At 43.1% G+C, this 241,649-nt stretch overlaps 4 protein-coding genes and 1 pseudogene across 13 annotated transcripts; 2 read left to right on the forward strand and 3 right to left on the reverse strand.

The window, feature by feature from the left end:
* The first annotated feature begins 50,780 nt into the window (after positions 1-50,780).
* On the forward strand, positions 50,781-86,636 carry XPA (XPA, DNA damage recognition and repair factor). 3 transcript variants are annotated; one of them, XR_014296858.1, is made up of 7 exons: positions 50,781-50,953; positions 55,222-55,332; positions 71,532-71,637; positions 74,147-74,312; positions 76,139-76,256; positions 79,387-79,629; positions 85,082-85,206. XR_014296858.1 is itself a non-coding variant. In XM_082656244.1 (7 exons), the coding sequence occupies exons 1-6, from the start codon at positions 50,782-50,784 to the stop codon at positions 85,228-85,230; spliced, it is 822 nt and encodes a 273-aa protein (XP_082512370.1). In that variant the 5' UTR covers position 50,781; the 3' UTR covers positions 85,231-85,236; positions 86,399-86,636. The 3 variants fall into 3 exon arrangements, 2 of the variants coding, with proteins under 2 accessions (XP_082512370.1, XP_082512369.1); XM_082656244.1 differs by lacking the exon at positions 79,387-79,629 and adding an exon at positions 86,399-86,636 and having other exon boundaries at positions 85,082-85,236; XM_082656243.1 differs by lacking the exon at positions 79,387-79,629 and having other exon boundaries at positions 85,082-86,350.
* A 4-nt stretch (positions 86,637-86,640) lies between these two features.
* On the reverse strand, positions 86,641-132,998 carry NCBP1 (nuclear cap binding protein subunit 1). 4 transcript variants are annotated; one of them, XM_082656239.1, is made up of 23 exons: positions 132,727-132,998; positions 125,587-125,675; positions 124,565-124,665; positions 122,559-122,715; positions 114,745-114,852; positions 114,265-114,386; positions 113,243-113,312; positions 112,580-112,795; positions 107,418-107,515; positions 106,409-106,472; positions 104,862-104,972; positions 104,074-104,138; positions 102,639-102,701; positions 102,320-102,394; positions 100,072-100,175; positions 97,745-97,867; positions 96,674-96,776; positions 95,439-95,532; positions 94,615-94,718; positions 92,565-92,679; positions 91,051-91,179; positions 90,351-90,464; positions 86,641-88,946 (listed from the first exon to the last, which is right to left on the reverse strand). In XM_082656239.1, the coding sequence occupies exons 1-23, from the start codon at positions 132,758-132,760 to the stop codon at positions 88,833-88,835; spliced, it is 2,373 nt and encodes a 790-aa protein (XP_082512365.1). In that variant the 5' UTR covers positions 132,761-132,998; the 3' UTR covers positions 86,641-88,832. The 4 variants fall into 4 exon arrangements, with proteins under 4 accessions (XP_082512365.1, XP_082512366.1, XP_082512367.1 ...); XM_082656240.1 differs by lacking the exon at positions 132,727-132,998 and adding an exon at positions 132,200-132,235; XM_082656241.1 differs by lacking the exons at positions 125,587-125,675; positions 132,727-132,998 and having other exon boundaries at positions 124,536-124,572.
* Positions 108,734-110,115, reverse strand: LOC309824488 (ras GTPase-activating protein-binding protein 1-like; annotated as a pseudogene). Its single transcript has one exon. The product of its transcript is annotated as a ras GTPase-activating protein-binding protein 1-like (transcript).
* Positions 132,999-133,194: 196 nt separating the features above from the next.
* Positions 133,195-157,456, forward strand: TSTD2 (thiosulfate sulfurtransferase like domain containing 2). 3 transcript variants are annotated; one of them, XM_082656236.1, is made up of 10 exons: positions 133,195-133,256; positions 136,488-136,700; positions 140,912-141,225; positions 143,576-143,696; positions 148,734-148,859; positions 149,699-149,804; positions 152,831-152,949; positions 153,441-153,599; positions 154,178-154,316; positions 156,032-157,456. In XM_082656236.1, exons 2-10 carry the CDS (start codon positions 136,536-136,538, stop codon positions 156,367-156,369), a joined length of 1,587 nt encoding a protein of 528 aa, XP_082512362.1. In that variant the 5' UTR covers positions 133,195-133,256; positions 136,488-136,535; the 3' UTR covers positions 156,370-157,456. The 3 variants fall into 3 exon arrangements, with proteins under 3 accessions (XP_082512362.1, XP_082512360.1, XP_082512361.1); XM_082656234.1 differs by having other exon boundaries at positions 133,231-133,387; XM_082656235.1 differs by lacking the exon at positions 133,195-133,256 and adding an exon at positions 133,960-134,056.
* On the reverse strand, positions 151,065-238,036 carry TMOD1 (tropomodulin 1). Of its 2 annotated transcripts, none has more exons than XM_082656237.1 (10): positions 237,936-238,036; positions 216,914-217,060; positions 197,828-197,984; positions 190,564-190,683; positions 182,625-182,714; positions 181,577-181,707; positions 179,758-179,865; positions 175,094-175,237; positions 165,758-165,902; positions 151,065-151,695 (listed from the first exon to the last, which is right to left on the reverse strand). In XM_082656237.1, the coding sequence occupies exons 2-10, from the start codon at positions 217,055-217,057 to the stop codon at positions 151,610-151,612; spliced, it is 1,125 nt and encodes a 374-aa protein (XP_082512363.1). In that variant the 5' UTR covers positions 217,058-217,060; positions 237,936-238,036; the 3' UTR covers positions 151,065-151,609. The 2 variants fall into 2 exon arrangements, with proteins under 2 accessions (XP_082512363.1, XP_082512364.1); XM_082656238.1 differs by lacking the exon at positions 151,065-151,695 and adding an exon at positions 157,612-159,233.
* Positions 238,037-241,649: the final 3,613 nt, after the last annotated feature.

A 241,649-nucleotide genomic window follows, 5' to 3' on the forward strand; every position in this document is an offset into this window, starting at 1 on the left:
TCACACCGTATACAAAAATAAACTCAAAATGGTTTAAAGATCTAAATGAAAGACCTGAAACCACAAAACTCCTAGAAGGGAACATAGGCAGAATACTCTTTGATGTAAATGGTAGCAATATTTATATATTTTTTATCTGTCTCCTAAGGCAAAAGAAATAAAAACAAAAATAAACAGATGGGACCTAATTAAATTTTTTTTTCAATTTTATTAAAATTTTTTTTCTTTTCCATTATGGCTTATTACAGGATATTGAATATAGTTCCCTTTGCTATACAATAAGGCCTTGTTGGGCTTCCCTGGTGGTGCAGTGGTTGAGAGTCCACCTGCCGATGCAGGGGACATGGGTTCATGCCCCAGTCCAGGAAGATCCCACATGCCGCGGAGCAGCTGGGCCCGTGAGCCATGGCCACTGAGCCTGCGCGTCCGGAGCCTGTGCTCTGCAACGGGAGTAGGCCACAACAGTGAGAGGCCCGCATACCACAAGAAACAAACAAAAAAAAATAGGGCCTTGTTGTTTATCCATTCTATATATAATAGTTTGCATATGCTAGTCCCAAACTCCCAATTCATTCCTCCCCTGCCCCCTACCCTGGTGGGGCCACACATCTGTTCTTTATGTCTGTAAGTCTATTTCTGTTTTGTAGATAAGTTCATTTGTGTCATATTTTAGATTCCACATATGAGTGATATTGTATGGTATTTGTCTTTCTCTTTCTGACTTACTTAGCTTAGTATGATAATCTCTAAGTGCATCCATATAGCTGCAAATGGCATTATTTCATTCTTTTTATGGCTGAGTAATATTCCATTGTATATATATACTACATCTTTATCCATTCATTTGTCAATGGACATTTAGGTTGTTTCCATGTCTTGCCTATTGTAAATAGTGCTGCTATGAACATAGGAGTGCATGTATCTTTTCAAATTACAGTTTTGTCCAGATATATGGCCAGGAGTGGAATTGCTGGATCATATGGCAACAAAATTTTTAGTTTTTTAAGGAACCTCCATACTGTTTTCCATAGTGGCTGCACCAATTTGCATTCCCACAACAGTGTATGAGGGTTCCCTTTTCTCCACACCCTCTCCAACATTTATTATTTGTAGACTTTTTAATGATGGCCATTCTGACTGGTGTGAGGTAGTACCTCATTGTAGAGGACCTAATTAAACTTAAAAGCTTTAGCGCAGCAAAGGAAACCACCGACAAAATGAAAAGACAACCTACTGAATGGGAGAAAATATTTGCAAATGTTATGACTGGTAAGGGGTTAATATCCAAAATCTATAAACAGCTCAGACAACTCAATATATAATGACCCAATTAAAAATGAGCAGAGGTCCTGAATAGCCATTTTCCCCAAGAGGATATAGAGATGGCCAACAGGCACATGAAAAACTGCTCAACACTGCTAATCATCAGAGAAGTGCAAATCAAAATCACAATGAGATATCACCTTACACCTCTCAAAGTGGATGTCATCAAAAAGTCTACAAATAGGACTTCCCTGGTGGCACAGTGGTTAAGAATCCACCTGCCAATGCAGGGACACGGGTTTGAGTCCTGGTCTGGGAAGATCCCACATGCTGTGGAGCAACTAAGCCCGTGCACCACAACTGCTGAGCCTGCGTGCGCCTAGGGCCTGTGCTCCGCAACAAGAGAAGCCATCTCAATGAGAAACCCTAGCACTGCAATGAAGAGTAACCCCCGCTCACCGCAACTAGAGAAAGCTCGCACACAGCAACGAAGACCCAATGCAGCCAAAAATAAATAAATAGGTAAATTTCTTTTTTTAAAAGTCTACAAATAACAAATATTGGCAAGGATGCAGAGAAAAGGGAACCGTAGTACACTGTTGGTGGGATTGTAAATTGGGGCAGCCACTGTGTAAAACAGTATGAGGTTCTTAAAAAAAATAAAAAATAGAACTACCATATCAGCCAGCAGTTCTGCTACTGGCTATATATCCAAAGAAAATGAAAACACTAATTCGAAAAGATATATGCACCCCAATGTTCATAGCAGGACTATTTACAATAGCAAGATACGGAAACAACCTAAGTACCCATCAACAGATGAATGGTTAAAGAATATGTGGTATATATACATAATGGAATATTACTCAGCCATTAAAAAGAATGAAATTCTGCAACTTGCAACAATGTGGCTGGACCAAGAGAGTATTATACTTAGTGAAATAAGTAGAACAGAGAAATATGAATACTCTATGTTATCACTTATATGTGGAATCTAAAAAAATAAAACAAGTGAATGTGTAAAATAAAACAGAGACAGACTCACAGATATAGAGAACATACAAGTGGTTACCAGTGAGGAGAGGGAAGTGGGGAGGGGTGAGATAGGGGTATGGGTTTAAGAGACAAACTACTATGTATAAAATAAATAAGCAACAAGGATATATTATACAGCACAGGGAAATATAGCCATTATTTTGTAATAACTTTAAAAGGAGTATAGTCTATAAAAAATTTGAATCACTATGTTGTACACCCAAAACTAATATAATATTGTAAATCAACGATACTTCAATAAAAAAAAATAAAGAAGGAGGAGGGAAGGAACAGAGAGAGAGGATAGGGATGAGGGAAGTGGAAAGAAAGTGACTCCAGAGGAAAGACAAGGAGGCTGGAATGGGGTGAAAGCAGAGGAAGAGGATGAATCAGGGAAAAAGAGGCACCAAAGGGCATGGGTGGGGAGAAAGTGAGCGAGAAGAGCAGAAGTGGTCAGCCCTTCCTTCTCTTTCTCTTCCTGGTCCATGAGGGGACAAAATGTCTCCAACCCCCTCAGCCGCTGGTCGTGGAGGGTTGGGAGATGGGAAGGCCAAACCCATCTCCCTGGGGGGTCCCATCTTTTCCCAGCAACCAGGGGCAGGTCAGCACTGCGGGGTGGACAGCGCCCTGGCCGGGCTGGGCATTGTGCTCACTCCTAGATCCCTCTGTGAGGTACTGGGTTTGAACCCCACAATCCCATCCTCAATTCCTCTCCTTTAGGCAGCTGTTCTCAGCTGGCTTGGGAACTGACTAAAAGAGCAGGCCAATGTGGGGTGGGGCATGGTTTCTCCTGGGGCAGGGCCTGACACATGGTGCGATATCTTTCAGGACTAGCCCTGGGCAGGTAGCAGGGGCTTCCCAAGAAGTATGAGAGGAGGACCCTTCCTCCAAAGGCTCAGTGTGCTTGGAGAGATACAACAGACGGGCATGCAATCCTTGGAGAACAGTAGGAGGCTTGTGGACTAAGTAGAGCCAGCATGCCTGGAGATGTGTTCTTGGAGTCTCACTGAAACCCAGCCCCGCCAGTCACCAGCTTTGTGACCTTGGGACAGTCTCTTCACTTCTCTGGGCCTTGGTTTATACATTTGAAAATGCAGATTATACTGTCTGCCCTGCCTGGCTCTCAGGAACTGTTTGAGCACATATAGGATGATGGGTATAAAAGTACTTTGTGAACTCTGGCACCCTGTATCCATGTGAGCTCTCATTCCTGGATTCCAGCCTGTGTGGCCAGGATGTTGAACTGTGTTTCTCTTTTGGGCTGTAGTTTTTATCCAAGGATTACACGAGAAACCTCCACATGAGGATGGTCCCTCGGTCTTCTTAAGTTACTGTTGACATTTTATCTCTTGTTTTGTCCAGTGTATGAAGATATACTTGCTCAGTTATTCTTAGAATATAATATGAGGGAAAGACGTGTGTTTCTTGAAGAACAGATGTGATTCCTTTTTATCAGAAAATGAAAATTATATAATCCATTCTGATTTTCTTTTAGCCTCAGCTACCAGGAAGATCAGGGTAAAATTTAAGTTCAATAATAATATAGGTAGTTTTTATACAATTTTCTTCCTCTTTTTTACCCGGGTTTAATTTTTCTTCTGCTGTTTCAGGATGAGTTGATGCCAAGTTGATCCAAAGATGAGAACCACGCTAACAAGCCTGTGACACCCCGTTCCAGTCCTCAGGAGGAACACTGGTGAACAGGGAGGTAGAACACATTTTGCCATCTATGTTAGCTTCCTGTGGCCGCTGTAACACAGTACCACAAACTTGGTGGCTTAAAACTGTAGAAATGTATTCTCTCACAGTTCTGGAGGCCAGAAGTTTCAAATCAAAGTGTCAGCGTGGCTGTGCTTCCTCTGGAGGCCCTAGCGGAGAATTCATTCCTTGCCTCTTCCAGCTTCTGGTTGCTGCTGGCATTCCTTTGCTTGGGGCTGCATCACTCCAATCCCTGCCTCTGTCTTCACCTCACCTTTCCTGTGTGTTTTCTCCTCTTCTGTCTGTGTCAAAACTCCTTCCGGCTCTCATGAAGATACATATGATTGCACGTAGGGTCTACGTAGATAATCCGGGATTAAGCTCCTCCTGTCAAGATCCTTAACTTAATCACATCTTTTGCCATGAAAGGTAATATTCATGGGTTCCGGAAATTAGGAAATGGACGTATCTTTGGTGCCACCGTTTGGCCCACCACTCCATCTGAGAACCTAGACTCATAAAATCATCCACCATCTCTCGTTCATTATATAACTTAGTGGTTATAGAAGCAAAAGCTCTGGAGTCTAACTCCTGGATTCCCATCCTAGCTCTGTCATTGGCTGTGGGACCTTGGGCAAATTCCTTAGTCTCTCAGCACCTCAGTTTTCTTGCCTGAAAAACTGAGGATAGTATCTCCTTTGTAGGATTGTAATAAGGATTAGACAAAATGCTCTGTAAAAACACACAGTGTAGCACCTGGCACATAGTAACCACTCAGTAAATGTTAGCTACTATTAGAGATGATGGTTTTACATCATCTGTAGACAGTTGATGTCTACAACTTCTTTAATATTCTTTCCTTCAAGAGGTGAGGCTTAATTCTCCTCCTCTTGAATATTGACTGGATCTAGTGCCTCACTTCTAATGAATAGAATAAAGCAGAAGTAACCACGTGTGACTTCAAGGACTAGGTCATAAAAGACAAGGCAGCTTGGCCCTTGCTCTCTCTCTTTAGTCACTTGCTTTGGGGAAGCCAGCTTTCATGTCATAAGGACTCTGTGGCAAGGAACTGAGGTGTCCAGACATCAGCCAGCAGCAGTAAGTGAATTTGGAAGAGGCTCCTCCAGTCCCCGTCAAGCCTTCAGATGACTGCAGCTCTGGTCAGTGCCTTGATTGCAATCTCATGAGAGACTCTGAGTCAGACCACTCAGCTCAGTTACTCTTGGCTCTCTGACCTATAGAAACTCTGAGAGAACAAATGTGGTTTTAAGCCACTAAGCTTTAGGGTAATTTGGCATACAGCAACAGCTAGCTAATAAACTAGCTATTATTATTTAATCTTTAGACATTAATTATCTATTGCATGCCAAGCAAGGGAGATTATAGGGATGGCAGAGTATCTGCCTTCAGAGAGCATTCAGTCTTGTGGGGATTGGAGGGGGTTGTGGAATATAAAACAATGTTTACAGTGGACTGTGAGACAGTGCCTGTGTGGTCTGTAGCACAGACAAGGTACAAAAATGCTTTATTAAGACAACATTCTGCAAAGGGAGCTGCTGATCTGGTTGGGCCAGTCTAGAACACCAGAATATAGGCTGAAGTTCAGGTAGAGTCCATCTCAGTCTGGGAGCCTGCATATAACAGTACCTGGAGGGACTTTATGAAGGGAAAAAAACCTCAGTAATTTATTAAAATCCCATACTAGATCTAAATATACACCTATCCTATGATCCAGAATTTCCACTCTTGAATATAAACCAAAGAGAAATGTAGTTCACCAAAAGACAAGATGATTCATAGCAGTGTTATTCATAATATCCCTAAACTGGAGGTGTCCTAGTGTCTATAAACAAATTACAATATATTCACACAACGGAATATTTCTCAGCAACGACAAAGAACAAACCACTGATACATGCAACAACGTGAATGAATCTCAGAAACATTATGCTGAACAAAAGAAGCCAGGAATCTATGAGCATATATAGGAATATACAAACGTATACCAAGATCAGGATATAGGACATTTCCAGTACTTTACTGTATGCAGTTAATACCTTTTTTTTTTATAAATTTTATTTATTTATTTTTGGCTGTGATGGGTCTTCGTTGCTGCACGTGGGCTTTCTGTAGTTGCAGCGAGCGGGGGCTACTCTTCTTTGCGGTGCGTGGGCTTCTCATTGCAGTGGCTTCTCTTATTGCAGAGCATGGGCTCTAGGTGTGCAGGCTTCAGTAGATGTGGCTCACTGGCTTCAGTAGTTGTGGCTCGCGGGCTCTAGATCACAGGCTCAGTAGTTGTGGTGCATGGGCTTAGTTGCTCCACCGCATGCGGGATCTTCCCAGACCAGGGCTCGAACCCGTGTCCCCTGCATGGCAGGCGGATTCTTAACCACTGCACCACCAGGGAAGCCCGCAGTTAATACCTTAATTTAAAATTTTCTTTAAGATAAGTGGACTACTAAAAAAGATTGAAGCATATTATTAAGCACGAATTACATATATTTTAATATACTTATTTATGCATGAGAGTGTGTACAGTATACTGCAAATCCATGAGCTCTGACATAAACATCCAGCTCCTTGTCAGAAGATCTCATTGGCTTAGCTGTACAGCTAAGGCAGCAATTCCTAACCAGTGTACACTGGAGTACCACAAAGGTATAAGCTCAATTTCAGCTACAGTAATTCCGGATGTGGTTGGAAGATTGAGCTGGAGGGATTATGGGATTGAGGGTAGCTGGAGTACAACTCACTGGGTGCGAGAAGTAGGATTACACACAAGAGCTCTCCTTTGTGGGTAAGTAAGGGCATACGGTTCTATCAAACAATGTCATGATGCCGAGAACCAGCAAGTAAATGCTGTACACCTGGAGGTACAGTATAATCCCTCAGGCATGCCTCTAGAAACCCTAGTATTTGAGAGTGTGTCCTGGTCTCCAAAGATCAACTTAACTAAGGAAGGTCCTCCTTTCAGGTCCGTTATGGGTCTGTCTTGTTCCAAGTTCACACATCTTCCTCTGGATTCCTGTGCCACCTGCAAGAGGGTGATATTTTCTTGTCTCATGGCCTTTATTAATATTTAAAGAACATCTTTAGGCTTGTCTTATGACATTACTCAGAGCTTGTGACAAGTGCAAGCCTTTGTTAGTTTATTCCTAGAGAAGACTTCTATTTCCTCTGTTCACTCTTCAAGATTCCAGCACCCTGCCTCTGCCTCCATCTGGGGATGGCTTCCCTTCTCCTAATATGAGCCGCCTGCTCGAAATCTCCCTGTTTTCTGCAGGGATGTGACAATTCTGAGAGTTATAATCTGCTTCCTTTGGTTGGAAGAATAATTTCCTGGTTGGAATCCAAGCTGAAAAAGAATTCTCCTTTGAACAGAAACATTGGGAAGGTGATATCTTTTGTGCAGTGCTGGTGACCTTCCTGGCTGCCGAAGGTCAGCTGCTTTACCGTTTCTTGACTGATGTCATGTAGCCAACACTTGATAATTGAGGTGAACCCCAGGTATAATAGGTATAATAGTGGAACAAAGGAGGAGGTATGGTCACTCCTGCCTGGGACAGGAAAGGTGAGGTGGTCAGGACTCTGGGTGCATGTGATAGATATTCTAATCAACTTAGGCAAATAGGGGGCATTAATTGGTTCCTGTGAGCAAACCCTGGGATGGTTAGGATATGGTTTCATGTAGGTTTGGCAGCTTCATGATTGCTGGTTGTTCTGGGCGTGTCTTCCCAGCTTCCTCAACGGAGAGGAGAGGGTTCTTTACTTCCAGCTCCAATTTAAAAATCCTAGGGAAGAATACTGAATGGCTTTTGTTGGGTCATGTGCCTGACCTTTGGGCCAATCACCATAGCCCAGGAGATGAGGTACTGTGGCTGGGGGAGGGATTTTGATTGAAGTGAGGAGAGACTAGTTCTTCAAGAGAAAGGAGGGTGATGTTACCAGAATAAGGGGAAAACATGTACCAGGAAGACAAGAGTTTTTCACTGTAGAAAATTTCAGAAAATGTGGAATTTTATAAAAGAGCATAATTGCCTCCAATGCTAATATGCACTCCTTTTACAATATGACTTTGCTGCTCTTCCACTCTCTACCCCTTGAATCTGGTGACTTGCTTTGGCCAGTGAACATCTGCAAATGTGATGTAAACAGAGGTTTCATAAGCACTTGCACACTGGGGCTTGCCCTTTCTCTTGTTGCTGGGAACCTGAGTCCACAATGTAAATAAGTCCAAGCTAGCCTCCTGGAGGGTGAGATCATGTCCAGAGAGGCTCTAGCCATCCTTGCTATCCCAGATATACCAGCTGAGGCCGCTGACATGTGAGTGAGGCCACTCCAGACCATCTGTCCCTAGCTGAGTCAGCCTAGACTAGAAGAACCATCCACCCAATCCACAGACTTATGAGAAATAATCAGTGTTTTTTGTTTTAAACCACTATGTTTTGGTTTGTTATGCAGCAGAAGCTAACTGATACAGAGAGGATGATGCAATTTAGTAAGATCCTAAATTGGCTAGACCTCTGAGGAAGAGGTGGCAGTCAGGGAAGGGGGAACATTCCTGGCAGAAGAGACAGAATCAGCAAAAGCACAGAGGCATGAAACAGCATGGCACACGTGGACACCTCAGTGTTCTGGTTTCACTGAAACACAGGGATAGAGTTGGGAAGTGACGGAAAACACAGCCAAAGGACTAGGTAGGGGCTAGATCAGAAAGAGCCTTCCATACTGGGTTACAGAGTTTCCATTTATCCTGAGGTCTATGGGGAAACCATGGAAAGCTTTTAAGCAGTAAAGAGACATGATTAGATTTGTATTCTTAAAAAATATCATAGCTATCATTAGTGGAGCGTTTCCCGTGTTCCAGGTACTTTAATATGCATGGCCAAAAGAGTGCTCTGGCTGCAGGGTGGAGAGGGATTAGAGGCAGTCAGGAGGTACAGGCGGACCAGCCAGGAGCTACCAGGCATTCGAGTGAGAGTGGGTGAAAGCCTGAACCAAGGCAGTGGCCCTGGGGATGGGCAAGGTATTCAGGAGGCAGGACTGCCTAGTGACTGCATCGGGGGAGTCTGGAAGGACTCTTGAGGGTCTGGCTTAGGTGACTGTGGAGAATTTTGGAATCAGTGGCATTGAGGATTCTCAGTATCCTATAATCCCAGCTCCCCAAAGTTGAAGGGGGCTTAGAGACTATCCAGTCTCATTCTCTCTATGTCACTTACCACTGATAATTCCCAAGCTGATTTTAGGTAGTCTAAGGACATACCATTTTTTTTTTATGTTTGGGAAATTATTTTTATTGTATTAGGAACTACTAGCATGTAAGACCCATGATTTCATAGATATTATAGCTTAGCAAAAGGCTAAAGAAGTTACTTCAATTTAAAAAGCAAGTTGATAAAAAGAAAAACATTATCAGTAATAGCGCGGGTGTACACGGATATGGCTGAAATTAGGCATGAGTGAAGTTCAGGGCACCCAGCATCACCTGGAGCGCAAATCACAGGATCCCAGATGGTGAATGCCCATGTTTTCAAGTGGCCAGGTGGGACCCACCTGCACAGAGCCTGGCTGTCCAGTCACATCTGGCCCATTGGCCCTTGGGAGCTGACAGGGACATGTCTGTGTTCGAGTCACCTTCAAAGCCAGATCCAGGTTAAGGATTAGATGGTGGCTGTAAGAAGGTAGAGAAAATGAACATGCCTGTTCCCCAGAGGCCTTCAGGAGCCTCTGGCTCAGAGAGGTGAACTTGTCCTCACCCGCCTGCCTGTCTGCCTGCCCTCTGTGCAGGTCTCTGCATTGTGCTCAGAAAAGACTCCTGCGCGCAGGCTGAAACTTTGCGTGTGGATGCAGGGACTTTGTCTTGGGAGGCACTGTAATGGATGGCACCCATCGTACCCCTGGGAGCCCAGAACCACTCACTGTGCAGGTAAAGGGCAGCTCTGGGCACCGTGAGGGTGCAGCCTGTGGCTTGATGGAGGAGAGGATTAGCGCTGCAGCCCAGCAGCCCGCCCCAGCCATCGGGCGGTGCATACCCGCCTGGACACGGCCTTTCCTGATGGGCAGGGCCTCCCTTTGTGTGATTCCTCAGCACAATGTGTGTAATCCTGCCGACCTGCCCAGCAGAGACGGGCGGGCAAGAGCGCGCTTGGCTTCCTGTCTTGTTGAATGGCTTGAATGGGCGCTGGGCCCACTCTTAATCCCCCAGCGGCTGACTGTCCCGGCAGCAGGGCAGAGGAGGAAGGAGGGGAAGACAGCAGCTCTCCTGTCTTCTCTCCAGGCAGGAGGCTGGTTGCACCCTATCCAGCACTGTTCCACTTACGTTTGAAGGGCAGATTTGAGACCAGCCATGGGGTTGCTTGCCGGTGCCCTCTTGGAACCCTCTGCCCTTCTCCCAGCACCGTCCTTGGCCAGAGTTGGGTGAACTAGTATTACAAGCAGGGAGCTAATGGTAGAGGAGAAGAGCTTCAAGATCCCAGCACATCAGAACTGGAAGCAGCCTTAGGGATTCCACTTCCTCCTCTCTTTTTGCAGTTGGGGAAACTGAGGCCCATACAGGTCAGGAACATGTTTAAGGTCACATGAATAAGTGACAGTAACTGACTTCAGTCAGGTGGCCTTTCCATTGGACAGCAGCTGTTTCCCAAACTGCTTCCTGGAGCATTCCCAACTACTGGGAGACATTTAATGCTCCTGACAAAGAGTTATACGGTCAGATGCGCTGGGAGATGCTGCATGTGAACAAAGCACATCTAGGAGCAGAGGCCATGACAGGTCCTGCAGCCTGTGAACTTGGTCGACGTTAATGCCACCCTTTCCAAATGTACTTGGCAGTGCAGTTCTTTTTTCATGTGGCACCTTTTCTCACACAGCAGTAGCACTTAACTCTAAAGGACACCATCTGGAAATTCTGCACTAGACTGTGCTATAGACTTTCTAGAAGTGATGATGAAGATGGTGAGGACACTTCTATATAAACTCTCTGTGGAGTTTAACCCACATGAGAGCCTGTACCATGGGAGGAATCTCCTTTTAGACTCAGAGTCACCCGGTGTTTATTGAGCATCTCTTATTACCAGGTGCCTTCCACCTCGGTTATCTCTGCTGAGCCTCCCAATAGCACTGTTGGAAAGGTAATGGAACCTTGACTTTACAATCGTGGAAACTGAGGCACATGAAACTGAGTAACTCGCTTAAGGTCACACAGCCAACAGTCGGCTAAAGCAGGTTTTAAGCCGAGGTCCACCTGCCTTCAATCCAATGCTCCTGTTCTTCTGTCCTGCTCCCCTCTCCTCTTTCCCTACAGTCTGATGATGAGAAGCAAATGCATCAAACTGGAAATAAAAGGAAGAAAGCCTGGGTTCATATGCTGTTCCACTCCTGATGCATTGTGTGACCTTGGACAGACCTTGTGCCCCCAGGTCTCAGCTCCTCCCCCTGCCATGGGTGGGTTAGACGCGGAGCCCAGTCCCTGTGACTGTCTCCTGCTCCGGCATTCCATGACCCACTCCACGACTCTAGTTCTCAGGCCCAGGCATAGGTCATCCTAGGGAGAGGGTCAGTCCTGGAACAGGGTGACATGAGGCTGGGTTCATGTGTGGCATCAGGACAGACCAGCCACCTGCCTGAGAAGGCAGAGCGTGTGCCGACTCACTCCTGACACCTTGTCAGAGCCATGGGAAACTGTCACCCAGGGCTCAGGGATGGAGTCAGCCCTGCATGGTACTGGTAGCATGACCTGTGATGCCCTCACACATAATGACCTCCTTAATGGGTGGTGGAGAAACTTGCAGGACTGGTGAGGGTGGAGCCGGGAAAGGGGCAGGCAGGCATTGTGGCATTCTAGACCTGACTTGAATTTACTTTTTATAGTCTGTATCTGTCATTATTTAGACAATCGGTCCACCCTCTTTTTTTCAAAGAAGATGATTTTCTTAGTTTGGGTGACTTAAAAGGAGGCTCTAAGACAAAGATTCAAGTGCAAGTGGTTTATTTGGGAGGGGTTCCCAGGAAATGCTGCCAGGGAGCCTGGAAGTAAAGCAGGGAAGGGGAAGAGCACGGTGAATGGCACATTATCAAGCAAGTGGCCCCTGTTAGTAACTGGAGCTTGATTATGCTGGGGGCTCTGGGAACCAGTGTGTACAGCCTTGGCATTGACCCACCTGAGGGGCCAGGCAGCTGGGGTATGTATCCCCCAACTCGTGTCAGTCACCAGTGGAAAACTGCGGCCAGGGAGGGGACTCTCAATTCCCTAGCATGTCTGGCCTGTGCTGGGAATGACCAGCAGGTAGAGCCCCCAGGCAGAGCGGCAGGGGCTGAGCGCATGTGGGTGAGCTACCAAAGTGTATGCTACAGAGGGCTGGTGAGCCAGAAGCTGAAACTCCAAAACCTGAGAAGGGGTCTAAGTGCCTCCACAATTTGCTGGAAGGGAAGGAAGGCTGAGTAAGTCACCTGCCCTCTTGGAGCTTCAGTCTTCTGATCCAGCAGATGGGAATGGAACCCCTGCCCTGCCTATCACACACAGGACCAAATCATAAATTGTAAAAAGATGATGAGTATATTCACCTTGCTCCCATCTGTTCCTCACCATCTGCCTGTCCCTAATACCACACACCACTTCTCAGTCACTTCAGCTAGGATTGTGAACATTTTGGTCATTCCTACCCTTCCTGGCCAAGGACCCATCCCCCTTAGAATGGGAAAGGACTTTAGATCTAGAAATTAAGATTTTTTAAGCTCAAGAGGAAGCGGAATGATATGGGCTTGGGAATCAGGAGGCCAGGAATATTCCTTTATTGAGGACCTACCATATCCACAGGCTGAGGGTGCTTGATGATGACACAGTTCCCCAAGGAGCTCTGTGTCCTTGGATAGGCAGGCTGCTTGTCCTCTTGTGCCTTCAGTCTCCGCACCTGTGAAATGGGCCAGTCTCCCCACCTGTGAAATGGGGTCCCTTCTAGTGCTATCATTTTTTACTTTAAGTACAGAACTCCCAGTCTCCTTGAAATCTGCAGCCCGGGATCAGTGGCAGAACCAGAGGCAAGGGTCCCACTGTCTGGAGATGAGTGAGTAGAGGCAGGGAAAGATTCACTCTGCCCTCCAGGGAGACTGCCATCATGCCTGGGCTCCATCTGCTGTGAGCACTGCATAAGCTCTGCAAACAGCAGCTGAAGATGGTGGATTTGGGTAGCATTAAGCTGTATTAAGTTGAGCTGTTTCTACAAAGAGTACATTTTAGGATAAACGTGGCACCAGAGACACGCTAAGAGGATGTAGCACTTGTAAGAAGTGGCTTCATGCCATCCCGAGCAGCTGGTGCAGAGAACGGTTCACCAACTCCACCCACACGTTGGTGTCTCTAAGGAGAAAATTGCACAGCACCCCCTTCCTCTGTTTATTCCAGGAAGAAACACCCCTTGAGGCCTTAGGCACATGACCCAAGCTGAGCCAATCAGAGGGCTCCAACCTCCTGGCTACTGTGATTGGTCCAAGGATGATCATGTGACCCAAACCAGGCCAATTGGAGTCCTTTCTTGGGGTTTCTTTTAGCTGGTGGGAAAGAATCCTCTCCTGATGTGATGGAGAGCTTGTGGAAGACAAATCCACACCCATGGAGAAGCCTGTCTGTGGCAGAATGAAATGAAGCCAACAGTTAGAGATGAGAAGCTGAGAAGAAAGTGTCTTGGTGTCCGAGTCCCTGGTACCAGACCTCCCTGAGGCCAGCTCCACCCTTGCCCTTCTTGGTTACTTAAAACAATAAAATGCCTTCTTTGCTTAAGCTTTCTTTGTTAAGAAATAAAACGACTTGAGTTTTATTTCTCTCACACCAAGGCAAGAGAATCTGAAATGAGACCAACATCTTCCATTTATTGAGCTTACTATGTGCTGGGAGCTTTCCACTGCCTCACCTTATGGAATCCTGCACACAGCCATGTGGGCCATGATTATCATGCCCATTTTACAGATGAGGAAGCTGAGATGCAGAGGGATGAGGGACTTATGTAAAGTCAATCAGCTGTTAGTAAGTGACCAAGCAGGGATTCAAACCCAGGTTTGGCTAACACCAAAAGCCACGTGCTTAGCCCTTTTACCACAGTGCTCACTCACAGCCTGAAGCCTCACCAGTTTTCACCCTCTGGGCAGCCGCCTTCAGAACAGACAGCTTCCATGACTTGATCTTTTGTGTCTTGGCTTCTTGTGTTGTGATTGAATTGCAAATAAAATTACCGTCATAAGTCATTTTTCAATAATGAGGTCTTAGGATGGCTCTTGGCAGCATAGCAGGTTAGAGTCAGTCTCCATGTTTGATTTCTCCTCACACTTTCACCAAGCTGAGCAAATGCTTTTTATCAACATCCCTGGGAGTGTGACATTTCTGATCCTATCAAATCCTAGCCTTAAGAACTGCAACCAATGTTCTCTCCAAAGGCTTAGAGAGATGAAGTGACTTGCCTAGGTCATCCAGCTTGTCAGGGCAGAGCAGAAATTGGAGCCCAACTCTTCATTTAGTTTATTCCTTTTCCAATAAATTTTTGAGTCCTTACAGCCCTCAGGGTTTCAAACCCTCTGCCACAAGACATTGGTGTCCAGGCACAGATGACGGTGATATTGATGCTATCACTGGTAGAGGGTGGAGTAGAAAGCCCCACCTTTTTGCCTTTAACCAGTGAGAGTTTGAGTTTCCCTCATTAAAACCTCCCATGGGACCTTAGACAAAGCTGTGGGCAGGGAGTTGGGGCAGAGTACCTGTCTTCCCTCCATAAACAGAGGGTTCTCTCAAAGCCAGTGTAGAATGGAGGGAACACAGGAGAGCTCTGGGTTAGCCTTGGCACTGGCAATGAATCTCTGAGTGACCTTGAATATGTCCATCAAAAATAGCCACTCTTATGGAACAGTTTTGAATGATAGCTAGATACTCATAGCTATCCAGTGAAATCCCACCTGACAGATGGGGAATCTGAGGCACAAGGCAGTTAATAACACGTCTGAGGCAACGTGACACAATTAGCAAGTGGCAGAACTGGGATTAGAAGCCAGGCAGTCTGATTCCAGAGTCCATTCTGTTAACCACTTCACTGTATCAGCTTCCTTTTGAATTGTGAGTCAGGGTATTCTCTGCAATCAAACCATTCCAGATTTGGCAGGAGAAGGGCACACTGGATAGTGTGATTCTGAGGTTGAAATCACCAGTTTTGTATTAAGATAAAACTAGAGTAAATTTATCTAGTCTTCTTTAAAGGCAGCTCACATGGCTTCTTTTATTATTTGAGAAAAAGGAAAAAAGTCCCATTCTCTGCCATTCACGTGGACGAGCGTTATCTCAGCAGGGTCTTTCCCAGTTCTTTACAGTTTGCGAAGTTAACTGCAATGTCTCTGAGCTCAAAGAATCCTCTGGCAAGGCAAAGGGAATTGTCTCCCATTTTACTGCTGAGAAAACTGGGACCAGAGTGGGGAAAAAAATTTGCCACCTGTGTGTGCATGCGTGCATGTTTGTGTGTGCACGTGTATGTGCGTGTATGCGTTTGTTTCTGCGCGCAGATCCGTGGATGCTCCCGCAGACCTGGATCCCAGCTGTGGGAGGAACTCACAGTTGTGATGCTTGGAGGGGAGCGTTCCAGCTCACTGCCCGTGTATGGAGTCACTCAGACTTAGCTAAGTACACAGCAGTCAGGAGCCTGAGCTGCAGCAGCTGAAATCAGTGGGCAGCACAAAAATGTAGGTGTAGCTCCCTCTCCACTCCTTCCTTCTCCCCCACCTCCCACGGGGTGGAACTGCCTGGAACAGGCCTGGCCCAGCCTATGGGTCTGCACACGCAGCATCCAGGAACAACTGCAGGGCAGCTCTGGGGCACATGTGGAAACACGCACCCTGATATCCATGGATGTGTACACACATGGATTTCTAGAAGGAATACTCAGGAAAGGTCTGGGGCTCTGGGTTTTGGTCTGGCTCAGCCTCTGACTCTCTGGTGACCTCAGAGCCTTGACTCTCCATCTGTATAATGGGCATGATGATGTCTGCCTCCCAGGGTTGTTACAAGTATCCAGAAAAAGATGGCAGGGTCCCAGAACTCTGGATCTGCAGGAGCCCTGGGAGGCAATTAGCCTAATGCTCACATTTCACAGACAGAGCTGCTGAGGCCCAGAGAGGGACACAGAGCAAGTCAAGCACAGATTGGCTAGAACACAGGCCTCTGGACTCCCAGGACTCACACACCAAGAGTGGCCCTGAAAAGAGCAAAGTGCTGTTCAAGGCGAGTTCTTGCTCTTGCATCTGAACATCTACGTGGAGGTGATTTTGAGACCAAAGTGCTTTGTAAACAGTATTTATTAACACAAATTCACGTGTACTGTGCCAAGGTAGGGGGGGAAGGGGTGCCCTCTTTCCTTCTGAAATATTAGCTCAGATAGGCATACAAAAGACTTTGTGAATCTGTTTGCTTAACATATTTGATTAGCTTTCTGCCTACAAGTTCATACTAAGCTCTTACATATCTGCTGGGCTCTTTATTGACAGTGTATCAATTCAGCTTTCCCTAAAAGATAAGCTCCAAGATAGAAGGAGAGGCAAGGCAGCCTGGTTTTAGGGCCACCAGGAGTGTTTGCCCAAGTCCCTGACCCTGCGCTTACCCATCTGTAGACTGCCAGGCTTGCATTCATCTTGGCCCCTGCCTGCCCTGGGCCCTGGGACCCGCCCCAAACTCCGCTTCCTCCCCTGGACTCTCACTTTGCCCTCTTACTGCAGCTCTCCATATACACGCCTGCCTGTCTGTCAGCTTGGGTGCTCCTCCGGGCAGGAACTGAAACTCCAGTGCCCCTCACAGGACCCAGCCCACAGTCGCTGCTCAGGAAATGGGACAGCTCCCAGGTGAACTTGGAGTTCAGGCATGCAGGTCACAAGAGGAAGGAAGAACCTAAAGACAGTAGGTGAAGCATTGGGAAAGCCAGCATTCCTTTCTCCCTCGACTCCTGCTACCCAAACTGTGTAACATTCCAGCCAGTGTGACAGGACTTCCTGGTTGATACAGAGTCTCCTGCTAATCATCACATCTGTTTATTCTGCACATACCATGTGCCAGGCACTTCATATATGTTACTTCTAATCCTAGTCAGCTCTAATCCCATTTTCAAGATTGGGACCCAAAGCTCAGAAACCTCCATTTATTTGCTTCAAGGAGAGGAGTTAGAATCTGACCTCAGGTCTGTCTGATTCCCAAGGCCATGCTTATTTTATGACAACATAGGCCCCTTCCTGAACTCTGATACTCCCAGGAGACTTGGGACTAAGGGATTTCCTTCTGCAGGGCTTTCTTCTTATTGTAGAGGTAGGGAGGACAGGCTCTTCCTGGACCCTGCCTCCTTCATCCTCTGACCTTAGTTTTCCTACGGGTACAGTGAGGAAAGGGACCAGATCACCCAAACTTATTGGTAGTTCTGACAGATCATCCACATTCTTTGTTTGGGCTTTTAGGAGCAAAGATGAGGGGACAGTGGGGCAAGGGGAGGACCCAGTTGTAACTGCTGTTCTCAGAAGGGGACAGGGAAAGACCCAGGCTGCCTGGGATGGTGATAATTCATCTCACTGGTCCATAGCCCATGGAAACATGGAATCCAGGAAGGTTTTCACATCTGATGAGGAGTAGAATCACCTGGGGATATTTGCTAATATGCAGATTCCTGGGTCCAGCTCCTGGAGGACCAGGGTGATAGGTTTGGGGCAGGGATAGGATTGTGCATTTTTTTTCCTGATCATTTCTGTTTCTTTTTTTAAAAATTTTATTGAAGTATAGTTATTTACAATGTGGCATTAATTTTTGCTGTACAACAAAGTGACTCAGTTATACATATATATATTCTTTTACATATTCCTTTCCATTTTGGTTTATCACAGAATATTGAATATAGCTCCCTGTGCTACACAGTAAGACCTTGTTTATCCATCCTATATATACTAGTTTGCATCTGCTGAACTCAAACTCCCAATCCTTCCCTCCCCCACCCCCTGCCCCCTTGGCAATCACAAGTCTGTTCTCTATGTCTGTGAGTCTGTTTCTGTTTCATAGATATGTTCCTTTGTGTCGTATTTTAGATTCCACATATGAGTGATATTATATGGCATTTGTCTTTCTCTTTCTGACTCACTTTGCTTAGTATGATCATCTCTAAGTGCATCCATATAGCTGCAAATGGCATTATTTCATTCTTTTTATGGCTGAGTAATATTCCATTGTATATATATATATATATATATATATATATATATATATATCACATCTTTATCCATTCCTCTGTCGATGGATATTTAGGTTGTTTCCGTGTCTTGGCTATTGTAAATAGTGCTGCTATGAACATAGGGATGCATGTATCTTTTCCAATTACAGTTTTGTCCAGATATATGGCCAGGATTGAAATTGCTGGATCATATGGCAACTCTATTTTTAGTTTTTTGAGAAACTTCCATGCTGTTTTCGATAATGGCTGCACCAATTTACATTCCCACCAACAGTGGAGGAAGGTTCCCTTTTCGCCACACCCTCTCCAATATTTATTATTTGTAGACTTTTTAATGATGGCCATTCTGACTGGTGTGAGGTGGTACCTCATTATAGTTTTGATTTGCATTCATCTAATAATTAGCAATGTTGAGCATCTTTTCATGTACCTATTGGCCATCTGTATGTCTTCTTTGGAAAAATGTCTATTTAGGTCTTCTGCCCATCTTTCAATTGGGTTGTTTGTTTTTTTGTTATTGAGTTGTAAGAGCTGTTTGTATATTTTGGAAGTTAAGCCCTTGTCTGTTGCGTCATTTGCAAATACTTTCTCCCAGTTCGTAGGTTGTCTTTTTGTTTTGTTTATGGTTTCTTTTGCTCTTCAGAAGCTTGTAAGTTTGATTAGGTCCCATTTGTTTATTTTTGCTTTTCTTTCTATTGCCTTGGAGACTGACCTAAGAAAACATTCATATATAAAAAAAAAGAAAACATTGGTATGATTTATGTCAGAATGTTTTGCCTATGTTCTCTTCTAGGAGTTTTATGGTGTCACGTCTTATATTTAAGTCTTTAAGCCATTTTGAGTTTATTTTTGTGTATGGTGTGAGGGTATGTTCTAATAACTTCATTGATTTACATGTGGCTGTCCAACTTATCCAACACTACTTGCTGAAGAGACTGTCTTTTCCCCATTATATATTGCCTCCTTTGTCGAAGATTAATTGTCCATTATTTTGGGGTTCTTTATTCTGTTCCATTGGTCCATATGTTTGTTTTGTGCCAATACCTTCTTGTTTTGATTACTATAGCTTTGTGGTATTGTCTGAAGTCTGGGAGGGTTATGCCTCCTGCTTTGTTCATTTTCCACAGGATTGCTTTGACAATTCTGGGTCTTTTATGGTTCCATATAACTTTTAGGATTATTTGTTCTAGTTTTGTGAAAATGTCATGGGTAATTTGATAGGAATTGCATTAAATCTGTAGATTGCCTTGGGTAGTATGGCCATTTTAACAATATTAATTCTTCCAATCCAAGAGCATGGGATACAGGATTGTGCATTTCTGACAAGCACTCCAGATGATATTCATAGCAGCACTATTTTTAATAGCCAGACATTGGCCAACCTAAGTGTCTTTCAATAGGAGAGTGGATAAATTGTAATGTATTTGTACAATGGACTACTATGCTTCAGTGAAAATGAAATAAACCATTGCTACACTCAAAAACATGATGACTCTTACAGATGTAATATAGAGTGAAAGAAACTAGACACAAAAGAATACATATTGTATGATTCAACTTATAAGGATTTTTTTTTTTTTTTTTTTTTTTTTTTGCGTTACACGGGCCTCTCACTGTTGTGGCCTCTCCCGTTTCGGAGCACAGGCTCCGGACGCGCAGGCTCAGTGGCCATGGCTCACGGGCCCAGCCGCTCCGCGGCATGTGGGATCTTCCCGGACCGGGGCACGAACCCGCGTCCCCTGCATCGGCAGGCGGACTGTCAACCACTGCGCCACCAGGGAAGCCCTATAAGGATTTTTAAAACTTAGAAACGAAAAAACTAATCAGGATAATATCTCTCAGGGGTATTGTGTGTGTGTGTGTGTGTGTGTGTGTGCGTGTGTGTATCTGGCTTTTTTAAAACTGAGGTATAGTTGATTTACAATATTAGTTTCAGGTGTACAACATAGTGATTCAAACTTTTTATAGACTATACTCCTTTTAAAATAATTATAAAATATTGGCTATATTCCCTGTGCTATACAATGTATCCTTGTAGCTTATTTATTTTATACATAGTAGTTTGTATCTCTTAATCCCCTCCCCCTATTTTACCCCTCCCCCTGCCCTCTCCCCATTGGTAAACGCTAGTTCTCTATGTCTGTGAGTCTGTTTCTGTTTTGTTACATTCATTCATTTGTTTTATTTTTTAGATCCTACATATAATTGATAACATACATTATTTTTCTTTCTTTGTCTGACTTATTTCACTAAACATAATACTCTCCAGGCCCATCAATGTTGTTGCAAATGGCAAAATTTCATTTTTTTTATGGCTGAGTAGTAATCCATTATATATATATATATATATATATATAGGTATTTCAATAGGAGATTGATATATATGTGTGTGTGTGTATATACATACATATATATATATTTACACCAAGTATGATTAATTTTGTTTGTATCTAACCTAAAAACAAGATTCTGTGAGCTGATCCTTAAGCAGCCAGGTAAATCAGGAATTTTAGAATAGCTCTTTAAGAGAGGATAAAGCCAAATGAAAGAAAACACCTCAATCCTAGATATCTAAATACAAAAGAGAAAATATCAAGAAGCAAAAAGAATCGTATATATTTATATATATATTACATCTTCCTTATCCATTCATCTGTTGATGGGCACTTAGGTTGCTTCCATGTCGTGGCTATTGTAAATCATGCTGCTGCTGCTGCTGCTGCTGTGAACAATGGGGTGCATGTATCTTTTCAAATTAGTGTTTTCACTTTCTTTGGATATATACCCAGGAGTAGAATTGCTGGATCATATGGTAGTTCTGTTTTTAGTTTTTTGAGGAACTCTGAGGGGTATTGACTCGGAGGGGGCAAGAAGAAGTCTTCTGTGGTCTAGGTAATTTTCTTTATGTTAATCCACATGACATAGACATTATATATGTTTGTGAAAATTCATCTATGCACTTTACTGAGTGTCTATTTTACGTCAAAATTTTTTCGTTAAACTTATTTATTTATTTACTTCTGGCTGCGTTGGATCTTCGTTGCTGCACGCGGGCTTTCTCTAGTTGCAGTGAGTGGGGGCTACTCTTCGTTGCAGTGCTCGGGCTTCTCATTGCAGTGGCTTCTCTTCTTGCGGATCACAGGCTCTAGGCACGCAGGCTTCAGTAGTTATGGCACGTGGGCTCAGTAGTTGTGGCTCGCAGGCTCTAGATCGCAGGCTCAGTAGTTGTGGTGCACGGGCTTAGTTGCTCCGTGGCATGTGGGATCTTCCTGGAACAGGGATCAAACCCGTGTCCCCTGCATTGGCAGGTGGATTCTTAACCACTGTGCCACCAGGGAAGTCCCTACAGCAATTTTTTTAATGTTAAGAAAAAATAGTAGGTAGTGGAAATCTCAATGAACTCCAAACTGCTGCCATCAAGGAACTATATTCCCTGACCAGAATGCAAAGCTAGAATTAAGTTATTGAAAGATAGCTCCCCCTTGCAATTCCATACACCTGGAAATAAAAAAACCCTTGTAAATAACTCTTGGGTTAAAGAGAAATCCAAACGGAAATTACACTATTTAGAATTGTATGATGGGAGCACCATTTCTTAGTTCTTAGTAGATAGTAGGTACTTAACAAATAGTTGTTGAATGATTGGATATCAGATCTGTGAGATGTTGCCAAAGCAATACTCAGAGGGAAAGGTATAACTTTAACTGTCCTCACTATCAAAAGAGAAAACTTTAATAATAAGGAGTGGGATCACTAAACTTTCAATCCAAAAGGCTAGAAAACAATAAAATAAACCCAGAGAAGTGTACGGAAGAAACAGGTATAGTTAAAATGAGAAATTATTGAAATAGAAACAACCGAATCAAGCAAAAAACCCAATACAAATGATCAACAAAACGAAAAGCCAGTTCTTTGAAAAGCTGATAAAATAGCCTGGTCTTAGGAATAATTAAGGGAAAAAAGAGACACAAGCAACATCAAGAACAAAAATAAGGGCAGGGGTTAAAAGAGGAATCTGACTACAGACACAGAGATTTAAAACTATCGAAGAGAAGTAAATAGTGAGGAAAGTAAGGACAGGCATACACAATGAAGGGCAGAGAGCTTCCTGGAGTTGCCTGTCTTACTAAGATTCAGAGTAATGGCAGAAGTGGGGTGGGAGGTTGGGTGAAATAGGTGAAGGGGATTAAGAGGAAAATTTCCATTTATAAAATAAATGAGTCATGGGAATGTAATGTACAACATAGGGAATTTAGTCAATAACATTGTAATTACTTTGTATGGTGCCAGATGATTACTAGACTTATTGTGGCAATCAATTTGTTTTGTATATAAATTTCCAGCCACTATGTTGTATGTCTGAAACTAATATAATTTTGTATGTCAACTATACTTCAGTTATAAAAAACAAAACACAAGCTTTGGTTTGCATTAGATGAAGTTTCGTTTATCTACCCCCAATACAAAAACAAAAACAGAACAAAGCAATGGCAGAATCAGGCCAAAACCAATGCCGTCAAGGGTTGCAGTGTGTGTCCTTGAAGGGCAGAAGCACAGGTCCCAGATTGGGTATGCAGAGTCCCCTGGAGACAGCTCAGCCAGTCTAGACCTCCCATCTCTGCCCCAACTTCCCCTACTTGCACTTGTTTCCTGTTTGACCTCAAGAGGACTGGCACTATGTGAGGAGATCTCTGGGCCCTCCCACTTCTGGCTGCTTCACCTCTAGGATGCTTTGTGCAGGGCCCCTCTCTCCAACCACCCCAAGGCATTTCCTCCTGGGGTGGTCGGGCTCAGCATACCTCCAGCCAGGCTTACTCACTGGGAAGTCGGGAGCCACCCCACGCAGAACTCCTCCTCCCTCCTGAAAGCTGTCTGGGTCAGGGACCCGGGCCAGGGGAATCTAGAGCAGTGAGAACGCTGGTCCCCTGTTGAGAGATAGCAGGCACATCATCTCCTACAGTGTCACTCTGCTATAGAACCCATTTTACAATCCCTACTGTATACCCTTCTCTACCCACACCCGCCCTGTCTTTTCCTGAGTCCTACCAGTGGTGTGTTGGTAAATGTTTAACAAAGGCTCTCTTAAAAAAATATGTATGCATATATATCTGTACGTAAGTTTGCTATACATTTTCCTGATACAAAGAATGTGTGGCACACAATTTACAAATAATAATATGAAATACTCTTTATTGTAAATTCCATACACCTTTAACTTCAGTTCTGCTATTCCTTGTGAAATCCACTATTGGTTTTTATAATTCTATCAACAACAATAGCATTACAAAATCAAACTATGAACAAATGCTTGGTTATCATAGGGTTCAGCCAAGAAGTCACTCATGTCACTGAGTGAAGTTCTTTCATAAATGTTGGATGATATATTCATTTACACTAATGCGTTAAGACAAAAGTGAAATAATGAAGACATATAATGGAACTTCACTCAGTCATTAATGACAAAGATAACTTTTTTGCTGAATCAGATAATAGTTTTCAAGTATTAGAAGTATTTCCTCATATTTTGGTGCTCTTCATAATATTAAAAAAAACTGTAGACATGACAGACTTTTAAATTTAATCTGCATTATTAACATTTTCTCCATCACTTTTTAAAGTCCAGAATCCAACCTCTAGACAAGCAACAAAGCATTAAACCAAGTCCTGATTTGTAGCATTTGCCCATTTCCATGGTGTAAATACTCGCACCACTGCCAGTTTCAAGCTATTGACATGATGTCACTATCAGCATGGAGTTGGGGAGAGATGCATGGGAGCAGACCATTACATATTATTCCCACCATACAGGTACAGTAGATGTGAAAAACCTCAACCTCATAGATCATAGTAAAATAATTAGGAAGTGATGAGTTTGGAGTGTTACCTTTGTTTCAAATATTATTTATGAAATTGTAAGTTCATATAATTTATTTATTTATTAAAACTGTGGACTTCTCCTATCCTCCCCTTTCCTTTTTTTTTCTTTAAATATTTATTTATTTATTTGGCCGCACCTGATTTTAGTTGAGACATGCAGGATCTTATTAGTTACAGGATGCGGGCTCTTTAGTTGTGACATGCGCGATCTAGTTCCCTGACCAGGGATTGACCCCAGGCCCCCTGCATTGGGAGTGTGGAGTCTTAACCACTGGACCACCAGGGAAGTCCCATATAATTTATTTTTATTAATGGCTATGTCTAAGCACTGACATGCGAGATTCCTGAAAATTTAGCAGTCAGCTCTCATGAGCTGGCACACACTGGCTCCAGCATGCCATGTGTTCTCCCTGATTAATCCAGGCAGAGGCCTCTCTCTCTCCCAGGTGCTTTATGAGGGCGGACACCAGGTCTGATCTGCCTCTGTCCCTGACGGCCGTGTCACTGAGGAAGCGTGTGCCAAAGCCACGCGTTGAAACAGCCTCTCCACCCCAGCCCCAGATGCCTTCCATGACCTGACCCTCCTGGTGCACGGTCACCTCTCCTCCACTCTGCCCTTTCAGGTATCCCTGCGGGCCCCATGGAAGCTGTAGGAACAGGTTCTCAACAACAGGGCAGCCACTCGACCTCAGTCTCCCTATCTGTAAAGTGATAAGGAAGGAGGGGATGGAAAGAAGGAAAGCACAGTGATATTCCTTCCAGTCTTTTTTTTCTTAGGCCTGTAGTTGTGGGCTGTTCTATTCAGCTTGGACATGCTATTTAGTGTCTTGTGGTTTCTCATGTAATATCATAAGCAATTTTCTATATTCCTGTATAGTTTTCAAATTTTTCACTATTAGTGAATGCATAATGTCATATTTTGTTTAATTAAAATTCATTCGAACTTTCCTTTCAGACATTTATATAGTTTTTGGTTTTCTGGAACCAGTTTTACCTCATCATCACCAGCATTGAGTGTTTTCATTTCAGAAAATATATGCTAATGTAAACATCATAGACTTTATTATGTTTAATGTGCTTTTGTTTTAATTCCCAGTGCTATTGGACATTTTTCTGTCAACTTTTCTACTAGTTGTCCCTGCACTCTTTTTTTAATGTCTTTTTCATTTTTATTTTTTATACAATTTTTAAAGATTACAGTCCATTTATGGTTATTACAAAATCCTGCACTCTTAAATAGAGAGCACAGATCACAAAGCAACTTGATTCTTAGTGTTTTGAGTCATTACCAGCACCAGGAGCTCTGGAATGTGTAGACTTTCAATCCAGACTATGATTCTGAGTGAATACAGCTGTCATTTATACTCTTTTGGACATTTCTCCTGTCAGGCTGTTAATTATTGCTTTTTGCTAGGGTCAGTAGGCCAACTTCTTGAGTCTTTGTTTGCTTCTACTCTAAAAAACCAGACACAATAACGAAGCTTGTTAGAACTGCCTGGAAGAGAACACACTGGGCATTGGAGCCCAGTTGCTTCATTGTGAAGAAGGTGGCTGTCACATGGTACAGCCACCCAGAGGCCTTACAGGCTTATATCCTAACTCTTGGCTGACTTCTTGATGTCTGAGGATGTTGGATCAGCGATCCCCAGAAAGGGGAGTGACTGCATTTGGTTTTGTAAAAATCATGCTGGTAGGACAAATGTGAGTAGCAATATCTATACATGTGCATTGAGCTTGACACTTTATGAAGTCCTCTAGATCTGTCATAGAGCCTCATGATACCCTTATGGGGTAGATGTGGCTTTAACCACTTTATGAACAAGGATGCTCAGACCTGACAAGATTCTACGTCTTACCCAAGATCCCTCAGTTAGTGTGTGGTGGGGCTGGTCGTGGACCTGGGGATCCGGACCATTGCTCCCCAGCTACATGCAAGGTCTCCGTGACTTGAGCTCCTGTATGTCTGCTCCTTCACATGTTCACTCATGTTCAGAACGCAGGATGTGGGGAAATTGCCCTTAAGTACAACAAGGGAGAACCAAGTGGATGTGCTCACAAGGTCTTTTGTTTGGGATGGTACCTGTTTATCTGACTCTTCCCCGAATCACTAATAATGTCTTTGCAGCCAGGAGACGGGCCACCTGTATTTGAGACATGGGCGTCTCTTTTTGGAATTCATAAAGTCATGATTAAATCCATCCTGGTGCCTTGTGTTAGACAAATTCAAGAAGAGAGGGGTGACTATGGGGAAAGAGCCACTAATGCCATCATGGTGACACCCATGGGGACTCTGGGATTTCTGAAGGCAGGGTAGTCTGTGAGATTCTGTGGAACATGAAGGATTCCCTATGGGTAGCCCTCCATAGAAAAGATATTAGTCCCAGTGTAGTGAGAACACAGCATGGAAGAAGGTGCCCGGGCTGTGGACAAACCACAGGGACTTCTCCCAGACAGCTCAAGGCTGGAATCTTGCCTGCCACCTGTGTGACCCTGGATAAGTCACTCAACTTCTCTGCTTTGCCTGCACCCAGGAGACCTGGAAGTGGTGGGAGATTGCCCACTCCTCCCCCTTTTTCTGTAACCATGGGTACAGAGATGTAAATACTCCAGCTCCCTTGCCCCTAAACAGGATGGCTCTGAGGTGTGACTTTCACCAGAATTTCCTTGAGGGGTGAGCCAAAGGTATCTTCCGAATGACTTGTTTGATAATGTACCTTTGCTGGGCCCCCTTTCCTTTCTGATCCTACTTCCCTACTTCCTTACTAGTTTTCTTGGGAGCACTTGCTAGTAAATCACTTGCACATGACTCCTCCTACCAAGGTTGCTTCTGGGGAGCCTGATTTAAGAGGCAGCCGTAGAGATGCTGCTGCCTTGGCTGTAAGATGGAACTCAAGCAAGCTCACAGAAACTCCTAGAGGGCTTTTCTGCCACTCACTTAGAAAAGGAATCTGCTAGGGGATTGTGAGGGAGGAGGAACTGGATAAAGGCAGTCTGAAGGTACAAACTTTCAGTTATAGGATAAATAAGTACTAGGGTTATAATGTATAACATGATGAATATAATTAGCACTGCTGTATATTATATATTTAAATTGTTAAGAGAGTAAATCCTAAGAGTTCTCATTACAAGGAAAAAAATTTTTTTCTTTTTCTTTTATTTTGTATCTACATGAATGCTGCATATTCACTAAACTTATTGTGGTAATCATTTCATTACATATGTAAGTCAAATCATTATGCTGTATACCTTAAACTTATGTAGTGCTGTAGGTCAATTATATCTCAATAAAACTGGAAGAAAAAAATACCAAAAAAAAGGGAAACCACTAAAAATTTAACCTTTCAATAAAGCATTAAGCAGACTTTTTTTTAAGCTCTTAAAAAAAATAAACCATTTACCTTTGTAGCACTTTAAAGGAGTTTTCATACTCATGGTTTCATTTGAGCCTCATTACATTGCTGATATAGAAAGAAATTGGTATCTCCTTTTTTCAGATGAGGAAATTGAGGCCCAAATGGATGAAATGATTTTGCCTAAAGTTACCCAGCCGTATTATACATGGCAGAACCAGGTGTAGCAGCCCAAGTTTTCTATGTCCTAGTTCAGTACCAGTGTGTGCCACAGGGCTTTGTTTTGATAGTGTAGTTGATGAAGTGTTTTCAGTGATTTTTAATAGTGTTTGTTAACATACTTATAAATCCTTATGTAATGTCCTCAGAGCTGGCCCACTCCATTCTTCTTTTTTTGTGTGTGGGGGGGTGCTGGGCCGCAGGGCATGTGAGAACTTAGTTCCCCAGCCAGGGATCAGACCTGCCCCCGCTACATTGGAAGTGCAGAGTCTTAATCACTGGACTGCCAGGGAAGTCCCCTACTCCATTATTCTTAAGAAAAAAAACTTTTACATAAAATTTCCCGTTATAAGTATAATTTATTCTCACCACATAAAATCTGGGATATACAGAAAAAAAGAGCAATATGAAAAAATTCTCATAATTCCAACAGAGTTTCTTCTAGTTTTCTAGCATTTTCTTCTAGTCCTTTCTTTTTTCTATGCATAATTATTTCTTCGTGTGTTAAATGCTTAGAATAATTATTCTTGGTTAATACCCATACTTTGATAATGCACAGTCATCTTTATTGATATGTAAGTGCCGCTTTCTTTTTTTCTAATCTCCATGCTTTTCTTTCACAAGATGAGCTTGGTCTGTCTTGTGCTGGAAAGTAAGGTAGTGCTCAAAAAAAAAAAAAAATGGTGGGGGCAAGTCAAAATGACACAAGAATCATCTTGAAGAGGAGCCCACCAGCCAAATCTGGGATAATTTGAACATCAAAATAATTAATAAAATAAGGAGTAATAAACCATTGAAAAAGTAGGAATCTATGAATCTGTACTGATAATAAATGGGTGACTACATAGGGAAGAGGCAAGGGCTCTTGCTTACAGTAAAATGCCAACCAATAAATGTGAAGGGAGTGCTAGGGTTGGAAGATTATCATTTTGCAACCATCATGGTAAAGCTTGGTTGTAATAAGAATCATCATGCTGACAGAGCTCTTCAAGCTGAAATGAAAGGATGCTACTTAGTAACATGAAAAACAAATGAAAGTTTAAGATACACTGGTAGTTCCCAGGAGACCACTCTGTGTTCATTCTAGACCATCTAATTTGTTATAAGTGAAAACTGATTGATTCTTTTAAATTCTACTGAGTTTGTTTGTTTATTTCTGGTGTCTCTAGATATGAGAGAAGGGAAACATAGTGTTGGATGTCTCTAATTGTTGTAGGGTAAGGTGACCAATCACCTTTCTGCCCATACCTGCTAATGCAAATAGCAGTTTCCCACACACACAATGTAAACAGCCTTGTCTCTCCAGATAGTATAGTCTGTTGTTTTATTTTTAATGATAAGTAAAAAGAAAGAAGACATTTCATGTTGGATGGTGGTAAACGTTTATTAGAAACCTCCCAACTTGTTTTCCAGTTTCATACAATTTGGAAAGAACGAAGTACAAGTCAGGGAGACAAATATTTGAGAGTTATGTGTGCGTTTAAAGAATGTTTACCCAGTCCAGGTAAGAATCATTTGCCACTAAAAGGTTCCCCGTGCCCTGTCCCCATCACCATGTCCCCCTGCAGAAGGTCAAGTGGCCTTATGCACAGGCTCATTCCCTGCATTCCTGATCAAGGGGCACACAGGGGTGGGGTCAGGAGCAGAGGCCCATAGTTGTAGGGGCAATTCAGATACCCCATACCCTTCCTTCAAAGGCTGAAAAGCAGAGGCTTGGGACTTGCGTCCATTTTGGATAGAACTTTAGAAAAAGAAACAGGTAGACCAAGGTGTAGCCATCATTAAGACCAGCGACCTCAAATGACATTTATGTAGTATATGATGGTTCATCACGTATGTCTCATCAGCCTGCTAAAGAGAAAAGGGGTGTTTCTTGAAGGCTGAGTTCCAGCCCCAGCTCAGCTACTGACTCCTTGGGTAATCTTGGGCAGGCAACTTGTCTTTTCTGGATCCCGATTTCCTCATTTGTAAAATAAGCGACGGAGTAGCTAACGTCTAAGCGGATCCCTGTCTCCTCCTTTGTAACCCACATGACAACTCTGAGATAGGTAGATTAAAATGACTGAGGCTCACCGAGTGGAAGCGTGTTGGCCAAAGTTGGAGTGTAAGTGGGTTTGAATTCCCTAACTCCTGTGTTCTTTCTATTACATTGAAGACCCCAATGCAGGGTTTCCATTAGAATTTTTGTACTCCAAAAGGCATTGCAGGTGAAGGAACAGTGTGGGTGAAGGCCCAGAATCCTGTCTTTGTAACCCAGGCACATCTGCTTTCCTCTCATGCTCCTTACTTTCCCTGGATGGGTTTTAAGAATTGGCTTATTGATGTTATGTAACCTTTGTTTTCCATCAACACTGAAAGAAGAGCCCACAGACAGACAGAAATAACCCTGGAATGACAAGAATGCGGCCTTCTCTTTTAGGCTTGTCAGCAAAAGATGTGCTGGCTGATTGCAAGTGGAGAAGTGTTGAGCTGAGAAGTGCCCCCAACAGGCCACGTAAGCAGCAGCAACAGTAGTTCACAAGATGGGAACTTTCTATGTAGCCACATACCAGTCTCTGCTGAGAGCTTCACCCACGTCATCTCATTTAATCCTCACCATAGTCCTAGAGGTGGGAAACATCATCATCCCCCCTTTACAGAGGGGAACACCAAGGCCCTCTGAGGTTAGGGAGCTTGTCCAGAGTCTCCATATATGCGTTGGGTCTTCGTTGTTACGCTCGGGCTTTCTCTAGTCACAGAGAGCGGGGACTCCTCTTCGTTGTGGTGCCCGGGCTTCTCTTGTGGTGGCTTCTCTTGTTGCAGAGCACAGGCTCTAGGAGCGCAGGCTTCAGTAGTTGCAGCACGCAGGCTCAGTAGTTGTGGGGCATGGGCTTAGTTGCTCCACGGCATATGGGATCTTCCCGGACCAGGGCTCGAACCCATGTCCCCTGCATTGGCAGGCGGATTCTTAACCACTGCGCCACCAGGGAAGCCCAGATAGGTCTGTTTTTGCTACCGCATGACCACTTGCTACCTTCCAGATTATTTTGGGAAAATGTGCAAATCTGTAGTTGCGCACATGCACACAGACACAGACACACACACACACACAAGATTTAATGGGAGGAAATGGTGGCTGGTGGGTGTGGAAAGGAGGAAGATTTCCTTTTCAGTATATATTCTCTACCCTTTCAAAATGTTGACCCATATGCATGCATTACCAGTTGAAATGAATTAATTAAATTTAACAAGAAGTGGCTTCGTATGTTAGTTTCCTGTGGCTGCTGTAACACAGTACCACAAACTTGGTGACTTAAAACAGCAGACATCTCTTCTCTCACAGTTCTGGAGACCAGAAGTCTGTAATCAAGGTGTCGCAAGGCCACTCTCTTCTCCGAGGTTCTCAGGAGAATCCATGCCTTGCCTCTTCCAGCTTCTGGTGGCCTCAGGCTTTCCTTAACTTGTGGCCACATCACTCCAGTCTCTGTGGTCACATTGCTTCTTCCTCTTCTCTGTGTGTCTCTCTTATAAGGATGCATGTGATGGCATGTAAGGCTGTCTGAATAATCCAGAATAAGTTCCTCCTCTCAAGATCCTTAATTTATTCACATCTCTTGCTCTACAAGGTAATATTCAGTCTTTTGCTATATGCAAGGTAATATTCACAGGTCCAGGGATTAGGATGTGGACATGTCTTTTAGGGGTCAGCTTTCAATACGTAGGAATTAGCAAGTAAATCTTCACCCCTTCCTGTCAGATGTTATTTTCCCCCAGTGTATCCCTCCGGATAGGACGCTGGTGTCTAAACAGTCTAAGCGGTTGTCAATTTGAAGCTCATCTAGAGTGTTTCTGTGGCCTTCTTGGAGAGTTATATGCCCAAGCTTGGGAGTTAGCCTGGGTGGGTTCTAATTTCACCTCCTCCATTTGCCACCTTTAAGAAAACCAGTAGGCCCATTTTGCCAGATTAATATTTCTAAAGTACAATTCTGATGACATTACATCTCTTCCTTCAGGCCTTCAGTGGCTCCCCAGTACCCACCAAATGAACTGCCCACGCCTTGCCTTAGCATTCAAGGCCAGATTCTCTACTTCTATCACTCTTTTGGCCCACTGCATCTCGTGTACCATACACACACACACACACACACACACACACACACACACACACACGCACACACGCATATGTACACACACCAGGCTTGGCTTTGTATCACAAGCCCCTCCACTAGTCTCATCCCCCCCTAGCGAATAGTGGCTCTTTGTGGGCAGGAAACGAGCATCTTATGCACTGTCAGAGCCAGGAACAAGAAATGCCATAGGATAAGTGTTCAATGGTGTTTGTTAAGTTGAATTTATATAAAAATAATAGAAACTATACTAGAGGGACCCTAAATGGTTGTGTGTTCAAAATCCTTCATTTTACAGACAGGGGAAGTAAGACCCAGACTGGGAAATTACATTTTCCGGCCCAGTCTTTCAGGAAAACTTGAAGGATTAGAATAAAAAATTGAAAGGTTCCACTTGGGGCCCTATATTTGGGAAACTGTATTTATTTGTAATGGTGTCAAATGGCAAGGAGCATACATTTCATGGTGAAGTTTATCTGTTTTAAAGAAACAAATACAGTTTTGTTCCTTTCTTACTATTCTCTGGCTGTCACCAGCAAATTCCAACCCTAGTCTCGCACATGGCCTGGTTAGAATGCTCTTTAAACGTCACTCTAATTTTTTGCTAACCCTTTCTTACTCAGTTTTGAGCCTGAACTGCCCTCCAGATTCAAAGTTTTGGAGATGTTTTTGAGTGTCCTTCTTTCCCAGGGAAAACACAGGCAGGCAAACGAAAGCTGCCCCACACAACAAATCCTCCTAGCTGTGTAAAACCTCAGAGAGGCAGGTCAGTCTTTGCCATCATCTTTGTCATCTGACCACACCTGTGGCCATTATGAGAACCAAAGCCACCTCCTAGCCCTGCGTGCTTTTTATTCGGAATGTGCAGTGTCTGTCAGCCATAGATGAATACCCAGCAACGGAGGGCCCAGAACTGTGGCTCAGACAAGCTGACTGAGGAATTAGAAGGATTTTGTAATAAGCCCATTCATTCTGTCGGATTGAAATACCTTCCAATTCCCCACAGCCAAGGACAGCTGTACTTTGGTTTGACATTTTATATGGCATTTTATGCCTGCCTGAAAGCAGGGGTGCAGGTCTGCATAGTCTCTGCCAGAGACTGGGACTCCAGAGACCGGGGCTGGGATTCTGGAGCTATTACTTACCTGCTGAAAGGGGTCTTGGCCAAATCACTTAAGCCCCCGAGTCTCAACTACCTCATCTGTAAAAGGCTCTCACCAGGACTACATTAGAATATGTAATATTAGAATATTTACAATTATCAGGATTTTAAACTATAAGGTATTGTGCAATTGTTCATATTACAGCCAATGTGGGAGAAAGGGAAAAGCAAAACTTGGTGGTTGAGGGAAGGTTGTTTATCTCGATTTTCTCTATAACGTAAAGTGTGAATTCACCTGTCTCTCCTGACCGTGGTTCTTTGACTTAAGTCTGAGTGAGGGAGGGGATGGTCCTAGGACCTGGGGTTGGAGGAACTTGCAGGGGGACCCAAGAGGACTTAGCTATAGGGAGGGGGCACTGCTGGGGGCCAAGATGCTACCTCACTGACACTCAGGGTCATCTAAGCAGCCCTGCACTTCTCTGCATCCTGTGAGGAACCTCTTCATTACTCCTGGGCTCCACATAATTGAAACCACCAATGTCTCTTGGAAGGCAGAATCTCATCTTAAATTGTTTTCTTTGTTTATACATTCGTCAAATATAGAAATAAATGCTAATGCTCTTGGTATAATGTTAAGTCAATAAGTAAGAGACAACATTGCAAAGTGGGATCTCCACTATGTAAAAACTATATATGCATAGGTGAAAATGCTAATAGTGGTTGTATTTGAGAGAATAGATAACGGTCTTTTTTCTGCTTTTCTGTCTTTTGTAAAAACTTAAAAGGGCTCATCAATTATTCCTGTAATAACAAAGATTCTATTCAGATATACTTTAATACCCCAAAGGGAAAATCCACTTAAATATTCTCATGAAAATTACATATACAGCTTCAATAAAAATTGATGATGATATAATATGGACAATTTTGAAAATAAGATATTTTATGAATACTAGATAGAGATATCAAGTTCGACCACTCAATAAGTACAATACAGATGAAAGTGTATTATAATAAATTTCTTATACAATAAAAATATCTGCATGATCAAAAATACATTCAGTTTCTGAAAATCGTATACTTATAAGAAGGAATATTTGATACATTTAGAAGCACAGCACAAATGTAAAAGAATTGGGGCAGCCTCTTGGGGTTTGTTGTAATAGAATTTAACCTACATTTAGCCTCAAAAAACACTGTCAGCTTGTTCAGAGTCATAGATTGGAATTAATGGAGGAATGTATTAATATTTACACAGATGTAGTAGAAACGTATGTTCTGTAGCAGCACTATGCAAACTTAGGTTCTGTGGAACCATTATTGGGCAAGAAGTCTTGGATGTCACCTGAGGAAAGAGCTCAGTGGTTAGAGATGCTCGGTAAACCCCAGGGTACGGAATTCAATACGCCTCATCATTGCTTGACTTCTTGGAGCCTCAAATATATTGATTTTCACTGTGAATCTCCAAGAGGGGTGTGCAATATGTGGCATTTGCTCAAAGCATTTGACCAGAAAATCTCCCCCCTCCCCCAAAGGACGCTTCACATAGGTATATGCAGTGTCACAGGCATGCAAAGACTTTATCTTTTCAACTTTTATTTTTGAACCCACGAAGCAGAGTTTGTCTCTCTGTATTGTCACAAAAGGGGTGTTTTATGAATTTGAAGCACAGGTACAGATCACAGTAAACCATGTAATGAGTCATGTCACATGGAACCGAAGCCTAGTTTCCACTCATTCCGTCATTCTCTTGCAGAAGCTGGGCTCTGATGAGACACCAGAAGGCCAGAAGGGACTTGTGAACTTCATGACACGTCCCATGCTTTGATGTCCTTTATAAAATGGCTTAGGAATGACATGCAATTCTGAGACTTACCCCTCCCATCCCCCAACACACATATGCACACCCTTTGCTGGCATGCGAAGCGTGCTTAGAAAGGGGAAGAAAAACTCACACCACAAAACCCCACATTCCTTTTGAGGGCTGTATGTGTACACACCCTGGACCTTTGACCCTCTTTCCCTGCTGAACAGGGGTTTTTGAGGCTTTAAGTCAGGAGTCCTAGACTGTTAAGATGCCACTTTACCGGACCCCAGCCTTATGGTTTCAGCGTTTCCCTTCTTGGGGGCTCTGTTTCTTCATCTGTAAACTGGGGCTAATGAGCCCTGGTCCCGTCTAACCTCCTAGGATTGCAGTAAGGATAAAACACCTGGTGGCGAAGTGGTTGAGAGTCTGCCTGCCGATGCAGGGGATGTGGGTTTGTGCCCCAGTCCGGGAAGATCCCATATACTGCTGAGCGGCTAGGCCCGTGAGCCATGGGCACTGAGCCTGCGTGTCCGGAGCCTGTGCTCTGCAGCGGGAGAGGCCACAACAGTGAGAGGCCCATGTACCGCAAAAACAACAACAACCACCAAAAAAAACAGAATAAAAATGATATGAAAAGTTGGAAATGTGAGGCTTTGTTACACTATTACAAGTGGAAACAGTCAACTTTCTGTTTGTGAGGTGGTGGGTAGTAAGAAAAAACAGGACAGGCTGGAAAACCTAGTGAATGTTCCCCAAAGACTCCCAAACTTCTCTCAGCCCCGCTAGTCCCTTCACTACTTATTCAGCCAATCTTTGTCTTCTTACCAAACACAGGGCTTCCATTCACTCTAAAGACAATGAAAGCAGGGAAAGACAGGACACATGAAATAAAGTGTGTCTAGAACACCATCCATAGCCTTTTTTTTTTTTTTAATTTGTTTTTGGCTGCATTGGGTCTTCGTTGCTGCACACGGGCTTTCTCTAATTGCGGTGAGCGGGGGCTACTCTTTGTTGTGGTATGCAGGCTTCTCATTGCGGTGGCTTCTCTTGTTGCGGAGCATGGGCTGTAGGCGCGTGGGCTTCAGTAGTTGTGACTCTCGGGCTCTAGAGCACAGGCTCAGTAGTTGTGGCGCCTGGGCTCAGTAGTTGTGGCTCATGGGCTCTAGAGCGCAGGCTCAGAAGTTGTGGCGCATGGGCTTAGTTGTTCTGCGGCAAGTGGGATCTTCCCGGACCAGAGCTCGAACCCATGTCCCCTGCATTGACAGGCGGATTCTTAACCACTGCGCCACCAGGGAAGTCCCATAGCCTTTTTTTTTTCCCCCAATTCTGATAAAATGTTTATACCACTGAAAAATACATTCAGCTGAGCATTTTATTTAAAAATCATATGCCAAAAAGAAAAAAGGCATATGGTTAGAAGTATCTGAAACAGCCATAAAAACTGAAGAAACAAGAAAAGAGTTCAATAGCAATTCACCACACCTCTGAATCTGGGGAAAATTGCCATTAATTATAAGGCAGACAAAAATGGATTCAGAAGTCCATCAAAATGGCAGAGAGAGTAGGAAGACCTGGCATTGCATAATGTAGATTCCAAGTGGTTGTTTAAAGTTTCTAATTACAAAAATGAAAAACATAGAAGTACATAGTGTGTGTGTGTGTGTGTGTGTATAAATATATATATATGGCTATTTCTATAATTTTGGAATGGTGAAAGCCTTTCTAAGAATGACTCAAAGACAGAAACCATAAAGAAAAACATTGATTTGATTTATTTTTCTATGTAAAGTTAAAAATTTTTATGTATTAAAAAACCATAAACATCTCATACATGGCTAGTGGGATTTTTAAATGATGCAGTGACTTTGGAAAATAGTCTGGCAGTTCCTCAAAATGTTAAACATAGAGTTATATGACCCAGAAATTCCACTCCTAGGTATATACCCAAGATAAATGAAAATATATGTCTGCACAAAAACTTGTTACATACAAACTTGTACTTTATAATAGCTATAAAGTAGAAACAACCCACCTGGCTATCAACTGATAAATAAAAACTTGGTCTACCATACCATACAATGGAGTATTATTCCGCCATAAAAAGGAATGAAGTACTGACACCTACTACAACATGGATAAGCCCTGAAAACATGCTGATGTATACTAAAAGCCACCAAATTGTATACTTGAAAAGAGTGAGTTTTATGGTATGTGAGTTTTTTTTATCAGTAAAGCTGTTATTTAAAAAACAAACGTTGGGCTTCCCTGGTGGCGCAGTGGTTGAGAGTCCGCCTGCCGATGCAGGGGACACGGGTTCGTGCCCCGGTCCGGGAAGATCCCACATGCCGCAGAGCGGCTAGGCCCGTGAGCCATGGCCGCTGAGCCTGCGTGTCCGGAGCCTGTGCTCTGCAACGGGAGAGGCCACAACAGTGAGAGGCTCGCGTACCACACACACAAAAAGAGAAATTAAAAAAAACAAAAAAAACCCAAACGTAATGGCAAAGCTAATGACAAATGAAAAAAATTGCAACATTTCACATAGGTGGGTAATATCTATAATACACAAGGGGTGCTTATATAAAAATTAGAAGATAAATAGGCCATTAAAAATTGGCAAAAGCTAAGATACGCATTTCACAGGAAAAGCAGCACAAAAGGGGAGTAAGCATTTCAATATTTATGCTCATTTTGAAATTTCGATGTTACTGTGATTTTAGACCTGCTGCTAGATGTTATCCTTTAGTATGTTCATAATAAACTCACATTTTACTATGTCATATTCTGAGAAGGGGTCCTCAAGCTTTATCAGAACGCCGGTGTGTCTATGGCTCAAAAAGAGTTAGGAATCCCTGAATTACAGGAAACAGGTAAAATAAAGTATGGCATGTCTGTATAATGAAATGCTACATAGCCATTAAAGTTGATTTTGTAGGTGGGATGTAGAGCAACTCTCATACACTGCAGGAGAGAGTGTAAATTGGTGCAACCATTTTGGAGACTTTTTTTTTTCTGCTAATGCTGAATATATGCATATCTATGACCTAGCAGTTGCACTCCTAAGCATATATGCAACAGAAATGTATACATATGTTCACCAAAAGACATCTACTGAATGCTCATAGCATCTATAACAGCTAAAACCTGAAAACAACCCCCATGTCCCTCAACAGCAGAATGGATAAATAAATTGTGATATATTTATACAAAGGGATACTATATGGCAGTTAAATGTGAATGAAATGTTGCTATATGCAATGACATGAATTAATCTCATTCATATACTGTTGAGTGAAAGCATACAGACATAAGAATAAATACTGTATAATTCTATTATCAGTACATAAATACTGTATAAAGTTCAAAAAGCAGGCAAAACTCATTAGAAATTGGAAGTCAGGATAGTGGCTTCTTTTGCAGGAGAGGAGACAGTGACTAGGAGAAGGTCCAAAAGGTTTTCTGGAATGCTGGTAATGATCTATTGTTTTATATTTGTACTGGATATAAAAGTAGATTCAATTTATGAAAACACTTTGAACTTTACACTTATAATTTTTGCATATTTTGGTTTTTATGTTCTACTTGAATCAAAGGCTGCTTAAAAATGACACTGTAGAAAAATTTCAATAACATGGAAAGATATTCCTGTCATGTTATATTAAAATATATAGGTTAATACAGGTACAAATTGTGTATAGAGTATGCTACCATTTTTTCCCTTAAGGATCATCACGCATATATGCTTGTAAACGCATAACATATCTCCAGGAGAATATACAAGTAAATGATACGAGTAATTGCTTCTAGGGAGGGGGGACTGGGAGAGAGATTTATTTTTCACTTTATGACCTTTCGTACCTTTTGAAGTTTTACTTATGTACCTATATTGCCAATTTAATGCATAAATAGATTAATGATAATGCAGATTATGATTTCATTTTTGTGAAAATAAATGTCTGGCACTACCCATGTCAAAATGAGATAACCATGTTTACCTCTGGGTGATGGGATAATGGAAGATTTTTCTTTATTTTTCACCATATCTGTATCTTCTCAGTCTTCTAATGTGAACTTTTTTTTTTTTTTTTTTTGGCTGTGCCACGTGGCTTGCAGGATCTCAGTTCCCTTACAGTGAAAGCCCGGAATCCTAACCACTAGGCTACCAGAGAACTCCCAACAAGTATTTCTTTTGAGAATGAGAAAGTCATTAAACTTGTTTTTTGGTTTGTTTGTTTTTTCGGCCGTGCCATGCGGTTTGTGGGATCTTAGTTCCCCGACCAGGGGTTGAACCCAGGCCCACGGCAGTGAAAGCACTGAGTCTTAACCACTGGGCCACCAGGGAATTCCCTAAACTTGTTTTTACAGTTTAGTTTTTATCAGTGTTATTGAAACATAATTGCATACAATAAAATGCAGTGATTTTATGTGTACAGTTCAGAGTTTCACAAAGGTGCACCCATCTCATCATCACTCAGTCAAGACAGAGTTTCTACCCCCTAGGAAGTTCCTCCCTGTCCCTTTGCAGTCAACCTTTCCCTCTCCTAAGGAAGCAGCCATTGATCTAATTTCTAGCACCATAGCTTAGTTTTGTCTTCTACAGAAGGTCATAGAAATGGGATTATACAGTATGTAATCTCTTGTGTCTGACTTCTTTCACCCAACATAATGATTTGAGATTGATTTATGTTTTGTGTGTATCAATAATTCATTATAATTTTTTAAAATGAAGAGCGATGTCCTAAGCACTTACTGCTTTCTGATCTGTAGAGTGAGACCCCATCCACGCAGAAAATAATCCTCCACAGCCTCTCCAGGCATGTCTGCCGCTGAGTGCCTGCTGCTGGCTGAGAGATCTTACCGCCTCCACGTCCTGGGAGGAGAGGCAGCAGTCACTCCCCCTCCCCCGCAGCAGCGCCAGTCTCAGGTGAGAGCCACCCTGCTCGTCGCCATTGTTCTGCGAGTGACAGCCTCCGGGGCAAATGGAAAGCCTTCAACCTGAAGGCTGTCAACTGCAGACAAGAATTCCTTTCTTTGTCAGGCTGGGTGGTCTCTGGGGCTTCGGCATCAACCTGCACAAAAGATGATAAGCATCGTGTGTGCTTGCAGAAAAACCTCGCCACCACCCAACGACTCTAACCGCACTCCTTTGTAAGGCCAGGATTAGCCCGTACGAAGCTCCCCGTGACTGTGTACAAACCGTCAAATCCCAGCCGCAGGAGGGCATCCAGGGGTCGTTTAGTCCATTTCCCCCATCGCGACCCTGACCACCTGCATGCTTCATGAAATATATTTGTCCCAGAATCTTAGTCATAGACATCTAGAAGGTCCCTTAGAGATTACGGTTTGACCCTCTCGGGCTTCAAAAAGGGGTCCAGACTTTCCCAAGGTCACACAGCACAAGGACAAGAACCCACGTCCTGTAAGCCTTCCTCTCTGGGGTGCTCTTTCCATTACTCCAAGCTGCTTCTGTTATTAAATGAACCCCCTGCCCAATAGTACAATGTAAAATGTAATTTCTAACTTTCCAATGTACAAGGTGTGTGTGTGTGTGTGTGTGTGTGTGTGTGTGTGTGTGTGTGTGTGTATGTGTATCTATCTCCCGTAGCCTTCACATAGGTAAAGGCTTTCTGGCACCTGTGGTGAGTACACCAGGCCGGGTTCATTTATGGAGTAGTTTGGTGCCCTCTACTGGTTACCAGTTATGGCAACAACAACAGCTATCCCTTACTGTGCCTACTGTGCAGGACGTTCAACCTGTGCCATTACTGCTAATTTTGAATCCAAAGAACAGGCCTGTAGACTAGGCAGTTTTATCCGTATTTTATAGATGAGGAAGTAGGAGCTCTTAGACCTTAGATGTTCTGCCCAAAATGGCTGAGCCTGGATTCAAACCCAGCCTTGTGGGACCCCAAGTTCCTTCCACGCTTCCATGTCAATACCACTTGTCACAATCCTGATGCTGTGTGTAGGACTTTCCCCTTAAAATGACTTCTACCTACTTCAAAATCTGCCAGGAATTGGGTGTTAATGCCCCTGTTTACACAAGGGGGAGGCCTGGGCTGGGACATCAGTGACTTGCCCAGGGTCCAGATCCAGTAAACCCTGAGCTCCTGCTCAATGCCAGGCTACTACCCAGGAGAGCCACACACAAGGTCCACAGGGAACTTCTTCCTGGGGCGGCAGCCTTCATTCAGGAGAGGGATTGGGAGACCATGTTCCCACCCAGGGGACCTCCCCCTATTCTAGGCCCCAAGGGACTCAGAGATAAAGAAAACACGTATTCAACTTGTGGGGGACTCCCATCCACTGGATTCAACAGATGCTGTGAAGCTGGGCCCCTGGTGTATGTGTGTAAATGAGTGAATGAATGGATGGAGTGGCTGAGAGGTGAAGGTTAGGACTAATGGCAGAGGCTGTGCAGGTTGTGGGGTGGTTGGCGCAGTGTACTGTAAAGGGGTTGATTTCAGTTTAAGTTGAAGAGTCCATTCCTATCCATCACAGCAGTCCACAGACAGAGGTGGCTGAATTCGTAGGCTTGGGCTCCAATCCCTGGATATGCAAGCAGAGTTAAGAAGACCACAGAAGAGATGTTGTAGAGGGATTTCAAGCCTGTATGATATATTCTAAACAACAGCATCAAGATTTAGAAATTGGAAGATTTCACATAAAAATCCCAATTTTTAGCTCTTCTTTAACAAAGTAGAAGGCCTGGCTTCACTGGGCCTGCTGCAGTCCTGTCACAGCTGTCCTCTCGGTTCCCTATTGTTGCCCCAGCAACAAGGATGACTGGGATGCCGTTTCTTATTGCACATGTGCTGTTGTTTTTCTTATTGCAAAACCAAAAATGAAAACATCTTTTAGTTCTTTCTGAAAAGAGGAAAAATTAAAAACCAAGTCATTTGTTTTAAGAAAAATAGTGTACGACATATTTATCTGTGGAAGTGAAGAAATTTCTATACATTTAAAAGGCAAGTGCTCAACTGGCTCCATTGGTTTTCATTGCTAGCTTGGACCTCATGACAACTTGAATTTGCTGCCCTATAGGGTCTTTCATGTCTTCTCATCCCTGCTGTGTGGACCTCAGGTCAGACTTTCACCGTCTTGCCACTTGGGTCTTCAGCTCCCGAGATGAGGGGCCGCTGGAACTGGCCATGAGTGTACTACTGGGTCTTGTGGTCTGAGATAGGAAGAAATCCTGCCCAGTGAGGCTGCTATGAATTTCCAGTTAAGTGAGATGATAAAGGCCTGGCAGACCACATCGATGCCTCTGCCCAGGGAAGCCCTTTGGAGATGTAGTGCCTTGATCACAACTTTTCTGAATTGGCCTCCCTCCCAACACTTCCTTCCCAGCCCTTCCCTCTCCATCCTGGCCACATGGACAGTGCTCTGATTCCTGGAGTATTGTCCAGAAGTGGGCACCAGCTTCAGATGTGGTCTGAACAGCTCAAATCAGCAGGACAAACGTCTCCCCCAGTTCAGACATCCTGCTCTTATTCTTGTCACCTCAGATCACATCATCTCTTTTCATCAGTCACATCACACGTTGGTCGCCACTGAGTTTGTGAGACACCGAGACCTTCAGATTATTTTTTCAGGAACCCTTCTCAAGAGAAGAGAGTTCTACCCCTGCCTTAACTGAAAATCATAGACAGTGAATGTTGAACATGGTCCTGGAGATCATCTAATGTCACCTCCCACATAGGCAGAAAGAGACCACTTCATCAGACACTCTGACAAAATTGTTGAACTGAAATGACGAAGTTCACACTAACACACTTAGTACTGTTTTACCCACAGCTCCACTCCTCCAGGAATGGATCTTGATTTTGTAAAACAAACAAACAAACAACCCCAAACACATTAATCACACTTTCTAGCTTAATCTCCTTCATAAGTTTGATTAGTACAATTTCTATATTTTCGGGTAGGTTAGTATCACATATTAGATATTCTGCTTACCAGAGTAACTCATTACCATTGTAGAAGACTTAGAAAATACAAAAAGCATAAGGAAAACAATTAAAGACTCTGGGATATCTACAGTATATAAAGAACACTTACAATTCAACAATAAAAAGGCAAATAATCCAATTTTAAAACAGGCGAAGGGCTTGAATAGACATTTCTCCAAAGAAGATAATACAAATGGCCCATATGCACATGAAAAGATACTCAACATAATTAATCTTTAAGGAAATGCAAATCAAAACCATGATGAGAAACCACTTCATATCCACTAGGATGTTATAGTAAAAAAGAAGATAATAAATATTGGCAAAGATGTGGAGAAATTGAAACCCTTATACATTGCTGGTAGGAATATGAAATAATGCAGTCACGTTGGAAAAGCAGTCTGGCAATTCCTCAGACTAGTAAACGTAGAATTACCGTAGGACTGAGCAGTTCCACTCCTAGGTGTCCGCTCAAGAAAAGTGGTAACACATAACCACACAAAAACTTGTAAACAGACATTCAGAGTATCATTATTCATAATAGCCGAAAAGTGGAAACAACTCAATGTCTATCAGCTGATGAATGGATTAAATAAAATGTGGTATATCCATAAAATGGAATGTTATTTGGCAATTAAAAAGTGAAATGTTGGTACATGCTGCAACATAGATGAACCTTGAAGACGTTATGCTAGGTGAAAGAAGCCAGACACAAAAGGTCACATGTTGTATGATTCCGTTCATGTGAAATGTCCAGAACAGTCAAATTTATGGAGACAGAAAACAAATTAGTGGTTGCTTAGGACTGAGAGGGTTTGAGAGGACATGGGGAGTGACTGCTAATGGGTATGGTGCTTGTTTCTGGGGTGATGAGAATGTTCTAAAATAGATGGTGGTGATAGTTGCATAACTGTGAATTTACTGAAAATGATTTGATTGCACACTTTAAATGGGTAAATTGTATGGTATGTGACTTAAACCTAATAAAGCTGTACGACACTGCCTTTTGTGAGTGCTTTGTGGAACCTCTCTGAGATGTGTTCTGCCTGACTCATGGTGGATACAGTGTCTCTCAGCAGCCCTGGCTGGATAGGTGTCCACCTTGGACTAGCTCCTCTGATGGTCCCTGGATGCAGAGGGATTCTGCCTTAAGAAGCTGAAGTGCATCTTGTATCATCCAGGGGAGATAAGGCAGCTGCATGATTATAATACAGGATGCAAGGTTGGAAGATGGGGGTGCTTGGGAGATGGAGGTGGAGGGTAATGGAGTAGCCTCAGAGAAGGGAAGAGGTTACTTGTAGCTGAAACATTGGGAAAAGGCTTCAAGGAGAGGGGAATAGTATCCTTTCAGATAAGATTGTGACAGATGGTGATGGATGTGATCAGGAAGAATCCAGATTAGACTTGAAGCTCCTTGAGAGGAGGACCATTAATTCATTGCTGTATTCCTGGTCCTCAGCACAGGACCTGGCTTGGAACACGGTGTCATGGTGTCATAAAGTTGCTGACTGAGTGAATATACAAATGAAAGAATGAGTGAGTGAGTGTATGAACAAAAGAATTGCAGGGAGAGAAATAGTTCAGAAGCAAGAGGAATGCAGGACTGGCTTAGAAGATAGACCAGTTTGGCTAAAGCATAAAGTTCAGTGAGGATTCACAGAAGGTAAGTCCCCGCAAAAGGCAGCTGAAACCAGATGATGGGGATTAGCTATAGACTTGGGTCAAATGACTTTTGAGCAAATGGTTAAACCTGTACTTTTTTTTTTGCCATGCTACACAGCTTGTGGGATCTTAGTTCCCTGATCAGGGATTGAACCCGGGCCTTCGGCAATGAAAGCGCACAGTGAAAGCGCACAGTCCAGTCCTAACCACTGGACTGCCAGGGAATTCCTTAAAGTTGTACTTTAGAAAGATGCTGTAAGGCCAAGTGGAAGATGGGTCAGAAGGGGTCAGCCTGGAGGCTGGGAGACCAGCTTAGAGGCTGGTCAGGCAAAAGATGATGGGGGCTAAACTAGGCCAGTAGTAGTGGGACCAGAGAAGGGATGGAAGCCAGAGACATTCAGCCAATTTCCAAACATTATAAAAACTGTAAAAGCAAGTACATCTGGTGACAAACAGTTCACCTATTCAACAGAACTCCAACTATTAGAGGAAGTACTTGCCAAAAAAAAAGTTGGAATAAAAGTTTCAACCACACTTTTTATAAAGGTAATTGAAAGGAAAACAAAAACCCCAATTGGGGATAGTAAGAAAACAGGGAACCACAAAATTATGACCCCATTATGTAGATTGGAGTTCCATGTAATGAATGAGCCCTGGACCACATTCATCCTCCCTTGGCCCTATCTAAGACTGGCAATAATAACTCTCAAATCAGGTTTAAGACAAAGACAGTCCAGTCTGTTTCAAGCCACTTGGTTAGCATGTAGGGTATTAAAAGGACCTGGTTTCTGATCCCAGCTCTGCATTAACTCAGGCAGAACAAATACTAGTGGAGAGGTAAGAGGAAGACATTCTAATTTCGAGACTTAAGAGTTTAGTGGTTGAGAATATTGATACTGGGGCTGGGCTGTGCCTGGTTGAACTCAGCTCTGTCACCTTGACCTTGAACAAGTTATTTAACATCTCTGTGCCTTAGTTATCTCATCTATAAACTGGCACTAGTGAATATACTCATTGAGTAGTTATGAAAATTAGATTAATTAATAAATTTTAAATGCTTAAAAACACCTACTATATCATATACTAAGCACCATGTAAGTGTTTACTATTATTATTATTATTGCAAAAAACACTGACCAAAGCTAGACAACAATGGAGCAGGCTGTTCTGAAGTAGAGTGTTCCCTGTCACCACAGGTATATAAGCAGAGCTGAGGTGGTTGTCAGGTTCAGCTTTGGACACTGAGTTTTCGGTGCTGGTGAGACATCCGACTAGGTTTATTCAGTATTATTCATTCTGTTTATTTAATTCCACAAATATTTAATGAGCAGCTACTCTGTGCCACACATTGTGCTGGCGATACTGGGATGAACCAGACGGTCCCAGCTCTCGAGGACCTGATAATCTAGTTAAGGACGGCAGGTAGGTATCACCTCTGGTGTGGAAGAGCCACAACACCAGCACACACGAGGTTCATAGGAGCCTGAGGAAGGAGACAGGCAAGTTTCCCGGAAGAAGTAGTAAGAAGCAAGGTCCCTTGGGCCACATTCAGGGCCTGGGGAATGCAGAGTCGGGAAGATCTGCCCTTGCTGGTCAGTGGGTGACTGGATTTTGTCTTCCAGTGCTGATAATCATTTTTCCTAGGTCCTGTCCTTAGTTGAATGTTTGGACCCTCCTACTTCTTATTGCTTCTGGAAAGAAAATTTTTGTGAGTCTTTAAGATGTTTTCTAAATCCCTTTGCACACACATTTTATTGATCAAGGTTCCAATATGATGTTTTTGCCTCAATCCCTTTATCTTTTAGTTCAGGGAGGTTGAAATCTAAGTTTTTCCAGAAGGAGCGTCAATCACAGCCAAAAGAGACTGCATTTCCTGGTTACTAAATCAATACAGCTTAGGTCTACAGGATCGGGCTAATTTCTGTGTTGCTGCATCCTCGTCCCAGACAGTTTCCCCCCTTGGCATGCTCCTTACCACAGATGTTCGTTCTCCTATTGTGAATTTATGCCAACGATGTTCAAAGTAACCACATTAAGGGGGTAAAGCCCCAGGAATCAGGGGAAAAATGAAAGTAAAAAAGAAAGACACACACATGTACTATTTACTAGATAATAAAGACAAATATGTTCACATCCTGTCATCTCAGGCATGAATAACCCCAGAAATGCTGTCAGAGAGGAGGCCCTGTCAGGAAACACTGCCAAGTTTCTCATTCCCCTTCCTGGCTTCCATTCTTACCTGCCTGCTCTTTTTCAGCCTCCATTAAGGGCTTTCAGTTCTTCCTGTGCTTTGTTACTTACCCCTCTTTCAGCCAGGATCACAGTTGATCTGGGATGTGAGAGGTACAAAGCAGGAAGATAGATGTAGTTGCAGGTTTCTCCCGACATTGTGAATGGGAAGAAGCAAGGACACATCCACTGGTCTATTCTCCTTGCCTGTTTTCCTTTTGTGCCCCCACCAAGATGACTCATGCCCCTGTGCTCCAGGCAAGCCCTGCAGCCTCTGTCACTGTGTGGGACGCACAGATCAGGGCATGTACTCCTCTTTTCTCTAAAGGAGGAGTCTCGGTTTACCTTGGTTGAGGCCTCAGCTAACAATTCAGACCCAATTACACGAAACTTGCTAACAAAGGTCAGGAAGCCCAAGGAGAGGGAGTTACCGGTAAAAGGAAATTCAACAGTTTGTCAAGAGTTAACAAAATACCAGGGCTGGTGCAGCATCTGAGCTATGGTCTATGTCCTTCAATATTCAAGCTTGGAATGCTTTTCTGGGGAGGAGTTTCTAGTGGCTAATTGTCCAAATTTACGTTGGGGGAGAACTGTTACCTTGTCCTACGGAAATATTGCACAGCCTTAGATGCTCCTAGAGCTGTGTAGAGTCTAGAGGGGTCATTTAAGGGTGCTGCCTCTCAAAGTTTGCTGCCCATTAGAATCATGGGGGTGGGGGAGAGGTTGCTTTATAAAATCCTAATGCCCAGATCCCACCTCTGACCAATGATATCAAACTCTGTGGTTTTTAAGCTCCCCAGGTGCTTTCAACGTGCAGCCAAGTTTGAGAACCTGTGGGCCAGACCCTTACTATTGGATCTGTGGTTCGTGGAGCTGCAGCCCCATCAGGGAGCTCATTAGAGATGCATATTCTCAAGTCCCACCATGGACCTACTGAATGAGAATGCTCATTTTAACAAGATCACCATGTGACTTGTATGTGCATTACAATTTGAGAAGTAGTTACTTTTCTTCAAACATTGGGCAGTTGGCAACAATGGGCCCAAATTCTGTCTACCCACTGGAGCTGTGCAGTAGCTTTTCCCTTAGTGGGGCCCTCACACTCCAGTTTGCCAGAGCCCCACACATGGATGGATTCATTAACTTCCATTACCTGCCTGGGCCCAGTTAGAATTGGAATTTTTAAAAACCTTATTATAAAATAAAATTAAAAAAGTAACACATAGTACATTCACAATGTTGTGAAGCCGTTACAACAGAACATTTTCTTTACCCCAAAAGGAAGTCCCATACTTATTAAGCAGTCGCTTCTCATTTCCCTCTCCCCTCAGTCTCTGGCAACCACTAATTTGCTTTTTTGTTACTATGGGTTTGCTTATTTCAAATGTTTCATATAAAAGAAATTTATAAAAAACAAATATATATATTTATTTATTTTGGGCTGTGTTGGGTCCTTGTTGCTGTGTGTGGGCTTTCCCTAATTGTGGCGAGCAGGGGCTACTCTTCGTTGCGGTGCGCGGGCTTCTCATTGTAGTGGCTTCTTTTGTTGAGGAGCACAGGCTGTAGGTGCGGGGGCTTCTGTAGTTGTGACACACGGGCTCTAATGCGCAGGCTCAGTAGTTGTGGCGCACGGGCTTAGTTGCTCTGCGGCATGTGGGATCTTCCAGGACCAGGGATCAAACCCGTATCCCCTGCATTTGCAGGTGGATTCTTAAGCACTGTGCCACCAGGGAAGTCCCTATAATGTTTTCAAGGTTCATCCATGTTGGAGCATGTGTCAGTACTTCCTTTTTATGGCTGAATTATATTCCTTGTTTGGATACGCCACATTTTGTTTATCCATTCATCATTTGATGGACATTTGGGTAGTTCCAGTCTTTTGGTTACTGTGAATAGTGCTGCTATGAACATTTGTATGCAAGTTTTTGTTTGAACACCTGTTTTCAACCTTTGAGGACTTGAGTTCTACCTAGGAGTGAAATTGCTGACTTATATGGTAATTCTATATGTTTAACTTTTTAGAGAATAGCCAAACTGTTTGCCATGGGCAGCATTGTTTTACATTCCCACTAGCAATGTATGAGGATTCCAATTTCTCCACGTCCTTGCCAACACTTGTTATTTTCTGTTTTTTTTCCCTTTTAATTCTAGTCATAGTAATGGGTGTGAAATGGTATCGCACTTCACTTTTGATCTGATGCTTTTCATTTGCATTTCACTAATGATGAATTCTTTTCATGTACTTGTTTGGCCACTTGTATATCTCCTTTAGAAAAATATCTATTTAAGTCTTTAGCTCATTTAAAAACTGTTATTTGCCTTTTTGTTATTTAGTTGTAAGAGTTCCCTTTTCAGATACAGGTATCCCTCGCTTTTCAAGTTTGCTTTATCTCAATGTGCTTTTATGAAAGACCTTCATTGGTACCTGTTTTCGCTAACAGAAAGAAATGTGAAGAAGATTTCCGCTTTCAGGAAAAAAGGGGAAAAGCAAAAATAGTGTTCGAGTTTGTTTTGCATGAGGCAGTATAGAGGCAGCGCGCTTTGAGAGAATGACACCACCAAGCTCCTTCCCGGGGAACTATCTTCAGCATCTTAGCATCCAGCTGCCATAGCTTTGAACTGTGTCTGTGAGCATCTGTGCTTTATCTCGATTTATTTTGTGCATGTGCATTCGTTAGCAAGATGTGTCCTAAGGTAATTGCTTCTTTGCTTTATGTCATTTTGGCTTAGAAAAGGTTTCTTAGGAATGCTGTACTTTTGGATAGGGAACATGGAAACCTGTTTATGATTTCCAAATATTTTCTCCCATTCTGTGAGTTGTCTTTTCATTTTCTTGATAGTGTCCTTTGATGAACAAAAGTTTTCAATTTTGATGAAGTTAAATTTCTCTAATTTTTTCTTTTCTTGCTCGTGCTTTAGGTGTCATATAGAATTTGAGATTTTATCACCTGGACGAGATCAATGGATGGGGAGCAAGAAGAATCTGAGGAGAAAGGGAGTAGGGATGGCTTGAGGTCTCTGTCTCCAGTTCAACCAGAAGAGCTCAGCATTTCTCTGCTTTATATAAGGTCCTCCAGTTTAAATATACATATATTTGATAGATTAGAACCACTAGTTTGTGCTTCTCAAACTTTTATCATTGAATATTAGTGGGAAACCTCAGTGTGCCAGCTTGCTCTAAAAACTAGTCCCAAATGGTATATGTAGTAATTAGAACTTAATGTTTTCTGGCTTCAGTTAGGTTTTATTTGTAATAAAGAAAAAAACAGAAGAGTTGAAAAAAAAAAGAAAAAACATACATTTTTAGAAAATTATGCAGTGTTTCTTTTGCTTCATTTGCCACATGTTTAGGAAGTCAGGATTTGGCCCAAATCCTAACCCACTGTCTACCTGGTGGCAGCTCATCCACACTGAAGAAATATTCCAAGGAAAAGAAGACAGCCGAGCTCAAGCATACCAGCCTTTGGAACCTGGTGCTGCATTTGCCTGATGTCACAGCAAGTGAGAGTTTAAACCCAGGCGCTCTCATTTCGAATCTAGGCCAGGTGTTGTAAGTAGTCAGACCAATCATCTATGGATCTCTCTTGATTGGCACTACTATTACTACTAGCTGCCATTTTATTTTATTATTTCATTTTACATTTTTTGGCTGTGCTGCTGGCATGCGGGATCTTAGTTCCCCAACCAGGTTTGGAACTCGCGCCCCCTGCATTGGAAGCACCGAGTCTTAACCTCTGGACTGCAAGGGAAGTCCTGCCATAATTTTTGAAAGCTTTTTATGTGCCAGGCATTGTGCTGAAAGGCTACATCCAATCTTCCCAACAACCATGGAAGTGGTTCCGTAATTATCCTCATTTACTACTGAAGAAACTGAACTCAGGTTAAATAACTTGCTGAAGTCACGCAGATGGCAAGTGTTAGAGATAGGATTTAACCCAAGTCTGACTCCAAAGTCCATATTCTGAACCACCAAGCGAAACTATTATTTTAAAGAGGACCATCACCGATCTCTGCCAAGGCCCTCCCCCTGGGTTACAAGCTGGCCAATATTCCCCGCGGCGACGCGTGCGCAGACTCCGCCCGCCGCCCCTCCCTTTCCCACGTGCTTCTCAAATTGCGCAGGCGCTCTCCTTGTCGGAGGCTGAGCCGTGGAGCAGGCGCGGAGGCGGTGCCGGCGCCGGCGGGGCTTGGGCACGCTTCGGGTAGCCAATGCGCATGCGCGGGGCTAGAGCTACAGTCCTTGGGGGAGCACGGAGATGGCGGCCGCCGGGGGAGCTTCGTCTGAGCCGGCGGTTTCAGAACAGCCGGCGGAGCTGTCTGCCGCGGTGCGGGCGAGCATCGAGCGGAAGCGGCAGCGGGCGCTGATGCTGCGCCAGGCCCGGCTGGCGGCCCGGCCTTACCCGGCGACAGCGGCTGCGGCTACCGGAGGTTTGGGCCCGGGCGGCGTTTGCCCCTTCTCTTTCTTTGCGGACCGGGGGCAGCGTCTTGGGTGTGGCGTGCACTCCCTTAGCGTTTCCGCGCAGACCCTCCCGCAGTCCCAGGTGCGGGGGGTGGGGGTGGGATCCGCTCAGCGGGCCTTGTCACAGTGGGCTGTCCGAGACCACAGGGCGACTCCTGACTCCCAGCCCTGGCCTTTCCTCCCTGCTCCTGGGCGGTCCTTAGCTTGGGAATGCAGCCGCCCTCGCCGTCAGGAAATGCCAGCCAGTGCCTCAGCTCTCCCTTTCTGCTCTCTTCCTGCAGCTTCCACCGGTCCCAGGGGTGGTTTTTGTGTAAAGCTTTTAGACCTTGTAACACATTTAACTAGTGGTCCTGCACCAGCTTCCCTCAGTCATCCGTTTAACACAGGGTGATTGAGTGCATATTCCGTAACCGGCACAGTGCTTGCTCCGTGCTGGGAGCAAACAGACGTTAGCTGCTGCCTTCGTGGGGCTAACAGAATGGCACCTGTTGTGCTTCACGTTTTTCAAATTGGCTGATTTGATTCTCACAGCTAACCTGTGAGAAAATAATTAGGACAGGGTTTGGTATCCTTGTTTTACTGAGGTGGTAACAGGATCAGAAAAGGAAAGGGGGTTTGCTCAGGTGCATCCCAGTAAGTGCAAAGGCTAATCAGGACTAGAACTCGGGTCATCTGACCCTGGGTTCGGGGCCTTTCCTTGCTCTCCAGCTGCCTCTGCTATACTAGGCATCTCTCTCACCCATAGGAAGAAAGGCTGTTATTCTTGTTTGGATTTCATCTTTCCCTTTTCTTAGGGCAGCCCTTGGCGGCTTATTTGTCTCTTTGCCTATCATGTATGTGTGTATCATGTAATTCTCCAGTGGGGTCAACTAATAATTTTCCTCAGGGAAATACAGTTTGGTTGACACGTGGTTCTTCAGGACCACCTCTATAATGTGAAGCACAGGTGTTCCTAAGCCTATATCCATACTGTGTGAGCAGTTGAGCACGGTCAGAGCTGTGTCATCCACTACCCTTTTTCATCAGCCAGAAGTAAGGATGAGTGAAAAGAGCGAGCTGCGTGTCTTGATATTCATACTGACACTGAATCTGCAAATTGCAACCAGTTTTAATGGTTCCGGTCTCATCCTTTCTGCTTTATAGTGGTTTTCTTTTATTCCTTTCCCAACTTGAAGCATTCTAGGGTCAGGACAAAAAGTTGTCCATCTGCATTGATTAATTCATATTCATTATTCCATAAAGGTTTCTAGATCTGTACTAAAAGACCGTGGAACACGGGTGCGAAATAGAGCATAAAGTGGTATTAAACTAAATGTCTGATAATGGAAAGCAAGGTAGCATGAATATTTTGTTAGATTTCTTAGGTATTTGCCAAAGAACTGAACTGTGTTACAGCATTGTATACAACCTGCAGTGCTTCAAGAGTTGGGTAGGTGCTGAGATTTTTAATCTTTGTAGTACTTTTATTTCAGTGTACTGTACAGTTTTCATTTTCTGTGTGTGCTATGACATGCCATGAAAAAACTGAGAAGAACTTGCGTGGAATGTGTTGCTAAGAGTAGTGCTAAGGGCCTGGGGAACAAACAAGGCATAGCAGTAGAGAGAAATTGGGCTTTGTTTTTGGCATGATTTACCATTGTTCAGGATCCTGCTCAGATTATGGTCTTGATTACTCCAGCTTCCCTTCTTAATTCTTACTGCACTCATGAATGATCATTCTAATCATTTGCTACACTATTCATGAAATCAAAATCATATTCTGATACATTCATTGATTTCTATCCAGTCAGTAAATATTCGTGGAATGCTTAACTATTTTTCAGAATTACGGAGATAAAAGCACTCAGTCTAATGAAGGGATGTAGAGAGATGGACAGACAATGTAGTAGAATATGAGAATTGCTGTTAACTGTATAAACAGGCTTATACTCTAATTCCTTTATTTAATAAATTGAGGCCAGAGAAGGGGAGTTTAGACTTAAGCAAGATAATACCTACTAAATTTGTCTTTAAAAATTAGTTATAACATTCATACATTAATGTAAAATGCACTTATCTGAATTTGACCTATGTGAATACTCATGTCAATACCGCAGCAATCAATATACTGTACAGACACTTCCAGAACCTTAGAAGTTTCCCTAATGGCAGTTCTTAGTCAACCATTCACCCTCAGAAGTAACTATCATTCCGACCATTTGATTAGTACTGTCTGTTTTTGAACATCATATAAATGGAATCATACGGTAACTGGCTTCTTTTGCTCAACATAATACCTGAGAGATTCATCCATGTTGTTGCATGTGTTGGTAGTTTGTTCATTTATATGTTCTGTAGTACTCTTTTAGGTTGTTATACCGTAGTTTTTCCATTTTCCTTTCGATGGAAATTTGGGTTGTTTCCAGTTTGGGGCTGTTACGAGGAAAACATTTGTGAGCATTTTTGATACGTCTTACGGTAGACATACGCACTCATTTCTATTGTGTACATGCCTAGAGATGGAATTCTGGGTTATAGGGGAGATGTGTATTTTAACTGTAGCAGGCATTGCCGAACAATGATTATATGAATTTAAAATCTTACCAGCCGTGAGTGATAGTCCCAGGTGCTCCACACCCTCATCACCTGGTATTATCAGTCTTCTTCATTTTGAGTATTCTGGTGGGAATGGTGATATTTCAGTATGGTTTTAATTTGTATTTTCCTAATTACTTATGATGATGAGACCTTTTTCATGTGGTTACTAGCTGTTTGCATATCTTCACTTGTGAAGTTTCTCTTCAGGTCTTTTCCCTTTTTTTAAGTTGGGCTATTTGTCTTTCACTGGTTTATAGGATTTCATTACGTATTCTGGATAAGTCTTTTGTCAGATATACATATTGCAAATAGCTTCTCCCGATTTGTATCTTGTCTTTTTACTCTCATAATGGTGTCTTTTGATGAATAGAGGTTCTTAGTTTTTTTTTTTTTTTTTGCGGTAGGCGGGCCTCTCACTGTTGTGGCCTCTCCCGTTGCCAACGGAGCACAGGCTCCGGACGCGCAGGCTCAGCGGCCATGGCTCACGGGCCCAGCCGCCCCGCGGCATGTGGGATCTTCCCGGACCGGGGCACGAACCCTTGTCCCCTGCATCGGCAGGCGGACTCTCAACCACTGCGCCACCAGGGAAGCCCAGGTTCTTAGTTTTAATCAAGTTCAATTTGCAGTTTTTCTCTTACGGTTAATACGTTTGTGTCATGTTGAAGAAGTTTCTGGATACCTCAAGTTCATTGAGTTATTCTCCAATGTTCTCTTCTAGAAGCTTTATTGTTTTACCTTTTACCCTTTACATTCAAGACTATGATCCATTTAAAAATTGTTTTGTGTATATTGTATGAGGTAGAGTCAAAGTTCATTTATTGAAATAACCATCTTTTCCTCACTGTTTTGTAGTACCTTTGTCATAAATCCTAGCATCATTTATTGAAAATATTATCTTTTTCTCACTGAATTGTCTTGGAGCCTTTGCTGTAAGTTAAGTGACCAAATATGTGTAGGTCTATTTCAGGACTCTCTCTTTTACTATCAATAAATTGGCCCCTTTGATTTAGTACTATACTGTCATAATTACTGAAGCTTTGTAGTAAATCTTTAAACCTGGTAGTGTAAATCCTCCAGTTTTGTTCAGGATTATCTTGGCTATTGTGTGTTCTTTGTATTTACATATAAATGTTAGATCAGCTTGTCAGCGCCCATTGCTCCTCCCCCTCGTGAGTGTGCCTGTGTGCGCGCGCGCACACACACACACACACACACACACACGCACGTACGTGCGTCCCTCCCCCCGCCCCCCCCCCCCCCCCCCCGCCACTGCTGGGGTTTTGAATGGAATCACATTGAATCTTTAGGTAAATCTGGGGAGAATTGACTTAGATTTCTCTTAGTGGTGTTTTCAGTGTAGAGGTTTTACACACCTGTTCCTAGGTATTATTTCTTAATTCTAATTGTAGATTCTTTTGGATATTCTGTATACATAATCACATCATCTGTGAATACTGTTTTCTTTCCAGCCTTTATGCCTGTCTTGTTTTCTTGCCGTAGTACAGTGGCTGGGACCTTCATTATAATGTTGAATAGAAGTGGTATAGTGGACATCCTTGTCTTGTTTGATATATATTAAATTTTTAAAAGTTCCTGTTTATGCACAAGGGAACATAAGGGCTTACCTAGTTCATTTGTTGACCACTCTTACTTTTTGTAGGCATGGCTAATGTAAAAGCAGCCCCGAAGATAATTGACACAAGAGGAGGCTTCATTCTGGAAGAGGAGGAGGAAGAAGAACATACAACTGGAAAAGTTGTTCATCAACCAGGTAAAGTGTGTTTTCAGAAAATAGATACCTAGGTTGGTCATTTTGAGTAACATGCATAATTCTTTGCAAAGTGATGCTAGAAAATGCCACATTTAGTCTAGTCACTGAGCAGGTTGGCTTTATAAGAGTGATAAAATTTGGCAGTTTTGCTAGTAGATTAAAAATGAAACAGATTTGGCAGTGATTCATTTAACATGTCGTTTGTGTACTTAGGGTTGATGCTCTCTGTTTTATAATAGGCAGGCTGATAGAATAAATACTTAGAAGTATCTTGATAGGCTGAAATGAGGGACTTGAATGCAAGAGATAAACTTTAGGTCTTTTCTTTATGTTTAGAGAAAAAAAAGTGGTCTGTAAAGTACAAGATAGGTCTGGCATAAAAAGAATAATAAAATATTATGTAAGGTTAAAGTTTTGGTAAATCACATATATCTATATCCATCCATCCTCTGGATGAGGGTACTTTCACACTCTTTGAAAAAGATAGTTTTACTTGATCATAAGTTTGAAGCCAGTAGTGGAATATAACAGCTTAAAAAAGCTATTCCAGTTTTGGTTGTAGCATTAGAAGTGTTGTGTATTCATCAAGGTAGGTAATAATCCTGTTCTCTTCTGTGTGTGTCTAAACTGTTGTTTTCAGAAGCTGACACCTGAAGGATTAAAATACTTATTTTCAGTTTGGGTGCCTTTTTTTTTTTTTAATATCTTTATTGGAGTATAATTGTTTTACAATGGTGTGTTAGTTTCTGCTTTATAACAAAGTGAATCAGCTATATATATGCATATATCCCCATATCTCCTCCCTCTTGCATCTCCCTCCCACCCTCCCTATCCCACCCCTCTAGGTGGTCACAAAGCACTGAGCTGATCTCCCTGTGCTATGGGCTGCTTCCCACTAGCTATCTATTTTACATTTGGTAGTGTATACATGTCCATGCCACTCTCTCACTTCGTCCCAGCTTACCCATCTCCCTCCCCGTGTTCTCAAGTCCATTCTCTACGTCTGCGTCTCTATTCCTGTCCAGTCCTTAGGTTCTTCAGAACCTTTTTTTTTTTTTTAGATTCCATATATACGTGTTAGCATATGGTATTTGTTTTTCTCCTTCTGACTTACTTCACTCTGTATCACAGACTCTAGATCCATATACCTCACTACAAATAACTCAGTTTCGTTTCTTTTTATGACTGAGTAATATTCCACTGTGTATATTGGGTGCCATATTTTATGAGGGCTATTGACAAGTGTATATGTCCAAAACAGGGTGGTCAAAATGGAAATATTGAAATTGGCATGTGAGGAACAGTTGTCAAAACTGGATACGTTTAACTTAGAAACACTGCAGCTGCCTGCAAATGCAAGAAGTATTCCTCTGTGGACGACAGATTATACTTACTGCGATTTGCTCTGGAGGGGAGAATTGGAACAGTGGATAACAGTTAACAGCGAGGGAGATTCCAACCCAGTATAATGAACTTGTACTTTGCACTAAATAGGGTGTTGGCACATACATCATGTGAGCCAAACCACGTGGAGTGCTGCCTCTAAATAGCAAAGCATTGGAGGGGTTCAGAGATTGAGAGACCGCTTGAGCAGGATATTGTAGAAAAACCCTGTATCAGGAGGGAATGCCTTGAATTCAGTGACCTGTAAAGTCCTTATGATTCTATGGATATGAAGATTCACTGTAACTGTTTTTCTGTAGATTCCTGAATCCACCACGGGCTTATAAAGCCCTGTTCATTCAACAGGTCATGCAACAAACATTAATTGAGAACCTACTGTAGTGCCTTTGTGCTTGACTGAGGTATGTATGTGGCATGTGTCATATACTGTTATTGACGGTAGGGCTGCTGCTTGCAGTTAGCACTCTGGTAACGAATTTGTGCAGGTTAGTAAAGGTGTCTCTTATTCGCAAGCTGGCCCCATACAGGGAAGGCAGGGAGAGGCTCAAGAAAGAGTCAGAGCACTCCAGATTGGTAGGTGGCAGTTTTAATAAGCAAGGGAACTTTCTTACAAGGCTTGTCTTGGGCGGCTGTGAGTTGAGTAGATCTCCGCACCCGCTCGCCAAATCTTAAAGTATATGTAGAAGCTTTCACTGGGTTCAGTTCCATATTCAGTCCACATGGTCTCAACAACACCATACGCTCTCAACAACACCATATGCTCTCAAGGCTGTGTCCTTGAAACAGCTCCCACTGTGGGAACATGGGGCAGAATGTACATCCCAAGGAGAGAAGAAGAGAGAGTGAGGAGCCTCTGATTGCCCAGGTCCAGCTCACAGGTTAACCGGTGGTCACATCCTTGATTACCTCTTCCACAGTGTCATCTTTGGGAGAGAAAGTAGAAAAAGACCCTCTTTCTCTGGGCTGACTTAGCCTGGGCCAGGGCTCATGGCTTAAAAAGTGGTCATGGGCTGCATTTTGATACCTGTTTGCCCCCTTGGGCAGGTGCCTTTGCACAAGGAGCCTACTTTTAAGACTTTATGTGGTTGACCTCTATGGGTAGAAGAAAACAGGGAGAGTAATTAATATTTTCTATCACTTTTTTTTTTTATAGTCAGACACTAATTTCTGTACTTGGCAGAATTTCAGACAGTCACAATGATGAAAGGGCTTGAAAAGGAAAGGAAATGGGCTTCACTAGGTTTATAAAAGTTTGGATGTCTCCATACATACTGGAGAGGGGCCCCGTGGATTAGGACACTGCAAAGGGAGATCTCAGAAAGGGGGGTTGGGGTGGAGCTTCTGCAACTCTTGACTGAGGGAGCAATGGAACCTCTCCTTTGGTAAAAAGCTAGATGCCTATGGAGAAGAGGCTGGTTGCTTCTCTGTGCTTTTCTGCTTCCTAGGACTTTTTTTTTTTTTTAATGTCTTAAGTTACTTACAATTGGTGCAGCTTAAGAGCTCTTTCTTTTCTTTCTTTTTTTTTTAGTTATTTCTGAGATATACATTTTAAAGTAATAACTAGAATTATGACTTATAACATTATACCAGAACATATAAGAGTTTTAGAAATTTCATGTAATGTCTGAAACATTTATATTAACATACTTCCATACAAATAACCCAAAGAAAGTTTAGTATTAGTTGTTTTTTTTGTTTGTTTGTTTTTTTATACTGCAGGTTCTTATTAGTCATCAATTTTATACACATCCGTGTATACATGTCAGTCCCAATCGCCCAGTTCATCACACCATTATCCCCACCCCACCGCGGTTTTCCCCCCTTGGTGCCCATACGTTTGTTCTCTACATCTGTATCTCAACTTCTGCCCTGCAGACCGGTTCATCTGTACCATTTTTCTAGGTTCCACATACATGCGTTAATATACGATATTTGTTTTTCTCTTTCTGACTTACTTCACTCTGTATGACAGTCTCTAGATCCATCCACGTCTCAACAAATGACTCAATTTTGTTCCTTTTTATGGCTGAGTAATATTCCATTGTATATATGTACCACAACTTCTTTATCCATTCGTCTGTCGATGAGCATTTAGGTTGCTTCCATGACCTGGCTATTGTAAATAGTGCTGCAGTGAACATTGGGGTGCATGTGTCTCTTTGAATTATGGTTTTCTCAGAGTATATGCCCAGTAGTGGGATTGCTGGGTTGTATGGTAGTTCTATTTTTAGTTTTTTAAGGAACCTCCATGCTGTTCTCCATAGTGGCTCTATCAATTTACATTCCCACCAACAGTGCAAGAGGGTTCCCTTTTCTCCATGCCCTCTCCAGCATTTGTTGTTTGTAGATTTTCTGATGATGCCCATTCTAACTGGTGTGAGATGATACCTCATTGTAGTTTTGATTTGCATTTCTCTAATAATTAGTGATGTTGAGCAGCTTTTCATGTGCGTCTTGGCCATCTGTATGTCTTCTTTGGAGAAATGTCTATTTAGGTCTTCTGCCCATTTATGGATTGGGTTTGTTTATTTAATATTGAGCTGCATGAGCTGTTTATATATTTTGGAGATTAATCCTTTGTCCGTTGATTCGTTTGCAAATATTTTCTGAGGGTTGTCTTTTGGTCTTGTTTATGGTTTCCTTTGCTGTGCAAAAGCTTTGAAGTTTCATTAGGCCCCATTTGTTTATTTTTGTTTTTATTTCCATTACTCTAGGAGGTGGATCAAAAAAGATCTTGCTGTGATTTATCTCAAAGAGTGTTCTTCCTATGTTTTCCTCTAAGAGTTTTATAGTGTCCGGTCTTACATATAGGTCTGGAATCCATTTTGAGTTTATTTTTGTGTATGGTGTTAGGGAATGTTCTAATTTCATTCTTTTACATGTAGCTGTCCAGTTTTCCCAGCACCACTTATTGAAGAGACTCTCTTTTCTCCATTATATATCTTTGCCTCCTTTGTTATAGATTAGTTGACCATAGGTGTGTGGGTTTATCTCTGGGCTTTCTATCTTGTTCCATTGATCTGTGTTTCTGTTTTTGTGCCAGTACCATATTGTCTTGATTACTGTAGCTTTGTAGTATAGTCTGAAGTTAGGGAGTCTGATTCCTTCAGCTCCGTTTTTTTCCCTCAAGTCTGCTTTGGCTATTCAGGGTTTTTTGTGTCTCCATACAAGTTTAAGATGATTTGTTCCAATTCCGTAAAAAATGCCATTGGTAATTTTTTTTTTTTTTTTTTTTTTTTTTTTGTGGTACGCGGGCCTCTCACTGTTGTGGCCTCTCCCATTGCAGAGCACAGGCTCCGGATGCGCAGGCTCAGTGGCCATGGCTTATGGGCCCAGCCGCTCCGCGGCACGTGGGATCCTCCGAGACTGGGGCATGAACCCCTGTCCCCTGCATCAGCAGGCGGACTCTCAACCACTACGCCACCAGGGAAGCCCGCCATTGGTAATTTGATAGGGATTGCATTGTATCTGTAGATTGCTTTGGGTAGTATAGTCATTTTCACAACATTGATTCTTCCAATCCAAGAACATGGTATATCTCTCCATCTGTTGTTATCATCTTTAACTTCTTTCATCAGTGTCTTATAATTTTCTGCATACATGTCTTTTGTCTCCCTAGGTAGGTTTATTCCTAGGTATTTTATTCTTTTTGTTGCAATGGTAAATGGGAGTGTTTCCTTAATTTCTCTTTCAGATTTTTCATCATTAGTGTATAGGAATGCAAAGATTTCTGTGCATTAATTTTGTATCCTGCATCTTTACCTAATTTTGTATCCTGCAACTTTACCAAATTCATTGATTAGCTCTAGTAGTTTTCTGGTGGCATTTTTAGGATTCTCTATGTATAGTATCATGTCATCTGCAAACAGTGACAGTTTTACTTCTTTTCCAATTTGTATTTCTTTTTCTTCTCTGATTTCCGTGGCTAGGACTTCCAAAACTGTGTTGAGTAATAGTGGTGAGAGTGGACATCCTTGTCTCGTTCCTGATCTTAGAGGAAATGCTTTCAGTTTTTCACCATTCAGAATGATGTTTGCTGTGGGTTTGTCGTATATGGCCTTTATTATGTTGAGTTAGTTTCCCTCTGTGCCCAGTTTCTGGAGAGTTTTTATCATAAATGGGTGTTGAATTTTGTCAAAAGCTTTTTCTGCATCTATTGAGATGATCATATGGTTTTTTTCTTCAATTTGTTAATATGGTGTATCACATTGATTGATTGCGTATTTTGAAGAATCCTTGCATCCCTGGGGTAAATCCCACTTGATCGTGGTGTATGATCCTTTTAATGTGTTGTTGGATTCTGTTTGCTAGTATTTTGTTGAGGATTTTTGCATGTATATTTAGCAGTGGTATTGGTCTGTAATTTTTTTTTTTTGTAGTATCTTTGTCTGGTTTTGGTATCAGGGTGATGGTGGCCTCATAGAATGAATTTGGGAGTGTTCCTTCCTCTGCAATTTTTTGGAAGAGTTTGAGAAGGATGGGTGTTAGGTTAGCTCTTCTCTAAATGTTTGATAGAATTCATCTATGAAGCCATCTAGTCCTGGATTTTTGTTTGTTGGAAGTTTTTTAATCACAGTTTCAATTTCATTACTTGTGATTGTTCTGTTCATATTTTATGTTTCTTCCTGGTTCAGTCTTGGAAGGTTATACCTTTCTAAGAATTTGTCCGTTTCTTCCAGGTTGTCCATTTTATTGGCATAGAGTTGTTTGTAGTAGTCTCTTAGGATGCTTTGTATTTATGCAGTGTCTGTTGTAACCTCTCCTTTTTTGTTTCTAATTTTATTGATTTGAGTCCTCTCCCTCTTGATGAGTCTGGCTAATGGTTTATCAATTTTGTTTATCTTCTCAAAGAACCAACTTTTAGTTTTGTTGATCTTTGCTATTGTTTTCTTTGTTTCTATTTCATTTATTTCTGCTCTGATCTTTATGATTTCTTTCCTTCTGCTAACTTTGGGTTTTGTTTGTTCTTCTTTCTCTAGTTCCTTTAGGTGTAAGTTTAGATTGTTTATTTGAGGTGTTTCTTGTTTCTTGAGGTAGGCTTGTATAGCTATAAACTTCCCTCTTAGAACTGCCTGTGCTGCATCCCATAGGTTTTGGATCATCGTGTTTTCATTGTCATTTGTCTCTAGGTATTTTTTGATTTCCTCTTTGATTTCTTCAGTGATCTCTTGGTTATTTAGTAACGTATTGTTTAACCTCCATGTGTTTGTGTTTTTTATGTTTTTTTCCCTGTAATTCATTTCTAATCTCAGCGTTGTGGTCAGAAAAGATGCTTGATGTGATTTCAGTTTTCTTAAATTTACTGAGGCTTGATTTGTGACCCAAGATGTGACCTATCCTGGAGAATGTTCCGTGCGCACTCGAGAAGAAAGTGTAATGTTTTTGGATGGAATGTCTTATAAATATCAATTAAATCTATCTGGTCTGTTGTGTCATTTAAAGCTTCTGTTTCCTTATTTATTTTCTGTTTGGATTATCTGTCCATTGGTGTAAGTGAGGTGTTCAAGTCCCCCACTATTATTGTGTTAATGTTGATTTCCTCTTTTATAGCTGTTAGCAGTTGTCTTATGTATTGAGGTGCTCCTATGTTGGGTGCATATATATTTATAATTGTTATATCTTCTTCTTGGATTGATCCCTTGATCATTATGTAGTGTCCTTTCTTGTCTCTTGTAACATTGTTTATTTTAAAGTATTTTATCTGAGATGAGTATTGCTACTCCAGCTTTCTTTTTTTTTTTTTTTTTGGCGGTACGCGGGCCTCTCACTGCTGTGGCCTCTCCCCCTGCGGAGCACAGGTTCCGGACGTGCAGGCCCAGCGGCCATGGCCCACGCTCCCAGCCGCTCCGCGGCATATGGGATCCTCCCAGACCGGGGCATGAACCTGTGTCCCCTGCATTGGCAGGCGGACTCCCAACCACTGCGCCACCAGGGAAGCCCTCCAGCTTTCTTTTGATTTCCCTTTGCATGGAATATCTTTTTCCATCCCCCCCCCTTTAGTCTGTATGTGTGCCTAGGTCTGAAGTGGGTCTCTTGTAGATAGCGTATATATGGGTCTTGTTTTTGTATCCATTCAGCAAGCCTGTGTCTTTTGGCTGGAGCATTTAATCCATTCATGTTTAAGGTAATTATCGATATGTATGTTCCTATGACCATTTTCTTAATTGTTTTGGGTTTGTTTTTGTAGGTCCTTTTCTTCTCCTGTGTTTCCCACTTAGAGAAGTTCCTTTAGCATTTGTTGCAGAGCTGGTTTGGTGGTGCTGAATTCTTTTAGCTTTTGCTTGTCTGTAAAGCTTTTGATTTCTCCATCGAGTCTGAATGAGATCCTTGCCAGGTAGAGTAATCTTGGTTGTATGTTCTTCCCTTTCATCATTTTAAGTATATCATGCCACTCCCTTCTGGCTTGTAGAGTTTCTGCTGAGAAATCAGCTGTTAACCTTATGGGAGTTCCCTTGTATGTTATTTGTCGTTTTTCCCTTGCTGCCTTCAGTAATTTTTCTTTGTCTTTAATTTTTGCCAATTTGATTACTATTTGTCTCGGCGTGTTTCTCCTTGGGTTTATCCTGTATGGGACTTGCTGCGCTTCCTGGACTTGGCTGGCTATTTCCTTTCCCATGTTAGGGAATTTTTCGACTATAATCTCTTCAAATATTTTCTCTGGTCCTTTCTCTTCTCTTTCTGAGACCCCTATAATATGAATGTTGTTGTGTTTAATGTTGTCCCAGAGGTCTCTTAGGCTGTCTTCATTTCTTTTCATTCTTTTTTCTTTATTCTGTTCTGCAGCAGTGAATTGCACCATTCTGTCTTCCAGGTCACTTATCCGTTCTTCTGCCTCAGTTATTCTGCTATTGATTCCTTCTAGTGTATTTTTCATTTCAGTTATTGTATTGTTCATCTCTGTTTGTTTGTTCTTTAATTCTTCTAGGTCTTTGTTAAACTTCTTGCATCTTCTCTATCTTTGCCTCCATTCTTTTTCCGAGATCCTGGATCATCTTCACTATCATTAATTCTGAATTCTTTTTCTGGAAGGTTGCCTATCTCCACTCATTTAGTTGTTTTTCTGGGGTTTTATCTTGTTCCTTCATCTGGTACATAGCCCTCTGCCTTTTCATCTTGTCTATCTTTCTGTGAATGTGGTTTTTGATCCACAGGCTGCAGGATTGTAGTTCTTGCTTCTGCTGTCTGCCCTCTGGTGGATGAGGCTATCTAAGAGGCTTGTGCAAGCTTCCTGATGGGAGGGACTGGTGGTGGGTAGAGCTGACTGTTGCTCTGGTGGGCAGAGCTCAGTAAAACTTTAATCCACTTGACTGTTGATGGGTGGGGCTGGGTTCCCTCCCTGTTGGTTGTTTGTCCTGAGGCAACCCAACAGTGGAGCCTACCCAGGCTCTTTGGTGGGGCTAATGACAGACTCTGGGAGGGGTCACACCAAGGAGTACTTCCCAGAACTTCTGCTGCCCGTGTCTTTGTCCCCACGGTGAGCCACAGCCACCCCCGCCTCTGCACGAGACCCTCCAACACTAGCAGGTAGGTCTGGTTCAATCTCCTATGGGGTCACTGCTCCTTCCCCTGGGTCCTGATGTGCACACTACTTTGTGTGTGCCCTCCAAGAGTGGAGTCTCTGTTTCTCCCAGTCCTGTTGAAGTCATGCAGTCAATTCCCACTAGGCTTCAAAGTCTGATTCTCTAGGAGTTCCTCCTCCTGTTGCTGGACCCCCAGGTTGGGAAGCCTGACTTGGGGCTCAGAACCTTCACTCCAGTGGGTAGACTTCGGTGGTATAAGTGTTCTCCAGTCTGTGAGTCACCCACCCAGCAGTTATGGAATTTGATTTTACTGTGATTGCGCCCCTTCTACTGTCTCATTGTGGCTTCTTCTTTGTCTTTGGATGTGGGGTATCTTTTTTGGTGAGTTCCAGTGTCTTCCTGTCGATGATTGTCCAGCAGTTAGTTGTGATTCTGGTGTTTTCGCCAGAGGGAGTGAGATCACGTCCTTCTACTTCGCCATCTTGGTTCCTCCTCTGTTTTCTTCCTTCCTTCCTTCCTTCCTTCCTTCCTCCCCTCCCCTCCCCTCCCCTCCCCTCCCCTCCCCTCCCCTCCCCTTCTTTCTCTGTGTTGGGATTTAGTTGCGGCATGCGGGATCTTTTGTTGCGGTTCACAGGCTCTTCGTTGCAGCACTCAGGCTTCTCTCTGGTTGGGGCTTGGGGGTTTTCTCTCTCTAGTTGTGGTGTGCAGGCTCCAGGGTGCATGGGCTCTGTAGTTTGCAGCACGCCGGCTCTCTTGTTGAGGCTCGCAAGGTCAAGCTCAATAGTTGTGGCACGCAGGCTTAGTTGCCCCCACGGCATGTGGGATCTTGGTTCCTTGACCAGGGATCAAACCCGTGTCCCCTGCATTGGAAGGCGGATTCTTTACCAGACCACCAGGGAAGTCCCTCTGCTTCCCAGGATTCTTATGACTGGGTACTTTATCTTTGCTGAGGGCAGTGTCCCTTGAACCCTTTGCAGCACACGCCCACCAAGGATTTCTTTGTTAATTTTAAAGACAGTCTATTTTTGTAGCATAGCTGAGAAAAATCAAAATAATTTATTTGGGTCATTAAGCTTTGCTGCCTATAAAACAGAGCCTATCAGATGCTTTTAGAATCTAGAACAGGGTTCTTCAGTATCACCAGCAAGGCTTTATTAAAACACAGGTTATGGGGCCCCATCCCTAGGGCTTCTTCTGATTTAGTAGGTCTTAGGTAGGGACTGTGAATTTGTTTCTAACAAGTTCCTGGGTGATGCTGATCCTGCTGGCCCAGGGGCCACACTTTGACAACCTCTAGTCTAGAATTAAACCCACTGTGTACTCTAAGACTGCAGGGGAATGCAACCATGTGGAGAGAATAGTGTGTAACAATGAGGTCAGTCACTGTTCATACTGTCTTTTTAAAAAATTATTTTTAAAAATTGTGATAAAATATACATAACATAAAATTTACAATTGTAACCTTTTCTTTTTTGGGGGTACGCGAGCCTCTCACTGTTGTGGCCTCTCTCGTTGTGGAGCACAGGCTCCAGACACGCAGCCTCAGCGGCCATGGCTCACTGGCCTAGCTGCTCCGCGGCATGTGAGATCTTCCCGGACTGGGGCACGAACCTGTGTCTCCTGCATCGGCAGGCGGACTCTCAACCACTGCGCCACCAGGGAAGCCCTACAGTTGTAACCTTTTAAAGCATATGTTTAGTATGTTTAGTGGCATTAAGTACTATACCTTTATGTTGTTTTGTAACAGTCACCACCATCCATCTCCAGAGTTTTTTCATCATCCCAAAATTGAAACGGTCCCATTAAACAGCAACTTCCTGTACAAACATTTTGATGTATTATCTTTGAGACTGTTTTTGATATGTGAATGAGAATGTAATATTTTTCTTTTATAAAAATGTCGTTAGGAGCATTTCCCCATTTCTTTTTTTAAAATTAATTAATTACTTAATTTTTGGCTGTGTTGGGTCTTCGTTTCTGTGCGAGGGCTTTCTCCAGTTGTGGCGAGCGGGGGCCACTCTTCATCGCGGTGCGCGGGCCTCTCACTCTCACGGCTTCTCGTTGCGGAGCACAGGCTCCAGACGCTCAGGCTCAGTAGTTGTGGCTCATGTGCCCAGTTGCTCCACGGCATGTGGGATCCTCCCAGACCAGGGCTCGAACCTGTGTCCCCTGCATTGGCAGGCAGACTTTCAACCACTGCGCCACCAGGGAAGCCCTCCCCATTTCTTAAATATTCTTTCAGAACTTTCTTTTTAATGGCTACATAATACTCCTTTTGATGGCTGCACCATGGTTCATTTAAATGCAGCTCTTTTGTTTATTTCTTTTCTCTATTCTAATAATTATTACTGCAGTGAATATATTTGGAGGTAAACTTTTGTCCAGCGCTCTGATTCATAGCAGTAGGGTAACTGACCCAAAAGTATGTATATTTCTGGTAAAGTTTACATACTTAAAAAAAGTTAAATTAACATTGCTAGAAGGAGTAAACAACCTAAAAGCAAATAAACAAATGGACATATTTTTCCAAATGAAATAACATGATCATGTTGAAGAGGGGGAGGACAGAAAGAACTAGTCCAAATGATTTATGAGGACAGTATTTGACAGTATATCCTTAATTTGAGGTGGGTGGTGTAAGGGGAAAACCACAAAATTCCTGAACTCATTTTATAGAGTGGTATGAGTGAAGAAATTTTGCAACTAGTTTAGATGTATTATTGGCTCATGCAGATGAATGTATTTCTTGATGTTGTTGGGAGCCAAGGTTCTCATTGTAGAAGAAAGGACATACAAATATGGAATGGGAGAAGGCAAGAAAGAACCTTGTGGGGATGGATTAGAATTGCCAGTATCAGTGTGAACTCATGATTTCTAAAACATGTATATGTGTATGCATGTAGAAGTGTATATGTAAACTAAAAAATGAATTCAGCAAAGTTGCAGGAAACAAAATCAATATATAGAAATCTGTTGCATTTTTGTACACCACTAGTGAACTATCAGAAAGAGAAATTAAGAAAACAGTCCTGTTTACAGTTGCCCATTTATCAGAAAGAATAAAATACCTAGGAATAAATTTAACCAAGGAGGTAAAATACTTGTACACTGAAAACTATAAGACATGAATGAAAGAAATAGAAGACACAAATAAATAGAAAAACATTCTGTGCTCCTGGGTTGGAAGAACTAATATTCTTAAAATGTCCATAGTACCTAAAGCAATCTATAGAATCAGTGCAGTCCCTATCAAAATTCCAATGGCAATTTCCCACAGAAATAGAACAAACAATCCTAAAATTCACATGGAACCATGAAAAACCCTGAATGGCCAGAGCAATCTTGAGAAAAAAGAACAGAGCTGGAGACCTCATGCTCCCTGATTTCAAATTATATTTCAAAGCCATTGTAATGAAAACAGTATGGTATTGGCATAAAAACAGACACATAGATCAATGGAACAGAAGAGAGAGCCCAGAAATATACCTACACATATGGTCAATTAATTTATGACAGAGGAGCCAAGAATATACAAGGGGAAAGGACAGTTTTTTCAATAAAAGGTGTTGGGAGAACTGGACAGTCACCTGCAAAAGATTGAAACTGGGCCACTGTCTTACCTCATACACACAGAATAATTCAAAATGGATTAAAGATTTAAGTGTAAGACAAACTGTAATACTCTTAGAAGAAAACAGATGGGGACTTCCCTGGTGGCGCAGTGGTTAAGACTCTGTGCTCCCAATGCATGGGGCCCAGGTTTGAACCTTGGTCTGGGAACTAGATCCCACATGCATGCCACAACTAAGAGTTTGCATGCTGCAACTAAGGAGCTTGGAGCCGTAACTAAGGAGCCTGTGAGCTGCAACTAAGACCCAATGTGACCAAATAAATAAAAAACAAACAAAAAAGAAAATAGATGAAAAGCTCCTTGACATTGGTCTTGGCAATGATATTTTTGGATATGATACCAAAAGCAGAGGCAACAAAAGCAAAACTGTTAAACATGTGGGACTACATCAAACTAAAAAGCTTCTGCACAGCAAAGCAAACCTTTGAAAAGCCCACCAACTGAAAGGGGGAAAATATTTGCAAATCATACATCTGATGAGGGGTTAGTATCCAAAATACATAAAGGACTCCTACAACTCAATAGCAAAATACCAAACAATCCGATTAAAAAATGGGCAGATCTGAATAGACATTTTTCCAAAGAAGACGTACAGACGGCCAGTACGTACATGGAAGGATGCTCAACATCACTAATCATCAGGGAAATGCAAATCAAACAACGGTGAGCTATCACCTCACACCTGTTAGAATGGTGGTTATCAAAGAGACAAAAAATAAGTGTTGGTGAGCATGTGGATAAAAGGAACCCTTGTAAATGTAAATCAGTGCAACTACTATGGAAAACAGTATGCAAGTGCCTCAAAAAATTAAAACTACCATATAATCCAGCAATCCCACTTCTGGGTATTTATCCAAAGAAAATGTAAACAGTAACTCGAAAATATACATGCACCCCCATGTTCATTGCAGCATTATTTACAATAACTAGATGTGGAAACAATCTAAGTGTCCATCAATGGATGAATGGATAAAGAAAGTGTGATATGTGTGTGTGTGTGTGTGTGTGTATATACATACAGTGGAATATTATTCAGCCATAAGAAAGAATGAAATCTTGCCATTTATGACAACATGGATGGGCCTTGAGGGCATTATGCTAAGTGAAGTAAGTCAGAGAAAGTTAAATACCATATGATCTCACTTATATGTGGAATCTAAAAACAACCCCCACCCCGAACTCATAGATACAGAGAACAGATTGATGATTGCCAGAGCGGGGAGGAGGAGGGAGGTAGGTGAAATGTTTGAAGTGGGTCAAAAGGTACAAACTTCCAGTTAGTCATGGGAAAGTAATGTACAGCATGGTAACAGTAATACTGTATTACATATTTGAAAGTTGCTAAGAGACTAGATCTTAAAAATTCTTACGATAAGAAATGTAACCGTATGGTGACGAATGTTAACTAGACTTACTGTGGTGATCATTATGTAATGTATACAATTGTTGACTCATTATGTCGTACACCTGAAACTAATATAATGTTATGTCAGTTATATCTCAACAAAAAAAGTGTACAGTACATGTATGAGTATTTGTGTCTATATATATGTATATTTCTCAGCCCTGTTCACAGAAATGGCCGTGAAGCAGAGGTAGCCCAGTAGCAATGAGCACAGCTGGTGTCCAGATCCTGGATGCTGATACTGTTCTCCACTAAAAGGAACCAGGGCCCTTCAGAGAAATAGCTGATTCCAGGGTTGGGGCAGGATGGCTACAAGATGAGCTTGGGACATTTTGTAATGCCAGAAAATATGTAAGTGTTCAGAAAGTGATAGAAGCATGTTACAGAGGCATAAGTGTCAGCTTGAAGGGGCTTCCACTGGCCAAATTTCAGACAATTTGAATGCTAAAATAATGAAGGACACCATTGAAATAATAGGAATCCATGAGTCTATATGGATAATAAATGTGTTAGTGAATGAAGGACTGAATGGGGGAGGGGAAGGCTCTTGATTACAGTAGACTGGCAATTTCCAAATGGTAAATGTAAAGGGAGTGATGGAGTTGAAAAATCATCCTTATGTATATTTAAAAATTTCCATTATAAGGCATTTTTAAAATTAGGAAAATGTATGCACATTTTATGGCTTTTGATTAATAATACTGTGCAGTAGCCTCCTAATGGGTATTTCTGACTGTAATTTCTCTCTATCCAAACACATTCCAGTAACCAGTTTTTTGAAGATACCACTCTGACTATATTTTCAGTTTTTCCTTTTGTCCATAGCTATGCCCCTGTAATATTTTAGAAAGAAGAGTGATTTTTTTGTTAGAGTTTGGAGATTAGTAATATTGAGGAGTGCTAGAATACTGACTGACCTTCTTGTGTTGGAAGTAGGTAAGGGAAGGCAGTGATAGGAATACGTTGAACAAATCATGAACAAATGGCAACTCCATTTTTCTTCCTGCTGGGACTTGTGGCAGTTCTCAGAGTTGGGGCTTGGCAGTAGCAATCATCCTAAAGACTTAGGAGTAAAACCTTCAGACTTGCTGGAAAAAAAATTCTGTAGGATAAAGATTCTTAGCTAGGTATTTGAAATCTTTAAAAAAAAAAAAAAAAGAATCCGGCCTTACTCTGCCTAGAGTAGTTTCTGTGCTGGGTATTGAGGATATATAGCTAAACTAAATACAATCTCTGCCTTCAAGAGATTTCCAGTCTAGTGGTTGAGACAGATGAAGAGGAAGCTGTTTACTCTGTTGTTGGGGGTGAGGGAGAGAAAAAGTTTCCCATTTGAAAGTGAATTCTGTGTTGCCTCTGTTTTCTGTGTTACATGTTGGTGCCCATCTCCCTTATCTGTAAGCAGCTCCCCCACCTCCCTCCGGCCTTGAGACTAATCTTTGTACTCTCAACAGAACTGTGGTAGGCCAAGTAATGGCCCCCAAAGATGTCCACATCCTAACCATCCCGGAACCTATGCATTTATTACCTTGCAGAGCCAAAGGGACTTTGCAGATATGATTAAGGTTAAAGACTTTGAGATGGGGAGATTATTCTGGGTTATCCAGCTGGGCCCAGTGTAATCACAAGGATCCTTCAGAGTAGAAGAGAGGCAGGAGAGAGTCAGGGGTAGGTGGGATTATGGAAGAAGCCATAGTGATGTAAGAAGCTGCAGTTGCTGGCTCCAGCTTACATCCCTGGAGAAAGGGAGTCATGAGTCCAGGAATGCAGGTGGCCTCTAGAAGCTGGAAATGGCTGGTAATAGGTTGTCCCTCAAAACCTCCAGGAAGGAGTGCAACCCTGCCATCACCTTGACTTTAGCCCACTGCGACCTGTGTCAGACATATAAACTACAGATCTGTGAGAAAATAAATTTGTGTTCTTTTAGCCACTAAATTTGTGGTAATTTGTTATACCAGCAATACAAAAGTAATACAGGTACCTTCCATGTTGTTTGAGTTCAAAAATACTGGGTGAGTCCATAATTTTTTCCTTTATGTTATTTCCTTTTTTTTTTCTTTTTTCCTTAAAAAAATTTTTTTTAGATAAATGTAAGATTACTTAATCAAGGTTTTATGTTGTCTTTTACGTAAATATGTTTGTATCAGGCATAAAATACATGCTGGTAAGCTAATAAAATAGAGGAGGCTCTATTCTAATCACAAAAAAAGGCAACTTAGAGAATTAATCTTCCTTTCTTTAGGACCTGTAATGGAATTTGATTATGTTATATGTGAAGAATGTGGTAAAGAATTTATGGATTCTTATCTAATGAACCACTTTGATTTGGCAACTTGTGATAACTGCAGGTACTTATTTTTATTTCAGAGCATGTTCTAAATTACTAAAATTTAATGTTTGCTTGTAGGTTTAGGGCAAAACAATAATTAGATCCATTTGGATTTAATATTTTCTTCATAAATATGTTTTTTGTTTTGGGAGTTTCCTAAAATTTCTGTATTTTCCATTTTGCTAAAGAATTACAGGAAGACTATGCTTATCAATGTTATGCCACATAAATAGGAAGGATGTCCCTGGTTCTGCCATAGATATGTCCTTTTCCTTTCTGCTGGGGGGTTGGGGGGGGCGTTAACTATCTCTCAGTAGCAGGTTCCTAACCCTTCTCTCCCCCCCAGACCCTAAGGATCCCTTTGTTTCTTTCTTTCTTTGACTAGTGTGTGTTGATACCTTGGTCAGAGGACTGGCACCTTCGATGAGAGGAGGGAAGTATAACGCCTCCAGCTACCCTTCTGGTACTCAGAACACCTCTTTCCATTCATTTTCTACTCTCCTGAATTGGCAGGGAAGAGATTAAATGAGGAAAAATCACATTCTTCTGTCATTCTTTTTCTTCTCCTAGCCTTTATCTCTTTTTGTATCACCACGGAATATTACTCACTCCACTTGGTTCTCCTGTCCCTACTGGTTATCTCAGCCAAGTCCTGTGTTGGTGTCTTTCACACCTAAAGATCCCACCTTGGATTCTTACTTAGCCCTCTTATCTGTTCCCTGTCCCCACTTCTTGTACGTACAGTCCCAGATCAAGTGCTCACACGCCTGGTGGACCTGCCTTTTCAGAGTCCCTGCTGCAGACATCTAGAGCCATCACCACTGACTTGTTGCTAAGTAGATCCCTAGAAGATAGAACGGGAGATGTTTCTGGTCTCATGATCAGATCTGTGATGGGAAATGTTCTGGTACCCACTGGAATTATTAACTCTATTCCCAGTGATGTAACAGTATCATTAATGCACACAGCGGTTAAGGCCCACAGTGTTATCACTCTCCTTAAAGTACAGATAGTGTTCAGGAACTAAATTACCACATATAACCTTACTTCCATGAGAAAATGGAAGTAACCTAATTATCAATTTAAAGAAAGTTATGTAAACATAATTAGGAATACAGCCCTCCATTCTATTTGTTTTTTCCAACATCTTTGATGATTATAGATTAGTACAATGTACTTTACCTGTCCCCTCCTTTGGTATATACTTCCAAATTATTTAGTCTTCTTAAAGTTATTCCCAATTATAACTCCTCTCCCCCTCCCCCCACCACCTGTTCTATACCTCCTCCTAAGTGTTCACCACTTCAGTAAAGGCCAACTTCATTCACTGGCTGTTTCTCTATCCCATGTTTAATTCCAAATCCATTTGGGTCTATATTTAAACCATGTCCTGAATCCATCCATTTCTCATCCTCTGTACTATTACTGCCTTAGACTGGGCCCCTATCAGCTCTTGCCTGGACCACTGCAGTAGTACTCTTGTAACTGGCCTCTTCCCCCACTTTTGCACGGTTAGTCTCTTCTCCATATAGCATTTTACTCAAAACTCTTTAATGGTTTCTAATCCATTTAGAATAAAATTGTCTTCACCATTTCTTACAAGACCCTTGCCTGTCTCTGACTTTATTTTCCATCACTCCTCACCGTCACTTACTTTAAGCATTCTGGTCACACTGGCTCGCTTGTTGTGAACTCCATTTGCAAAGCACACTCCTGTCCTAGAGTCTTTGCACTTTCTCTTCTTTCTGCTATGAATGTTCTTTCTCTAGCTATTCAGAATGTTTTCTGACTTCTAAAGGGCCCTGCTCAAATGTTTCCTCATCAGTGGCATTCTCTCGATTTCCCAATCTCTCTGAAAATTTCTGTTCCTTTACCATGCTTTGTATTCCTTTATAGCACTTTTATCAGTCATCATGTTTGCTTATTGACTGTCTTCTCCTAACTAGAATGTAAGCTTCCTGAAAACAAGGCTTTGTTTTATTCTTTGCTGTATTCCTAGTACCTTGAACAATACCTAGCATGTAGATGGAGAACAAATGAATGAGAAGAGCTATGTAATTGACTATGTCTCCATTTTTACCTGGGCTTTGAAAAAGCTCAGAGCCAACTGGAAACTCAGCTGTGCTTGGTGCCTTTGGACCTTGCATGTTTATATTCCTTATATCCTGCCTCTCCTGACTTTAAGCCTTATATTTTCTTACTGATTGAGTCTTAGTTCTCATTTATATTTGCTGTGTTCATGTAAGTTATTTCAAATACTTTGTGGAAAAGAGGGACTTAGTAAAAAGAAATTCTTAACATGCTAAATAACATGGATCTGCTGCTAATATAAATAGCTTCTCAGAATTAGTAAAAGAAAGTATTTTTCTGTTGGAATTCTTATGCTGCTAATTTGACCATGAGAGTTTCAGGAAAAAGTATTTTATATGTTTCTTTTGGCATGTATGCCCCTAGGTTTGGGAACTGTTTGAAAAATCTTAATTTATTTAAAACAACTACTTTATATAATGGACTTAATCTGTTTTCAGAGATGCTGATGATAAACACAAGCTTATAACTAAAACAGAAGCAAAACAAGAATACCTTCTGAAAGATTGTGACTTAGAAAAAAGAGAACCAGCTCTTAAATTTATTGTGAAGAAGAATCCTCATCATGCACAATGGGGTGATATGAAACTCTACTTAAAATTACAGGTCTCTAATAAGTTATATTCAGTCATTTTAAACCCTGGGTTGGGTGAAGTTTTAACAGTGAACTAGTTATAATTAGTTTTTACTTACAGAAAGTTAAAAAGATCCTTTTCATTTTATTGTTTTACATGAGCCATAGTCGTACATAATGACATTTAATAACATGTTTACTTATTTTGCTTTTTGATGTGGCACTTTGAAGCAAATATATTACTACTGGGTGATGTTAGGAGTACAATTTGGAAACGAAAATGCTTGAAATGGGAGTCAGCCCTTGCCCACCTACCCCCCAAATAAAATCATAAAAAAAAATTTCAGAATTTCACAGATGCCCAGAATCTAACTCCAGCTTCCTGTATCTACCCAAGAATGGTACAAATACCATAATATTCTTTTTTTGTGCCATTACATAAAAAATATTGGGAGGCATTGCTTTAGAGCACAGTTTGATTGGAATATACTAGAAGATCCTAGTATCTTCTAATAAAGAAACCACATTGTAAAAGCAGACATATATTGAATTTTCACTAAACATAATACACTGTTGATTAAAAGATTCACCATAATTTTATGTACTATTAAAAATGAAAAAATGCTAATTAAACTGACCCAGTGCTGCCTTATCACTTGGTGCTTTTATTTTATTGAAATAGTGCCATTAGACTTACTATAGTTTTTTTTGCTATAAATCATGCTTGTGTGTACATAACAAGGAAAATGCAAGTACCACAGATTTATTAAGGTATTCCTAAACTTCCTAACATTCAGAGTCCAATTCTTCTGAACCACTTCTTGACTCAGAGTTGTTAAAGTACCATTAAGTTACATTAGTGATGCAGCATTTTCAGGGATGTTAAATTGTGGAAAGTGTGATGTTTTAGAATTTATGAAATAACAGTATATTACTTTATGTTAAGAAATTTCAGTTTGGCTTTATTGATTGATATTTTGGTCCCTGTAACATATTGTGAGAGATATCCTGAGCATAACTCTCAGTGTGTATATTATTTCCCTACATGTAAATAAATATTATAAAGAGTACATATATATATATATATATATATATATATATTCCAAGGTTTTTAAACTGGAATAAAGACTTGTTAGGTCATTCAGCTACCAAAGGTTTTAAAGAAAATTCATATTTTTAAGATCAGAAATTAGTCAAGTGGATGGAAATTGTTATTGATTCAGGAGAAGAGTAGTAGTGATTGATTTCCTGTGATGGGAGATTTCTGGAGATGACCTCATATTTAGATCTGCTATGGCTAATTGGTCAGCAGATTTTTTTTGGTGATCCTGCCAAAACTCGATCAAACCCACTGAGTATATGTAGTTCTCTTGATTCACGTGAAAACAAAGCAGAGAAGTGATTGCAGTCAGAGGACAGCTTTTCTATTTACACAGGTACACCTAGTTTTATTGTGCTTTGCAAATACGTAATCTTATTCATCATACATTCACTGAGGGTTTCATAGGTTTATAGATAGAGATATTATTAGAGTTGTTTCTTTTTTTTCTTTTTTTTGCGGTACGCGGGCCTCTCACTGTTGTGGCCTCTCACCGTTGCAGAGCACAGGCTCCGGACGCGCAGGCTCAGCGCGGGGCACGAACCCGTGTCCCCTGCATTGGCAGGCGGACTCTCAACCACTGTGCCACCAGGAAAGCCGTAGAGTTGTTTCTTATCAATATTTAAAAACTTTTAAATTTCAAATAAATACTTATAAAATTGCACTTAAGTTAGATCACTCTTTGGCACCTTTGGATTTAATAATTATAACTATTTTACAACAATGAATCACAACTAATTTATGGATTCTGTATTTCAGATTGTGAAGAGGTCTCTTGAAGTTTGGGGTAGTCAGGAAGCATTAGAAGAAGCGAAGGAAGTTCAACAGAAAAACCGAGAAAAAATGAAACAGAAGAAGTTTGATAAAAAAGTAAAAGGTAAGTGGCTACATTTATATCATGAAGGACTGTGCTCTACTGCTTTGCAAAGAGCCTTTAGCTAAGTTCTTCCACTTTAAAGATACAATGTCACTGTTGGATTGGAAATTTTTTTTTTTCCATAAATTGAAGAACAAAAGACTTAAAGTTTGCCCTCAGTAAGTTGGTGTTTGAGACTCTCAGTCCAAACCTCACTGCAATTCTAAAAAAGCATGTAAGCCCTCGTCTTCAAGTGAGTCATGTTTTTGTATAGGAACGGCGGTAGGGTCAGGAATGTACCCCTGGTTAAGGGTTTGGCCTCAATGCAATCTTAAATGTGACCCACACGGTTATCAAAAGTGAAGTTTTCCACCAGCAAACCTCTCTAATTGCTTAAAATGAAAAAATAATGCCTAAGTCTCAGTGATCTAATTTAGCAGCTAGAAGGAACCTTCTAATGTCAGATAGTCTAATCACTTTTATATATGAATAAAACACCTGGAAAGGTAGAGTGACTTGTTACATAGGTGCTAGAGAGTTGGGACTGGAGCCAGGATTTCATGACCAAAAGTCTGCATTGGTACATTCATTCCTCTGTCCATACATCTGTCTATCCATGTGACTATCCATTCTTTTGTCCATCTATCTCTGTATTCATTTGTCCATGCATCCATCCATGTATGCATATGTGCAGAAGTCTGTCTGTCCGTCCATCTGTAATCAGTGTATCCAACAATTGCTAAGTGTCAGCTGTGTTCCAGGCTCTGTGCTAACACAAATGCTGGCGTCAACTTTTGTCAGAAGAGAAAGACTGATAAACTTAGTCATAATCGAGTGTGATAAGTACTGTGACAGTGATGAACATAGGGTGTTATAGGAGCACAAAGGGCACTTGTTGGCTGTATCACAGATTCCCTACAGAGAATCTTAAAAAGTAGGCATAAATGTTCTTCATACAGTAGAGTGCCAGTGTGGTGTCAAGTGTATATAGATAACATGTATTCTCTGTTTATACAGGGTTATACATATAATAAATTGATCCATTTAAAATGGGTATCGTAGCCATAATAAGTAATTTTGCTTATGTGTTTAGGATTTAGAAGAGGTTTTGGAGGGTGAATGAAGATAGTTCAGATGTCTTAAAAACAAAAGAGCAAAAATAAAAAATTGAATGTAAGCCTACCTTTTTCCTTCTTATTGTGAGGGAATTCTTTCCCCCTTTTCAGTACAAGAGTAATTCATGTGCAGTGCAGAGAAGTTAGAAAACTATAAAGAACTTCTATCCCATAATTATACTACCCAGAGACAATCATCAGTAACAGTTTAATGTCTATTTTTCCAGTTCTTTTCTATGCATAGGCCCTTAAAACATTTTTATAAAAATGGAAGCACAGTTGGACATTTATGAAGTTTATCAAAACTTCTCTGTAAAAAAAAAAAAAAAAGAAAAAAAACTTCTCTGTATTTCAGTTTCTTCAACTATAAAAATGATGATAATACCACCCACCTTATAAAAGTTTAGTAAGGAATCAGTGAGACATTACACGTAAGTTGCTTAGATGAGAACTAGGGCAGAGTGACATCCCATAGATCGTAGTATTACTATGGCATATTATGTACCTATTATAAGAATATGGCAGTTCTGCATGTGTTGCTGTACAAGGATACTCTTTAGAGAAAAGTTTTCTTTTTTTCCCCTGTAGATATTATATAATGAAGGCAGGTAAAAGATCCACTTATATATCCTTGGACTTGGGTGTAAATGTTCAAATATTTGTCAATGATTGCTTTATTCTTTAATTACAGGAAGGGAATAATAGTTGAGCATATTTCAGATTTTCAGCTTTCTTAATTTTGATTACAAATGAAAATTTTGATATATAAAATTGATCAACTTAACAGTAAGGAATAAAAATCAAAGTTTAATTAAAAAATTTATCAAAGACAGACAACCCCATGATAAACATCCTTATATACATCTTTATATAAATTATAGTTACTTAACATATCATTTCCTGAATCAGAGGGTAATAAGCACACATATATATATATATATATGCCTTTGTAGAGAGGTTTCCTATAGCAAACTATGCCATGTAAGAGCCTTTCATTGAAGATTCATCCCCAGATTAGCCACTTCTGTACCACAGTCTTCCAGAATACCTGCAAGGGCCAGTTGAGAGGATTTGGAAAGACTTCTTTTGAATTTGGTCCTTTCTTTAATCTCTTCCATGTTTTACCCCGACCCTTCTTCTCTTCCAACTTCAAGGAAAGCCTTGAGGGATCAGGTAACAGAAGGCACCTTAAGGGGTGTGAAAGAGGAGGGCACATTGATAGACTAATCACATACCAGCCTAGAGTTTTTGTCAGCCCCAGCTCCCTGAATCACCTCAGCTCTTCCCTTTCTGCTGCCTCCTCAAACCACTTTCCTGATGGTATTTTGCTGTAGATAATAATATATGGATAAAGGAATTAGAAACTTATACCTTCAAAGTGATGAAATATTTTAAAAAGAGGGTCTATCTGTAGTTTTATTAGATACTATAATATTTCTGTAGTTTGGTCAAGATGTCATCTAAAGGGGACTAAATTCTATAATTTGACTAACAATAACAGATGATGGCATCTGTTTAATTTTTTCATGCTTTTTTCTGTAACAATTCTATTAAGATAGTCATATCTATTTAAATATTAGCATGAATAGAACATTTCTTTTAAGATTTACACAGTTCACATGGGTTTTTTTTTAAAGAAGTATAAACTCAAACATAATTGGCTGTTTTTCTCGCTATGTTAAATTGCTGCTGTTATCCACCAGATAAACTACTGTGGATTTTCCTCATCCTTGAAGAGTTTGAATTTGCCCTAAATTTTTTCTTGGACCTCTTAAGACTGGTTTCTTTAATTCAGTTTATTTCTTGTTTGGGTGAAGCATGTTTTTTGAGGAAATTTTCCAAGTGGTTACAAGAATGGTTTATTTTCTAAGACCCTGTTACGAATCTAAGAATGTTTTTCTGTTTCTCTTGCATACGAAAACCTGAGTTCTCTCTCAGTTGTATAAACGTTACTCCATTGTCTTCTGGTCTTTAATGTGCAGAGGTCAGTGCCATGCCTTCTTTAATTATGGCTTCTTCTTGTTGATTTACTTTAGAGGTTGGTGGATATGTTCCTGTCCTCCTGACTAGGCCACAAAGGGCTGAGAGTGGAGTAGACACTGTAGCAATTAGAAACAAGGAGCTTACTATGCACTTTGCTCAGAAGGCTCAGAACAGAGAGGAATAAAAGCAAGTCTAAAAGTTTTTTTAGTTCAAAAGAAATTGGAACCTCGTTTCTCTTGGTCTTCTGATTTTGATCCACAAAGAAGCTGACACAAAGTTTACTTCTTTATGGAAAGGTAAGAGATTACATTTACCTGTTTTTAGAATATGATCTTCTACTTCATCAGTTTGAGAAAGAATTGATCTTACTAGAGAAGGAAATTATAGATAGTGTAAGGTGTATATATAAATTTAGACAAGGTGAAAGACAAAGAATTTCCTTGTCGGCAAGTTCAAATTGTTACAAATCTCTTAGATCCAAGAAGGCAGAAGTAGAAAGGATGGCATCACTGTGCTTAGTTTAACTAGATTTTAAAAAAGGCAGTGTGTGTTGGCCTGGATATTGGATGGGAACTTTGAATTGATGCAAATACACAGAACATTTTGGGTTTGTGTGGCTCCTTTCCACAGATAAGGTGGCTGTAAGGCTTTTCTTTAAAGTTATACTCAGCTTTCTCTTAATACTGGTAGAGGTTAGCCTTCTAAAAACAAAGAACAATTAATCTTAATTGTTTGTTAGTATGCACTTTTTTCCCCAAAAGAGGTGGGTGAGAAAATCCCATTTGGAGGCTCCTTCTAAGTTTGTGAACATTTTACATTCTGGGCCTGTGGTTATATTTATGACTATTTTTGGGCTTCTCTCAGGGAAGTTTGAAGGACACAGTTTCCTATCCTTAGTTTTGGAGGACAAAGTAAGATCAAAGCTTCATATGTTATTTCCTTGTGATTTTTTTTTCCCTCTCGTTACCAGTGGGCACCCTATGTCAAAACTTCCTGCCCTCCCATCAGGTATTTACAAGTATCTGGTCTCTCTCCACTAGTTCTTTTATAAGTTTACCTGGTAAACAGCATTGGGCTTCTTTGAATACAGGCTGCCTCTTTTGTAAAATTAAGATATTAAGCTGGATAAAATACAAGTTTTAGAGTGGTATATAAAATACATTTTTCATTGAAACAAAGATTTAGGGGAAAACTTCTTTGGGTAAAAAATAGAAACAGTCCCTGAAGATAATCAGTAGCAAGACTGATGGTTATCACGAACAGTTCTATAACCTTCCCAGAGAAGTAGTCTACAGCTTTTTGTGTTGTGAAATCCTAGGCCAGTGGGGCCAGGAGGTTGGAACGCGGTAACTGCTGTCCTGTTCTCCAGCCTCGGTTAGGCTTTCAGGGCTGCTTGGTATGTCCCCGCTCCACTCCCAAGGTTTCCTTAGTTTTCCCAAGGCCTAGCAGACCTTTTCTCACTCTTCTAAAGTCTCTGATCTTTCCACCTTTTCTTCTCATTCTCAGCAGTAGGTAGTTGACCTCTACTTTCCAAAGTTTTAAGTTGCTTAAATGAAGTAATGTGAAAAACTTTCTAATCCTTATTTAAACAAATTTTTTATTTCACCAGATGTTGACATTTTGCCACATTTGCTTTTTTCTCCCTCATTCACACACACATATTTTGCTGAACCATTTAAGAGTTACTTGCAGACATTGTGATTCTTATTAATACTTAAGCATTTATCTACTATAAATAAGGACATGTTTCTGCTAACCAAAAAATAGTCACACTCAATAAACAACATTAATATAATGCTTTTACCTAGTATATAATCTATATTATTTGTCTTTCCCCAGTTGTTCCAATGTCCCTTTATAGCTTTTTAGTTGTTGGATCCGGGGGCCAGTCAAGGATGATGCATATCCATAGTCGCTTTGGTTTATTAGCAGTTTTCTCACAATTAGATTCTGATCGGTTACCTCAGGAGACACATGGTATCGCTTAGGTAAGGTAGTGTCTGCCAGATTTCTCCATTGTAAAGGTACCCTTTCCCCTTTGTAGTTACTAAGAAATCTATGGGGTGACTGACACTATGTGAACATCTCATTCCTTAAGTTTCACTCAGTGGTTTTAGCACCCAGGTTGAATCTTGCCTGAGTCAGTTATTATTAGGGTGGATATAAATGGTGACTTTCTTTTTCTGTTATTTCTACAATTACTATTTGGCTTCTTTTGGAAAGAAGAGCTTTTTTTTAGTACTAGTTGGATTCATGGATTCTTATTCTCAAGTAACTGTTACAGTCTGTCCATTCCTGATTATTCATTTTGATGCCCAAATTTGGCCATTGGAAGGCCCTTCAATGTAGCTACTGTCTTTTAAAAATGTTTTTATTTGGAAATAATTTCAAACTTACATAAAATTGCAAGGATAAGAATGGTACAAGGGACACCCAGATTCTTCACCCAGATTTACCTATTAACAACTTTATGTCATTTGCATTCTCTCTACACATACGTTTATTTCTGAGCCATTTAAGAGTAGGTTGTGTACATTGCCACCCTTTTTTTACCCCTAAATACTACAGTGTATATTTCCTAAGAATAGGAATATTCTCTTACAGAAGTATACTACTGATATTTTTATCTAATCTGTCATCCATATTCCGTTAGTTGACCCAGTCATGTCCTGTGTAGTTTTTTTATTCTAGTACAGAATCCAGTCTAGGATCAGGTATTGGCTTTAGGTACCAAGTCTTCCTAAACTACTTTATTCTGGAATATTTCCACAGCCTTTATCGTTTACGACACTGACATTTTTGAAGAAGTCTTTTCTCTTCCCCTGCCTACCTTTTTTGCAGTAATATGTTTTTCATTTGAGGTTTTTCTGATGTTTCCTGGTGGTTAGATTCGGGTTATTCATTTCAGGTTGGATAGAACATAAATGAAGTGACTTTTCTAGGGCATCACATCTGGAGGCATGTGATATCCATCGGCCCTCAATGGTGATGTTAATATTTATTTTTGATAAGCAAAAAAACCCCTGTAAGACCACGTAAATGTCCTGCTTCTCCTCAACACTTCACCCTAAATTTAACATTCATCCGTGGATGGTTCTTGCCTGAATCAGTATTTAGGATGATGGTTGCAAAAATTGTTTTCTACCTTCAGCGCTCACTCCACATTTAACCAGTTGGAAATCGACATTCTATAGCATCATTCCCCCATTTGTTTATTACTGGTATGGATTCATTAATTCCTATTCTTCTCAGTGGCTTTTGGTTCATTTCTGTCCTCAATTATTTTGGTGCTCAAATTGTTTCAGATTTGGGCCCATAGGAGTATCTTCAGGCTAGGTCTTGTGTCCTTTTGACATGTCTTCATCAATCTTTGACCACTTCTTTCTAGCTTAAAACACGTGTATATCTAATACATAATTAAATCCTTGAGTTTACACTATACCAAGTTCTAATCCAAAATTTTAGGGTTTATTCTGGTTTTCTTCCTTTCCTTATTTGTAATTTCCTTCTTTGACAGTGAGAAACCTGATTTCCATTATCCGTTATAATATATAGTTATTTGATTAGTGCCCCTGAATGTACCTAATTTCCCTTCACTGTTGCTGCCTCCTCTCTAGGAGACCCTCCTTATCTATCTTGGGCTCCCCCCCACCCCCATGCCCACTTGCTCCACCTCATGGCTTTTAAGACTAGATCGGTCGTGTGGGGAAAGAAGGGCAAGAAAATGACAGATATACCACTTTTGTTTTGTTTTGTTTTAGTGCCTCCTAGCACAAGTTCTTCCAGGAATGTCTAGTAAATACTAAAGATGTGGCTTTATTGTCATTATAGATCTTGATAGATTAGCTGAAGGATGGGAAGAAAAGCCATAAAGTCAGTATAAAACCTTATGTTCAGTTGTGACAGTTATGGCTAGTAAGCTGGATTTTTGTTAAGTATTCTTTTAGTGTTAAGAAAATTTTCTTATCTCTCTTCCTAAGTTCACATAATGCACAAACTGGGCAGTTAGCTTAGCGACTGGGATGCAGTCAGATTTTGAGAGATTTTCCTCGTGGGGTAGTGAAGGGAAAGTGGCCAGGATACCTTACATCAGAGCAAAGTTGAAAAGTAGGTATTGGAACTTGGACAGGAGACATCTTCCTGTCATTATCTGAAACCATGAGGCATCTGTGCAGTTCTGGTCAGCATATCATTTATTTTTTATTTTAAAAATATCCCAAGGTAGAAAAATAAAAGGATAAAGGGCATTCCAGATATGTTTAGAAAAACTAGGGTTCTTCAGAATATGAGAGGATATAGGAATAAAGGTTAGAGTTTGGATGAACATGATTTTCTCCCTACTTTGGAAACTGTCTAGAGGTATATACATTGAAGCTTGAAAATGTCTCAGATAAAGTGCTTTTCATGTTGGAGGTGTATGAAAAGGCATCACAGCTTAGTGGTTAAGAACATGGCCTGAGCTAGACTGTGCCTCTGCCTGATCTTAGGCACAACTTATGTAACTTCTCTGAGCCTTAGTTTTCTCATCTGTAAAACTGGGTTGATAGTTGTACTTATTGCAAAGTGTTGTGAGGATTAAATGTTTATAAATAAAGTGTTTAGAACAGTGCCTGATACATAGCCCTATTTGCTTGCTTATCCTCATGGTACAAATAAAGGCTGAAAATACAAAGATTCAAGTATTATTTTGATAGTACTTATCATAGTAAAATGGATTAAACAAAATGTTGTGTGATTACTTGGTGTACTTTGATTTTTAAGGTTGAGATTATAGAAGATAATGATCATACCCTCCCTTAGGTAGTGCTGCTATCAAAAGTGCAGGGCTTGATGGACCATTGGTCAGAATAGAAAAATGAAAACAACTCATGTTGCTTTTTATTCATTAAACTAGAAACTGAGATGTTATTAGCTTGTTAATTTCTGATTAACACAAAGCATTTGGTTTCTTCAGGTAACATGCAGTGTGAACTTTATAATGTCCTAGTCGCTTTTCAGAGCATCCAACGTAACTTTTCTTTGTGAAAATGACATCTTAACGTGTTTAGCGAGAAAAGTTCTAAACACTGGAATAAATGACCTGGGTTCCCATGCTAACTTTGCTCAATTTCCTTACCTGCAAAGTAAAATGAAGTAAAATAACTCCATGGTTCTTTCCGGGTCTTAATAGTCAGTGATTCTTTTATTTATGTTGTACTTTGCATGATTACTAGCAATTTATGTCCTAAACTATTGCTCTCATTTTATAGGATAAATAATAATAGACATAAGGTCAGTTGCATGAGCAGCTTTTCTAACATCAGCCATGAACTAGTGGCGGAGTTCTTGGCTTTCTAGTTTTCTTGCAAGCAAAGTTTGACTTGCCTCTTAGAGAAGTAGCTCCTGACTTACAAGGAATTTAAAATGCTCTTTATCCTCAGTCATCCCAGCTGATTGCCCTTTCCTGCTGTGGCATCTTGTTTTCTGTAGCCAGCTGCTCGAACAAACCCTGTTCTTTCGCTTGTCTTCTGAATCTAGTTTTTTGCGGTCCCTCTAGTCCATATACCTCAATTCTGAATCTCCTGTTTCACACTAACTCCAACAATCACATGAATGATTTCACAGGCCAAACCAGTGAGTGAGATAAGTAAGCTTGCCAAATCTGTATCAGCAGTTTTGATTTGTTATAAAATTAAGGTGTAAACCACATTTGGTTTAAACACACACAGCTGAAATAGCACCACTGAAAAACTGGCTTTTTTCTCTTAGAATTACGGCGAGCAGTAAGAAGCAGTCTATGGAAAAAGGAGACAGTTGCTCATCAACATGAGTATGGACCAGAAGAAAACCTAGAGGATGACATGTACCGGAAGACTTGTACTGTGTGTGGCCATGAACTGACATACGAGAAAATGTGATTTTTAGTTAAGTGATATGTTTTATAGTGTGGAAATTTAGATTGGTCTTGTTCAAAATTCATCAAAACGTAAAGTCTTCATAGATGAATGAAACACTTGTATAAATAATGCTTAAATAATTATGTATGTTATGGCTTAAGAACAAGTTTCAGTTAAGGTCCAGCAGGTCTGGTTGTGGGCAAAATATTGGGTCTGTGACCATTTTTTCTACAATAGGGATGGGAGCTGAGTGATAGGTTCAAAAATGTTAGGTTAGAGCTAAAATTGAGAAGCAACCAGGACAAACCCTAGATTGGGGTAGGAGGAAGAGCTTTTAGTAGTAAAGGCAAAAACTGGCTGAACTGGATTCTTATCCCAAGAAACAGCAGGGATGGTGGTAGACCACTGCACCCCAGAGGCTGGGCCAGGTCTTCTAGACTACTACTGTCTGCAAGTCAGGGAGCAGGGAGCTATTGCTGGGACAAGTTTTCTGTACCCTTAGGGTTTACTACTATAGATCTTAATATTAGTTTCCAGATAGCCCTTTTCAAATTTGGATTAAAATGGAAAAACAGCTATATTGTTTGTTGATCAAAGGTAGTGATAAGTTTATCATAACTTGTTAACATTTACTGAGCATTTACCACCTGCCATGCAGACACTATGCTAAGTGCCTTACAGGTATTCTCATTTAATCCTGGGAGGGAAGACAGCTTGCTGTGCTTGTTTTAACACTTCTAAAGGAGGGGTAACCTACAACCTGACATCACCCCAGACATCTTGATCAAGTTTAGGTAGTCAAATATTCCTCTATCTTGTCAAAAGGATTACAAGGTAGTTATATCTAGTAAGAGCATTTGATCCCGAGTGCTTGATTACAGGGTCTATGCATTCTTTTCCTGATAAAAACAAATACAAGTTATGATAAACTAGATATTTTCAAGTTCTTTGACAGGACTTTTTATCCTACTGCTACAAATAAATAGGAAGTTTTTGTACATTTTCATTTCTCTCTCTAGATCAGCTCTTGGAGATTATGCTTGAAGAAGGGCAAAAGTCAAAACAAGTCAAATCCAAAGACTTGAGACTATAATTACTAATTGTTCTCTATATAAGTATTCAATACAGAAATGTTTAACATATTTATCGAGTGTTGATTTTTTTTAATGTGTTATGCTGAATATTACAGCTCACTAAAAAGTGATTCCAAATGGGCGGCAAGAACTTCTTGGGGAAAAAAAAAAAACCTTCCCAGCAAGTAACTAGGGGTTCAGGCTGCTGACAACAGCATTACTACTGGGAGACAAGAAGCCCTAAAACCACCACATGGACATAGTTTCAGATTCCACTTACTACCTGTGGACCTTGGGTAAGTTACTCCGTGGGCCTGTTTTTATCTATCAGATGGGTATAATAATGTAAGGACTCTCATGACGATTAAATACGGTGAATCTATAGCATCTGGCACGTAACAGCCAGTTGTTAATGAGCACATCATATCATCAGGACCAGTGTAGTTAATAGACTTGTCCAGTTGAGGTGGGCTTCTAGTCACTCTTCACCTTCATCAATTTAGGACAATCCTGGTATCCAGTTAACATTGACAGCCAGATCTGCTTTTGGTTGCCAAGTTCTGTCCTCATCTTTCATTTTCAGGTATAATTGTAGATTAGTAAGTTAATACAAATCACTGCTAAATACTTTCCAGAAAAAGCAAACAAACTTCATATGAACTGCTTTCTGAATAATTCCTGGGAGATTGAGAGTTAAGGAAAAGTATATGTTCACTTTGACAAAAGCATGTTAAATGGCATCAGCACAGTTTAATAGAATATTGATTTATTGCAAGGTACGACGTACAGTTACAGTGACATGCCATTCTTTTGTCTGTGTGAGCTTCATTAGTGGGGAGAGCAACTGTGGAATGTTTGCTCTTGTACCTTTATTTCTTCAAAACTCAGTCTCTGTTTCAGTTTTTTCATATACCTAGCTGCCAGACTGGGTCAGAGCAGGGTTACATCAGTGAGCAACTGTTAAAAGCAACCATTACACATGAAGAGACGGTCCAAGAGAAAGGAGGTGAAAACCTAGAAATTCCTCTAGGATTTGGATCAAGTAAGTATAACTAGCCAAACTTTGCAATACATTATGAAACGATTACAAAGCAGTTTAGGATCAAAGTTAACCAAAGCCTTAAATGGTTATCCTTTAGCTTCTTGAGGATAGGAGCTTTTTCTAATTATGTAGTTTGTGGGAAGGAGGAACAGTGTAAACAAAAGAACATTTAGCAAAGAACCTGGGTTTTAGTTCCCTTTCTGCCAGTAACTTGCCATGCAACCTTAATCCTGTGACTATTTGTTAAATGGTATGGTATTTAAAAATCCTAGTAATTTCCATCTATTGAGTAGACTATATTCTGTAGCCACTAAATGTTATGATAAACCAAAGAGACCCCATATATTAATATGGAAAATACCTAATGCATCATAAACTTATGATGTACTAAGCTAAAAAAAAGATTGTACAAATGCACAAAGATACTTACAGTTGTGAGATTACTGGTAAATTTTTCTGAAGATTTAATGAAAAAAGTCTAAAAATGCTAGGATTTGGAATGTCAGATAATCCCTTGTGTGTTATTTAATTAACAGTGTACTTTTACCATCGTAATTAAGCCTCAACACCATATAGGAAACAGGCTCTGGAATTAGTAATTACTTGGCCCACCCAGACTCCATAGAAAATCCAAACCTACATCTAATGCCAAGTATAGTTTTAGCCAATCTAGCTACTTCTAAATCCCACTTTAGCATGTAATTCACTGTATGACCTGACAGATGTCTCAGATTTGAGGAAATGACCAGATGTTCTAAGATGATGATAGTTCAAAACTTATCTGCACATTGGAATTACCCGGGAGCTTTAAGAACTACCAATGTCTGTGTTCCACCCCCAGAGAGTGTGGTTTAATTAAAAAAAAAAAAAAACTTTAGAAGAGCCCCAGGTGATTTATGTTCAGATGAATTTGGGAACTTCTACTCTAGTAACATCTTTTAATAACAGTAGTGTCTTAAAATGCTACAGTAATGAAAAATACTTTGAAGAGAAAATTTCAGATGGAGGTAAGAAACCTCACTTTTAGTAAGAAACCACTAATTTTAAAGTAGACTGAGATGATAAATCATGAAATACCAAGGTTTAAAAACCATATTTTCAGTTTTATTTCAGCCATGTTAGGTTACATGAGCTGTGAAAAGCTATGCTACTCGATGATAAACCCATCAGTTCTGTATACTACTTTGTAAGCTTGACCTCTAGTGTTGCACATACCTCACATCAGTTATCTTTTGTGCCTTAAGGAGAAAAAATATCAGAGAAAAGTTGTATCTGTCACATATATAATACATCCATCCTATGGCCATTGTCACATTATTGTCATTAGGGAATATCTGCTTTTTAGGGGGCAGTTAAAGGTAATCAATACCATATTCTTCACTGTCCTGTCTTCCCCCTCTGCTTCAAGAAAGGATGCTACAAGAAAGCAAGCATTCAAACCATCAAAAATAAGACATTATTTTGAGATCTTAAAAAAATCTTGACAGGAGGGGAAAAAAAAATGACCCTTAGGCCTGCAGGGCACAGAACTGCTGGAACACAGCCAGGATATGAGGGTCTAATTCAGCAGTGAAGAGCAGGTTCTCCAGGGTCACCATGTACTGCTGGATTATTTGGTGATGCTGTGGACACAGAAAAGGGGATAAGTGTTTAGGTCAGGAGAAAACGCACATAAGCAATCTTGCAGAACATTTTCCTCAGAGGCCCATCCACACTGGAATGATGGGAAAGAACAGGAAAAAAAAAAAGTGGTTTTGCTGGTAGGAATAATAGGCCCCTGAAAAGCCTCAACATTAAGAAAATGTAGGAGTAAACGAGTTCCAAAACAAAACAAAACGATGTTCAATAATTTAAAAAATCCAGTTCTGGCCTGCTTCTGTGTAAATGCAATTTACTTCAAGGCAGTGGCAGCAGCACTTGCTACTATTCTAGATGAGGTTCAGATGCGTCTCTTCCCTAATCAGGACAAAATACAGTATGACTTTTTAAAAGCTGTCAGGACAGGGACTGATCTAGGAAGATTTAAAAAAAAAAAAGGGGGTGTTGAGGGGGAGGTGGTATACATTACAAATAAGAATAGCACTGTTACTAAGTAACCATGGTTTTAACCATGGTCCCTGAAACATAAAAATTTGGAATCATTTCCTTTTTTTGGTTAGGGCTTTAACGTATCTCTTTGCAAAAGAAAAAAATATTAAGAGAATTAGCCAGTGATATTAGCCAGTGATCTGTGAAGTATTCCACAAAATAGGAAAACCTCATTTTTTTTAATAAATCTTTTAAAAATAAAGAGGTCATCTGTCTTACTGAAAATCAGTGACTTGTTGAGCCTAACTGGGAAAAAAAAATGTCAGAAAATAGTTTCTTCTATGTGTACAAATATAAACTTTAATATACTCAGATTCCTATAGGACTAACTAGGGGCTGTTAAAGCTTTTTAATTTGACAGTAACTAAAAAATCTAGAATAAATTTTTGTTTGGAGCCTTAAAGCACTCCCCCCCCCCCCTTTTATGCCTTCTGCTTTAATCACTTTTCTAGAACAAACAAATGAGGATTTGGGGTGTTAGTATCTGAAGATACAAAGGATTAGTTTCACTCTCTTATAGATCTTTTTTCTTTTCTTTTTTTTTCCTTACAGATCTTTAAATCTAGCAGAGAGTAGGTGTTGCATTTTGCTTTCTATAAGGACCTCAAAGAACTTAAATAGCGCCTCCAGAAACAAGGTTATCATCTGCACATTGAATTTACAGAGATTCTTAAAATCTGATTACTCTTCCCTTAGCATTTTTTTCTCTATATGTTGTATTACAGCTAGGCTCTCCAAAGAGAATGGCAATTAGGAGTCTGAATGATACAGAGCCAATTTAAGCCTAAATATTGTGATGAGCAGCAGTAGGAACAAATGGACACTAAGGGGCTTACAGGTACTACATAACCTCCTGACAGATTTGATGACTTTTTGAAATGGAAAATCCCTGTGGCTGGGAATAATGATGTTTATTATATAATCAGTTTTCCACAAACCTGTAGGAAGATCTGCTGGAGCCTCTCTATACAGTTCTTATACCACGGTGTTAATACACTGGTCCCGTCAGTTTCACATCGTACCAAGTGCTCAGTCAAGATCATGATAAAACGCTGGAAATGGGGTACAAAGTTCCAGAGGTGTCAGAAAAAATTCTTATACTTCGGAAACAATCAAATTTTTGACCAAGAGACCTCAAAGGTATTGCTTGTTTCACCCTTTGTGGTGTGTATTCATAACTTTCATAATTCAATAAATACTGTCAGTGTAGAAAAGCAGTGATAATGAGTTAGTACATCGTTTTCGGCAATACCCGAAGACCTTCAATGTCTAGATTAACTTACGCTAGTAATTTTTCTTAGAACCTGTTCTAAGGACATAATCAGAAATGTTAACAGGAGTGTATACACAAAAATCTTCAGGAAGGAAAACAATCAATAAATAGATCAACAATTGGGAATAATTAAATATGAAAGAGGTATTTAACAGTAGTATCCATTTTTTTTAAAGCAAGGAGAAATGCTCATGCAAGAATGCTCATTAAGTAAATAACAGAATTACTTTTATTTTTCCCTTAGAAACTTTTATATATTTAAGATCTTATAAATGAATATGTATTACTTCTGTGATAAAAACATTTTTTAAAACTAAAGAAATGTACTGTTTCTTTGAACATATCAGTGTCCCAAGCCAAGATACCTGAAATATGACAAGGAAGAGATTCTTTTGTTCACTCTGAGCAGATTCCACTTTCTCCTGCAGTCTTTCTATTTGTTCCTCAAGAGCCCCATCTTTCCTGTCACTGCTTCTGTCATCATCATCACTTCGCTACCGAATGCAAAGGAACAAAGGGAAAACACCATTTAGGATTGCAGTGTATTAAATCACATCAAGCAAATCTAAAGATTTTTATTATGTCTGGTCAAATGCTATTTGAAGACTTGTATTCTATAGTAAAAGTACTCCAGTGTCCCAAACATACAGGCAAAATGTCCCAAGTCCTATGAGTACCTCTTATCTAGGCCAGGGAAATTCAGTGGCACTTGGGCGATCGTGGTAGATTTGCTATAAAGCAGAAGTAAGTTATGCCTTTTATAAGACAGCCCACTCAAGGAGGAAATACGTGTCACATTTTTCCTCCATTCAAAATGAAAACAGCTTTGAGCTCCAAGGAAAATATACAGCTGATTTTTGTTATTCCCCATAGTCTGTTTTATGAAATTGCTGGGAATCCTGAGTTTGTGAACACTGAACTGCTGCTCCTAGGGGAAATACAGGGTTAGGGTCTTGGGAGCCTCTCATCACAACACTTTCATCACCGTAGATCTGCGCTGCCCTCACAATAGCCACCAGCCACGCATGACACCTGAGCACTTGAAACGTGGTGTGACTGAAGAACTGACTTTTAAATTGTATTCAGATTTAATTAGCTTATAACTAGTTACATGTGGCTGGTGGTCACCATATTGGACACCACATATCTAGAGACCAGAGTGGTGTGAAGTCAAGTCTCTGGTGTTTGTACGTGTATAAAATGGGGATGATACCATTTACCTTACAGTATTTTAGATCTGTGTGTTTACATACACTCAGGTATATATGAATGTCTAGATGGAGACTAGCACTCGAACCTGCTCTAGTTCATATAAATCATTAAACTTGCTTCTACCCTCTACTCTGATAAAATGTGCATAACTGGAAAATTCTGTCATGAACAATACCAGCACTGTTTGCTAAATCACAGGATACAGCCAACTCACTGTTTCTGCCAAATAGCTAAAATACTTAACTTCTTATTAATATGAGAAGTATGAGAAGTATCTTATAGGCCTGGGAGTGACCCCCCCCCCACTACCCCCAACCTTACCGGGGGAGTGGTGAACACAGACAATCTTCTCCCTCTTCCCCTCTTGCATCAGAAACTCTTATAGAAACACAAGTGTCCTCCTTCCTTCGCCTCCCTTTTTGGGAAGGCAAACATGAAACTGATCCAGAGATGGTGAACTATGGAGAAGTGAGGTTTGTGGCTTCCTAAACAGGTTCACCGTGCAGAACGAGAGAACAGCAGACCCCAGGTCCGTCCCTTCCTCCACTTCTACAAACAGCTCTGCATGATTTGGTCTCGAAAAAATAAGTTCCCATCAAGGTAATGAATATTCGCAAAAGTTTCTGGTATATTTTCTTTGACCATTTACAATCAACACAAGACTTACCCGTTTATGTTGCCTTGCGAGTTTTTCTTTAGCCTCTTCTAGCTCCTTTTGGATCTTAAGAACGTGTTTGTTCATCTTACGAATTGTGGAGTGCAAGATTTCCCAAACAAACAATCTTAAAGTAATAAGGCATTTGATTACTATATGTTAAACTCTACTCATAGAAAATAAGACCTCTCAACTTTTATAACCTACTCATTCTTGAGGTTTTATATAGCCTTCTGTTTTTTTTTTTTTTTTTTTTTTTTGCGGTACGCGGGCCTCTTACTGTTGTGGCCTCTCCCTGTTGCGGAGCACAGGCTCAGCGGCCATGGCTCATGGGCCCAGCCGCTCCACGGCATGTGGGATCTTCCCGGACCGGGGCACGAACCCGTGTCCCCTGCATCGGCAGGCGGACTCTCAACCACTGCGCCACCAGGGAAGCCCTAGCCTTCTGTTCTTTAGGCAGACAGAATAAGGCATATCTCTCCAGCAACATTATGATTTTTCTTGTATTGTCAACTGTGCAAACATCTAGCTCCACCCATTACTCAGGTGAGCTTCCGGAAGGCAATATTGGGTCCTTGTCATTTTTCTTATTTCCATCCCCTACTAGACACACATAGAAGGTATGTGTATATATTCAATGAAATGGCAAACCAGAAAAAACAGGTTAGGAACAAAAATACATTTTCTCTCTTCTAAATGTAAACACTAAGTATTGCAGCTTGAAATGGAAACAATCTGAGGCTCATTTGCATGGTTTATACTGTTGATATTTAACTAGCACAAACTCAGCCAATTCTCTTGACACATTTAAGAATCTCATTAGTTGATAACAGCTATCGACTGCTAGGCTTTTAAGAATGAGATATTTATGTCAACTACTTGCTCAAATACCAGGATCACCTATAAGTGCTTTAAATGTTTGTTGCATAAATATGCATGTGCTTTTTAAGTAGCTTCTTAACTGCTTGTATGTCTATACATTTGGTCTCCTAACCCCAGGATATACAGCACAGAAGAGTACTTCTTTCTACAGATTTTGATCTGGACAATGACAGTTGAAGTGGAAGATAATAAACCAATCATTTCATAAAACTCAAGGTCTAGAATGTTAGCAGATAGGATAAAAGAGCACAGTACTTTAACTCTGGAAGGGGTGGTCAGGGAAGGCTTTGCAGAGTTAGAGTTGCAGATGTAAATCATTCAGGATAATGGCTAACACCTACTTGAGTTGTCAGTTTTCTGAGATTTTGCAAATCTGAGAATGGTCTGACGTTGCCTTCATTTGTGAGTACCTACTTGGCTGGTATGATAACCTCAGACCACATTCTTTCACCCTAAGGATTCAGTTTATCTCAGACTAGTGTCCTCTGCCAATAACATACAATGAACAGGATAAAGGTTGTGATGGATATTTATGTCTTTGCAAGTAATTTTCCTTTGTTTCCTGTTTTGTGTCAGCTCTTGCTGTCCCAGTCCTGATCAGTTACAAAGCCTATGGACTCAACATCATGTATAAGAACCAAACTTAATGAAAAGCCTCTTTCCTTTAGGAGGAATGAGTCTAGAATGAATCTTCTGTGTATTAAATCAAGGACTTTTATGACAGGTGAGACCTCCCTTCCCCAGAGGCATTCAGGTGCCCACCAGGCTTTCCTCAGTCCCTCCATGATGTGTAATCTATGACGGACTGTGATTTCTACCAGTTCCGGGGGTGCATTTCAGGTCCCCAGTGGAGCTGGAACTCCTGCCCATGTCCCATTGTCTAGTTGAGACCCTGCCATACAGCCTGATCTTCCCTCCCAATAGTCTGGATCATTTATAAGCATTTCTCCTGATTGGCTGAGTCCTAATTCAACTTACGTATATCCCTAAGAGACACTGCAGCCGGACTGGCTGTGTGGATTTCCATTGTGCAAGAATCTTTGCCAAGTCCAATCCTACCAGATTGGGCCATTATATTAATATCAACCTGGTTTGGACCAGAATTTGGAGCTCATGTATAAGGGACCACACATAAACTAATTCTTAGAGAACAGGAACTTTGTAAAATAATCCGTATTACCTAGTAAAGTCACGAGATAGTTCTGAAGAGAAGATCCAATTTGCTACTGCAGCACAGTCAACAATCTGTGTACGAATCATCTTATCTACTAGTACAGCAATCATCTACAATCAGAGAAAATAAATTATTAGGGTAAATCACACTTATATGTAGGCCACGATAATCCCCCTGCTGCAAAACTGAAGTTCATTTTCAGTGGCTATGGAACTGAACAATTTAACCATTAGGTCTTAAGATTTATTTTGCCTTCTGCTTGGCTCTGGTACTTATTGTAAGAATACAAGAACACAAAGATTGAGCAAAAAGAAAAACTCTGAATATTAACACTTAACAATGTTTCTTTAAATTTTAGATGATATATACAAAATATATAATTTCCATCGAATCTTAAAATTTAGAAATACAAGGTAGTTTTATCACAAAAGTCTTAATATAACTCTGAAATTTATTTTAATGCCTCTTTATAATACATGGTATGATAATAGTGTATCGAGATTTGACAAATCTGGAGCTTGTTTTTTAGAAACTGGCTAGACTAGATTATTCTTTCCTACCCAACTGGAGAACCTTCCAAGAAATAAGCATTCTTATTAAGTACTTAAAATGAGCTGAGATATTACAATACCAAACCAAATCATAACAATTGCTCTTTAAAGAATAACTCAAACATCATTACTTTTTCATAGCACTAAAATTACAGATTTAAAAACTGTTCTATAGGCAAGAGTCAAATTTCATGTTCTGCAAACTAAAACGATGGTATTAACTGCCTTATTTTTATACCTGTACAATCAGCACCTCAATATGTCTTAAATAGTTTTTACCTGTGGATGGTTCCGCCAGACCTCAAACATGACTCTTAGAACATGTAATTTTCCTTCATCACTTTCAGCTAGGGTTTTGAAGACTTCATGAAACCTTTTGACAGTGGGGGGAAAAACACCACATACAAACTTATTAAACATTTTAATATTTTCAAAGCCTTTACAGTGCTACTCAGTTTACAGCGCAATATATAAATGCAAAATAACCAAACGTTAACCATTAAGGATATAAAAGGTATGATTAGGATTTCAGTTTGTATGGAATTTGTCATAAAATCTTAGGAAAATTATACTATCATTAGCCTAGGACTATAGTTTACTGTGTATCTAAGAATAGATGAGGGCTAAGGAACTAACACAGGTGCAGTATTCTGACTGTGCCTTCTGTGAGAATCCTGCAAGTCATATACAGACTTGGAAGTTGAGATGGGGTGAGGAGTCTAGTTTCTCTGCTCAACTGAAGGAATATCTGTATGTTCTTTCTTCATTTGGAACTGTAGGACGAGTTAGAAAGTTCTGTCTTTAGATGCCAACCTTTGGGTGGCTCCTAAAAATGTAGCTGGCTCTCAATTCTGCTAACCTTTTTTTAGGAAGATGCTTAGACAAGGTGGCAACTTTTTTTTTAAAATAAATAAATTTATTTATTGATTGATGTATGGATGGATGGATGGCTGTGTTGCTGTGTGTGTGCTTTCTCTAGTTGTAGCGAGTGGGCTTCTCATTGTGGTGGCTTCTCTTGTTGTGGAACATGGGCTCTAGGCATGTGGGCTCAGTAGCTGTGGCTTGCAGGCTCAGTAGTTGTGGCACATGGGCTTAGTTGCTCTGTGGCATGTGGGATCTTCCCAGACCAGGGATCGAACCTGCATCTCCTGCATTGGTAGGTGGATTCTTAACCACTGTGCCATCAGGGAAGTCCCAAGGTGGCAACTTCTTGACTGTATATATGACTGTCCTATGGACTCAGGTTTTTCACTTGTTTCTCTAAAGGTTTATATGAAAAAATGTACATTCTATTGAATATATATACATGCAAACTGTGCTAACAGACTGACAGGAGCCATAGGATGGGGATTTTAGCTACCACAAACCAAAACCCATTGTATCAAATTATATGATAATACTGTTATTAAGATCTTCACAGTCAATAATTTTAGGTAAAAATCAGGATGCCATTGGTGTTCACCAAACAAAGTCCTGAACCCTCAAGACAGCATGTGTGTTCTTGTTGTACTTACTTTGCAAGAGCACTGAAGGAGTGGCTGAATGACTTGGCTGCTAAGTGTAGCAGAGTCTGTACAAAGACCTCTATTTTCAATGGGTTAAAGCTGAATCCTTCATCTGAAAAACAGCCCACAGTAAGAGAGTTAGGAAAATGTTTTAAGTATAGCAATTTTTTGGTCCCTTGCCTGAATCGCTAAACAGATGGCACACTCACATCCAAATACCAAGTGAGACATTCAAGCAAATGTCTTTGAGTACTAATAGATGATAAAAGACTATCACTGATTTCAAATACTCAAAATATAAAACTAAGCATAATCTTAATTCTTAATTTTTTGGGATTGTTTCCCTAATTCTTCTATATGATCCATTTCTTTTTACAAATACCACATAGATTTCCTTGTTCTTATCTCTCTACATGGTGGCAAGATAATAAATATAGTAAAAGAAAAAAATACAGTAAGCCCTTAACAGTTAGGTCTATGTCCTGTTTGAGAATGTCTAAATTTAACATTTTGAATTATACTTTCTAAATACATTTTCTCTAACATCATAATACAAGTTTCTTAAAAAAATCTAAACAAACAAAATCCCAATAATAAATAACCCAAACACCATTAATGTTTTGACTGTGTCATTTTTCTGTGCACGTCATTATGTAACACATCTAACAACAAAATCTGCCCCCCAACAAATGGTTAACCTAGTTGTCCCAGTAGACTTTTCATCTCTTTTACTGATTTTTTTGTTTTAGTTATTGTAATTTTCAAGATGTTTTAATACGACATAAAGCAAGTCCCTCTCATTCTTTTTGTCTTATCTGTTGATGATAAACTTATAGTTTAATTTGGAGAGAAAATCCAACTTTATAATATACCAAGTCTTTCTGGGCAGGAAACTCTCTAAAGTGAAAAGAGGGAATGTTTAAGGGAGAAGATAGCTGGGTTCTGGGAACAATGGTCAGGCTGGACAGGCCAAACAAATATATTGCTTTATGAGTATCCCATGAGATTTAAGAAAATTATGTTTATACTTTTAACATGGCCCATACAGAGTTCCATTCAAGAAATATTTAATTCCCTTACCATCATCGTCATCCTGGTTAGGATTTGGTACATCTTTCAGAATGCTGAAGATTTCATCATTGGTTGCTTTACTTTTAAAGGCAACAGCTAAACAGAGGGCAACCGAATGTCCAGGAAGAGAGTCTAAGCACAGAATGGGGAGGAGAGTAGACCAGGTTTTAAGACTATTGTTGCAATTAGTTAAATAACTGAGAAACCTTAAAAAAAAATTATTTTCTTTTAAAATAGAGTACTCTTTCTCCTAAGATCAATATTCTGTATAAAGATAACCACATGTGAAAGTTTCATTTAATAGGGCAATGGTTTTTTCACCTAAAATAAAGCATAAGAGGTAATTCTTGCCCCGATACTTCCTTAACACGGAGCTAACTGAAATTCAGAGTATGAGGGGTACTGATCTTCCTCAGGGATGAGGGTGAGGGGACACAGCTGCAGCTGTCCTTTGACAGTCCTCAAATCCCTAGGCCTCTGTAAGCTGAGAATCAATGTATTCTCTTTGATTTTGGTCAATGTACCCTTCCTCCTCCCTTTCCCTAAGACAGTGGAAACTAAATTTGGGTTTGAACAACGTGAAGGCTGCCAACTTAAGACAGATTTTTTGCTTTTCTCTTCTGCTGAGTCCACACACTTGAATATGTGTAAGCCAGATGCTCATGTGCTTTGACTCCACATGTTTACTGGTGGTTAATACCTGTTGAGTCCTTAGTGTATTATATTGTACTAGTACATACTGATATACTGTATGGCGTCACCAGAACAACTACTTTTAATGTAAGGTAGACAAAGAGGTAACAAAAAATTCTGACGTAGAATATGAGTTACTAAGCACTTGGAATGAATAAAGTCAATTACAACAGGTCACATGTGCTGTGTGCTTTTCTTGAAAGTGGGAGAGAAAATACGTGAAGAAAAACAGAATCCTCTGCCACTGTGATGTCTACATTCTAGGTGGAAAACCAAGATGTTCACATAAGAAGTAGCCAGAGAGCAACACAAAACTGGCTTGCGTTAAAAAATATTTAAAAGACTGGAGCTTGGGCTAGACCCTGGAAAGAGAACAGGAATCAGAAGAGAAAGGGCTTTCTAGAATGGGATAATGGCACAAAGGCAAACGCAAGAAAGCATAGAAGAAATAAAAAAGGAAGTGGGCCTGGCTGGAGTGGAGGTTAGTTTGAGAAGAACTGACAAATCATAAAGTAGGAATGACAAGAGGGCCTTAAGTGTTAGGCTATTTCTATGGAAAAAAAGAAAGCTCAGTGTTCAACAAAAGTCTGAACTCTTTGATATCAAAGACTGTACCTTATGGTTCTCTGAGCCAGTACAAAGCAGAAATCAAAACTTGGCACTTACAAGTACCACATCAAGCTTTGCTTTTTCAGGAAAAGACAGTGGTCAAGAGCAGGGCTGCTCAGTATCTGACTCTGGGCTTTACCACTCAAAGCAATCTCACTCTGGCTCTTTGAAGCCATTTCCTCATTGTAAAATTTGTAAAATAAACATACCTATTTCTCAGAGTTGTTTTAAGGAATACGTGACATTGTAACATAGGAAATGTACTTAGCATTGGAACCAACTGAGTTTATTTCAAGGAAAACAGGTGTAGTCTGAGGTGCAGGTGGAGAACCAGGGGTACAATATGAGAAGGCAAGGGAGAGGAGTGAGTTTCAAGATGCAAAGAACTGCTACACAACACGAACTGGAAGGCTCATGGAGGAGCTGTGTTCAGTGCCATGTGAAAAGACTAACTTGGAAACTCCACACCTAACTCTACCAGTGCTCACCAATGTACAACCTTACCTTCATTAAGTGTAAAGCACAAAATGGCATATCAAATTATATAGCCCCCCCCTCGATTTATAGTGCAACCTCAGAAATGATGTGACCAAAAAGTAAGAAAAGCATGTTCAAGAATTTACTTCTAGCGGCATACTGCTGGTCAAAATACAGTCTATGTGCACCTGAACTGTTACCAGATATTAATCAGTTCGAGTAATCTCCATTGCCATGACAAACGTATTTTCATTCTATTAAGTTCTGGCTATAAATTCATCTTGCTATACTTAGCAACATTTAAAATAATGTCATGGATATAACATTATAAACAATATTAAAAGAAAAAAGTAACAAGCCAGTAATAACTAAGTAAATCATAATAAACCTTCAAAATGATAGCAAATAAAACAATAGAGGTTAGTGAGAAATCACCTTTCAAACAGAAAATATAAACCCAAGAAGAGAAAAAGTTCACTTTCTCCACCTTAGATAACCGACTTAAGAGAATACTTGCATTAGTACCTTTTAAAAACAGGATTTGTTTTATTACTTACTGCTACTTTCATCTCCATACTTGTAAATGCAGGTTGGGTTTGCAGGACATAGAGCTGAGAAGGTAGGAGGGACAATATCTAATATACGCTGATGGTAAGACAACCTACAATACAAATAAGAGCCTCAGAAAATATCATTCATCAGTTCCATTCTTCAGTAACATCCAACTTACCCAGAAGGTCACAATCTCCAACACCCCGGACTCAGCTGACAACCAAGAAATAAAAGAGGACGACAAGTCTTTTAAACTGTTGTCTAGGCCAGCACGAGAACTCAGGCCTTCTTCAAAACTTACTGGTTTGCACTAGGTGTGGGCCACTGGGTCCACAAGCCTGGAGGCCAGGTATGTGGGGTGGTGATGGTGGGGTGGGATGAGGTAGAGGAAACCGTTTGTATGGTTGGGAGACTTGGTTGGGTTATATTGCAGCAAATAAATACTTATTGAGGCTAATGGGAACCAGGTTTCTTAATGCCTGCAAAGGTATTTACAAATCATGGCAAAGGGGAAGGCTAGGAAAAAAATGAGATGTTTGGTTGGAATTGGAGGGATACACACATCTAAGTGGATATAAAAATAGTTACAGATGTGTGTGTGTGTGTAGAAATATATTCACTACCCTTGTCCATCCAGAGGGCCTAGAACCAATGACACCCCAATAGTAACAAGCACATCAAGTGTCCAGACCTTGCTTCCTAAGTGCCATGCTCCACTAAAAGAAACTCGGACTCCTTGAATAAATAGATGATTCCAGGAAAGGGGCAAGGAAACACAAGATAAGCCTGGAATATCTTGTGCCAGAAATAAGGAAATGCTCAATGAATGGAGGGGGACATTAAAGAAGAAAAAAAAATGGACACAGGAGCCACAAGGGACTCCCAATGGACAAATCAGGGACAATCTGAGCATCATAATTAATAAAGACAGTAATGAATTAGAACCCACTGAATGAAATAGTCCCTACTGATATATAAACACAGGAATTAATAAATGGGTGAAAAAGGAAAGCTCTTTCTTACAGTAGAATGCCAACTAATAAATGTAGAAAAAATAATAGACAAAGAGAATCATCACTTGGCAATTACCACAGTGGTGACAGATAAAAGTACAAGTTGTCAGTGGAGGTCTGATAAAGAACAGGATGTAACCTCAGAGTATTTCCCACAAAATATTAATCAACTACAAAGGGAAAAAATGGTGAATTTAAGTTAGAGAAGCCTGACATGGCCATGTAATCAAGGTTAACATCTCTAGTGGTGGGACAATGCAAGACTTGAGTCATGAGGGCGCCATCAAGGCAACACAACAAAGTAAGGCCTACATTCTTTAAAACTGACAAGGACATGAAAGATAAAGAATAACAGCTGTTCAAGATTGACTGAAGAGGGCTTCCCTGGTGGCGCAGTGGTTGAGAGTCCGCCTGCCGATGCAGGGGACGTGGGTTCGTGCCCTGGTCTGGGAAGATCCCATATGCCGCGGAGCGGCTGGGCCCGTGAGCCATGGCCACTGAGCCTGCGTGTCTGGAGCCTGTGCTCCGCAATGGGAGAGGCCACAACAGTGAGAGGCCCACGTACTGCCAAAAAAAAAAAAAAAAAAAAAGATTGAAGAAAATGACAACTAAATGCTACACACGTTCTATCCAAGAATTCTGGACCAGAAAGGGAAAAGACATTGTTGGGATGGTTAGCAAAATTTCAGCAGCATCTGTGGATCGTATAGTGGTATTACTGTATCAGAGCTCATTTCCTGATTTGGAGAGCTGTATGCTCGTCATGTAGGGGAGTGTTTTTGTTTTGAGGAAATATACAACCGACCATTAAAGGATGCTTGGACATCATATCTGCAACTTGTTTTCAAAGGGTTCAGAAAAAGACCAATATAAAGGGTAGATTACATACACAGAGAGGGAAAAAGGACTAGGACATTAGAACAAATGTAGTAAAATGTTAACTAGGGAATCTAGATGAACACTATACAGAGCTCTATTTTGGCAATTTTCCTGAAATCTGAAATTATTTCAAAGTCTATTTGACAAAAAAACCTTATTGGCTTAATTCACATAGAATCCAGATGGCATGGTTGCCCAAGTTTTTCAGCCTAAATCTTGATTACAAACTGAAAGGGAAGAGAGGTAGGTACTTGGATTTTAAAAATAATATTCTAGACATACATCACAAATGCAGAGAAGGGAAAAATACCCCCACAGAAATTAGAAGACCTAAGCCAAGGAGAAAACACAAAGAACTTACCTCATACATTTTTCTAGAACCTCTCTTACAAACTTTGGTTTGGGACTTTCTGGATCTTGAGTAAGACAATCTGACCTAATGAGGAAATATAGTTTTGTAAGTTCTTACACATGATCTGCAGCTATACCTAACTTGTACTTAGCTACAAATAGTTCCCTTCTACCTAAATTATTACATTTATATACATACAAAAAAAAACCCTAAATCTTTCAGACTGTGAAGAAGATTGCTTTTATATTATAGTTTTAAATATTAACTTTTTTAAAAAAATGGCAGACTGTAGAGAGAAGAAAGATATAATATACATAACACTGCTTACCAATCTTCCCAGCTCCAACGGAACTGGAAGTTACTTAGATGATGGGAAAACCAATTAATAAACCTATACAGAGAAGTGGGGTGGGGGGACAGAAAAGGATGAATGGTTGCAATTTATAACAGGAACTTACATAATCCTTCAGACAAAACCCGATTTCCCCCTACCTACAGCTGTATTTTCTCCTACCAGTTACCCTTTTCTGTGCAAATCCTGTAACTCACCTTCTACTTCAAAAAGTAACAGTCCCCCATCTCACTCCTAACAGTGCTATCCTTTTTAAGTGAATAATTGATATGATTCAAGTGCCTGTTTTATATCAAGTACCTTATATATGTTTATATAATTTAATTCTCACAATAACTTCTGAGGAATGTATTATTTTCCCCATTTAACTGACAACGAAACAGAGGTGTGAGGTGCAAAAATAAAAAAGATTAAAAACGTTTTATAAACGGACGAGCCAAAGTAGTCTCTCATCATCATACCACACCCTTTCACCACAAACAAAATATACCATCAAAGCCCCCTTTTCTCTTAAAAACACATCTGATCTCTCTGACTAGATAGGGATCACCTTAGTAGACTGTATAACACTGTGAAATTTTTAAGAGCCCAATGAACACTTGCTGAATGAATGGCATAATAGGGATGCCCAGCACAACTGATGGTTTATTAATTAGACTGGGAAAAAAACCTCAGCAGACACCTTCTTAAAGCACATCCCTCATGTATCTATAATTTCAGTCATTACAATTACTCAAGATAATAGGTCAACAACACAGGATAGCCTTTACTGATAATTTTCAAATATCGCATTTGAACAGCAGACATGACAGATCATGGAAATGTTCAATATCTGTCCTGATCTACTTTGGAAAACTGACAGAAGAGAGAACACCAGCTAATAAAGGTAGTACATAATAGACCTCACCCAGAAGATGACAACAGGCATGAAATTACCACAGCTATAAAAATCCAATATGGCCTTTTGTATAAACTGAGTCTTGGAGCTGTAGTTACATAGTAGCTAATTATTTTAGAAGCAGATACTATTCATAAACAAAATTACATATTATATAAACATAAATATACAGTATTAGACTCTGCTTCTACATATGGGTTAGCATAAAACCTATTTTAAAAGCTTACCTACCCAATTACAGAGGGAAAAGTGTAACCATACCAAAGAACTAAACAATGCAATTAAAGAAAACCTCAGTATGGGCATCATTTCATGTTGAAAATTAAACTAGAAAGTGTAATGTTATAACAATTACAAGTTTTATTATATAAAGGATTATTTGTGGGAGGCAAGAAAGAAAAACCAACTTGGAAATTCTTAAAAAGGTGATTGTTTTCCTTATCAAATTCTTTTATAAAGTACAGGGAGAAGAAGCTGCTAACACTCAGTACAGAAATAAGGCAATTACTATACCTGTCTACGCATGTAGTATTCATCGTGTCCAAACGCATGTATAACATTTCAGTTGCCTGTGCAAGCTGTGAATTTCAGGATAAGGAAAACTATACTCTCCTTGAAAATAAGCTGTGGTAGAAAAAATAAATAACATTTCTTAGAAGTCTATATAATGACTAATAATGCTGAGCTTTGTTTCAAGTAATTGATCTTTGAGGTATCAGTGATCTACATTTGATCTGTATACACCCATGAAATCGAGATAATGAGCATTTACATCATCTCCAAAAGTTCCCCATGCTCTTTTGTAATCCATTCTCCCTTTTGCCCCTCATTTATGCCCCCAAGCAAATATTGGTCTGCTGTCACTATATTACTTTGCATTTTCTAGGATTTTGTGTAAATGGTATCATATAGTGTGAATTCATATTTGTTTGGCACCTTTTATTCAATATAATTATTTTGCAATTCATTCATGTTGCTGCCTGCATTGAAAATTTGTCCTTTTTTTTATTACTGAGTAGTATTCCACTGTATAGCTGTAACAAAATTTGCTTATCCATTCTGTTGATGGATATTTGGATTGTTTCCAGTTTTGGGTTATTACAAATAAAGTTATGAACATTTATTCTCTTGGGTAAATACTCCAGAGCAAAATGGCTGGATTGTATAGTACACGTAATGTTTAACTTTTAAAGAAATGCCAAACTGTTTTCATGAAGTGATTTAAACCCACAAGCAGAAATATTTAATAATCTCTTAAAGCCAGGCCAAAGAGAGTACATTAAAAACAAAGGAAAGGATACAACTTGGGGTAGAGAGCCAGGCTGAAGTTTACACAGTTCAATGAGAAGTGTTGTGTACATCACATCAATGTGAGGGGGTGCTGGAAGTTGAAACAGCTCTGCAAAGATCACCTACAAAGGAATTACAAGTCAGAACTCAATTCAACAGCTATCTACACACTTCTACTATTAGAAACACCTCAATGTTCTAAAGTCTAACTCTATGGTATTCATAATAAAAAAAAATTACTTTTTAACCTTTAAAATTATGCTCTTTAAAACACAAAGATCTACAATTGAATACTGTAATGAAGATTTCTTATCTCTATGACTCAATCAAATAAGAATATGCAAAAATTAATGCTTAGTTGATACTTCCAGAGAACTGTCCAATTTCAACTCTGGAAGTATCAGAGTTAATTCAGGGAGGTACAGTTTACTGGGGACTCACAGATCCACCAGAGTTTCATTCCTATAAGAAGTAAAAGTCCTTTGTAGACTCGGAGGATGGGAACAGAAGATAGTTATTAACTCATTCTACACTGTTACTATATTCTTGGTATTCCAAGACTTTTTTGCCATGCTCTCGTTCACAAACTTGTTTCCTTCCTCCTTATATAATGTGTGGACCATCTATCTCGACTTCTAGAGCCTGGTCTGCATTCCTTCTTCTCACTCCCATCTCCCATACTTTTGTATGAATTTCTACACATTTTGCACATTTAAAAATATGACTTATGTTTTGCATTTCAACTGACATGTCACTGAGTCAAGTTCATAGCCTAACCACACTCTCAAGTTCTATAAAGAGAACAGATGCAGCATTTCTAAGGAAGTACATAGGTATAGTATGAATAAAAAGTGAATCAAATGATACATAATTATGCTCACTTTGAGTATTTTAACATAAATGAATAATGCAATTGACAGTTTGGGTCAAGTGAAAACACTGTTTTTTGGGAAATAAATCTCTACAAGGTGTTCAACTACGCTACTAGTATCATCCTTCTGTATGACTTCATATGGAATCAAAAGCATTATCTATTTTTTTCCACTTCCAAAACAACTGGCTCTTTTGATTTCTAAGAATAAATAAGGATTCCTACTTATCCCTACCCTGTGATACAGGAAATAATACACTAGTCAGGGGTATGCTAGTAATAAGAGGCCAGATAAACACAGTTAAAGATGGGTTATCTGCCTAAAGAATACAGTATTTTAAAATATTTAAGCCTCTTATACATCTGTTAAGTGGACAATGTATTGATAGAGTTAGAGGTAACTTACATTATCCATGATAACTATTCATGAATGAAGATATACTATCAATATATAAATAAATTATAGGCAACTCAAAATTCCATTTGTACACTGGGCTTAACCTCCTCTTTTCTCTTTACTAACATGGCTAACAGAGCTCCAAAATTGAAAGCAATTTCCTCTCTTCTCTATTAATTTTCAGCACCTGCCAAGTAGCAAGAACAACAAAAAGGCCAAGGGTAGATTACACTTTACAGTCAACAGAAAGATTCTGAAACTTAAAAACAAGCTCCACTTGGAATGCATACCTCAACTATGTGGTAGTTCAAGGGGATCTTGTTCTTCCCAGGATAACTCACTAGCTGTGCAGCACTATATAAAAAGTGTAATTTAAGTTTAATGAGTATACACAGATATATGAAAAACTAAATAAGCAGTTTCAAAAACAGTGTATGTAGATATAAAGGAAATCTTTTTCTGAAATGTTCTAGATTTCAGTTACTTAACTACAGCACAGATTATTTTGTCTACCATAAGGAAACTCTTTAATGCATGCAAAACTCCTTAGAAGATCAAAAGGAGTGTAAGTGGGCTTCCCTGGTGGCGCAGTGGTTGAGAGTCCGCCTGCCGATGCAGGGGACACGGGTTCGTGCCCCCATCTGGGAAGATCCCACATGCTGAGGAGCGGCTGGGCCCGAGAGCCATGGCCGCTGAGCCTGCGCGTCTGGAGCCTGTGCTCCGCAACTGGAGAGGCCACAACAGTGAGAGGCCCTCGTACCGCAAAAAAAAAAAAAAAAGGCATATAAGTAATAATAGTAAGGAAGTATATTCAGATCTACTAACGTAAAATGTTTTATAAGGTAGACCATTCCCAAAATACTATATTCCTTTCCATTTTAAGATCTAAACCAAAACTTTCCAAGGTTTCAGAAAATATTAAAAATAAACTTTTCCAAAGCTTGATGTCTAACTGCTAGGAAACAGCAAAACCATTAGTATTCATTTATTCCCACAACATTCATACCAAAAACAGCTTGCCATTCAAGTTAAGTTGTCCAGAGCACATGGCAAATATCCATACAAAAGAGCAGGCATCATATGCATATTACTATAAAGCACTACAGTACTATACAGCATCCAGGAAAGTACTATTTGAGGGTGAAGTGCCTCCAGAAAGCTAGAGATCGGTCTTAGCAAGACAGGGCATCAGGAAGAGAGGAAGATTTTCTTACTCTTAACGTACATTTGCTCTTACTAAATCATCAAGATTGCTACTTTTTCTCCACTCTACTAAAAGTACCATGAAAAGCATCTTACCAAGTCTTCCTTTCCTTCCAGTGGGACTTAACGATGCAGTGAAGATTCTCTTCTATCACAAATCTTTCCACTGAATGACTCCCTGGCATTACAGGACCCTGGAAAGAAAACCAAATACATATACTCCAGACCTAGACAAAATATTATTTTTCATTTATTCAACAAATATATCAGAGCTTATTATGTTCCAGACACTGTATTGGATGCTGGGGATAAAAGTTCACAAGTGTGAAAGCTCTGTATTTCAGCAAATTTGTTCACTTATGTCTACAAGAGAATTAGAATGTCAGCTATAGTGTTTTTTCTACTGCATCTGACACTGTACTATCCTTGCCCACTTCAAGTCTTAAATGAAGCAAACTAAGTAATTTTTGTATATTATTAGTCCTATACAGTTTATTTTTATTTATTTTTTTAAATAGAACAAATCTAAGTTTATTTTTTTTATTATTATTTTTCTTTAAACAATTGCCAAGACTGGAATCAAAGATAAATAGAAGGCACAACAGTTTTGCTCCGGTTTTGTGTTATTCAGATTTTTGAAAATTTTTGGGGTCTTTTTGGTTTTTTTTTTTACAAATACAAATTAAACATGAAAAAACTCTACTTCAAAAAAAAAATCTAACAGTTCAAGAAAAGCTTATCAGTTGCATTCTAGACATTTAAAACCTATCTTACAGTTTAAATTTCAATGGTAAAAACAGGTTTTGGAACTGTTTTGCAACCACGTATCCAAAGAAAAACTCTACTAACACCTTTTATTCAGTTTTTAACCATACCAGAGAGAATCTAAATTGTCAATTTTTCCAACGGCAATTTTTCCACAGCAGAAGGTAGTCATGACTCTCAAAGAAGAGACAGTTTGGGTTCTTCCTGCCTTCAAAATGTTTATCAAATCCTGTAATTCTCACAGGCTTTTGAAAAATGTAGAAAATAAGTAAAAAATATTCCAATGAATGAAACATACCAAATGTCAGTAATAAGCAAGACAATCCTTTGGGGAAACTGTTAAAAAAAAAATCCAGTCTGTATATGCAAATAAAGCAAGGAAATGCAGTCTTTTTTTTTTTCTTCTTTAAAAATCCATTTTTCCTAAAATATCATTCCACAAAACTGGAAGTGAAGGACTAAAAGGTGGGGGGGGGGTGAGAGGGGAAGGAGCACACACCAGTAACACAAAAAGTAGAACTGTACAAACTTAAGCAGTTTATCATAGACTAGGATCAGATTCCAAGATACCAAAGGTTGGCTGAAGAAATCACCATTCTGTGGGAGCTAGGGTTTGTACTGCTGCCTGAAGATCGGTGAAGAGCAATTCACTGCCTTGGAGCAATGCCCGTTCCCACTCCAAATCCTGGTTTCTGCACCATGCCTCCACGGGGTGGGCCTCTCACCCCACCACCCAGCCCACCTCGAGGGCCTCCAGGTCCCCGAAAGCGGTAATCTCGGCGATCCCCTTCCCGGGCAGCTTGAGTCTTCTTTTCTTCCACATTCAGACGGACCTCACCTCTGAACATGATGGGCCTGTTGTTAAGCACCTTCTGAACAGGTTCAGAATCATCAAACACAATGAACCCAAAATTAGGTAATTTCCCACCACTGTTAATACGCAACTCCACCACATTCCCATAATTTTGAAAAAAATCTTTAAGCTCTGGTTTGTCCACCTTATGAGGCAGGTTGCCGATAAAGAGTTGGTGACTGTCAGGGTGTCTCACAATTCTTCGGGGTTCAACGTCACCTTGCTCACCAGCCTCACAGACTGGTCTAGGTCCCCTCTGGGGAGGAACATTTATTCGCTGTTCTCGCACCCTTTGATCCCTCTGAGGCCTCTGCGGTGGAATGTGAGATTCAGCCTTAGACTCTGGACGAGGCTGTGAAGCTGGTACTTTAACAACATGAGGTGGTATCCCACTAACTGGAACAGCTCCACTGGGTGGAAGGTTCTTACTGGTCACAGATGCCCAAGAAAAGGTTCTCAAGTCCTCCTGCACTGTCTGGCTATGTCTGCAGGTGCTGGAGAACTCTTCTGAGCATCCTCAGGAACAGTTTCTTCCAATACTGGCTCAGACTTTTCCTCTTGGACTTCAGACACAGGTTCTTGCTCTGGCTCTGGTTCAGGATCAGGCTCTGGTTCAGCAACAAGTTCTTCTAAGTCATTGCTAACAGTCTGATCATAGAAAGTTCCAGAATCATCAGGTACCACCTCAGGTGTCTGCTGTCTTTCTTCAGGTTCCTCTACTTCTTCTTCAGATTCTTCCTGAGGCTCAGTGACAAAGCCACCAAAGACCTCATCTTGGTTATCTGAAGATATCATTATGAACATAGAACTTATTTGCAACAGAGCCCTCAGGAGCAAGGACAAAGGTCTGCATGAATCTCCTCAAAGCCTGGTGGTTATTAGAGAACAAGCCCATCACCTGGACCACCACACCATCATTCAGGGTGGCATGAGCATCGACATGACGGATCTTAGTGTGGCAATTGGTGAAATTTTGTGACATCACTTTCCTATGGATTTCTTTCTGTCCATAGACCGCATCTGCTGGCTTTCCATTTGAATCCAACCCCCATGGACATAAGAAGAGTTCTTTCCACAAAATCTGTGTAGCATGTCTGAGGCCTGGTTCAACAGTGTGTAATACTGTCTCACAAATTCCTGCCCGACCAGCAGGGGACTAGGCTTCTCCATAACCATTGCTTTGGTCAATTTAACCTCATTGGGGCATTTCAGGAGTAAAGAAGAGACACACAAGTTGCTCTGCACAGTGCCTGGCACACAGCGAGGGCTTGGAAAAAGGTTAGCTATTATCATCACTCAATATCCATGAACTCACTGCTCCCCCCTTACTCCCTGTAAAACCTAGGAGCAGCACTTCTGCTTCCCGAGTTGAGAAATTCTCAATGCACTTTCGTGTCCCCCACCCAAAGAAAAGCCTCCTCTGGTTTGGGTTAAGCTGGAGACCCCGTCAGGGGAGGAAGGACTCCGCGTGCGGGGGGGCAGGAGGGAAAAGCTACCGAGCCGGCCGCACGGGGCCCCAGGCCCCCGAGATCACCCTGGGGCCCGGGCGGCAGCCGCGGCTCGCTCTCGCCCGCCGTGGCCATTACAGTTTATTTTTTGAAACCATGGGACTGGATTACTTCCATAAAAAACATGGAGAGAGGGAAAATTTTGTCTCGAACACTATGTAGACATAAAAAAATCATGTATGCACTGAAAGATATCCACACTACGCTGTTTTAAAAAAGGTTGAAGAACATTATCTACATGATATTGTTTAATTAAAAAAATATGCATAGCAAACAGGTTCAATGAGTTTATTTACTTATTACTTACTACTTAATGGTGACTTTTACTTTAATCTACTTTATCATTTCTAATTAAAAACAAAACAAAACATTTTTTGAAAGCCCAGAACAAAAAAACCAAATCCTCTTCAAACAGATATTTTGCATATTTATGCTCTTCTGGCAAAGGATGATGGGCACATTACAGAGGCAACACCAATTAAGTACAAATAGTACAGGAAAAGCAAATTTTGAGGTGCCATTCTAATGTTCCCCTAAATACCTAATCACAAAGATTCTAACAGTCTTACTGTAAATCAGACTTCCAATTATATATACTCTAATTAGACCATTACATAAAGTTAACTAAAAGCATTATATATGCAATATTGCAAGTGGGTAGCAAGTTGATAATTTTGTATATATAACCAATTATCCAACAACTTGTTACCCTGAGATAGAGTATACATACACTAAAATTTCCCTGGTCATAAGCAACTTTCCATAGAAGAGAGAAGACAGGGAAAGAAAACTCAAGTTTGACCTAAGGTGGTAACATTGGTTCTTATGCCAGTGGTTCTCAACTGGGGGAAATTTTGCCCCTAAGGGGACATCTGCCAATCTCTGGAGACATTTTTGGTTGTCACAACTGACATGCTACTGGCACCTAGAAGGTAGAGGCCAGGGATGCTCCTAAGCATCCTACAATTCACAGGACAGCCCCACAACAAAGGATTATCCAGCCCAAAGCATCAATTGTGCTGAGGCTGAGAAACTCTGCTCTATGCTGACTGGAATGTACTAAGCAACAGGTATCGATAGTACTTTAGCCAGGCAAGTTTCTTTTCAGAACCAGCCCAGTGATCACTGTGCTTGCTGCCTGGGTATTAAAGTTAAGACAGTCATGGGCTTCCCTGGTGGTACAGTGGTTAAGAATCCGCCTGCCAATGCAGAGGACACGGGTTCAAGCCCTGGTCCAGGAAGATCCCACATGCCGTAGAGCAACTAAGCCCGTGAACCACAACTACTGAGCCCATGTGCCACAACCACTGAAGCCCGTGTGCCCAGAGCCTGTGCTCCACAACAAGAGAAGCCACTGCAATGAGAAGCCCGCACACTGCAAGGAAGAGTAGACCCCGCTCACTGCAACTAGAGAAAGCCTGTGCGCAGCAACGAAGACCCAACGTTGCCAAAAATAAATTTTTAAAAAACCCAAAAAAAACAATCACTCAAATGCAAAGGTATAAAGTAACTAAAGCACAGTTAAAATGTAAATTTTTATATCAAATGTTAATATCAAAATTATACATTTTCTTAATTGCTAAAGTATAACAGCTATCAACAACCTGACCTCATAATAAAAAATACATATATTTAAGAACTATAAAGTCAGCTTATACTAATCATTGGGATTTTTAAATTAAAAACACTTTATTGAGCACTCATCACGTGTCACATACTGTTCTATGCACTTTATGCGTGTTAATAATTTAATCCTCATTACAACTTTATGAGATATATACTGTTATTATTCCATTAGGAAACTAAGGTAGGGAGGTAAATAACTCACTCAAGAGCACACAGCTGGGCTATGACTAAGCCAGGATTAAAATCCAAACCTACTTGGCCTCTCAAACCTACACTCTTCAATTGTACACCGTGCTGTCAATTTACACTGCCTAAATATGATTTCTTGAATAATGAGGTGATACCATTCACTGAATTAAACTGTTAACTTCGCTGCCAATGACCCTCTTAGATAATAAACAACTCAAAATTAAAATGTCCCATAGGCATAATTCAAACAAGATTAAACCACAATTACAACACAACACAGGCGCTTTGAAAGGCACTTTTGTTGGTCATGCATGTACCTCAGGATCATCCGTGTAATCAAACATTCTGAAGATGACCCTTGGCATCGGGTACACCGAATCTTCAGTGTGAGGAGGTGGTGTGAAAGGAGGCAGGTTGTGCTGCAGTGCTTCACACAGGATGCTGTCAAAGGCAAGATAAGGTCTTAGGATGTGCCGCTCCTGCCAGCGATCCTTTTTCAATTTCTGAATCTGGGCCCAGAGGCAATCTAAATACTAAAGACAGATTAATTTTTAACAATTAATAGATATTTGGAGGCTAGATGAAATAACATTTTGACTAGACAAAACCAAAAATCTACTGCCTTCTAAAATACAGGATACAAAAGCAAGCTAACTTACAATTAAATACAGTACTAAGGAATACTGCGAAGTTTCTGTTTTTGTTTTACTTATTTTATAAAGTCTGTCTGGGGCTGATACCTCTTATTTTTTCAAATTGGGCACTTAAATAAAAAATACATCAACTCTAGAATAGGGAATGTTTTGATGACATTCTAACATTTATTAAAAATCCACTATATGCCTAGGGCTATGAGGAGCTGAACCCCTGATATGAAATGTGAAAACCCAGCTGAGGTATACAAATGGGATGATTTGAATATGTCACAGAGATAAGAATCTACTCTGTGCTTGTATCACAAGAGACTGAAATCAATTTACCTCTTCTTGTGGATGCGGTTTCTCTGCAGTCCATACTTGTAACATGGGCACATGAGTCTTCTGGCGTCTTCTAAAGGTAAGAATGAAAATCTACATTTAGGTTCTAAAACATGAAAAGATATTCAGTTGCTTTCATAATTAATAAAATGCAAATTAAGGGAGTGAAACATTTTAACCTACCAGATTGGCAGATATTAGAATCTTTGATAATGTATTGCATTGCCAAAATGTAGGCAAATACACGGTTTCAAAAACATCACTGGCAGAGGGCTAACTGATATAATCTCTTTAGACGACATATGGAAGAGTATAATCTCTTTGGAAGGCAATCTGACTAAATATCAAAATTAAAATTGTTAAAGGCACTTCAACCCAGCAATGCCATTTCTAAGAATTCACATCATCCCAAAACATATTTGTACCTGCCACCCCAAAACATATTTGTACATGCACATAAAGACTTATGTACAAGGATATTCACTGAAACACTGTTTAAAATAGCCAAAGACTTGCAATAGCCTCAATGTCTACCAACAGGAGACTAGTTAAAGGAATTACAGTACATTAAAAGACTGGAATACCATACAGCTGTTAAAAGGAATGAGGTAGAGCTAAATATCTTATGCAACGAATCCAAACTCTATTAAGAGGGAAAAAAAAGCAAGTGTGTATAGAAGAACAATGTGTATACTGGACTATCATTTGTATAAAAAGGGGAAATGACATTCAAATGTTAGCATATTCATACTCTTATTTTCATTCTTTTGCAAACATCTATATAGTATTAAAAAAACAGTACAACTTTTGAAAAATATAAAACATTTAAAAAATCATTTAAAGGTACCTTAGTGTAATGAGAAAGCAGATTTTTATCTTTAGACTTCCTTTAGCTTTATTGTAACTAAGTAGATATTAACAATATCCAAAGAATTACCTATTAATAGAAAATGAAACTTATAACAAAATTCTTCTGAAAAAACTTAAGGGGACACAAAATCATTACCAAGCTGCTGTGCCCTTACTTAAGATAGCTTTCAGTGTTGGCAAAGATTCGGTCCATCTCTGCATCTTTCTTTTCGTACAACTCCTTTCCAACCCAGGGCAAAGATGATAGAAATGCATACACGTACCAATCCCGGCGCACCTAAAGAATTTTTTTAAAAAGGTACATTTAAAATAGGTGCTAGTGAATTTTCATTCATATTATATTTATTCCTGAATGAAATCCTATGGACGCAATTCAGTAGGACTTAACAAAGACATCTGGCTCATTTAGAGCATTTTTAGATATATTAGCTTTAATGTTACTAGACAGAATCATTTAACTAATGTACAGATGTCACAAAGAACCCACCATTATACCAGTTGACTTAACTTTTAGACATTAAGAATTTACAATGTGATAAATCTACTGTTAATCTTCTGTTTTTACTACTAAAGGGTTACCAGTGAAAAATTCCTGGTACTATATGGACGAGATTCAGCACAAGGGGTTTTCTTACCTGAGGCACATCTTCTTCCTGAGTTACACTTACAAAATTTTCAAACATAGCAACCATTGATGGGGCAGCAATGACGTGACAATTCACAAGATCAGATAAAAAACGGACCTGGTGGGGAGAACAATTTCTATGAAATCTAAATGTCCTTTATAATAATTATAAAACAAGCAATTCTGTAATGTTTGAAACCACAGTTCTGAAAAACTACAGCCCAAGGACCAAATCTAGCCCACTGCCTGTTTTGTTTTTTGTTTGTTTGTTTTTTTTGTGGTATGCAGGCCTCTCACTGTTGTGGCCTCTCCCGTTGCGGAGCACAGGCTCCAGACGTGCAGGCTCAGCGGCCATGGCTCACGGGACCAGCCGCTCCGCGGCATGTGGGATCTATCCGGACTGGGGCACAAACCCGTGACCCCTGCATCGGCAGGCGGACTCTCAACCACTGCGCCACCAGGGAAGCCCCCACTGCCTGTTTTTTAAGCAGCCTGCAAACTAAGAATGGTTTTTAAATATTTAAATGCTTGAAAAAAACCCAAAAGAATATTTTGATTCATACAAATTATATGAAATTACATTTCATTGTCCACAAATCGACTTTTACACAGCCATGCTTATTTGTTTACATATTGTCTGTGGCTGCTTTTCTGCTATAACAGCAGAGCTGAGTAGTTGTGACAGACACTGTAGGAAGGACAGGAATCTGCATTTATAGCTTTACATTTATACTAAACTAAGAACCTAAACTGTAATATTCTAGCTATTACAACCAATAATCTTCTTTTCTGTTTGGCTGTGAAAAAATTTTCGCTGGACCACAGAAATGGAAATTTATGAACAGATATTTATTGGGTGCCCTTTGTGTGCCACTGCTGAGCACTATTAAAGTCTCTGTCACATGGGAGCTCACAGACTAGTGGGACAAGCACAATCTCAACCCAGATGGATAAATCCTATACTAAAAGATAAATAAAGTGTTCTAGAAATAGGGACAAAGGGAGTAGGGGGAAACATCATATAGGAGGTAACAACTGGGCTAGATCATAAAGGATGAAAAAAGTAGTCCTCACGTGGAGAGCAAGGAGAGGGTTCTAGGCAGAAAGGTTCAAAAACAAGGTGTGTTCAGGGACCAGCAAGTAATTCAGATAGAGCTGGAGGGTATATGGGAGGCAAAGAGAAACAGACTGGGGCAACCATGAAGGATCAGACTTAATGGAATCTGAACTTAATAGCGTGATGAGTGTCCAAACTCTTTTGATTATGTACTCAGTAGAAAAGAATTTGATCACATACCTCAACACATAAATATCTACTTATATATAAATATAAGTTGGCCCACTGTCAATCTATGTGTTATGTATTAATAAGGCTTAATTCCATTTCCATTTAAGATAAGTAAGAGTTCTGATATTTACTTCCTGCATCATCTTGTGCACCAGGCTTTGAAGACTATCCACTGTAGAAAATGGGAAGGAACTGAGGTTTTTAACCTGTAACCAACATGAACAGAGCCTAGTTACAGAAGACCATTCTGGTGCCACTACAGAAGATAAAGTGAAAGGCAGAGAATCTGGATGCAAAAAGAGCTGTTAAGAGCTGTTAAGACATTACGAGGAAGGCATGAACTACACTAGAGGCCCTGGAGACAAGGAGAAGGGACAGACTGGAGAGAAATTTAGGAGGTAGGACAGACAGGGCTTGGAGACTGGTATGAGAGGGCAAAGGCAAGACAAAAATTAATGCTCAGGTTTCTGGACGGGCTATCCAGTAAATAGCAACCACTTGTGTGGGTTGGGCTGAGGGTACAGAAAAGGAGGTATAAAGAATGCATTAATTCAGGGACTTCCAGGCAAGATACCTTAGGGCTATCCAGGTAGTATTTGGACCAAAGGTCTGGAGCTCAGGAGAATGGCTGAAGCAGGAGATACAGATTAGAGTTGGTAGGGGGGAAGGTCATCAAAATAAAGGTAGTTTATGAAGCTATAAGAGAATGAGAATGCTTCAGCAGAGAATGTTTGGAAAAAAGTGAAGTGAGGACAGAATCCTGGGAAACACAAAAATTTAAAGGGCAAAGGAAGGTTACCCAGTAAAAGGAGACTGAGGAATAGAAGGTAGGTGGCAGCAGGAGGTCCTGAAAAGAGTGGTGCTGCAGAAACCAAGTAGTGTAAAGCATCCCATGTTACAGGGAGGTCAACTAGGATTGAGTTAACAGAAGCCACTGGACTCGGTAATGAGCTCTGTATCTTTAATAAGAATGGTTTCGGTACTTCCCTGCTGGCGCAGTGGTTAAAAATCCACCTGCCAATGCAGGAGACACGAGTTTGATCCCAGGTCCAGGAAGATCCCACAAGCCGCGAGCAACTAAGCCCGTGCACCGCAACTACTGAGCCTGCGCTCTAGAGCCTGTGAGCCACACTACTGAAGCCTGTGCACCTAGATCCCGTGGTCCGCAACAAGAGAAGCCACCGCAATAAGTCCATGCACTACAACAAAGAGTAGCCCCTGCTCACTGCAACTAGAGAGAGCCCACGTGCAGCAACGAAGACCCAACGCAGCCAAAAATAAATAAATAAAATAAATAAATTTATTTTTTAAAAAAAAGAATGGTTTCAAAAGAGCAGCTGTTGTGGTGAGTGGGGAACTGTATTTCAAGAGAAAAGATAAATTATTTGGTTGTAGCTCACCTCTCCCCTTCATCCCAACACTAAGTCATAACATACCAAAAAACAAATACAAAAAATGTTTAACAAAGATCTAGAAGAACTAAAGAACAAACAAACAGAGATGAACAATACAATAACTGAAATGAAAAATACACTATAAGGAATCAATAACAGAATAACGGAGGCAGAAGAATGAATAAGTAAGCTGGAAGATAAAACAGTGGAAATAACTGCTGAGGAGCAGAAGAAAGAAAGAAGAATGAAAAGAATTGAAGACAATCTCAGAGACCTCTGGGACAACACTAAATGCACCAACATTCAAATTATAGGGGTCTCAGAAGAAGAGAAAAAGAAAGGGTCTGAGAAAATATCTGAAGAGATTACAGGGGAAGACTTCCCTAACATGGGAAAGGAAATAGTCACCCAAGTCCAGGAAGCACAGAGAGTCCCATACAGGATAAACCCTAGGAAAAACACACCAAGACACATATTAATCACTAACAAAATTTAAATTCAAAGAAAAAGTATTAAGAGCAGCAAAGGAAAAACAAAAAATAACATACAAAGGAATCCCCATAAGGTTATCAGCTGATTTTTCAGTGGAAACTCTGCAGGCCAAAAGGGAGTAGCAGGATACACTGATGAAAGAGAAAAACCTACAACCAAGATTACTCTACCCAGCAAGGATCTCATTCACATTTGATGGAGAAGTCAAAAGCTTTTCAGACAAACAAAAGCTAAGAGAATTCAGCACCACCAAACCAGCCTTACAACAAATGCTAAAGAAACTTCTCTAAGCGGGAAACACAAGAGAAGAAAAAGACCCACAAAAACAAACCCCAAACCATTAAGAAAATGGTAATAGGAACATACATATCGACAATAAACTTGAATGCAAATGGATTAAACATCCCAACCAAAAGACACAGACTGGCTGAATGGATACAAAAACAAGACCCATATATATGCTGTCTACAAGAGACCCACTTCAGACCTAGGGACATATACAGACTGAAAGTGAAGGGATCGAAAAAGATATTCCATGCAAATGGAAATCAAAAGAAAGCTGGAATAGCAATACACATATCAGATAAGATAGACTTTAAAATAAAGACTGCTACAACAGATAAGGAGGGCCACTACATAATGGTCAAAGGATCAATCCAAGAAGATGATATAACAATTATAAATGTTTATGTACACAACAGAGGAGCACCTCAATACATAAGGCAAATGCTAACCACCATGAAAGGAGAAATCGACAGTAACACAATAATAGTAGGGGACTTAAACACCCCACTTAGACCAATGGACAGATCATCCAAATAGAAAATAAGGAAACACAAGCTTTAAATGACACAATAGACCAGATAAATCTAATTGATATTTACAGAACATTCCACCCGAAAGTGGCAGAATACACTTTCTTCTCAAATGCACATGGAACATTCTCCAGGAAAGATCACATCTTGGTTCACAAATCAAGCCTCGGAAAACTTAAGAAAACTGAAATCCTACCAAGCATCTTTTCTGACCACAGCACTATGAGACTGGAAATCAATTACAGGAAAAAAAACTGTAAAAAACACAAATACATGGAGGCTAAACAGTGGTCTACTAAATAACCAAGAGATCACTGAAGAAATCAAAGAAGAAATAAAAAAATACATAGAAACAAATGACAACGAAAACATGACAACCCAAAACCTATGGGATGCAGCAAAAGCAGTTCTAAGAGGGAAGTTTATAGCAATTCAATCTCACCTCAAGAAACAAGAAAAATATCAAATAAACATCTAACTCTACACTTAAAACAACTAGAGAAAGAAGAACAAAGAAAACCCAAAGTCAGCAGAAGGAAAGAAATCATAAAGATCAGAGCAGAAATAAATGAAATAGAAATGAAGAAAACAATACCAAAATCAATGTAACTAAAAGCTGGTTCTTTGAGAAGATAAACAAAGTTGATAAACCCTTAGCCAGACTAATCAAGAAAAAAAGGGAGAGGACAAAAATCAATAAAATTAGAAATGAAAAAGGAGAAATCACAACTGACACTGCAGACATACAAAGGATTATAAGAGACTACTACAAAAAACTATATGTCAATAAAATGGACAACCACGAAGAAATGGACAAACTCTTGGAAAGGTACAATTTTCCAAGACTGAACCAGGAAGAAGTAGAAAATATAAATAGATCTATCACAAGTAATGAAATTGAAACCATAATTAAAAATCTTCCAACAAACAAAAATCCAGAACCAGATGGCTTCACAGGCGAATTCTATCAAACATTTAGAGAAGAGCTAACACCAATCCTTCTCAAACTCTTCCAAAACATTGCAGAGGGAGAATCACTCCCAAATTCATTCTACGAAGCCACCATCACCGATACCAAAACCAGAAAAAGAGATCACAAAAAAAGAAAATTATAGACCAATTATCACTGATGAACATAGATACAAAAATCCTGAACAAAATACTAGCAAACAGAATCCAACAGCACATTAAAAGGATCACCATGATCAAGTGGGATTTATCCCAGGGATGCAAGGATTCTTCAATATACGCAAATCAATCAATGTGATACACCCACATTAACAAATTAAGGAATAAAAACCATATGATCATCTCAGTAGATGCAGAAAAAGCTTTTGACAAAATTCTACACCCATTTATGATAAAAACTCTCCAGAAAATGGGCACAGAGGGAACCTACCTCAACATAAAAAAGGCCATATATGACAAACCCACAGCAAGCATCATACTCAATGGTGAAAAACTGAAAGCATTTCCACTAAGATCAGGAACAAGACAAGGATGTCCACTCTTGCCACTCTTATTCAACATAGTTTTGGAAGTCCTAGCCACAACAATCAGAGAAGAAAAAGAAATAAAAGGAATACAAATTTGAAAAGAAGAAGTAAAACTGCCACCGTTTGCTGATGACATGATACTATACATAGAAAATCCTAAAGATGCCACCAGAAAACTAATCAATGAATTTGGTAAGGTTGCAGGATACAAAATCAATGCACAGAAATCTTTGGCATTCCTATACACCAACAATGAAAAATCAAAAGATAAATTAGGGAAACACTCCCGTTTACCACTGCAACAAAAAGAACAAAATACCTAGGAATAAACCTGCCTAAGGAGGCAAAATACTTGTACTCACAAAACTATAAAACACTGACGAAAGAAATAAAAGATGACAGAAACAGATGGAGAAATATACCATGTTCTTGGTTTGGAAGAATCAATATTGTGAAAATGACTATACTACCCAAAGCAATCTACAGATTCAATGCAATCCCTATCAAACTACCAACAGTATTCTTCACAGAATTAGAACAAAAAATCTTACAATTCGTATGGAAACACAAAAGACCCAAATAGCCAAAGCAATCTTGAGAAAGAAAAATGGAGTTGCAGGAATCAGGCTCCCCGACTTCAAACCATACCACAAAGGTACAGTAATCAAGACAGTATGGTACTGGCTCAGAAACATAAATATACATCAATGGTACAGGACAGAATGCCCAGAGATAAACCCACGCACATATGGGCACCTAATTTACGACAAAGGAGGCAAGAACATACAATGGAGAAAAGACAGCCTTTTCAATAAGTGGTGCTGGGAAAACTGGACAGCTACATGTAAAAGAATGAAATTAGAACACTACCTAACACCATACACAAAAATAAACTCCAAATGGATTAAAGAGTTAAATGTTAAGACCAGACACTATAAAACTTTTAGAGGAAAACATAGGAAAAACACTCGGACATAAACCACAGCAAGATCTTTTTTGACCCACCTCCTAGAGTAACAGAAATAAAAACAAAAATAAACAAATGGAATTTAATCAACTTAAAAGTTTTTGCACAGCAAAGGAAACCATAAACAAGACAAAAAGACAACCCTCAGAATGCGAGAAAATATTTGCAAATGAAACAAAGGATTAATCTCCAAAATATACAAACAGCTCATGGAGCTCAATCAAAAAAACAAACAATCCGGTTAAAAATTGGGCAGAAGACCTAAATAGACATTTCACCAAGGAAGACATACAGATAGCCAAGAGGCAAATGAAAAGATGCTTAACATCACTAATTATTAGAGAAATGCAAATCAAAACTACAATGAGGTATCACCTCACGCCAGTCAGAATGGCCATTATCAAAAAAGCTAGAAACAATAAATGCTGGAAAAGGTATGGTGAAAAGGGAACCCTTCTACACTGTTGGTGGGAATGTAAATTGATACAACCACTATGGAAAACAGTATGGAGGTTCCTTAAAAAACTAAAAATAGATCTACCATATGACCCAGCAATCCCATTGCTCAGCATATACCCTGAGAAAACCATAATTCAGAAAGAGACATGCACCACAATGTTTACTGCAGCACTATTTACAATAGCCAGGACATGGAACCAACCTAAGTGTCCATTGACAGATTAATGGATAAAGAAGATGTGGCACATATATACAGTGGAATATTACTCAGCCATAAAAGGAAACGAAATTGAGTTATTTGTAGTGAGGTGGATGGACCCAGTCTGTCATACAGAGTGAAGTAAGTCAGAAAGAGAAAAACAAATACCGTATGCTAACGCATATATATGGAATCTAAAAAAAAAAAAAAAAAGGTAGTGATGAACCTAGTTGCAGGGCAGGAATAAAGAGGTAGACACAGAGAATGGACTTGGTGACATGGGGTGGGTGGGCGAAGTGAGAGTAGCATCGACATATATACACTACCAAATGTAAAACAGTTGGCTGGTGGGAAGCAGCAACATAGCATAGGGAGATGGGTTCGGCGCTTTGCGATGACCTAGAGGGGTGGGATACGGAGGATGGGAGGGAGGCTCAAGAGGGAGGGGATATGGGGACATGTGTATGCATATGGCTGATTCGCTTTGTTGTGCAACAGAAACTAACAGGGTATTGTGAAGCAATTATACTCCAATAAAGATAAAAAAAAAAAAAAAGAATGGTTTCAAAAGAGCAGCTGTTGTGGTGAGTGGGGAACTGTATTTCAAGAGAAAAGATAAATTATTTGGTTGTAGCTCACCTCTCCCCTTCATCCCAACACTAAGTCATAACATACCAAAAAGCTCCCCAAAAGCCAAAAAAACAAAAAACTTACCAAATATACAGCTTCATTATAATTGTTTGCTTTCAACGATTCTTTAAGTTGACGAATCATGGCTTCTACAAATTCTCCACCGAAGTTGTAATTCCTGGCATTTAGTAGTCCAACTAATGTTGTATAAATTGTCAACTTCTCAGGTAACAGACGTGCACTGATTTGAGAACCCAGCACAATAAGAAGATCCCAAAACAACAGCATTAAGTTGCTGAATTTTATACTATAAAAAATTTTAAATTGTTTTACTAACTTTAGAAAAGCATGACATTTAGCTATGTTTTTAAAACAATGTCAGAAAAGGCAAAAATATTGAGAAGAGTTGCAGACATGGCTCCCTCAATTTTTTCATTTTAATTCTAATTAGTTAATCCAAGAGTTAAGAAAGTAAAACACTCTAATTGTGAAATCAAACTAAAATAGATATAACTGACACTAGACCAGTTTTTCTTCCAATGTGCTTAGTGGAATTGAATAGCAGGTCTACAGAAAATGGTTTCCATGGTAAAATATCTGGCAATTGCTGAGTGAAACAAGGTTCTTTAATGCAGAATCATTAAGGGGGAGATGGAGCAATCAACATTTCTAAACTTAGCCAACCAAATGTCACGGGATCAGAATTTCACTTTGAGAAACACTATTCTAGTTGCTTTGAAAAAATTCAGAACTAAAACCAGTTCCTATCAGTTAAATTGTTGAATTTTTAACATGGTACTCTGATAGAGTAAGATATCTTTACATCCAGTTTGCTTACTCAAGTGTGTTAATTTTCATTAAAGTTATTTGAAAAGCAGAGAAGAGGATTATAGTAATAAATCTTTGAAAAAAGCAAATGTTGATCCCTAATTTAGGCAGCCTTTAGAAATCAGCTCAAAAAAGAAAAGCAAATGGGAACTCCTGACTGTTCAGATTCTCTTATACTTTTTGCATTTTCCCAAGGTTCCTAGCAAAGAGTGTTAGGGACAATTTAGGTTTAAAAAAAATAACTGCATTGATAGTAACCATTCCTCCTCAACCCTCCCCTGCTTCAAAGTCATGGCTTCCATCAGAGTTTAAGCATAAATCTACTCTATTCTAATAAATGCTTTCAGAACAGAAGGAATCTACGGATAACTATAGCCAAATAACTTTTCTTAGTATTAAGTTTCTTAGTCTAAGGACATGTCTTCCTGAATATTAACTAGATTCCTTAAAAAAATTGTATCTGAAATTATTTGTACTTTATGAGATGTTAAAGTAAAATCCACTGATAGTTTCAATTTGTGTGTACATTTTTAAATTTCAAAACTGAGCTGTAAGCAATTTAAAAAACCCATTATTTTAAAATAACTGAAATAACATTTTAAGGCACCTTTATAATGAAGACTCCTTTATCCAGAAGTCATAGATACTCCTTTGCAAAGCATACAGTTTAGAGTGACCAATGTCCACCTGAGTGATGAGGAAGTCTGGATTGCTAATTCCACTGTTGGGAGAGACTGTTTCATGATTTCATGTAAGACTTTTCCCATTCTAATGTCCTTACAAATTAAATGCTGATACTCGTTCTAGCTAACCTAATTCAGAGAAAGATTATGCCTATTATATGTCATAGCTTCAAAAGTATCTTCAGCCTTCTAAGAAGGGCTATTGTTACTCGAATGACTGGTTCTCAAATATGTTTGATACTACTGATTAAAAGTATAAATTAAACCCTATTATATATATTTAATTGTACGTGCTTAAAAGAAAATCGCTGAATGTGAAGTTGTCTACTTTCTCACTTAAAAGTAGTCAACTCAAATGATTCTAAGGATACAAGAAACGAAACAAAGAAAATGCTCAATTTTCATTCTATTTATCGCTAAGAGTTCGCCAAAGGGCAAAAGGTCATTTCATTTGACAAATTCCCCACAGAATGAAAGCAGATGACATATGAAACATAAACACATCTTCTGAACATTCACAAGCATTTAAGAGTAGATAATACATTATCACCTGGATTCATAAATCTTTTGTATACATACACTGTACAAAGAAGCCTTAAGATCTTGCTCTTATAGTTAGGAAGATCAGCTTCCAAAACGCCAGCCAAGCCTTCTAGGTTGCTCTCCAAAGAGCAGGCACTCTGTAGAGGACAGCATATTAAATATTTGTCAAGTACTCAGCAATTAGTGCATTAAAATTTTCTAGGTGACGATAAAAAAGTTACATATAAGGCACTGACAGTTTAGTATAAATAAATTCAGGTTGTTACTATTCCTTAGAAAACCATGAAAAGAGAACAAATAAAATTAAAAAAGCAATCTAAGACAGCAAAACAAGTATTAGAAATGGAAGGACATTCTGGGCTCTATTCTACTTCTCTAACTAATTCACTTAACTGTATGACTGGGCAAATTACCTCACCTATCCAGAACTTCCTCGGTCTCCATTTTTTTTTAATACATTAAAAAAAATTTTTTTTAATTTATTTATTTATTTTATTTATTTTTGGCTGCATTGGGTCTTCATTGCTGCGCACAGGCTTCCTCTAGTTATGGCCAGCGGGGACTACTCCTCGCCGTGGTGTGCGGGCTTCTCATTATGGTGGCCTCTCCTGTTGCGGAGCATGGGCTCTAGGTGCGCGGGCTTCAGTAGTTGTGGCTCACGGGCTCCAGAGGGCAGGCTAAGTAGCTGTGGCACACGGGCCCAGCTGCTCCACGGCATGTGGGATCTTCCCAGACCAGGGCTCGAACCCATGTCCCCTGCATTGGCAGGCAGATTCCCAACCACTGTGCCACCAGGGAAGCCCCTGGTCTTCATTTTTAAATTGAGTGGACTATTCCCTAAGGTCCCTTCTAAGACTCATATTCTATGAAAATTACTAATAACATTTAACTCTCTGCATTCCAAGGCTTTTAATATGCATTTACTTTGGGATATAGATATATGGCAATACAAACTTTGCCCACAACTTAGATCATCGAGCTTGCAGATGCAGAAACTAATCAAGCACAGTTAACTACAACCCTAAGCCCATCACAGTCTCTGCCTATTTTGATCATACCTTTTCTCCTACTTTGCATATTAAAGATTCCAAATGATCTTCAGTTTCATTTGCATCAGAGGTCTTTCTTCTTTTGTGAGGCTGTCCCCCTGTTTCAACAATGTAAAAAAGTGAACATTACACGATGAATCTGTTATCAAAAACGTTAACTTTTTTAATGCTATAATCACTTTTGTACCAGAAGCCCTACTATTTACACACAGAAGTGCTTAACTGACCCTCCACTTCTCAGACAAGGCTAGATCAACCAACTGTCTCCATACCCAGTGGCACCATAATAACTCCAGGAAGCATTATTTATGTTAAATTTTGTGATTATAGTGCCCCCATGGAGCAACGCAATGCAGCAGCCCTGTCCATTTCTATGGATAGGCAGCAAAGGTGCCCATAACATGCTAACCACTAGCAGTTAGAAGACTCCCTGTAACACTCATGTATGGCTACTCCCATTCTTTGAACTTGAGTTGTTTATTCATCCTTAGTCACTTGTTCCTGAAAACTGTCAGTGCCAGTAGTACTCATTATTTTAATAATGAAAATTATGTAAACTGATGAAATATGGGTGTAAAAACCAAGTTGAGTGCTGTGGAAAGACTTGATTAGGGGGGAAAAAAGTTTTTAAAAAAGAAAGGTATGAAGAGGAAAACTTCAAAAGATGGGAAAGGGAGCATAAAACATTAGGATTCCTCACTAGTTTTTACAAATGTCTGAGCTCTTAACTCTTCAACTAACGGTTTCGCTTCTACAGACCTTGCAGCACTAGGGTCTAGTTCATCCCAAACAATGAGAATTACAATCAGCAGACATACTCAAAGAAAAGTCCTGAGTACTATATCAAACAATCAGTGGGGAAAAGGTGTATGTTTTATGGTTTCCTGCTTTAACCAGCTCTTGGTTCCGTACTTTAGTGATCCTATTATGTTCAAAAACGGTGTCATTCAGAGTTGTGCAAACAAATAAAAACTACCATTCTGAAATCATTAGCAGTCTTCTCTCTGTCATTTTGGTCGCTAAAGAATTCAATTTGAATGAAGCTGTGCTACAAATCATCCTTAAGCACTGGACTGTGTATTTTCAGTCTTGCTGTTAGTGATCTCTTACTACCAATATTTTGTTTAAAACCTCAACATACCCACCTTATATCCTTTTGTGGACTAACATAAAGCTGAAAAAATTTCAAATAAGGTGTTAAATATTGAACATGATGCTGTTGCTGCACACAATGTTGGCTAGTCTCCCAGTATAATTCAATTTTTAACTTCCACCAATTAGATTATTAGGATGGCATGTGAACAAGGAAGCAATAATTTGTAACTGTGTTGGAGATCTGTATTAATAATGAAAATCTGCAGATATAGGATTACTCAGTAGCAAGTTATATTTTTAATCTTCTCCAGACTTGTACAGCCAAAGGAACTGAACCATTTTTACAGAGTTCATAATTACTTACTTGCCACTGGAACATTTGGCTTGAAAAATACAATGATTTTCATAAAACACAGCACTTGGCTATTCTAAGCTTGAGGTGTTAAAAATTTTTCCAATGTCTGAAATGATCTTCCGGTACTTACCACCTGAACTCAAGGTGAATAAAACCGATCTATTACTTTCTAGATAGGGCCAAATAAAGTATTATAAAAGGCCACAGGGCAAAGCACTGTGTGCTTTGACCCCCCCCCCCAGCCCCTTAGTTATCATTAGGAACTGGTTTAAATAACCACTGAATTTTGAAGGGATAGTTTTGAAGGGATAATGCCATAAAAAATATAATACACATGCAGCATGACAGCTGTGATGTATTCCTGGAGATATGTATCCGTGTAAAGTTGTGGACATGTGTGGTATTGTGGGATCAGTGACCTTGATTCTCAAATATACATTAAACTGAAGTCACAGGATCTCTATAAAGGTTCCACCACCCCAAGAGCCAAGTTCGACACAAAGGACTTCTATTTCCAGGATTCATTCATTGAAAAAAATGATATATTTGATGCGATGTTTATATAAGCTATCAGCCAGGACATTAAAATAGCCTTCTCCAAAAGCAGTGGTTCTCAACTGGGTTGGATTTTTGTCCCCCAAGAGCCACTTGGCAATCTCTGGAGACATTTTTAGTTGTCACAACTCTGTCATCCAGTGGGCAGGGGCCAGAGATTCTACTAAACATACCACATTGCACAGGACAACTCCCAACAACAAAGAATAATACAGCCCAAAATGGCAACAGTGCTGATGTTGAGAAACTCTGTTCTAGAAAGCAGAATATACTAAATGTTCTTCAGAACCAGATTCTGGTAAGGCTGGGAGAATGCAGATGCTAAAAAACTAGCTGAATGAGAGCAGGTTTTTTTTTTTTAAACTTTAACCATTGTTCCTTTCTTTCTGGCCCATCTACTATGCCAAAACCCTTTATCCCACATCCCACCTCCACACCCTCTCTAAATTAACCATCCAGCTGGCTTGTTCTCAAATCAGTTTAGAATTATACCCCAGTCTTTAAAGCAACCCTCCTAGGCCCTCTTGTAAGAATGAAAAGAAGAAAATACTGCTGTGGGGAGAGAAGGTAGGATTTCTGAAGAAAAACTAGAAAATACAGTATACAGTCCTATCTCTGAAGTGTAACTCTTTTCTCTTCTTCTTCTCACTTCTACTATGCTTGGAGAATGAGAAGAGGCAGAAAGTATTAAGAAGTAAGAGATGCCCCACACTCACCTGATATTGGAGAGAATATAAAGAGGGATGGGAGGGGGAGGTACAGACACAATGTGAACTCATGCACAGTAACAGGATACTGAACTCAAGAGAATGTGGGCAAGAGCATGGGGAAGTAGAATAAAGCACTTTAAAGAAGAATAAAATTTTGGGAATGAGCTGAATGTTTTTCACCTACCCTCAAGAAAGCATATCTAAGGTAGCTCCCAAAACAACAACAGATTTTATATTAACATGTTAACTAAGTAGAAGTTTTACAATGTAAATTAAAGCTACACATTAGCACTTCGTTCTGACACCCTTGGCTAGAAGAGAGAAGCAAGTGTCTATTAAAACCCATCAGAAAGGGACTTCCCTGGTGGCACAGTGGTTAAGAATCCACCTGCCAATGTAGGGGACACGGGTTCGATCCCTGATCTGGGAAGATTGCAACTAAGCCCGTGTGCCACAATTACTGAGCCTGCACTCTAGACCCTGCGAGCCACAACTACTGAGCCCTTGTGCCACAACTACTGAAGCCTGTGCGCCTAGAGCCTGTGCTTTGCAAAGAGAGAAGCCCGCGCACCGCAGCTAGAAAAAGCCCATGCTCAGCAACTAAGATCCAATGCAGCCAAACAAAAACGCAACAAAAAAGCCATCAGAAAGAATCTTAATACACCAAATAATTTTTTGCCTGTAAGGTGATCCTTATTCTATATGGATACACTGTACTACACATCTTATATCCTTATTTAGAATTATATGTACTATAAAAAATTTTAGACCCACAAAGTGGAAACAAAAACCAACTCTGGGGCTTCCCTGGTGGCGCAGTGGTTGAGAGTCTGCCTGCCGATGCAGGGGACACGGGTTCGTGCCCCGTCCGGGAAGATCCCACATGCTGCGGAGTGGCTGGGCCTGTAAGCCATAGGCCTGTGCTCCGCAACGGGAGAGGCCACAAGAGTGAGAGGCCCGCGTACCGCAAAAGAAAATAAATAAATAAATAATAAAGACTAAAGTGATTTAAAAAAAAAAAAAAAACTCTGTTAAAGAGAAAGTAACAAAAACAACAAGGGAAAGGGGAAAAGTAAAGCACCTCGATCCTGCAGATTTAAAGAAGTAACCATCACTTCTGAAACAAACTATACTTTTTGTCAGAATTACAAATCCCTTCACTTCTATTCGTTTTTTGTTTTGTTTTGTTTGTTTGTTTTTTTGTGGTACGCGGGCCTCCCACTGTTGTGGCCTCTCCCGTTGCGGAGCACAGGCTCCGGACGCACGCGCAGGCTCAGCGGCCATGGCTCACAGGCCCAGCCGCTCCGCGGCATGTGGGATCTTCCCGTATGGAGGCATGAACCTGTGTCCCCTGCATTGGTAGGCGGATTCCCAACCACTGCGCCACCAGGGAAGCCCCTTCTATTTGTTTTATTTTCTATAGTTAGGTAAAAGAACAGTCACCACCTAAAAGGTAAGGACCTAATTCTAAGTAGCTTAAAAGGGACTAATATGGGGTTTTGGCCAAGATTATGGACAATCTAAAAACTTTCTTAAAAGAACAAAGCAATATATTGAACATCTATTGTATGCATATCCAAAATAACTGAAAAGCTTCAGAGACATTCTTAAAAAGAGTCTAAGAAATGAATTAGATTTAGCACTGGACCAGTATCCATACACATTAATTTCCATTTAGGACTTTCCTTTCCTTGTCTATAAATCCATCTCTAGGTGAACTTCATTGGTATAGCTTCCGGAACTTATCTCCTTGGATCAAGGACACTCTAGTCTCAGCACAGAGATACAATTTTAAAATTGCCCTCTGTGAGCTGATCCTCTGCTACCCTTCCGATCTTATCTCCTACAACTCTCCCCCTCACTCACTCTGCTACAGCAACACTGGCCTCCTTGTTGTTTCAGGATGATAGGAATACTCTAGCCTTAAAGCCTTTGCACTTCAGGCTCCATTTGCTTAGACTACTGCATTTCCCCCACACTGCCATCTGGTTTGCCCCCTCACCTCCTGCAGGTCTTTGATCAGATGCGATTCTCAGTGAGGCCTTCCCTGACCAACCAATACAAAATGGCAACTCCTCCCCGACAGCAGCCTCTACTTTCTTTATCCAGTTTTCTTTTTCTCCATAGCACTTAACACCATATGATACACTATATTTACTTGATTGTTGTCTGCCTGTAAAAGGGAATCTTTATATTGTCCACTGCTGTACTGTCAGTAGTTAGAACTGTGCCTGGCACTGTTAAATATTTGTTGAATAAATTATTATATCTAGTCAAGCCATATGACAAGCCATGGCAGTCAGTGACTGATAAGAGCTGACAATAATCCAGAAATGCTCAGATGCATCTATTAATACAACAATAATAATTCAGCCTATTTTAAAATAGCTTTCTGCAGTATTTAAGCTTCCAATATTTCTGATTTTTAAAAAAATTAGATGCTTAACCAAAAGAAAAGTATCTAAAATATTTGACTCAGATCACCGTTTAGGATAAACCCTAGCTGTTCATTACCCAAACTTCTGCAATTTACAAAAGTTCCAGACTTGGTGTAGTATCTAAGAGGGACTATAAACTGCCCCTCGACTACTATATTATTCATAGTAAACTCTGGTTAATTAACTCCTTATTTTGTTTTGTCTTTACATATTTATTCTGAGGTTCCTGCAGCAAGATCCGAATGGACAGTGATTTAGCTGCCAGAAGCTAACTCCTAAGAAAGTTATGCCAGCATCCCAATAACCAAAGCCAAAGTTGTTTTTCTACATATTCACATCCAATTCTCCAGGCTGCCCCTTGGAAACATTTTCTCTCCCTTTAGGGATGCCCTAGAAGAGAGAAGAAGAAGAGTAGAGAGAGCATGAGAAGAGCAAAGAAAATGGGAAGAACTTTAAAAGTCTCAACTTCTTCAAACCCCAAGTGATGACTTCTAGGTGATTAAGTTTTTAATTAATCAAAGGCAAAGCACCTGAAAACTATTTTCTGTGCCCTGTATGTACATTATACAAAGAAGCCTCCTGTGTTTAAAAAAAAAAAAAAATCAAAGCATGCAGCGTAGTAATACCTGTGTAGTGACAAGAACCTTGGACTTGCTTTCACTGGTGCCTGGGCACTGCTAATCGTGTCTCCATGTTAATTACACTAAAATTTTAGACCCTTAAGTGTCAGATGAGAAGGCTGAACTAGAATATCCTCTCAAGCCATGCCCTAGCAGAAATCTGATATTTCACTGTTAAAACTAAATTAGTGGGATTCTGCTCCTGCCCCAAAGTGCCCCAACATTCAAGGAGAGAAAAATGTTAGTGGAGAAAATTAATTCAAATGTTCTCTTCTGTACTTTTTCTTACATTGTCGACATCTGCTAATGTTTATCACCTCTTAAGCATTAACAGGTGATAAAATACACACCATCATGAGCAATTAGTCACATGTGTTACCTCATTTAATCCTCACAAAACCGAGAGGTATGTATCATTACTTCTATATTACAGACTAAGGTTTAAAGAGGTGATATAACCTGGGCAAGATCACAAAGTAAATGGCAGGGTCCAGCTTTGAACTTAAGCCCTCTGATTCCAAAGTCTGGCCTCTTAACCACTACACTACACTCTTTTCAAAGAACAATACCCTACAATATTAATAACAGAATTACTGTTAGTTTTTCTTTTTTTGGATGTGTGTGCTTGACTGATTTTTGTAATGTAAGCACCTTTTCTATTTTTAACTAGCAAAATTATTCTTGGTTTTTATGATGGCAACTCCATGATCCCCATGAGCGCAACCATGCAAATGGAGATGAGAATTTAGATCTAAATCTCTACGAGCTCTCCAGTCTTCCGGCACTTTTTCTTACACGAGAGAAATATGCTTACGGCCAGTTCAAAATCTAACACAACAACCTACGTACATCTTTTTTTTTAGAGACCTCTTGGGTGTGGATAAGAAACCGATTTCTTTCCTTGCCGCTTGAAAAAAGGCAAAACGACGGATGACCGGTACAGGAGAGAGCTCAGATTGCGATTCATCAGGTCTCTCGTCTTCTGAGAGCCCTTTTTAGGTGCAGTTTGAGGGTCAAAACGAGACACGGGGATGAGTGGGTCCCTGTCACTATCCCTAAGAGGCGGCGGCAAAGACACAGGTGTACTTCCCTGCTCGGCGGTGCTAAGGGCCAAATCTTGAAGAGTCCTTAGAGACCAGGGGTCCACCAGGCCGCTCCTCGGCCGACGACTGAAGGAGGCGGGGTGGGGAGAAGCAGGGGCTTTTCAGAAGTCGCCCGGCCACACTCTCGCTGTACCACCCTCTTCTCTCCGCGGCTCCCCGAACGCTCCCGGAGGGAAGGGCTTTCCATCCCTTCGCTCGAGACCCGAAGACCAAAGAAGCCAAAGCTCGACCCCTCCTGGGCGCGGCCTCGGCGGCCGAGCCCAGGGCACTCACCATCGTTCTCGTCGCTGTGCCGTCGCCGTGACATGCCGCACGCCGGTGCGCCGCCGAGCCGAAACGCCGGGCGGGAAGCTCGGCAGGAATCTTTGGGCAGCCGGCCGGCGCGAGGACAGCGGTGAGGCGCGCGGAGTGGCCGTCGCGCAGGCGCACTCGCTCGCGACGGCTCCCGGAAGCACAAGAGGGAGAGGTGGCCTGGTGGCTCTGCGGGCTTGGATCCGGGAGGGCCGGCGTCTGGAAGCTCACCAGGCCGCGGGCGTCTGCTCCGCACGCAACCGCCCTCTCGGGCTACCTCCGCCTCTCGCCTGCTTCCTTCGCCCGCCTTCCCTCGAAGTCCTTCCGGGGCCACGCGGAGAGCACCGCCTTTTCAGCGAGCCCGAGCCCGTCGGCCGCGAGCCACGCCAGGCGGCCAATGGTCTAGGAAGGACGCTCTAGTCCCCGCCTCCACTTCAGACCCTCCCACGCCTGGGCCTCTCGGAGGTTTTCCCGGCGGCCGTTTCGCTAACGGCCTAGACTTCCGGAGTTAGGTGAGGTCCCCGGCGTTCCTTCCTACTTAAACACAGGCTGGGGCTGGAGATGCGAGGGCAGTGAGCGGTGACAGTTGCTAGGCGGAGACCTTTCCGTGAAGAAAGATTTAAGAAAGGATCAGGACAGGCGGGTACGTGCTCATCCTTCTCCCACTTCCGGGCCTTTGCAGGCTTGGGAAAGCTGGGCGGAGAGATTGGGCCTGGCCCGGCGCGCGGGGTGGGGCCCGGGTGGGAGGCAGCGCCGCGCTAGCCGCCCCGGGGACAGAAAGACCCTCCCTAGTGTGAGCTTGCTACTCCGGGGCTACCCTCTGGCCGTCATCTGACCTCTCGCGTCTCCGAGTTGTTTAGGAAGGAACGGGTGATTGCTTTAGTAATATCTTCAGTAGTTATTGGATATCTCCATACGTGTACGTGAATATCTCCCGCCCTGACATCTCTGATGAGCACCACAGCTGCTTATCCAACTGCCTTGTCCATGGCCATCTGAAATTTCACACGTCTGAAATGGAACTTATGTCTCACTCTCCTGGCCTAACTTATTCCTCCTTCCGTCTTACCCATTTCAGTAAATGGCACCATCCATTCTATTGCTTAATCCAAAAATGTAGGTAGGATTGTTCCTACGGAACAATCTATCGGTAGACCCTGCCGACTCTACTTTCCGAACTGATCCAGAAGCAGATCACGTTATTCCTTTGTTTACAGCTTTCCGTGGCAAAAAAACTCCATAACCTCTCCTACAGGGTTCTACTCTCTCATCACTGTATTCCAACCCCTCTGACTTTCTTTCTGTACCTCCAGTAAGTCACTTGAGGAATTTATACTTATTATTTCCTTCGTCTTAATATCTCTGCTCCTAAGTCTGCATGGATGGCTCCTTGTCATTTCGGTCTCAGCTCAAACATCAGGCCCTTGGTGAAGGCTTCCCTGGCCACCCAATCACTCTTTATTTAATTTGACAAATATGTTATATTTATTGTGTGCCAGGCAGTGTTCTAGACGCTGAGGATGCAGAGGTGAACAAAGGAAAACCCCTGCTTTCTCAGTGCTGATGACCCATTCAGGAACCAGCAAACAGTGCAATCAGAGGTAGTGAGCAAAAGTGGGAGAAGATAATATTAGGGAGGTGGTGGAGGGGCTTTGTAAGGACTTTGGACTTTTATCTGAGTACAATTTAGAAGCCTTTGGAGGGCGATCTGACTTATTTTTTAATAATTACCTCTGTGGCTTCTACAGGAGCAGGGCAGTTAGGCAACTGCAGTAAGTCAGTCAAGAAATGATGGCTTGAATGAGGTTGGTAGTGAAGGTGGTGCAGTGTGGTCTGATGTCATTGTATTTCAAAAGCAGAATTGATAGGCTTTTCAATAGTCTGAAGGAGTAAGGAGATGAGAATCCCAAAGTTTTTTTGCCTCAATAACAGGAAGAATGGAATTGTTTACTGAGGTAAGGAAGACTGAGGAAGAGAAAGTTAAGAGTTTGGTTTTAACAGTTGCATTTGAACAGCCTCCTAGCCTTCCAGCTGAAGCCATCCAGTAGACATTGGTTATATGAATTTGGAGTTCAGGGGAGAGGCCTGGCCTGGAGATATAAATTTGGAGTCATCTAGTGTATAGTGTTTTAAACATAAAATTTCCTTTACGATTGTTTCCATTTTTAATTTTTTCATGGAAGCTTCAAACATTTACAGAAGTAGAGGAATTTATATAATGAACCCCCATGGACTTTATCAACCAGCTTCAGCAATTACCAACTAATGTCCCATCTACTTTTACCTATATTATCTCCCCTTGCCCAATTATTCTGAAGTAAATATAGTTTATAAGTCCCTGGGACTAGATGAAGATCACCTCAAAGGTGAGTGTAATTAGAGTGAGTGAACATTTAGAGGTTGAGATGATAAGGAGGATCTGCAACAAAGAAAACTGAGAAGCAGTAGCTCTTATCACTGATATTTTCATGTTTTTTTGTTTACGTAGTGTCTCTTCTCTTACTATAACATAAGCTCCAAGTTAACAAGGACCTTAACAGTTTCATTAAGACCTGCATCTGCATCACTATTTTATCTGTCAGGCACATAGCAAAGTCCCCACAAATAATAATTAAGAATATATAAATAAGTTAAAGTGAGAACTGAAAGAGGGTTTAGAGTGAGGGGAGGTCATTTTGGGGTGGTGTGAAAGGCATGTGTGGAGACCCTGAGGCAAGAGAGAGCAGGGCTCGTTTGCAGAACTAGGCGAAGTCCAGCATGGCCAGAATAGGATACATGAGGGAGAGTGTTGTCTTAGATGAGCCTAGAGTGGTAGGGGAACTACATATGTGTCAAAGGCTACATAGTCCTTTCCAGTCCTCACTATAGTCCTGCAAGGTAGATACTGTCATCTCTGTTTCACACATTTGGGAATTAGAACTCAGAAAAGTTAAATATCCTGCCCAGGTTCACACACTTGCACCCAGCTGCACCACAATCCAAAGCCCATGCTTTCCCCAGTCTTCATGTTCTTCACATTTGTCACTTGTAACATTTGCTTTACCAAAAAACACCATGTTGGTTGTACTGTGTCCATTTTGACAAGATTTGGCCACAGTAGCAGTTTGTATATTTCTTCTGGCTCATTAAAATGAGGCTCTTTTGGTTGTTATTTCTTCTAAGTAAGGGAATTTGCCCAGCTCAAAAATTAGGGGACAAAAAAGAACAAAACATTTATAATTGAAGGTACTAACAGGAAGCTTGGTTGATTTTGGTTGCACCTGGTGCTTTTTTGGTATCTTTTCCCCTAAATGTTTGCATGGCTTGCCCTCTAATTCAGGTTTCTGCTGAAATGCTACTGCCTCAGAAAGACTTTACCTACCCTCTGAGTTTTAAAGAACCCGTTGGTGACTCTGTCTCCTTACTTTGCTTAGTTGTCATCATAGCCCTTTTTACCATCTGACTATTTTTTAAAAACAATTTATTCATTTGTTTACCTTCTCTCTCTCCCCACTGGAAAGTGAGGTCTAAGAAGGCAGAGACTTTTTCTGCTTCATTCACTGCTATATCTCCAGGGCCTCGAACAGTGCTGGGCATAGAATTGGTGCTAAATAAATATTTCTTGGATGAACGAGTAAATGAATGGATGGATAGCTTGAGCTACTTGGACCCATGCTCATTTGCATGATTGATTAGCTTCAAGTTTACTTCAAGTAGTAATCAAAGACTTGGACGTTGTTGTTTTTCCCTTGCTTACTTCCTAGGAGATAGTTAACTGAAAGGAGTCTGCCTCACTGCTGGAACCAAACCAGATGCCTTCTTCCACTTCACCAGACCAAGGAGATGACCTGGAGGCCTGTGTTTTAAGGTTTTCAGACCTGGATTTGAAAGACACAAGTCTTATCAATCCCAGTAGCAGTATCAAAGCAGAGTTAGATGTCAGTACAAAGAAGAAATACTCATTTGCAAAGAAAAAGGTAAAATTGCTGTTGATGTTTCAGGATCATGTAGGTATAGTTAATGTAGATATACCTAGAAGTACCTCATCAAGGTTTTCCTCCAGGGAGTGGAGGGCTAGTGAGACACTAGACTGATGCCATGTTCAAGGTAAGGTCTAGTCAGAGCCATTAGCCAGTAATCTTAGTTCAGTGTCAAGCAAAGGAGAATCATAGGCAAGGTGTGGCTCTGGAACACTTATTTATGGTGGAGTACTTGAGGACAGATCCTAGACAGACGGGCTGGATTCCTTTTCCTACCTAGGGTATGGGAAGAATCCCAGGAACCCAGGAAACCTAGTCATAAGGAGAACAGACAGGCATTAGGGCAACTGCTGTCTAAGACTCCTGAACCAGTCCAGCTGGCAGGGCTCCGTTGGTTGGGAGAAGGAACAGAGCAGCCCAGAATGCTGCAGGCTTACTGAGGATTGGGTTACAGGGGTGGTATGGATGCTATTCTTCTATGCCATTTATTCTTTTTTTAGGGATCATTGACTAAACCTGCTGAAGCTCAAAGGAAAATGACTTGACTGAGGAAGTGCAATTGAGACTTAGTTTTCTTACCTCCAATCTGTTGTCCCTCTTTTGCAAAATCATCTTATATTGGCTCCATGTCAATGAAGAATAGATGTCTCTGCTTATAACTTCCTATCTAGCATCCTTCTACCCTCATCTCACACAGATTTCCTTGAAAATGAAACCCAAAGGGTACAGAAAGGTTTTTTTTTTAAGTTACTTTGCAATAATTTCAAACTTATAGAAAGGTTGCCAGAATTGTACAGAGGACCCCCAACTCCCCTCTGCCCAGCAGCTCCATTCATGTTTAATCAGTTGCCTCAAATGGCTTTTACATATCCACTCTAAGGTCACATGTTACCTTTAGTTGTTATGTCTCATAAGTGTTCAATCTGGACCACTTTCTCATTTTTTTCCCTGAAATCATGACTGTGACATTTTTGAAGATTACAGATGAGTTATGGTGTAGAACGTCTCATGATTTTCACTCATGTTTCCTTGTGATTAGATTCAAGTTATGGCTTTGTTAATAAGACTGCCCCACAAAAGACACTGTGTTCATCTGGCTGCGTTCTGTCATGCAGTCACAGTGCCAATTTGTCCCATTACTGGCAATGTTAATTTTGGGTACTTGATTAAGGAAGTGCCTGTCGGATTTCTTTGCTATAAAATTATTTTTTCCCTTTTAATTATTCAGTATTTGGGGGGAAATACTTTGAGACTATGTAAATAGCCTGTTCCTCAACCAACTTTCATCTACTAGTTTTAGATCCATTGATGTTTCTTTGCTGAATTATTACTGTGATGGTTTCTAAATGGTGATTTTCTAATTGCTTCATTCCTTCTAGATTTCTTACTTGGCATTCTTCTGTAAGGAAGAGCTTTCTTTCCTCCCAATTTATTTGTATCAGTGTGTATTCAAGAATTCTGTTTTATTCAGTGGGCTATAATCCATTACTATAATTATTTATTTTGATGCTCAGATTATCTCAGATTTGGCTGGGAGCCCCTTCAAGCTAGTATCTATGTCTTTTTGACTTGCCCTCATCATTCTTTGAGCATTTCCTTACTTTCTAATTCAACAAGATGTTTCAGGGTCATTTGTATTTTCCCTGTCTTATCCCTGGAGTCAGACATTTCTTCAAGGAGCCCTGGTTCTTTCTAGTGGAGAATTGTCCAAAACCAAAACCTGGGGGCTAGGTGAGCTCACTGCTTCTCCCAGGACCTCTGGTGGACGGAGCTAGGAATATAGAGAGATGAATATACATACATCCATATGTATCATACACATACGTTTATATTTACTTTTATATCACTGTAAATCAAATGAGTTCATACCATACTTTCAGTTCCGTTACAACATCACAAGGTTTATTCTCTCTCCAGTTTTTTTTGTTGGCTGCACTGTGCAGCTTGCGGGATCTTAGTTCCCTAACCAGGAACTGAACCCATGCCTGCGGCAGTGAAAGCGTGGAGTCCTAACCACTGGACCGCCAGGGAACTCGCTCTCTCTCCTTTTCATATGGGTGGAGAACCTAGCTCCATTTAGTCCCAATATATTGACTTACTTGCTTATTCCCTGTATGCAGTCTTCCCACTCTGCCAAGCTGCCTCCTCCACCAGGGCCTGCCTTCCCCACACAGGCCTCACCCACCTCTGAGCTGCCTTCCTAGCTCTGGCCTGCATCTCTCTCTTTCTTTTTTTTTTAGAGAAGTAATTTGTCTCTCTCTCTGTTTTAAAAAATTTATTTATTTTATTTTTGGCTGCGTTGGGTCTTCGCTGCCGTGCACACGCTTTCTCTAGTTTCAGCGAGCAAGGGCTACTCTTCGTTGCGGTGCGTGGGCTTCTCATTGCGGTGGCTTCTCTTGTTGCGGAGCACGGGCTCTAGGCACGTGGGCTTCAGTAGTTGTGGCTTGTGGGCTCTAGAGCGCAGGCTCAGTATTTGTGGCACACGGGCTTAGTTGCTCTGTGGCATGTGGGGTCTTCCCGGACCAGGGCTTGAACCCGTGTTCCCTGCATTGGCAGGCGGATTCTTAACCGCTGCGCCACCAGGGAAGCCCTGGCCTGCATCTCTCTTGAACAGACCTCACACGGGCCCTAGCTGCTGCTGGATCCCAGGTGCTTTGTTCCCGAGGCCCTAAAAGACCAGCAGCAGGCCACGTTTACACTGGGCCTCCCATCTTGCTCAGGCCTGCCTGATGGCTTTTTGACGAAGGAGGAAAGAAGGAAAAAATTCAGATTTTATATAGTATTTCTTTAAGGACCATGACTTTTTGAGGCCTCGATGATAATGAGGCCTTGGATGCATACACCTTAGTTCTAAGTATAATACAAAGAAACACTTAAGTTGACATACACACCATCTCTCTCTCTCTCCCTTTTTTGCCTATACAGAAGGATTAACTGCAGGAGAGGCTAAAAAATGCCCTCCAGTGTAATTTCAGACGACCCCATCCTGATTCAGTCTGGGACAGTCCAGATAAGGTTGTGTACAGACTGAGGAAGGTCCAAAAGTGATGCTCCATATTTATAATTGTTATTCTTCAGAGTGCCCAATTTTGGGTGCTGTACTACAGTCTTCAGATGCATTAAGAAAATTGTTTAAAATATATATAGATACATATATATATGTAAAAATACCTTTCCATTTTTTTCAGCCTTGAAAAAAGGCTGATAATCATAGATACCATTTAACTTCCATTTATACATCAAAAAACACCATAAACAAAGTTGAAAATGAATGACAAGCTGGGAAACAAATTTGGATAACTATGATGAACAAAAGGTCACTAAAACCACTTACAAATCAGTAAGAAGATAAGATAAATACCACAGTAGAAAAATAGGCAACAGGTATTAACAGGTAAGCTAGAAAAGAACATCAAATCAATATGAAAAAATATTCAACCTTAAATCAAAGATACACAAATAAAAACAGGATATTTCTTTTGCCTTTTATTTGGGTCAATATTAAAAATACTGACAAAAATTAAATACTGATAAAAATGCTGTGGATAAAATGGAACCCTCATGCATTGCTGGTGAGTGTATAAATTGGTATGATTTTCCAGGTAGTCACTATTTCTCACAGTTTAAAATTTTATGCTTCTTCACCTCCAAAACTTTCTTCTAAATAGTTATTCTAAGTAGATGGTTAAAGACATATGGAAAGATATGTGCATGGCATGTTCGTTCACCATTGTTTATAACTGCAAATATTGGAAACAAAAAAAGCTCGCTCATTTAGAATTGGTTAAAGGAGTTATGGTGCATCCATAATTTTCTCTTCTGTTTAAATTTTTTTTAACAATTAGCCTAAATCCTCTTTATACAAATCAAAACATTTTGGTAGTCTTTCCAGTCTTTTAAAATGTACTTTTTAATGTAGTTGAGATTACATTGTATAAGCAAATTTTATCCAGTTTTTTTCATTTAATATTATATTTTCCCATGTAATTTAAAACTGGCTGCTTAATATTCCATAGTAAGTATACTCCATAATTTCCTTGACCATTTCCTTTTTGGAGGAAGTTCAGTCTCTCGGGAAGTTCTTCTATAGAACAGTAGGACGTAAAACTAGAAATCCCTGAGGAAAGATAAGGGATTTCACTGAGACTTTCATTCTAGCCTGAAACCTAAGGTTATTTAACAGTGACATATTTGAAATTTAATTGTAGGCATTTGCCCTTTTTGTCAAAACTAAAGAACTTCCAGCACCTCCTTCTGAGTATAAAGAAAAATGGTGGAAATGCTGTCAGCAACTATTCACAGACCAGACCAGCATCCACAGACATGTGGCAACACAACATGCTGATGAGATTTACCGTGAGACTGCTTCTGTTTTAAAGCAGCTGACTGTGACATCAAGCACCTCAAAGACTCTTAAGTCTGCAGACAAAAGAAACCCTTTCAAAGAAGACCTTACGCATAACCATGAAGTGTCTGCTTGGCTCCCTGATATAAGCTGCTTTAGCCCTGATGAGCTGTTAAGGTAAGAATTTCATTCTATACCTTCCGTTTAATTTAAAAAATGTTTTTCCAGTCACAGTGAGATACCACCCATCCACTAAAATGGCAAATCCTTAAGGCACAGAATTTCTCTACCGCCTAAACTAGGCCGATAAACATGTTCTATGTATAATAGAAGACCATAGCCTATGCGGTAGCATATACCCGCACAGCTTACAGTGTTCTCCGGGTTTCTCAGAAGCCATCCTACATCTTATCTTCTCTAGGCAGAGGTAAGGAACAGAAAATTGTATTTTTTTTCAAAGAGAAATCAGAAGGCCCAGAAATGTTGATGATTCCTGTACCCTGAATAATGTCAGAACTTAAAAAGGGGGTTTTGTTGCCAAATGTGGTTTTCTGAGCTGAATATGTTTTATAAAGTATGTTAAGTTTTATTTTATTTTATTATTTTTTTAAAAAAATTTATCTTTGGCTGTGTTGGGTCTTTGTTGCTGTGCACGGGCTTTCTCTCTAGTTGCGGCGAGCGGGGGCTACTCTTCATTGCGGTGCATGGGCTTCTCACTGCGCTGGCTTCTCTTGTTGCGGAGCATGGGCTCTAGGTATATGGGCTTCAGTAGTTGCAGCATGCGGGCTCAGTAGTTGCGGTGCGCAGGCTCTAGGGCACAGGCTTAGTAGTTGTGGTGCATGGGATTAGTTGTTCCGCAGCATGTGGGATCTTCCTGGACCAGGGCTTGAGCCCGTGTCCCCTGCATTGGCAGGTGGATTCTGAACCACTGTGCCACCAGGGAAGTCCCTATGTTAAGTTTTAGAACTGAGGCATAGGATTAGAAGTTTAAATCTGCCTTTGAAAACCTCACCAAATCATAATATTACATAATTCTAGAGGACAGATTTCTGATTTTAAGCAATTCCTAAACTATTTGGTGAATAGAAAATGCCCAAATTTGATACATTTTTGTCACCCGTGTTATGCCAGTTCCCTTTGTTTATCAGAAAGAGGAAGAGAAAGTTAGAAAGAGAATTGAACTTGGAGTCAGACTTGAGCTAGTCACTAAAATTCTTTGTACCTTTACGTTCTCGCCTCTAAACTGGAATAATAATGCCTGCTCTGCCTACCTCACAGAATTGCTATATGAATTGTATAAAATGATGATGGTAAGAGCACTTGTGAACTATAAAGTGCTATACAAATGTGGTCTCTTCATTTCTGCATGGCCCTGCTTTTTAGTTAGAAAGACAAAGAAAAGGATACATGAAACATTTAGCAGATGGTACGAGACAGGCTATATAATTATCACTTACAGTTGTATGGCTCAGACAGTAATTCATTACAGGAATTTAGAGAACAGGAAATAGATAGGCTCTGAAATAGATAAGCAGGTTTCGGAGACTCGGCCCTGAAATATGAAGAGGGCACTGAGGAGACAGTCACAGATTCCAGAGCTGGATGGGACCTTAATTATCATCTGTTATATCATTCTCTAAAATATGTCTGTACAACACTAGCTCTGGAGGATGCTATCAGGTGTTGAAAAGAGATGCTAAAGACAATTAAGTTTGGGAAGCATTAGGTTAAAATGTTCTTTTTTGCAGGACTGCCCAGAGCCTTCAATAAATGAGGGGCTTTCACTGTGACTCTCAAAGGGAAGATATTATCTGCAGGATTTCTCAGACATGTGATTTCATAGAACAGCTTCAGAGCACACTTTGAGAAATGCAGTTTATTTCAGTCCTCCAGTTTTACAGTTGAGGAAATCAAGGCTCAGGGATGATAAGACACCTGCCCAGGTCCCATAACTAGTTAGTTTAAGTCAGCACAGTGCAGTAGAAAGAGTGTGGGTTCTAGTGTCAGAAGACTGGTGTTCCAGTCCTGACTGTCACTTTGTAGCTGTCTCACCTGGGATGAGTTGGGCTCAGTTTATTCAGCTATAAAATGGGGATGATAATAACCTGTCTCATGGGTAACAGGATTACTTGAAAAAATGGAAATGAAACCTTTTTGTACAGAGAGAGATTCAAAACAGATACTGCCTTGTGTTAGAATATAAGCCAGAATGGATTAAAATTTCCAGCTGTCTTATGAAAAGGGGTTATTAATACCTATCTCATGGATATGATGATTAAACAAGGAAATCAAAGTAAGCTCACTTGTTTATAAAGGAAGGAGTTCAGTGCAGGTATTGTCTTCTTTAGAGCAAATACAGACAGGAATTGCTTCTCATTTCAGGGGGAGAATGATAGTTAGGAGCAAAGGCAGGCATGAGTTGCTCCATTAGGCCTTTCTTCTGAGTCTGCCTGGGTATACTTATGAATTGTGTTTTCCTTATGCCAGTGACTCAAATGCTTTTTCCCCTGTGGTTTTCTTTTTATAGTGGCCACAGCAGTGGTGAAGGGGAGGTGCTACTTTATTACTGCTACTGTGACCTGGAGGATCCTGATTGGATCTGTGCCTGGCAGACAGCTCTGTGTCAGCACCTGCACCTCACGGGCAAGGTAACACCTTCTCCCACACCCTATCCTTCACTGGACTCATCTTGCCTCCAACTTAGTTTGCAGAGGCTGTGCTTGAAGGCCTCACCAGTTGGGTTCTTAGAAATTAGCAAATTCCTGCTAGGCATTTAAGTGGAATACTAAATAGCTATTAACATGATGTTTTCTGTTGGTGGGAGTGTAAGTTGGTACAGCCACTATGGAAAACAGTATGGAGGTTCCTCAGAAAATTAAAAATAGACCTACCATAGGATCCTGCAGTCCTACTCCTGGGCATATATCCAGACAAAACCCGAATCCAAAAAGATACACCCCGATGTTCATAGCAGCACTGTTCACAATAGCCAAGACATGGAAACAACCTAAATGTCCGTCAACAGATGAATGGATAAAGAAAATGTGGTACATATATACAAAGGAATACTACTCAGTCATAAAAAAGAACAAAATAATGCCACTTGCAGCAATGTGGATGCAACTAGAGATTATCATACTAAGTGAAGTAAGTCAGAAAGACAAATACCGTATTTCATTTATATGTGGAATCTAAATATGACACAGCTGAACCTATCTACAAAACAGAAACAGACTCACAGACATAGAGAACAGACGTGGTTGCCAACGGGGAGGGGATTGGGGGAGGCATGGAGTGGGAGTTTGGGGTTAGCAGATGTAAGCTATTATATATGGAATGGATAAACAATAACGTTCTGTATAACACAGAGAACTATAATCAGTATCCTATGATAAACCATAATGGAAAAAAATATTTAAAAAATGAATGTATATGTATGTATAACTAAATCACTTTGCTGTATAGCAGAAATTAACACAACATTGTAAATCAACTATACTTCAATTAAAAAAAAATGGTGTTTTATAAGACTACATAAAGGCATAGACCAGGGATCAGCAAACTTTTTCTTAAACAGCCATATGGTAAATATTTTAGGATTTGCACAAAAGCTGCTCAAACTTGGTGTCGTAATATGAAAACAACCATAGACAATATGTAAAGGAACAGATATGGCCATATTCCAGTAAAACCTATGTAAAAGCAGGCATAATTTGCTGACCCCTTGCATGGGGAAATGTTCTTGATATATTAACTGGAAAAACATTTTATAGAACTGTACATATAGGTGTGATATCAAATTGCTTCCTAATTTTCTTAGAACATGTCAGTCTTTTGCCATTTTGTGGTTTTGACATTTGCTGTTTCCTTTCCCTCTTGAATGTTTTTTCCCCCAGATCTTCACATGGCTTGTTCCTCACTTCAGATCTCCCCTCAAATGTTCTCTCCTGAGAATTCTCATCTGTCTCTCTCCAAACTTTTCTATTCCCTTCTGCTGAAAGAATTTCAAAAAGTTTACTACTATTGGAGAGTATAATCTCCAAACCTCATCATTCCTCTCTCCAAACCTCATCACTTTCTATTCCCTTCTGCTCAAAGAATTTCAAAAAATGTACTACTATTGGAGAGTATAATCTTTGTTTAATTTGTTATAATCTATCTCCCTTGTAGAATATAAGCTTCATGAGTACAGAACTTTGTTAATCAATTGATATATTGTCAGTGCTAGAACGGGGCTTAGCACATAGCAGACAGTAAATATTTGGAGAATGTTGAGTAAAAGGATGAATGTATGTTTGTAACAAAACCACAAGTGTGTGTGTAAAAAGATGGAGAGTGGTAAATATCAAAATGTTAGTTGTGATTATCTCTACGTGATAGGACTATGGATTTTTTTTTCAAATCCTCGATGATTACATATATATATGTGTGTATATATATATACATACACACACACACACACACACACATATGTGTATATATGTATTTTAAATCAAAAGGAGGTGAACTAGATTCCCTCTGAGATCACCTCTGGTTATGACGCTGTACTGTCTTAGGCCTAATGTTTCCCACACATGTCCTAGGTTTTAATTCCCTAAGGCAATTATTTGATCAGTCAGTGATATTTTTCATACCCATGTTGTTTTATAGATAGTGGCTGAAAGCTTCTTTTACCTCATTCAGTTCATCACCAAGTCCTGCCATTTCTGCCTCTAAAATATCCTTTGATTCCGTTCACTCTGTCTTCTGCTTCCACCACCTTAAACCAAGCCCCACCCTCTCTTACCTAGTTCATTTCAGCAGCTTCCAGACTACTCTCCATTCTTCCATCCTTGCCTGCACTTAATCATTTTCCACACAGCAGCCAGAATGATCTTAAAAGGTAAATGAAATCATCTCCCTCCCTCCCTCCTCACAATCTTTCAGTAGCTATCCAGTGCATTTAGAGTAAAACCCAAATCCTTAACGTGCCCTTAGTTTCCTGGATTATTTGGCCCCTTACGCCTTTTACACTTAATCTGATACCATTCTTTACTCATTACACTCCAGCAAAATAGCCTTTTAGTTTCTTGGAGCCCTCAGTTTTTTTGGTGCCTTTGGGCCTTTTTGTAAGAAAATTCTCTTCAAGGAACTCTCCCACACCCACTCGGGTTCTCCTATCATAATTTTTAATCAATCTTCAGTTCTCAATTTTAATGACACTTCCTGAAAGACATCCTTCCTGACCTTTAATCTAAATTCAGTTTTCCAAATACACTTTTTCATTGCCTCTTGCAGTGATTTTTCATAGCACTTGTCAGTGTGTGACTTTTGTCTGAATATCTGTGATCTTCCTTAAGTCTGTAAGCTCCCAAAGGGCAAAAACTATTTATTTTTTAACCACTATGACCCAATTCCTAGCACAATTGCTGGCGCATTGTAAAAAAAAAAAAAATTCAGTAAACACTTGTGGCGTATATACGTTTATCACCATCTCTATTTAGAGAACACCTTGAAGGATGGATATTCTCTCACAGTAAACCTGAGCCTACAAAATAGGAAATCAATTTGTTTCCTTGGTCTGGGGCCGATTTTTATTCTTGGCCCAGCCCAAGGTGACCTAGCAGTGAGGGCCTCTGCCCACAAGGTGGCAGCACCTGCCTGGATCTTAGTTCTAAATTTTAAGGCTTCAGCCAAGTTTTCAAGTTTTGTGTTGGTAGGAGATTTGGCAGAATGTTGGCATTTGTAGGGAAAGAGGAGAACTTGAAAATTCTAGAATTATGGAAAGAAGCTTTTGATCCCTTTGCTATACATTTCTTACTGCCTCAAGAAATTTGAGGGGATGCATTAGAGGCTTTAGAAAGGAAAAATTGCAAGATTTGGACCCAGTAAGATATGGTTTTGAATCCCAGATCTACCACCTACCAACTCTGTGCCCTTGGGCAAGTTACTTGATTTCTTTAAGCTTCTGTTTCCTTTTCTGTCAAATGGGAATTTTGATATCTACTTTCCAGGAGTATAATGTAAAGTTCCTGTCTCATACTAGGTACTCAATAAATGCTAACTATTGCTCTTCATCTCTGAGGTATAAGGCCTTCCTCACCTAGCAGCTACTTTGAAGGTTTCAGTTGAAGAATCCTTCAACAGAAGTTGAAAGTCTAGTGCATGAGTTTAGAGGTTGCTCTGCCTCAGGTATTTAGGGAGTGCCTGTGCTTGTCTTTTATTTGGGTTCTGAGATTAAAATAGCATAGGAAAGGGTCTTCTGACCTACTTAGAAGACAGGTACACAGACGTATGTACCTCTTCATCATATTTGCCCCCGTCAGAGACAGTTTTAGAGTAGATTTCCTGACCCTTATGCTGGTTCAGCTCTATTTTTCTATGTTGTCCCTTAAAAAAATACGAGTCGGTAATAGGTGCAGTAGTCTGTACAGCAGAGATGGCATATGCTTCCTACTTTCCTCTCCCAGCCCAGAACAGGCTTCAATAGACTGCACTCCTCTTTCTCAAGGAGCCTGGATGTGACTCAGAATGCTCATCATGGAACTCTGGAGAGCCACTACTAGTGAGTTGGCCCTGGCTTGTGAAATGAATCCCATTTATATCCATGCCCTAAAGAATTGAATCAAGTGAGGCAACAAACGAAGTATCTTCTCTAGGCCCTAATAAAAGGGGAGCTTTTAAAATTTTTCAAATTCTAATGCATTGGTAGGTATCATTGCTATATAAATAACAATATATAACGAAGTGGTAACAATATAAGACCCTGACTTAAATTACATCTCTTTCCAGAGAATACCATGATATACAGTGTTGCACTTTCTTACTTTTCCCTAGAAAGCTAGCTCTGTCTAGAGATGATCCATCTTTAAACTTATCCAGAGGATTTTGTGGTACCAGAACAAGTAACTTTGCAGGCCCTCCAGAGGATTGCCTCTTAAGGCAGGGGCCTTAACCCAGGCTTTAATGTCCCCTAACCAGTGAAGCATTTCAAAGAGAATAGAGGGCTTGAGAAGCCAAAAAGCCTCAGATTTGGATACACATTCATTTGCTCAGCAAATACATATTAAAATTCTACTGTGTGGCAAGTACTACTCTAGGCACCGATTATGCAACAAAGAACAAAAGAGACACAAGCTCCTCCTTGTGGAATTTGTATTCCAACGGGTGGGTTTGCAGTGGTGGGCTTTACCTCCAACACTGTGCAGAGATGTGCTCATGTGCATTCCCAGCCCTCAGATGTGTTCTGTGCTTTAGGACTTGAGGACAGCAGTTTTTCATTGTTGATTCTTTTTCATGTTTTATCAAGATGAAGAAATTGAGGTTCAGAGAGAATTAATTTTCTCAGGGTCACTTAGCAAGTAAATGGCAAAGCTGAATCCTGATCCTACATCTGTTGACCTGAATTTAAGTTTTGGCCACTGGACAGCTGGAGCTCCATAGCAAATGGGACTTTCCAGTTGTTCTATCCATTTCATTCTCTTGTTTGGCACACGTTAACTGAGTACCTCGTCTGAACTATGGGCAGTGTGCCATTTTAGAAAACTACAAGCATCCTGTGTGTGGTAACATTTTTGTGTCCACAGCAATGTTTCTGCTTTTCCTGTTAAACTCATTGACACACACGAACCTGTTCTGCCCTGCAGAGATTTGAACCGAGCTAAGAACAGCCTGCATTCCCTTTCTCTCACTGTCTTGTGTCTCAGGTTCGAATTGCTACAGAAGGAATCAATGGGACAGTGGGTGGAAGCAAATTGGCCACCAGACTCTATGTAGAAGTCATGCTTTCCTGCCCATTGTTTAAGGATTATCTGTGTAAGGACGATTTTAAGGTAAGAGAAATTGAACATAAAATGGATCGAGAGCCATTTGCTTCTGCTTCAGTGCCTCTTCCCACTCCAGGCTATGAAGAGGATCACTATAAAGAAGTAAGCAGTGCTGGACAGAACACCCTTTCCTTGCTAGGTCCCGAGGCAGTGCAGGAGAAGGAGCATGCTTGTTCCAGTTCATCCACCACGTCACCACGTGATCATGGGCCTTGGTCTCCTTTTTTATAGAATAAGGACGTTACAGCTTATATATTCTATAAACTCTCAAACTTAGCCGTGTTTGTTCATTTGAGAGACCACCTGGCTGTATCAGGATCACTACGTGTTTAGTGAACCTGGTGGGATCAGATCTGCACTTCACACCACACAGGGAATAAAGCTATTGCTCTCCCAAGAGAGCTGCTTTGTTGGAGTGACTTCATGCTTTAGCATCATGGGTGATAGAGGTGGTGGGGAATACCTTGCTAGTGTTAGTGCTGGTGATGATGATAAGGAAAGAAAAGGTTGTAGCTTTAAAAGCTGGGATGTAATCTTACATGTTGAAATTGCTCAGTGGTATTTCAGTTTTATAGTTAAATGCTTATTGCTATAGAAACACCTTTTCAATTTGACATTTTTGCACATGGTAGATACACAATAAATAAGTGCCAAATATAAGAATTATATCTGTTGTGTAATAATAGGGTAGCTGAAGTATTAAGAAACCTCAAATTAGGAACAACTGTTTCAGTGGGAAAAGGGAGTTAGAGCATAGAATGTTCCAGATAATTTAACTGAATAAATATCTTATACCTGGAGATGGGAGAGAAAGACTGTATTCTGTTTTGTTTCTCATTGGCTAGACCAGCAAAGGAGGAGCTTGCTGTTTTCCAGAATTACGTGTTGGTGTGTTTGCAGAGATTGTGCCCATGGGGATCAGTCCCAGTAGGATCTCCTATAAGAAGCCTGGTATGCTTGCTTTAAGAAGAAGCATTTTCCTTTTCTTCATAGGGACAAATCTTAATATAGAGACAAATGTGAAAGCTAGACATTCTGATCAGCAAGAGTTGTGATGAGTTCTCGCTTCAGAGTATCTGTGGGGTGGCTAACACTTGGGTCATTCAGTGCTTAAACTGGTTCTTCTCTTTGGTGCTCCGGTGATTGGAGACTCACTACTTAGAATGACGTGGCTTAGTTATTCTTTTTGGTGATGGTTTGGCAAGAAGTTGTTTTCTTTCCAAAGATAACAATTTGGAAAGAGTGTAATTATTACTTGTAAATAGTTCATCAACTGAATAAAACACAGGCTTCTTGCTACAGGAAGCAAGTGGCTTTCAACACCAAAGCAGTTTGTTTGCAAGTGCTCTAGAATGTTCTCTTTGCCCCTCCCTCATGGGTACCGTAGATGGTTGAAAGACATTTGTTTGGCTGGGTTTTTTGGTTTTGTTTTACTTTTTACTATGAAAAATTTCAAACATTAAAAAAAATAGAGAAAACAGTACAGTGAACTCCCTTGTACCTCTCCCGCAGCTTCAACAGTTATAAACTCATGGCCAGCTTTGATCTATCCGCACCCCCTTCTCCCATCCTGGATCATTTAGAAGAGAATCCTGATGTCATGTCATTTCTTTCATAACTATTTTAGTAGATATCTCTAAAAGATAAAGGTTTTTAAAAAAATAAATAATTGTAAAACCATCATCACATCTAAAACATTTTAACAGCAATTTCTTAATGTTATCAAATATCCAGCCAGTGGTTAAAATTCCCAGTTATCTCACACTTTTTTAAGTTTGTTTCTATCAGGATTCAAGTAAGGTCCACTCATTGTGATTGATCACTATGTCTCCTAAAGTCCCTTTTAAGCTAGAGATTCACTTCCATCTTTTATTTTCCCCTGCAGTTTATTTTTTGAAGGAATTAGATCATTTTGCTTATAGCATTTCCCACAATCAGTATAATGCTGATTGCATCTCCATGGGATGTTCCTCTGTCCTCTGTATTTCCTATGAACTGTAGTTAGATTTATAATAGTGCTGTCTAATAGGAATATAATGTGAGCTACAATGGAATTTTACATTTTCTAGTAGCCACATTTTAAAAAATAAAAGGAAACAAGTGAAATTAATTTCAATAATATGCTTTATTTAATGGAATATAGCCAAAATATTATTTCAACTTGTATCCAGTGTAAAAAATTATTAATGAGATATTTTACTCTTTTTTTTTGTATACTAAGTCCTTGAAATCCTGCATCTCTGTCACCCTTATTACAGCACACTTCAAGCCACATTTCAAGTGCCTGTTAGCCACATGTGGCTAGTGGCTGCCATATTAGATAGCTCATGTCTAGAGACTTGATCAGGTTCAGGTTTGATTTCCTTTTTTCTTTCTTTCCTTTTTTTTCCCCAAGTCTACTTCATAGGTAGTATTGTCCCCTTTCATCAGGAAACAGAAAGGTCTGGCTGGCTCTATGTTCATTTTTTTAACTTGTAAATATTTAAAAAGGCTAAGAGTTAAACCAGAGGGAAATGAGAGTAAGATACAAGCATCTGGGAAAAGAGACTCATGTATGAGGAGAAAAGGGCCAAAAAGGGCCGTGTCTGCTTAGTGTCCCTACCTTGGCAGGAGGCAGGATGACCACAAACAGCTCTTCGTTGGCGCTACAGGACCTTGCTCCGGAGCTTAGGGGAGAGTGGGCTCCAGGCAGTGCTTTGCTGCTTTCATTTGAGCCAAGTTGTTTGGAGGCACTTCTTTTAAGCACTTCATGTGAGTCACTCTCTGGTCAGGCCTCCACAGGGCCAGGAGAATAGCCACAGTAATAGCAGCAGCAGGAACAGGCTGGGTTCCCTGCAGCTCCCTGTAAGGAGAAGTCTTAGCAGATTTCCATGCTTCTCATCACAGTTTTGAACCTCCCTTTCCACCCCACTGTTTTGTTGACTGTGTAAATTATGTGACAGTAACTTATATAAAATCTGGCCTTGTTACATTCTCCCTGCAGTCCTAGGTTAAGCAGGTAGGAGTCCAGATTCCTTGGCCGTGCTCTGGGTCTCCAGCCCGATCTGGGTACCCAGCAGTTTCAGGGGGTTGTTGGGATTCACCCCTGAGCGGAGCTGTCAGGCTGTATCATGAGTGGTACCATGACTCAAGGACCAGAGCGCCCCCACCACCACCACATGATGTATGGTGGCCAAATTCACCAGAAGTTCCTCACAAACTACTGAGATGTCTGGACCCTAAAGATACAGGAGTATTTCTATCCTAGAGAGTAGAGGAGGCAGAGGGCCTCACTGGACAGGTTCTTTCCTTTTAGTCTCCTTGTATGTTACTTATCTTCTTTATCTCCTTTCTCTCCTCCTTCTTCTAGCGTTTCATCCTTTTCTCTCTCTTGCCTTCTTTCTCATATTTCATTCCTGCTGTCAGCCCCTCCCACCATTTTCTTTTTTACTCATGCACACAAACTTAGACACATTCTTCTTACTCTTTTGTATTTTTAAAAAACTTATTCCAACTTTGTTCCATAACCATATGCTCACACCTGCCTGTGCCAGGGTTCTTAGCCTCGGACTTGATGTTGGTATAGAACAGTTTATAAAGCCTGTAGTCAAGCATGTACATGCCCAGGCTCCTCTACATACAGTGACAGTAGAACACTGGCCATAACATGGACCGGAAAACCCACATGGCAGTTTATATCCCTTCTGTCTGGCTTTTATTATTGGGTTAGGCCAAGTATGAGGATGCAAAATTCTCTGTTTCTAAACTGCCAGGTCTCCACAGTGCTCATCTTAGGAGGAGGGAGAGTGAGGATACATGGAATTACTAAATTCTTCCATTATGATCATCAGATAGTGTCATTTTCAGACGTAATTGTAATTATGAGAGGAAAGGTTTAGGTGGGGAGAAACAAAGCAAATGGAAGTCATCGGGCTGGGCCAGTTGTAACTGGGTTTTGTTTTTGTTTTGTTTTAACTGATTTTTTTGTTTGGTTTAAGGAATCCATTTATCCCCAGGTGAATTTCATAAAGAAGTAGAAAAGTTTCTGTCTCAGGCAAATCAAGAAGAAAGTGATACTATCCTACTGGACTGCAGAAACTTCTATGAAAGCAAAATAGTAAGTAAGAACCAGAACTGAGTTCCCACAGCATAGCATGTTTCTGAAGGGGATGCTGTGCGCCCACCTGTAGCTGAGTCAGTGGCTCTCCTCCCACTACTAGCAGCATCAGAGAAAACCCAAGACTTCAAACTCAGAATCTGGTGAGAAAGTCTACGAAAATATGGATTAAAGACATCTTGGCACATAATGGACTTTCTGGCTCCCATATGCCTACCCCTGACATGTGTCAAGGATCTTGTCAAGTTTGCTTTGGGCAGCCTCTCCAGTTCCCCTGAGGTCTCTGGTTGGGTGACCCACAGCCCACCAGCCTTGTTTCTAAGTTCCAGATTTTGAAGTTTGAAAGGCTAGCGTGTGGGATGAAAACAGCAGGGAGCAAGTGCTTCCTTGCCAAGGCAGGGGTGGGGAGTGGTGTTTGACACAGAAAGAAGCTTTGTTCTTACCAGGTATGTTTTTCTGATCATTTTCTTTCTGCTGCTTCTATATTGTAGGGACGGTTCCAGGGCTGCTTAGCCCCAGACATCAGGAAATTCAGTTACTTCCCTAGCTATGTTGATGAAAATCTAGAACTTTTCAAAGAGAAGAGGGTGCTGATGTATTGCACTGGGGGCATCCGTTGTGAGCGGGGTTCAGCCTACCTCAAAGCCAAGGTGAGTCACCACCCTTAGGGCACTGCAGGCATGGAAGTGAAGAAGGCTCCACCCACAGCGTGTGTGGAACTTTCCAATCCCCACCTTCACTCCCTCTCCCACACCCAGCGAGCCAGGGATTTATTCTCCCCAGCATAGAGTTTCTAAGTATAAAATCTGAAGTTCTTAAATCTCAAGATGTGAAAAGCACTCAACAGTCTTAGAGACTCATCAAGTACAAAAGGGAAAGATTAGTTGATATCTCCCTTTTCCTAATCCTTTTACTTGATCCTGAGAAGAGCAAATTCAGTAACATTACATGTCCTAACAGGTGTCTTCCTATATTTAGGGAGCAGCAAAAATAGTTGGGCTTCCCAGGATCTAGAGAGTGAAGGCCCTGACTGCTGTCCTCTCCCATCACCCTAGTAGGCAAGATCTGCCAGTTGGTTCCTTGCCCCCTTGGTCAGCAGTTCTTCACTGTCCCGCAGCGGGAGCCAGGAGCCCCATTTCGGCATTCCTACCGCATGCTGCTCCTCTGTGGAGCTTCCTACTGGTCTCTGCTAGTCTCCTCAAATTTCCTCTTGTGTTTCCACACATAGGGAGTGTGCAAAGAAGTGTTCCAGCTCAAGGGTGGCATCCACAAGTACCTGGAGGAGTTTCCTGATGGTTTTTACAAAGGGAAGTTGTTCGTTTTTGATGAGCGTTATGCCTTATCCTTCAACAGTGACATAGTGTCAGGTAGGTCAGCACAGACTCAGAACCTACATTCATGATCAGGCACACCCTCTGTATTAACCTTCTGGAAGACAGACCAGTACTGATTACTTGAAGAATAAAGCAAGGGAAAAGGAGTACGTAGGACCACCATTTCCTAACAGAGTTGGAGATGCAGCAGTGGAGCAGACAGGATTTGGAATGGAAAATAATTTTATCTTTAGTTTCATAACCCCTCACTAAATATAGTACTTCCTTCAATTATGAATGTAAGCAGCAAATCAGTAGTATTAGATGTACCTGTGACTTTGTTATCACTAGAAATCACAGTATTTTCATATATTACAGCTGCTGTGAATATTTCAAAATAGCATTTATGTTCATCATTGCTTCAAAATGGAAATAGTTATTAGGCGCATCACTAAGTCTTGTTATAGAATGTGTTAACAAGTATTTTACTGTATCCCAGACTTTAAAGAATATTTCGTTATTTTGTATTTCTATATAATTGGTTTCCTTTGTGATCCTATGTATTTTATTTTATGCATTGTAAAAACATTTTTCTAAGACAGAATAGTCTTCACCAGACTGTCAAGTAAATTCACGGCACAAGTAAAAGAACCCCTAATTAGACGGTCTGTGGACACGTGTGGTGTGCACTTTCGAGTGGTGGGTGGGGCATTCCAAGGGGGAGCTGAGCCTAGGGCCAAGGCAGGAGGCAGGGCTGGCTACAGGAAGCCTGTGCTGTGACTGTAGTTTGGAGTCCACACTAACATATGGTACCAGATGAGGGCAGTCAGTAAAAGAAGGATGGAAATAATCCTTAAGAAAAATGGATCCTCCCCCTGGATGCCACCATTTTGAACGGGAAAGATCACAGGCAGACAACCCTAGTGGCTGTCAGAATTTTCTAGAACTCCTGTGATCAGGGGCTGAGATTGAATTAACACTCAGATAATGAATAAGGTGGGAGTCTGATTTCCTCTCCCCTTTCTTCTTGATCTTTTTATTCATTTTAATGGTCTTATATTTGTGTCTTATTGGAAGCAACTTCAGATCTCTTACAGAGCTAGATGGAGCAGAAAGGGGAGAGAGAGGGCCCAAAGGTAGCTTAGATAAGCTAGGTAAAGAGACTTGAAGAATGATGTTATCAATGGTGATAGGAGGTCAGCAGGGAAAAGGGGCCGAGAAAGTAGATAAGTTTTAGGAGTTGTGTGGCCAAGTGTCCTCTGGCAAAAGCAGGAGAACCTCAGGCCTGGGGAAGAGGAGTGTGGACTGCAGAAGCCAAATGTCAATGTGGGATTATCTGTATTCAGGCGTGTTGTCTCCCAGTGCAAAAGGGAATGATCTAAAGGAAAAAGACCATTCAACAAAGGGTGCTTGGCCAGCTTTGGACTAGTGAATGAAAGAGAGAAACGTTACTACCTGTTTTCTAAATGAGAAAAAGAAAAATGGGTCAGTGAATGCTGGAATCAGAAGACAATTCCCAGAAGCAACCTCCCCCCAAAAAGGTGGGGGTGGGGGAACCTCGTCTGTTAGAAGACAGGAGACTTACACTATTTAGAAACCTTCCTCAGACTCAAAAGGTACATTAGATGCTGATGAGCTAAGGGTTATATTTAGGAACTGGAGAATTGCGTCTGCGTGTGCATGTGGTACGTATGTGTGTGTACACGTCTGTTGTGTGTACACGTGTGTGCTCATGTGTCTTTATAACAAGGCTTTTCTTTCTTCCCCAGAATGTTCATACTGTGGGGCCCCATGGGACCAGTATAAACTGTGCTCCACTCCCCAGTGCCGCCAGCTCGTCTTGACCTGCCCTGCCTGCCAAGGACAAGGATTCACAGCCTGTTGTGTCACGTGTCAAGACAAAGGGAGCAGGCAGGCTGCAAGCCCAGCCCAGAGCAGTTTTAAAGAGGAATGCGAGTGTACAGCCCGACGGCTACGCGCACCCAGGGAGCTCTTACAGCAGGGGCGACTCCCTGCGAGCCCGGGGCCCAGGCCAGGTGATGATGAGGATGGGCCATGCTTACATGAGCAGCCCCATCTGCCTTTCCCCAATCCTTCACAGAGCTAGGTTTGGGGCGACCATGTATTGGAGAATATTAGGGCTGTTCCAGCAGAGAAACAGGGAACTCTAGTGCTGCCAGAGCCACCATGGCCAGCTGGTCACCATGTTGGCCACCTGTCCTTCACAAGAGGAGGGAAGAGGGAGTTGGGTGCTGACCTCTTACTGGAGACATTCTGACTCAGAAGATGCTAGAGCACAGAAAAAGGTGAGCTGTGTAGGATCCCAAAGCTGCTGAGGGAGAGAGCCTTGAGCCTGGTGACCAGGTCATGCCCTTTCTGTGCCATGCAGCAGGAGTGGGAGTAGTCATTTTTCTTATCAGCAAACCTGTCTGTCCTGATGGCAGAATGTGAAAGCTGTGGCCCTGGAAGTGGACTCCCCGGAACCAGGCCCCTTAGGTCAATCTGCCATCCACCCCTACCCTTCTGTCTTCTCTGCTAGCCTCAGAGCACTAGACCAGGATCTGAAAACTATGGCATTTGGCCCACCTCCTTCTGTAAATAAAATTTTATTGGAATAGCCACACCCATTCATTTACATATGACCTATGGCAGAATTAAGTATTTACAAGAGAGACATTATGGCCTGCAAAAGCTGCAGTATTTCCAGGCGTACCTTGGAGATGTTGTGGATTCAATTCCAAACCACCGCAATGAAGTAAGTCACGTGAATTTTTTGGTTTCTTAGTGCATATAAAACCTATGCTTACATTATACTGTAGTCTATTAAGTGTGCAATAGCATTATGTCTAAAAAAACAATGTGCATAACCTAATTTAAAAAATTTATTGCTAAAAAATGCTAACTATCATCTGACAATGCAGGGTTGCCACAAACCTTCATTTTGTAAAAACTGAAATATCTGCGAAGCACAACAAAAAAAGGTGTGCCTGTACTATCTGGCCTTTTACAGAAAAAAACTTGCCACCCCTAGTCTAGACCAACAGCTCCTCTGATGGAGGAGATGGTCTTAAAGATGTGGTCTACCTTCATGTTTCATTGGTTTGGTTTCTGTGAGAGATTTCATCTGCTTTCCCCAACACCCACACTCTTAGCTCTGAAGTATTCTCTTTGAGAGATTCACATTAGCTCGATGACATTAACACTTGGGCAGTTTTTAGGTGAACACCTCAGAATACAAGACATTCTGTATGAGGTTATTCAGCACTGCTGTGGTGGTTTCCCAGCCTCTAGCCACCATGTCAGGCGCATGTCCCTGGCCCACAAGTCCCAAGAAACACATGCACAGCCATTCTTAGACCAACAGATTTAATATTATATTGCAGTTTCCATTGATGCAGAATACAGCTGCAATTGTGTTTCAAGGAGAAGCCGAGTGGGGCTGGCCGTTCCTGCAGCATGGAGCCACTCCTGGGTCCATCTGCAGCCTCAGTAGACACTCCTCCATAGTGGTGAGGCCCTGACTCCACCTCTGGTTACCCTGTACTGTCCCATCATTACAGTTCCGTGTGCAAGACTTTTCCTTTTTCGCCAAAAGCCTCTCTGCTCAGTGCTCTGCAGCTTAGTCTGTGCTCGTCAGCTCTTTGGCTTGTCCTTTATCATAAGATTTGCTGAATCACTCACGAAAATAACTCCCCAAGCAACAGAAATACTAGTTTAACTGGCACCGTGGTATATTAAAAGGCACAAGGGCAGTGTGGCTTAACATTTTTGCTAGATCCTAAGAGATGCACGTGATGTTAAGGGATCCGGCAGAAATGCCAAAATTACATTTTCAGAATAATCATCTTGGGTGGTTTGGCCAGGTTTCCTAGTTCTTAAATATCTAGATTTTCTTCACCACTGACCTTTGGAGGCTTAATTTACAGGCATGAGATCAGCGGTGACTTGTCTAAGAAGTGATGCGATAGGTAGTTGAAGTCTGTAAGCATAAGCCATGATGGACTAGAAATTTGTGTCTCTAGTGATGTGCCTCACATAAGGCATTGGCCCACTGTGCAACAGAGAAAGGTGTTTTCAAGTATTTGGCCATAGGTTTTCACATCCATCGTAAGGTTGGCATTCGATAAGGAAAAATTTCTTTCTGACTCCAGTATTAAATTGTAAATAAATCCCAGATGTTCATAAAGAACACCCAGGGAAATGTTTGTTGCCTGGAATTGGTTTAAAAAAAAAAAAGGATGGTTTTTAAAATTTGAGACTTCACCATTGGCTTTTTCTATCATTTCCTCATAACCAGCTTAAGGAATCTCATGTTCTTTGATTCCTGGCAGAGCTCTGTGGCTTCAGTCTTTCTGTCTTTCTTGAGGGGAAAAAAATTGTGTTCTTGATCCAGAAATCAATTTAGCAACTTTAATCTTGAGGTTCTTAAAATTTAAAGGAGAATTAATAAAGAATGATGATATGTTCTGTTTGCTAAAGAGCTAAGATCAAGTTTGTAATAAAATATTTTATAATGCTTTTAAACCACATGGAAGAGGGTGCTGTTTGTTCATGTTACACATTTTACATATACCTGAAACACCACACAGCAAGGTCACCGAAACTGGGCTCCTGCGGTTAAGTCACTGCTGCTCTAACATTGTCTTCAGTAAGGTCTGCCAGTTCGGGGGCTTTTTAGTTTTTAAATAATAACCGGACTGAACTTCTGTGACTAAAGAAAAACTTCACATTCACCATAGTTTATAAAATTTTCAACTACAACCACTAGCGAACCTAACACCTTAGTGCGTAAAGAACTGAACCACAACAGGGTTTGTGCTGGCATTTGCCTTCCGGTTTCCACTGCAGAGCACAGCCTATCAGTAGAACACGTCCAGTTCAAAGGCGTGGTCGGCACCCGCACACACTAGACGCCACTCCGGCACTTGGGAATGATGGGCCCGGTCAAGTCTGCCAGCCTCCTCTTCCTCACTGGAAAGGAATGGAGATGAGACGTGAGCCAGCTGTCCCTGTGCACCCGAACCACCACCGTGGCTCTGAGAGCGCCAGGAAGCTTCTTGACAACTTTGCTCAGCAAACTCTGATGTCTGGTGTTTATAAAGGACAGCTTGTGAGCCTTCACTGAGAGGAGGGTCTGTAGTGGCGTAGATTCGTTCATAAAGTACTTCTAAATCGCTGGCCATACAGGTATAAAACCCACTTTATCCAACTCCGCTGTTGTCCTTTGTGTACAGAGGCCCCGAGGCTGAAGATCCTCACTCCGGTCAGATAAGATTTAAGTTCAGTCGATCTTAATGAGATCTTAACCTTCTGGAAACATTTCCCCCAACTCTTCCTCAAAGCTCTTGGCCTGCCTGTGTAAACAACAGTGTCTGCCCTGAAGATTACCCTGTATTATCTGTGTCCCCTTATGGTGAACCTTGACATTTTCCCGGGGGCAAGGCAAAGTTAAATGTAAAGCAGGAGCCAGGGGGTTGCAGGCTGGGGTCATTAGCTGACAGGATGGCGGGGATGGTTGGAGGGGCAGGTAGGGCTCCCTTTGTTATAGCAAAGGGAGAGGGTTCGAAACAAATTATAGTGTCTGCAGATGAAAACCAAGCAGCAAGCTAGATCGGCCACAAGAGAAAGGTTGGTCAACGACTGTGGAGCCGGTAGGTGGCAGTCAAGGGGGCTGCCGGTGTGGCAGAGACAGGAAGCTATTGCGAGAGGAAAAAAGTCTGTCTATACTTAGGTGTCTTCCAGTTCCTGAGCTGAGCAGGCAGACCTCAGATAGACGCTTACGGGCTGCAACAAGAACCGAACTGAGGCTAGGCGCTGGTGTGGAGGGGCGCAGGGGCACACAGGCTGCCCAGTCTGGGGCCTAGAGTTTAGCCTTTGCCTGAGCTCCTCCCCTCCCCTCCACCCGCCTTGAAAGAACAATGAATGCAAATCAGTGGGCAGTCTTCTGGAGAGAAGACAGTGTGTCTGGCCAGATTTCTGGAGACCATCAGAATGTCCAACAGCTTGGGGGAAGATGGGGGGGAACAAAAACCAAAGCCCAAAGAGCAGAAGTTTGCCCAGAGTGACCAGAGGGTTTACATGAGCCAGGCTTGACACGTTAGCTGAACAAGCATTATACCCCTTTTGCACTCAACCCCTCATTGGAGGCCCTCCAACAATTCTGGAGTGTCAGTGTTGTCACCATTGCCATGTTATGGATGAGGAAAGTATGGCAGGGAACAAAATAATAAAGCTGGTACCAGACGGAACCAAGGCTTGTGACTCATCTGGAGCCTCGGTCCAGCGCCTCCCTCAGTACAATCCGGCCCTGTCCATGTAGGCTTTACATACCCACATCTCATCTGGTTCTCACAAGTAGGACTAGCTCCCTTCCCCTGGAGAAGAGAAGGGAGCCAGGGTCCCTGAGAGCAAGCGGCAGAGCCAGGAACCGGAGTCCCCAACTCGTGGCTCAAGGTACAGAAAAGGATCCCGCGCTGTCTCCCCCTACCTGCCCTCAGTATGCACACTGGGCTGCACCTGTGCAGGGTTCCCCTGCCACTGGCTTCTGCAGGGACTGGATGGGGAGAAGGGAAAGGCACCCACTTATTCAGGTTTTCTTTTTTTCTTTCCATTTAAATAATGAAGGAAATTGAGGCCAAGAGGGAAGTAACTTGCCTCAAGTCACAGTGAATAAGAGATGCAACTGGGAGCAGAAGCCAGGTCTCCCAATATCCTTCTTCAAATCAACCTGCTTTTTACATTCATTAAAGCGAACTCCTCCACGTTGCTTATCATTGCAACTGCCAGAGACTCGTTTATTGTCAGAGCCGGAAGGAATCTCGAGTCATCTGGACCAACCCCCATTCGAGGCTTGAGCTCCCACCAAGCTTTACACCTCCATCATGTCTTTGGGGAGCATTTTATATTCAACAGCATTGACTGAGTGCTATGATGTGCCAAGCACAGGTACCAGAAATAAAGATTAACAGGGGACCAAGATATACCTACAAGAAATCTGATAAAACATCACAAGTACCCTGGTAGATCTCTATCAAGTATGAGAGGCACAATGAACGAAGTGGTCAGATTTTCCAAGGACGGCGGTTAAGTTGTACACTGAATCTTAAACGATAAAGGGATAGACGGTGGGAAAGTACGGGAAGCATTAGGAGTAACAGTCCTCTAAAGGGAGGCTTTTGCCTGGGTCACTGGGAGGCACTCCAGCTACCTGGACTGGTTGGTACCAGTAGGGCAAGAAGATGGCTTGTTGGGGTGTCAAGAGATGAGTCTGGCAGGGCCTCACCCAGAGAAGAGGTGGAGAGCACAGGTTCTGGGGCCAGACTGCCGGGACAAGTCCCACTTCCGCCCATGGACAGTGGGTAACCTTACCTACTTCTCTAGGCCTCTGTCTCCTTACTGTAGGATGGGGATGACGACAGCACCTGCCTCAACTGGTTGTTGGGAACGTTACAGGAGTTAGTAAGATTGAAGTGTTCAGAGCAGGCCTGGCACGCAGTGAGCACCATGTAAGTATCAGCTACGGTTACTAAGGGACTTAGAAGCCACGTCAAGGAGTTTAACCTGAGAGCAGTGGGAACACAGAAAGCGTTCTAAGCAGAGTGGTGGGACAAGCTTTGGGATGAGCGCTGCGTGAGATGCCCGCCCTGGAGGAGCTAGAGGAGCTGCAGGGCCCGAGGACGTTTCAGGATGCCCGGTAAATGTGATGAGGGCTTGACAAAGGGCAGGGCAAGGTGGCTGGTGAGGAGGTGGCTGGCTGGGCTGGGGGTAGTGCATAGAGAGAGGTAGAGATTTCTGGCTTGAATGGCTGCAAGGAAAGTAGTGCCCTTTCCCAAGATGGTTTTGGGGGAAGATGATGAAATTGATTTGGGGTGTATGTGCTGTGTCTGGGGTGCCTGTTAGAAAGGTCTTCCTTGAGAGTATAGTAAAAAAGTGACTTTCCCAGGAAGGGATGTTTTCTGCTTTTAAACATGTTACTCTACCACACAACTGTCTTAACCTGGAGGCTGCAATTCAGATTCATGAAGTGAAGAGAGCTTCAGTGGCAGATTCACAGGACCTGAGTGCCAGCCTGGCTCTCAGCTATAAATAGTGTGGAGATAGGAGTCGTCTGAGGTGTCACCATGGGAAAAGAGAGATGGGGGTCCTCGGCTCCTTCCTGACACCCCCTCACCCTGGCACCCCACTCTCTCCCATAGAGCACTCTGTTAAGAGCCCAGGGCAATGGCTGGGAAGGACCAAAGACATGCCATTCAGGATGGGTCCTGGGCAGGGCTGACCCATGGCCTTAGGGATTAAATGTCTCCCAAGGAAGAGCCCACCTGCCTTGCAGGTAAGCAAAGCCCAGGTCCCGCAGACCCGGCAATGGGCCAGGAGCCAGCACAGAGGTTGGCTGGAGTGAGAAGGAAATCGGAGAGGCCCGCTCTCGTCCGCACGGAGCTTGCCTGCTGCTGCCAAGCTGCAGCAGCAGACACAGTAACAACCATGGTGGCTGGACCGGGGCCGGCTTTTATGACAAACATATTCAGCTGAGAAACATGGAAGCCTGTCTGCTTCATTAGAGCATCAAGAGCAGGATGAAAATACTGTGTTGGAAAGAAAGTCAGGATTTCTCTTTTGTAGGAGGACACCGGTGCACCATCAGAATCAGAAGCGTTTCTTTCACAAAAACTAGCGGATGGGTGCAAATTTGCTTTTAAAGCTAGATGTCCTACTTCACCGACTAGTACTCTGTTGCGTGCAGTCACCTAGATGATTCTGCTCTAATTCCTTCTGTGGGGAACCTCAAGGGAATAGCTGCACAGTTCCATGGGGTAACTCAGAGGCCCATTTTAATCACCTATCATTCCTGCCCAGAAAACTGCCACGGTCCCACTTCCCACCTGCTTTCCTCACCAAACTCCTGAGCTTGGCGTGAAAGGCCTTTGGCTCACAGCCTCCCACACCTACCCAGCCCCCTTCCCGTGAATACCTCATATACCTGTTCATCGTCCTGCCTTGGCCCATGTTGTTCCCTCTGCTTGGAATGTCCTTCCCTCCCTCCTCTGGGAGCTCCTGTTTTTCCGTCCAGGTGTAACTCCCAGTAATAGTTCCTCAGTCCTTTCGGAACTTTCTGTCTCTCCTATCCTGCATACTGAGTCCTACCACCTTGCCTCTGCCTACACCAGCACCCCTGCCAGGAAGGCCTCCTGACCTCCCACACAACATGTCTCTTCCTTGAAAGGCTGACTCATGCCCACACCCACCAGGATGCTTGGATTAACCAGCCTCTGTCCTCACAAATCATTTGCTCACTTTGTTCGGATACAGTTTGTAGGCCTTCTTGAATTGGGGGCATGACTTTCTCCCATAAAAGGCTGTAAAGGTTCTTTACGGGGCACTAGCTTTCTGCTACCCCTTATGTCACCTCGCACAGTCCTGGGCACACAAAAGATGCTCCCAAAGTGCTCGCTGTAACTAACAACGGGCGTGACTTGACTGAGCCACTGTCTGGAAGGGCAGTCCCTCCCGGGCCTCAGTTTCTCCAGAGGAGAACTGGAGGGAGGAGCCTGAGGTCCCGTCCAGCTCTGGCATGCCGGGCTCCTGCCATAACCTCAGCAAGTCCCTGGTGATAGGAATTGGGCCTGGATTTTGGAATCATAGACTCTCAGGACAGAGAGTCCTCAAGGGCCATTTCTTCTAGCCTCCAGCTGACCCTGGGGTCCCCCCTACAGCACCCCTGACTCTAGTCATCCGGAAACTTCTGTCCCTAGAAAGAAGTCCTCCAAGCCATCTTGCCACTGGAAGACCAAAGCTGGATTAGCCTTGAGATAGGCACCGAGGGACACATAAGAAGCTTAATCTAAGCTGAGAGAGAAAAAAAAAAAGTCAGATTACTGAATATCAGAATAGAACTCAAGGCTTTTAAGTGCTGGTTCTGCAGCCAGATCACGGCTGGGCCAACAGAGTCCAGGTCGCAGACCTTCCTCAACAATTCAATATAGCTATCACCTCTGTCACACCATGATAATTCTAATTCTTAGTTGTTTGTGTTTGCTCTCTTTTATTTCAAATAAGGACACTTCAGATAAACCAGGACACCTGACCTGGTGTGGGTTTTTTTTGTTGTTTTTGTTTGTTTGATGGACTTTTCTAGATCTGCAGCTCTAGAAAAAGTAGCAGCTGGAGAAAGCAATGAATACATAGCCTCTTAAGAACAGGAACCTATACCTTCAACAGCCAGTGCCCTATAGGACTTCGAGAAATGTTTGTTGAATTGAGTAGCTCTGTGGTTATCTATGCACAGGTTCTGTGAGTACCTGCCTCGTGCATACACACTTACATACTCATCCCCATTCTTCTAGGCCTTCCATGTATTAACCTAGCTTCAGATTCATCACAGGAAGGGACATACCTGAACTCTGAGATGTGCTTTAGTATTAAGCTCCTTGCATTTTACTGAGTGTTAGAAACAAAAAAAAAGCAACATATTTAGAGCAGGTTTGAATTTGATGAAAAACTCACTGAAGGCATCGTCCTTTAGAAATACAGTTATTTCACAATTCAATCCCAGAATGAAGCTTCTTCTTTTTAAAAAACTCATTACGCTTCCTTCTCTTCTGACAAGAATCATGTAACTTGGTTTGTCTTCCTCCTGCCTTGATTCTAGGAAACTCACAGCTGAATATAATGATCAATTAAGTTAACAGACCTACTCCTTGTTTTTTTTCTCTTATTTTCCTATAGGCTTATCGGACATACTCCTCTTTGGACACGCTATCAAGTTCTTTAAGCAGCCAGCAGGAATACACATGAGAAATAACTAGGCATAGAGCTTGAGAACACTTAGCATCTGGAAGTAAGTCGGTGATTGGTCTCCCTTTTGTTCAGCTGACTAGTGTTTCTTTTTGGTGTTTGCTCCTAAGAAAGACTGTGACATTTTCTTTTTTTTTTTAAGAAAAAAAATGCAAACTATGTCTTTAACTGAGATTAAATGTAACCTGTTTTACTTTACTATAAAGTCAGCATTTTCAACCTTTACGTTAAAAGCAACGTGAAGTCCCCTGGGTTTGCAGTGTGGGTAGCAGGGCTGTTTGGTGGCCTTGGGATCTGGGGCTTGGGCCACACTGTATGACCTGGAGAGGACTCTGGGCTCCAAAAAGGGTATTCAGAAGAGGAGGAGACTCCGTGTTGGCTTTGTGCCTCCCACGTTTCATTTCACCCGGCTAACACACTGAGGGTGCACTCTGGGTCCAGCCCTGTGCTCAGCTGAGCTACCTGCAGGGAGGAGGGCCTGGCCTCGGCGCCTGCAGGCAGGGCGCTTGTGTCTAGGCAAGGGTCTGGGGGGAGGCAAGGCGCAAACACCTAAAACAAGGGAACGGGATCAGCATGAAAACTGGGAGTCAGGCCCAAAAAGAGGACTCCCTTGGGGAAGGCGGCAGTGGAGTTTTCCCTGCCATACCCCCCATGACAGGTGGAAAGAATGATAGGCGGCGGGTAGGGTGCATATGTCCACTCACCAAGGTCGTTGTTGTTCATCATCGCGTTGGACGCCCGCAGCCGGGGCCCCTGCTGAGTGAAGTGGTAGCCGAATTTGAGAAGTGTTGCATTTTTTTCCAACATGCTCACAATCTCCATTTCCACTTTGTTGCCCAGGGGCTGGCTCTTTGATCAAGAAAAGAACACAGTCACCTCTCATTCGTTTGTGCAGGACCTAAACCTTCTCTACCTGCAGAAACCCTGAGTGGTGGGCGGGGATTTTAATACCTCCCTGTCCCCGCCCACTCCAAGAGCGGGGGTGGGGGTGGGGGCGGGCAATGGAAGTTTGGAGAAGTTGAAAAGTCACACAGCCATACTAAAAAGTAAATATAATCTTAAAGAGGTTTGAAAAGACAGGAGCTAGCCAGGAGCGAATGAGCTGAGATTCAAACCCAGGGCTGCTGGACACCAAGAACAGATCTTTCTACTGCTTCACAGCAGCCTTCCTAGAATATTTCAGCAGGAAGGACCTTCACATCATCTAGTCTCAGGGAGATTTAAAAATCCTACAGCCCAGGCTATCCCGCATACTAATTAAATCAGAATCACTGGCTGCAATGATACTCAGGTGTCTGTGGTTTTTAAAACTCCCCAGGTGATTTCAATACACAGCCAGGTTTGCTAGCCAGTCCTTTAGCCATTTACAAATAAAGAAACAGGCCCAGAGAGGGAAGAGGATTTGCCTAAGGTCCCATAGTAAGTTGGGACTGCCAGAGTTAGCCTCCTAAAGCCTCACTCTGATCATGCTAGTTCCCTACCCCCAAATCTATAGTGATCATCTGACAAAGATGAAAAGGACAGGAAAGGAAAACACGATAATACACAGTGTTGGGAAGGATATGATGAGGATATTCATCAGTCTCATTTATAAAAGTGGGGATAAAAGGGAAACAAACATTCATCAAGAGGGGGTTGCTCAAATAAATGACGGTTCAGCTTTATAATAGAACATGGGCAGCTGTACAATGATGGTGCGAATTGTCAGTTCCAGGCTGGAGAATATGCCATGACACAATATTGAGTAGACAAAGCCTAGTGACAAAACGGGTCATATTTATGTAAAGTTATCTCTATTTCCCATATATATACACTGAAAAGCCTGGCAGCATATTGGTGGTGGTGGAATTTGGGGAAGTTTTTGTTTCCTTTTTTGTATCTTCCTGTTTTGTGTTCTGTTGTATCTTACTGTATTGTTTGAGTTTTATGTACAATAAGATATTAAAAAGTAAATATAATCTTAAAGAGGTTTGAAAAGACAGAGAAGGCAAGCTAACATCATATTTAATAATTAAAGATATTCCCCCTCAGAGCAGAAACGAGACAAGGAAATCGTCTTGGATGTCAATTATGTAAGAAAAAGAAAGAAAAGTCACCATATTGGAAAGGAAGAAGCAAAACTATTCCTATTTGCAGATGACACAATACTGTATCTAGAAAATCCTAAGGAATCCACAAAAAACTATTAGCGCTAATAAACGAGTTCAGCAAGCTTGTAGGGTGTAAGATCGATATACAAAACCCAGCTGTGTTTCTATACACTAGCCATGAACAATCCAAAAATAAAATTAAGACAAGAATTCCATTTACAATAACATAAAAATATTTAGGAATAAATTTAATAAAGTAAAGACTTGCACGCTGAAAACTATACCACAGCATTGTACATTAAGGAAGACCTGAATAAACATAAAAACATCCCATATTCACGGATCAGAAGACTTAATATTGCTAAGATGGCAAGACTGCCAAATTGATCTAAAGAAGCAGCAAACAGAAACACATAACCACCTCCAATCACTTCCCACTGCCAATAACTGCTGCCATTTATTGAGAGCTTACTATGTTCCCAATGCCTTGTGCACAACTTGCAGGGTCTCAATTCATTCAATAACCCAACAGGATAAGCCCCGCCTCCTCCTCAGCCTGGCACTCCAAGTGCTACAGTTTAGTCCTTGCCTTTATTTCCTCTCTCAGTCTTTACTCAGCCTGGTTACCCCAGGGATGGGGAGTCTGGTACCTGGTACCTCGTGCAGGCAGAGGTCTATTTCTAAATGTTCATGTGCCCTCCTGCCTCCATGTGGAATGCCCCTACCCTCCCGTACCCACCTGTTGGTGTATCCTTAGTGCTTTAATACCCATCACAAATGCCCCCTTCCCCACGAGACCTTTCCTGATCCTTACCCCTGGAAACCATCCTTCTCCACTGGATACTCAAGTGGCCCAGTGTATGTCCCTCTCTACTCCCGGCCCAGTCCATCTGCATTACTGGGTCACCTGCCTCCACACTGTCTCTCCAGCTAGACCTGTGTTGTTCAGTACAGCAGTCACCAGGGGAATGTGGCTCTTTAAATCTTTTTTAACTGACATAACATTATATTAGTTTCAGGTATACAATATAATGATTCGATATTTGTATACATCGTGAAATGATCACCACAGTAAGTCTAGTTAACATCTATCCCCATACACAGTTATCAATACAAAAAAGTGGGTTTTTTCTTACAATGAGGACTTTTAAGATTTACTGTCTTGGTAGCTTTCAAATATGCAATACAGCACTATTAACTATAGTCAGCATGCTGTACCTTACACCCCCATGCCTTAGGTATTACTGGAAGTTTGTACCTTTTGACCTCCCTCACCCATTTCACCCACTCCTTACCCCCCACCTCTGGCAACCACCAATCTGTTCTCTGTATCTGTGAGCTTGGTTGGTTTTGCCTTTTGTTTTTTCTTAGATTCCACATATAACTGAGATCATATGGTATCTGTTTTTCTCTGTCTGACTTATTTTACATCACATAATACCCTCTAGGTCCATCCATGTTGTCACAAATGGCAAGATTTCATTTTTTATGGCTAAATAATATTCCATTGTATATACCACATTTGCTTTATCCATTCATCCATCAATGGACACTTAGGTTGTTTCTATGTCTTGGCTATTATCAATAATGCTGCAATGAAATGGGGATACATATATCTTTTTGAATTAGTGTTTTCATTTCCTTCCAATAAATACCCAGAAATGAAATTGCTGGATCATATGGTAGTTCTATTTTTAATTTTTTCAGGAATAGCCATACTGTTTTCCATAGTGACTGCACCAATTTACATTCCCACCAATGGTGCACAAGGCTTTCTTTTCTCCACATCCTTGCCAACACTTGTTAATTCTTACCTTTTGATAATAGCCATTCTAACTGTGTGAGGTGGTAGCTCATTGTGGTTTGATTTGCATTTCCCTGATGATTAGTGATGTTGAGCAACTTTTTATGTACCTGTTGGTCATCTGTATGTCTTCTTATTCAGATCCTCTGCCCATTTTTTAATCAGATTGTTTGGGTTTTTTTAAACTTTAAGTAATTAAAATTAAATAAAATTTATGTGGAATCTAAAAAATAATACAAATGAATATATATAGCAAAACAGAAACAGATGCACAGATATAGAAAACAAACTAGTGGTTATCAGAGGGGAGAGGGAAGTGGGGAGGGGCAAGATAGGAATAGGCGATTAAGAGGTAAAAACTACTATGTATAAAACAGATAAGCAACAAGGATATATTGTATAGCACAGGGAATTATAGCCATTCTCTTGTAATAACTTATAATGGAGTATAATCTATAAAAATACTGAATCATATTATACTGGAGTGTAGTTGATTAAAAATGTTGTGTTGGTTTCAGGTGTGCATCGGGGTGGTTCACTTATACATGTGAGTGTATCTATTCTTTTTCAAATTCTTTTCCCATTTAGGTTATTACAGAGTGTTGAGTGGAGTTCCCTGTGCTATACAGTAGGTCCTTGTTCCTTATCTATTTTAAATATAGCAGTGCACAGGCAGTGTACTTTAAGGTACCACACGTAGGATGTTTGCAAGAGACAAAAACGGAGTTTGCCCTTGGGCTACTCTCTTTCAAGGCAAACAGGGAACAATAGGTTATACATATTTATCTTTGTTATAAACACACACACACACACACACACACACACACACACACACACACACGCACGTGCACGCGCGCGCACGCGCGTGCACACAAACCCATCTGTTTGGATATACAGATGTTCTCCTAGGCCAAAATTTTAAGAAGAACTGATTGTTAAAGTTATTGAGTGTGAAAGTGGGCAAGATTTTCAACTGTATTATTATAGAATATATAGAAATAAAATCCAATCTAGAAAAAAAATACTGAATCACTATGTTGTACACCTGAAACTAATATAATGTTGCAAAGCAACTATACTTCATTTAAAAATTAAATAAAATTTAAAATTCAGGTCCTCAGTTTCATTAGGCACATTTCAAGTGTGCAAGAGCCACTGGCTAGTGGCTACCATATTGGTCAGTGCAGATACAGAACATTTCTATCAACACAGGAAGTTCTGTTGGATGATGGTACCCTAGACTGTGAGCCCTTGGAGAGCACACGGTACCCTGTATCTCTAGGGCAAGGGCAAGGAATTGAATTGATTGGAAAAAATAGGAACAGGATCAATGCACAGCAACCTGGGAAGGCTGAGAAGACACATCAGCCCAACACCCAAATGGACAAGCATGGAACCGCAGCTGAGACTCTTGACAGAGAACTCCTCCCAGGTATTACGAGTTCACTGGAGCTTGTGTGGGTTCAGATGGGGCTTGGACCGCTGACTAGGGCAGGCAGAGGGAGGATGGCAAGATTCCACCAGCCTATCTGGCAAGGCTCCTGAAAGGGCTGGGAAGAGCTCGGGCCTGTCCTTGAAGGAGCCAGCACAGCCCTGGGCTCTGGCCGGCTTGGCCTGGCAGATGATATAGAGACTGTCTGAGACCCCAATCCACTTCCTTTAGCGCCTTTTCAAAATATGAAGCACATTCTCACTGTCAAATATTGGAATGAAAAGTGAGAAATCCAGCGAACGGCCCCCACACGTTGTCCGTGTCTTCACTGGGGCTGGGGTCCTGTTTTCAGGCCTCATCTGTGCTGAGGGGCAGGGAGAGTGCCCTACGCCCTGCGGGTCCTGGGAAGGGCCTGCTGGAGGGAGCTGGGGGGTGGGGGGGGAGGAGGGTGAATCAAGACGAGCGGAGAGCCGCCCCACCGTAGCCATAGGGCTGGCCAGGGATGTACGGGGCCTGCAGGCACCCCATGTGTGCTGCCTGCTTCCTGGGCGCCGGGAGGGCCTCTCCTGTCCATCCATAAATGCAGCCTGTCTGGAAGCTGGGCTCCTCAGTTCCAGCCCAGCTCTGACACTAACTTGATCCATGACCTTGGCCCAGCCTGTCCCTTCTCTGACCCTCGGTTTCCCCACCGAGGGGGTAAAAGGAGGGCTGGACTAGGTGTGTCTCAGCACCCTGGGCTGTGGTCAGCCGCCACCTCCCACCCCAGCCTCACTGCCATCCCAGGGCAACTCCAGGCGGCAAGAGAACATGGCCTGGAGGTAAAGAGAGCCTGGCTGAGTAAATAAACTGCCCCAGAATCCTATTCCTGCATTTGTGTCTCGAGGCAGCCTACGAGGCTCCATGTCACGCCGGGCAGAATGCCCCAAGTCCCTTCCTTTGGCCATATAAGGAGAAAGGAGGACAGAGACTCTGACACAGGTTGCAGGTGCAGGGGCTGAGGAGAAAGCTGCGGCCTCCGGAGACCCTGGTGACTAACCAAGAACGAGGAATAAATCCAACGCTACTCACCACCTCCTCTTTGCCACGCTGCCCAGAGCCCAGGCCTCCCGGCACACTGTGAGAGATGCAGGTGGCGTCCCCTAGCCCGGGCCAGCAGAGCCCCCTCCCCAGACTTCCCTCAGCCCACCCCTCCCCCACCAGGCCCCAGTCCAGTCTCTAGACTCCAGGCTCCCAGGAGCACCTCCCCACAGGCCCCCTGCATCTGGGCAGTCAGAGTCCCCTCTGGTCTCCTGGGCCCGGATGGCCTCGCCCCGCCCCCAATCCTCTCCTATCCAGCCAAGAACCATCTTCGCAGAGCATGACTCTGACTGGTGCTGATAACAGCCCACAGACCACTTCCCCTCGAACCACCCATTCAGAGCCCTTTGGGCTCCTAAGTCCTTTTTTCGCTTTCCTCTCGCTTTCCCATTAATCTAGTTTAGTTTGGATGGGCTCTACGGCTTCCCCCTCTCCTTCTCTTTGTTTGTGTGGTTCCCTGCACCTGAGGCCGTGGCCACCCTCTGAGATACTGTCCACCCTATGGGTTTATCTCAAATTCCACCTCTTCCAAGAAGCCCTCCCTGATACCTGCTCCTGACTGAGATTTCTCCCCCCAGTGGCCCACTGTCTGTGGCTTACTGGGGCACCCGGTTGGATGGTCAGCTGTACACTTGTCCATCTTCTTATCCAGTGTGGAATCCCTAGAGGGCAGAGCCAGAGCCTCATTCACACACAGAGCCCAGCATAGCCCTGGGGTACAGCAGGCACTTATCAAACACTGAGATGAACTGAAGAAAGATGTTCCTGGGATGGGGTGGGGGCAGGTGGTGACCAGTGCTCTGGCCTGGCACCAAGGGAAAGGGATAGCTGAGAAAATCCAAGACCCACACACAACTACAGTAGGATTCAAGAGCCCACACAGGCACAGTTCATGGACTTTAGAGTCACAAAGACGTGGGTTCGAATCTTGCCTCTGTTACTTACTGTGTGACCTCGGGCAGGGTACAGAGCCTGCCTGGGCCTCAGTTTCCTCATCTACAATACGGGGGTGGGTTGTGACCCCTACTCACAAAGAGTCTTTGCAAGCATTACATGAGATAATGGATATATGGTACCAGCTCAGTACCTTAACTCATAGAATAACGTGTAAACTCCCTAAGTCACCTTCCGAGTAATTATAAAAGTGAACAACTTCATAGTTTGCATCTCTTATCTCCTTAGAAGTGGAGATTCTTACTATCCCCATTTTACAAACGAGGAAACAGGCTCAGGGAAGTGAACGTCCTCGCACAGGGTGTTTAGCCAGGGTGAGGGTGATGGTCAGCACTGGCTCTGGGGAGACAGCACTGAGAGTAGTAGTGGGCAGCTCACTCCCTGTAAGCTGCCGCTGCAATGACCTGAGGCCAGTGCGCTGGGTCACCTTTGGCCAACGTTCTGCCCCAGGGCTCAGGTTTCAGCTGACACTGGGTAGATAGTGACTCCCTGCCTGGGTAGGCCTGGAGTCACATGAGTGGCCAATCCCAGGGCCTGGCTCAGGGCTGCTGCCAAGCCTGCTACATGCCTTTGTTCCATCTGATCTGCCTGCGATAAAGCAGGGTCAGCAATGGAAGAAAGGGTGGAAGTGATGGGGGCTGGGAATGGGTGATGCAACCGCAGGCCACTGGCATATGCGAAATGGAAGGTGTTGGATGCAGCAAACTCTCATGACAGGGCTGCTGCAGGCCTGATGTGGCCTCTTCACATGAATTAGAGAAAAGTGCCTTCTCTGGGTGAATAAAGCCCCAGACCGAGTTTTGGAGAGTAGAGTATGGGTTGGATTTTGCCCCCTGCCTCCTCATTGGGCAGTGAACAACATATACAAATATCCAGGGCAGCCCTGCTTATAAAGTGCCACTGCAGGGCCAAGCTCTGAGCCGGGTAATAGGATATGGACATGACTCAGACACTGCAGTGTCTTCTGAGAACCTCACAGGGAAGCTGAGGTGCTAGGAGAACACAGGGAAGGAGCACCTAACTGTCTTGTGGGGAGGCTTAGAGGCCCTGTGGCAGGCTGAAGGGAGAGGGCGGTGATATGCTGGCTCTTGGGAAAAAACAAACAGACAGACAAACAAACAAACAAAAAGGTTGGATTTGTAGTGTTTGCCAATTTCCATAGTGTAAATACTCTCACTAGGAGTGACTTCAAGGTACCAGCGTGCCATCACTCAAGTGGAATTGAGAAGGGATGTGTACAGTCAGCTCCAGCGTGCTGGTTCAAGCTGGCTCTAGAACCACTAGGAGAAAGAGAGGCTTCAACTGAATCCAGAAGGAAGAGGAGGATTTCTCTAGGCAGAGAAGGGGTAGGGGCAGGGGATGACATTCCAGGGGGAGAGAAAAGCAAGAGCTAAGACATGGAGGCGTGAAAGTAAGTAGGGAGCAAACTGTGAAGAGTTTTGAAGGTTTATGATTGGGAGGGACCGTCAAAGTCTTCTGGAGGCTGGTGATGCTTTAGTTCTTGGCTGAGGTTACCTGCCTATTATGACTCATTAAGCTGTGCATTTAACTTCTATGCACTTTTCTCTCTGTTTGTAGTATTTTTCAATAAGGATAAGAAAGTAGAGATAATCTCATTCAGGGACAACCAGTGTCTACAATTTTGTTATACTTCCACCCAATCTTTTTCCTATATACATATGTATATGACCATTCAGCAAACGTTTTCATGTAGGGGAAAAAACGCTCAAGTTCCCTATCCATAAACCATAAAGAAGAAAGCATTTTAGCACTGGAAGCAACACGGTGTACTGGAGGGAGTGTGGGCTTTAAAGTCAGAGACCTGCATTCAAATCCTGCTTCCGAAAGTGCTCACTTGGCGGCCCTGAGGAAGCTGCTTGCCTTCAGATTCTCTGAGCTGTTTTCTCTTCTGCAAACTGAGACTGATAACACCCATATCCTGCAGAGTTGTCGGGAAGATCAGAGATGATGTGTATAAGGTGCACAGCACAGAGCCTGCCCCCCAGGACACCCTCAACACATGCAAAATACAAGATACTCTTATTAGCATTGTCTTAGAAAGTTGGAACTGAAGGAGTCGCCCTGACAATAAATGACTGAACCACAGAAGGTACAGAGGAATGATAACCCTGTAAGGATAAAGGCAAACTAGAATTTTCCCAGTGAGTAACCTTCATGGTAAGAAGACCCAAAAGCCCATTGAGTGTGTGTGTGTTGCGGGGCAGGGGGGGGTGACTCATGAAAATGGGGACGTTTAGCCTAGTGAGGAAGATTCCAATGGTTTATAAAACCTGTGCACCAGATGTGTCCTGTGTGCAGCAGAGAACAGAGTTAAACTCAACAAACAGCACTTATAGGGAGCTGATTTCTATTGGATATAAGGAAGGATATTCTCACTGAGAATGAAAGGGGTGATCTCGGTAAGGAGTGAGCTCCCCATCGCTAGGCATTTCCAAGAAGAAGGTGGAGGAGCACTTGGCGGGAATGATGAAGAAGGAAGGTGAGCATGGTGGAGGGTGTGGACTGGACAACCTTGGAGGTCCCTTAAAGCTGGGCTCTGGTGCTTTTATAAGCAGCAGCATCTGCTCTGTCCAGCAGCATCTAGTCCATATGGCAGCAAGTGGGAAAGTACAGAATGGCGAGCATCAAGTGAAGGACACAAGGAGACCTTCGCCCATCTTACCTGGTTATCGATCTTCAGTTCCACCAGAGAAGTGTTGTATGGAAGAGCTTCCACCAGGCGCAGGATCCCAGCTCCGGAAATGAAGTTGGACTCCACGTTCAGTGTCTTCAACACCTTGTTCACCTTGAGCATCTCAGCAAGGGCCTTGAACCAAAGAAGAAAATGCAGGGTACCCATGAGTCAGCCTGATCAAGGCTGGAGCCCCTGTGGGTAGAACCTAAAATACTGAGGGAGCCTTGCTGGGAGTGAGAGTCCCTTGCACACCGTCAGGGGCCAGGCAAGACGATCTCCACAACTTCCTTCACCAAGCACTACTCTGTGTCTCTCCTCCCCTCCAACTTGCCATGGCCCCGAACCCCTAGCTGGAGATTTACAGCCCCTTAGCCTGCATCCAAAGCCTCTATTACCTGGTTCCCCCACTCTGATCAGTCTCAACTCTGGCTGCCAGTCTTGGTGGGGCTACTCCCAGTTCCCTGGGCACACAGTGTTTTCCCTCTGCTCTGCCTTTGCTCATCCTGTCCCTGCCACCTGGAATGCTCTTTCCTTTCTGCTTCACTCGTTCAAACCCTGTCCCTCCTTTAAGGCCATTCTCAGTGCCCGTTTCTCCAAGAGCCTTTGCTGATGCCCCCCAGCTAGCTGTGCCTGCCCTCTTGAACCTCACAGACTTTATCCATAACCTCCCTCAAGGAACTTGTATTCCTGCGTTTAGAGTTGTTTTTATTCTGGCGTTGGCTCCGCCATTAGCCTATGTACTCTTGGTGGGCTGATGGTCACCTTATTCATCCCATGGTGCCCTCCAACCCACACAGTGCCCAGCACATATTAGGTTCTCGGTCACTGTTCACTGAGTGACTAGTGGAGTCCCAACCTCCCTATATGCTCTCCACTTGTCTCTTCTATGTCCCTGTTGTAATTCCATGGAGTCGTCATTCTCTTTGAGCAGCAGAGAGGGGAGCCTGGGAAGCCATCCTGCTGGGCAAGTGACCAGGGCAAACCGGAAGAGAGGAGCTCGGGTGGCCCCAGCACGTTTTGGAGGACTTCAGCCAGGGGTGCAGATGATAATCAGAGCCTCTAAAGGAAATGAGGTAATTAGCAGGTGGTAGAAACGACGTGTCATGGAGGAAAGGAGACACCAGCAGCTGATGGCCAGGATGTATGATCAGTGGGCCCTGGTTGTCTGAAATGATGATCTGATCCAGGAATGCCCTTCCCACTGGCCCTGCTTGCTGAAACCTTTGCGAGGCTCAGCTCCCAGGATGCCTTCTGAGACAAAATTCTCAGCTCCCCCTGCTTCCATGTACCCCAGGATGACATGTCAGCTTCCTCTGTGACCCTGAGTAGGTTGGACCCTCCTGAGGGGAGGGACTGAGTCTGTGCCCGCTCCACAGCACCCTTCTTACTCCCCAGGAAAGGCGTGGCCTGATAATCAAAAAATTTAACAACCAGTATGTCAGTGCACCAGGCCAATCCAAGTAGACATACTAGTGGCTGAGCTGGTCCTGGAGGCACTGTCATGCCAGGTGTCAACTCTTTGTTTGCTGGAGCAGAGTGGAGGAACGGGCAGGAGAAGAGCTGGGGCAGGCAGCGGGGGCACTAGCAGAGCTCTGGAAGCCTATTTACCAATTGTTCCGGAAGTATTTTCATATTCAGCAATGGGTATCCTGGTGTGAAGGGGCTGACATCAGCTGTTCGCCTGGCACGGGGTCAATTCCCCACAAACATTCGTGGAGCTGAGCTGAGTGCCAGCATGCACAGGTGTAGTTTCTGATCCATGACATAGCAGTGGACAGGGCATGTGGCTTTGCCAGCTGTTTCTCTGTGGGCAAACTCAGGATCTACCAAGATGTCCTGAGGTCAGAGGACATCTATCTAGAGGTTCTCCACTGGCAGCAGTGAGAGACTATGAGCCACTTCCATCACTTCAAAGACATCAAAGGAAATGTCCTATGTATTTTAAAGATCAGAAAATAATTGATGGCTATGAATGGACTTCAAAGCAAGGAAAGTTATTAGGGATAAAGAAGGGTAGTAACCTGAGAAAACCATAATTCAAAAAGAGTCATGTACCAAAATGTTCACTGCAGCTCTATTTACAATAGCCTGGAGATGGAAACAACCTAAGTGTCCATCATCGGATGAATGGATAAAGAAGATGCGGCACATATATACAATGGAATATTACTCAGCCATAAAAAGAAATGAAATTGAGCTATTTGTAATGAGGTGGATAGACCTAGAGTCTGTCATACAGAGTGAAGTAAGTCAGAAAGAGAAAGACAAATACCGTATGCTAACACATATATATGGAATTTAAGAAAAAAAAATGTCATGAAGAACCTAGGGGTAAGACAGGAATAAAGACACAGACCTACTAGAGAATGGACTTGAGGATATGGGGAGGGGGAAGGGTAAGCTGTGACAAAGTGAGAAAGAGGCATGGACATATATACACTACCAAACATAAGGTAGATAGCTAGTGGGAAGCAGCCGCATAGCACAGGGAGATCAGCTCTGTGCTTTGTAACCGCCTGGAGGGGTGGGATAGGGAGGGTGGGAGGGAGGGAGACGCAAGAGGGAAGAGATATGGGAACATATGTATATGTATAACTGATTCACTTTGTTATAAAGCAGAAACTAACACACCATTGTAAAGCAATTATACTCCAATAAAGATGTTAAAAAAAAAAGAAGGGTAGTATATAATGATAAAGGGGTCAATTATCCAAGAAGACATAACAACCTTAATGAGTGCCTGCCTTATGACAGAGCATCAAACTATATGAGGCAAAAACTAATAGAATTGCAAAGAGAGATAGATGAATCCACTATCATAGTAGGAGACTTCAATACCCCTCTATGGATATGGACAGATCCAGCAGGCCAAAGATCAGGAAAGACATAACTGAACTCAACGACACTGTCAATCGACTAGATATAATTGATATCTATAGACTACCATCCAACAAGAGCAGAAAACACATTCTTCTTGTGTGCACATGGAACATTCACCAAGGCAGACCACATTCTGGGCCGTAAAACACATCCTAACAAATTTAAAAGAATAGAAATCATACAATGTCTGCTCTCAGACCACAATGGAATCAAACTAGAAGTGAATAACAGAAAGGTAACTAGAAAATTCCCAAATACATGGAGATGAAATAACACACTCCTAAACAACACATGGGTCAAAGAAGAAATCTCAAGATAAATTCAGAAGTATGTTGAACTATGACCAAGTGGGATTTATCCCAGGTATACAAGGCTGGTTCAACACTGGAAAATCAATTCATATAATTCATCACATCAACAAGCTAAAAAAGTAAAATAGTCATTTCGATAGATGATAAAAAAAGCATTTGACAACATCCAACATCCATGCATGATAAAAACTCTCAGTAAACTAGGAATAGAGGGCAATTTCCGTAAGTTGATAAAGAATATCTACAAAAAAATCTACAGTTAGGGACTTCCCTGGTGGCACCGTGGTTAAGAATCCACCTGCCACTGCAGGGGACACAGGTTTGAGCCCTGGTCTTGGAAGATCCCACATGCCATGGAGCAACTAAGCCCGTGAACCACACCTACTGAGCCCACGTGCCACAGCTACTGAAGCCCGTGCGCCTAGAGCCCGTGCTCGGCAACAAGAGAAGCCACCGCAATGAGAAGCCCATGCACCATACGAAGAGCAGCCCCCGCTCACTGCAACTAGAGAAAGCCCTCACGCAGCAACGAAGACCCAATGCAGCCGACCATAAATAATAATTAAAAAAACAAAACATAATACCATTTATATTAGCACCCCAAACAATGAAATACTTAGGTATAAAGCTAACAAAATATGTACAAGATCTATATGAGCCATGCCTGGTAAGCTAATCCCTGTACCTTTTTACCTGCTATTAGTATTGTAGTAGTCACGCTGTACTGTTATCCTTTAGCTGTCTGCATGGCTGGATGGGCCATTATATTCATGAAAGTGGGAGCTATGCCTGTCTTGGTCACAGTTGTATTCTCAGAGCCTAATTCACTGCTGGGCACAGACAGACTCCATAAATATGTGTTGAATGTTTTTCTTTTTTCTAAAAATGAATTGATGGCTACTTTATAATAAGTACAATTTAATCTAATCAGCAATATCTTTAAGACATAGGTAAAAAACAAATAAAATTGGTCGTTGGGAACCATTGATGAAGACAATAATTTTTAGATATGGAGAAACTGAGGACCAGGGAGGGGTGGACCCTTGTCTACTCATGACATGCTGAGTGGTGAGAGAGTTGGCTTTAGGGAACATTTGACTCGTTTTTAAATCTCAGCTCCACCTCTCACTTGCTGTGCAACTTTGGACAAAGCAAGTTGCCTGAGCTCCCTTTACCTCAGGTTCTTCATCTGTAAAGTGGGGAGCCCTGCACCTCTGGGATCAGGGGTGGTTATGGAGATTAAGCACCATGGAGGATAATGTACAGATGGTGCCTGTGTAATGGCTGTTCTGTCCATGTCCTCTCCTGGCTCCTAGCCCAGTGCCTTTCACCACATCACACCACACCACACCACACAGGGTTCTTCATCAGTGGCACATGGCCAGTCCTGAGGCTACAGACATCAACCTTCCTGTTTCTATGCCTCCCACTCTCAATGCAGCAGATCAGAAAGGTACATACAAATGCCACGGGGTCATTGCTCCGTGTCCCCACGATGCTGAACTTCTTCACATACGAGTTCTCTTTCAGGGCTTCTGCATACGCCTTGAGAGTGGGTATGGGGATATTCTGCAGAGAGAAGGGCAAGCAGTGACCAGCAGCCCCTGTCAGGGGCGGGTAGGGCAGAGAGATGGGGGCAGCAGCTCTCTCACACGTGCAACCTGATTCCCTGCAAGTCTCTGACCAAAAAGCTGAATGGGCAAAGGGTTCCTGCTTTGCCCCAAATGGCTGAGATTGGAGGAGAACTTTTGGGTGAACAGATTGAGAAAATCCTCCCTGAAAATTTCAAATAGGACCTGTAATTTTCTCTTTGTACATGTGGAGACCGGAGGAGGAGGAATACATCAAGCAAAGGATGCAGAAGAGTGCTGTGGTGAGAGCTCAGGTCTGGGGGTGTGGGAGAGGCCTCCGCCCCAGCACTGGCAATGTTTCTGACTCACTGTGTGACGCTGGGGAAGTCTCTGCTCCTCTCTGGGTTTGTTTCTGGAAAACTAAGGTGTGGCATGGCCCTAGATGATCTTTAAGAGACATCTGTCCCAGGGGATCTCAGCCCTGCCACACATCAGAGGTGCCTGGGGAACTTTCACAAAGTGCTGATGCACAGGCCTGCCCCGGACCAATAAGATCAGACTCTCTGCGGGGAGAGGGACAGGGCATTGGCATGTATTTATTTTTTAATCTCCTCAAGGGAAAACCACTGACCTAGTCCAACTGCCTCACGTGCAGAGGGGAAACTGAGGCCTGGAGAGGGCCGAGCCCTTGCCTGAGGCCTCACGGTGAAGACACAGGGCCGTGGCCAGGTTCCACACCCCCATGCCTCCTGGTACGCACTGCCAGGGTGCACGGCTCTGAATTGTGCCAGCGTCTCCCACTGTGCACACGGCAGACAGCGGAGGCGCCCGAGAGAGAGAGCCTGGCTGTGTTTGAACGGATCTCTTATTTCAGAGTGTCACTTTAGCCCCCGTGGGAGCAGAGCAGGGGAAGGCCAGGTGCAGGAGAACACTGCGGGCGCAGGTTTCCGATCTGATCGTGCCGTGGGGCTGGCAGCCACTTAAAGAAAGTGGAGAAGAAAGGAAAGGGGAGCCGGGGAGTGAGGGGCCCACTTCTTATCTTACATCCACACCCCCCGAGAACTAATCCCTCTGGTCCCTGGGCTGAGCAGGTGGGCAGGCAGCTGGGCCTGCTTCTGAATTCCTCCTGCACCCTGTCCAGGGTAGGACTGCCTGTCCATCCGTCCTCACTCTGCCCTTAGTGGTCACACAGGAAAGGTCTGGAGAGGTGTGGGCCGACGGCTTGGAATATGTCTTTGGACATTTGGGCTGACAGTTCCCTTCTAAGGTTGCAGAATGAGGCTGAATATGTGCAGCTACACTGGTTCAGGGCTAGGTCCCTCCCCGGGCTTGGTTACCCCATGAACCTGGTGGGCCCTGGGCTTTTCCAGCCTCGGGATCCCGTGCGGCCGTATGTGTCTGACTCACGATTTTATCTCAGAGAAGCTCTCAGTGTTTTGAATAGGGTGGCGGGTTTCCAGAGCCGAAGCTGGGTTGGCCTGTGGTGAACATCTGGGTCTGATGTCAGTCCCCAGAAGAAACCAGGACCATGGGCTGTGCTAGTTTACACTATCCTCCCTCTATTCCTGATCCAGAAGCACCCAGAGTCCAAGCAGGACCCTGCTGTCTCCGCACAGCCAGGACCGGGCCATCTGGGTCTGGGTGTCACTAGACATGGCTTCCCTGCCTCCCCCCAGCAGGGCAAGTGGAGTGAAAGGGGTTAACCTCACCCGGATGTTGTTGAGGTTGACCTCTTCAAGTTTGGGGTCGTTGCTCTTTATCCGCTCCAGCGTTTCATCCAAGTCTGTTGCATTTGGTTCTTCATCAGGCACAGGCTTGTATTGTGTAGGTTTGATCACACCTAGAGTGACCGACAACAGGCGGGTGGCTCACAGAGACGGGGCGTCACTCTCCCTCGACATAAGGACACCGGAAGGAAGCGGCAGCAGAGCTCAGGGACACGGAAGGCTGGGCATCTCAGGGGCTATGGGGGATGGGGGCGGGCAATGGGCGGGGCCAGGAGTCTGGGCCCTACTTGGACTCTGCCTCTGCCGTCCTGCAACAACTGGGTGAATTCGCTAAACCGTCTGAACCTTGGTGTCCTCATCTGTAGAATGTGAACGAGTCGTTCTACCCAGTGGGCTCTTGTGAGGGTAAAATGAAGCCTGGACGGGAAGGAGATGTGCAGGCCTTCCAGAGGGAGGGATAATTGCGCGTTGGGTGCCCTCGTTTCTCTTTGGGGCCAAAATGCCAGCTTGGAACAATGCAGCGGAGCAATTCAGACAATGCAATATTGGCACAGGAAAGGACAAGGAGACTCGTGGGGCAGGAGAGGCATCCGGAGACAGACCCAAGTGGACACATGGACATTTATGATCAAGGTGGAGTTCCAAACCAGAGGTGAAAGGATGAACTTTACACAGAGTGGTGTTGGGACAGCAGGATATTGATTTAAAAAAATGAAAGTTCAATCTCATCTCACACCACACACAAACAGGAACTCTAGGAGGATTAAGAAGTTGAATATAAGAAGTAAACCTCTAAGACTTACAGAAGAAAATACAGGAGGACGTTTTGTTAATACTGGGATGGGGAGGGTCTTCGTAAATACGTCACAAAATCCCAGGAGAGTAAAAGGAAAAAGTGGATAGATTTGGCTTTATAGAATTCGAAATCTTCTGCAGTGAGCCAGAGAGCGGGCAGAGGCAGCAAGACGTGGGAGGACCCCTCACTTCCAAGGTGCCCTCGCTGGGGGCAGGGAGGGGTGCCCGTACTCACTGTTGAGTCCCTCCTTGTTCACGATGGAGCTGCTGCCCAAGGCCTGGTAGTACTGCTGGTTGCTCATGAGCGTGTGCATGCCCAGGATAGCTGCGGGGACACGAAGGGCCCATGACGCGCCTCTCAGACAGAGAGGCTTCTGGGCACGGACATTCCGTGCCCCAGGAAGTTTTGCTCACAGAAATGGCAAGAAACACTTGCAGGTAAACTTTTAAATTTTATTTGGTTTTTACTCTTGCCTCTATTGACATGACTTTCGAATCTCCATCCCCAGCCTAGGTTTCTGTGTCCCTGGCCTCAGATTCCTAGATGTCCCTCTGATGTCCCACTGGCACGTCCAACCCAACTCGGCCAAAACGGAACTCCTCTTTCCCGACAACAGCCTCTTCCTTTGGCTCATGTTCCATCTGGTCATGCTGCCTGTCCCTCGGGGTAGACCCTCAGTCACATGGCAGCCCTTCCCCTAAATCCTCACCCTCCTATACAGAGCCTCTCATCTGTCCCACCTCGCACTCCATCACCTCTGTCCTGGTTAAGGCCCTATCAGTTCTCGTCTGTATTATCACAGCTGTGGAATCACTGGTACTCTGGCCTCAGTCTCTTCCTATCTTCCCCCACCAGCATTCAGCACAGAGCAGCCAGAAAGATCTCTCTGGAAAGGCAAACCTAACCACATCCCCCCGTGATCAGTCATTCTTTGATCCATTCATTTGTTCGACATTTACCGAGTGCCAGCATCATGTGTCCAGCTCCAGGGGGGTGGGGACGGTGAGGAACAAGAAAGACAGGGGCTCTGCCATGTAGGTTACAGTCTGCTGGGAATGAGAAACTAAGCAGGTACCCACACAATTAAAAACGTAAGTGCAGAGTATGCTAAGTGTTGTAAAGAAAAAGTTCAGTGTGTTCTGGGAGAAGAGAACAGAGAAACTTGGGATGAGAAAGATGAATATAGATGTTGGCCAAGTTAAGAGAAAGGAGGTAGAACATTCTGGGCAGAGGGACGGTGGGTGGGAAGCCCTAGGCTTGGGGAGTGGAAGGCCAGGGAGGGAGGGGGAAGCTGAAGATGGATAGAGATGAAGTTGGACATGTGGCAGAGGGCAACACGTCCTCACCAAATGCTTATGTCGGGCTAGAGAGTACACTGTACATCAGTGACACTCAGTCTGGTTGTGCATCGGAATCACTGGGACTCTTTTGAAACTCCTGATGCCCAGGACTCCCCCAGACCAATTAAACCACAATCCCTGGGCTGGGGCCAGGCATCTGCCTTTTTTAAAGCTCCCCAGGTGGTTTCACCGGGCAGCCGAGGTTGAGAACACCGCCTAATGCCATCCCCCTTAATCTTCACAACAACCCTTGGGAGTAGATTTTATTCAAATAGGCAAGGCCACATCCTACAGGGTCTTCTAGGTCCAGGTAAGGAGCTCAGATGTCTTTTTCTAGGCATGGCCTGAGCAGGGAGTGAGATGGTCTGACTCAAGTTCTGTGACTGTTATCAGGCTGAATGTGGAGCACTGACTAGAGGGGAAGGATGGGTGTGCAGGACCATGAGGACGGTGCCTTGTGACTCCAGAGTCTGGCTTCACTGGCCCTCCCCGGGGCTGGCCCTGCTTCAATAGCCTTGGCCTTTGCCCACGCCCTTTCTGCTCCGGCGACACAAATGGTCACTGCTCAGTAGATGCTCCTGCTTCTGCCAATGCTGCCTGTCTGCTGGCAATCCTCTGTCCATCTGCACTGCCCACTGCTGAAATGCCCCCCGGGAGAGTTTTGAGATTTAGCAAATAAAAATACAGGATACCCAGTTAAACTGTAATTTCAGATAAACAATGAAAAATGTTCTAGTGTAAGTACATCCCATTCAGTATTTGAGACCTTCTTATATTAGAAACTTATTCATCATTTATCTGAAATTCAGATCCAACTGAGCATACTATATTTGATCTAACAACTCTACCTCCCCATCCTTTAAGTTTGGAATAATGCTTCCTCCCCCAGGGAGACCTCCTGGATTCCACCTTCTCTCTCTGTAGCTCTCTCACAGCACCTGGTGTCCTTATCACAGTACTTAGTCAACACAGTGTTAGAGCTCTCTGGGTACATGCATGCTTCCCCTACTGGACTGTGGGCTTCCGGAGGTCAGGGAAGAATATTATCTCTCTTCTACCTCTTCCAGAAGATGGTATTTGGTAAACATTTGCTCATTAAAAAAAATTCCCCTGGCCATTTCATTAGACACGATTTCTAGTTAGAGAGACAACAGCGAGCCTTTAGTGAAGACTCAAGAGAACCAAGTTCCAGCCCTGACTCTGCCCCTGATGCTGTGTGACCTTGGGTAAGTCCCCTCCCTTCTCTGGGCTTCAGCCTCCTCTGTACAATGAGGGGTGAGACCAGACCATTGGTTCTCAATCACGGCTGCATATACAAATTACCCGCGAGCTTTACGACAATACCAGTGCTCCTCCTGAACAAACTGATTCGAATCTCTGGAGATGTATTTTTAATCTCCTTGGATGATTTTTGATGCTTAGTGGGAGCTACAAACCACAAGACAAGATGATCTCAAAGTACCTTCTGTTTCTCACATTCTAAGAGTCTTCTCTGCTAAAATTAGACTTGCCTGCTCATCGCTAAAGAGAACTGGTAAGGAGAGAGGCATCTGCACTGTTTTGAGCTCTCTGGGCTTTAATTTAGGCTGCGTTTCTGTGGGCGGAGGGAGCTGAAGCCTGCGTCAGCAGCAGGTGAATCAGATCACCTGGAGTCACCTTCTCTTCCAGCTCCCATACAGAGAGCGGCTTTGGTGCTGGTTCTGGGATGCTGCTGGGATTCGAGGTTTGCAAAAACAGTTTGGAAAGGTTGCTGGAATCGTAGGAAAGATGTAACCTCATATGGCTGGCTGGTCTTGCTTAGAGTGTATAGAGAGGTGGAAAATGGAAAATGCATTTTGTGCTTGGACAATAGCTTCTTGTAATGGTCCAGAAAGAGAGGGCAGAGGCAGGAAGGTTACAAGGAAGTGCTGGGGGACAGAGGAAGGAGACCTGGGCTCCAGTCTGGGCCTTGGTACTAATTTGCTGGGTAACCCTGTCCAGGTCACTCCTACTTTGGGTCCTCGGTGTTCTCACCTGTAAAATGGACTATATTTGAAGGATGATCTCTTACCTTCACATGGGACTTAATAGCCACATGGCAATTTCTCATCTTCTTACGCTGTTTGATTTTTACAGCAAGCATCCAGGGTAGTTACTGTCGGTCCCCACTTTTCCAGCAGGCTCAGGAGGGAAATGGTTGGTCAAAGACCGTTCGGTGAGGACCCTCCTGGCTTCTAAGTTAGTGTCCCCACCCACACCTCTACACACTAGGTCACCAACAGGTCTAAAGTTCTAAAACTTGTCCTCAACTTCAGAATTCTAAGGACAGATAACAGTATATTCTAGAAGGTAATGTATATCAATAGGGGCCCTAAGAAGAAATAAGACGACTTTGCAGTTCAGAGATTAGAGTTCTAAGAAGGAAGGAGGGAAGGAGGGAGGGAAAAGGGGAGGGAAGGAGGAAGGGGAGAGGCCACGCTAAATCTCCACTGCTGAGCAGAATGCTTGGTGGCTCTGAAGCCAGTATTTCCTCTCCCGCCCTAAGCACCAAATCATGACTTTATCCTTGCTTGGTTCTGCACACTCCATGTCACCAGGAGTGAGTGATAGAGAAAAAGAGCACATCAACATTGCTTGCTGCTTCATTCTTTTTTAAAAAAAAAATTTATTTATTTTTATTTATTTATTTTTGGCTGCATTGGGTCTTCGTTGCTGTGTGTGGGCTTTCTCTAGTTGTGGCGAGCGGGGGCTACTCTTCGTTGTGGTGCGTGGGTTTCTCATTGCAGTGGCTTCTCTTGTGGAGCACAGGCTCTAGGCACGCGGGCTTCAGTAGTTGTGGCACATGGGCTCAGTAGTTGTGGCGCACGGGCTTAGTTGCTCCGCGGCACGTGGGATCTTCCCGGACCAGGGCTTGAACCCTCTTCCACTGGGACGCGTCTCCCCGCCTAGTTCACCTCTACTCTTCCTCCTTTCGTCTCAGCTTCAGTCCCCACTCTCATCTTGCAGCCCCACCACCTCACTCGGCCCTTTCTCCCTCTGACACTCACTCCCACTTGTCCTTCCACGTTGGCCTCAGTGTTTGTTTAACCTCAGCTCCTCGAGGGCAGGAACCGGGCCGCTTTCTTATGATTGGTCCAGAGCAATCGGAGGCTTAGTTAATGGAAATGCTCTGCCTGGGAGTTGAGTTGTGGGGAGCAGAGATGACCTGAAGACCCTGTGCCCAGCGCACCCTCCTCTTCTTTCCCTAATGAGTCATCCACTCGGGGCTCCAGCTACTCCCCCCAACACACCCAGCACTCCGACAAGATGTCCTGCCTCCAGCGCCTCCGTCTCTCAAACTGACTGATTCCTTGCATCCTTGCAGGCACCCAGCTCTGTTTTCTGATGCCTCAGGCCAGAAAGCCTGCCGTCGTCTAGTCATCTCAGCCTCTTGGCCTCTGACCCAGCTCTAGGAACAGCTGGTCTCTCGGAGCCACGTTCCAGACGCAGTCCACCTCAGCCCTTGGCCTTACCTGGGGCCTGCCTCCTACATCCCCTCGTCCTCCGAAAACCGCCGCCTCTCTGCCCAAGCCCCTGCTTTCATCCGGCCTCTTCCAACACTCCCCCAGGCACGGGTGTCAATGTTTTTGCACGACATCCAGAGACTTTCCTAATTCGGCCCTATCCTCCCCAGGCCGACTCTGTGAGACTCTGCCATGCACCCCCTCTCACCACTCTGTTTCCATTCCCCTACCCTGGAGGGCTTTATCCAGGTTGTGCTGGGTGCTGATGCTGTAAGTGGGACCAAGCTGCCTGGGTTCAAACCCCGTGGGCAAGGATAACCTCACTGTGCCGACTTCCCCTCTCTATAAAATGGGGACATCAATAAAACTCACTCCATAGGATTGCTGTGGTCAAGAAATGCAGCAAGGTATGGAAAACAGCTCCCACAGCAGCTGGGACATAGGTGGTCAACAAATGTTCCGTGCCTCCTTCCACTGCCACCTTGCAAACGGCTGACATACAGTGACACGTGTCCAAGGTTAGCCAGTGAACACTGGTGTCGCCTCGCAGCACCCCTCCCCTTTCCGGACAGCGGAAGCGTATGGTATCATGCACAGATACCAATAATTAGTCACGCCAATACAAATAAAGAGGAACAGTTTCAAGATATCAACCCAGAAATTCAGCACAACATTGCAGCTCTGTTTTGGCACTGACAGCAGAGTCATTTGATAATCCCTCTGGGCTGCCTAACAAGGGGAGTGACGTCATGGAGGGTGATCGAGAAGGACCAGGATAAAAACAGCCCTTGGGGTGAGTCAGTGTGGAGATGCTGGACAACCATGTCACTCACCCACCGCCCAGCTGCACAGATTAACCGGAACTCAAGGGGACCCCGCATCAGGGAGACAGTTCCGTCAAAACACCCGAGCCTAATGTGGACCTAATGCACGTTGTGTGGTTCCTGACGAGCAAACCAGCTGAGCATCCTGAGCTAAGTGCTCCATGTCCACCCAGGTGACCTCCTCACTGCTGTGTACTTCATAGTGAAAATGAACACCTTTCTCTCTCAGCCCTGACACCCTTTAAGCCACTGCCCTTTGTCCTTTCCCAAATGTTCTGCCTCCTTAGGAAAGGGTTGTCTGGACCGAAGGTCTACACACTGGCTCTCCTTTTTCACTCCTTAGGCCCCGCAACCTGGCTTTGGTGCCCCTTCTTCCTCTTTCCTAAGCATGTCATCAGGACTGGTGCACAACACCCACGAGAAGCAGGAGGACGTGAGAAGCAGAAGACACTGCGGCCGGCTGAGTTTCCTGGCACTGGCGGGCTCACCTGGCCTCTGGCTTCACCCCTGAGTCTCCCGGCCAGCCCTGAACCCTCATTCTGTCTCCCTAGCTCTTGCGTTAGGCTCTGCCCATCTTGATTTGGCCGTTGGTTCCCAGCCCATGTGTGGCTACCTGGCCTCCACTGTGGCTATGTTCACCCCATTTCCACTCCTCTCCCAAAGGCTTCTACCTCGGCCAGGGCCCTTGCCTCCAGAGCCCCGGGTCCCCACTACTGCCAGGCCAGGACCTCTGCCTGGAACTTGATGATGCTAATGACACCCACCTCTCTATCTCCAGCGTGGACCCCTTGCAGAACTCAAGACTTTCATGTAGGGACTTCCCTGGTGGCGCAGTGGTTAAGAATCCACCTGCCAATGCAGGGGACATGGGTTCAATCCCTGGTTCGGGAAGATCCCACATGCTGTGGAGTAACTAAGCCCGTGCGCCACAGCTACTGAGCCTGCACTCTAGAGCCCGCGAGCCACAACTACTGAAGCCCGCGTGCCTAGAGCCCGTGCTCCGCAACAAGTGAAGCCACCGCAGTGAGAAGCCCACGCACCGCAACGAAGAGTAGCCCCCGCTTGCTGCAACTAGAGAAAGCCCGCGCACAGCAACGAAGACTCAACGCAGCGAAAAATAAATAAATAAATGAATAATTTTAAAAATAAAGCCTTTCATGTACAACTGCCCTTGATTGGGTGGCCCACAGGCACCCTGAACTCTAAAGGTCCCAAACTGAACTCCGTATTTCCCCTACACCTTCTCCTCCCCACTGTTATGGTTGAACTGTGTCCCTCCAAAATTGTTGATTTTGTCCTGATTTGTCCCTCCAATATGTTGAATAAAGTAATTTCTAGTACCTTAGAATCTGTAACTATATTTGGAGATAAGGTCTTTAAAGAAGTGATTAAGTGTCAGTGAGCCTGTTAGGGTGGGTCCTAATCCAATCTGTCTGGTGTACTTACAAGAAGGAGATTAGGACACACAAAGGGACACAAGGGGACACATGCACAGAGGGACACCATGAGATACGGTCATCTGGAATCAAGGAGAGAGGGCTCAGAGGAAACCAAGACTATGGACACCTTGATCTTGGACATCCAACCTCCAGAACTATTGAGAAAATACATTTCTGTTATTTAAGGCACCAGCCTGTGGTATTTCGTTAGGGCAGCCTGAGCAGACTAACGCCCCGTCATTAATGGCACCAACGTCCACTTAGTCTCTGGAGCCAGGTCTGGGCTCCTCCCTTGACCTCACAGTTGACCCTGTCTTTCCTCTCCCCTTCCCACTTGCCTTGAGTCTCTCCCTACCCCATCCACACTCCTGTCATCATCTAGGTGAGGGTTAGTAGCCCCCAAGGCTGCAAAAGAAAAAGACCAGCTACCTCACTGGGCCAGGGAGCACAGCATGGTGGTGGGCACACTGTGGCCAGAGCCTGACCCCCCGTGGGGAAGGGACATGGGCGAGTGGGACAGGGACCAGACAGTAAAAAGGGGGAAAGAGCAGGTGGCAAAAAGCTCTGGATATCAGGCCACCTTCTGGAGTTTTAGGGGCTGTTTGTGAAGATCACATGGAAACACACATGAAGATGGAGGGTGTCGTACAAATATGAGATATGGGGTGATCGCCTCCAAGCCCGGCTCTCCGAGCTGTGCAAAATGGGAAAATCAGATGACTTGCTCCAGTCCTCTGTGAGCCTCCTGGACCTGAGATGCCGGCAGCCCTCTGTCTTCCCCCCTCTATCCTCTCTTCCCAGGCGGCCTGAGCAGGATTTGATGCCGTGGCTGGTGAAGGGCCCCGGCTGCCTTGCACAACCCTCTGGGATGGGGTCTCATGGCAGCAACAGCTGGCTCCGTGGTGGGAAGGGTTTTGGTTTTATCTCCATTTTACTCATTTCGGTTTTTAAAATAGAGTTCTATCTGCTCTAGTCCTTGTTAGAAACAGAGAGGGTGTTTATGTTGAAATAAACCATCCAAGGCTCGCCTGCAGACGTGGGTCAAATGCTTTTGGAGGACGTGGGGAAGCATCAGGAACGCCTCTTACCTGCGATGTCACAGAGTTCCGCATCTGAGGCATTTGCCAGGGCCTCCTCCAGCTCTGGCTCCAGTGTCACACTTTCCAGCACGGGGTCCATCGGCTTCTGCTTGGGAACCCAGACTTTTCCTGAAAACACACGGGGTGCCCATTACAGGGAGTGCAACTGCACTGGGGCCCTGGGTGGACCGTCCCAAAGCCCTGTGGATCCCTCGATGCCGAGATTCCATTAGAACTTCTCCCTCTGGGGACCCGGTGCCAAACTTGTCCAAAGAAAGGGAGTCAGAGATCTCCAACAAAGCACCCTGCATGTTTGAAAAGAAGAACTTTATAACTTGATCAAGGGAGACTGCTCACTACTGAAAACAGTGGTTATTAATTTTAACAATCTGTAAGTAGGAAAAGATACAAAAGAAATATATAATAAAATGCCAGGGTCTGGAATACTCTAAACAAGCGTTCTGGTATGAGAGAAAAATTTAGAAACATTTCTAAACCAAATAAATAAAATATACTCAGATTATTAAAAGAGGCATAGGGAGAAAATATAATGTCTCTTGGGACACTATATTTTTACGGTGTCAGACTCATAATTGAACGAGAGAGCAAAGAGGTCGGTCGGTCGCTGCAGTGTGCACCAAGAGGGATTGTTAAAGAAATTATGGGGCATCCACACGATGGTGTTCTAGCAGTTATTATTATAAAGGATGGTGGAGATCTCTACTTACTATGAAAGGAAAATGCCCAAGACAAAATCTTGTGTGAAAAAGCAAGTGTACAAAATAGCATGAATTATTTAATTCCATTTATGAAAATTGCACATATACCAATATATATTTATCCATGCAACACATATTTACTGAATACTTCCTATGTGCCCAGCACCTTTCTTGGCGCTAGGGGGACAGCAGTGAACAGTGTACAGTTTAGTGAAAGAAGACAGATAATAAACAAACGTAAAGATACCAGAGAGTACTAAGAATCACAAAGGAAAATAAAGCCAAGCAAAAGACTAGGAAGTTCCAGGGTCGGGTGTGGGTGAGGTGGGCTCTGCTGTCTTGGGTAGCGTGGTCAGGGAAGATGACCTGTGAGCTGGGCCCTGACAGAGTGAGGAAATGAGCTCCTCAGACCAGCGACAAGACAAGGATGCCTGCTTTCATTGCTCCTACCCAATTGTGTATTGAAAGTTCTAGTCAGAGCAAATGGACAAGAAAAAGAAATACATGGCATCCAGACTGGAAAGGAAGAAGTAAAATGATCTCTGTTCGCAGATGACATGATGTTATATGCAGAAAATGTTCCACACACACAAAAAAATACAGGGTACAAGGTTAACATATACAAATAAGTGGGGTACACCAGCAAATAACAATCTGAGAGGGAAATTAGGAAAATAATTTCATCTACAATACAATCCAAAAGAATAAAATATGTAGGAATAAATTTAACCAAGGAGGTGAAAGACTTGTGCATGGAACACTATAAAACATTGTTGAAAGAAATGAAAGAAGACCTAAATAAACAGAAAGATATCCCAAGTTCATGGATTGGAAGACAATATTAAAATGGCAATATTGCCCAAAGCAATCTACAGATTCAACGCCATCCTTATCAAAATTCCAGTGGTCCTCCTCCTTTTTTTTGGAAATGGAAAAGCCAGTCCTCAAATTCATATGGAATTGTAAGGGGCTCCAAATAACCAAAACAATCTTGATAAAGAACAAAGTTGGAGGACTCAGACTTCCTGATTTCAAAACTTACTACAAAGTTAAACAGTGTGACACTGACATAAGGATAGACATATAAAAAAATGCAATAGAATTGAGAGTCCAGAAATAAACCTATACATCTATGGCAAATTGATTTTTGACAAGGGTGCCAAATCCATTGAATGGGGAAAGAATAGTTTCTTCAAGAAGTGGTGTGGGACAACTGGATATCCACATGCAGAAAGATAAAGCTGGACCCCTATCTCATACCATACACAAAAACCAACGGGAAATGGACCAATGATTTAAATATAATACCTAAAATTATAAAATTCTTAGAAGAAAACATAAGTGTAAATCTTTATGACCTTAGATTTGGCAAAGTACTCCTAGATATGACAACAAAAGAATAAGCAACTAAAGAAAAACAGATCAATTGAACTTAACCAAAATAAAACTTTTGTGTATCAAAGGACATTATCAAGAAAGTGGAAAGATAACATACAGAAGAGGAGAAAATATTTACAAATCATATACCTGATAGGGTCTAGTATTCAGAATATATAAAGAACTTTTACAACTCAACAACAAAAAGAAAAACAACCCAATTTAAAAATGGGCAAAGGACTTAAAGACATTTCTCCAAAGAGGATATACAATTGCCTCTAGGTATCTGAGGGGGATTGGATGCTCAAGTCCCTTATATAAAATGGTATAGTATTTGCATATAACCTACACACATCCTCCTGTATACTTTAGATCATCTCTCGGTTACGTATAATACCTAATATGATGTGAATTCTATGTAAATAGTTGCCAGTGCGCGGCAAATTCAAGTTTTGCCTTTTTAAACTGTGTGGAATTTTTCTGAATATTTTTGATCCCAGTTGAGTGAATCCGCGGATATGGAACCTGCAGATATGGAGAGTCAACCATACAGATGGCCAAGCACATGACAAGATGCTCAACGTCATTGGTCATTAGACAAATGCAAATCAAAACCACAATGAGATACCACTTCACGACCATGATAATGGCTATAACATAAACCAAAAACCAAAATGGAAAATAACAAATGTTGGCAAGGATGTGGAGAAATTGGAACCCTCATATATTGCTGATGGGAATGTAAAAGGGTGCAGTTGCTTGGGAAAACTGTTCGGCAGTTCTTCAAAAAATTAAACACAGAATTACCATATGATCCAGCAATTCCACTCCTAGGTATATACGTAAAAGTTACCCAGACAAATACTTGTATAGGAATATTCACAGCACCACTAACCACAACAGCCAAAAAGTGGAAACAACCAAAATGTTTGTCAATAGACAAATTGTGGAATATTATTCAGTAATGAAAGGGAATGAATGAGTCTCGAAAATAATATTCTAAGTGAAAGAAGCCAGACACGCAAAGTCACATATTATATGATTTAATTTATAGGAGATATCCGGAATAGGTAAATCCATAGAAACAGACTGGTGGTTGCCAGGGGTTGGGAGCGAGGGGCGTGGGGAGTAACTGCTTATTGGGTACAGGGTTTTATTTTGCAGTGATGAAAATGTTTTGGATCTAGATAGAGATGGTAGTTGCACAACACTGTGTGTGTACTAAATGCCACTGAATTGTTCACTTGACAATACTTAATGTTATGTTATGTGAATTTTACTTCAATTTTTAAAAACCTGCTCATTTTGGCTACTGATTGAGAATAGCCTGCATTGGGGCCAGGATGGAAGCCAGGAGATGGTTAGGAGGCTCCTTCAAAAGTCCACATGAGAGATGACAGTGACTTGGACCAGAGGTGGGGAGGGGTGGGAAGAGCAATGTTCAGAAGGATATTCACTAAAATGGGATCAGTGCCTACCTCTCTGCAGAGAGTATTACTTTGTTTAGTTATTTAGATTGTTTACAGGGGCTTCCCTGGTGGTGCAGTGGTTAAGAATCCGCCTGCCAGTGCAGGGGACACGGGTTCAGGCCCCGGTCCAGGAAGATCCCACATGCCACAGAGCAACTAAGCCTGTGCACCACAACTATTGAGCCTGCGCTCTAGAGCCTGCAAGCCACACGACTGAGCCTGTGTGCCACAACTACTGAAGGCTGCATGCCTAGAGCCCGTGCTCCACAACAAGAGAAGCCACCGCAAGGAGAAGCCCGTGCACCACAACGAAGAGCAGCCCCTGCTCGCCACAACTAGAGAAAGCCCGCGTGAAGCAATGAAGACCCAACGCAGCCAAAAAATAAACAAATAAATTTATAAAATAAATAAATAAATAGTTTACAGCAAAGATCAATTACTATACAAGCAGAACAGTCAGCAAAATGATCTGGGAGAAAATGTATCATAACCTTCACCAGAGGTGCATCTGGAAAACAGCAAATCAAAATGGCTAAAAGGAAAATGAACTCTGAAAATGACTGATGCAGTGACTAGGATGAACATTCAGTAAATATTTAAGACCTATGGTTTATTATGCCCCTGCAGCAGGTGCCTCCATGAGGGTGGTGACTCTAAGACACTGTAAGAGGGACTCAGACGTTTTCCCTTCCTTCATCTTACTAGTTGGGATGTGGGTGTGATGACTGGAGCCTCAGCAGCTAGATGGACCATGAGGACAAGAATATATTACAAGGATGGCAGAATGAAAAACTGGAAAGGGTCTTGATTTCTAATGCCAAGGAAGATGTCTTACAAGCCCTGGAATGCCTAACCCTGCAGCTCTACTAAGTGAAAGAAAACTAAACTTCCATTTTAAGTCTCTCTTATTTTGTTTCTTCAGCACATGCAGCCAAATCTGTATAATGAAAATACCCTGCATGGAACTTTATTCTGATTCCCCCACTTGAGTGAGAGTGAGGGAAAATCCAAATTCCTCAGGACTTTGTACCAGTTTATGGGTCTTACCACAACCTGCTGGGTTTTGTAGTGCCTGAAATGCTATTTCCCCTCAGCCTAGGCTTGCTCTAGGCCCTGCGTGGGGCAAGTGCTCAGTAGAGCTGGACTGAACGGCCCTGCGTCTGCCTGTTAGAGCTGGAAGGTCTCCTTCCCCAACTCTCTGTTGAGACTGTACTTATTCAATATACATGGACTCCAACAATCATCATGTAAATATTTTATGATGATGATGCTGGTGGTGGTGATGATGATGATAAACCTTTTAGGCTTGTCATAATATGAAAATAGAATAAATTCTAGCTACCCTCCTTGGGTCAGCCTGGTTTTTCATGAGGGCACTCAGGCTTTGGGAGTCTGGAGAGCTGTTCCCGGCTTGGGGCCAGGTCAGCGCTCTGCGAAGGGGAAGCAGGACTGGTTTATATATCACCCAGATTCCCTTCCCCATCCCCCATTTCATCTCCAGCTCCTCCCCTGGGAGGGGGATGGGCACACAAGGGAGCAGATGTCAGTAATGACTCACCAACTGTCCACTCAGGTCTGCTGCTGACTCTCTCACAGCCTTGGTTTCCCCATTTTTCACATGTGTAGTGGGGATAGTGGGAGTTTTAAGGCCCCATGAAATCCAGAGATTTTATTATCTTCACCTGCTGCACAGAAATCACTCCTCATGGTACAAGTACCTTGCTTAAAACCATCTTGTGCCTACGCTCTCAGCCAGGCACCCCCAGCCCTTAGGGTCAAGGGCCCCTTCCCCTGCTGCCAGCGCCAGGGTGCCTCAGACCACACAATTCTTCCAAAGCTCTGTAATCCAGATGTCTCCTGGGCTTCCCTGACCTTCCAAGTTTTCAGTAAAATCTGGACTGAGCTTCAATTCCAGGCGCTGGGATGGCTAGAAGCCCTCCCTGAAAGGCCCACACCTGCTTGCTCTTCCATTTTGTTATTTATCAGGCAGCTGCTCTGTGCAGCATTGTGCTACTACAACAGGGACACAGAAATCAATGCCACAGACCTTGGCTCATCATGTCGACATTCTCGGGGGTGAGGAGAATGGAAGAGGTGGAGCACAGACAATTAATTACCCCATTAATTAATTAGAATTAATGCTTTCAGTCAACAAATACTTTACTAGGTGCCTACTGCATGCTAGGGTTTTTGAGGTATAGGGATATAACGATGAACTAGATAGATGTGGTACTTGTACCCATGGAGTTTATATTTGAAGGAAAAAGCCTATAAGATCCATTATGCATATATTTAATTTGAACTCATTCATTCATTCAACACCTCTCTCCTGAGCCCTACTGTACACTAGGCCCTGTGCTGGGTGCTGGGGGAACTGTGTAAGCAAAAGCAGCTGAGTCCCTGCCTCATGGAGCTTACAGGCCAGTGTAAATAAACACATAATGATAAAATAAGAATTGCTCTGAAGAACACACACAGGCTCCCGAGATGGAGAATAACCAAGGGGGAGTTGAAGGGATGGAATGTCCTAAACAGTGTAGACCGGAAAGGCTTTCCTGAAAGAGGAGACAGTACGGTTGAGACCGAAAGGGTAATAATAGCTAATATTGACATAGCATTCAGGATGCACCGGGTGCTGTTTTAAGTGCTTTATATAGATCTTAACTCAATCTTCGTAACTCCCTCAGAAGGCTGGTAATATTCATCAACCCCATTTTACAGACGAGGAAGTGGAGGCACAGCAGGTTTAAAAATGTACTCGAGGGAATTCCCTTGCAGTCCAGTGGTTAAGACTCTGCACTTCCACTGCAGGGGGCACAGGTTAGATCCCTGGTCGGGGACTAAGATCCTGTAAGCCATGTGGCATGGCCAAACAAACAAATGTACTTGAGTTCACACAGCCTAGTAAGGGGTAATGCCAAGACTGTAGCCAAAGTAGACCCAACTCCAGGCTATGCTTCTAACCATTACGCCTCTTACAGAGGAGAGAAGCCAGCCCTGAAGTCAGCTTGGAGGCAGACAGAGGACCAGCATTCCATGCAGAGGGCATACGTGCAAAGGTCCTGAGGTAGGAAAGAGCTTGGAGTGTTTGGGGAAGAGAAAGAGGCCTGTGGGGCAGCAGGGCAGTGAGCAAGGGTGAGCATGGTACCAGAGGACAGAAGGATGATTTGGAGTGAAGGGGAAGTTCTGGAAGAGTTGGATAGTCGGAGTGCCTCTCTGCTCACCGGAGCCTTCTAGATGGCTTGCCTTAGTCTGGGGCAGGGAGTCTTAGAGGGGCAGATGAAGGAAAGGAAGCTGCAGCTGCCAGAGAGAGGAACTTTGGGGAAAAAGAAGGGATAATTAGGGTAGAGACAGGATATCTCTTGTTCCTGGTTTGGAGGGGACAGGCCTTGTTTGGGCTTCATGTCCTGATACCATTTTAATAGTTCCTTCTTTCCCTTTTGACAGTATCAGGTTTGTATGAAAAATAATCAGGACACCCTAGTTAAAGGGAACTTACGGGAGTGTTACGGGTCTGGTTTACCCCAAAACTTCACTAAATCTACCCCATGCGCTGATGCTTTTGGAGTTGGGTTTGTGACTTTGGGCCAGGCAGGGATGAGGGCAAGGAGGTCCAGTCACATCTGGCCCAACACAGGGCCTGGCATACAGCTGCCACTCAATGATCATGGGGAATGACGTACTCAAAAGTGCAACATTGTTCAGTACCTCGCTTCTCCCCTGTGTAGGGGACCAGATCTTCTCGGTCCTTAAACTCCTTTGCTTGCTTTTCCAAGTGATCCAAGAGCTCCTCCCTTTTAAAGGGGCCCGTGGGCGCCTTGGTGGTCTGATCCTTCTGCCTCAGGCCCGCAGGCAGCAGTGCATTCTACAGTGGCAGTTGCGGGGCAGGTGCACAGAGAGAGAGAAAGAGAGAGAGCAGTCAGCTGCTGAAGACTTGCATTCCTCCAGAAACTCATCACTGAAAAACGGGGAGCTCAATCTAAGTCGCTCATTTACATGTAAGGAAACTAACAACATGGGAGGGGCAGAGGCTTGCCCAAGGTCACTGGCAGACAGGGGCAGAGCTAGGCTAGGACTCGGGTCTCTTAACCATACCTGTTTCCCAGCCTCTAACATTGTTTTAAAGGCAAGGGGGTGAGGGGTCAGCTGACCAGGGGCTGAGCACAGCGGAGGGCTCCAAGAGCATCTACTGAGGGAGAAATAGGATTAAGTTGGCGTTTGGCTGCGTGAGGATATTTACAGCCGTTGTGCAGAAAGTGGTTGGGGAGAGAAGCAGCCCAGGGGGTTTGAGTTAGGGCCCTGGATGCAGAATCAGGCAGGAAGAGGCAGACCCAAAAAACAAGCAGAGAAAGCTGGGCAGGACTGCAGGAAGGGCCAGGCATGCTCTCAGGCTGCAGCCCTGGTTGGCCCTACCAGCTGCTTTCTACCCTCCTGACTGTCGTGCTCATGCATGCTGGCTGTTAAATATTTTGAACGTTGCCCGTGGAGATGGGTCTCTCAAGAAAGATAGCATCAACCAATCACTGTGTTCTCTTCTTCAAACATGGACAGGCTTCTAGGTGTGGGCTCACTACTAAAGCAGATTCCTAATCAGGGTGGATTTGAAGCACATGGACTTCACTTTAACTCAGTATTGTAGAGACTCAAAGAAGTTTACGGTTGCCAGGATGCTTAGAGATCATCCAGTGTACACATGCTCCCTTCAAGAGGAAACTGAGGCCAAGAGCAAAGAAAGACTTGCCCCAATCTAGAACCAAAACCAGGGTCCTTCTTCAGATTTGGGGGAAGAGGGCAATCTTCTAGTTAGATCATTGCTCTCTCCCCACTCCCTTTCATTCGGGGAGGTCAGGAGGATATGGGGAAGGCTGATGTGAGCAGAATCTCACCTCACTTCTTGCTGCACCCCCAAAATGGCTAAATTGGAGAGTCGTTCCGTCTCCAATCTTTGTACCAGCAAAATGCATATCTTCACTCACTCACTCACACTTCAAATCCTTTCCTAAAAGCCCCCTCTGAGAGGGGAATACTATTAGCTATATGAAGAGAGCTCTGTGCCTGGGACATAGAAGGACAAAGCTTGGGAGGGAAATGCTACTGTTTGACTGCAGTATGATTTTTTTTGTTGTTTTTTGTTCTTTTTACAAGATAGTTTACCACTGTGCTGTTCCACTAAGAGTGGTGGGTGCAAGATCAGGAGACTGGAGTGTGAGCCCAACTCCGGGAGAGCTGAGGTGAGCAGGGCCTCGCACAGTGATCGATACACACAGGGGCTCGCAGAGGGGGTCTGGTGTATGTGCAAATGCATTTAGGCCACAAGTCAGGAGGGACATTTGGGAGTTGGGGCACATTATGAGAGGACGGCCAATAGGTAGAAAATCAAGCCGTGACGGATTTGTGGATGAGTGTCAAAGACATACGTGGTGCCACAGATACCCTAGTTTTCCTTAAGCAGCAGTCCTCAGACACTGTCCACCGTGATATGAAGGATGGCTGATGGTCCACAGATGAGCCACATTTCCACAGGTATGTCCCAGGTGAGACAGGATTTCCTGTGGCTACTAGTGTGTGTCCATTCAGTGAAAGTACATCTACCGTAGCCCAGTTGAGTGAGGGCACAGCCTAAATGTCGGCAAATGTCCATCTGTGATTACCCACCATAAGTAATCAAATTCTTTGTGACACGCCAGCATGTCACAGTTACCCCACACCAGGCTTAAGCCCTGACTTGGAGTAATGATGTCTCCAGCAACATGATCTTGGGCAAGCCTCACCATTTCTCCGTTTCTCTGGCTATAAAATGTGAATAATAACAGTCACTCTCTCAGAATTGTTGAGAAAAGTAAATTAGATAGTGCAGAAGGGTGCTTAGCACAGTGTCTGATACAGTGAGCACATAAATTATTATTGACTATTGCTGCTGTTCTAAAATCAGATAAAATACCTTATACCAGGAGGTTGGTTACCCAAATATGTATGTTGGACAGGGGATGTGTTATCCCAATATATCTTAAAATTCAAAAAAGGAACACATACAAATATAAAATGAATTAAGCATGGAAAGCAAGTGCTTTCCCAATGATCCCCACAGGGAAGACCTGAGAGATTTTTGTCACCATAAAGGATTTTGATGGCAGTGAGGTGCTGGGGCACATTCTGCCTTCCGAAAGGCTCGGTATTGTGATGGGAGAAACCCATGATGCTGTAACTGAGGGGAAAAGGGTTTGCAAACTCACATCTCGTTTTGAATAGATGTGATAGAGGCCACTGATTCAAAGTAGGGTTTTTCACATTTTTTTCTTTTTTTGTATATACATGAGATAATGGATGGTCACTAAACTGGTAATCATTTCATGATGTATGTAAGTCAAGTCTTTATGCTGTACACCTTAAACGTCTACCATGCTGTATGCCAATTATATCTCAATAAAACTGGGGGCGGGGAAAGTAGGGTTTTCAATGTCAGCACGAGAGGTATTTGGGGCTGGATGATCCCTTGTCATGTGGCTTGTTCTGTGCATTCGTGGCTGGCTAGCAGCATCTCTGTCCTCTGTCTAATGGATGCTGGTAGCACCATCCCCCTCCTAAGCTGTGACAGCCAAAATGTCTCCAAATATCGCCAGAGATCCCTGGTAGGGGTGCAAAATCGCCCGATTGAGAACCATTTCAGTGTTAAAACTGAAGCCCATATCATTCTAATAGGGGAGTGAAGATGTTTTTAATGTATTTTAAAAATATTACTTAGATGTCATATTAAAATATAGTTTCATTTATCTTTATTGAAAGCAGTTGACTTTTAAAAAACAAAAACGTGTAAGGCCTTTTCTAACAATTCTTAGCTTATTGGATTTTTAAAGTAAATACTGAGAGTACCAGCCTCATTAGGAGTTTATTTTCATTCTATCAAATGGTGCGTCTAGTGAACTAGAACGTGATTTTCAATTAAAACCAGACAGTTGTATATTTTTTAAACTCATGATTATTTATCATTTTAACTTGTTTTTAAAAACAGCATATGAACTCACATGATATACAAGAATTAACTCAAAATAAATCAAAGACCTAAATGTAAGAGCTAAAACTATAAAACTTTTGGAAGAAAACATAGGCATAAATCTCTGTGACCTGGATTAAGCAATGGTTTCTTAGATATGATACTAAAACAATAAGCAACAAAAGAAAAAAATAAATAAATTGGACTTCATCAAACTTGAAAATGTTTGTGCTTCAAAGGAAACTGTGAAGTAAAAAGACAACCCACAGTTTGGGAGAAAGTTTTTGCAAATCATATATTTGAGAAGGATCGAGTATGCAGAATACTTAAAGATCTCCTAAACTCAAAATATATAAGACAAACAACAGAATATAAAAATGGGCAATGGATCTGAATAGACATTTCTCCAAAGAAGATATAAAAATGGCCAGTAAGCACATGAAAAGCTGCTCAACATCATTAACCATCAAGGAAACACAAATTAAACCCAGGGTGAGATACTACTTCACACCCATTAGGATGGCTATAATAAAAAAGACGAGTAAAAACAAGTGTTGGTGAGAATGTGGAGACATTGAAACACTCATATGCTGCTGATGGGAATGTAAAATGGTACAGCCCCTTTGGAAAACAGTCTGGCAGTTTCTCAAAAGATTAAAAGAGTTATCATATGAGACAGCAATTCCACTCCTAGGTATATACCCAAGAGAAATAAAAGAATATGTTGACACAAAAACTTATACATGAACGTTCATAGTCATAATAGCCCAAACGTGGAAACAACTCAAATGTCTATCAAGTGACAAATGGATAAATAAAGTGTGGTATATCCATACAACAGAATACTATTTGGCAACAAAAAGAAATGAAGTACTGGTGCGTGCTACGTCACAGATGAAACCTTGAAAACATCATGCTAAGTGAAAGAAGCCAGTCACAAAGGACTACATAGTGTCTGATTCCATTTATATGATATGTCCAGAGAACAGTCACATCTGTAGAGACAGAAAGTAGATTAATGGTTGCCTAGAGCTGAGGAGGAAGGTGAGAAATGCGGAGTGACAGCTAATGGGAACAGGTTTCTTTTTGAGGTGATGAAAATGTTCTAAAATTGACTATGGTGATTGTTGCATAACTCTGTGAATATACTAAGAAACACTGAATTATATACTTTAAATGGGTGAATTTTATGAATTTTACATCTCAAAAAAGGCGTTATTAAAAATGGACTATGGGGCTTCCCTGGTGGCGCAGTGGTTGGGAGTCTGCCTGCCAATGCAGGGGACACGGGTTCAAGCCCTGGTCCAGGAGGATCCCACATGCCGCGGAGCAACTGAGCCCATGTGCTACAACTACTGAGCCTGTGAGCCACAACTACTGAGCCCACATGCTGCAACTGCTGAGGCCCGTGCGCCTAGAGCCCGTGCTCTTCAACAAGAGAGGCCACCGCAATGAGAAGCCCGCGCACCACAATGAAGAGCGGCCCCTGCTCACCGCAACTAGAGAATGCCCGCGAGCAGCAATGAAGACCCAACGCAGCCAAAAATAAATAAATTAAAAATAAATAAATTTTTTAAAAATGGACTATGTTAGTGAGGGGAAAATTACAAAAATGGCCAATGCAATAAATTAAATGCCCATGGAATGCTGAGAACACAGGCTCTTCGTGTGTCAGTGGCCAAAAATGATGCTGAGATTGGGCAGGCTAGAGCTGGCCAGATTTAATATGGTGTCTTGTTTTACAGAGCAAGGTGCCATATTATGTAAATTCATCATGGAGCAGTTAAATGTATAAGAAAATGCTGCCTTGGATGACTATTAGAACCTGAAACTGACTCTCAGACCCAGCCTACCCAGTTGGTGAGGAAAGAGTTCCCACAACCATTTTGGTGTCACCTTCGACCAGGACAGTATTTGTTGAACATGTATGTGTAGAAATGTATCTTTCATTCCTTCATTTCTTATTCGTGCAACAAACATCCATGGAGTGACTATTATGTGTCCAGGCAGTGTGCTAAGACCAGGACCCCACCAAGGGCTCTCTAATTTGGAATAACTGAGGAGACAGAAGGTAAATGGGGGAAGCAGAGTAAACTGAGAGAAAAGTCTCAATTATAGCACGTGTGGAAAACAATGTATTGTTTTAGTTTTTAAGGTTAATCAAGATCCTAAAGTGGGGTCCACTTTACTGAATAGCAAAGAATAGTCGATAACTAGCCTCTACATTCCTGTAAAGGTCGTATACGTCCATGATGCCCGCTGGTAATTGGAACGATCTAAACTTTAAGGCACTTAAGTCTCATTCTCCTAATCTTAATGTCTGCACAGGGTAAATTTGCTGGGCACGTGCTTTCTTTATATTTAGTTCAAAGCATCAGTCTGCTCCTCCAAGGCAGATATCGCTTCTGCATGAGGGGAATCTGTATTTACACACACACATCACATGGACATCTTCACTCCAAAGACCGGTGGGTTACGGGTGAGATTTGCTTTAGGAGACAGCTTTGGTACAATATATATGACTTGGTCCTTACTTACAATTGGAAATTTACTTGTGTGAGGAGGGCAGTGACTAATGCCTGGGCGATCTCCTTATTATAGCCTAACAGGAAAGTTAGTGTTAGTTTTAAGGAGGAAGAATTTCTAGACACTCTCTGATCTTAGCCTAAATATAAAATTATAGCTGTTATGCGCTTGGGAGTGGGGAGGACTGTGGCACATTGGAGCTAATTACTGCCGTGTAAGAATGTGGGTGGTGTTCTTAGATCTGCTCAACTTTATGTGAAAGCTCTTGATTTTTAAACATTGACACATGATCCAAATATTTTAAGAACAATGTTCAGACCAAATAAAACACAGATGCAGGCCAGTTTCAGCCCATGGGCTGCCACTTTGCCATCTCTGATTGGAGGTTCCTATCAGACTAAAATTCCAGGTAGAGAAAGTCAAGATACTCATTCATTTATTCCACACATGATCACTGAATGTCTTGCTCCTTTCAGGCTCTGGGCCAGAGGAAGAAAGAGGTTGTATACATGGGTTTTTAATTTAGAGGTTTAAAAAAAAAATTAAAAACGAATCAAAAGTTTAATATGTTCTTGGAAATAATCACAGAGGGAAAAACTAGGCAATCTCTTCCTGTAGTTCCCTACTTGTGGTTTTTTAAATGGTGACTTCCTTTTAATGTTGTAAAATTAAAACTTGGATGTGCAGCCTGACAGGTTAACATCTTAGTCTAATTTTCTCACCCAAGCTCTGGAGTCCAGCTGCCCACAGGACAATGAAAACTGACAAATCCTCAACTGCGTTGTTAGGAGCTCTAACACCCTGCAAACAGGTGAAGTAAAGGCCAAATATTAAGCATCTGCACAATTATCACTATAATTATCTAATTATAGATAGCTGGCGCTATGAGAGACTCCATCCTGGCTAGAACTACTGCGGGCTGGGTTAGAAGTACACACACAAGCAACACATACACACACATACACATACACATACAATGTATTAAAAGGATCATAGACTCCTGGCAGCTCAGAGCTGCAAAGCCCTGAGACAGCCTCTGGGCCAATTCTTTCATTTTCAGTTGGGGAAACTGAGGCAAGGGAAACTGAAGTCACTGCCCAAAGTCACACAGCTTGTTAGCCACACAGCCAGGAAGCCTGAGCTGATATATAGGTGACACTGCACATAATTAGCTTCTCAAGGATCAGTATGACTGTCTTCAGACTAGTGGCTTAGCATATATACAACGTCCTTTAACCTGGTTCTTCACAGTGACAAAAAACAAGGAATTTTATCACTTTTCCCCCATAAATCAACTACGTTTAAGAACAAGGGAATGTACAATGTGTCCCCCTCCTTGGGCTGGGCTCCAGGAGTCCTGGGTTTCTGTTCTGTGACTGAACCATACACAGCCCCCTGGAAGAGGGTGGACCGCGCTCTTTATCGGGTATTGGCAGCGAGGGCCGGGGAGGCAAGGGCCTTGCCTGAGGTCACACGTGGACCGAGAGCCCAGGCTCCTGAGTTCCAAGCCCCAGAAAGCTTTCCATCCCACCCGGCTGCCTTCCTCTAAGAACGGATCCTGGAAACCAGATGTGGCCCCGTGTGAGAACCAGGCTCCCTCTCCGGAGTGCACCTCTTTATCACACTGGTCTCCATTTACAGGTGGAGAAACTGAGGCACGGAGGCATGGAGTTACTGTCCTGGGTAAGAGTGAAGCCCAGGAGGTAGATTTCTCAGAATCCCCACTGAGAAATTTCTCTCTCGCTCCTGCTTCAAACGACCTCAGCATGCCCCAGACACCCGCCCTTTCCCCCGTCCACCACAGCAGCAGTCCGAATATTGAACAGGCCAGTCAGCCATCCAGTTACCTTTTACAAGGTATTTGACCCAAATGCTTTTTTTTCAAGTGGCCTTGAGGACTTTTATTTTCCAATTATCTTTCAGGTCTGATTCCCCTTGTGTAAAGCGTGGCCCTCCAGTGCCTCGGGGCTCGTCAGGAGACAGAGCGCCCGGCCTCTGCCCCGTTCACCAGCAGCTTCCAGATCCCAGTAGAGGTCACTCAGTGGGGCTTCAGCAGAGCTTTCTTGTCACATATGGCAGAACCTAGCCTGAGAGCACAGCACTCGTGCTTCGGTCACAGACGGGACAAGCGGGTCCAGACCTCTAATAAGCCCCCTTTCTCCGTACATTCCCCACCCATCCACCCGCCCAAAGCACTCTGGACCTCCTCCTCTTCTCTTCCTGTTCTCTCCAGGAAGAGCCAGGCCTTTGCCTCAGCCACCATGACCCCGCTGCAGGACTGGTGAAGCCCAGGAGCCAGCACACCCCCCAGACAGCTTTACAGGGCATTCGTGCTGACATCCAAAGGCTCCCTCGTAGCCCAAGCCCAGTAGTTGTTCATGGTGGAACCTATCGCTCTGCTGTTCATGGCACAAGGTGAGGCCAAACCTTCCCTTCCGGGCGTTCTCCTAATCCTCCTTTTCTGCCTCATGTACAAGGAAAATGTTCCACGTTCCCTGCTGTGCGGGGCACCCTGAGACAATGAATGAGTGATTGCGCTCCACAGGGGCCCAAGAGAGGGAGACATGCCCAAGTGTGAGCAGCTTACTCTACCCGGGCTTCCTGGAGGCGGTGGCTCCTGAGCTGAGTGAGTCCCAGGGCACTAGGCAGGACAGCCGGGTAAGAGAAGAGAGGAGAGGGATGTTACCGGGGGATAGCACCGCGGAGACAGAGGCTTGGCAGGATGAGGGGGCGTGGCTCGCCAGGGGAAGGAGTCTGAGGCTGCAGGGTTTGGAAACGTCTCCATCCGAGGGGAACCGGCCTAGTTCAAGCTGTGCTGTCTCTTGCTGGGACCATCAGAGTAGCCTCAGGCTGGCCTCCCTGCCACTGGCCTCTCCATCTGCACTCCCTTCCCCTTCTATCAGCCAGACGGACCGCACCAACTGGCGCATCTGACAGGGTCACTCCCCAACACACTCACAAACGCTCAGCACCTCTACTAACCCACAGAATCATGACTAAATTCATCAGCCAGACATGGAGAGCTTTTCGTGATTTGACCTCAACCTACTCCAGCCTCCCGATCTTCTCATCTTTAAGTATTCCATGTTCCAGCCACTCCAGGCTGCTCCGCATTCCGCAGCCCTGCCCCACACCCTCACCCTGCCAGGGCATTGCTCAGGCTGTGCTCTCTGCCTGGAATTCCATCCCTCCTCCCCTCCCTGCATACACCCTTCAAAGCCCTTCCCTTGGGCACCCTGTCCAGCCTTTGCTGTGCTCCCGGCACTGATCTGGTGATTCTCTTTCCAAACACCCTGAGGCATCTTGCCAATTCTTATATAATGTTCCTTCTAATTTGTCTTGGAGCACATTTATGCGGTATCCCTCTCCCCAGGGAGACTGAATGCCCCTCAAAGGCCAGCTGGGACGTATCCTAGTCATCTCTGAATCCCCAGCCCCAAGCAGTGAGCGCTAATGTGTTCTGAATTGTCCAGAATCACACAGCACTGATGCTCCAGCGGGGAAAAGATGGTATTTCTTGGACACCCTTCAAGTCAGCATCACACCTGCTGCCCTGAGCTGTCTGCTGGGCACCCAGCTGCTGCCCCAAGCAGGTCTGGGGAAGGGGATGCATTATGAAGGGTGCTAGAGTGTGGGTGCCCACCATGGGACCAGAGTTTACTGATGGAGATTTTGGAAAATGCCAAGCTAGAGAGTAAGGCCTTTGTAATGTTTCCTTTGGGGATCTGGATTTAAATTCCTAGCAACTCCTCTCACTCCTCCTCAGAACTTTTGGCAGAGCAGAACATCAGGTCATCAGACTGGCAAACCCATAGTTACAGACTTCAAATTGTCACCAATATCATATCTCCCCTTCTCCAGTGATAAAAGCACTCCACCCTTAGCTGAGCACATGGCCACTTAGATTAAGGACTACTTTTCCCAGGCTCCCTTGCAGCTAGGTTGGGTCATGGTATGAGAACTGTCCAGTGGCAACTTCCAGTAACTTTCCTTAAAAGGTACTTGAAAAATGGCTTTTCTCCTTTTCTCCACCCCCACCCCTTTTCTTCTATTCTAATGCCTGGAATGCAGCTATCCTGGCCACCACCTTGGATCGTGAGGATGAGGGCTACACCTTAGTGATGGCAAGGACATGAGCTGAATGGAACCTGGGACTCTGGGATGTTTGGGGAGCTAAGCTCCCTACCTGCCCTAGACTGCCCACCTCTGGACTTTTATGAGATGAATAAACCACTGCTTACATCATGTTATTTTGAATCTCTATTACTTACAGCTAAACTGCATTCTAACTGACAGCCTGGGTTCTCATCCCAGGGCTTTGAGGCCACAAACAGGGCACTGGCGCTCTCTGACTTTGAATTCCCTTTCTGTAAAATGGTCAAGATCTCCTTTAGCTTGAAACCTCAGAATAAAGCCTTGAACTCTATATTAGAAACAGATTATGACAATCAGTTTTATCACCATAGGGCATAATTGTTCACTTTCATTCAACTGAACAGACACTGAATTATGGGGAGACTCTGTCAGGGCAGCTGCATCTGGTTGTGCAAGTTGTGCACTGGCACAACTCCAAGGGCATTATATGTTCTCTGGTTTATGTGAACAGTGGTTGCTGGAGTTGTGCAGTGCAAAACTTGCACAACTGTACCTGGCTGCCCTATACCTGTGGTGCTACAATGTGGCTCTAAATTGCAAGAACCCTAGATTCTAGTGGGCAAATCATATATTCAGGTTCAACAAACATTTATTAAAAACCTATTATGTGCCAGGCACTGGGCTAGGTACTTTTCATCTATCTATCTAAAAATCTGTCATGTGAACAGAGTAAGAATTGGAAACTGGGAGACCTATAGTCCAATCAGATGCCAAAACTTGGTTTTGTCTGTATATTTGAATGAGCTGCCAACATTTTCAAATAGGAAACTTGTACATAAAAATTCAGATTTCCAGGCTTTCTCTTTTTTAAAATTTTTTAAAATAAATTATTTTATTTATTTATTTTTGGCTGCATTGGGTCTTCGTTGCTGTGCATGGGCTTCCTCTAGTTGCGGTGAGCGGGGGCTACTCTTTGCTGCAGTGTGTGGGCTTCTCATTGCGGTGGCTTCTCTTGTTGCAGAATACAGGCTCTAGGCACACGGGCTTCAGTAGTTGTGGTACGAGGCTCAGTAGTTGTGGCTTGCGGGCTCTAGAGCGCAGGCTCAATAGTTGTGGCACACGGGCTTAGTTGCTCTGTGGCACGTGGGATCTTCCTGGGCCAGGGTTCAAACCCAAGACCCCTGAGTTGGCAGGTGGATTCTCAACCACTGTGCCACCAGGGAAGCCCTCCAGCCTCTCTTGAAAAATTAGATGACGTGGCAATATTGGGCAACAATTGGTGGAGTGGAACAGCAAGTGCCCTTTAGTCAAACACAAACTCTCCCATTTGCCTCAGTCCCCACCACTCCCTCCTGTCTCTGACACAGAGGCCAAGAAACAGTTAACATTTATCACTGGCTCTGTTGTTGCTTTTCTTCTTGGAAGGTGAAGTGGTAAGTGAAAAATTTCTTTCTTATGTCCACATCTCTTTCAAGAGTGGAAAAGTAAAAGATGACCCAAGATGGCCACGTGCCTCACGAAAATTGGTCCATCTTCCTCCCTTCGTTATATTACCTACCTGATGTTGTGGGTGCTGGTTTGCTGCCTCTCAGGTAGAAGGTGTGGCAGTGGGAGAGATGGAGAAGAAACTGGGGGGCGGGTGGGAAGAGAGGGTTAAAACTTTATCTATGGTAATTTGTTTTTTCTTTTTAAGGGTGATCTGAATCAAGTAAGGCAACATTTTTACATTTGTTAAGTTTGGATAGTGGAAACATAGGTGTATTCTGTACTCTATTATATGTTTAACGTATTTCCTATTAAAAATGTCAAAGTCAAAAAGCTGCTGTGCTGGGGGCTTGGAGGGGGAGGGTCAGGAAGGCTTCCCAAGGGAGGGGTGGGGAGGTTGGGCCTTGAGAAATGGGAGGATTCTGACTTGAGAATGAAGGGCTCCAGATCCAAGAGGTCCCCCAGCAGCAGAGGCAGGGAGGAGACGATGGCAGGGCAGGGAGGAGGGCATTCTGGGGAGGCTGGAGGCCGGTCTTGGGGAAGGCAGTGGGGTGGAGAGGTGGTCACGGGGCCAGAAGACAGATGGTGGGATGGGGACTCACTGACACCTGGCCTCACTCGCCCTCACTCCACCAGGCCCATCCTTGGCTCTGTGCACGGCCGGCAGTGTTTCTAAGGATGTGTGCCTATTTTTAGAGCAGAGATTTATTTCTTTCCATTTCAACTGTTTACTTCTGTCCTGGGCTTGTGAATCTGCTGGTTTGTGCTACAAGGGAGAACCACAGCCCTGTGGACCAAACGTGGCTGCTTCCTGCACAGCCAAGAGCATCCTCTGGTTTATAGAATAACATTTGGGCCATGAATATGAAGGATTTTATGATTTTGTAGAGTCAGGTGGGAAGCCATGCAGTGTGACAGGAAGACCCAGGATTTTGTCCTGGTGCTGTGGCTTACTTGCTGTGTGACCTTGAACAAGTCCCTTCCCTTCTCTGGGTTTCAGGGGTTTTTGTTGTTGTTGTTGTACTGATTTTTCATCACTAAAGTGGGGATAGTACTGCTTACCTCAAAGGGTTGGTATGAGGATTTGATGAAATACATAAAGCACTGGGTGAATGACATGTGTGTAGGAGGGACTCTGTAAATCAGGGATTCTTTATCTGTGCCGTGTTTGTATATCCAGGGATAGGGGTGGGGCTCAGATCATGTCTAAGTGTTCCTCTAACTCTGAGATTCTACAGTCCTAGGTTTTCTCCTCCATCATTTCTCCCTGCAGTTCATGGTCCCTTGGTCTCAGAAATTTTGACACATTTTGGGCTGAGGAAGACAGGTCTACCTGAATGCAGCCTATCACCTACCAGCTATGTGATTCTGGGCATCCATTTCCTTTTCTTAAAATGATTTCAACCCCAACCTATGAGGATCAGTTTCATAGGATCCTCGTGGAGGTGTTTTGAGATGATGCCCATAAAACAGCCTAGCACCTGGCATGTCAGACGACCTCAACAGAGAAATAACTGTAGTTTTAAAATTATTATTATTATTATTTCAGGCCTTGCAGGGGCCTGTTGTTTTCCATTGTTGTTTCTATAGTTGTAATGTGTCACAGACTCCCAATAGCAGACTTCAAAATCAACTTGTAAAACCCAATTTCTTTGTCTAAGTTTGGGGTTATCTCTACCATCTTCTCTTGTGTAAATATTTTGACCCTTTTACTGAGACACTAAAAAATATTACTCCTTTTCCTCAAAGCCTCATTAACAAGTAACATTTATAGTGAAATTCTTTGTGCTGGTGGTTTCTTTCTTTTTTTAAGATTTATATTTATGGTGAAAATAACATAACAACTCCAAGAGAAACTGAATTAGAAAAAAGTAATTTGCTGGTAATTCCCCAGCTTTGTTCTCCAAGTTGCCTTCCAGGTCCTCCCACACACACTCACAGGAGGTGGTAGTTAACAGCACAGGCTACTGGGTCTGACTCTCTGGGCTGGAATCCCAGCTCCTGGGCAGGCTACTTCATCCCTCTAAGCCTCAGTTTCCCCATCTTTAAAATGGAGCTGATAACCAAACCTCTCAGAGGACTAAAGAAGATAATCCATGCAGGGCTTTGTCCCAGTAAATGTCAACTATCTATTGATGCTATAAGAGCTCACACACTGTACCCTGCCCAAGTCACAGTGTGACTTGTCATTCTCAAACATCGCTGTACGTTGACCGTTTTCCCTGTTGCCTGGTACAAAGGCAATCTGAACCGAGGAGCTGGCTCAGCTTCAGAGCAGCATGCACTTAACTCCAGAGAGACGAGAAAGGGCAGATCCCCTTGGGGAATCAGTCAACAGCAGATACTTTTAGCACATGGAGCATTCCTCTCCCGTGGGAGTCCAAGTGCAACAATCTCATGATAAGCTTGAGTTTTTCCAGGACGCAGACTAAGAGAGAGAAAGTTTTGGGGACTTTTTTTTTTTTTTTTTTTACTGTGCCCAAGTTTGGAATCCTCTGCTGCAAACAAAGCAGCTTTCCAACTCTGTGTACTCTACTGTGTCACATGACACTGGGGCTTAACAACTGCATCACTGAAAACATAGCCTCCTGAAACATTACCTGTTAGCTGAATTCAGGTCATAAGGTTGCCAGGAACTGCTCATAAAATCAGAGACAGTTAGAGCTGGAGGGGGTGTCAGAGGGCATCTAGGCCCACTGTGTCCATTTTGCAGATAGGGAAACTGAGATCCAAAGAGGGAAAAGCACTTGCCAACGTTGGGGGCAGAGCCAAGATTGAATAAGGACCTCTGCATCTCAGACTGTTTCTAGGAAGAAAAGGGGATAATTTTTCATACACCACCTTCCCCAACTACAAAACCAGAGCACATCCGTGGCTCAAACTATCTTCCTGAAGACTCCAGTGAAGCCTTATAGCGGTGTGACTAAGACGTGAACTTTTAGAGCCGTGTCATGGCTCTGCCACTGCCTCATTTCAGTTTCCTGGACAAGTTACTTCACCTCTCAGTTTTCTCATCCGTAAAATGGGCAGGATAACAGTGCCTGCACCATAGGATTAGGATGACGGTTGAATGAATTAATATTTTCAAAGTGCCTAGAACAGCGTCTGCACATAAAAAGTGCCGTATAAGTACTTGTTAAACCAGAATGAAAACAGGAGGAGTACAGGGTATAAGAGAGAGGGCAGCGGGCCCGGGCTGGCTCTGCTCGGGCCTGTGACCACAGCAAGTTCCTTCCCCTCTCTGGGCTCAGTTTCTGCTCTGTAAGTTGGATGGCTGGACACCTGCCGGTCTCTGCATCCCCTCCGGGCCAGAGTCTCGGAGGCCCCTCCTGGTCTGCATACCTTTGACCTCTCCCTGTGCTGTGATTTCAGAACATGGGCTGAGGGTAGGTGAAACTCGAGCTGGAATGTTTGTGCTCTCAGAAAGAATGGAGCCCCACTAGATCTTTTCAAAACTCCCATCCTGACTTGCAAATCAGGTAACAGAGACATCTCAGTGAAGGGCTAATTGTTAGATGGGGACAAAAACCCCGCTGGTCTCCGTTATCTCCTATCCTTGCTCCGATTTCTCTTCTCTTTTTCTTGAACTTAGAGAGAAAGGGGGCTTTGAAAATGTCCATTTGAAGCCACAATGCTACGAGGATCACAGGTCTCGGATTGCCCAACCCTACTCTGAAATTCAAGTGCACTTGTACCTTCCTCCTGCCAGAGGGGGAGGTGCCACACTTTGGAGTCTGTGTGAAATCTGAGTCTCCATGCCCTGGTCCTGTGACGCTGAGCAAGTCAGTCAGCTCTCTGCACCTCACCGGCTTCTCCAGCCCTCCAGTGTTCACACGCATACCTTCCTGTTAATCACCGGTGAGAAGGGCTCAGGGCAGCTGGCTGTGTGACGGTACAGAGGCCCTGGGAATCTGCTGCTAGAGCCAGACACCCTGATATTAGGGGTGAGGCCATTTGCCAGTTTAGAAGTGAAATGGAGCTCCTAGCTGGGGCTCAAGCAGTCCTTAGGGGCTCCACTCCCGGCTCTGAGAGGGCTCCTCCACCTGCCCCCTTCCCACTCCCAGGTCTGTTGCCTGGCTCTGACCCTTGTCATCACCTACCCAATTTGTAGCCACAGCCTAATCTAAACTCACCCCCATCCAGGGGCTCAGGGCAACTCCAACAGCCCCAAGGTCAGAGGCAGCAGGCTCTGGGGGCCCCTGGGAGTCTGTGCTTCACCCTGAAAACAGCAAAGATTCTGCAAGATGGCAGAAGGGTTGTGGAGAGGGGCAGGGGCCCTTCCTTATCTTCAGGAAAGATCTCTGTCACTACCATGGGAGCCCCTCCACCTCTCACCCATCTCCCCAGCCTCTCCTCTGGTCCATCTGTCCTTAGTCAGCAAGTCCACTGACTCTCTGCCTTCGGGACTCCCTGGGCCTGCTGAGAAAAGTCCAAACTCTTTAGTCTTCCTTGCACCCCTCTGCCCCCATATCTAGCCCAAACCCCCTTCCAGGCTCAGCGAGCCCTCCACAGAAACCACGCCTAAACTCCCCATCCCCAATTACTTGCTGTACATGAGCCTTTGCTCGTGACCTTCACTCAGCATAGAATTCTTTGTTTTTATTCTTGACTTTGAAAAATCCAGGACCCAGTCCCAGTATCACCTATTCTGTGAAGCCTCCCACCAAAAAGAATTAATCCTCTCCCTGAGTGCTCCCACTTAGGACACGGTTTATTATGCCCGCTCCCCACCGGATGGAGGGCCTGAAGGGCAGAATCCCCGCTAGGCTCCCCTGCTGGTGGCCGCACAGGGGTCGGCGCATGGCAGGTAACTGAGTCATGTTTACTGAATTGACTAGAAGTAGCTACATCCTCCTTCAGTTCTCACTTTTTAAAACTATCTGCTCTTGCAATTCTAGACAACGGTGATCTAGGATAGAATTAGAACAGAATAACTTTATAGCACTAAAGCTAGAAGCTTGATTGTTTCTTCCCTACGTCACTCGTTTTTATGGAAACCCAGGCTAATGGAAAGCGATGGTGCAGGGGAAGGAAGAACCCAAGGCTCTCCCACCAACGCTGTCTTCTAATCAACCCCAGCAGCCTCACCTCAGGGACCTCCTGGCGGGGTCGGGGGTGGGGGACAGCAGGGGTCGTGAATAGCAAGATGAGAGCACATTGCTGGAGGGGCTTGTCACTCTGTGTGGCCTAGGGCCCAGCACCCCTAAACAAGGATTCTGGGTTATCTAGAAAGAAGACATTTAATCAAACCCGGAGATAAGACCAGGTTATAAGCTCATGGAAGCTTAGCTTTGAATGGGACCAAGCAACTCCATTATTTCATGGATGGGGACACTGAAGCTTAGGGATGGACAGCAACTGGCGCAAGGTCACATGAATGTAAGAGACAGGGCCAGGGTTGCACCTGGGACACGTAACCTCTAGTCCTGCGTATTCCCTGCTAACCTACACTCCCTCTACACTAGCTGCAACTACTTAAGGGTTAGTGAAATGGTAGCGTTTTCTTGTATGGATTACTGTTAAACTAGGGTTGAGCAGTGACAGGTTTTTTTTAAAAAGGCATGAAATATCCCATTTTTAATTTAAAAATCTATCAAATGGGAAATTCACTTAATTCAGTAACATTCATTCTCTCCCTTCTCTGAGCTGGGCATTAGCCGGGGTACCTGAAATAGCCACCTCCCTCGGCTCTGCTGACAGCTCCATGGTGACCGGCCAAACCACAGACATGACCAGGGAGCCTCCTGCCTTGTGATGCCATAACCTCACTGCAGAGGCAAATTCTGAGCATTAAACACACTTATATGTGCTACCTGACACATATTCCCCACCATCCTGTGGCAGCTGGCTTGACAGAACGGTGGACTTGGCTTTTGCAGACTCAGTGCAGTACAGATAGGTGGTAATACCCTGCAGGACTGGGGCAAGGGTCTCTAGGAGGCTGTACATGCTCTGAATCAGAGTCCAATATATGGAGCTTCTCCTCCCACGGCCAGGATTCACGGGCCCAGAAAACGGGAGTAGCACCCCTCACTATTACCAGTGGTACCCCTAGTGACCCACTGGCAAAAGTTGTGCATCCTGTTCTTGTGACCTGATGCTCTGCTGGCCTCAAGGTCTTAGTTAGTTCCAAAGGGAGGAATGCTTCCGCTAGGAGACACAGCAGTGATTCCATTGGATTGGAGGTTAAGACTGCCACTTTAGGCTCCTTATGCCTCTGAATGAATAGGCAGAGAGGGAGTTTCTGTACCGGCTGGGGTGATTGGTCCTGGTTACCAAGGGTAAATCAGACTGCTGCTCCACAAGGAAGGTAACGAAGAGTATGTCTGTAATACAGGAGATTCCTTAGGGCTTTCTTAGTATTGCCAGGACCTGCGATTAGAGTCAATGGAAAACTATAACAACTCAATCCAGGCAGGACTACTAATGGTCCAGGCCCTTCAGAACTAGGTTCACTCCGCCAGGCAAAGAACCACACCCAGCTGAGGCTATGGTTGCTGAAGGTGAGGGAAGTACAGAATGGACACCAGCTATGACCACGTGACCAGTTAGAGAAACGAGGACAGTGTGGTCAGGAGTACTTCCTCTGTATTTTTTTATGAACATGTTTGTGTATGTGTGGGTCTATGTATGTGTATTAAGTAAATATCTTTGTTTTCTTCCCTCTCTTATTCTCTTAACATGAAACACAAGATGTATTGGTTTTATATGGTGGTATCTAAGTATTGTTAATTTTACATCATAGTATTAAACTATGGGAGATCAAGGAGAAAGGTAAACATTACTCAAGGACTTTACCTCTTCTTCTGGCAGGTTATACACAGGACAGTTGTGTCATGTTAGGCAGAATTATGACCTTGTTATTGTCTTTATTTGGAGATAAGTATGGTTTAAGGAGATGTGTATGGGTGCCAAGTTGACAAGGAGTGCACTTGTGATGGTTAATTTTATGTCTCAACTTGACAGGGCCATGGGGTGCCCAGATGTTTAGACAATTATTCTGGGTATGTCTGTAAGGGGGTTTCTAGATGAGATTAACATTTGAATTGGTAGACTGAGTAAAGCAGATTGTCCTCCCTAATGTGGGTGGGCCCCACCCAATCAGTTGAAGGTCTGAATACATGTAGAACAAAAAAGCTGATCCTCCTACCAGCAAAGGGGGAATTTCCTTCTGCCTGATTACTTTGAGCTGGGTAAGTGCTTTTGTGTTTTGTTTTTTTTCTTGCCTTTGGACTTGAACTGAAAGCACTGGCTCTTCCTGGGTCTTGAGCCCGCCAGTTATTCGACTGAAACTATACCATCAGCTTTCCTGGTTCCCAGGCCTTTGAACTCAGGCTAGAACTACACTCCCAGCTGTCCTGGGTCTCCAGCTTGCCAACTGCAGATCTTGGAACTTGTCAACCTCAATAATCATGTGAGCCAATTACTTATAATAAATTTCTTTATACATATATATATATATATATGTATATATATATAAAATCTCCTACCTCCTAATGGTTCTGTTTCTCTAGAGAACCCTGACTAATATAACACACACTCACACACGCACCTGCAAGGGCAATGTTACTCCAATGTTATTGTCATAGTGGGAAAGGGGAAGTGGTACTTTAGGAAGTCGGCCTACCCCTCCCCTAGGTGGTAATGGCTGCTGTCCTTGCAACTGTGACAACGTGTCCCCTTTAGTGCCTACTCACATCAGGGTCCAGCTCATCCAGCTCATTTTCCAGGGTCCTCAGCTCTTCTTCTGTAAGGGCTCCAAGGATTTCATCTTCATCCAGGTCACGGTATTTCTCTAGTTCTCGTCTGTACGACATCGTAGAAGAACCTTCTGTTCCCATGACCTACCAGAAAGAGCAAAATCTTAGAAAGACCCTTCTTGGATTTGCTCTCAGAGCAAATAGATGCTTATCACTCACATGGAGCCCTGGGCATGTTTTATGAATTGTCAGGATAATAATTACTATACTGGAATCCTGTATTAAGTTGGACTAATTATCTCATAAACCTTGCAAGGTGAAAGTCCTGAGGGCTTGCAATTTAACGACTTGTAATTGTTGTAATTGGCATGGCCATTAGTTACAAGTAATAGGTGATTATAAATGGCTTACGAGTGCCTGAAAACTATTTTATTCTTCAAATAGTTCTAAAATTTTCTGTACAACCCTCCACCCTTCACCCCACACCCTGATGGAAAACATGAACGCTGGAAATTCTGCCAAGGCTGATCTTAAAAGCAGGGGAAGTGTCAGTGGTTAATTAAGCACCTGCTGCATGCAGGCCCTTCCCCTACAACATCTCATTCAATCCTCACAAGAAGCAGCTGACGGTAACAGCTAACTTTTACTACCATAGGCCAAGCTGTGCGTTAAGTAATTCCCAAGGACATTCTAATTTAACCTCTGAGGTAGGCATTTATCCCCGTCTTGCAGATGAGGACGCTGAGCTTAGAGAGGCTGAGGGACTCACACGAATCACACGACCAAGAGGGGACAGGACCACCATTTGAACCCCAGTCTGCTGGCTTTCCAAGCCCACGTGGCTCTAGCCATTGTATCAGGCACCTTTTCATAGAGTCACCTAACTTCATGGCCAGAAGGAGATCGCCTGGTCCAGACCTCTCACTTCACCCCCCAGGGAGCTGGCCCAGAGGGAGGAAGTGATTGATCGAGGGGGTGGGAGTCCAGGTCTGCCACTTCCCAGCTGCTCTCCTTGCGAGAGGAGGCTACTGCATATTCTCTGTGGCACAGATGACACCTAACACCTGTGTTTGTATCCTGTCTCTGCTACTTCCATAACCATGACACTTTCACACCTGAGAACTCATTCAATCCTGATGCCACACCCTGTAAATTGAATTTTTTAACACCTTTTTATCAACAAAGAAACTGAGGGATGACCTAGGGCTTGACTCAGAACCCCTGTCACCGGACCCCAGTGCTCCCCACTACACCACACTGCCTGTCACCTAACCCGGGAGACACAATGGGGCCCTAAGCCCTTCTGTCCCCCAGCTTGGCTGGAACTGTCTGATAACATGACAAGCCCAGCTCACACATCACCTCCTCTGTGAAGCCTCAGCGTCCCCTCTCTGAGCAAAGTTCATCACGGCCACAGCACTGCACCCACACCTCTGCACGCAGCTCGCACGTCTGCCTCCTGCGGCTTCCTCATGGGCAGGGCCTGGGTTTGCTCCACCCCACTCTCCCGAGGGCCCGACTCAGAGCTGTGCACACAGCAGGAAGTCTTTCACTGAAATGAACCCAATTCCAGTTCTCACCTGCCATTGGTGGTCCAATCAGACCACCTTGAGGACATTCTGGGCTCTTCTCTTGGAAAATGGACAGTGTCAGCTTGCTGCAGAGCTGCTAGAATCTCTGTGTCTAAGCCAGTTCCCACCTGTCCTGCAGCCTATGTGAGCCGAGCGCTCAGCTTTTGTTTCTGAGGCTGACAGGCTAAAGGGTGAGGCAGCAGCTCAGAGCATTTGCAAATGCTGCAGAATGAAATGTGTTATTATGTATAGAGTTGATGTTATGGGTGGAACTGTGTCCCCTCCAAATTCATATAAGTTCTAACCCCCTGTACCTCAGTAACCTAGAACCACATTCCAAGTAAGAATGTGACAGTTAATTGGAAAGAGGGTTGTTGTAGATGTAATTAGTTAAGTTTAGATGTGGTCATGCCAGAGGAGGGGGTCCCTAATCCAATAGGACTGATGTCCTTATAAAGAAGGGAAATTTACACAGGCACACAGGAAGAACACCATGTGAAGATGAAGGTAGAGATGGGGGTGATGCTTCTGCAAGGCAAGGAATACCAAAGATTACCAGCAAACCACCGGGAGCTGGAGTAGAGGCCTGGAACAGACCCTCACAGCCCTTGGAAGGAACCAACCCTACCGATACCTGGATCTTGGACGTCTAGCCTCCAGAACTTTGAGACAAAAATCTCTGCTGTTTGGGGCTTCCCTGGTGGCGCAGTGGTTGAGAGTCCGCCTGCTGATGCAGGGGACACGGGTTCGTGCCCTGGTCCGGGAAGATCCCACATGCCGCGGAGCGGCTGGGCCCGTGAGCCATGGCCGCTGAGCCTGCGCGTCCGGAGCCTGTGCTCCGCAACGGGAGAGGCCACAGAAGTGAGAGGCCCGCGTACCGCAAAAAAAAAAAAAAAAAAAAAAAAAAAAAAAAATCTCTGCTGTTTAAGCCACTCAGTGTGTGGTACTTTGTCACGGCAGCTGTACCAAACTGATACAATCAGTATCACCTTCCTCACAGCGTTTTGTGGTTTTAGACCCCAATGGAAACAAACACAAACAAAACCCGTGGCTCATCTGTGAAATGACTGATGGAGTTTTCCAGAGTAGAGAAAAACAAAACCTAGGAAAAGATAACCAACTTATCAATCAAAAAGCTGGGATTAATTGTTAATTTGAAACAAAGTAATTAAAAATAAACAAGAACCAAAGTGGACTAGGGTACAAGAAAAAGCCTCCATTTCAGAAAGAGAGCAGAGATACACATTATTAATATAAGTGTGTGCATGTGTGGGCCTCTGTGTAGGAGAAATCCGAGTGTGTGACAGCTGGCTTGATAAGAAAGGACTTGCTTCCCAAATACAGAAAAGGCCAGTGCCATCCTTTTCTCTAAGAATGGCTCAGCTTGGTCTGACGTCTTCCTTTGACCAGACCCCAAGAATGCAATGTTCAGACCATAAATGGCCCCCCCACCCCAGCTTGATTCATGTCTATTTACTTCCAAAGAAAGCACAAGCAGCTGACGATGCTCTGGTATAGATGGAAAAAAAAACCTCTGATGGCTCTCAGAGAATAACCTAATTTGGATTTTCCTGAGTGGAGCCGGGAGAGGCCCTGTGGTCTCCATCCCAGGGCCAAGAGGACCCTAGTAAGGGCTCGGAGGCTTCCAGAATCAACTCACAGACACACCTCCGAATTAGCATCTCTCAGATGGGCTGCAAAACACGCTTCTGGTGCTCAAACAGGTCTTGGGTTGTACCAAGTTGCACAGCGCTCTCTACTCTGCCTGACTTCTCAAAACCCTTGGTCTGCTTTCCCACAACGGATGTCAGTCGCCAAGACAGGGAGGGTACAAGCAGAACTTCCCTGTCCTTTGGACCATGAACCCATGTCTCTGAGAAACTGCTCCTGGAAGTGGAATCTCATGGAACGTTTGGAAAACACAGCCTTAGATTCACCTCTGGGTCATATGGAGAGCCATTCAGACTCACACAAGAAGGGGCTGGGGGACAGAACCAGCTGGGACAGGTTTGGAACCCTAGGAGCTTCCCATGCTTGTTACCTTGGCTGGTTGACTCATTTTTCCTAGATGGTTTGCACTAAAACCCTTAGAAAGAGTCATGGACAGACCCTGGAGAAGGGACGAGCCAGTACAAGGGAACAGGGGAGAGAGGAATCCATGTCAAAGCCACCCGGGGGAAAAAACGAGCTGGGAATGAGCAAGAAGAGAGGGGTAGGTGGCAACTATGGGGGCTGCTGGAGGGGGGATGGAGCTGGGTAGCAGGCTACCTCCAGAGATGCCACCCTGAGGGATGCGATCATTACATTTCCTGAAGAAGTCTCCATCTTTGCGCACACAGGAAAGTTAATGTTCCGCTTACACACTCCACGGTGCCGATGAATTTAAAACTCCTATTTCAAAGGATTTAAAAGGCCCTTTCTAATGTCAAGTGTCCTGTGAATATTACAGAGTGATGAGGCATCACATTAAATAAGCTGAGAGGAACGGAGAACTCCTAAGGTAAACTATGAAGCTGTCAGCTTCAAGCCACACTCATCTGCTTGGCTCCCAGGGACAGTTTCTCTAAGGTGAGATTCCTCTCCTATGGTCAGTGATGTGGAAGAACTGGAGGTGGGGGACAGACAGGGCAGGAGGGAGGTGAAAACACCATGTTAATAGAGCCCACTGCAAGCTCGGCTTTAAAAGATGGCTTGGGGGAACTCCCTGGCGGTCCAGTGGTTAGGACTCCATGCTCTCTCTGCCAAGGGCCTGGGTTCAATCCCTGGTCGGAGAACTAAGATCCCAGAAGCTGCACGGCGTGGCCAAAAGAAGAGAGAAAAAAAAAAAAAAAAAAAGATGGCTTGGAAGAGGTGGTATTTTATCGCTGTTAGTAAAAGGCCCCTGTTTCCTAGTAAAGGAGGTGTCACAGATGGACACAGACCTGAGATTCAGAGGACTTTGGCTGGTGTGCCAGTTGTGGTGGTAACTCCCTGGGTGACCCTCACTGAATCCCTCCCCTCCTCTGGGCCTCTGTTTGCTCATCTGTAAAATAAGCATAAATGGACCCGGAAATTCTGCTTGTAACCTATCCCCCAGGGTGGTCTCTAAACTGTGCTCAGTGGAGAGCTCAGGCTCTGAGAAAGCCCTTCCAGAGCCCCTGCAGGGGGTTAAATAGGAGAGGCTAAGCAAGAGGGCTCACCCCTCGTACTGTCTGATTTATGGAGGGTTCCACATAAGGTTTCTCTTGAAGAAAGGATTCAGCTGCTAAAATAAAAAGTTGAAAATCACGTCCAGCCTGGGGCTGGGGCGTGGTCAACGCCGGCTCCACAAATATTAGCCACATTATTATGAGGCTGCGGCAGCCACTGCTACTGCTGGGGCCGCTGCCTCTCCGCCGCCCTCCCCTGCTCCCCCATCATCTGTCTGTAATGTTTGCCAGGTAAGGACATGTGTCTTGTCCTCATGGCCCCAGTGCCTAGTCCTGTGCTTGGTAAAGGTGTTAGGAGGGCATGAGCACATTTGGGCTTTGCTCTAGTGTCCTTGGAACTTGGGGCAAGTCCCTTCTCTTCTCAGGTCCTCTGTTTCCCCTTCTTTAACGTGGAAAAAACTGGGAGGGCTGGGAACCCAAGAGGGGAGGGGATGGGCAGGAAGGGGTGATGAGGCTGCCCAAGGCAGAACCGCGCCGCTGCTGCCTGCTTTACAAATTGGGTCCTGAGTAAGAGTTGGTGAGGAAAAGAAAAGGACAGCTCAATAAATTAAAGACGCGTTTGAAAACTGAAGTCTTCCAAATCCTGTGCATTTTACACTATTGGCACATCTGGCCTCCCTGCTTCTCAGTGGCAGAAACCTTAAGCTTCTGCTAAATATGAAAATAATAGAATGTACAAGCTGTGCCAGGAAGTAGAACCAGGCAGGTTGGATGGTAAAAATGAGTGGGTCAAGGGCTGAGGCCATCCATCAGGAAGCTTCAGGAATGAGAGCTCTGAGACAGGGCAGCTCCTGGAGCACCGAATGCACTTTTAGATCTTTCACGGGAGGTGGGTGCAGTCACTTGTGCTAATGGCTCTTCCAGCATCTGCCCCGGGGGACACTGCGGCAGGAGGCTCTGGAGAGGTATCTTGATTTATGGACTGCATTTCCCCGAGGTCAGGAAGAGCTGAGTCACAAGTTCAAATGAATATTTTCCAGTTATACCATCTTGTTATTTCAGCCACAGTGAAGGGAGGTGGATTTACAAAGTTGATGCTTCGTAACCCTTCTCCTCCGTCTTTGTCTTCTCTTCTCTTTGGGAAGACACTTTGGCTGAAGGGATTTTAGGCCATGATCCCTCATCACTGAAGCCTGAGCCTCTCTCTTCCATTGGCTCCAGGGACACAAAAGTGAGTGCCTGAGATGTTCTCTGTTCCTCCCGAGAGAGCTGTCTCCCCACTGCCCTCCTCCAAGGGGCACCTCTGGGGGCAGCCATGCTGTATAGCATGTGATCCCTACCTCAGCTGACTGGGCAGAGTGGGTGCCTGGCTCAAAGGCAGCCAACTGAGTGGCTAGTCAGTGATCTATGTGGCTTGGATTTAAAAAAAGAGTGAGCTGGTTGAATGAGCCCCTTCATTCCTTGGCATTTGTATTGGTTCCTGAGACTGCCCTAACAAAGTACCACAAACGGAGGGGCCTAAACAGCAGAAATTCATTGCCTCTCAGTTCTGGAGGCTAGAAGTCCAAAATCTAGGTGTGGCAGGGCTGGTCCTTCTTGTGGGGAGATCTGGGGGGTGAACTCATGGGGCTGAGGGATGGGGAACACGGCATCCCAGAAGAGCCCAGTCCCTGCTCCCTCAGGCTTGGGCTGCTACGGCTCCTGCTGGAGTCCCATGAGACTCCCGCCCCACCACAGTCCTTACAAGACCCACCCTCTCCTCGCACACCCTCGCTGCACTCAGTTACCTCGAATGCATCCCTGCCCCTTGCGGCCAGACAAGTACGAGGCTGTCCCGGTTTGCCTCCTTCCTTTCTCCCCACCCCTTCTCATTCTCCCTGATGACGGATTCTTCTTGGCCCACCTGTGCCCCTGGGCGCTGCCCTCTTACATCTCACACTCCCCCTGGGGGCTGTCTCCAAGCGGGGTCAGCTCTCAGTGATAAGCTGATGACCCTCGCAGGGTCTCGTGCTCTGTTGAGCGCATCTCCTGGAGTCCCTCAGGCTTCACGTGCCCAACCCGGAGGGCAGTCACCTCTCCGCCACCACCAGCCCCTCACCCTGCTGCCGTCAGCCACCCAGGCCAGACACCTGGGGGTCAGTCCGAACCCTCCCCTCGACCTCCCCAGTTCTGGTGGGTCCCCACGCCTGTCAACCCTCTCTCTCTCTCTCTCTCATTTATTCTTTGGAATGCTATAGGGGTTTTTGTTGTTGTTGTTGTTGTTAGATTGTGGTAAAATACACAGCACAAAATGAACCATTTTAAGTGTATAGTTCTATCGGATAAAGTACATTCACGTTGTTGTACAGCCATCACCAGCATCCATGTCCAGAACTTTTTCATCTTTCCCAGCGGAGACCCTGTCCCCCTTTAAGCGCTAACTCCCCGTCCCGCTCCCCCCAGACTCTGCAGCCACCATTCTGCTTTCTGTCTCTATGAATCGGACTACTCGAAGTGCGTCATCTGAGTGGAATCATACACTGTTGTCCTTTTGTGACTAGACTCCCATCTCTTTACCATCCCTTGTATCTGTCCCTCCTCTCCCTTGTCACGGCGACTGCCTTTTTTGGATCTGTGTTGTCACAACAGCCTCCCAACCCAGTTCCCTGCCTCAGTTCTGCTACCTTCCTGTCCACACGCAACTCAGCCTTCAAGTGATCTTTGTGAAAGTCACTTCTTTTTTTTTTTAGCGGTACGTGGGCCTCTCACTGCTGTGGCCTCTCCCGTTGCGGAGCACAGGCTCCGGATGCGCAGGCTCACGGCCATGGCTCACGGGCCCAGCCGCTCCGCGGCATGTGGGATCTTCCCAGACCGGGGCACGAACCCACGTCCCCTGCATCGGCAGGCGGATTCTCAACCAATGCACCACCAGGGAAGCCCGAAAGTCACTTCTGATGCTGCTGCTGAGCTGAAGCCACCTTCAACAGCCCCCATTGTGACAGATGGAGCGCAAACTCCCCAGCCTGGGGTTTGAGGCCATTGGAGACCTGGTGGCCTCTGTGCCACCCCAGCTTCTAATCCCCACACAGGCTTTCCCCTTCCAGCTGGACCCTCCACTCGCCCCCAGCACCTGAGCACCCCTGACATTCTGGGCCAAGCACATGCAGTCCTCTCAGCCTGGAGCACCCTCTCCCCACCTCCTCACTGGAGGTGCGGCCTCCCTGCTGTGCTTCCCTGCCCAGTGGAGGTGACCGCGGCTCCCACCTCCCAGCCCCCAGGCTGAACTGGGTTGGGGACAGCATCACATCTGACCAGCATCACACGCACAACTCAGGCTAAAGGCTCCGTTACTGCAGGTCAGTCAGGAATGCAGACCCCCCTGAGCTGGGTGGACACCAGAATTCTATCCCAGGCTAGTGACCCCAAAGGGAAGAAAGTCAACTGTCCCTCGACTGGATGGGGCAGGGCAGGGTGTGGAAGAGGTAGACAAGTAGGGATTGGAAGTTTGGGGGGCTTACCTTCCTCAGTGTTTAAGCTTTGGAAGAGGGTCATAAAATGTGACACAATAATTACACCCAAAACCAGTCCAAAGTGCAGAGACCTTTGCAACTTAAAACAAACAAACAAACAAACACTTTCATGCCCGCAGTTTCATGTCCCCTGCAGGGCAAGAAGTGAGAGTGCCTTGGCATGTTGTCATCTATGATTGGATCCAGACAGACAGGGGGAGGGAGACAGCTGGACCAAGAGGGCCCAGCTCTCCCAGGCACCATCTCGTGTCCCCAGGCAGCCCCTGTGTGATGGCCTGAGTGCTCACTTAGCCCTGATGAAAGATTCTCCCAGGCAGGACTGGCTACAGAATTTCCCGGGTCCAGTGCAAAATAAGACTGTGGGGTCCTGAGTTCAAAAACGGGAAAAAAGTGCCACTAAAGGTACCAAGACATAAAGTTTTTCCTTTCTCTCATGGTCTCTGTCTTGATCTGTCGTGGTGTCTTTAAAATGTATGACTGAATATCATGATCTACACAGGTGCCCGAGTGCTGTGACTCAGAGAGGGCACACCAAGTCCTCTGGCTGCCAGCTTCCCTCCCCTGCCAGATACAGGACGGACATGCTCTGCCCGGGTAGGGAGCGGGCAGTTGAGCCAGGCTTCTCCCCTTCCAATGGGGCCACTGCCCTAACACACGGAGATGGGTGATCCCAAGGGTATCCCAACCTCTGCACCAGGACAATAGATGCCTGGATCACGAGACGACAAGAGGCTTGCCCTGCAAGGTTGCCAGCCGAATGCAGCCAGGGCGAGAGCCCCAGTAGTAGCTGGGCAGTGGTGGGGAGGGGGAGGCTGGTAGGACCTGGGGCGCCAGGAGGCGATGCAGCTGGAGTCTGAGAACCCATCCTCAGGAAGCAGAGAGGCAGCAGGAGATGGAACTTCGTGCGGGACCTCAAAGCCCTGGTGCACACTTCACTGTCCATGGGGCTTCACTTTAAAATATAAATCCAAAGATAAAATTAAGAATTTCAAGAAATCGACTGCCGAGCATTCAACCAAGCACAGAGTGCTTCTGAGAGCAGGGCTCTGTACAACCTACAACCTGTTCCCAGCCCTTTTCCCAGGACACATACCCTGAAGGCTCCAGGGCTAGACTCAGCCTTGGCTCACCTGGGATGGTCCTTTTCTTCTCTAGTATCCTCCAACCCACTGGGATCTCCACTCCCTGGGGTCTATAGGAAGCTGGAGCCCTTGTGCAGTGGCAGAGGGACACTGGGATAGGAGTCAGGGGATTCGATTACAAGTCCTGACTTTGGTTGAGGATTTGCTGTGTGGCCTCGAGCAAGTTGCTGTACCTCTCTGGATCTCAGTTTCCACAACCTAATTCGTTGAGTGAGTGTTTACTGAGCACCCACGTTGTTCAGGGCATAGTGGGCCTTTGTGGGAGAGACAGAAATTAATAGGAGAGTTCCGGCCCTCAGGAAGCTTGCAATTAAGTCGGGAGGATAAGACTCACACAGAAATCCCTGGGATGGTGTCATACACATCCTCTCTTCACCCACCACCCTCAGAGGGAGGTTGAGCTGGGCCATTAGCCCCACTTTACAGATGATGTCTCCTCTTGGGTCAGCCTGGTGGCAGGTGAAAGCATGGACTAGGGGTCACGCAGGCTTGGGCTAAAATCCCTGCCCTGGCTCTAACTGGTGGGGCAATCTTGGGCATGTCACTTAGTGCCTCTGAGCTTCATGGATTCATTTGTAAGGTGAGGGCACAACCTGTACCTCTGAAGGGGTGCTGTGAAGAAGCAGTGACACAAAGGATGGGGCAGTTCAGATGGCTGGTTTCCTTCCCTCTTCCTCAGTTTCATGAAGCTCCAGCCCAGTAAGCCAACCCTACAAGCATCAGATGGGTGGACATGGCTGGGTAGCCACGAGAAAGGTGTGGGGGCTCTCAAGTGACTGTCTACCCAACATAAATCAACAGTGTGAGGCGCTGGCCCTCAAAGCCACGGTGTGATCTCAGCTGCATTAACAAAGGTACAGTGGACAAAGTAAGGGCGATGATGGCCTTGCTAGGCTTCAGGCTGGAGCTCAGCTCTGGGCCCCCACTCTTGCACTGGGGGTGTGTGATTATTTTTTCTTTTTTTAATAAGGCATTGGTTGGGCTTCCCTGGTGGCGCAGTGGTTGAGAGTCCGCCTGCCAATGCAGGGGACACGGGTTCGTGCTCCGGTCCGGGAAGATCCCACATGCCGCGGAGCGGCTGGGCCCGTGAGCCATGGCCGCTGAGCCTGCGCGTCCGGGGCCTGTGCTCCGCAATGGGAGAGGCCACAACAGTGAGAGGCCCGCGTACCGCAAAAAAAAAATAATAATAATAAGGCATTGGTTATATACAGTCAAGTGGGCAAGTCTTAAGAGCACGGCTCACTGAATCTTCCCATATGCATACACCTATGTAAACACCACTCAGATGAAGATATAGGCCATTTCCAGCCCACCAGAAGGCTTTCTCATCCCCCTCCCAGTCCATCTCCCTCAAAGGTAACAACTATTCGGACTTTTAAAGCCTTCTAATAAATTAGCTTTGACTGTTTTTGAACATCATATAAATGGACACATATAGAGGGTATGTTCTTGCATCTGGCTCCTTTCAGATGCAACTTTATATCTGTGAGATTCATCCACGTTGCCTGTTAGAGTGGCAGGTGATTCTTTTTTGTTGATGTGTAGTATTCCATTGCATGAACTATACCATAATTTGTTTGTTTACTCTACTGTTAATGGACATTTAAGTTATTTCCAGTATTTGGTAATTATAAGTAGCCCTATGATGGCTTTTGGTGGGAATAATCACTTATTTCTCTTGGGTATGTACCTGGAGCAGAATTTCTGGATCACAGAGTTGGCATACACTTAGTTTCAGTAGGTACTGTCAAAAAGTTTCCCAAAGTAATTGTACAATTTTACATCCCCTCCAGCAGGGTTTGAGAGTTCCAGTTGTTCCACATCTTTGCTAACTCTTGGTATTGTCGGTACTTTCCTTTTTAGCCATTATGGCAGGTGGGTAGTGGTATCTCATTGTGCATTTCCCTGATGACTAAGGATGCTGAGCACATTTCATATGGCTACTGGCCATATGGGCGACCTCTCCTGTGAATTGGGCCTTTTCTCTTGAGTGGTGCTGGCCGAGTTCAGAGAAGGGGGGCAGGGTGTCAGATGAAGAACAGTTGAAGGGCCAGGGGAACATGGTCACACTCTGCAAACTTCTAATGGGCTGACCTGGGGAAGAAGGAACAAAAATGGTCTGTGGATGCCAGCGCTCAGAAGACATAGATTTACTGAGGTGACCAGGACATGGATTTCCGATCAGCGCAATGAATTGTCTAAAAATAAACAATGTCCAAGGAGGCACTGGGCTGATTCAGGAGGTGGTGAGCACTTGTTATGCCAGGCATGTGAGCAGAGATGCTAGAGCCCTAGATGAGGTTTTCCAGAGACGGCTGACGTCTCGACTGATGGTGGGTTTCAGGAGTTGACAAGATGAGATTTCAGGCCTATGAAGGCCTGGTTCTGTTATGTAAGACATGTTTGGAGCCACTGAGTGGAGAGCATGGGGACTCAGAGATGATCAGCTCTCTTTAAAAAAGACTTGTTTCCTGGCCTGTTTGCATTATTCTCCCTGGCTGATCTCATTCTCTTAGTCATACGGGAAAGTACCTTCTGAAAAAAGCAGGGAAACGAGACACAGCATTTGACTCCGTCACTCTCTGCAGTGAATCTGAGCCCCATCCCAGTTCACACGGAGCCTCAAAGGTCCACACGTCAAAGCTGTCAAAGGGTTTAAATTAGAAAAGCACGTGTGTGTGCTTGCACCATTGTGTGTTTTCATTTTGCACCTCTTGAGGTCATCACAGTGTCTGAGTCACTGAACGAATCATTGTAAGCAAGAGGGCTCCAGGAAAAGACGCTGAACCCATCGCCCTGTCCCAGCTGGCCTGCCCACCGGCCCTGCAAACCCTGCCGTACTCCACTCTGTGGTTCCTTCTCCCCACCTCTCTGCAACTGCCCTGGCTCAGGCCACCACGCGCTCTCACCAGCCTCTGCCTCTTCCATGGCCTCTTTTTCCACACCAGCTGAAAAGGGTACTAGCAAGCCAAATACTAATACCAAGGGGAGGGGCCGTCAGAGTTCTGTCATTGAAGCATCATCTTATTGCACTCCACCCCCACCCCCCAAGACTGAAAGCTACTTGAAGGCAAGCATCCTTGTCTCCCATCGTCCCTGCTTCTCTCAGGTGCTGAAGTCAGTTTTGTTGAATAAGTGAATGAATGAATGCTTGGCATTACTACTGACTTTGACAGCCTTAAGACAAAAGCCTCGGTGGAATAAAAGCTGGCTTGTAGAAAAGCCTGTGAACTAACTCCTATTCTCACTCTCCATTTCATACACATGAACTCTGTCACCTTGCCTCACAGCAGGGGTTAACATAGGCACAGGTTTATGAAGCACGTTTTTGTATCTTCTAAAAAGTCAATATGAAAAGTATCATGGGCAATACCAAAAGGCAAAAGGCAAGTTGGGGGGAAAATATTTGTCGCACGTTGAACAAAGGGCTAATTTTTTTTTTAACAGAGTTCCTAAATTAAAAAAAAAAAAAAAAAGAAGAGTCCAGTGAAAATGTGGGAAGAGGAAAAGAACAGGCAATTCACATAAAAAGAAACATCAACGGCTAATAAGCCTATGAACAGAGAATGAAACCCACCCATAATAAAAGTAAATTGAGAAAGGAGACATCAGTTCTCCTCTATCAGATTAACAAAGATGAAAAAGTCTGAGAATCTCTGGTGTTGACAAGATGTGGAGGAGACCAACATTCTCACACAGAGTAGAAGGACACACTGGTACACCCTCTCTTGAGGCAAGTTAAGTCATATCTATCCAAACGCACACACGCTTTGACATAGCAACTCCACTTCTAGGAATTTATCCTGCCAGTTTACTCACTGAATTGTACAAAGATATATGTACAAATCATCTGGTTATTATCTATCTTAGCAAAAAACTGGAAACCACATAAAAGTTCATCAATAGGGCACTGGGTAAATGAATTATAATGTAGACATACAATAAAATGCTATTAACACCATCCTTGAGGCTACCATTGCCTGTTATGTCAATGTACCTTCTAACAGCATGCATTATTCTGTACGTACCGCATACTAGCCACAGTGCTTAACTCTTTACGTGGATAATTTCATGCAATCCTAATAACTCTGTGAAGTAGATACTTCTTACTTCCCATTTTAGCTGAAGAAACTGAAATGCAGTATTCTGACTGTATCAGTTTTCTAGGGCTGCCATAACAAATTACCACAAAGTGGATGGCTTAAAACAGCAGAAATGTATCCTGTTGCAGTCGGAAGGCCAGAAATTGGAAATTAAGATGTGGGCAGGGTTGGTTCCCTTTGCAGGCTCTGAGGGAGACTCTGTACCTTGCTTCTCTGGCTTCTGGTGACTGCTGGCAATCCTTGGCATTCCCTGGCTTGTACCTACATCACTCCAATCTCTGCCTCTATTGTCACGTGGTCTTCTTTCCTGTGTATGTCCACTCCACTTCCCATAAGGACACCAGTCATTGGGTTTAGGGCCCACCCTAGCCCAGTATGACCTCAGCTTAACTAATTACTTCTGCAAAGGCTCTATTTCCAAAGAAGGTCACTTTCTGAGGTTCCGGGTGGACATGACTTTTCAGAGGATACTATTTAACCTACTACAGTGACCAAGGTAACAAAGCTAGTAAGTAGTAGAGCCGGGATTTGAATCCAGGGGGGCAATGTGTACTCATTACCACTGCTCCATGCTGCCTTCCCATAACAGCTCACACTTTTATAACACTAACAATGTCCCAGGCACTGACTTAAGCATTTTACATATAATAACTAATTTACTCCCCACAACAAGCCCACTTCATACATGTGCAAATAGAGATTCCCCACAATAACCCCATATTACAGATGGGGAAACTGAGGCACGGGGAGTTAAAAGTTACCTGAGTCTATGCAGCCCATAACTGACAGACCTTAGATTTGAACCCAGGGAGGTATGTTCTTAACCACTATGCAAAACTGCCTCCCAACACTCTGAGAATTAGGGCTAAGAAAACATTTCTTTCTCCTGAAGGACTGGTCTTTTTTAATCAGACATGATGTGGTCTCCAATTCATTGCTTCTCCCTTTCCCCTTCAGTTGTCATGATTCATCAGCTGATTTGAGTGTCCAAATAGAGTTGCCATCATTCAGCTAGGACACTGGCATATTTTCTCTCCTTAATCTGTGTTGGGCATTTTGAAAGGCCTTCAGAGAGACCCATGCACCCACGCAAATGACATGCAAACTGTTGTGTGCATGGATATATTCATTTTTCTGGAGCAAGAGTCCATGGCTCCCATCAGATTCTCAGAGCTTCACGATCCTAATTTTCAAGTTTTTTGCCCTCCCTCCCTCCTTCCTTTCTTTCTTTCTTTTTTCTGTTCTCACCAGTTATGTTGCCTACGCCGGTTTATTAAGCAATCTCATACCCTTTTAATGGCGTAAGTGGAATGTAGTATAAAACCCATAAACAAATGCGTGCAATGTTTCCATTCAGTCTGACTTTTTAAATCTTCCTGGGTTTGCGTGGAGGAAGTCCGCCTTCCTGACTCTCCTCTCTGTTGTCTTTTGAGTGCTTCTGAGGCGGGATCCGGTTCCTACCCCGGCACGGGCCAGGTGCTCACCCTGCGCTCATAGATAGCAAACTTGTAAGCAGTGTGCGCTGAAAAAGCCAATCAGACACAGAAGCCTGGAGCTCTGGCGCTCAGGGGGGTTTCCAGGCTGACCAGGAACTGGGCAGTGTGACCTTAAAGCCTTGTCTGGGCCTAAATTTCTCCAGCAAGCAAGGGAGAAGCCAGGAAGGCAGAAGTAGGTGGAAAGAACCCGCAGCTGCAAGCCTGACCCTTCCCGCTGCCTGCCATCCCTGGAACTTCCTCCTTGCCAACATGCTGCAGCCACGTGCCCCCAAGCCCCGCCCCCAATCACCTGCCCCCTCACCAATCCCCGCCCCCTATGCATCCCATCACCTGGGCCTTCCCACGTGCCCACCACGCACCACACGTCCCGCCCCCATGCCCCACACGCTCCACCGTGTTCTTCTAGCCCCTGCAGGTGCCCCGTCATGCTCCTCATGCCCCGTACATTGCTCATAAAGACAAAAACGAAACAACCAAACAACAACAACAAAATCCCAGAAAGAGCCCTTGATTTTTGACTTTGAGTCAAGGCTTAAATGAATTCATTTGTAGATTTTAATAGAAATACTTTTTTTTTTTTTTTTTTGCGGTATGCGGGCCTCTCACTGCTGTGGCCTCTCCCGTTGCGGAGCACAGGCTCGGACACGCAGGCTCAGCGACCATGGCTCACGGGCCCAGCCGCTCCGCGGCATGTGGGATCTTCCCGGACCAGGGCACGAACCCGTGTCCCCTGCATCGGCAGGCGGACTCTCAACCACTGCGCCACCAGGGAAGCCCTAGAAATACTATCTTAATGCAAAGGCCAAGGGAAAACTTTGAGATAATCAGCACTCACCTTGATGGTCAAAGTCTGGTGGTCAGTGTATGCAGAAGAAGCCTCACATTATGATGTGTATCAGCGCTTATTAGGAATTATTAAGCCTATTATTTAATAAGCTTATTAGAAACAAGGAGCTTGTTAGAAATTCAGAGTCTCAGGTCCCCTCCTAGGCCTACTGAGCCAGCATCTGCATTAACAAGATCCTGAGTATCTCCAATGCTAGAGAAGCACTAGTGTAGAACACAAGGACTCTGATTTCTCAAGTTTACCAAACCCTGGAGAGCACTTGGGTTTTTCTGGAATACACATCCCAATTGGATGACCTGGAATAATTCCTACTGGGGTTCACTATGCTATCTATAAAAAGGGGTCATTATACCGGCCCGTCCTCCCTTACAGGATTACTGTGAGTTTCAGGTGAGATCATGGGTTCATTCTATGTATTGTGAGGGGGCTGAGGGGCTGCAGGGTTGGTGGGGAGCAGAACAGGTGTGGTTTCTGCCCTCACGGAGCTGACGGGGTGGTGGGATGGGAAAACATGTAGATAATGTTGTGTGATTGTCACGGTTACCTCAGGGCTTTCATTTGCTTAGTCTTTTACATATTCTTTCATTCAGTGATCAGTCACTAATTAAAACATAAAATCCTTGCACTCTGCCAAGCTGCTGAGCTCTGAGCTCGACACTGGGGAAGCAGAAATATCAGTAAATGAGCCATGAACTCTGTCCTCAAGGATCTATCAGTCTAGTCAGAGATAAGGATGTAAGCAGCTGATGACACTTAGAACAGACTATGGCTGGTTCTCTGAGGCCCATTCAGGGGGCTGTGGGAGCACAGGTGGGGCAATGAGGCGCTTTGATTTAAAGGAGGATTACAAGTTTGCCAGGTTGAGAAGGAAGAGGACAGCATTCCAGGCAGAAGGAACAGCAGGGGCAAAGGCGGCAAGGCATGCAGTCACATATGCTTGCACCATGACACGGTGTAGAGAACTGGGGGGCGTGTCAGGAGATGGTTTGGAGAAGTAGCTTGGGGCCACATCTTAGATGGTCCTCGTGTCGGATGCCAAGGAATCTGGTAGGAAATGGGGAATCCCTGAATGAAGAGGAATAACACTATCCGAGCTACGTTTCACAAAACTCTGTCAACAGCAGCATGAGAAGAAAAGACTGGGGTTAAAAAAAGAGAGAGAGAGAAAAGACGGGTGCAGAAAGACTCTTAGGAGGCTCTGCTAATAGCTCAGGGGGAGAGATGACAAAGTACTCGACTGGGGACAGACATGAATAGAAGAGATGTTAAGGAAGGTAGAATTGATAGGACTTTTGACCAAATGAATGGGGTGGTGAAAGGTATGGAGGTTTTTGGCTCAGAGCCTGGGTGGATGGTGTTACTGTTAACCAAGAAGGGGGGACCCTGGAGGGAGACTGGGTGGTGAGCCTGAGTTGGGCCTGTTGGGTGTGAAGTACCTTAGGGACACCCTCTTGGCTTTGTCCCCTAGGCTGGAGTCACGGATGCCTAGAGCTGAGGAGTGTGGTCCAGGCTGGACACAGGAGTTTGGGAGTTCTGAGTGTATAGGGAGTGGTGGGAGCCCTGGGAGTGGATGGGACTATAGGAGGGTGCGGGGTGAAAAGGAATATGGTTGAGAGTGGCACTAATATTTAAGGGCTGGGAAGAGATGAGTCCATGAAGGAGGTTGAGTGAGGCCAAGAGGATTTCTGCCTTATCACCCACCAGCATCATCTCCCAGGAACAGTCCTGGAGACACCTCCCTAGAAGCCCCAGAGTGAGCGGTGGCTGGGGCTGGGGATCTGAGAAGGAAGAACTGAAACAGAGACAGCACTTTCACAAATCTCTTTTTCTCCAAGAGAAAGGATGTAAGAAAAGGAGAAACAAAAGAAATGCTTGAGTTTGTTTCGTTTTTCAGATCAAAAACAGATCCAGCACCTCCTAACATCGAAGAAAACCTCCTAGACTGTCCTAGGTTGACTCCAGTGAGCTCATTCTTTCGTTATCGTTAAGAGCAAAGAAAGTCTGGTTTTATCATGATTAACCAAAGGAGGATTTTACAAACCAAAACAAGAGACAGGAAATGGTCCCCAAATTATGCCATCTGCTTCATGTTTTTCCATACAAACAAGCCTGTCGCTTTAAACTGATAATGGCTCCTAGCAGCCAAATAATTGATCTACTTGGTGTTTTGGCTTTAAGTGAAGAGTGAACTGGCCTCTTTAGAAATGTTGGCAGCCTGGCTGGTCCATTAGTAAGACAGAAAAATCAAAACACTGACTGGAAAAGGTCATTATGACTGGGCTCAGCAGGAGTCATCGATACATGACGTCATTTCAGAAACAAGCGAGCCAAGGTCGTGAGCCCCCTGGACAGAGTCAAACTACCCTTTGCGGCCCATCACCACCCTCCTTCACAGATACTGAAGTCTCCCAAGAGGACACCAGGGTCTGAGCCAGGACTGGCTTCATTTTACCCTTTCTTTGCTCAGCCTGAATCTAGAGGAATGTGATTTTAGAGCCTGTGGCATTCAGCAGGTCATTAAGGAAGGCCCTCAGTCCTCCCATGTGCATGTCCCTTAGATGCTCTTTTCACCTCTTCCCCTCTCCCAGGTGTGTCTCTGTCTCTTTTCACACTCCTCAGCCCAGAAACACCCACCTCCCCTTTCGGCCCTGTCTCCAGCTCCTACTACCTTCTCTCTTCCTTCCTTTCTCCTCCAAGCTTTTAGAAGAGCTGTGGGCTCTGTCTCCAAATCTTCGGCTCCCATTAGCTGCTTCTTCCTCTCGCTAGCATTAACATCATTGCAGGTACCAAGCACAGGACCAAGGGCTTTCCCTGCATCATCCCCCTTAATCCCAACAGCAACCCATCTGAAATGGATGCTATTATTATCCCCTTGTACAGAGGAGGAAACGGGCTCAGACAGGCTGGGTCACTGGCTTCAGTAAAGCAGTGGCAGATCCCATTTTTGAACCCTCTGCAATGCCCTGGCCAAAGTCACCCAATCATGGTGGCCCTTTCCCAGTCCTCTTCCCCTCTGTCTCTCTGCACCAGCTGGCACTGCCAATCTCTCTCCTCCCTTGGCTCTTGGGAACCAGTTTCTCCCGTTCTTTCCTTCCTCTTCATAGGGTGGGTTCCCCTGGATTTCATCCCTGGTGCTTCACTTTTCTCATGATAGAAAGTCTTCCAAGGGAAGCTCTGAGTCCTCTTAATTCCAGGTCCACTGGAAAGCATCTTGCCCACCCCCTCATTGCTCATGGTCACTCTAAGTGGGTGGCAGAGCTGGGGCTGGAGCCAGGTGTCCTAATCTCCAGGTCAGCCTATTACTCAGAGCTGCCACTACCTACTCTTAGTTTTTGTGGTTTTTTTGCTGAGCAGCAGGAAGCAGCCCAACCCTGGAGGAGGGAGAAACTGTGAGACCCTGATAAGGTGGGGCGGAGGCTATTTTTAGAGGACACTGGCTTTCTACTTAGGCTGGGAGGAACTTAAGCGCCAGGATCTTCTAAAACGTGGGTTTGCAAGACTGGCTCATTAAATAGAATTAACACATCTAAGTGACAGCACTCCTTGCTTTCACCCTCTGCCTGTTTGTTGTGTGGCTCGAATTGATGAGAACCTTACTATTTGTCTCCATTTCCTCTTAATTCAGTGAGGCTTTAAGATGGCTTTGGAAAAAATATATGATAGAAAGTAAGGTAGAAACAAAAATGAAACTTCAAGATGAGGGCGCTATTGTCTGAGCAAGGGGAAGTCCTGGACAGCAGCAGACCAAAGAACAGGGGGTGTTGAACAGATCCCCAAGACCTGCCTGAGCAGCAGGAAGTGTCAGGAAAGACATGAGAAAGGCTGGTGGAGACTGCCTGGCATGTCCAGCAGCGTGTGACCTTGAGCAGGGGGCTCTGCAGACCCTCGCCAGGAACAAAATGTTTGTCACCACTGGGTGAAAATGGGAATTTTTTGGGTTCCCCCACTGAGGGCCCAGAACCTGGATTAGGATCTGGTTTTGTGATTCTACAGGGAAAAGTTTAGGCCAGGTAATATGCAAGAGTTTGAGAGGGCCAAGGCCAAGGCTAGAAAAGATGGGGAGGGGGTGTGCCTGCAGAGCTCCGAGGCAGCATCACAGACACCAAATAGACGGGGAAACAGAAGCCAGGGAGCGACTGGACTGGAGCCTCTAGCCCTGCTCAGTTCATTGGGTCTAAAGCTGTTTGACTCACAAGCTTCTTTGCGAAGGTGATGGCTGCCGCCCAGCACAGATGCCCATAATCACCGTGGAGCGCGCTTCCTGGGTGTGTACTGCCCAGGCTTTCCGAGGGTCCTACTGGGTCTTAGTATAAGATCCGAGTCAGAGGGACCGCCAAAGTCTCTGGTCTCCGCAGCCCTTCCGGATATGCGCGGCTGTGCCTCCAGCGTCTCAGGCCCAGAGCCGGTGAACAGGTGGGGGGAGCGCCGGCGGTCAAGAGCGCGCCCTACTGCTCTCACGGCCCTGGCCACGAGCTCTATCGCGGGAACCAAACCCCGCTCCTACAAATGGGGAAACCGAGACCCAGGGAAGGGAGGAGGCTTGTCAAGTTCACCCAGTGAGTTGGCGAGAGCCAGAGAACTCCTGCCTCCAGGCTCTTCCCCTCTTCTTTCCACCTCCGCGCGAAAGGCGCATAACGGTGGTGCTTTAAACCTTGTCATCCCACGCAGTTTGGGAAAGTTTTCTTGCCGCAAACAGGCGAAGCGCGAACCCGGGTATCACGTTCACTTGTGCCAATGCGTCCCCACTCCCACCTCCACTCTCTCTGCAGCCGGCGTGGAGGCCGCGCCTGAGTGCCTCGCTCGGCGGCACCTGTACCCAACAGAGCGCCCGGGGCGCCTAGCCACTGCACGCTGGAGTCAAGCGCGCAGCGGGAACGCCGGCCCCGCCATGACCCCCGCTCTCAGCGCTGCTCCTCGAGAGCCCCCAGGTCCTTCTCCCTTTTACAGACGCGGCGTCGGGGTCCAGAGGGAAGGGCGCCCTGGCCGGGGCCACGCGCGCCGAGTGGCGCGGATGCGAGCGCCCGGTTCCGGACCCCGAGACCCAGGCTCCCCAGCCCCGGAGGCAACTCGAGGCGGCGGCTATTTATAGAGGGAGCCACGCTCAGTCCCTCTTGGCGGCGGCGGCGACAGCTGAATATTTTGCCCAGATATGGCTGGGGCCCCGGTGAGGGGGCAGGGAGCCCCGCGAGCGCGAGGGGGACCCCTGGCCGGTGGGACACTTACCGGTCAGTGGAGCCGCGGGGGCTGGCGCGGGCGCAGGCGGCGGCGGGACGAGCGCGGGCGGCCGGCGGGAGAGCGCGGGCGGCAGGCGGGTGAGGGGAGCGCGGGGCTGGAAGAGCTCCCGGGCAGCCGCGAGCGGGCGGGCGCTGTGGGCTCCGGGGGTGGGAGCCAGGGGCGGGCCCGGCTCTGCGCTGTCACCGCGCCTCGCCCCGCCCGCCCAGCTCGCCTTCCTTACCTCTCCCTCCACTCGGGGGCGCCGGGGCGCAGCGCGCAGTCTCCTGCCGGGGAGAGACGCCCACAAGGGGAAGCGCGGGGCAGGGACCCTGGCCGCCCCAAGCTTGGGTCCGCGGCCAAGTGGGTGCGCGTCGCCTCCTGTCTGCGTCTAGGTTTCCCCACTTGTACCAGGTAGAGTTATCTGGAAAAAGGTGGGAGGAGTTTTATTCCTGTGTGGTCTAAGATGTAAGAATCGGTAGGTCCTTGTGGAGCAAAGCCAGCCAAGCGGTTGCTGCACCTTTACCTCCTTTGATTGAGGCAACGACCCATCCGGTCTTATCAGCAGCCCAACTAGGTCCGGTTTGAGCCGAAGCTTTAGTCACGATCATTTTGTGAACATGCAGTTCCAACAGAGGCAAATGCATTCCCTCTATACTGGAAGAATAGAGTATCCAAAATACGACTTAAAATAACCAAAACAACCCCAAAAGCCCCACCTTTTTTTTCTTCCAGTTTTATTGAGATATGATTGACATACAGCACTGTATAAGTTTAAGGTGTACAGCATAATGATTTGATTTACATACATCATGAAGTGATTATCACAATAAGTTTAATGAACATCCATCATCTCACATAGATACAAAATTAAAGAAAAAAATTTTTCTTGTGATGAGAACTCAGCATTTACTCTCTTAAAAGACTTTCATATATAACGTACAGCAGTGTTAATTATCTTTATCATGTACGTTTTATCCCTAGCACTTATTTATCTTACAACTGGAAGTTTGTACTTTTTGACTGCCTTCATCCAATCCTCCCCCCAAACAAAAATGTGATCTTCTTTTCTATGAGCTTGTTTGTTTTTGAAGTATAATTGACCTACAACATGTTAATTCCTTTTGCACAACATAGTGGTTAGATATTTCTATACATTGCAAACTGATCACCATAAGTCTAGTTACAATATGTTACCATACAAAAATATTACATAGTTATTGACTAAATTCTCCACACTGTACATTTCATACCCTTGACTTAGTTTGCAACTGGAAGTTTGTACTTCTTAATCTCCCTCATCTATTTCTTTCCTCGCTCCAACCCCTTCCTCTCTGGCAACCACCTGTTTGTTCTATGTCTATAACTCCATTCCTGTTTTATGTTTGTTCATTTGTTTTGCTTTTTTAGATTCCACATATAAGTGAAATCATACAGTATTTGTCTTTCTCTATCTGACTTATTTCGCTTAGCATAATACCCTCTAAATCCATCCATGTTGTCGCAAATGGCAAGATTTCATTCTTCTTTGTGGCCGAGTAATATTCCATTGTGTTTATGTACATTCTTCTTTATCCATTGTCTGTTGATGGGCACTTAGGTTGCTTCCATATCTTGGCTATTGTAAATAATGCTGCAATGAACATAAGGGTGCATATATCTTTTCAAATTAGTGTTTTTGTTTTCTTTGGCTAAATACCCAGGAGTGGAATTGCTGGATACTATGTTAGTTCTATTTTTAATTTTTTTGAGGAATCTCCATAGTGTTTTCCATAGTGGCTGCACCAACTTACATTGTTACTAACGCTGTACTAGGGTTCCCTTTTCTCCACTTCCTCACCAACATTTATTTCTTGTCTTTTTGATGATGGCCATTCTGACAGGGGTAAGGTGATATCTCATTGGGGTTTTGATTTGCATTTCCCTGATTAGTGATGTTGAGCATCTTTTCATATGCCTATTGGCCATCTGTATGTCTTCCTTATACAGATGGGGAAATATATCTATTCAGATCTTCTGCCCTTTTTTAAATCATTTTTTTAAAATGTTGAGTTATGTGAGTTCTTTGTATATTTTGGATATTAATGCCTAACTGGATATATCATTTGCAAATATCTTCTCCCATTCTGTAGGTGGCCTTTTTGTTTTGTTGATAAGTTTCCTTCACTGTGCAAATCTTTTTAGTTTGATGTAGTACCATTTGTTTATTTTTGCTTTTGTTTCCAAAAGCCCCACTTTCTTAAAAGGCTAATATGTTTTCCAGAACAAACCACTTAAACCCAAACAGAAACTTTAAGTGTTTTAATTTTAAAAATGGCTCATAAAAAGGAATTTGTGTGGACAGAAAATAAGGTGTCTTTGGATTATTATAGGATAGTTTCTGGTGGGATAGACCCTATTAATATAAACTTTTTAATATTGGTGTACAGATTACTAATGAGAAACACCTTTTTAAAATCTTGTTTCCATGCAAATGTACTCCTACATTACAAAACCCTCATGGGTATATGAGAATATTCCTCTCAAGGGGCATGTGCAATATATTTTTAAATAATGCAATGATTTAATATTTCAGATTTAAAATTTTAAACTCTTTTGTTGTGGAATCAAACATTTAAGAAAAGGGCATACAACATAACTGTGCAGGTTTAATAATTTTTATCATGAGAACACCTGCTGCAACCACCAAGTTAAGAAACAACACTGCCAGCAGCCCAGAAGCCAACCTGTGCCCTTCCGGGTCGTCACAACTCCCTCCTGAAGTTGACCACTTTCATGACTCTTTCGGTAATCACTTCCTTGCTTGCCTCTTTCCTCCATAGTTTATTTTCATTTGCGAAACTCTATGTTGTGAGATTAATCCGTGTTGGCTCACGTGACTGTAGTTTGTTTACTCTCATTGCTGTAGAGGTTTCCATTGCATGAATATATCACAGTTTTTAGAAACATACATTTTACTATTAATGGACATGTAGGTTGTTTCTGGGTTTTAGCTATTACAAATAGTGCTGCTGTGAACATTCTTTACCAGTATCCTCCTGCACAAGCGCACACATCTTCAACACACTTGGAATTAACAAAAATGGAAACATTTTCACCATTCTGGCATATGAGCAGTATCTAATTGAGTTTTGAATTTGCATTTCCCTGTGTCCTAATGGGTTGAGCACCTTTTCATGTTGACTGGCCAGTTGGATTTCCTCTTCTGTAAAGTGTTTGTCCAAACGTATTGCCCATTTTGCTTCTGGATACTCTTTTGTTTATTGAATATATGTAATCTATTATTTTCTCTCTGTGTATATATATATATATGTATGCGTGTATATATATATCCTCCAATCCGTGCTTTGCCTTTTCACCTTCATAATAACGTCTTTGATGAACAGGTGTTCTTCATTTTAATCTTGTCTAGTACAGTTGACCCTGAAACAACACAGGTTTGAACAGTGCAAGTCCACTTATAGATGGATTTTCTTCAATAGAAAATACTACAGTACTGCACCGTCTCTGGATGGTTGAATCTGAAGATGTGGAACCACAGACACGGAGGAACTGCATATAGGAGGGCTGACTGTGAAGTTACATGGGGATTTTCCACAGCAGGGAGGGTTGGTGCCCCTAAATGTCCTCCCCCCACCATGTTCAAGGGTCAACTGTATATCAATCTTTTCCTTTATTGTTAGCACTTTGTGCATCCAGTTTAAGACATCTTTCCTGCTCCTGGAT

Source organism: Grampus griseus (assembly GCF_964374135.1).
Source record: "Grampus griseus genome assembly, chromosome: 6".
NCBI classification, from domain to species: Eukaryota; Metazoa; Chordata; class Mammalia; order Artiodactyla; family Delphinidae; genus Grampus; species Grampus griseus.

Bases quoted from the DNA above. Each gene is read 5' to 3' on its own strand.
- TSTD2 (XM_082656236.1), top strand. From the start codon at position 136,536: ATGCCTTCTTCCACTTCACCAGACCAAGGAGATGACCTGGAGGCCTGT. The intron at 136,701-140,911 runs GTAAAATTGCTG...ATTTAATTGTAG, and splicing joins ACTCATTTGCAAAGAAAAAG to GCATTTGCCCTTTTTGTCAA. The intron at 149,805-152,830 runs GTATGCTTGCTT...GTTTGGTTTAAG, and splicing joins GATCTCCTATAAGAAGCCTG to GAATCCATTTATCCCCAGGT.
- XPA (XM_082656244.1), top strand. From the start codon at position 50,782: ATGGCGGCCGCCGGGGGAGCTTCGTCTGAGCCGGCGGTTTCAGAACAG. The intron at 71,638-74,146 runs GTACTTATTTTT...ATCTGTTTTCAG, and splicing joins GCAACTTGTGATAACTGCAG to AGATGCTGATGATAAACACA. The intron at 76,257-85,081 runs GTAAGTGGCTAC...TTTTTCTCTTAG, and splicing joins GTTTGATAAAAAAGTAAAAG to AATTACGGCGAGCAGTAAGA.
- TMOD1 (XM_082656237.1), bottom strand. From the start codon at position 217,057: ATGGGAACAGAAGGTTCTTCTACGATGTCGTACAGACGAGAACTAGAG. The intron at 182,715-190,563 runs GTAAGAGGCGTT...GTGTCCCCGCAG, and splicing joins GGAACTCTGTGACATCGCAG to CTATCCTGGGCATGCACACG. The intron at 179,866-181,576 runs GTGAGGTTAACC...TTCTCTCTGCAG, and splicing joins TCAACCTCAACAACATCCGG to AATATCCCCATACCCACTCT.
- NCBP1 (XM_082656239.1), bottom strand. From the start codon at position 132,760: ATGTCACGGCGACGGCACAGCGACGAGAACGATG. The intron at 125,676-132,726 runs GTGAGTGCCCTG...TTGTTGAAACAG, and splicing joins GCACAGCGACGAGAACGATG to GGGGACAGCCTCACAAAAGA. The intron at 88,947-90,350 runs GTTTGTGGAAAA...CTGTGTCCACAG, and splicing joins TCCAGCAGATCTTCCTACAG to CATCACCAAATAATCCAGCA.